We start from the raw sequence: 288,358 nt of genomic DNA, 5'->3' as shown, positions 1-288,358 counted from the left end.
TGGGACCAAACAGATCTGAGTATAGTATTCAGCCTTGCTGCTGAGTTATTCCATGTCTGTGAGGAAGACCATCAACTTCTCGGAATCTCAGTTTTCTCACGTGAGATGAGAATAACAACCATGGTGGTGATTTATGACTGTTTTGAAACTTAGAGGAAATGAGATGAAAAAACATGCAGCACAGGGCATGGGTTCTGGTAGACTTTTGGCACAGATTGGTGACTTTTTCTTTTTACCTTTTTGCATACCTTGTCCTACCAGACTCTGTTCCTTCATCCTCCTAACCAAACCATAGCACAGGCCCTGTAATCACAGCAGTGGATAAATAACTAACACCCTAAGGTAGAGGCATCTAGTCTGTAGGGCAAGAGGAGACTTTAACAATAATTAAAGACTTAAAGAGATGGAGCAAGGCTTCTGGTTACCCTCTGCTTAGACTGTGTACTCTAGTCATAGCAGATGACTTATCTATTACCCCTCTTTCAAGTAGCTAAAATACTAGATTATGGTGTTCCCTCTTCTCAAAATATATGCCTCATTTTCATCTTCCTAGTGATTTCCTTCTTTATTAAGAGTCTTCTTAAATGGTATCTACTTTGGGAAAACATCCAATTACACACACAACACATACACACAAACACACACACGCAATCACATGCATCACTCAGTTTATAGCTACCTGAACTAAACCACATTTGAGGGCAATCATTCTAAAATGCATGACTTAACCAGAAAGTTCCAAGCATCGTTAATGTCATTTAGCCCTTCCCTTTTGATCCAGGACGATTGTTATGACCCAGTGTGGACAGTGTGGTAAAAGGTTGTCAGCCATCACCTCTTTTCACACTCTACCTGTTTCAGACAGCTTCTGACCTTTTCTGGTTTGCTTCTACTAATCTATCAGAGTCTGAGAAGCCAGATAACTAAGCTTTAAAAGAATTGCATATTTAAAAAGTCAATAAAGTTCCACATGAATCCCTAAGAGCCTTAATGCAGGCCTTCGGGATAGATATTTCTGGCTTCTCTGAAGCCTTTATCAGACTTCTGACAAGCTGGACCTTCTGGATAAGTGGGGAGTTACTATATTTTAATTCCTTAATGTCTACCTAATGGAAACACAGGATAAAAAAATGTAGATATAAACAGAATTTAAGTTAGAAAATAAGGGCAAACTCACCTAGGCTATTTTAAATATAATTTAATATAAAAACATTCAGTTTATATCCAGCTTTTCCATTATGAAGTTAAGAGGTAAAGGGCCCAGCAGATAAGACTAATAAACAAATTGCTAGATTATCCTCTGCTTACATTTCAAATAAACCAGCTAATTGTTTATTTACCTAGCAGTTGTTGCCTTGATGATAGGCCATTAGTGACCATTAATAAATAAAATTGTGTTTTCAGTTCCCAAAGCAATTTTGAATTCCATAAATCTTCCATTTCTCATTAAAGATGTTGAGTTTTACACGTGCTTAATCAACAAAGATGATCAAGACCTACAGTGAAACTTTAAAAGTAATGTAGGAGCTTTAGAATAAAAATAATAAAAGAATGAACTTTTTAATTTTTTCCCCCAATGGTGATATTTGTCTTCAGGTGTATATTACTGTAGGACTTGAAAAATAGGAAACATGTTAAGATATATTTGCTCTTTACTAGAAAGAGTAATAGTAATTTATATGCATATAAGCACTTTATGGTGCATAAAATGTTTTAATATTTATCATAGTTTATGCAGTTGGATATTATTCCCATTTCCCAAAAAGGAAAATGGAGTCTTAAAGAATTAAATAATTGTCCAGACAGAACTGCATTGAAATCTTGACTCTTCTACTAGCTGGCTATGTGATAGGATATCTTAACTGACATTCTGAGTCTTTTTTCCGTCTCCTATTGAAAACAGAGCCACTAATATATTGTTTTAGTTATCTTAAGAACTAACTAAAGACACTTTAGGCAAAGTACTGGGCACAATGTAGGCACCCATTTGATATGATTTCTTTTACTTTCTCCATCAAAAAATGTCTTCTTATTTTATAAAAAAATGAACATTCATAAAAGAAGACAGGCATTAAATTATTTTATAAAGTTCAATACCCTGATGGATTCAGAAAATCCACATTTTAAAAATATGTTGAGCTTATAATAAAATATACACTAGTAAGTGAATATCATTGATTTGGGAAGACACTTTACTATAAATTATTTGCATCAATGGTAATTGACTTTGTGCCACGTATGTATCAGGTGGCAAAACTATTTTTACTGTTCATATTAATTTACAGAAATATAGCATGTGGAGTGAAAATAGCACTCTATTGGGAGTCAGACGGCTCTTAGTTCTAGCTATAAGCCATATCAATAACTGTGTGCCTTTAAGCAAGTTACTTGCGTCTTCATTTCACTCATGTACAACTTGCAGAAGTTGAAATAAATAATGTCTAAGGCCTTTTTTAGATTTTATGAGGTAAAATTCCCAAGATGAATTCTATAGAACATAAGTTAGATGAGATACTAGGTTTTTCTTTATAAAAAAAAGTTAATATTCCAATAAATCCAAGGAACACTGTATATTATTGCCTCCCTTAGATAATTCACAAGCCATAGTGACATATTAAAGGCTCTGAAATGTCCTGTACTAAAAACATTCTGATAAACAACCTTAGGGTTGATTAGGGTTAGCATTAATTAATTAAAGTTAACATTCCCTGATCTTTTTGAACATAGAACCTCTTTGGGGGGGGGTGGGGATGGCGGGGTTATGGTTATGGGGCCATACTAAATGACATTTTAATCTTTCAGAGAGTAGATAATAGGTAGAACAGGTAGCCCACTGTTTAAAAAAATATATTGACTTTTATAATTTTCCTGATTTTTTCTAAAACCTAAACCATATTTTTAAATATAATGAAAGTATAAACCTAAGTAGAAAAATTCACCCAGATGGGCTTAACTGGATGCATAGAGTAGATTTGATCTCTCAGCATTCCCATATGTCCTGGTCCTCTACTCCACAGTCAAGAAAATTCTGAAATCATTTTGGAAGAATGGGTACTTCTTAGATCCAATGTAATCTCCTTCATAGAAGCTCTTCATTTACAATAGTAGATAACTTGGATAATGGAGCAGCCTTTGGGTGAGGGCGTTCAGCCTTGAGTTCTGTCTGTCTTTGATTCTTGGTAATCTTGGGCAAGTTACTTCTTGGAGTGTATATTCCCTTATTCATCAAATGAAGATGCAATTACCTATCTCACAGTTTCATTGTGAGTATTAGTTGAGTAAGGAATAAAAAAATATATAAAAGTATAAATGTAAGTGGAGTTATTAATACAGTTTGTGCTCAATAAATATTTCTAAAATTACTAAATACATCTTTTTTTTTAAATATTCATTTAGAAAAAGGAGTGAGGAGGCAGAGAGAATCTTACAGGCAGGCTCTGCTGTGCTGACAGCATGCAGCTTGACACGGGGCTCAGTCCCACAAACCATGCATGAGATCATGACCTGAGTCAAAATCAAGAGTTGGAAGCTTAACTGACTGAGCCACTCAGGCACCTCTGTCATTTCTTAACACAAACAAACAAACAAACAAACAAACAATGTCTTGGTCAGCTCTTTCTTTTATTTTCTGTTATTTCTCTACTATTTTTTGGTGCTAAGCTATGATTTTATACTCTGCACATGTTTATGTATTACATTTTTTTCAACTTATGACAAAGCCAGAATGTGATGGCCTTTAAAACTAGATTCTACCTGGGCTATTTATCAGCTATGCATATTGCATTTCCTTAATCTAGTTAGCTCTTTGGAATATGAAGATGTACAACTTGTAGTCAGTAGATAATTTGGTTATAAATAAGTAATATAGAATTTCCATTTTATAACTATAATTCAAAGAACATACTGATAACATTCAGGTTTATTTCTTTATCACTACTAAGAATAGAAGATAAACAATGAGCATAAGCTGAATCTCAAAAGACTTAGGTTGATTTTAGGATATTTACCTGAAGCTGAAAGCTGTGACTATTGAAATATGTTAGTATCAGAAATTCTTTCTTTTGGAATCTAAAATTTAAAAAAAATGTCCTTTTGACCCTTTGAAATATTTTTGTTTTCCATGGAAATTTGGGATCAGATGGGTTCTCCCACTTTTGTTTTATAGTTCTATTTAAGGCAGACTTGAAGACAAATCTTTCTCTCTCTCTCTCCCAGCAAAATGTAACCAAATTACAGCTCTCCTTCTCCTACATGGAAATATGAGCATCACATAATGATGTTTCTGAGAAACACATATGGTATTTTAGCAAATAGCTTTTTAGTAATAGGTGGAATATCCCCCATTAAAGTGATTTATTTTATTTAGACTTTAATAGGTTCCAAAGACTTGGAAGGGTAGCATATTAATAGAAAGAAATACCATACTAAATATTGCTAGATTCATTTTCTGATTTCTCCTTTAGCACTAACCTAGCTATAGAGTTTAGGCAAGGAAACTAATCTCTCTCAACTTCACATTTATAATGTATAAAATGAGGCAGTATCACTTGCTGTAAGCACTCTGGTAGAGTGTGTATGGGGGCCATACTAAGACTTAATTCTTTGACGTTCTAGGTTGTGACAGAGACAATGAGTCACTTCAGTAGAATGTAAATAAAATCATTTCTCTCACCAAATTATTGCTAACTCACCCTTGAGCAAAAAGAAAATTCTTGTTTCAAATAAGAAGTAATACTATTTTACTGAATTTTCAGATATGGAAAAATGACCACTAATCTCAATTCATGTTTTCTTCTGAAGGTAATCACTTTCATCCTGGCCCTTACCATCTGTCCTAGATTGAATTACCTGAGAAACAGACTATGAGACAGTAAATTGTTTACAGGAGTTTTCTTGTACAGCATTGTCTGAACAACATCTATATGATATGAGGGAAGCAGGGTTGGGCAGAAAAAGAAGCAAAACTATGATGCAGTTCAGCCCATTCTATGGAGAGCTCAGGAGCTGAGATGGCACTTCAAGTTTATCCCAACTGAGGCAAAGGGCAGAAGGAGCCCACTGTTACTAAATTCTACCAAGTGACTTATTGCTGTCTTTGAGGCATAGTGCCATGTCACCAGCTCAGCATTAGTCTCTGTGGCTGGTAGTTTGGACATTTGGCAGTAGCAATGTCTGGCTCAGACTTAGTGAGTGGGAAGAGCCCATTAAATTTGGGCTCATACATAGCCTCTGTTTCTGTCACCATGGCAACTCCATTCACGTATGCATTGTGATGATGGCAGAGGATGGCAAATGTCAAATGACAGTCTCAGTCTCTCTGTTTGGTTTTATTAGAGCCTTTTCCTTGGTAATTGCCCTTTGGTAAGTGTTAATATGTGATTCAAAGATCTTAAATTTCATGAAATTCCAAGAGCACATCCACAAACTTCTTTTCCAGATACCTTTTTTTAACACAATCTTTCATTCATTTTCCTTGTGGGTCGTTGGACAACCAGCTAAAGCATGCACTAGTGCCTTTGAATCCCAGTATATTTTCATCTCAGGACAGTTATGTTTTGCAAAAATATATATATAATAAAATATGCCACTCAAATCTCTGCCCAGTGAATTTTCCCTCACCCTCAGTGGGACTGTGATGAAGCAATAGTCCACCTTTAGCTTGTTCACACATATTATAATGTCCCCTCCATGAGCCTGAATCAGATTTTTTCCTTCTCCATCAGCTAGTCATAAGAGCCTCTCCTTCTACCCTATTCCCCACATATCAGATTCGTCCATAGGTATAAACTGAGAAGTTCTGATGCAACATAGTGGATGGCATGAAGTCTGAACCACCTGTTCATGAAAACTTTTTATACTCCTGGCCTTATTTATGTCTAATCCTAGATTTGTCACATCGATCGTATGATGAATTACCTCTGGGACCACCCTACTCTATGACCTAGTGGTTCAGATAGAACTCAACTCATGATGGGCGGCTCTGGCCTCATGGTCACTTGATATTCTACCAGAAATCAGAAGTTCTTTTTCAAATGGTGTATAATTCTTTGTGGTAGATATCATGGACAAAACCCCAGGTGTCTGTTTTCTTCTCCTATTGGACGTGTCATAACTGCAGAAGTGCTTTTCTCATGACAGATACTTGTAATACCATAGATACTGTGAGTCACATGGTCCAAGTGGTGACCTTGCAAGCACTGTAGCCTAGATCTGCTACAGAGCTCTTTCGTATTCCGGGCCCCTCTCATAGCTGTCAGCTTTCCATATCACTTGGTAAATGGGTCATTACAGACTTTTTGAGTATAAAATATTCTTCTGCCTGAAACCAGAAGCTTAGCTGGCATTATGCCTCATGGCAAGAGGTATAAGATGCTAAAATGTATCTTTTCCCTTTGGAGGGCTTGTCTTGTCCTGGCATGATCAAGATAATAGGACACTTAAAAAGTCACTGATATGGCACATCCTGGAATTTTTGTAGCTCACATGTTTTGCCAGAACCTCTAACAATTTTTGTTTATTGTGTCCATTTTAAATAACGTTCTTAAAATAGTGGGCAAATGTGATCTATGGAATTTCTCAATGACCCAGTCCTTTTGGAGTATATTATAATGGAGGGTGTAAGATTTAACCAGCCCTCTGGAAATATTATAATATTGTTTTCTTTTCCTACATAAATGTGAACCACTTCTGTTACAAATGGAAAAGAACACATATAGTAGACCAATGGCTATGTCCCATGTACTTGAGACTATGTTAATATGTTCTAACAAAGATACCACATCGGGCCCAATAGCTGCAATTGGGCGTCACTTGGTGGTTTTGGTGGTTCACTGTCATACTTCAGAATCCTTCTGGTTTTGAGGTGGGGGGACAAACTGGTCAATAAATGAAGGTATGATGGCAATCATCACCTCTCTATATTTTAGGGGTGGTCCCAATTCTTCCATTCTTCCCATGATGCAGTATTACTTATAATTTTTCCATTTTGACTGGAGTAAGAACAGCTTCAGAGACTTCCATATGGCATGCCCCATTATAATAACTCTTATCTTTAGGTTAAGAAACCTATGTGGATATTTTTTCAGCTACTAAGTATGTACATTTCAAACATACAATGAACTCAACATGAGTTGACCCGGGTCAGGACTCTGTTTGATGCCCATCTCACATGTGGCCTCCATTCTACAATGATCTATTATGAATTATTAGGTAAATGGGTAGTAATGTCAATTTGAGTCTTTGTCCAAGAATCCTTAAAATCTCTGGGTATCCCCATTTCCTTAGGCTATGATTGTTAAAGTAAATGACTATAGGCCATAGGTAAGATCTAGATTGCAGGATCCATCCAGCCTCTTCTTTAGTCAGAGGATTCCAGGTCTGAGAACTCTCTCAGATCTGAAAATTGGGCTTGAGAGAGGGAGTTTTATTTAAACAGTTGTTCTCAGACTCCTGATCATAGATCCTTAGTATGTTTTTTGGGTTTTGATTTTGGTTGTATAGATTGTATACATTCATTGGCAGTATATTTATCTTAATTCTGGGAACGTTGTATTCTATCAACCATTTTCATAACTTTGTGTGGGTCAGACCCACTTGCTTCTCATAGCACCATCTCCTGGTCTGATTGCTACGCTAACAATGACATTCATAACAATGATTGCACATACTGCTTTGCTCCTAATGGTTAAGTACTTCTACCTGGTCTCTATTATTTGGGGATCCAGTCATTTTTATTGCTATCACAATGCTCAGTTATTTAATATCATCTCTTACTATCAGCCCTGACCTTCAGAGAATGACCACCATTGTGATTATTGATTCTAGTGCCTTTCTTACCAGAAAACTTTGTATTAATTTGGTAAAGAAACTGTCTTCCATGGAATAGAGTGGGTCATCTGGTAGGCTTTATGACCTCTGTTAGTATATCCACTCTATTACTATAATCATTTTTCTGAGCCTTTTAATAATTTACTGTGAAAGATTTGGCACTGCTACTCAATTGGTTTGGGCCTTTACTTTATTCAAGCTTCCAGAGTTATCCTAAGAGCATTATCTCCCAGTGTCCTGCTAGAGTGTTAAGTCTTATATCATGGGAGAATGTTGCCATATTACTAAACTTTTTCTTATCCAACTGCATATTTCTTTGTTAATGATGGGCTTCTTCAGGATCCAGTTCCATATATATTATCTCGTAGAATGCAGGCCTGTATATATATAAGCCCAGCTCTTGCCAGTACATGTTCTGAAGCTCTTTCAAAGTATTATCCCTTTGTTTCCCTTAACAGGCCTAATACTTCCCTAGCCAGGTTATATTAAAACTTAATCCCAGTTACTTGCCTAAGATCTAGAAGGAGAAGTGATGGTGGCTCTCAGGTAGCTTATTGTCTTGCAACATAGAAGTCTCTACATTATCCTCAGAGGATGAGCACTAGTTTTTAGAAGGTAAGAGTGGGATGATTCTCAAGGCTGAGAGTGCTTAAGGGATCCTACAGGTTCACAGGTATTTGAGACCTCAACCTAGATTTCCCCATTCTCAGTTTTAGAATCCCATTTCTGATCTTGGTAATCAACTTGCTAGGGTTGGAAGTTCAACTCAATCTGGAGCTCTACTCTTAAATTCCTGAGTCTAATACTCAGCTTTTATTTTTTGCCTCCTGCTTGTTAGAGAAGAGAGTCTACCTGTTGTCAAGAAGGCCTTCTGGCACTCACTCTGCTTTATGCTGGTGATTAATCACCTTTAGCCTTTTGTTGTCTTTACCCAAGGCATTAATGATCCCCAGCAATAACTGTCTGATTCTGTAGTCATTATTTTGTCCCCAAACTTCTTAAACATCCAAGATAATGCATCTTCACTGATGAAAGTTTTAGTAATTGTACTGCAACCACATTTCTGGGGCCTATCAGTGTTCCACCTGTCATAAGAGATGGGATTCATTGCCAGAAAGCTAGTAAGTAATCTACCTTCAATATACTATTTTAAAATCATCCCTAGCCTCACTTCTGGTATCAACAGTTTTAGGTCTGGCTTCTTGAGAAAAAGACCCAGAGACAGAGAATTATTTATAGAGGTTTTGGAGAGCACTCTTAGAAACATCACTTGTAAGGGGTGGAGGCACAAGATTGGACAGAGGGTGAAGCTGAATGGCAATGCAGTTACAACCATGGCCACAGACAGTCCTAAAGGGAGCTCTGGAAACAGGAGAACTCCCCATCCCAACTAAGGCAAAAGGACTAGGCCTTTGCAGCACCACACTGGTCAGTTATTGGATGCAGGTTGTCACTAGGAAAAGAGTGTAGCCTTGGATGAAGCACTTTAGCTAACTGCAGTTACTGGCGAGGGACCCAGCTACGAGCCATGGGCAGCCAAAACTCCAGACACCTGGGATAGTGAATGCCTAAAGGGTCATCTAGAAAGTGTACTGAAGTGGCCCTTACACCATTTCCTATATGTTACTTTGTATATTTTTATGTGCTGTTATTTCATGTATTTTTATATATTCTTCATAACACTTTATTAGTAGCCAAGCCAAGGAACTACGAAAAACAGACACACTTCTAAATAAAACCACTCATTCTGCCCATGCCCAACACATCCATGTATACTTTTTTTCTTTTAACCTATTACAGCTTTTCAGTCATTTCCCTAGCGTTTTGACATTACCCAAATAACAGGCTCTAGGAATTAAAACAGCATGGCTCAAAGGGAATGGACGTGGTTGTGCACTGTAGGAATTTTGCTGGCTTGCAGCTCCCCGATGCTTCAGAAATGCCTTAGTGCACTACTGCGCTACAAAATATTGACTCTAAAACACCTCTGTCCTGGAATAGATCCACCCAGGAAAAAGCTTTTGAATCTGTTCTTCCTTAACAATCGAACAGCTGTTATATCATCAAGAGTTTTTGTTGTGTTGGTTATGATTGTTGGGGTGCGTTCAAGGGGTGGTGCTAGGAGTAATGGTTAAGGAGATAAGAAAATACTTTCAGAATGAAGGGAAATTAAATAGAAAAGCCATTATTCTAATGTTCAGTTGGTAAAAGTATGAAACTGTTGTAAGAAATATTTGTAGGAAGTGTGCTTTATAGCATGGCAGTATGGGTAAATGGAAATGGCATCGAATTAGTGATTTGTAGCTTCTAGTCCAAATTTCCTTCTTCTTATATGGATCAGGTAACATGAACAAACTCCCACATACTCAATTCCAAAGATGTAGTCGGAAATGGACAGTAAGGTCTCTTTTCTCAGGTCTCTACATTTTGGTGCATAACTTACTAATGTAATTGACAGAAAATATGGGTCATACTTTTCTCATTGGAGTCCCCTTGCTCTAATCTCTGTTACCACTCAACAATTAATTGAACAAACCAGGTGCAAGGCTTCAGTATTTGTTCATTTGCTATAGATTACTATATAAATCCTCAGAGCTAAAATGTAAGGGCCTAAAAGTCATACTCAGAACTCAGTGTTTGCTTATAGTCCATGTTCCCTCTAGACTTTTTCTTCCTTCATTATGCTAGATGACTATTCCTCATAAACAGTGTACCATGATTCTTGAATAAATGTAAAAAGTGTTTGCTGTTATAATCAAATAAATACTATAACATACATAATATGAAATTTTCAAATATATTGAGTTATTTTTCTTCAAAACCAAGTTATATTTTTTTGCACTTTTTGTCATTCTAAAGTTAACATCAGTGTGAAAATTACCCAATGCCATGTGTGATTTATCATATACAGATTAAATGACCAAAAATCTAAGGGGTGCCTGGGTGGCTCAGTTGGTTAAGCATCCAACTCTCAGTTTCAACTCAGGTCATGATCTTGCGGTTTCATGGGTTTGAGACCCACGTTGGGCTCTGAACAGATAGTGCAGAGCCTGTTTGGGATTTTTCTTCTTCTCTCTCTCTCTCTGCCCCTCCCCTGCTCATGCTGTCTCTGTCTCTCTCAAAATAAATAAATAAACTTTTAAAAATGACCAAAATAATGAATGATATTGTAAACATTTAGAGTTTGCAGACCTTCCCCTCTCCTCTCCATACTCTGCCAGTTGGCTGAAGTCCAGTCTCTTCCTTGATGTCCATTCACATCTTATTTTTTCATCCCTTATCTCTCTCCTATTTTCTCAGCCACACTGACACATCTAAAAGCAAGGTCCCTGAACAGTGACTTCTTGTCCTGTCCTCCATGATGAGGTAAGCTGGATTCTGGAGGCTTGAGCTAATTTAGTCTTCCAATTCACCAGATGTGAATAAGAGCCTAGAGATCCTGTATCATTCCCTTGCTCCTAGCAGGAATAGAGAGGGTGGTGTGAGGTGGTGCAGAGAAAGGGCGCACATGATGGGAATGATTCCCAAATTAGAAATAGTAAGGTCATGCTTTTAGGTACCCTTTTGCCCCCAAAACATAACATTATTGGACAGATATGACATAAATAACATATTTGCACCTAAAAATTAGATACATATTTCTGGAGGGAAAACTTAGAAAGCAAAGCAGTGCAATGGACTGAAGTTACTGAGTCCCAGTTGAATGTGAAGCACTCTAAGAGAGCCTCACCTGAGGTTAGAGAGTCATACGGTGATGTAGGGTTGAGCACCTGGGCTTGCCAAAGACTGAAAAAAGTAGAAGCTAACTACTGCATGAAGCCATGGTTCATCTAAAACTGCTTGCCCAGTAGGGCAAAAGGACACACAGGAAGTCTCAACACCAAATTGACACTCTTTAACAAAAATGTGCAAAAATTGAAACTTAGAAGCATTTTCCTTAAAACCATAAAGAGAATGAAGGTGCACACTATTGCCACTTTCATCCAGCATTGTTCCACAGGTCCTAGTTAGACAGTAAGGTAAGAAAAGCAATAGAGGGGGCGCCTGGGTGGCGCAGTCGGTTAAGCGTCCGACTTCAGCCAGGTCACGATCTCGCGGTCCGTGAGTTCGAGCCCCGCGTCAGGCTCTGGGCTGATGGCTCGGAGCCTGGAGCCTGTTTCCGATTCTGTGTCTCCCTCTCTCTCTGCCCCTCCCCCGTTCATGCTCTGTCTCTCTCTGTCCCAAAAATAAATAAAAAACGTTGAAAAAAAAAAAAAAAGAAAAGCAATAGAGGTTCGAAAAATTGGAAGGTTAATTTAAAACAAAACAAAAAACTCTGATTTTTGCATGTACCTACATAGAAAAAAATAGAATCAGTAAGAGTTTAGCAAATTTGCTAGATAGAAAAATAAATATTCAAAAATCAACACTATTTTTATACAGACAGAAAAAAACACAATTATTTTTAAGACGATGTTTATAATAACAGTGGAAAATATAAATTATATGGGAAAAAATCAAACAAAGATTGCATAAAACCCTGATGGAGAAAAAAAGCATAACAAACTATTTGTTGAAAGGTAGGAAGGAAACATACATAAATGGAGCTGTATAGTGTATCCATTTAATATAAATATGGTGAACTAAGTTCAACAAAATCCTAATCAAATCCCAAACAGATTTTTGTCTGTATATGTGTGTGTGTGTGTGTGTGTGTGTGTGTGTGTGTGCATATATATATATATATATATATATATATATATATGATATATTTTAAAGTGCAAAGGTCCAAGAATCACTGATAGAATTTTGAAAAAGAATAAGATGACATTTTGGGAGAGAGCTTGCTTTCCCAAATGTCAAGATTTATTATAAAGTATAGCTATTAAGATAGAGTGGCAATGCCTCAGTGATAGATGACTGGATTAGCATTGCTTTTAAAGATTACTTGTTTATTTTGAGAGGGGGAAAGGGCAGAGAGAAGGGGAGAGAGAGAATCCCAAGCAGGATCCACACTTTCAATGCAGAGCCTGACATGGCACTCGATGGGTTCTCTATCCCACAACTGAGAACAGAGAAATCATGACCTGAGCTGAAATGAAGAGTTTACGCTCAACCGACACCCAGGTGCCCCAATTGATTACAACTTTTAAACTTTGAGAAACATTCCATCACATTGCTGTCAGCACAGAGCCTGCTTGGGATTCTCTTTCTCTCTCTGCCCTCTCTCTGCCCTGCTTGTGCTCTCTCTCTCTCTCAGAAATAAATAAGTAAACAAAAATAAAGGTTTTAAAGTTGTAATCAATGTTTTTGTGTCATGGTTAATGTAAGGGAGGACACTGAAAAGCAGGAAGGCATGTTGTATCTATAGAAAAGCAAGGTTGAAAGTCTTGGGTGTGGAAAGCAGGACAAAAAAGGAAGACTGGAAATGTCAGAGAAAAACTATCAACTTCACAACTATTGCCAGTTGCTCTGTTTATGTGCACTTGTACCTGGGAAAATAGAAACAGTACAAATGTTTTTTATGTCCAGCACGTTACATAAGCAAATATCTTCTAGGGGAGTCTGACTCAGGGCTCACCCAAACCCTTGACAAACTGCGCCCTCTGGCAGAGTACCACAGAGCATAACTCTTCAAGGTCATCTTGAGCCTATACTTAGCTCTAGGGAAATCCACAGGCCAGCACAGTTAATTATACTAATAGCCACAGAAATCATATTGGTCCACTGTGGCCTAGTAAGATGAATATTTCTCTTCCTTAGTCACAGGGGGACGTTAATGGTATTTTTATTAACTTGTGACCTGTTGACTGCTATTAGAATATAGATTGTGTGCATAAACCAGGTCGGATATTACGGATATGATTATGGAACAATTACTGTGGCAGCCACTGGGCTTCTGATCATTGTTGGTAAAGAGAATTTGTAAGACTTGAAACTGCTTTTTGGAGTTCTGCAAGAAGAAACACTTGGGGTTAAAGTTTATATTGTCTCTCTGTGTCTTCTTGAAATTGCAATTTGTGATTGTGATGATTAGACTGCAAACAAAGGCAGATTTTAAAAGAAGAAAACTACAAAGGAGAGACAATAATTAGAGCAATCTTAGATTTTGGAAGCTCAAGGTTGCAGACTTTCTTTGCTGAAACTATTTTAATTAAAAATATATACAGTTTGCTAGCAATTATATTTGTGTACATATCCCTAATAATCAGTGACCAGATTATATTCTGGTCTGTAATTTTAGTAATGTGAAAATTCACTTCTGTAGTTGTGTGCCTTGTGATGAAATACAGCATTAAGTACTTTAGTCATCCTCTTTAGAGTCACATATTAATGGTGATGCCATCAAGGTTGCCAAAATGTCTTCAGAGTCGATATCTAAGGATGCTGATATATATTCTGCAAAGTGCATTATTTATTCTGCAAAGTGCATTATTTATAATCACAAACCTTCTCCCCCTTAGTTGGAGCAGAGTTTATGCAACCCCTTTTAAACTGCTGCCTCTGCATGTAGACTGAGATCAGAAGGGACAAATGGTACCATTAACACAGTAAATTACAGTATTAACTGACTTGACTGGAAGCAGAAAATACTATATCTAAAATCTCACCGTCGTAATTTAGAAGTCACAAGTGGTTTAGATAAAAAAGAAAAAAAAATATTTATAATCTACTCTTCCAGGTTCTTAGCTCAACTAAATGTTTGAACTCTGAGCTAGAGTCAGTTCTACGTGAACTTTAGACAGTCTACTTTCAACAGGACTATTCAAGAGCAGAGAGAAAGGAGGCATTGAAAGCAGAATGGAATTGCAGTAGAGTCCCTGGGGTTCTGGGCAAGGAGAACTCACAATGCATACAATTGATCTTCTGTCCCAGGACTGACACTTTCACTGATCTCTCCATGATCACCATTATAACCTTTCCTCTTCTGTACACTGTATTAGAAACAGCATCATCTCAGAGATAAAGCCACTTATTTGGAGTAGTTTGCATTAGAAAAGCAGCTATATTCTTTTAGTAGTATCTTGCTGGGATAACTTTTTCAAGTTTTTAAAATAAAATATAGACCTTATTTTAAGGTAAGTTTATTTTCATGACAGCAGAAGCATAAGAAACAACACACAAAAAATTAATGATAATATAGAGTAATGCACATGTACTTTTCAGTTAAGTATATTGGAAAAATCAGAAAGCCTGGTCACAGTTCTAACTTTGCTACTTATTAACAACATTGTGTACATTATTTATGCAGAGCCTCAGTAAAAAGCATCCTTTTCCTATAAAATTATTCTGAAAATTAAATAAACAATTTCTGACATAGAACACACCTGATATAGTTTCTAGGGCACAGGATACCCTCAACTGTATAAATACTCTTTTCCTTTCCTCTTGTTAAACTTTAAAACTTTAAGTGCATAGGATGCCACATTTTTAAAATATGATTTATTGTCAAATTGGTTTTCATACAACACCCAGTGGTCATCCCAACAAGTGCCCTCCTCAATGCCCATCACCCACTTTCCCCTCTCCCACACCCCCCATCAAACCTCAGTTTTTTGTCAGCATCCAAGAGTCTCTTATGGTTTGCCTCCCTCCCTCTCTGTGATTTTTTCTTTTTCCCCTTCCCCTCCCCCATGGTCTTCTGTTGGGTTCTCAGAATCCACATGTGACTGAAAACATATGGTATCTGTCTTTCTCTGCCTGACTTATTTCACTTAGCATAATACCCTCCAGTTCCATCCATGTTGTTGCAAATGGCCAGATTTCATTCTTTCTCATTGCCAAGTAGTATTCCATTGTATATATAAACCACACCTTCTTTATCCATTCGTCATTTGATGGACATTTACACTCTTTCCATAATTTAGCTATTGTTGAAAGTGCTGTTATAAACATTGGTGTGTGTGTGTGCCCCTATGCGTCAGTACTCCTGTATCCCTTGGGTAAATTCCTAGCACTACTACTGCTGGGTCATAGGGTAGGTCTATTTTTAATTTGTTGAGGAGCCTCCACACTGTTTTCCAGAGTGGCTGCACCAGTTTGCATTCCCACCAGCAGTGCAAGAGGGTTCCTGTTTCTCCACATCCTCTCCAGCATCTATAGTCTAGGATGCCACATTTTATTTATTTTTTAATATGAAATTTATTGTCAAATTGGTTTCCATACAACACCCAGTGCTCATCCCAACAGGTGCCCTCCTCAATGCCCATCACCCACCCTCTCCTCCCTCCCACTCCCCATCAACCCTCAGTTTATTCTCAATTTTCAAGAGTCTCTTATGGTTTGACTCTCTCCCTCTCTTTTGTGTTTTTTTTTTTCCTTCCCCTCCCCAATGGTCTTCTGTGAAGTTTCTCAAGATCCATATAAGAGTGAAAACATATGGTATCTGTCTTTCTCTGTATGACTTATTTCACTTAGCATAACACTCTCCAGCTCCATCCACATTCCTACAAAGGGCCATATTTCATTCCTTCTCATTGCCAAGTAGTATTCCATTGTGTATATAAACTACATCTTCTTTATCCATTCATCAGTTGATGGACATTTAGGCTCTTTCCATAATTTGGCTATTGTTGTGAATGCTGCTATAAACATTGGGGTACAAGTGCCTCTATGCATCAGCACTCCTGTATCCCTTGGGTAAATTCCTAGCAGTGCTATTGCTGGGTCATAGGGTAGATCTATTTTTAATTTATTTTTTAAATGAGTGGCTGCAGATTAGAAAGAGGTCAAATGGATTTCAGTCTGATTTTGAAGATGTAGTAGAAAAACACACTTGCAGGCTGAAAAGAGAAACAAAATAATTCAGGTTTAACGGTTTCATGCCACCTTTTTCTGACTATTTCCCCCTTTGTCTAACTTCAACAAAACTTCACTAGGGACAAGTTATTCCCATCTCTTGACCTTTACTTATAATAGAGATAGAAATAGTACAAGTGACTGACATTAAATAAATAAATAACATTTGAATAAATATTTCCTTGCCTTGTTTGGTTTTACTTCCTTTACTTCACTTTGGTGCCTACTACCAAGCAAATTACGTAGTCAAAAAGAAGCCATAGAAAAAAGTAGAGCCCTCTAATACGCAGATCCATGAAGGTCTAGAAGAGGGAAGTAAATCTTATATCAAAAGAGTGGCATAAATAGGAACAGTCATTTCATAATTATTTTGGAATCTCCATTAACATAATTAAGTAGGATATGATATCATTTACAGACACAGTTTACTCTCTCATGTTTACTTTTATTTACCCAGCTTGTCTACAGCCCTGCAGGAAGCCTCTCAAAACAAAACAGTCAATTAATTCCCTTAGTATTGGGAAGGTGAAAATGAGGAAGGCTGGCACATCTCATGTCGGGTAGGTTTTCTGCATCAAACTGGGAAGGGATACAAAAGAGATTAAAGAATTAGCAAGAATGTGATTGGCCAAAGAATCCTATTTGTTTCAGCTTTTATAGGGCAGATCTTTCTCCATGGCTTGTGTTGTCTGTATGTTATGTTTATGTATATTATGAGTTAGCAAAATATCAAATATATCAAAATTCTATCAATCTATATCAATATGTTCTATGAATTTATGTTTGTCTATGCCATAACTCTCCTCTATTAGTATGGATATCTGCATTGAAATGAATATTGTATTGAATTGGAAAGTATCGTGAGCTGGTTAGTGATACGTAGTAAGGGACCCTTCTGATTCAGCAGAAATTGCTTTCCCATTCCAGAAAAAAAATAGATCAGTGCCATAGCACTTTAATCATACCCTGGATGTCAAGCCTGTTGTATTAATGGTTTTTGAATTTAAATAGTGAAAGTGGATTCAATATAGGGAAAATGAGTAGCAGCTAACCCGGAAGAAAGGCATCTTCTATCCACAATGAAGGTATGACATTCCCTCGAGTGACAACTTGCTGCAAGTCTGTCCTTTCAGTGCTCAAGGAGACCTGTCTTTGAGGAAGTTATCCATTGTAACGATAGGGCATTTAATTCCTTTTTGTGACTGTTAGTCTTTGGTTTCTGCAGAAAAGTCTGATAGACTGGTACACATAAAGGGCAATCTATTTAGATTCATATTTTAGCCCCTATCCACCAAAATCATTAGCATTGATTCCAAATATCCTGCAAATAACAAATCAGAGCCAGGACTAAAGAAAAAAAACATAGAATCTGCACTTCAATTTAAATCTCTAATATTTTGTATTTTATTGTGATTCAGACTGCTCCTATGCCTGTCAAGTTTTATTAAAATTTTTAATATCATTCCTTTTACCTTCACCTATTTAGTAAAAGTGTACCGGTTGATCATCATCATGTGAATGCAGTTATAATTGACATATAAAACAAGGCCTGACTAGACTTTAGGGCTTGTAGCTTTGAATCCTCAACCATCAAGAAAGGCTTCTGTAGGTTGTTTTAATAATGAGTGTACACATCTTAATAACCATTGTGTTTATCTGTAATGAAAATGATAATGCCAGAACATGACAGCACCTAGTTTAAGCAAGAAAATATTTAAAATGTTTATCATCAAGCCATCAGTTTCCTTGTCTCTTTTTGAGACCCCCACCTCAGAGTACATAAACAAATATTTGCTAAAATAGCTGCGGAAACTAATTCCGTGCATGATGTTCATGCCGTGTTACAAATTATCCTGTAAGTGAATGTGTGTGTATAAGAGCAAAAGGTTATTCTACATTTCTTATTCATCCTGTTCATCTTCCAGAGTGATCTCTGGTTCTCAGAAAGTTGGAGTATCAGATGTTTGGTCACACTGTGCTATCTTGAATAAAATAGAGGATCTTGAAATGACTGAACATCTCGATGACCTCACTTCCAGTTTACATCTGAATCCCTTTACCTGCCTGTAATAGTTCCCAGTTCCCAGTTACTTTTTTTTTTACTTGACAAGCTTTTATTGGAGTAGAAAGACAGAAAAGTGTACAAATCATGAGTGTATACCTTGATGAATGTTCCCAAGAGTCCACATGTAACTACCACTCGGACCAAGAGAAAGTACTTGACCAGCCCTTCAAGAACCATTTCTTGCCCCTCCAACCATTACCACTCATCCTCTCCACAAACTACTGCCATTCTGATTTCTGACACACTAGATTAGTTTGACCTGTTTTTAATATTTATATGAATAGAATAATAATCAGTGTGTTCTTTTGTGTCCAGCTACTTTTGGTTAATGTTGTGTGTTGTGGCAGTTCGTTCATGTTCATTGCTATATTGTATTCCTTTGTGGAATACCATGACCTATTTATCCATTCTCCTGTTTATGGTCAGTTATACTGCATGGAAACAACAAATAGTAAGTGCTATTAACATTCTTATATGTGTGTTTTCATCTTAGGTATACATGTATTTGGGATATACCAAGGAGGGACATTTTGGGATAAGGTATAAATATATTCAGATTCATTGCATCATGCTAAACAGGTTTTCAAAATGGTGTTACCAACTCACACTACCACAATCAGTGTTCGAGAATTGTAGTTTCTCAGTCACAATTGGCACAAATCATATTCAGACCATTTTTTTCTTTCTTCTTAATAAGTAAAAGTAAATTCAGATTTTTTAAAGTTCTCACTGTAGCACCGTGCTCCAATGACTACTTACTATACTATATAGAAACACCCACTACCTGTCATCAGCACGGTCCTTTCTCATTCATGTTGTCAGTGTTTAGTAATCTCCAGTTTTTCTCCTGTCTCTTCCCCTCTACTCCAAAAAACTCTATACATTTTCACCCAATTTATATTTCTAATGTACATTTCTCAGCTTATTAATCTCTTCTTCAAAATCCATAAGGTTTCCAGTTCAAATAATAACTTCATAGTATTACCAACTCCTTCCTGCATAACTCAGCTGCCTAGTTCGGCCAAATGCAACGACTGCACAAGTGTGACAAAAACTTTCCCATAGCCAAGTGTCTGTATGTACTGTTATCTTTTTATGGGATCCCTCCCTTCCCCCAACTCTTATTTTACCTCAAATGCCACTTTTTCCCCCCAGAAACTAGATGTGTTTCATTTGTTAACTATAATCCTTCTGGCACTTTGTTCTGATGGCACTTAAATCACCCTTCTTGGGGCGCCTGGGTGGCTTGGTCGGTTAAGCATCCGACTTTGGCTCAGGTCATGATCTCGCGGTCCGTGAGTTCGAGCCCCGCATCGGGCTCTGTGCTAACAGCTCAGAGCCTGGAGCCTGTTTCAAATTCTGTGTCTCCCTCTCTCTGACCCTCCCCCGTTCATGCTCTGTCTCTCTCTGTCTCAAAAATAAAATAAAAAAAACGTTAAAAAAATTTAAATCACCCTTATTTTTCTTTCAGTATTAAGTTCTGGTACTGTCCTATTAGGTGGTAGGCAGTTTCATTCCTGGGGGGAAGAAGCAAACCTTAGCACAAGCTTTGCATTTAGAAGAAGCCTGAAACGATTTGTGTAATTGAAGTGCACATACCAGGTATAGATAGGTAGGTAGGTAGGTAGGTAGGTAGGTAGGTAGGTAGATAGATAGATATAGATAGATAGATAGATAGATAGATAGATAGATAGATAGATAGACAGACTGACATTTTACTGAAGTTCCCTGGATTGGTGGAAGATAAATTTATTTGGTTGAAGAGTGCCAGAATTTTTCTGAGCTGAATAAGGACAGCAGTCTCTAGGTGTGAGAGATGAAGCAAAGTTGGCCAAAGGATCTGTGTAAAATCTGTTTGAACAGCACAATCCACCCTGTCCCAGACTGCTGCAGCTTATTGCACCTAAGGGATCCATATTTTTTTATGTAAGTTGATTTCTGCAAGGAAAAGAAAGATTTGGATCAATTTACCAATTTGTACTTATCTAAAGGAATACTTCTTCGTATTGGATTATCTTGAAAATCCCCTTGGCACAAAAAGTCTTCATCAGACATCAGCCAAAATGACTATTAACATACTTAGGAGCCCTGCAGTTTTAGTACGTGCATTGTGATTGGCCAGACTCTGAGACGTTGTTGGAGACAGTGGTGGTGTGGTAGGAGTATGCATTTAAGAATCTGATAGATTACAATATTGATTATGCCTCACATAAGCAGTTTGGATTTAGACAAGTTACTTAATTTTTCTTTCTCAGTTTTGTCATGTATAAAATGGAGGTAATAGCTTGTAACTGTTCAAAACTACTGTGAGAATAAAATAAGATCATGTATCCAGGGGTGTCTGGGTGGCTCAGTCAGTTAAGCATCAGACTTAAGCTCAGGTCATGATCTCACAGTTCATGAGTTCAAGCCCCACATCAGGCTCTGTACTGACAGCTCAGAGCCTGGAGCCTGCTTTGGATTCTGTCTCCCTCTCTCTCTCTGCCCCTCCCCCACTTACTCTCTCTCTCTCTCCCTCTCTCTCTCTCTGTCTCAAAAAATAAATAAACATTATTTTTTTTTAAATCATGTATCTAAAGTAATTAATACCATGACTGGACCTCAGCTTAAGTCTTTTTTTTTTCAGGGAGTCTTCTCCAACCTTCTGTGTTAGGTCCCCTATATTCTGTTTCATAGCACATTGTATTTTTACTCCAAAACCTTTATCATAGTTTATTTATAAAGTCATTTTTGTAATGATTTGTTCTCCATAAGTGTGAGTGTGGTCTTGTGGTAAATATAGCCTTCTGCTATATATTCATATTTACCATAATGCCTGACCCATAGTTCATAATTCAAAAATATGTATTAAAAAATGAATACATCTGTAAGTGAATGACAATTTCCTTTCATGTGTATACACTGTGAGAGTATCAGGTAGAATGGCTGAGTCCTTTTTACTTTTTCTAACACAAAACAGAATTTATATATTCTAATGAGTCCTACCCTTTCAAAGCGGTCATATTTGGAAGCTATATACATATTTCCATGGTACTGGATAGTTCTAACAATTGTTGAAGGGTCTCTTAGGGTGATACTGTAACACCCCCATCCCCATTGTGCCCATATCATCAAAAGTGGTGAATCTTTCTTCTGAGAGTGGATTTCATTTTTTGAGAACAGTTAACTGTCATTTGAAATCAACTGTGGCAAATTTCACAGTTTGTTTTATTTTTCATCTGAAACAAAGTTTGATGAAGCATTAATAAAACTGCTTTTCTTCTGTAACCATAAATTTAAAGACTCATTCCAAAAAAGACTTCCATAAATGAGTAAGGAAAGACTCTGTAATCTCTCAAAATGTATACTGTGAAGGAAAATGTTCTTTAAAATGAGTATTAAGTTTATTTGTGAGACATGCACACACACACACACACACACACACACACACAGATAAAAACACACTTAGTCAAGCATACACACACACACACACACACACACACACACACACACACAACAACAACAACAACAACAATCCCTGTCCTGCCTCCTCTGAAAATTACATTTCTTTAAAGTCATGCCTGATATAAATTCCATTTAAAACTCATTTCCCACAGGTTCTTCTAAGGAGTATGACAAGAATAGTAAATATCTCTCGCTGAATAAGGCACAATACACACTTAATAACATTATAGTTAGCATCTCCCACCCTCCCGCTGGTCCTATGCAGCTTCCCAGAGAAATGTATTTTCCATGATATTGTTATTAGAGGGATTGTATGTTAGAAATGAACTAAACAGGCTTTGGCCTTATATTCATTCTGTTTGAGCATATAATACAGAAAAGGAAATTCTAGGGAAAATCACCTAACCAATCCAAATATACATATAATTTTTATAGTCTCTAACAGTGAATTCCTCTGACACTATGTTATTAGGATTATAATTTATATGTTGAAGATGGCTGCCATAAACTGAAAGTCAAAGAAATGTCAACAGTTTGTCAGGAGCCTCTTGAGTATTTTTGCTTTGTATGTCAATTGGGAACATTTCTATGGTACAAATGCACTCTGCTCGCTTCAATCACTTCACTGACTACAAAGGTACCAAATCTGAACAAAACAAAGTGTGTTAAAAGGGTGAGATCAAAGACAAAGAAAGTGGAAGAAAGAAGCTGGAAATTGGGGAGCTAATGGGTGAATGTGTGCAGTCTGACATAAAGATCTTCACTCTCTTCAAATAAACTTATTTCCCTGATAAAGACATTGTTAACACCTGGGATTATTGGGTTTTATTTGAAAAGTGATTTGCAAGTAATTGAGTGCCCCACCCAATTGAATGCCTCTCTTGGCAACTTGAATTAGGATGTAGGCTGAGCTATTACTTGTGATGATCAATCCTCCAAAGAAGAAATCACTGATAAAGGTGATTTGTGCATTTGAACAGTCAACCGACATCTTTCAAAGAACGCAAAGGCAAGTTTTGCCTATGCTTCCTCCACCAGGTGAAGTCTAGAAAAATTGCATTCTACCTGGTTTCGTTTCTTTTTTGTTTACCTGAACTTATTTATTTTACTTTTTTTTTTAAAGAGGCCACATTGGCTGAGACATTTAAAATACAAAATGGTAATTAAGAGTGTTTGAGGCAGCTCCAGCTGGCTTTGGAATAGCTCCCAATAGGTAGGCTGACATTTCCACCCTCTAAGAATCCCTGCTTGGATGCAGTTTACAGCAGCCAACCTTGATTCCACCCACGATTTGATTAAACAACAGAGAAACTGCAAATAGGAAAAGTCACTTCTCTGGGGCCAGCTTAAATTGACAGCAAATGCAAGAAAAGAGAGTGATGAAAAAGGAGACTATAAGTTAGTATCAAATGTCACTCTTCTGAGTGAGCATTTAATTGGTCAGCAAGTCTTCTAAATGTAGAAATAGCATCAGCATCTCCATAGCAGAGTATCTTTAGGGCCATTTGAAACACAGTTTAATTTTCATTTAGAATCATACCCAACTATGGATTGAGATAAACAGCTACCTGTCTGTCAAGTTTTAGGTAGGTATAGTTTACATGGTGACTGCAAGCCTGAGAGGTTGATGGGACAAGATGACAAAAATCTGTAAGACATAGTTCCTGTCTCCAGGGAGTTTATATGGTAATTAAGAAGACAAAAGTTGTTCACCTGGAACAAGCAAGTAGAAATGCCAGGTGATGTATGTCTAACTATCAAAATATATAATATGTATCAATGTGTGTGTGTGTGTGTGTGTGTATGTGTGTGTATACAATTAGGTGTACACACACACACACACACACACATACACAAAAACACATGCTATCACATCATCAGCTTTGGGAAATAAATGAGAGCAATTGGATAATAATCCAGGGGAGAAATATTTTGTTAATTTTGCTATTAGTCAGCAAAGTATAGGCAAATAGCAACTTCTAGGATCTCAGGGATTTTTTCTGTGTGATGAATGGGTGGCTTGTTCACTAAGTCCTCAGGTCCTTTTCAGGACTTCTACTTTAGATAATAGGCATGTGAGCCATTAAATTTGTGACCAAGAGGTTTTTAGTGAATCTGAAGAGGTCATTGGGAAAATGTGCAGATTGCATGGGGAGAAAGAGAGTGATCTCTACTGGATCTTTACTCTGGATTAGGCGTCTAGAGTCTTGAGATTTATGTCCAGTTTTCCCACAAGAAGGTCTAATGGCAATAGAAAAGCATTTTCCCTCCCTGCATTTCCATTTCCCATTTGAAAGACGAGAGTGTTGGACTAGGCAATCTCTGGCATGTGTGTTCCATTTTCTCAGAGGCTTTGAATATGCATCAGTTCCAATGTATTGTACCCACAGCCTCCACCAGTACAGTGGAACACTTTACCAGTGACTGCTCATCACTAGATATGACCAGGCTAACACCAGTTTCAGGGCCCTTTATTGCACATTAAGTTTTCCAGACATCAAGTGCCAGTCTTGTCCATTCTTTATTACCTAGCAATTCATCACATGTCCTCTGTTTCCCATTTCCAACAATTATCTTTCATTCTAGTTACTTCTCTAGAATTCATCTCATCTTCTTTAGACCTATTTTTCTTACATACCACTTTTTCCTTTCAAATGTTTCCATAGGATTAAAGGATATATTTAAAAAATCTTAAAATATTAATCAGAAAGCATTATGATAAAAGTAAAGCCTTTTCATCTTTTTTTCATTTTGGTAAATATCTTAATGTGCATTGTTTAATACTGTATATTAGACATAAACTACAAGAAAGATCTTCCCCCACACCCACGGACAACCTTTTCTAACTGCTAACTAAAGGTTGGTATTTATAAATACTACCTGATATTTAATTAACTTATTTGTATTTGAAATTGGCACATTCCATAAACAACTTGGCTGTATTAGTACAGATGCTGAAGGCAGTTTATGCTCTTTTTGTTGCATACCTATGAAGGCTAAAGTGACTGAAATCTTTGCCTTTACATATAATATTCTTCCTTTGTTATATGATAATTATACTCTAATTATGTAGAAAATATCATTTGGTTACATGGGTTAAAACTACAGTCTTTATGTTGGCAGTTCCCAAATCCTCACTTTATTCTTTTTAAAGTTTATTTATAGTATTATTTGTGGAGGGGCAGAGAGAAAGAGAGAGAGAGAGAGAGAGAGAGAGAGAGAGAGAGAGAGAGAGAATCTCAAGCAGGTTCTGTGCTTAGAGCACAGAGGCTGACATGGGGCTTGAACTCTCGAACTATGAGATGACCTGAGCCAAAATCAAGAGTCAGATGCTTAACTGACTGAGTCTCCCAGGCACCCCCCAAATCCTCATTTTAACCTGTTTCTTACTTTCTCCAAAAGATATAATCACTGAGAAGCTTCTCTAATTTTTAATCTTACTGTGCCTTAAACCAAATTTTATTTCCATTTTAAGAAATTAATCACATATGGATTGCATAATATTTTTTTTAAAAAAGGATTTGAGAGGGGCGCCTGGGTGGCGCAGTCGGTTAAGCGTCCGACTTCAGCCAGGTCACGATCTCGCGGTCCCTGAGTTCGAGCCCCGCGTTGGGCTCTGGGCTGATGGCTCGGAGCCTGGAGCCTGTTTCCGATTCTGTGTCTCCCTCTCTCTCTGCCCCTCCCCCGTTCATGCTCTGTCTCTCTCTGTCCCAAAAAATAAATAAAAAACGTTGAAAAAAAAATTAAAAAAAAAAAAAAAGGATTTGAGATAGTTTGCAGAAACATGTGCAATACCATCATTGTTGCATTTGGGAGCATAAATTGGTCAACCTGAATGAATAACAATTTGGTAATATCTATCAAAACTACAAATGCACATGTCTGTCAGCCATAAATTCCACTTTTAGGACTATGTTCTATGAATATATTTACACACACACTAAATGATATAGGGATAAGTGTGCTCATTATGGTATTGTTTATAATTGGCATTGTTTGTAATTACAAACATTGAAAACAACTTAAATATGCAATAGTAGGGAATTGGTTAAACTTTTTTTTTCATTAAAAGTAAAGTATCATTCAGCCATAGAAAATATTGAAGAAGCAATATACTCATATGGAGTAGCCTTCTACATAGATTAAGTAAATAGAGAATCATATGTATGACACTTTTGGGGAAGGAGAGAATGGCTAGCTCGTTAGGTTGATATATCATAATTTTTATGAGATATAGGAATTTACGTTTATGTGTTCTAAGATAATGTATATCTTTATAAGTATACACAGAAACTTATTACATTGGTTGATTCCAAAGAAGATTACTGGATAGCTTCAGGGCAGAGATAAGAGGGAAACTTTTCACCACATACCCTCAGATCCTTTTGGATTTTGAACCATGTACATATAGCATCTCTTCAAAAACTAATAATAAAAATAAATTAATTACCCGTAATACCAAGGAAATAAAAAGAATTGGAACAATGGAAAATAAGTCTATAAAAATATCTTAATGATAAAAGCAGTGGTAAGGCCAATATACAAAATTTCTACCTCATTCTTATTTCTGCCTTGTTCTGTCCAAGGAAGACTAGATATCTTGATTTTGATGCCTTGTGTGATCCATAGTTGCTGTTAAAGCACCAATAAGGTTTAGACATACAAGAACTCTGGTAAATGAGTCCTCAAAAAAATCCTCAAACCCTCAAAAAATCCCTAAAATGCCTCCAATTCTAAATTTCATAAGGCTGATTTTTATAAAACTTCTCAAAATAGTCCAAAGCATAATTCCTAAGTTAAATTCAATAAAAATAAATCTTTGAGATGCTAGAGAGTGGCATACAGATTCACGACTCTGTAATAATGTTGATTAACCCAAGGAGAAATCTGGAAATGTTTTGAAACTGTGGACTGACACCCATTAGTGAGTCATATAGTCACTTTGGTGAGTCACAGCCAGCATTTTAAAAAAGAAACAGAAGGGGATGTAATATAATAGAATATCAATTAAATGACATTTAATAAAGGTACTTTCATTAAATATGTATGTGCACATATTTTTCCAGGCTTTTATATATGAAGAAGTAGAGAATTTGAGGTTAGACTATGCCAATAATAGCTGACATTTATTAAACACATATTATCTTAATCATGCCTTATGTTATACATTTTACATACAAGATGTAATTTAGGGACGCCTGGGTGGCGCAGTCGGTTAAGAGTCCGACTTCAGCCAGGTCACGATCTCGCGGTCCGTGAGTTCGAGCCCCGCGTCAGGCTCTGGGCTGATGGCTCGGAGCCTGGAGTCTGTTTCCGATTCTGTGTCTCCCTCTCTCTCTGCCCCTCCCCCGTTCATGCTCTGTCTCTCTCTGTCCCAAAAATAAATAAAAAACGTTGAAAAAAAATTAAAAAAAAAAAGATGTAATTTAATTTTTATAATAGTACCATGGGTAAGGAACTATTAATGGTGACAAGTATTTTGCAGTTAGAAAACTCAGTATAAGACAAGCTCAGTAACTTGCTAAAGATCTTATAGTTTACACTTGTGAGAATCAAAGCTCAAATCTAGGTAAACTGTATTATGGGTTAAAGGCCAGTTTATAAGCTTTAACTGTTGCCTAGACCAGTGGTTGGACATCTCTACTGATTTTTGCCCTTCAATGCTCAGATCTCCCCTTATGACACAGTTCAAAACACTCACATGATGTTAAAAGTACCAGAACACTCTTTTCTCAAACCTCTCTCATTTTAATCTAGTCCAGTTTGACAACAGAGTGTCTTCCTCTAGAGTCATTGTAATGTCATTCTGTAGTAATAGCATTGAGCTTCCTCCTTTATCAAATCAAAATGCCATGGGAAGGTGTCTTAATTTCCCTGGATGAAATTTGCTCCTTTGTAAATAAGGATACCACTATTTCACAGTGTTGGAATGGTCAAAAGAGATAATGTATGTAAAATAAACACATTGCCCAGGAGGTGGTATAGATGCAGTGAATGGGAACTATTTTTGTATAGAATAGAATGTATATTTAATAATAATTCATTCAACAAATATTTTAGATATTTGTTCAAATTAAGTACCTATTGTTAGTGATTTATTAGCATAATTGAGCTTTGAGGCAAATTCTCTGCTAATTTCTCCTTCTTACCTCTTTTGGTTTTCATATTCAAATCTATTAGCTGACCTCCTGATATATGACTTTGACCTTTGGTGTGTCTAATTCCTCTAGTTTGGCATGTCCTCTTCACCGGGGGCCATGGTTCTTTTCATTCAAAACTCTATGCAGAACTTGAAGCCTTCACAAAAACTTACCAATCAGTAATAATTTCTAAAGTACGTGTAGCAATTTCATTGCATCTCTCTGTGTAGTTGGACTTGGGACTAATTATATCTCCATATGCATGAAAATATTTTATATGGTATACAATTTCACTAAAGTGTGTCCATGTCTTATGTTAGATTTGAATTTCCCTGATAAATGATTATATTAATTAGTTTTTATACCTTTCATAGGATTCTATCCAGTTTTGTGAACAGCAGAGCTATCCCTCATAATTCTCAAGCCCTTGGTATTTTTGTGATGTTCCTTCTTGGGAAGGATATAAATGATATCATAAAATCCCATATACCTCATTGACCATCAACAAAGACTGATTTCATTTTCAAATGGCATATTCTTTTTTTTTTAATTTTTTAAAAGGTTTATTTATTTTTAAGAGTGAGAGAGAGGGAGACAGATCATGAGCAGGGAGGGGCAGAGAGAGAGGGGGACTTAGAATCCAAAGCAGGGTCCAGGCTCTGAGCTGTCAGCACAGAGCCCAACGTGGGGCTCGAACTCTTGAGCCATGAGATCATGACCTGAGCTGAAGTTGGACACTTAACTGACTGAGCCACCCAGGTGCCCCCAGATGGCACATTCTTATATTCTTCCTTGTACTTCTTTACCATCCTAAAAATCATGCTTATGTCTCCCTTTTCATCAAGGGAATGACATATAAAATGGCATGACATTTTCATCAATTATATTGATATATAGTTTAATTTTCATTGTTAGGTATTTTATGATTATTTCAAGAAGCTCTGTCAACAGGTTGCATGGGCAATATGAACCTCAAGGGTTTTAGTAATATTATCTTGGCTCAGAAAAAATATCATGTTTATTGACTATTTCTCCAAGCAATAGAAAGCCTTTATTGAATACTAAATACTTTCAATGTTGCATTTCATATTTGTAGGATTAAAAAGGTTATATGCAAAATAAATCTGGCAATATCAGCTTGGTTCAGTCCCATTCTATAAACCTCAGCTCATGTAAAGCTATGAGATTGATTTCTCAATATTCAATTTCTCAGTGGAGCAAATAGTCAAGACATGCATTAGACTCTGCTCTTTAAAAAAAAAAAAAGGCATCAGCATTTGCTCCTTCATGCATAATGATATTGGCTAGATCCTCAATTTGCTTTGGATTTTCCCTGTCTTTTCCATGTCCTGCATTATCTCCAAAGTCAATGAGAGTTTAGCGCATGGAAGAGTCACAGTGGTCTAGAATAGAACACAAATCTATCTGATTTAAAAAAAAAAAAAAGTCCAAGGTACTTTATAAAGTACGAGGCTTAATTTTACCACCTTCTCTCAGGCAACACTCCCATTGAGATCAGTGGGAAGTTGGCTCAATCGAAGAGAGTAAAATCCAATCCAAGCAGCATGTCGAAATAACTTTACCTGTACTAACACTGAAATCTAGCTACTTCTGATCTGGATGAAGACACATACCAATACTGCACAACAGGTAAAGAAAAGCAGAGAAAAACTATTTTCAGTGGTTTTTCAGTGTGTTTTGTACTTTGGGCTATAAAGTGCCCAGGGAGGTTTTTTCCTTCTCAACACAATATAAAATCAGAAATAAATATGTCAGAATGCAATTTGCTAAAGGCAAAATGCACTGTTAGAACACATTATTCTAGCATTATCATTTATATGTAGTTTATATGTAATATCTTAGACTATTTTAGGTATAGCTTAAATTTGTACGCTTAAGTTCAAAAGCAATCATTGTTTTCTATTAAATATGAAGAAACTGTGCAGTAACCACTGATGACTTCACTATTTTTGCGTATTTGTAAATATATATACTTACATTTTTAAAAGGTGCTATAGCCTTGCTGTGAGAGTACACCCCAGGCAGGAAGGAACCAGTGATCACAGCTGTCTTGTCTCTGCTCTAGGGGTTTCACCTCTCTGTCTGCTTCAGACTCAGCTTCATCAGCTGCCAGGGAAGGAAAAGAAGGGGAGGGGATGGTATCCAGCTGAGCTGGCATCTGCCACCACCTCGCCTGTGCCCTCCAGCTTTCTCATCACAAGGTGGAACATTTTCAAGGGGAAGTTTACTAGAAAAGTAGAAGGAAAACAAAACAAAGCCCCAAGTGAAGAAATAAACATACCAAAACAGATACATTTGCAGAAAATAGCTCTTTTAAGTCTTGCAGTGTATCCACAGACTAACATTGCTGGCAGTGACCTGGGGGCCTGCAAACCACACTGCCTCCTACCAAAGCTTCTATCTGACCAAGCTTCATAGAGATTAGCTTTAAATCCATTTGTTTTGGACTCAGTATTAGGTCTGGAATGATTTTCAATACCTTCTTTATTTTATGCTCCTTCCGCTCTCAACCCCCAACGACAACCTTTTTAATATTCTCCCTTAAGACACAGAATTATTGCTGTACTTAAATTTGTTTTCACTTTCTACTTCCACTTGCAGAAGCTCCTACAGGTCTTGGCCCAGAAAGAGGAGACAGTGGTCCTTTCTAGCCCATAGTACAGTCCTTCTATGCTTTTGGAATTGAATGTGGCACCAGCCTTAATTTTGCCAGATAATCTCGGAATGCCTAAAATCCCTGCTTTGTTTTTGACCCATTTAGGACTTCCTGTCCAGTTCTTCTGAAGCAAGTTAATAATCCAGTAGATAAACTGGGTTAATCTGTAGTTTTAATTTGCTTTCCTCATCTGGACTTATTAGCAGCGACCTGGACTGGTCAAGAATCACATTCCCATCTTTTGCAATAGCTTCTCTTACATCTGATCTTGCACAGACTGTGGGATCATCCATGAAAGTCTTTATTCTTGCCTGAGAAATGCTTTTAACTGTGGCCACTTCTGCAGGTTCTCTCAGGCAACCCATTTATGCCTCTCTACTGGATTGGATTTACTACAATTCATAGCTTAATAAAAATTGCAGCTCAATCAGTTGAGCCTCTGTCTCTTGATTTCAGCTCAGGTCATGATCTAACAGTTTGTGAGATTGAGCTCCACATCAGGCTCTGTGCTAACCATGCAGAGACTGCTTGGGATTCTCTCTCTTTCCCTCTTTCTCTGCCCCTCCCCAGCTTGTGCGCTCTCTCTCTCTCTCTCTCTCTCAAAAATAAATGAATACTTAAAGAAAGTAAGTAATAAAAAGTCTTCCTCTCAAATTAATTTTCTCTTTTCAGATTAAATTATAACTTGGTGAAACACAAGATTTAGAAAGTAGAGAAGTCAATGCAAGTGTGAAATATTAAAGACTGCATTAGTCAATTAATTACAGACATAGACTAATTTTAATTCAGAATGAAATTTCACCTTAGTATGTGGACTCACTATTTTACTTTAGAAAGACTCCTTGCCTTAATTTCCTTATTTTTGTCCACTTATAAAGTTGGACAAAAGTTAGACTTTACCTGGGAATGTTATCTGAGTCAACCCAGTTCTCCATAATCTATATCCAATCACTTATGATTTTTTTATTACTATTATCATCAGCAGCAGCATTGTCATCATCATTTTCCCTCCTAAAATCTTACTTTATCAGTCCTTTTAGCTTTAGTCCACCTACCATGATATCAGTCCCAGTAGTCTTCATGGCACCTGGACATTTTCCCTGACCTCACTTATCGATTATTTTACTCCATATAATCTCCAGTTGAATCTTTAAAATCATCATTTTTATCTTGTTCCTTTGGTTAATCTCCATATTAAGGATTATTTCTGAATTAGTCTTACTGAATTTCAGGATCTGCTCTTTGCCTTCATTGTGTTTCTTGATATACATTATAATGTCCAAGTTCTAGTGTTTTTAAGTGTCCACAGCCTCAAACAAAATACTGTTCCAGTTTGATCTCCCAGGTTTCTTTCATCAGATACCTTTTATATTTATTTCCACACTCACCATTCCTCATTTGTATTGTGAATTTTTCTGCTTTTGCTACCATTATTTCTCCTAACATAAATACCAACCCCATTCTCAATATACATAAACCCTACCACAGCTAAAAGTAAGCTCTTTATCTTCAGATGGTAAGGATAAAGATCTTGTTTTACTTTTTGTATTCCAAGTGCTTAACAGAGTGTGTGCATAGAACAGATTATCAGAACAAGAGTAATATCATGCATGAACAAACTAATATGAGTATTGTGCTGGCTCCTTCACTATTCCCTGAAAATAGCACTTTGTCTCTCAGTCTTTTCTCAGTTTCTTATTCTACTTCTGAAATGTAACCTCCTTTTTCCTCTGTTGACCTTGAGGGCTAACTCAAGACCCATTACTTTATAAAGCCTTTTCTCACTGTGTTTCATCATATTCCTTCTCTGATTTCTCATCACTGACTGAACCATACTGCACAATCTGGCCTGTGATTATGCACTGTCTTTTATGGTTCTTTAATTGTTTCAAAGTACATAAATCTCATCTGCCCAAATTGACAACTGTACACCTTCTCAAGGGCAAAGACTGTGTCTTCTGTATGTCACACAAATCTATCAGAGTACTAAGTCTACAGAGGGAAACAGTTGTTGAGATGGCCCTCCAACTGAATGAACTCAACCTGCACAACTTTTAAAAACAGAATGTTGACCTTGCCAACTGAGAGTGTGGTAGCCAAAGCATATGGATCCTCCTTTCCTCAGCAACAAAGAGCAGCACTCCAGGCTATAGTGAGAGTATGTCCTTGAAGTGACTGCTATATGCCATCTTTCGAAACTCTAGTTGAGTGATATCATTTTCACGGTAGAAAATCCAAGGCAACTGTTCCCAGCATTGAATTTTGTTCCAGCTGTATCAAATTATTTGGAAATTTTTTTTGTTTATTTTTGAGAGAGAGAGAGAGCACATGCACATGAGGGGAGGGGCAGAGAGAGAGAGAGAGAGAGAGAGAGAGAGGATCCAAAGTGGGCTCCATGCTGAGATCCAGATGAGGGGCTTGAACTCACAAACCTCGAGATCATGACCTGAGCCCAAGTGAAACGTTTCACCAACTCAGCCACCCAGGCACCCCTGGAGAAATTTTTAAAACACAAATCCCAAGCCTGTATTAGCTTATCAGAAAGTTTCTCACCTTGACCTCTGTTTCCTCGAAACCAGACTTTCCTGAATTACCTCATAAATGGACTGCTGTAAATTTTTATTGCTGGGTCAGTAGTGGCACCGTTATGTGGTGGTCAGGAGCTTTGCCTCTGGAGCCCCACTGTGGAGTCCACTTTCATCTCCTTCATGTAATAGCTGCGTACCCTTGGTCAAATGACCAAACTACTAAGCTTCAGTTTCTTCATTTGTGTAAAGGGGATATTAAGTGCCTACTTGTACAGATACAATTTAGTAAAAGCCCTTAACACTGCCTGGTTTGTAGTGAAAATTAAATAAATATTAGCTATTTTTATTACTTAAATTGGGCATTAGGCTATTTTAGGTAATCAAAGCAGCTTAATATTTATTTAATATGGACTGTGCTACTGCATATTCTGCAGAATGATTGCTGAAATTACTGTAGGATAATTTTTCAAAGACAAGGAAGCGTCTTCTTAAAATTTTTTAAAAATAATGTTTCCATCTTGAGAAAATCTAGTAGGTTATAAAAATTGTAGTAGATTATGAAAAATATGATAGGCTATACTTTACCAGATGATAAGAATTATAAAACTTGATTTTTTTCACTTTTTCTTTGATTATCTGAAAATTTAGAATTAAATTTAATGATTACTCACTTTATCCATATTAACTAGACTGGCTGTTATATTTAAGTTCCCATTCCCCTACGTGGATTTATGGTTTTCTTATTTTAAAAATATATTTTTTTAATGTTTATATTTGAGAGAGAGAAAGTGCGCAAGCAGGGGAGGGACAGAGAGAGGGGGAGACACAGCATCTGAAGCAGGCTCCAGGCTCTGAGCTGTCAGCACAGGGCCCAATACAGGGCTGGAACTCACGAACTATAAGATCAGGACTTGAGCTGAAGTCGGGTGCTTAACCAACTAAGCCACCCAGGCTTATTTATTTATTTATTTATTTATTTTATTTACCCCTGGTTTTATTATTTTTAATGTAACAATCTTATTGTTTTCAAACTTTTTTTTTTGAATAGGCTACCTTAGGGGCACCTGGGTGGCTCAGTTGGTTAAGCATCTGACTTCGCCTCAGGTCATGGTCTCACAATTTGGGGTTCAAGCCCCTCGTCGGGCTCTGAGCTGACAGCTCAGAGCTTGGAGCCTGCTTCGGATTCTGTTTCTCTCTGCCCTCTCTCCCACCTGCAATCTGTCTGTCTGTCTCTCTCTATATATATCTCAAAAACAAGTAAAACATTTCCCTGTTTCCCTCCTGTTTTCCTCTCTCTCTGCCCCTCTCCCACCTGCAATCTGTCTGTCTGTCTCTCTCTATATATATCTCAAAAACAAGTAAAACATTAAAAAGAATTTAAAAAAAGAAATAGGTTACTTTAGAAATAAAGGAAATAGGTGTTGAGTTGAATCTTTTCAGCTTATCAGAAGCTGATCATTTAAGTAATGTTTTACATTTATTTACTTTTTTAAGTTTATTTATTTTGAGAGAGAGAGAGAGAGAGCGAGAGAGAGAGAGCATGCACACGAGCAGGGGCGGGGCAGAGAGAGAGAGGGAGAGAGAGAATCCCAAGCAGGCTCAATGCTGTTAGCACAGAGCCAGACACAGGGTTCGATCCCACAAACTGTGAGATCATGGCCTGAAGCAAAATCAAGAACCAGATGCTTAACCAACTGAGCCCCCCAAGTGTCCTTTTTACATTTATTTTTTAAAAAGTGATTGAGATTATAGATTCATATAATTAGAGAAAATTAAGGTATAATACAGTAAAATAGCTTCTTCTCCATCACTGTCCCACCTGCCCAGTTGTCTTTACCCAATCACATACAATTTTTATTAGTTTTTATATGTATGTATAATTTTAAATTTTCTTGACTTATATAAAACTAAACATGAATACATATTATTTGATATATTTTACATACAAAGCAAAATATTCTGCTATTCTGCACAATGATTTGCATTTTGCTTTTTTTATCTGATTTTCTAGTGATCTCATATCCATAAATGCAAAGCTACAGCCTTTATCTTTATAGCTACATATTATTTATTATTTCATATAGCTATATGAATTCCCATAGTTTACTTAGTGTGTTTACATTGTTAACACTTTTGTGTTATTACAAATGACAGTATAGTGAATAACCTCAGACATAAGCATTTTGGTATATGCATGTACATCTGTAGCGTAAATTCTCTCAATTAGGATTGCTGTGTCAAATAGTATATTCTTTTGTAATTCTGGCAAGTATTATCAAGTAGCCCTCAGTGGAACATCCATTTCCATAGCCTCACCAGGGTACCATTATCAAACTTTTGGATTTTTCCAGTTTGATAGGCTCTTTAAAAAGTGATATTGGGCATCTTTTTATATTTAAATGTGATTTATACTTCCTTTTTAATTAACTCTGTATATGTGGCCTTTGCCCCTTTTTCTTTTGCGTTGTGAATCTTTTTCTTATCAATGTCTTGGAGCCCTTCATTGTCAGATAGATTAACCTTTGGTGATGAGTTGCAGTTAGTTTTTCCCTCTAGTTTGTTATTTGTCTTTTGAGAAATTTTTACTTTAAAAAGTTTTAAAACTTTGTTTATCTTGGCTACCATGCACATAGGAATCATCCAAATACATTTACCTAAAGTAGTATATTCGGTAGCAGCAAATTTTTACCTAAGTTACATGAAGCCTCAGGGTTCCAAAAGGTGTATCTATGGAGTTTCCTGAAATACAGTATGATAATGGTTTAAATGTCAAAAACATAAGTGTTCCGTCTCCATCAAGCCATGCTGCAAAGTATATAGCTTTATACCTACTGGTAGAATGTCAAGACATGCAGATGTATAGATATTTATGTAGGTTGAAAAACTATCGATTTTGCAAATAAACCTCTGAACTATGGGAGGAAGTATTTTACATTTATTTCATTTCAAATCCTCTACTTTTGTACCTGAATATTTGTCTGGACCAGTAGTTTCCTTTTTATAAAGTATTTGAACTTTTTTTCCTTAATGGTAACTCTATGCAGAGCCCTAAAGGGGAGCTTCTCTGGTTGAAAGCAGGATGTAGGCAGTGCGAGGCTCTAACTCCTCTGCTTTCCCCTTATGCATATGCTTTCTCTTTCCCTTCATCTTACTGTACCTAGTGGTAACTGACTTACTCAGGAGGACCCTAGTACTCTACTAATGCAGTTTCAAAGTCAAGGCTCTATCTCTTAATTCTAAGAATAAAGTAATGCCAACTCTTTTTTTTTTTTTTAACATCGGGAAAATTTTTTTTTTGCTGTGTATCTACAAACCTGTCTACCCTTGCTTAATGGAAATTCTTCTCTAGGTTTCATCTAAATCACACATTCACTGTAATTATCTCTCTCACTCTCTTTTTTTTAAATTAGGAATATAAATAAGATCTCTGTGGTAATCAGATTCATAACATTTCTAGAGGTTTAGTGGTAAGGAGAATCTCTAAGACTACCACATCAAGCTCCCACCAAAGGAGGAACTGCCTCTCCAGTATGTTTAGCTCAGAGTCACATAGTCTAATCACACAGAATTAATTGCCCCACAAGTAGCTGCTTCCATTTTGTATTTCTTACTATTGGAAAGTTTCTCTCATATTGAATTCCTGTGCCTTCTACTCATTGATCTACCCTTGGTTTTCTAGAGCTACACATAAGAAGATTAATTTTTCTTCAATAAGGACAAATATTTAAAGACAGTTATGACATCCCCTTCCCTATCCCATTCTCTGATTTCCTGTTCCCTGGAGTAAACTTTTGTTGTTACTTCTACTATATCTCAAGTTGGGAAGACCTCTCACATTCCTCATTACTGTTGTAGACTCACTTCAAGGTTTCAGTCACTCCTTTAAAAGGCAGCAGTTTCAAAAAAACACAATTCTGCATGTGGGGACTGGCCAGTGAAGAGTTCATGGAATGGGTAATCCATCTGGTCTAGATAGTACCTTTTTTTTGTTTGTTTTCCTGTTTCATCTTTTCTGAAATCTGAATCATCCAAATTTATCAAGGGGTGGTCCATAAAGTTTAGTCCATATGGCCTTAAGACATCCTAGCCTTTGGGGCGCCTGGGTGGCGCAGTCGGTTAAGCGTCCGACTTCAGCCAGGTCACGATCACGATCTCGCGGTCCGTGAGTTCGAGCCCCGCGTCAGGCTCTGGGCTGATGGCTCGGAGCCTGGAGCCTGTTTCCGATTCTGTGTCTCCCTCTCTCTCTGACCCTCCCCCGTTCATGCTCTGTCTCTCTCTGTCCCAAAAATAAAAAAAAAAAAAAAAAAAAAAAAGACATCCTAGCCTTTGAAACTAGAAGGGTAACTAGTGATCGTTTAGTCCAACTGGTTCACGTTGCAGATGGAGGAAAAGTTTAACAGGACATATAGAGTAGGATAGCTTTAGGAAAAGTTCAGATCTTCCTTAATGGCTACATAATGGAGCATTCAGAAGACCCGCAACCATGTCTTTTAACAGTGTACAAAAGAGTCCACGCTCCGCACTCCTGATGCCATATGTGGTAGGCAGAATAATGCCCTCCTAAAGATGTCTATGTCCTAAAAAGTTATGATTTGTGAGTATGTTACTTTACATGGCAAAAGGGACTTTACAGATGTGGCTAAGGTTCAAAATCTTGAGATAGAATGATTATCCTAGACTATCCAGGAGGGTCCAAACTAACCACCTGAGTCCCTAAAAGGGGAGAACCTTTCCCGGCTACAGTCAGAGGAGGATGATCAAAGGGAGAAGCACCAGAGATAGGCAACATCACTGGCTTGGAAGGTGCAGCAAGGGGACCAGGAGCCAAGGAATGAGGATAATATCTGGAGGTTAAAAAAGGCAAGGAAAGGATTTTCCCAAGAGTTCCCATAAAGGGATGCAGCCCTACCAACAATTTCATTTTAACCCAGTCAGACCCATGTTAGACTTCTCACTTATAGAATTCCAAGGTAATAAATGTGTGTTGTATTAAGCCACCAAGTTTGTAATAATTTGTTATAGCAATAATATAAAAGTAAGATACCAGAAAAACCCAAACACTAAGCCAATGCATTTACAGCTTTTTAAGCCTCAAGCATTAAAGACATGCAGTATGTGTAACATATTATGAAGCCAAATTTGCTTTGTTTGATAGCCATATTCTCATAATGAGCTAGGCCCTTTTAGAAGTTCATTAGTAACTCAGGGTACCATTTAGTCATTATTGCTTCATGGTGTTGTTAGCTGTTATCCTGTTGGTGATAGCCTAAATCTCCTAAGTCATTTCAAGGGAATTGCTCCTGTGCTGGGAAAAGTATCAGGGTAGATTAATATTTCATATTATCATTTCTAGAAAGCTTGTTTGTAGGGTATTTGGGAGCTCTCTCCTGTTTTACACCTGGGTTCACATGGCATTCACTTCCGTAGTAGGGGCCAATTTACACTAAGCAAATATGTTTCTAAACCAAGTTAGAATTCTGTTAATTTAGTAAATTCTGGGGTGCCTGGGTAGCTCAGTTGATTGAGCATTCATTTGGCTCAGATCATGATCTCATGGTTAGTGAGTGAGCTCACATGGGGCTTGCTGCTGATAGGGCAGAGCCCACTTTGGATACTCTGTCTCTCTCTTTGCCCCTCCCTGCTCATGTGGGTGTTCCCTCTCTCTCAAAAATAAATAAACTTTTTTTTTTAATTTAGTAAATGTTTGGAAAGAGGCTTTTTTTGTTTGTTTGTTTGTTTTCCTTTCTGAGAAGTTGGGCACAGTGGAGACTGCTCTGGGGCCTTTTGCCAAATGCATATCTTTGAAATGCACTGCCACCTAGGTACTTCTCCAGGAGCAGAGACGTGGTTATATTTCAGGACCATGAGGTTCCTTTCAAGGAAAAAAAAATACTTCTTACTACATATTGAGTAATTATTTTGTGTTAGGTAATGGGCTAGTTTCTGAACATGTATTTCTGTGTCTAATCATCAGAACTATATGAGAAGGATATTATGAAGCCCTGTTTCACAGTTGAAGAAACAGACTCAGTGACAGTGAATCAGTTACTCAGGATTTATAACTGCTTCAGTGGGACTCATCCCAGCGCCTTTGTGACCCCGAAGTTTGTGCTCATTGTTTCCACGTGCTGCCTCTGTGTACCTGTGCACCTATCATACCAGGTTGGGTGATCATAGCACTACTGTTTTCATCCTTCCACAATCTCTAGAACATGGTGGGGATTCAGCAAAGTTTATTCAATGGGTGGATGAATGAATTAGTAAATTCTTCAAGAATAGAAAGAAGTAATCAAAAATAACTTGTGCTTGGATCTTCACAATAGCATCTGGGAGAGTTGGTATTTAAAAAGAGTCATTATGAAGATATAATTAAGCTACAAGAAAATTAAAGCAAAAAAACCCCCAAACTCTCTATAATATATATAATTTTTTAAATATAATTTGTCATACATACATTTTACCCTTTCTCTTCCAATCCTTTAAGCATACCCATGCACACACACACACACACACACAATTAGCAATCTGTTTTAAAATACAGTGTACACTCCTGTAAGATGGCCAATTCCTTGCCCCTGTCCAGAATACATAATAGGAAGTTTCCTAGGGCAGAAGGAGAGAAAATCTATGCAATAGAGTGGATCCGATTTAGCATTAACTTTGGAGTAGTCCTTGACACGATGCTGAAACATTGAGCTGCTGTAAATTTGGTGTGACAGGCAAGCTTTGGAAATGTTAAAGAAAAAAGTCACTGGACTGAACCTTCCTAATGCTGTGGTTTTCAAAATGTTTATTTGATTGATTTTTATTAGCAGAAAGCTCCCTTTTTTAGACAGCTTAATCGGAACCTACTTCTATAAAACAGATAAAAGAGGAGGAACTGCTTTGAATAAAGTGGAGATGAGGGACACTGGCCTCCCATGCTCATTTCCAGTGTTCAAGTCACCCTGACTGAAATCTGAGTACTCTGAAAGGCCCAGTGTAAAAACTTCTCTGCTAATAATTTTGTATTTTGCAAAGTTCTTCAGACTACAGTGAACAGAATTTCCTGTAGCATGATTTCTATAATTTGAGTTATATAAATGTATATGGCATTTGCATAAATATTTGCTGTTTCTAAGGTTGTTTATTTTATGAACATATGTACACTGTTTTGTTTTGTTTTGTTTCTGGACATCCCAAGAACCAAAGTGAGATGACTGCTCCCAGATAGCTGCATTCTGGTACACACGGAGATTTTCAGAATGGGGTCCTATTTTTTATGTAATGTGTCTGACACTTAGAATGGGTGAGCACATGGGAGAAGGGATCCTATTGGTTTGTCTTATGGGCAGGAAGTTCTCAGTACATGTTTGTTGGATGGATGGTTGAACTTAGATTGATTGTTCTGCAGTGAAGAACATCAAGAATCTAGTTCCACGGTGCTTTATAAGAATTATAAAATGCTTTATAAGAAATTATAATTGACATGGTTTTCCTCCCCTTCATTATTTGTTTGATATTAAGATAAAGTAATAGGGTTTAAGGCAGATTTTTAGCTATAGTGTTCAGGGATGTTGTCTGACTACTAAAAATATGAGACTTCCTTTTGCTAATTTCAACTACTATTTATGGAGCAGCTCCTAAATGTCGAAGAACCATGCAGTGGCTTATTAGGCATGATGTCAGTTGGTCCTCACAATAAACTTGACAGGAATTATAATTATTATTCCCATTTACGGAAGAGAAAACAGACTAAGAAGTTAAGTAACGTGTCAAAGTCACCAAGTCTGTAAATGTTGAGGCTGGGATTGGAGGTCAAGTCTTCCTGGCTCTGGAACCTTATGTTCTACAGCTTCCCTGCTGAGTTAATGCATCATTTGTGAAGAATTCAATGTTCTGTTTTGACTCGAGCTATGCTGAGAATTATAATTATGCCAAACATCAGTGAAAGCAAACTCAAGTCAACTCAAAGCGTTCATCTAGTCCTTTATTACAATGAAAATTTATTCTGAATTATCCCAACCATGGGGAAAGACCTAGATCTTAGTGAGCCAAGTACTCTTACCTTTTCTCTCTCTGACATTACACACTCTTTCTGGCATCCGGGCTGTTTCCATTGGATTTTCATGCAAATTCTGATACTCCACTTTATGGACCTCACAATTAGACTGCTTGGCAAAGGACATGGTGCCCATATTTTGAAAACGTAGCTCTATCACTGGGATTGACTTCCATTTAATCCCTTCGCAGGTAAGAAAAGCATGTGTCTGTGATGTGTTTTTGCCAGTCTTTGTGCTGTTTCCATGATGGAACTGCCCCCAAATTGCACAGAAACATAAAAAATGCTTTAACTGCTATTAGGGCAGGACTGTGATGGCAGTGGAGTACACCTTGGGGAAAGCAAGGGGAAGATGGTGGTGTGTGTTGAAGAGAAATGGCAGCATTACTAAAGAGGTCTCTGAAGTGGCAGCCGCTTGTTGTGCTCTTTGATGCCTGCATGGAAGGTCAGGGGAACGTTATTTAAACAAGTGAACTCCGGAGACTAGTACGTTCCCACAGCCTTTCATCATTGTGGAAGTAAACTGTGCCCGCTGGAGCCAAACAAAGCTGGATACTGTCTTTCAGATACTTACTACTGGTGGAACTGGGGCGAAGTTTATCAAGCTAATCTAATAATGAGACTGGTGCCTCTCACATTGTTTAAAACTATCACACTCACAAAGACATCACAGAACAAAGAGAAACTATACATGTGGACAAGCTAATCCCAGTAAGCATGGCCTTGTTATTTTTTCCTCTTCTTCACCTCTGCAAGAGTCACCCAGATTTCTTTCCTCTGCCTTCACATGTTGAAGAGTGTGTGGGTGGTGAGCAATCTGTTGTGGTGCCTGAGGACTAAAGCTGCATCAGATCGGGCCATGAGAGTGGTGGAAAAAGGCCAGAATCGGAGATGTGGCAGGAGCATTTCACAGGGTGTTTGAAGTCTGGAGCTTTTATTGTCCTTTGCAAAAAGAATAAAAGGTTTCATCTCTGCAGGCATATTGAGCTGTCCTCACATAAAATCTAAATCCAAGTTTGAACACAAACTCTCCTTGTCTCTTTCCTTCCTCAACCCATCCTCCATTTTATTTTGCCACACTTTGTAATATCTCCTGTCCATCTTGTTTTAAAGAATTCCTCCTAACCGAGGACATCGCCTTGACCCTTTGAACCAAACAAATATTTCCAGTGCTCCATGGAATCAGCCTCCTTGCCTGGCTTTGGTCAGCATAAACTCTGCCTGTGGCTATTGTAAGCTCTCTGGATCCCTGGCTTCTCACTCATGACAGGATGAAAAGACAGGGCAGAAAGAGTTCCTTTAACAGAGAAACCTACCATGCTAAAAATAAAGGAACTAAAATGTAATGACTTTCTCCGTACAGGTCTGCAACATGCTGATGATGGACAACCTGTTTTCATCTCTCTCTCTCTTTTTTAAAGTTTTTGATTGTTCAGGTACTGAGATTGTTGCAACTTATGAAAATTAGTCTATACTCTGTCCCTGTTAGGACCTAACAGACAAGTTCCTTAAGGCCCGGAGTTATATGGAATAAAATCACATTTTCAACATGTTTTAAAAAGGAAAATGAAACAGAAGACAAAGGAGAGATAGACTCTTTTAAGACACAATGCATGCTTTGGTTCTTTAGAAAAATCACTTTAGCAATGATTATGACAGAAATTACCAGAATAATGTGAATAGTGAGAAAGAGGCACTTACCTATTTTAGGATTCATGAAAACAAAACAAAACAAAAAACATTGTGGAAACACCTGTCATGGCATATCCTTTTTAGAAGAAGAGGCCTCATTGTAAATAGAGCATTATAAGTAACTGAAATTCCTCACGGGAATCAATTCTTTAATGATTATTTGGATATGGACATCAGCTTAGAGTTTCTATAGAAAACAGCTGTGTGTTTGAAGTAGACCATCTTAAATCATGAAAAGAAGTGGCCAAGAAAGTAAAACCACGACCAGAATTGAAAAAAGGCTACTTTTCATTCTTACCAGAGATGGCCAGATATTAAAAGCAAGCAGAACAAAACAATAACAAAGAATGAAGCAAAACAAACAGACAAAATCACTGGGAGAGACAAGAGAGATGATGGAAAATAACTTTTTTGTGGCTACTTTTATTTGTTCCAACACTAAAATATTATCAGGTAGCTGGTAGAAGGAGATAACTCTAGTAAGATATGGTGATAAAGCAAAGGTGGTTTTACTTCTTTGATGGGATAAACTTATAGTGTTGAATTTGTGAAGCATCTGTTTTAATTATTTAAATAATCATTTATTTTCATTTATAAACAGTTAAGATCATTCTTGTACTCTCTCCAAATTTCTGCATCTTTCAACTTTGGGGACCTACTTGTTTTTGAAAGGAAAAAAAAAGATTAATGTGAAGAGAATAATGGTGAGCTGGTCTTTCTGCAGAGAATTGAGAGGATCTAGGTTCCCTACAACATAAGAACACTAAGGGACAGCTTCTTGACAAAAAGAGAAATAAGAACCTAGTGCAAGTGACTAATGAAAGGGATCATGGGACCTTTCTCCATGGAGTTCCCTACCAGTAGGAACAAGAGGCGAATTGCTAGGATACCTTATGACGTCAGCTCCCTGCTGACTAAAGACTGTTGACTCTCCAGGATCTGTTGGTCAGTGTTTTCTTGGTGGGGGTACAGGGACTTGCCAGAGGTCTTTCTCCTTGTACGTCGATTGAAGATCTGATTGAAGATTCTCAAAGTGAAAATACTCCTGGAACTATCCTGTGTCCTCTACAGTCCTATTTTTGCTTTTCTTCAATAAGAAGGGAGAGTGAATTTCTGGACCACCATTATTTACCTGTTAAGTTTACATTTCCTTGCTAAAGGGGAGCTGGGAAGGCTGGCTTTCTGAAGGGCTTTCAATCAGCAATTGAATGGATGCATTCTGCTACTGTGTACCCCCTCTAGCACTTGGCTTTTAATTTTTACATCTGAATTATGAAATGCTACCTCCACCAACTACTGCCAGGAGCTGGGAACATTAATATTGATGTCCAGAAAGTTGGAAGCACAGCCACAGGGTGATTTAGAGATGAGAATTATCAGAGATAGCATCAGAGTAAATAAATCCACTATCTAATAATGTGCTTACCTTTTCACCCCAAATTTTGAAGCAAATTTTTTTAAAGAAGGAGAAAAACCAACATATGATCTGCGCCCACTAAGTCTAGCATAGAAATGTTTCCCTCTTCTCTTCCCACCCACACTCATCTCTCATTATAACACGTATGATTGGCATGGGCTGAATGCAGCAAGGTGTGTGTTACAGCAGCAAACGATATAAATCGAAGATACAGAGGGACAGGAGAGGGAGGGAAGGGCAGATTTGGACAGTATATGAGTTCCCTTGCAGTTTTATACTCTGTTATAACCACATCAATGTACAGAAGGCAAACTGGTGCCTGTGATGTTTGGGAACCATCTGCTGAGCCTAAGGCAAATTTCACATTAAAACCCAATTTCAGTTGTGACCTAAAAATAAAGAGAAATGCTGTGGTTCTGAGTGAATTCCACTTTGAAAGTCTTATCTCTACTTTTAGCACTGCGAGGTGAACCTCGGTGGGTACCTAAATGAAACAAAAGCCATGGGAAGCAAACATGGAGCTCTTAGTCCCCCCTCGCCTCTCCAGGATTTGCACAGCTGTGGTCATGTCCACAAACCAGGCTCAAGCACTGATGTGAGGAGTGACTGCAAATCTGCCTGACTGGCTCCTGCTCAGTGGGGCAGAGTGTTGCTTCTTTTCCATTTTCCAACATGATTCCATTTCACCTAGTTTTATTTTCCATCAGGAACAAAGTTAGGAATCCTCATGTAATAGCAGGAAATCCAAGGATACTTTTTTTTTCCAGGAAAACCAAAACCAAAAACCAAAAAATGAAGGCCGATGGAAACTTGGTTCTAAATTCTCTTTTAATACTTCTTTTCCTCAGTCCACCTCTTTTCCCTTTTGGGACCAAATAATTGTAGATTACAATGTTTCTGACTTTGAAAGTTTCTACCATGTTGAGGAGATAAATACAAAGCTATAGAAACTATATAAACATACTGTAACACTATAGTTTGAATAAGTTAGTAATTAGATGTAGACATGCAAAAGTCTTTAGAATGCAGGTTGAATCAGAAATACCTTCCTAGGGAAGGTAAGCAACTTAAAGAATGCCGTGGACATGACTTAATGACACAAAATGGAAGACATGAGCATCATGTGTGAACCTACCATCACTACCAAAACTTCTTGGTGTTCGCATCGCCACCGTGCATAAAAGAAGGCTGCAGACCCTAGTTCATGCTCTCTTTCACTTAAACTGCAGAGCAGCAGCAAAATCAAGTGGCTGAAATGATTGTAGATGTTCCTATTAGTAGCTCATCACAACCTGCTTTAGTACCTGCAGGAAGAACCTTGACAGATTTCCCTCTAAACCATTGCTTCCCAAACTTTACTCTGTGAATTACTGGGGAATCATGTTAAAATGCGGATTCTAATTCATTAGATTTGGGGTAGGGGCTGAGCACCTGCATTTTTAATAAGCTGCAACGTGATGCTGGCACTGCTGATCTGTAGATCACACTTTGAAAAGCACAAGTATAGGACAGACAGTGAATCCCTTTATATAGCTTTGAAAATGTCCACATCAGAGGAGGCTGTGCATGTGTGTATGCGTGTGTGCGCACATATGCATGTGTTAAGCTAGTGGTGGTGATGGGAGTACTAAAATTGTGCAGCCAAATGTCTTCTGAAACATAAACTGGCTTGGGAGAACTGTACATGGAGTCTATAGCATTTGGCATCCCAGTTCCTTATTAAACAATGTCATTTCATTTTGGTCAAAGCCTGAAGTTTTGTACGAGGGTATCTACGACTCTTTCATTATTCTTTTTCCCCCTGAAATCTCAGTAGAGAAAAACTGGGATTGCATTATTAGAGGAATTATGAGTCAGAATTCTATTTCCTCAGAATTCTATTTCCTCTTCTGTAGAAATAAAAAGGTGTTCAAAACCCCTTCAGGATTCACCGCTGTGTGTTAGGTGCAGTTTCTGCAAAGCTACTTCAGTCAGGGTCTTTCACAAATCTATATAGGCCTAATCGCAAGGGATTCTGTTTTAACAGCTCTTTCAGTCTGGCTGCTAAGCTTTTATAGGAGTTTATTTCACAGCATAGCATTTTTGTTGCTTTTCTACCGTTTCAGCATTCCATGTTTAAACAAGGACTTTTTGAACACATATTTTGTGCAAAAAAAAAAAAAAAAAAAAAAAAAAGCACCTGGGGACTAGAAAGATGCATAAAACCTGGTCAGGCAGACCCGGCTTCAAATTCAAGTTCCATCATGTACAAACCACATGACTCTGGGCAAGTTTATATAGCCTAGGCCTCATTGTCTCATCTGTAAAGTGGGGATCATAAATAATGCCCATTTAGGGTGGGGTATGGGTTATGTAGATGATGGGGATTAAGGAGGGCAGTTGTGATGAGTACAGGGTGGTGAATCGAACTGTTGAATTACTCTATTGTATACCTTAAACTAATATTACGCTGCTAACTGGAAAGGAAAAATCACAATGCCTATTTATATGTAAGGATCACACAATATAATGTATATAAAATCTTCCACATGGGATCTGTAAGGACTGAAAAAAAAAATAGTGCTGGTGACAATTACATTATTATGTACCTAAACTGAAGACTAGCAAAGATCTGGCATTAGATCCTGAATTCTATAAATGTTACAGTACCTCATTGTATAAAACATATTCTGTGATATAAATAATCTCCTTTATAGAGTGTATGTGTGAGTGTTCATGTGTGTTTTCTATAGTCTATAGAAACTGACATGTAGTGTTACAACTTTAGTTAATATTAAGTGCAAGAATTTTATTTGAGAAGAGAAATGGGAAAGGGGAAGGCTTAGATTTTTGAAATAATTAATGTGCTAAGAGGAGCTCCTAGAAAGTTGGAACACTTAACATTATTGAGGTCTTACTTCATTCTTTATTTCTTTCTATACTTAGGCATAAAAAAAAGTATTTTGATATTCAAGTAGCAAATGTTTGTTTTGGTCTTATTAACCTAAACTAATTAAAGAAGAGGGAATTCCTAAGGTGAGGTATGCAGCCTGGTGAAGGAGCCCGAGAGCACAGGGACCGTGTTCATCCTGCCTTATTATCTCCAGCATCTAGCATATGGTGCCAGAACCACATTTATTGAAATGAGTTGAACTAGATATCTCACTCATGGTTAAAACATTTGTTTTATAGGGGGTGGGGGGACCTGTATTTCTCCATATAACCTTTGAAATGATTTCAAGTTAAAAGAAGTCTTAAGACACAGCTGAGAAAGCTCACTTAGGCTTTATGAGGTAACATTTTTGTCATGGGAGGGACGGCTAAAAATGGGGCACATGAGTGGGCCAGGACTGCTTTTTGTGATTAGAGCACAGAAGAACATTTGTGGGCTACATGAGTTAGCAATGTCAGCAACTGCTTAGGAGACAAATGCAATAATACAGTCTTCTAGAAAATCTCCACTGAGTGTGTGCACTTGGACAAATTATTTTACCTTTTTTGGGTTTCGGTTTTTCTCTGTGTTAAATGAGAGGATTGCATTAAAATATACACAATTAATTCTATCTCTACCATTAAATAATTGTCATTATTTTATCTTCTATTGAGCAAAGCAATTTAGCATTTAAAACTTCTGTCTTCAGGATGCCTGGGTAGCTCAGTCAGTTAAGCATCCTACTCTTGGTTACAGCTCAGGTCATGATCCCTTTGTTTCATGAGTTCAAGTCCCACATCAGGCTCTGCACTGTCAGCACAGAGCCTGCTTGGGATTTTCTGTCTCCTCTCTCTCTCTCTCTCTCTCTCTCTCTCTCTGCCCCTCCTCAACTCACACTCTCTTTCTCTCTCAAAATAAATATGTTTAAAAAAAAAAGAAAAAGAAAATTTCTGTCCTTAAATTATTTTTTGAGTCTTAAATGCAGTAACTGTTAAAAATAGTGGATGGCACTTGTGGATACTATTATTATTTTCCCATTTTACAGAGGAGGAAACACAGATAGGTAAGATGTGCAGGGCCATATAGCTAGGAAGGGGTGAAGTCAGAATTGGAATATGAAGCGGTTTGTTTTAGACACTACACTTTGAATCTGTGTTCAGGGCTCATACCTAAGTTTTTCATGCTGATGGGTGGATAAGTCAAGACATGAAAACATAATTCAGCCCAATTTTCCCCAGAGGTGCCAAGTAGATCAATGTGGTCTCAGTAGAATACAGGTGCTAGGACATAAGGAGCAATGATAGAGTGATGCCAAAGAGAACAATGGCAACTATGGAGGTGAGAACATGGTGGAAACAATAGAAGTTTCTCATGAGGCAGAACTGAACTCTAAATACTAGTTTTGTCGCTTCCCAGATGTCGGGTCTTGCAACGGTCATTTAACTGCATCTCAGTTCTTCATCTGTAAACGAATCATAATATTATAAACTTCTCAGGATTATTGTGAGGGTTAAATGAGATTATATACATTACAGCATCTAGCACCTCTACCCTGGGGGCACGGGGAGGTCATGGGACAATCATGAAGATTCACAAGGGTAGAAATTAGATGTGTAAAATAGGTTCCACCACATATCTTAGAACATATTTGTTGTTGTCATCCTTTGGAGGCCTGGTCTAAGAGAGCCCCCTCCCTCCATCTGTATTATAAACCCCTTGAAAACAAAGGCAGGTCTGTCTGTCGTGGTTTGTGTCTGCACAATAGCCAGGTGGTACCAGGTGCGTGGGGGCAAGACTTAATGAATGCTTCATGAGTGATGTTTGGATGGTATCCCCACAGCAGTGTGTATTAGAATCGAGAGTGGGAGAAGGGAGATGAGCTGGGAGGCTGCTGGGAACGAGAGAAACATTTCCATTTTAAACCTACCAAGTCAGCAGTTCAGAGTATGTATTGATTTGCTTTTTAAAAAGAATATTAATTTCCCTTTTAAAATGTGGGTGAAAGACTAAACAAATTGGGCCTTGGATTTATTTACTAAGATGCAGTCCCTGATTATTCTCCCCTTTAAATCATTCCCCTGCCATACTGCAGGCCCTTCCAAACATTAATATTTATGTTTCCTTGCTTCTGGTCGAGGCTGGGGAAAGTGACGTTTCAGAATTCAGATGTAGGAGTGAAAAGGGCCTCACAATTTCAAATCCAGTGCCTGTACTGTGCCGTGAGGGGAAAAGGAAAATTAGAGTATACAAAAAGGATTTGAAAATTAATAATATGCTTTTAAGATGATTAATCCCCTGTGAGAATGTTCTAGATTTCTACTTGGGCAAAAGGATGTTTAATGTCCAGTTTCAGTTCTGGTCCCACTTCTGTTTTGTGTGAACATAGATTTAATGCTGGTTTTGGTTGAATTTATTCTTTTGTCCATTCATTCAACAAATATTTATTGAGTGCCTGGTGTTCGCCAAACCAAAGATGGTCAATAAGTATTTATTGGCAGGACAGCCAAGCCCCTGTCCTCAGGCACAATTTGGAATCTGTTCCTCTCAGTCCCAGAGGAACCAGAAATACAAGGTCAAACTATAATTAATTCACCCAACTGAAGATAATTGAGTACCAACATAAATCAGGTGCTGTGCTGAGTGCTGGTGTTATATGCCAGTGAATGACACTGGATCCCTCTGAGGGGGCTATCAGTCTCATGAAGGCAGCAGATTCACAAAAAGAAAACAGAGGGTGATAAAGGGTGTACAGGAGAGTAGCAGCAGTTAGCTAGGGGAAGACCAGGGAAGCCAGGAGGGGAAAGAGTGTGTAGAGAGTGGCAACAGAATGAAAACAGAAGTGAGCACCTAAGCGTGAGGGTTGAATGTGGACACCAGAGGCAAGTAACCCAAGTGGTAGAAAGATGAGCAACGTCTGAAATGTTCAAACCTCATATTGCCACATCAAAAAACCAGGACTGGATCCCTAACTGCAGGATGAGGTCCTTCTCCAGTGCTGAGTGCAGGAATCAAGCTCATCCTGCTTTCTTTCTGTTCCCTCACTGCCTAGTGGAGGCTGAATAAGTATGCAGGGGGGATAGAAGGGGTTGAAGAAGCTGGTGTGTGAGGGAGTGGGGTGGTGATGACCTGAGCTGGTTTCTTATGCAGAAAAAGTACTCTGGCTCATAGGAAACAAAGCTGGGGCTCGTGAGCTTGTTAGAGGACCAGTGGATGATACCAGCAAGAAAATACGGTTGTGTGAATGAGGACAGTGGCAGTAAGCATGGGGTTTTCTGCCCATTGGGAATAGGAACACATTCTGCAGTCTTCTGTGTAGTTTCCATATGTTTAGCTTATATAGATAGTCAAGTTAGCTAACATACAGTGTATACAGTGTGTTCTTGGTTTTGGGGTAGATTCCCATGATTCATCTCTTACATACAACACTCAGTGCTCATCCCAACAAGTGCCCTCCTCAATGCCCATTACCTATTTACCCCCTCCCCCATAGATTTTTTGTTTTTGATTTTTGTTTGCTTGTTGGTTGGTTGGCCTTTTGCAGAGTTCTCAAATTTTTCTTTCTTTTTTTCTCCTTTCCCCTTAAAGAATTCCCACACATCCAAAATGTGCTTATTTGGTCCCCATATCAGTGTCAGGCACCCAGCACACACTCTCAAGACAAGTTGTGTTTTAGTAATTGAGCATTATCTTGAAGTATTTACTCTTCGATTCCACAAACATTCCCCTCTTAATGTATCTCCTTTAGATAATCGCTATTAGCTTGATATTGAGCGTTGTTCAGAAGTGCTAGCTAACACTACGATCTTTAAGTCCCAAATCTATATGAACAAAACTCTTCATTAGGGCTTGCTTTTCTCCAGTATGGTCTGCTTCCTAGTTGCAGAAACGACTGAGTGGCAGGACACCTCCCTACACTTCTCATGTCCTGCCTCTGTCTTCTCTTTGTTGGCATATTTCCCACTGATAAAGTCAGCATTCTTAGCACCCTCTGGCAATGGCAGGGGTATTTCAGACTCCTTGCAGTGGAAAGGTACTTCCTGTGTGAAGTCAAAGTTAACAATGATTTCCACCTTTTAGCTCACCATGAAGTTTTGTATGTAAACCTATTATAAAATGTTCCTGGAGGCAGTTGAAGCAAACTATTAGTGCCGTGAAGGAGGAAAAACAAACAAACAAAAAAGAAGTTCTATGGGAGCTTAGCAGAGAGTCTTGAAAGTATCTCAAATAAGTTTTAATCTCTCCAAAAAATTAAATATTTATGTAGATGTGTCTGTAATGAGGCCATGCTAATTCCGGCTGTGAGCTGATGAGCTTTCCTTAAGCGAGGAGAGAGATCATAAGTCACCACAAAGAAGTGTTTCTTTCTTCCTTCAGTGGCTGCGCCAGAGGTCTGACCAATTCCCTCTCCCGTTGTCATTGGATGACATCCCCCCAAGAGATGAGTAGCCAGATCTGTGTCTGGATTATAGGCAGGAGGAGGGCAGAAGAGGTGGAAAAGACTGAGGATGAGGTAGGGCCAGTGGGCAGTGCCATCCGCCTTGTCACTGAGTGACAGAGGCCAACAATTTTCTCGACATGATTAGTACAGGAAAGCAAATTAAACAGTTATTAAAGGGAGGCAGTGAATTGGTACCTGGCAGTAGGCTGTGAGAAGATCTGTCAGTCTTCTTTATTAATTGAAAAAACTGCCTTCAGGGGAATCCTTTCTAAGCATGTTTACTTAGCAAGTAACCTATCATTGTTATTAGCAGTAACTTAATAATAACAATAATAATAATAATAGCAAATATTTTCTCTGGAATGATAAATCTTGGAGGGCATTATTATTTTGCTATTATTATTGCTCTTAGTGTGAGAAATGTGTCTCTCTCAGGCAGGGCTCTAATTCCCAATTTTATGAGTACTATATATTCTTATACTTAGGCAAACATTTTGTTTACGAAGGACTTTCCCCCCTCCCTGCATTACTACTCTGGAGTTTAACTGTTTCTAAGACAAGCATGCCAGTATGAGAAGAGGGTGTTATATGCCATCAGTGGAATTTTACATTTTCAAATAATGAGCAAGGGAGCTGCAATGTTCCTGAATGCTCAACGGCATATAAGCATGGATTTTGAGTTTTCTTTCATTTATTTCATCCAGGCATAAGCTGGACAATGATTAGCTATATTGTGGCAGGGATGTCAGTGTCAGATAAGAAAATGGACTATCCTTTAGCGTTCCTTCTAACCCTGAAAATCAACAGTTCTGTGTTTGATGATGCTATACAAAGAATGCCCAAATGATCAAGAGAAACCTGTGCCACTTCTGGGAAAATAGCACTGCTGGATTCCTGCTTCAAATAATTATGAGGAGAACTTCTTTTTCTGAGCTCCCTAACCCTTGGCCAGTGAGGGCAATGTCAGGAACACTCCATCAAATCTAATGTTTGGGTTAAGGAAAAAAAGTGAAGGATTATTTTCTTGCTACTTACGATGTTCTGTGAACATCTCAGGTAGAATACAGACCTGAGATATGCCCATTAGTCAACTGAGACTCACTCCTAGCAGCTGAGGTCCAGAGTGGACTGAAAAGAAAATTTAGGCAGGAGTGTTTTTGTCTCTTTTCATCCCATCTCCTCGCTCTTTCGTGCACACACATACACACTCACACGCACTCTCATGCACACACATGCACACACATGATTTCGCTCTTTGTTTTCTACACTTTTCTCACTATTTGTCTCCAGGGAAAAGTTCTTTATCCCAGTTTGTACACCACTTCCTTCCTTGTCCTTTGTCAATAAAAGGAATCACCTTCTAGACCAGTGCTTCTCAGTTTTATTTCAACATTAGTGTGTCTATGAATCACTGTGGATTTTGTCAAAATGCAGGTTTTAATTCAGGGCATCCTGGGTGGGACTTGACATTGTGAATTTCTAGCAAACCCTTAGATGATGGAGATGCTTTATCAGTGGAGCACACTCAAAGCAGGAAGGATCTAAACCAGCCTGCTTGTCTTGTTTACTTTGTCCTTCCTAAAGAGTGACTAAGGAATAACATAATCTTCTTCCTCTCTCTCCTGGCCTCCACCAGAAGTGGAGTAAGAGGGACAGCTACAGGGCTGAGTATAAATGATTCACACACAAGGAGATAACAGTGAAATGGGACACTGCCTCTTTTCTCTTGCCTCACAAGTATTCTGACTTGCAGTGGCCAGAGGCAGAGAACGGTTCAGAATCATATTCGTCCAGTAACCAAAACTGTTGGTGAAAGTGGATAAAAGCTCTAAAGACTTGAGACTTGAGATAAACCCACATATCTGAAGTGTCATATTGGCCAAAGATCTCAAGACATATATTTTTTAAGTTTATTTATTTATTTTGAGAGAGAGAGAAAAAGAGAGAGAATGGGAGAGAACAAGCAGAGGGAGAGAGAATCTCAAGCAGGTTCCACTCAGCTTAGAGCCTGCTTGTGATGTGGGACCAATTCCCATTCAGTGAGATCATGACCTGAGCCGAAATCAGGAGTCAGATGCTTAACTGACTGAGCCATCAGGCATCCCTCAAGGCATATGTTTTCTTTATTTTATTTTATTTTATTTTATTTTATTTTATTTTATTTTACTTTTTAATGTTTATTAATTTATTGAGAGCTAGTGTGTGAGAGGGGGAGAGGGCTAGAGAGAGAGGGAGACACAGAATCCGAAGCAGGCTCTGTGCTGTCAGCACAGAGCCTGATGCAGGGGCTCGAACCTACGAATTGTGAGATCATGACCTGAGCCTCAGTTGGATGCTTAACCACCTGAGCCACCCCCAAGGCATGTGTTTTCTTATGCATTTAAGAAGCAATCCTTTGTAAAACACTTACCACCAACTTATAGGAAATTTGACAGTGGTTGGTATGTTTTACCCTATAATTTTATTTTTATACCATCTTAAATTTCTTATTTGCAAGGCACACTAAAGAACTGTAGAGAATTAGAGAAATAAAGGTGGAAAGGGAGGAGCAAAATTGTGCTAGTTAGGTTTAAATTACCACTCTGAGTGGTGAGAAGGGGGGGTGAGGGATATAATGTTTGACTCCAGAAATTCAGGGATGGCAATTCAATCGTTTATAGTGAAAACTCAATGAAGGGCTAACTCAGGAAAAAGAAGATGGAAATAAGGAATATAGGAGGTTGGAGAAAGTTCACAGAGAGGTAGAATTGAAGATATATTCTAAAGGAGATGAGGGAGAAGGGAGTAATCTGATATAGAATGCCAGATGCTTTGTCTGATGGTGTTCAACTTGCCTGGTAAAAAAGAGTGACCAGGCTAAAGAAATGAATTTCTATTTTGAATGATACACTTCTATACATAATATTCTGTTTTGGTAAAATATGTTGAGGGCAAGAATTTCATCTATTTATGTCTGAGTCTTTCTCTCTGACTTTAAGAGACAGAGCCTAGCATGGAACTAGAGCCTAGCATGGAACTTGACACGTAAATAGATGCCTAATAAGTGTTGAGTGCAAGGATGGATAAATGAAGGGTAAGATATCATCAAAATTCTTAGTTGTGACCAAATCTCAATGTATAGAGTATTATTTAAGAGACAGATTTTGGGGCACCTGGTTGGCTCAGTCAGTTAAGCTTCCAACTTCAGCTCAGGTCATGATCTCACAGCTTATGGGTTCAAGCCCTGCGTCAGGCTCTGTGCTGACAGCTCAGAGCCTGCAACCTGCTTCAGATTCTGTCTCCCTCTCTCTCTGCTCCTCACCTTCTCACTCTATGTCTCTCAAATAGGTAGATAGGAAGCAGATAGATATTAAAATATATAATGTAACACAATTTAATCTGTATTTTGATTTGATAAGAATGGGAGTGAGTAGGAAAATAAGGACAGAGATAGTTATCTCTTTAATACTGGTGCTTTATTGATGATCACAACCAGCAAGGAAGTCAAAAAGAGGATTCTTCCATTCCTGTGGAAATAACAAGGAAGGGAACAACATCTGGTCCTTTCCTTCTCAATTTTCAATGAGGGGGAAAAAAAAAAACTATACATGTCTACTATGCATCCCTTCAAAGACTTTGACATTCCATGATCCTGACATAAGTTGTGGGATAGGGAAATTTTATGAACTTGTTTGAGGTGGAGAAATCAGAAGGCAAAGACTCTTGCTAACTGTGAGTCTCCTGCCCATCTTCCCATCCCTAATAAGAACCAGGGAACAGTAAAGGCATCACTCAGGAAAGAACACTAGCAGGAATGGGGACAAATCTCAGCATGTCCCTTTTTCCAGGGACCCTCAGTGCCCCCTTGGATTTCAGCCACAAAAATATAATGCATTTCAGCATAAACCTGTAACAGAGATCAATTTTTATCAACCAGATGACAGCTGAGAGAGGGGACTCTGGGGAGACACTCCAAATCTCCCTTGAGACGTCAGATTTGGGTTCACATCCTAAAAGAAGATGCAAGTGCTTTTCTTTATGACCAAAAGAATCTTTGTAATGTTCCACATGCTAACTAGTATGTTTTTCTAAGTTTCTGTTTTTTCGTATTTCTTTGCATCTCACACATTACCATTCCAATAACCCCTCCAACAACTTAGTTTTCCTAATCTATCCAATTAGTAATATATGTAAAGACATTTGTGAGAAGAAAGTCCACATCTTCCTGCCTGCTCTCCTTCATACTTGAACATTAGGTCCAGTACAGATCATCAGCATAGTGCCCCCTCTAAGGTGCTTTGAGTGAGGTCTCAGCAAAAACACACGTTTGATTGCTTACGGGAACAGGGTTAATTGCCAAACTCAGTGCTTACACGCACAGACAGGCAAGCGTGCCTTGCCAGCTTACAAATACATGAAAATAAAATTACCCAGCTAATAGGCTAGATGTGGTTTGGGTTTTTATCCTCCTTTTACTAACATTCACCCACAGAGGGAAGGGTTAAAGATGGGACAGTCAGCTCACACTGAACATATCCTTTTTGATTCTAGAGTGTTTTTAGCTTCATTTGTAACATTTCTTGTTTATTTCATTTTCTTTGTTTGCGGGCTTGGGAAATTAGTCATTTTCTCAGAGAAAATCAGATAGTGGACATAAATCATTTGATCTCTAGGGCATTCATTTTAAACCATCTCAAAGTTCTCACTTCCCAAAGTTCTTATCATCTACTGACTGAGGAAAGAATAGATGGCTACCCTCTTCTTGCAGATAGACAGTTATTCACATAATTTAAAACCCCACTAGACAAGTAATTATACATCATCTCCCCCAAGGTATCCTCTACCGAGAAGGCAGATGACAGGGGATGTTTCATATGAGATGGTGAAAGGGGGCCAGGGTCCTACATTGAGAGCTATGTCCTGCTGTCTTTACGCACAAAGGAAAAAAGTGCTTTCATCAGAGATTTCACCTAGCAAGTGGACTCTATAGATGAATGGAAGGGATGGATAATGTATTCATACCTACTTAAAACACAATTCTAAAACAACATGGCAAAAAGCATAAAATAGCAGGGATGTATGGCAACTACTTGAAAAATTAGAATGATTTATATTACCATAGCATCAACTAAAGTCATATAACCTCTCTGAGCCAAATATTAAGTATTTTTCATTAGTAGGGTAGAGAAAAATAATAATGCTATTCTCCAAGTTTTGGGTTTTTTAAAAAAAAACTTTTTTGAGCCAGGGGTAATTAAATTATATTCACTCAGTGACTTGAACATACCAAGTATTTACTAAACATTCATCATCATCATTATTTTATTTTGTGAAGTTTTAGAATATGGACTCTTAACCTTTCACTACCAAGTTCATGTTGTTATGTTTTTGTTCTGTGTTTTGTGTTGTTTTGTTTTGTTTTTTGTGTGTGTTTTTTAATCAAGGTCCTACGTTTGGGAATATTTTCATATCAAAAATATTGTTAATCATGTAATAATTAACTTGTCCTCCTATTTTTAACTGAAGATACACCTATCAATTATAGCTTCAGATGTTTTTGATAGCAAGATGTTTTAACACACTGAGTTCGTATTCCAGTTCAAAGTGAAGAGGATGATATTTTAACTAAAACATGTTAAACCATGTAGTCTCATCTTAGATGAATATGAGCTGATTAGTAAAAATATCTCAAGGACCTAGGTGTTCGGAGTTCCTGGGCAAGGGCGCATGTCTGCAAAGTCATTTTTACAACTAAAGCTCTATGATGCTGTGGTTGAAGATTCTCGGCTGCTATGTAAGGCCAAGCTAAGGATACATAGTGTAATTTCAGGGACATCAGAGGGTATTTACACCCCTTCCCAAATCCCATCAATTGGATGACGCCTGTAATTTAGCTATAACTTCAGAAGCAGGATCACAATTAATGCAAGAATAATAGAAGAAACAATATTTTAATCGACTATTCAGTTAACATTTATTGTAGGTCAACTATATGCAGCCATTTGCATATATTATAAATGAAATATTTAAGCTGGGGCAGAAAAACGTGAGGGAAAAAAATCTTTGAGCTGTGTTTGCCTGAGTGCTAAAGGGCAATGAAGAAAAACTCAAAATGAGTTGAGGATGGCACATGGAGCCAATTTTCTTTGAAGTGACCAAGGTTCAAAACCTAGGGATCAAGTAATCAAGGATTGAAGAGTACAAATTTGTACTTGGGACTGATTTTGTCAAAATGGTCTCTTTCTAATCTGTGCATATAGGACATTGTAAGAGGGACCCTCATCTGCTTTTTGAAACATGACATGCCACTTTAACATAGCAGGCCACATAAGTTAGAGCAGAGTTCCTCTCATCCTGTTGATGAGGCAGGGCACCAGGACCAAGTCCAGCCATCTGCTGTCCTTCAGAACCCCAAAAGGTCCTGGAGCTAACGCAGCTCTGTAGCACTGGAAGTATGAATGAACAAAAAAGGAGATGACCCCTAGTTCTTGTCTCTGTGCACAGTAGGAGCTATGGATAGAATGGTGGAACAGAGTCTACTCCTGACTCTCACTGGTGGCAAAGACAGCTCTTCTTATCACAGGTGCTCTCTTAGGTGCCTATCATGGGAGGAAGAGGTGAGGCTCAAACCCCAACTCCTGTGTGGAGGAGGCATCATAGGGGCTGGTGCCCCTTACACGATGACGGATCATGAGTTAAAAGCTCAATCAAAATATGTTCTTGAAACAGCCCAAACACGTAGTTTCCCTGCATTTGAGAGAAAAAGCTTCTGTACATATATCTACCTACCCATGCCTTTTGCAAGGTTCTCAAGGCCAGGTTTGTGTTTTGGGAGGTTTTGTTTTGTTTTGTTTTCATCATATACTTTCTTTTATTCCTTTTTTTTTTTCCTTATACTTTTGAGTGCTTTATTTCCAAGCATACAGAAAACATTTCAAAGCACTGTGTACCGAGTTAAATATGGGTGTCTGCCTTTCACCACTTTCTCTTGCTTTCACCATGTCCTAGGAGAAACACACTTGCATCAGCATATGATTAGCCCAATGTGAAGCACCCCAGTAAGCTATGTGCAAAGGACAGAGGAGGAAAGGATTATTAACTCTACCAGAGGGGGCCAGGAGTCAGGAAATATGTCAGAGAGGAGGTGTTCACTGAAAAGAGGCTGAGCAAAAGTTTGCAAGGAAGATGAGGAGAGGTGGCAAAGGTAGAGCATCAAGATGCATGGGGTATTTTTAGAACTTCTAATAATCTGGTGTTTTCCTCCTATACACTGCTTATAGTGATACTTCTGAAGGTAAATGCTATAAAAGAGGTGGAGATCTGGTTAGGGAAGACTTTGTATACAGTGCTGTCTAATTGTATTATCCAAATGATAAAGTAGATAAAGTAGGACTGGTGTGGGCTGAATTGTGTCCCTCTCAAATTCTATGCTGAAGCCCTAATCCCCAGTACCTCAGGATATGACTGTAATTAGAGACAGGGCCTTTAAAGAGATGAATAAATGAAAATGAGGCTGTTAGGGTGGGTGCTGATCCCAGACTGCAAAGGATCCCAGATTCCTTTTCCTTGTAAGAAAAGGAAGTTATGGGACACCTGGGTGGCTCAGTCGGTTAAACATCTGACTTCGGCTCGGGTCATGATGTGGCAGTTCCTGAGTTTGAGCCCCGAGTCAGGTTCTGTGCTGACAGCTGAGAGCCTGGAGCCTACTTCAGATTGTGTGTCTCCCTCTCTCTCTACCCCTCCCCCACTCGTGCTCTGTCTCTGTCCCTCTCTCTCTCTCAAAAATAAATAAACAAAAAAAATTTTTTAAAGGAAGTTATGACACACAAGGAGACCCCAGGAATGTGTGTGCCCCAAAGAAAAGACCTTGTGAAGACACAAGGAGATACCAGGAAGATATGTGCCCAAAGGAAAAGAAGGCAACTGTCTCCAAGTCCAGGAGAGAGGCCCCAGAAGAAACCAGACCTTTGTCCTAGACTTGTATCCCTCAGAGCTTTCTGTGGGGTCACCCAGTCTGTGTGTGACTGTCATTCTATTACAGCCCTAGAAAATTAATACAAGCACCTTTATCTGCAGAAGCCTTTTCAAAGAGAGGATTGGTATGTTCAAATAGGGCCTTTAGAAGTCTAAATATGTTGATAGTGTGATCCTTTAATTATCTTAATAATCTGAGGTTGTTTTGTTTAACAGTCTCTTTTTTGGACCATCATAAAAGATAACTTACTTTGTTACTTTGACCAAGAAATCTAGGGGTCTAGAGAGTGAAACCCAGCATACTCAAACCAGTTAGTGCCACATTTATTCAGTAGACCATGCAATATTCCCAAAGGGGGAGAGATGTGATTTTCCTCTGGCAAGAGGAATAAAACTATCAAATCTTTAATAAATAGAAATCCTTTTACCTTTCACACATTTTCATAATTTCCCCTGCTGCTTCAGCTAATTAATTATCAATGCTGTTTGTGTTTAGACAAGGGGGTTTGTCTCCTTCACAGCCCATCTGCTTCTTGGTAACCTTGCTGTGAAGTCATTGCAAAGCAGAGTTGCTGATAAAGCTATCATCTCCATGGCAACCCGCTGCTATGTCACAAACACAGGAGTGTGACCTCACTGAAGTTAAAAGGAGAAATCAAACTGGTGTCTGTTGTGTGAAGCGATAAGAGTTTTTAATCAGACACACAGTTTACTTATTTATTTATTTTTCAGAAATACAGAAGAGAAGGATCCTTCTAGAGGAATGTTACTGCAATAACCTTGCTGCTAATTACTCAGTATGAAATGAACATTTTTATGTTAGGAGCACAATATAAATGTATAGCTGCTTATACTTGGGTGACATGTCCTATGAAAATATGCTGTGATTCAGAGAGGTCTTTTCTGGGCAGATTCCTCCTTTCTTCACTTGGCCTTGCACTTATTTCTATTGTCTTAATAATGGCAACAACTAGCATATACTACTTACAACTTGTCAGATCCAGCAACCCATGAGATAGGGACCATTGTCTCAATTTTATACATGATGGAACGGAGGCTTAGCAAGGTGGGGGACTTGTTGAAGGGCACTCACACACAGGCAGAATGGTGGAGGTAGGTGTGGAGCCCTGAACTATGCCTACTAAGCCGGGCTCTTCCCCACTGTGCTGGATACCTGGCTATGTATCATTTACCCCTCAACATAGGCTTTGCTGTAGATTCTTTTTGCTGGAAAGAGTTTACAGAATGAGAATTTAGTTCCATAAAATCTTACCAGTTGTTAGACAGTGATGAAATTTTAGTAATAAAAGAATTACAGGATATCAGAATTGATTTTGTCTAATTCAGTTTTATAGAGGAGAAAACTTAGTTACTTAGAGGAGAACCTTTACCCAAAGCAACTCAAGGATTATCTGCTGCTACTTTGATCACTTAGAGTTAACAGTTACAAGCTATTCTTGCAAAAGTCTGTATCCATCCCACTTTCTCTAGCATGTGGAAATGACTGTGGTAGTGCCCTGGGGGTGGCTACCTGGCTGTGCATCAGAATGTCTCCGGACAGGTCACCCCAAATGCCCAAACAAGGGTGCTTGTTCTGCTCAGACATCTGCAAGATAAAACCTCAGTTCTAACCAGATAACCTCTTGAAATCCCTTCCTGTTTAGACATCCTGGAGCCTGCAATAGGAACAACAAGATAAACAAACAAAAACCAGCAACAGAAAAGTATAGAGTTTGTTTTAAATGCCAGTTTTGTCATTCCATTTTACTTCCTTGACAGGATAATTTAGGACAATTCAGAATTCCTTAAAAAAATCAGCTTGAAGTTTTTCCTTAGAGAAAAGTAGTACTTCATCTATTTTATTAACTGGGATTAACTAAGTAGAAATTAAATTAGTGAGAGCCTAATTCAGTGATTCCTCTTTTGTTTACCCCAATGGCTTTAAACAGGTTAGTTTCTTTCACATCCAACTAATGACACCTTTATTTATCCTGCAATCATCCTATGACTGTTTGGTTATACATCTCCTAGCAAAGATGACACTCCTTGTATGATATTTACCAAGTTGAGAAAGAAAGCAACTTCTCCCTTGCTTATTGCATCCATTTGTAGCACAGCCCATATACTGAAAGGGAATTATGACACGTAGCCACAGAGTGTATCTCCTAAGAGAAAGAGCTAGTGAGAAGGTGAATTCTGAAATCGACCCACAGGAACTGTTACCATAAGTTCTGATCAGCCTGTTATTTTCTTCCTTGGATGGCTGGTTAACTAGTTACTCAGTTGTATAACGCAGGCAGTAAATATTGTAACCTGGAAGTGTTGCATCTCTCCAGCTGTCAAAGAGCTAAAGCAACAACATCCATTGAGCATTTGTTGTGTGTGCACGCACTAGAAACTGGTAAGAAAAAACTAACAGAAGAGTGTATGTGGCAAGGACCCTGTAATTCCTTATAATATATGGGAGGTTGGCAGGTCCCAACAGAAGCCTAACAGCTAAAGGGACACAGAGTCAAAGATTATGGCAATTGTCATGCTTTGGTGTGTTTAGAAGTGCTAGGTGTGGTAATAAAAGATATCAGACAAACGGTGTATTAGGTAGTAATTTTTAAACACATGATTAGAAAGAGCAAATACAAAAATAGCATATTCTGAGCATTTAGTATGTGCCAGGTACCACACTGAGAATCGTACATTCTTACTGTCATTTAATCCCTTCAACAAACCTGGGACATAGGCTTAGAGCTAACCCATGAGAGAGAGAATTGAGGTTTGAGGGGTTAAGTGACTTGTGCAGGTCACTAGGGAATAAATTGGTGAATTTCAGAACCTGTGTATTTCAGAACCTGCAAATTTATGACAAATTTATGTCTCCTGGAAAGATCCAATAGGGAAATGGCAAAGATACAACACAGAGATGAGAATAAGTATCCTGTAAGAGATGCTTCAAATTCCCTTTATTCCATTCCCCTCATTTGGATTGACCTAGGCATAGCAGGATAGACTGACCCATACAGCTTTACTGTGATTGCTTCAGATTCATTTTTTTTGTTTTTTCTCTTGTAACACTAGAGAAAGACATGCCAGCACAGGTTGCTTGAAAGTACTCTCCCTTTTGAATCTTTCACCTTGAACACACTTGCCTTTTAGGAATTAACTGAGTTGAATAGAAAAACTCAGCAAGATTACTATATTGATAGAATTGATAGATTTTATTTTTTACCTACATACCTGGGTACTTAAAACTGCAAGTAGTTTGTAAGCTGCTGTTTAAATATCTTTGCCATTATATAACATCTATAAATCTATAACATTCATATGTTTTCTGATATTAATAATTCACTCAGTCTACTTGCTTATACCGTTGTGTTCTCATTTATCCCTGGTAACACTAGAGAAGGAAAGACAAAAAAAAAAAATGGACAGTTAAGAGACTTCAACCAGCTGTCCTTGTAGCTGAATAAGTTAGATTTGGAAAGATGGGAGTAGAAATTACCGGTTGGCCTTAAAGTTTAGATTATAAATTGGAAGCAACTGGAGGCTCCCAGACACAACTTATCAAGGATGTTGTATAAGCTAAAAAAAAAAAAAAAAAAAAAAAAAAAAAAAAAAAAAAAAAAAAAAAAAAAGTGCTGTTGAGCTTTTCTTTAACTATATAAACTCATAAATAATTTATATTTCTAAAAGAAAAAAGGAGAAATGGGATTGAACTATGCACAGTATTATGTAATTTGGTATTTTTCACATAACACTACAGCTCAGACATAAAGTATACTATAAATAAATTTAATTCATTCATTTTAATCACAGCATAGTGATTTACTCACTTTATATTTATGGATTTAGATTGTTTCTAGGTTTTGTTTTGTTGGTATGGTTTGTGCTGTTTTGTTTTGCTGCTACAAATAATGTTACAGTGGACCTCTTTATACATATATTTTGCCAAATTGGTGAATATCTCTGTAGAATAAATATCTAGAAGTCCAATTGTCAGGTCAAAGGATAGGTAGATTTACATTTTTATAGATAATGCCGAAAGCTATACAAAGTGCATCAATTTAAACCTTCAGCAGTGCATATCTAGTGTTTCAATATAATTTTCTTGTGTATTAGGTAATATCAGTGTTTTAAACTTTTACCATTTTGATGTATAAATAAAGCATTTAGGTTAAATTTCTTTATGGGGCGCCTGAGTGGCTCAATCGGTTAAGCCTCCTACTTCGGCTCAGGTCATGATCTCACGATTCGTGAATTCAAGCCCTGGTCAGACTCTATGCTGACAGCTCAGAGCCTGGAGCCTGCTTTGGACTCTGTGTCTCCCTCCATCTGCCCCTCTGCCACTTGCACTCTGTCTCTCGCATTGTCTCAAATAAACATTTTTTTTTTAAATTTCTTTAGTTATGACTGAGTTTGAACATTTTCTTATGTTAATTGAGCATTGGTGTTTTTTGTCTTCCTGTACATTTTTTGGTTTTTGTCATTTTTTGTCATTTTCTCATTTCCTATCAAATTGTTTTAAGATTTTATTTATATAATTGTTTAATATAAAAAAGTGTTAGTCCTAGAATATCATGTAGGTTAGATATAGTTTTCTCAGTTATCATTTGTGTTTTAACTTGGTTTATGATAATTTGGGGAGTGGGTAGGAGTTTGAAATTTTACATAAATTTATCAAATTTTTAATGATTTTTTTTTTTTTTAGTTTTAATTCTCTACCTCTGGAATGTAAGGGGAAAAAAAAGTCACATATTTTCCTTTTGTCCCTGTGTAATATCATCCTTCTTCTCTTTATATATTTATTAAACCTTCTATTTGGGATTTATTTTCATGTGAGATATAAGAAGGTGATCTAAACTTCTTTTTTTTTTTTTTTTTTTAGTCATTAGCCAGTTGTCCCAACAACATTGCTATATAATTTACCTTTTGTTCACCTTTATCATGTAATAAATTCCCTTAAGCATTTATCTCTGTGTATGATTTCTCTTTGCATTGATTTTCTGATAATCCAGTACAAAGTAATTTAAATATTATAGTTTAATATGTTTTAATATTTAGTAGTGTCAGTTTCCCTTCATTATTATTTTCATAGTTATTCTAACTTTTCTGCATGCTTTCATTTTCCATAAAAAATTTGAAATTATCTTGGTACTTGGATTGAGATTATGCTAATTTCATAGATTAATTTAGTGGGAAATGCTATCATTTCAATGTTGAATCTTTACATAAGCCTAAATTATATATTTCCATTTATTCACTTTTAATTCTGTGGGGAAACTACACAGAGTATCTTTTTAATATATTCCTTTCCTATTTTCTCCATAACCTCTATAAGTTCTTAGAGAAAACTATGTTGTTCACCTAATGTCTAATATGTTTTGCTTTTCATTACTCATTCCATTTTCCTGATATCATTATTTATTTTCTCATTTAACCTTGGAAATTTCAAAATTCTGCCACAGTGAATTAATTCTTCCTAGTCCTGGAGACTAGCCTTTTAGCTATGGAAGGTGAATGACATAGTATTTGAATAATGACTAATGTGATAAACAGCGTAGAGCGGCTGCCTCTCATTGCTTTTTACTAGTGTACAATCATTACTAGTGCAGGATTGAGTGATTTGGATGAAGTTTACTTAAGGATTACTGTCATTATATATTTATGAATAACTGCAAACACTATTTAGGATAAGCCATTCCCTGAGAATTGACATGCCACATCAGGGACTGGATGATAGAATTCCTAGGCCTCTGTTTATGGCACTAACAATCTGTTTCATAAGCCAGCCTGTGCAAGCTAATGATCATAGTCACTAACCATTCTATTCTCATTTTAATAAAAATTGCAGAGAGAGGAAAGAATAATAAGGGAAAAAAGGTGATAGATGTACTGCATAGGCTATCTGTAAACAAATAAAATTCATTTAGCCTTGTTTGGAGGAAAAACAACAAAAAAAAATGTTCAAACCTCTAGTAGCAGCAACAAGACAGTGCCATTTATACTCATATAGTGCACTGTATTCTATCCCTTTTTTGCAAAAGAAGAATAAAGGGTATTCCTGAACAGAGTAATCAAATCCTCTGTTTTTGGTGGTGGTGATGTTGAACTTTAAGGGAGGGGGAGGTTGCCCTCTGAAGCTATTCAAATAGCCTAGTATTCTTTTCCATTACCAGAATGTTTATTTTGTCAGTAACAATTATAGCTACCATGGAAGGTACTGTGATTTTGTGGGACACAGAGAAACAAAAGATTAACTTAAACTATTGTCACTGAGCAGGCTAAACAGCATTCTAAGGGTCAGACATCAACAGTCTGTCTGCTCCCCCAACCCCATCTTACTCTTCCTCAATCTTTGTTCCTATGCCTGTTCCCTACTATCAAGACCAGCATTATCAACCTTGACACATTACAATACTGTTATTTATGAGAAATTTATATTTGGTTATTGAGATGACCAAAATGTATTTCTTAATATATGTGGTTCTCTCCAAGGTTCCAAGCTCACAGCAATTAAAACCCTTGGAATTTCCAGTGATCAGGGCACTAAAGGTATTTTGTTATGTTAATGAAGGTGTCTTTTGGACCCCACCCAAGCTCTAAGGTTGGTTTCCTGGAGGACCAACCATCTGATTAAAGGATCAGAGAGGGGTTGGAGGTTGAATCAGCCAATAGCCAAAGAGTTAGTCAATTATGAGTAAACAATGAAGACCCCATAACACACAAAAGTAATGAGTATGGAGAGCTTCTGGGTTGGTGAACCTGTGGGTAGAGATTGGAGAGAGTGGCTTGTCCTTTTCCTGTACCATATGTATCTCTTAATTTGTTGATTCATATCCTTTATCATATGATTTAATAAGCTGGTAAACCCAGATTTTTTTCCTGAGTTATATGAGCTGCTTTAGCAAATTAAAAGAATCTAAGAAGGACATTATTGGAATTTTTAATCTGTAGCCAGTTGGGCAGAAGAACAGGTAACAGCCCGTGGCTTGCAACTAGTGTGTGGGAGAGGGTAGGAAGGGAGGGGTCATCTTGTAAGACTGAACCCTTAAATTTTGGAATCTGATGCTATTTTCATCTAGATAGTGTCAGATTTGAATTGAATTCTTGGACACCAGAAGGGACACCAGAAGGGTGTCCAAGAATTACTTGGTGTTGTTGGAGCTGGGTGCCCACACAATGAAATTTGGTCTGGGAACCCTTAAAAGAGAGGCTAATAAGTGGGTTTAGTCATAGAACAAGGTAAATGAAATTCTTTTTGGATATTTACTGGGAGTCTGATCTGTCGTAGATTTGCATATTTCCATAAACAAAGCCAGAGCTGGTTAAAAGTCTGGTGACTTTTGTTATCTGAAACATTGTGATGTAATATCACCTACTAAATGGTTCTCCTGGTGTTGTCTTAGGAAAAAAAGATTGGGAAGGCTGAAGAGATGAGTATCAAACTATGTCCCCTCCAGCCTTTTCTTATTTTACTAATGTAGGATCACCACAGTATCAGGATGGGAGGAAGGTGGGGGGCCAGGGATACTGAATAAGATGCCCTTACACTACACAAGAATAGTGACATTCTAAACCAGAATGTTTGTGGGCTTTCTGTTGCTCAGGATGGTAAGGAATCTTTTTTGAATGATTACACTGTGTAGTTGTTGAGATGCTAGCTAGCAGGAATGGGAATCTCACATGGAGTTTGTAGTTTCTCAGGAATAACGAAGAAGCATGTATTTAATTAAAAAATGGGAGAAAATACAGAACTATCCATCATAAGGACCCTGGATGAATTGTAAGAATAATTTGGGAGTTGGCAGTCCTCTCTGTTGGACATATGGGGCAAATATTTGGCAATCCTATCTAAGGATATTCCTTTAGAGAACATACAACTCTCTTTTCCCTCACCTGGCAATGCTGTGAGTCTACTTTCTTGGAATCTTGTAGGACCTAAGACTGTATAAAAATGTATTTCAATAACATAAATAATGCAGACATAAACCAGAGAAAAATACCTTCTGATTGTCCCCCAGCACTGTGCCAGCTAAGTCCCATGATATAGTCTTTAAAATTAGACATTTAAGGAAACTTAGGCTTAGCAGCCCAGAGCAGACTCCAGAATAACAAGAAAGCTATTACATCACTTTTTAATTCTCCACACAGTGTGATCCTAGACAAATATACCTCATCTCTTTCCTTTTTCACATGTAAGGTGATTGATAAGTAAATCTAATCACATTACTAATATCCCATCCATGATTTCCTTTCTTCTTAGAATAAAGGTGGAACTTCTTAAATGGGCCAAAAGGGTCTTGCATACTTATATAGTCAGGTTTCTACCAATATCTCCAATCTCCTGTCCTACAGGCTCTTTTTTACTTTCTGGTATCCGGCCACATTCGCCTTCCTTAGCCTCATATACTCGTGTTACTTCCTACCATCACAAGGCATTTTCATGTGACATGTCCTCGACTTTTCCTTCTTTTGCTCTTTACTCTAAGATGCCATTTAGGCCTTGGGCTAAGCATTTTTTTGAAAGACCCTTGAATGTGGCTGGACAGGTCAAATAACATAACAGATTTTCAGAATGTCCAATACTTTTCTGTGGTGGCACTTCTCACTGTTGCATTTTCACATTTATTTGCATGATTTGATCCTTGTCTACTTATCCCTAGACTCTAAACAAATTTGAGAAGAGCAAATGTGCCTGTGTTGTTCACTATTGTGTCCCTAGTGTCTATGATGGTTACCGGAATAAAGTAGGTACCCCCAAAAATGTGTCAAATGAATGTTGACTTTTAACTCATGTCTTTTGTCTCCATCGAAAATGTGTAGGTCTTTGGGGATCCGGTAAAAACTCCTGCAGAGATGTTTTGCTGCCTTGACTGCAGAGATAATATAGGATGTGGGTATTCTTTGTTGCTTTTAATTCACACCAGCAGCTGAGCTGAATGAGAGATGCTGAATTCAAGAGTGGTGACTGTATACAAAAAGAAGCAATATAGTGTAATAATTTCTAAGATAACACTTGAAAATCATCAAGAAAGGAACAACAAAATAAACTTTTCAAAGAATCATAGAATGTTAAATCTGGAAGGAATGTACAGTATCATGTAAGAATAATCTTCATCTTTTAAAAAACGAGAAAGCAGAAGCCTAGCAGTGGAGAATTAGGACAAGAATCAAAATGTTCCTCACATGTAATTCATACTCTCTTTGTCACACCATTCTGCTTTTCTAAAAAAATAGTCACTCTCTTAGATACTTAATCTTTAAAAAAGAAATTGGGAAAAAAAGTCAGTGGAATTCATATTCTACAAAAAGATGATCTGTAGCCCTGTTTTTCTCTTCCATAGAAATGCAAAAAATAATAACAATAACAATATTATCTCTGAAACATATTATGTGTAGAATGGCAGTATGGCAGTCACCCAAAAAAGCTTTTACTGTTTCTAGAATATTTGTTTGAATACATTAAAACTATTTTTTAATATATAAAAGGCAGTTCCTCTCTCTGCGCCCTTTAAATGAGAGGGGGTGAATGACAGGGATGGGAATTATAAATCAGGACCCCATTCAGAAGCCAACCAATCACCTGGTCAGGGATTCCCTGGGCCTTATGGAAAGTTTCACTTTTGCAGCAAGCCAGTTTTAGGAGTCAATTTCTACCACAGTTTTCAGCATACACATCTAAATCTAGTTCTTGAAGCTATAGTAATTTGATGTCCCAAACTCTAAAGCTCTATTATTTCTATGTTAAAGCCAAAAGCTTTAACATTGAGCTTTATTATAGAATGACATCCCGCCTAGGACATCATATATAAACAATATAAAAAGAGAAAAGAAAAAGTCAATCACCTAAATCTTTTATAAGAATAAGGCAACATCTGATAAAGCGATTGTATGGTGAATATAATTTGGATGTTTTGGGTTAAATGCCCCCTCCATACACTTGCAGACATACATCTTTGAAAAAAAGACTAGAAGGAAAAACAATAGCATGATTCTTGTGGATATTTTTTTATCTCTGTATTCTCCAAATTTAGTTCTTATTAATTATTTTACAATGAAAATTACTTTTTTCAATATGTCATTTAACATGGCAAAGAAACCAGAATAAAATCCCCTTCCCATATCAAACTTTCCATTGCAAATCTACTAATTGAGTTTTGGAGATTTTGTTCTTTGCCAAACTCCAATTCAACCAGGGAAGTTACAGTAGTAAGCTATTACAGGGATAGGGCCCAGAGAAAGCATTCAAATAGCAAAGCATGTTTATCATAAATTACTCTTAACCAGAGGTGGATTTATTGTCAGACTAATGATGCATAAGCTCCTCATTTTCATGAGCTTCTTTCTTCCTAGCCCCTAGAAGGGATGTTGGTAATGTTGCATTCCTAATATTGAATTAATTTTCTGAAAGAGCCTCTTCCCCCAATGCATAAGTGTTCCACAAAATTTAATTCTGATCCTGCTTTTAATCAAGAGGGGGAAAAAAGTATAGGAAGCTCAATCTGGTGCTTTCTTTTGGCCATTAACTTGAATTTACGTGAATGAATGTCCTCTGTCTCATACTTTTGACACTTTGAGTCTTGAGTACCCTGTACAAGTCCTTGTCTGACTGTTCTTTTAGGTTATCTGTGAAGCCCCATCCACACGTGGTCCATCCAGTGATGATTGCTCTGTAATGAACTTATTCATCCCTAGAAATATCTGTTTATTGGACTTCTGCTTATTCCCCCCAAGTAGTTGATATATTTATGTCCATTTTTTTAAAGCAAAATGTATGAATTCTTGCATATGTTTACCTGCAAAGTTATGTTCCCCTTCCATATCCATGGCCTCTGGCTTTAGGCAATGGTCTGCTCCATTTACCAGTGCTGCCCTCAGGGACAATAAATCTGAGGGCAATATCTCAGTATGGAAGAGAGTTGGTAACCTCTGTACCCTCATGTTTCATAATGGCTTTCCAGAAGGCAAAAAAAGAAAATCAATTTATGACTCCTAATGGGATGTCCTTTTGTCTTTCTCATGTCCTCTTATCTTTCTCATGTCCTCATGTTCTGTTTCTTTTTTCAAAGCTCAAGAGGGGTAGCAGCAGTTGAGGAGAAGTTCTGTATTACATTGAATCTCTGGCTCTGTCTTGGATCAACTTCAAAGGTGCCATATCTCTAGGGAAACATGAAAAGAATCCTCTATTTATAAAGAAAAAAAAACAACTTTACAAAGGCAGCCTTTAGTGGAGAAAGCTCCCTGGAAGATTCTCCAAAGGTTAATTCTTAAATTGAACTTGACATCGACCTGACACTAAAAGATGAAAATGGAGCTAGTGAGACACTTTCTTGCCAGGGACATGCCACTGTCTTGGCAGAGCTTCTGATGATAGGCCACATTTAAAGTAGAAATTTCTGTCTATACTAACTGGCAAGACAGAATGGTTCATGTAGCAACATGGCCAGTGGAAGCCATTCTCCCAAGGGAACCAGACCTCTCTGTCCAAGGAGCTAAGTCTTTTGGAATATTCTTCTTCTCCTCTTCTTCCTCCCCCTCCTCCTCCTTCCTCCCCCTCCTCCTCCCCCCTCCTCCTCCTCCCCCCCTCCCCTCCTCCTCCTCCCCCCTCCTCCCCCCTCCTCCTCCTCCCCCTCCTCCCCCCTCCTCCTCCCCCCTCCTCCTCCCCCCCTCCTCCCCTCTCCTCTTCCCCCCTCCTCCTCCCCCTCCCCCTCCTCCTCCCCCCTCCTACCCCCTCCTCTTCCCCCCTCCTCCTCCCCCTCCCCGTCCTCCTCCCCCCCTCCTCCTCCCCCTCCTCACCCCTCCTCCTCCTCCCCCTCCTCCCCCTCCTCCTCCTCCCCCTCCTCCCCCTCCTCCTCCTCCCCCTCCTCCCCCTCCTCCTCCCCCCCTCCTCCCCCCTCCTCCCCCCTCCTCTTCCCCCCTCCTCCTCCCCCTCCTCCTCCTCCCCCTCCTCCTCCTCCTCCTCCCCCTCCTCCTCCCCCTCCTCCTCCTCCTCCTCCCCTTCCTCCTCCCCCTCCTCCTTCTCCTCCTCCTCCTTCTCCTCCTCCTCCTTCTCCTCCTCCTCCTTCCTCCTTGTCCTCCTCGTTGTTGTTGTTGTTATTGTGGTTGTGGTTGTTGTTGTTGTTCTTCTTCTTTTCTTGTTATTCCCTAAGTTCAAGGTGAAAGGAGTTGAAGTTCTTTATTATTTTTAATCTTCCTGTACCTTCCTACCAGGCATAGTAATTCTGCAATAATAGCTCAACATAAATGGATCTAACATCAAAGCTACCCTCTGATAAAGGTATGTATTAGCTGTTGAACACTTATTATGTGTCTCTGGTTCCATTTCTGTAGAGATTATGTATATATTGAGAATATATATGTATATATGTGTGTATATATATGTGTGTGTGTGTGTGTGTGTGTGTGTGTATATATATATATTTCCCATATAAATTCCATTCACACTAATTTGAATTTCACACTTAACTCCATGAAGCAATATTGCTCTTTCCCATTTTTCCAACTGAAAACACTGAAGCTTAGGTAAGTTCTACGACTTGTTCAAGATTTATTTAGTAAGTAGTAGATCTGGGGTCAAAAAGTGACACAAGCACATGTCCCATAATGCACGTATGATTTTTTCCCCTTTGCCACCAAATAACATGTAACAGGGCGTGACTATTGACAGAGAAAGGATCAGCCATATTATGTCAGTACTACACTTACAGAAACCAGTTAACAGAGGAAAACCCTGACAGTCATGCAAGCTTGTGTGAGAATCATACTGGAGAACTGGACACTCCTAATGTTAGTGCAGTGGTGGCACACAGAGAGGTCAAGTGTCATAATTAGAGCACTCCTATGCAAAGATTACATCTTCTGATTGCAACCCAAATCCACCTGTACTATTGAGAATTTCTGTTATTGCCAATGACAGTAATTTACAGGACTTCTGAAAGAAAAGGAGAGAGAAGGGAAGATGGGATATTCTATCTAGATTCAAAATCAGAGTGGACTGTGGCAGGTATTGACCTGAAGGTATTTATTGTACCAGTTAGTGACAATAAATAAGAACATGTGGGGATGAAGTTAAAGCCCACTAGGTTACATTGTACATGCTGTGTGGGAACCTGGGAAAGACAGGTGTGAGCAAATTATGGCTGGCTCAGCAGCTTCCTAGAAGATGGTAGATTCAGAAAACCTTCAGACTGGTAGTTATGCCTTGAGCTGTATCTAATGAACACTGCGTCCCACAGTCTTTGAGCTGAGCAGATAAAAAAAACTGTGGGCGTTAGAAGTGGGTTCAGTATTTGCTTTCATGACTCATTGCATAGCTCTTAACCTGTTGCAAATTGTGTTTAAGAATGAAGGACAAAGTATAACAGGAGCTTCCTAATATATGAGAATATTTGTTTTTGTATGCATTTTCAACTCCAACTCCATTTCTATGACAAATTCCCTAAAATGCAGTAAATAATTTACAGTGTTAGTATCACAGCAACAGCAGGTCTGTGTGGGTTGGCTGTCGATTTATATCTAAAATAAATGGCATCTTTCAGAATGAAGGATGGGTGCGGCAGGATGTGTGGTTCTGTATGCTCACTGTTCTCAGGCTATGTTTCTGTGCCAGAGTGTCTATGCAGGTGCACTTGACCGTGCCTACAGCTGGCACAATATGTCTGGTCTCTTCGTGAAACCCTCATTTAAAGAGTGCACATGGTGTAACGTTACAAACTCACCTACTTACATCTCACAGAAAGGAGGAAGTTCTTATGCCTGGATAGCATTTCTCTGGTGTAAATCCTCTGGTCTATCCCTCCCAGAGAATAAACCATCTATTGAGTTTTTTGCAGGGGGAGTAGAGGAGGAACAGGCATTCCCTAATCATAAGTGGGAAAGGAATTAGAAGTGATAGTGACTTCTTAAACAGAAATTCAAAAAAAAAAATCCTTCTGTTTCAATTCTACTTTTACCTCCTTTCTTGTAGTTCCAGGTGCTAGAAATACCTAAGTCCTATAAGAGAGGAGTTGTTTCTGCAGGGCAAATCCGGCATCTCTTAGATTTCTGCTCTTTTAGTTACAATTAGGCTTTCTCAACCCTATTTACATCAATTACCATAGCCATTCTGCTTTATAGCCTCCAAAGTTTTGTTAAACTTTTGCCTCCTTTTTTCTTTGTGACATCTCTGCCTTTAAAATATCTTCCCCCCCTTGTGTCATTTTAGTGACATTTTGGAAATAAGCATAAGTAGTTTTGTGTTCAACTTGCCATCTTTAATAATCAGGAGTGTGTTTTATTCTTTAGCTTGTATTTCTTAAATTGTAATTTTTCTTTGGGGACCTGCTATTATACTATAGGATAAATTGCCCTGAATTTTGGTGATGCAAGAGAGAGTCGGTCTAGATGAGTTTTTGAAAATGCATTTAATTCCTCACTGGCCCACTATGAACAGCCACTGAGAAGCCGCAGATGAAATAGAAACTATTGATTACCTCACCCTTAAACAGACCAAAATTTCTGGAGCTAGACCTGGGACTGGGGATTGTCTTTATTCTCAAAAATATATGCATCCCTTGTTACTAGGCTAGGAGATATAATAGATCATTTTTGAAATGACTGTTCTCATTCAATTTACTACCCATGTCCTCAACTGTAAAGAAAGGATTCATGTCATTGCTTTGATCCTGAGGATAATTGTATAGTGTGCCTTGATCTTTTGCTTGTTATATAAGGAACACTTGTTAGTAAATTCAAGAAGTGGAGCTGACCCGCCAAAACTTATAGAAATAATATCAACCAAAGTTACACATAATAAAGTTTGTGATAGTTGAAAACTGACTCAAGAAGAATATCTTATGGGGACACTGAAAACTGCAAAAATTGATTTGAGAAAAATTAGACATATGAGAAACAAATGGAACAAAATATAACTGAGAACAGCTAAAACTATATATAGTAATATCTCTTATTGACTAAAAATTTATAGAGAAATAAAATATTCTTGACAAAATTTAGATCTGTAAAAATGACTGAAAAAATTGGATTTGGTAGAATTAAGAAACACATCAAAGCACAAAAACCCTACATGTAAAATGCAGAAGCTCTAATTGATGGAATTCAATATGAACAAGGACCTTGATCTTTCAATTATTCATTATACAATCCACACAGAAAAAAACATTGGTCACAATAAACACGATTTTAATAAAGCAAAAATGAGAATGAAAAAAGATGGAAAAGGTTTAAAAGCGTCGTATAGAATATTGATCAAAAAATGTAACTGGTAAATGAAGTTTTCTTCAGAAAATACTATTTCTACAAAAAGTTAAAAGTGTTCATAGAATCTTGATTTCAATGTTTTTATGTGTAGCAAGGTTTAAACATTCTTGCTGTCAAAATCTCACTTTTCCTTAACACGTTCTCAGGCTACTATTTATTCATGGCTAGAATATTTTTCTCTACAAGTAACGCGATATGAAGGCACAGGTAGAAAAGTGCAAGAGTGTGTGGTCTAACTCAGTGCATGGCATGGAAGCTCACTACAATCTCAGCTCTATGACTCTGTTTGAGAGAGAAGTGGCTTGGATCGTGTTTTACATACAATAGAACTTTAGTAGTGTTTGTTGAAAAATGTTTTACTGAATTACCTCGGTAGGATATGTTCAGTCCTTGATCACAATTTGTTTGTGGCCCAGGTCATTGTTCTCTGCTTGTTGATACATTTTTCTGTTCCCCAGTTCTAATTACTTCTACTTCCAGCCTGTGCTCAGCTGAGGTTCCCTCCCCCCTTGCAACCTGACCCACAGGCTATCTCCTGATTCCCAGCAGACCTCAGACCTGGTGAAGTTTGTCAGCTTCAACTCCCAATTTAACCTCTTTGTTTAACAAATCTGCTTCAAGACTCGTTTTGCCTTTTACCTTTTTTCTGTTTATCGGCCCTTGTATAGTATCCAAACTTTGAGCTAGATACTAGACAGGCTAAGAGTTGCATGAAAATACATAATAAAAGATCAGTTATAAATCTATAAATAGCAGTAAATAATAAAATAAAAGCAATCCCACAGTCCTAAGGAGAAATTAGGAGGTGAATACTGTCAGCGTGTAAGAGTTGCATGAAAATACATAATAAAAGATCAGTTATAAATCTATAAATAGCAGTAAATAATAAAATAAAAGCAATCCCACAGTCCTAAAGAGAAATTAGGAGGTGAATACTGTCAGCGTGAATCATGGTGAGATGGATTATCTATGCTCAAGAGTGAAATAGCCTGCACAAAGTCCATTTTGGGCAGCAAACCCATGTTTCATGAGTCAGGTTTCAAAGTGGCTTCACTTTTTGTTTGAGATGCAATCCCAGGACACGAAGGACACCTGTGTGCAAAAGCAAATATATAAATGTATCCTGTGCCAAATATCAGTTATTTGAATTGTGTCACTGTGGGTTATACTCATTGCTTTGTCCTTCCACTCATGAGAATCTTTGAAGATTGGCTCTTTTTAAAACTTTTTTAATCTTGTAGTAAATATGTACATGTTAAGGAAACGTTATGGAAAGAAGACATCCCTTAAGTGGATATTTATGACTGCTTTGTAAACAAGTGTGGGTTTAAAAAAAAAAAAAAAGCTGTTTGTGAGAATGTTTGCACTGTGTTGTTAGCAGAAGGAAATTAAAAAAAAACTTGCAATATTTTTAAACAGTCAATTCACAGTTCAAGAAAAATACAATATGTAAAATAAATTAAAAAGCATTGCATTCTACTGGATAGAGATACTTATAAGAAAGCAGAACTTAAAATTTGAAAGAGCATTAGAGATCAGTTAGGATAATTTTCCTATGTTAAAATAAAATTGAGACCCAAATAGGTAAGAGGATTTACCTAAACCCAGGAAGCTAATAAATAATTGTCTATTTTCTAGGATGAACATATTGTATGTAACGATCACTTTTCACTTAAAATACATATTATTGGTAATTCACCTTCTGTTACCTAAAGCAAAACAAAGTGTATAGTTAATGAGTCATCTCAGAATCTGGATGAATTTGTGAGACAAAGGAATACAGGTAATCAAACTGAATGAGCATTTAATATATGCCAAGCACTGTGCTAAGTTCCTTATTTTGTGCAACAATGGAACAATTCATATATTCATATACTTACTGATGAGGGGTTTTAGTGTTGAGAAAGTTCATGTAAATTTATCAAATGCCCTGAAATAAATATTGGAGTTAGGATTTGAACCTAGATCTCTGCCTCCCAAGCACATTCCATTAAACCACAGTGCTGGGAGATAATTCTCCATAATTCTGGCATTTCCACATGTCTTCTGAGCCACTGGAAGGACTCTTGCTTTACAAACAACTTTGGAAGCTAGGGTTGGTATCTCTTTAAAGATAGAGATCCTTATAGACCTTCAAAGATAGTAAAGTCTCCCACCTTTCCCCAGAGAAGATTTGCTTACCTTCTAGGGGGAAAAAAAACACAAAACAAAACAACAACAACAAACCCTAATCTTTCTCTCCAGAGGGTAACATGGGCCAGTTTGACAGCAGTTCCAAGATTAGCAATGTCCGGAACTCAGTGTTTCCAACTGTGATACAGACCTGAGTGTGCAACACCTGGCGGGGATCATTCCACATAGCCCCCAGGGAAGTTGGGGGGGGCAAGGGAAATTGATGTGAACATACTGTGCCATAAGTAAGAAATTGTCCCAACTGATGTTGGTTCGTTGTTTTCTTACCAAATTATGGAAGTATAGTGAGTAAATTTTAGGAGCTGCTTGACCACCTGACTCACACTACTCTAAACCATAAATTTGCCTGCCAAACTTGAATAAAGAGATTGCATTTATTACCTGACAAAGTCTGTGCTCACACAGACAAATCATTTAATTGAGAAAAAATATATGACATTTCTTGGGCCCATTGGTTATAGCTCAGACTCCATGGAACTCATTAAAAGCCAAGGGAGACAAAATAACAAGCATTAATGAGATACACTAACAAGAGAACAGCAGTTATTTACTAATTTAATTTAGTTAATTTGCAATTTGGTTAATTTCTAAAAAGCTCTAATTTTCTTTATAATTCAGTGCTGTTTGTTATCATATAAGAAATTGTTCCCTGAGCATTTCTTTGGTACTCTCAATCAGGAAGTTGGCTACTATTTCTAATCAAATGCCCACCTTTCGCCAACTTTGTTCTTTTTATGCTACCTCATCCCAGCCTTCTTGGCCAAAAAAAATCATCCACTTCTATTTACACTTTGAATTATTGGGAATAGAAAGTCAGTATTGTAAGCATCTCTACCACATGAGCCAGTTGACAGCTAAGATGAATATACTAAAAATTATTTAATCTTTCCCCATTAAGAAAATAATTCAATTCTCATAATTGTTACAATTGTCTTTTTGTGAATTCCTTTGTATTGTATAGAATCTTCCAACATTTGTAGCCTCTAAATCTGAAAACATAATGCTAGAAGCATTGTCACATTCACGTGGTCACCAACCAGCCTGTGAAATAATGCATATATATGCTGCTTAGAGTAAGCGTTGGCCCTTTAGGCTACCAGCTCACATAGTTCTATTGAGTGGTGTCTGTTCATCTCCATGAATATGTGCCTGCTCTGCCCAAACCTGTTGCTCCTCCACTGCTATGTTGGATCTGATGAGTTTGTGACCCCCACTTGCCTGACCTTCCCGTGGTCAACTGAGCCCTTTGGAGCAATGGTTTTTAAAGAGAACATAGAGAAAAGAAGTATGTTTAAACAGCTGAATGAAAGGCAATTCTCCAGTCTTTTCAAAAACAACTATGATAAAAGAAAGTTGACTATGAGGGGCAGGGAGAACTTTCTGCGTGTCAGCAAGAATTTGTGGTTAAGTTCTTCTCACTTAAAATTTTGCTTGTATGAATCAGACCATGGTAAACTGAAGCACTCTACTTCTATTCCATGCCAGGATAATTAACTAGTTTTTTTTTTTTATTGTGGTGAAATTAAAAAAAAAAACAGTCAAGACATGGGAAATGAAAGTCACAGTTATTCTTTCTTTGTTTTCTGTTTATACCTTTGTGCCAGGGGGTGAGGCAAATTAAAGATATTTGGTCATTGATTTCATGGTATCCTTGCAAGACAATGGAAACTAATTATTTTATAGATACTGTTGGAGAGAAATATTTCCCTCTACCATTCAGTGTTCTCTGACTGGTCTAAGAATTAAACTGACATGGGACAGACTAACTGCAGAAAATCAAATTGAATTTCTTATGTGTGAGGAATCCATCTTACCATGAGATTACAAAGACAGTAAGATGAAATGAGGTACACATGTCATGCTGAACTAAGAAGGGGGTAGGGGTATGGGACTTCAAAGGGATGGGAAGTAAGTCATAGGAAGATGAAAAAGAATAAGTGTTTGGTAAACAAATGTTTGCTGAGCCATACAGAAACAATGGGACACACAGAAGAATTTTAACAAACAGACTTTGCTAAAGTTCCTCCCTGTGTACCGTACCTAGTTTGTATTATACTATAGTTATCTATGGTGTTAACTGCCTTCCTGGGACAGGTCCTCTATCTAAATTTCTTTTTTTTTTTTTTCAACGTTTTTTATTTATTTTTGGGACAGAGAGAGACAGAGCATGAACGGGGGAGGGTCAGAGAGAGAGGGAGACACAGAATCGGAAACAGGCTCCAGGCTCCGAGCCATCAGCCCAGAGCCCGACGCGGGGCTCGAACTCACGGACCGCGAGATCGTGACCTGGCTGAAGTCGGACGCTTAACCGACTGCGCCACCCAGGCGCCCCTATCTAAATTTCTTTTAGGCAGTTAGGGGGAAGGTCAGAGTTTCTTCCTGAGTCTTTTAGGACTTGATTTTTTTTTTTTTTTTTTTTTAACTCAAAATGATCTGAATACCAAAGGTGTACGTCTTGGGCCAACTTGTTCTGAACGCCTACAATACTGAGAGAAGTAAAGAGGCCTCAATGTAGCTTGCATAAGTCATTGGTAGTGAAATCCCAAAACTCAGTTTAATTTTATAATTGTTCACGGATTTAAGTCAAGTCCTACAGAAGACCCCTTCGAGGAAGGGGGCATGCCATTACGCACACTTTGATGCATTGGTGCTTTTTGGTGTTTTGTGACCCTTTCAGAACCAAGATTTCCAAAAAGGCATGGCAAGGTCTGAGCAAAAATAAATAAAGTGAAATAAAATAAAATAAAATAAAATAAAATAAAATAAAATAAGGGATTATGAAATTTATGTTAGAAACAAAAACAAGGAGAGCATTTAACCACGTGACTGACTCACTGGAATAAAGTGTTATTGTCAGCACCTCATATTTTCAAGTTTTTAGAAATATGACAAAAAAAGACCTTTCCAAAACCCATCAGTTTCTCATTTGACAATGTAGAAAAGTGCCCTGCAGTGTCTGTTAGAACCATCATGCTTGTCATCACCTCACCAAATTCTCTCTGTCCTCCCCTGAAATAGATCTTCCTGGGAATGTAGCTCCCTGTCAGGATCCGGGAAAAGAGGAGGTGAAGAAATTGGTATAAGGCTGTCAATAAAACTAAGAACCATGCTAGGTGATTGTAAAATGGTGGAAGTAAATTTTATTTCATAGAGCTCCATGAACAGGAAGGTGTGAACAGTATAGCAGTTTAGCTCAAGTAAATCCCAAAGAGCATATAAGTGGGTACAACAGTTGATGATAAGCAATATGCCAAACATAAATAAATAAAGACCATCTCTCTCTTCCAAAGGTAAAATGGTTAAAAGAATTAAAGAATCAAAATAGGTTAAGCCAAAAATGCTGAGCCAAAACTAACAAAGGAAGTCCCAGTTCCAGTATTGCTGTACTGTGCTTTGATGTCTTCTGGGCATGTATACTAGAACTCCTTCTGGGTTAACACACGCACACACACACACACACACACAGAAACGTGTATATAATTCCGTCCCTGCCAAGTTCACCCAAAAAGCACACAGGAAAAACAGCTGGTTATGAGCACATGAAACCGTCTCACGACAGAGCATTCATCAAGCCCTGCATCAGGGCCAGCAGAGTAAGTTAGTGGCAAGACCTCAGTAATGAGAACTGGAGAGTGGAAAACCCTGTGCACTGAGAGCTCAATAATTAATCAAAGCAAAAAATTCTAACAAAGGCAGCAGCCACAGCAGAACACAAAGGAAGCATTTATGGAGCTAGGGCTAAATGTAGGAAGAAAAGGAAAGAGGAAAGAAGCTCAAAAGCCATGTTGCCTGTGAATGAGAATGTCAGATGGCTAAATATTTGACTTTTCAAGATTCCCAAGAGCTCGCTGGAGCAGAAATTCATGCTATACATGAACTGTGTGAACCTTCTCTTTCCTTCAATACACTTGTATACAGAGCTTAGGAGTTTGATGTGGCGGGGATTTAATGCTCAGTGCCCCTAAGGCCTGGATGCTTTAATGAGAGCTGGCGTGACAGCCCAGTGAAGAGCCAGCCTAAGGTAGGCTTTTTACCACTTATCCCCTGACACCTAGTAATTCTTAGTTTTCTGTGTAACAACACAAGCAAAGCACACATGCATGTATATTTTATTCATATATTCACTCACCTATTAATCAATAATTATTGAGTAACTACTATGTGTAAAACTAAGGCCAGCATCATACAGACAAGAGACAGAAGTATACATCAGAGTCTCAGCTCCTAAAGAAGATATACAAGATTAGATTGAGCTTAATGCCATGAGAGAATTGGAACATAAAGCGACATGGAAATTCAGAAGAAGGCAAAATCAATTCTTATTTGGGAGAAACCAGAAAAGGCTCCAGGGAGGATATGGCAGTGAAATTGAAACTCAAAGAAAGTTCGTGATTCTCTAAGGAAGCGCTGATAATCTCAACAAAACTCAAGACAACAGAAAAAGGAGAAGTCATGCATAGTTGTGTTGTCTTCAGTCCTGTGAAGCTGTTCTTTCATTTTTCTGTCCTATATGGTCACATTTATTCCCCATTGCATTGTAAAATAATTGGAAACCACTGAACAACTAACTGTGTTTGAATTGTATGTTTCAACAGAGAATGACTACCAGAAAAAGCAAATGGGAAAACTGGGTAGCACTTTTTTTTATTTTGTTAGAGTAAGCATTTTTTGACAAACTGAATTTGTTACTAAGTATGCAGAGAAGTGGAAGATTCCTTTTGAGTTATTCAAATGGCCACATGACCACTTGAAACCATTTTGGGGGGTACCTATCTTAATTAACTTCGTCAGAGATGACATAAAATGGCAATCTCTCCTCTAAGAATCTGGATTTTGTGAGAAGACTATATATTCACTATATATATTCACATGTAAATTAAGACCAAAGATGTTCAACTGCTAGATGTCACTTTACAGTTTGTAAAAGATTTTCACAACATCTTGTTCAAGTCTCATAATTCTATGAAGTAGATTGGGCAAATATCATTATTATCTTTATATAAGGTAGAGGCGAGGGACCTGTCTTAAGTCTAGCAACCTGTCTAGAAATGTGACCACTCCAAATATATTCATATTAGTTTGGGTATTTTTTTAGTGAGAACCAATAGGGGTCATCCAACTTTCTTTTCATTTCAGCAAATATTTCTAACATTATCTAGCCATCTTAAAGTCTCTATTTCTGACAGATCTTGGCATTGTATGGACAAGGGATTAGGCAGTGGTTGCTTTTCAGGTTTTTCTCAAAAGTCTTAATCATACTTCACACCCAGATGTGCTCTCCAAAGGTGGCAAATTGAGAATTATTCGATGGTAATATGGCCTACATAACCCAAAGTCGTCCTTTCCACCTTTTTTTTTTTCCAGCCAGGGATGTTGTACAACTTGAGATGTCTGTTAGAGGGCTATGGAGGATATTGTTACACATGCATTAAAGTGTTGGCTGTATTCTGTATGTGTGTGTCCAGATTGCATTTTAGCCTGCTAATATGTACTGTAATTACCTTTAGCATGGATCCTGAAAAAGAACTCAAACCTAGAGGGTCCCCACCTCTAATTTCATCAAAGTCCCCTTGAAGTTATTGGTGACAGTGATGCATCCTTGATTTTGTATTCTCAAAACCCATGCAGAATGTTGGGTTACTGCATGTACTTGCAGGGCATGCTGACTTACGGTAGCTATAACACATATTCAGCATAACCTCTGTTTCTGTATTGTGAAAACCTATCTGTTGGGGTATATCAAATTGCCATAGGCATGTTATGATGCTCTCTGATGTGGATTAGGAGATTTTTCTGTAGTGAAAAAATGGCCAGGTGTACTTTCATTTTTTTATTCTATTTTATTTTATTTCATTTTATTTCATTTTATTTATTAATTTGGCTTCCTCCAGTTCTCCCAGAAGCCCAGGGAAGTTCCAAAGGCCTCTGAAGCCTTGCAGAGACTCTGGGGTGAGAGCTCAGTGAGAGCTTTTCCTTTCAGGAACTAATCAGAGGGCAGAGGGCTGGCATGGGTGTCTCTCCCCCTGCTGGGTGTCTCTGTTGGGTGCCTGTGGGGATTTATTCTGGGAGTAGGACCACCTCGTGGGCAGTCTGGCCAGTCATTTTTCTTGGACTGAATGCTTTGGTAGCTGCAAAAGTGCCACCCATGGGAGTCACCATTTCTGAAAGGGGAAAAAAATGTGTTTCTCTGGAGTCTTTTTTTTTTTTTTAATTTTTTTTAACGTTTTTTTATTTATTTTTGAGACAGAGAGAGACAGAGCATGAACAGGGGAGGGGCAGAGAGAGAGGGAGACACAGAATTGGAAACAGGCTCCAGGCTCTGAGCTGTCAGCACAGAGCCCGACGCGGGGCTCGAACTCACAGACCGTGAGATCATGACCTGAGCCGAAGTCGGACACTTAACCGACCGAGCCACCCAGGCGCCCCTGGAGTCTTGAAAAAGATTCTGAATCTTATCCCAATCCTAGAAGAAAACACTTCCACTTTCAACATTTTGCAATATTGATCAATACATGCTGTGAAAATTTAGCAGAAGTTAGGGTCACAGGAATTATTTGAAGGATTATGCAATTCTACTTCTCTAAAAAACCTTTAAAAGGCAGCAGAGAGGGATTTCCCTCCTGCTAAGAATGATAAAGCTACTCTTCAATTATGAAAATCACACATAGTTCTCTACCCTATCACAAAGGATTAGCATCAAACTGGAGAAAGATTAAAAAAAAACCAACAACAAAACCCGTTTCTATTCCCTTTCTCCCTATCAGTCAGCCTCTTCTATATATTTACTTTCTTCTTCTTTTTTTTTTTTTTAACTCAAGTTCATATTTTGAACCTAGGGCATGCCTTGTGAGATAATGGAGACTCCCTACAGGGTGCAGTTGGCGACAGATCTCACTGCCTTGCTGTCTTTCATTTTCTTTTCCTGATAATCTCTAGACTATGGACTAAACATCAGAGATCATTTTTCATAATAAAGCTTATTCTAGGGCAGTTTATCTTTTACCCCTTGCTTTAAAATTCTTTGGTTGATTGTGCTCCTGATGGAAAATATTCAAGCTGTTAGCTTTTCAAAAGATGAATTTAAGAGATTAAATTAGAGTGAGGAGGAAGGAAGATACAGTATAATTGATAATTAGGTGAACTTCACTCTAGCCTCCTCAGGATAACTCTCTGGGCTTTGAGGTAGATTTTGGAGAGTAATGAGTTTTTATCCAAAACCCACTTTGTAGCCAGTCGGGGGCTTGTTCTCTCCTCTCAGTGTGAGCTGCCTTTGGTAAAAGGCTTATCAGTGGTAATGGGCCAGCCATTCACCCCTACTCCCCATACTGCTGCTGTCTGCTGACCCAGGCCATGCACCACCATTGAATAATGAGGTGAGGATCAAATAGAATCTGGTCTCATCAACCCACATAAAGCCAAGAATGGGAACATTTTCACAAATTATTCAGGGACAGCACCTGAATTTCTGTCAGCTAATTGGATAAATTAGGGGAAGAAGGAGGATAGAACCACCCCCCCCCCCCTCAGTTATTCAGGTGGTCTTTTCTGGTCTTAACTCCTTTCATAAAGATACAGCCTAAAATCCTATATAACCTTAATTAAATTTAAGGTTATACTTTGGCTTATTTTGAATGCTGGGCAGGGATTCTCCTGATTATATCATTACACAAAACATGCCATATCTCTTGTGGCCAAATACCATGAGAGATGACAACCTTAAGGCCCTTGGAGCTATATGAGGAAGGACCTTAAGTATGTTTTACCATTTTGACCATGAATCACAATGAAATCCATAACTAAATAGATTTAAATAGTTACATGACCTGCAATTTAGCTAGTGTTTAAAAAGCATAGGCTCTGTAGCTACCTCCTTTGGCTTCAAAACCTGCCTTGACCATTTTTGGCTATGGAGCTCAAGCAAGTTACTTTACCTCTTGGAACTTCAATTCCCTCATTTGCAAAAATGAGCATAATAATATTACTTACTTAGGTTGGTTACTATGAAGATGGAATGATATAGAACTGAAGTGGCTAGATCTGATTCGCCTACTAGAATTTTTTGTTGTTGTTGTTGATCTGGTCTTTAATTAAAGAGTCATGCATGGGGGGCGGGGGGTGTGCCTGAGTGGCTCTTGGTTTCGGCTCAGATCGTGATCTCACGATTCGTGAGTTCGGGCCCTGCATCAGGCTCCACCCTGATAGCAAGGAGCCTGCTTGGGATTCTCTCTCTGCCCTTCCCCTGCTTGTTCTCTCTCTCTCTCAAAATAAATAAACATAAAAAAAAATTTTTTTAAAGAGTCATGCATGGTCTTATGTTCTAGTTCCATGTACTTGATTGAAAATTTCACAGCACAAACTTGCTGACACTGAAAGTATCATTCCTAGTTAAGGCACAGTGATCTGTGAATCCCAAGGTATATCACAGGAGGTGGGCATCATGTGGTTGTGATATTAATATAAATACCACTTATGTTGTTTTTAACTCAAGATTGAGATGTGTCTCTAAGCAGCAGTTCTAGGGAAACTTTCAACTAGGAAACCCTAGGATGAGGGAGGTTTTGAGGAGTAGATAATAGGGAGCACTGCTCACATTATTGCATTCTTTAGAAGCGTTCTTATACTACGCTAATAGCACCTTCTAGGTCCCAATGCTCGTAGGATTCATTGTCATTAGTACAGAATCCCTTACTCTTAGATTGAAATCTAATTCTCTCCATACTTCTGATCATCCTCATCTCTTAATCCAATATTTACTCTCCCTTTACCCCTTCTTGAGAACAACCCCTCAGATTTTGGAATTATTTCCATAGATAGGAACAACGTTTCTTCCCTAAAAGCTCTATAGAATCTCTATACAGAGTCATTGTCACACAATACATAAACTAATTATTCACATCTGGCCTAGCTCTTGGAACACTGCCCCAATATCTCGCTATGTGAGCATTATTTCCTTTGAGTTGGCTTTGACCCCTTAAGGACATAATACTTAGCGGTTAGCATAGGTGTGTCAAGCCCTTTGTGTAAGTCTCTTAGTTCCATACCTACCTTAGGCCAACTGAATTGAGGTGCATGGTTTTTGCTCATGTTCTGTAGTATGACTTACTCTTTGCTTGCTAGCTTGCTTGTTTCCTTATTTGTTTGTGGGAGAATGGCTTCTCTTTCAGCCAGGTTCCTTTAAGTATCCCAACATTAATATTCTTATCAGTTAGGAGAAACTAGGTTATGCTACAATAACAAATAACTTCCCAAATCCTAATTTCTTAGAATAATAAAGTATTCCTTCAACTTAATCAGCATGTCTAACATGGGTTTTTTTGTGATTCTGCTCCACAACACTCTCACCTCAGGACCCCAGCTGATAGAATAGCCTCTATCTGGAACATTGCCATTAGTTGGGAAAACCGAATCATCTTACTTTAGTAAGATGGGAGTGTATAATCTTCCTACAAAGAGGAGGCATTGTATGTAGGTTACCGATGATGAATGAGCAGCAATGTGAGTTGCCATTGTACTAAAGGAGGGTTCTGTAACTACAGGAAAGACTCTAATGCAGACTTGAAATTCTTCAGATTCCAAAAACAGGAAGCTCAAATTCAGACTTTCCATATTCCCAAAGGACACAAAAAAATGGTAAAATCCAGCAATACATAAATTGTAGTTTTTGTAAGTTAATAGTGAGGTAAGCTTACCCTTTATTATTAAAAGAATTCACATCTTTGAAAATCTTTGAAAAAGGATAGTGACTATTAGAGGAAAATTACACACAGTTGCCCCTCATTTTACCTTATGCTTCATTCAACTACAAATGATCAGAAAAGCAAATCAAGGTCATTCTCTGAATTGTGGATCTTTTTGATATTGTATAAAAATTTGGTATAAATACACCATCAAAAGCTGAGCTTGGTTATAAAGAGAAAGCACATATCCAATGAATTTATTCAGATCAAATGGGTATGGTGAAAGTTTTAAATAAATAACCAATAAGAAGAAAATACCTAGTAATAAAGTAGCTAAAACAATGAGAAGAAAATCTCATGTGAACCCATGGGAAATATAATGTTACAGTAGGAGAGCTGACAACAAAATTAAACTAATAAATGAGAAGTATACAGTATATCAATTCAGTAACTGCAGTGAATGCACTATTTTACTTTCCCAATAAAGTGGCTTATATGTTATCATTTTTTTTTTTTAGAAATAGGAATAAATATTGAGATTTTTAAAAGCCAGAGCCTTTTCAAATTTTTTCGAAGAAATGAGAGCAATTTAATTGACTTTTGGGGGACCATAGAATATTTGTTTATTTTAGCTTTTATAGAAATGAAACTCAGATACTGCTGTAGTTTCAGTGAAACTGAAAGAACACTGAGTAATTTGGGCCTTGGTGAGACAATGCTGTATTCCAGTGAGAAGGAAAAATAATCAATTTCTATCTCCAAACCTCTTCAGTCATTCAGAGGCTTTGTTACTATGTCATATTTTTAGTTTAGTATGCATGAGAGATTAGTACTTAGTGTATAATTTGCCACTGCAAATAAAATAAGATACAATAAATAGTTCACAAATTGTGGCAGTCAATGGCAAATGGTTTACTTAAGGAATCACAAATCTCTGAGTTCAAATAGTAGACAAGGGAGATAGGAAAACATCAGAATAGATGATAGGATATGTGAGTTCACCTGTATTTGTGTTTTATCCTTGCCCAGCAAGGTAGAATGACCTCTTTAACTATTTATCCACCAAATATTCCTAGGAGCAAGTTGTTATAACAGATGTTTCTAATTCTATTTTGCATATAAGGAAAATGAAGAAGTGAGTTAGGAAGAACTTGAGATATAAAGAAGTTGACCAACAAAGTCTGAAAAGTTCATCTCTTTAACTCTGACATAATCCACCCAGTAGTCCAAATTCATCCTCACTGAACATAACCCAAGAGTGACTTGTAAAGTCTACCTTACTTATCTACAGTTTCCAAACTCAGTCATTTTAATAATGCAATTGCTGATGGAGGATTAACAACCCTAAATCTCGTGAAGTTGGTGAGCTGTCATGTGGCAAAAGGCTAATTAGAAGAGCCTTGATAGACTTCAGAGGGAAGTGTGGTCACACTTGTAATACCTCTGTGGCAGATCTTGAGTTCCAACCGCCTTAGAGATATTCTGAAATGTTTTGCCATTTGGGAAATTAAAATTTACAGTGACAAAATGGCATATGTTTAAAAAAAGCCAAACAAAACCAAAAGAATGACTTCAATTAATGGGTCAGCCTAGGGAAATGGATTTTTTATTTGTTAAGAACCAAGGGACTGAATAAAGATCCATCAATATACAGTACCAGGTAATTCTAATTAACTACTGTAAGCAAGGAGTTTGTCTCACTTAGTTCAGGAGCCACATGGGAAAATAGCACTTCCTTCTTAATGCACAGGCATTATCTAACATTCCGCAAAGGAGAGAATCTTGTCTTCCCTGGAAATCTTTGGTGTTTCTTCTCCAGCATATATATATATATATATATATATATATATATATATATATACACACACACATATATATATATATACACACACACACATATATACACACACATATATATATACACACACACACACATATATACACACACACACACGCGTACATATATGTATATGTACATATAATATATGTATGTATATATGTATGTATACATACATATATGTATATATACATATATGTATGTGAATATGTATGTATATGTGTGTATATACATGTATGTATACATATACATATATATACATGTATACATACATACATATATATATACATGTATATATATACATATATATGTGTGTATATCTATAAAATTTTATTAATCAGTATTTGACTAGGTATTTTCACTTTCAAAATACTTTAAATTTTAGATTTTTATAATAAAAACTTTCTTGATCATTATCACTTTCTTCTTAACAAAGTCTGAAAAACATAGAAGGAAGCCAGATCTTGGGAGTGTAAAGGAATTGGCATGAGGTCAATTTGGAGCTTCACATTCTGTGGGCATGTAAAGAAAACTGTGTCACCTGGTTGCCAGTTTCATCTACCTAATGCATTCTGCCAACTTTGGATCTTTTGTGACTTTTTATTGAAATGGCAATTAATTGAAAACTAAGTTTTGAAAATTTAATAAAATAATCATTTCAGTTTAAAAACTGCCCATCTACCTTTTCATTCCCAGACATATTTTTACATGCCCCAAAAGATGACATGACTATTAGCATCTATTTTGTAAGTTTCACTGACCATACCATATATTCTTCCATTTGTCTGAATACTGATCAGTTTATTGGCTATATCTTATTTTAGCATGTGTTAACATACTATAATTTATTAAATTCTTCATTAATGTGAAATACTCAGATAGGTTCTAGCTTCCCCCCCCCCATGTTATCAGTAACACATCAATGACCATCTTTATTTGCATGCTAAATTATTTCCTTAAGATAATTTCTAGAAGTGAAATTATTGTGTCAAAAGATATAACTGTCCTTGTGCCTTTTTGCTACATATTTTTATTTTTATTTACATAAGAAATGACCACTTTATAATGCCAATAGCAACGAATTAATATATCATATTCACCACAATCTTGCTCACGGTAAGAGTTCTGTAAATATATATATATATATATATATATATATATATATATATACACACACACACACACACACACACATATATACATATATATTCTGTAAATATATATATATATATACATACATATATATATTTATTTAAATATAATATAATGTTTCAAGTTTACTTAAATTTCCATTTTGTTGACAATTAAAGAGTGATAGTAAAGCTAATTAAAGCCACTGGAATCATTAAAGCTATATGGGTTATTATTAGGTTTTGATTCTTTAAGTTTAAAATTTATATGACTGAGTATAAAATTAAGTTTTAGGAATCCATGAATACAACTTGTTATACAGTGGCATATCACTAAATAAAATTATTTATAAGGTTGAACTGCCTCAGTCTCATATAAAAAGTACCAAAAGAACCTTGTTAAAAGAATGATCTCATTCTAAAAAGGCTTGAAATAAATTCATTATAATCAGGCATGGACCCCAAGGACATGACTGCAGTATTTTCAGTTTTATTTGTCTTTGACTGAAAACTTGATTTATTAATAGCATTTCACTGATTATTTTATCTGTGTGCATGGGATAATTCATTTTCTTCTTTCTTTCAAAAAGGCCACTGGAATAAAAGCTTATTTGTTTTATCTTTCCTTGGTTTCAGAATTTGTTATTGATCTCTATAAGAAATTAAAGAAAAACAGTGTAAATAATTACTAGGAGGTCAACTCTGTCATAGGTACTTTAAGGCAGAGCTGGAAACTGGGAGTTGGGTCACATATTTTTTAGCAGTGATATCTTACAGTTTTGAAGGGACCATTGAATCACTAATGGGACCAAGGATTCAATCCCCTCTGAAGTATTTTTGTTCAGTGGCCACAGAACCCATGCAGAAACATCTGTGTGAAGTAGGGCTCATTGTCCTTTGGTAGTTTTTCTCTAGATTCTTTGTACACTCAACTTCATTTCATCTATGCAGTCATCCTCATTTTAAAAAATAAATGAGAGTCAGAAATGCTGCACAAGCACACTACAGGTATGTATTCACATTAGGATGGTGTTTTGGGTAATATTTGACCCTAATACCTAATCAGTTGAATCCATGTCGTACTGTTTCTTGTCTTTGACGACATATATTACAAATTAAAACACACTTTCTCGTAACAGATTCTCATATATTTGAAGGCATCCATGCTGTCTCCCGTGAACCTCATCACCTGTAAGGTGAAATATTACCATGCTTTTCATCTCTGCCTCATCTGACATTCTTTCAAATCTTGTTTCTACCTTGATTTCACATCACTTTGCTATTTAGCCTCTTAAATAATATGTAACAAAATAAAAGTAGGTTCTTACTAATTGCAAACTATGTGTAGTGTTAAGTGCTTTAAGTGTGATATAAATATTTTATATTTATTTTTTAGACAAAGAAGCTGAGACATAGGGATTTTAAAATACACAGTATTATAGTATAGGAATTGGCACACCTGTGATTCTGTCTAGCTCAAAGCTCAAGTTTTTAACTTCTGTCTATTTTGAAGCTTCTGGGTCTGGTGTTAGCAGTGCAGAGTAAAGTGAGGCAATCAACCCTTTATTGTAGATACTATTATCTTATTGTGACATCCAAAATTTCCTTCAGAATTTTTTACAGTTGCATTATTTGTAGGTCCATGTTAGACTCACTATTGCCTGAATTTGCCAAATCCTATTTGTTTGGTGTTATTTCCTACATTTTCCCCCATTAAACTAAGTCCTCTACACTTGCTATCTGACACAAGTGAAAGATTTCTCCCTTATCTCATTTTATATATGAAAGTATCTGGGGTTAATACAATTAAAGACACCCAGAGCCTTTTACTAAGCTTGAAATCAGATACGAAAACCTCGGGACACTCCTGTCATGGAGATGAAAGGTTTTAAATATATTTTCCAATAAATTGAAATCCTTGGCTAAAAACAAAGTGTGGATAAATATGCACTTTCCCTTGTCAGCAGTGGAGATTGATCAGCTGCCTAGTTTCTCAGGTACCATGATGATTAGTATTGAAAAATATAGTATTAAACACAGGATTTTGTAGCACATAAGTGAAAATCAAAAAAGAGTGAAAATCAAAACATGATGCTTTATGTTTATTAAGGAAAATCTGATGTTTACAAATAGCTTCAATTTTATTATTGTTCAAGTTGTTGCTTTGTGTACTTGGGTCTTTCCTCACCTTCCATTTTTCTGAGTCTTTTGATAGCAATACTAACTACATATGTTTTTCATATGCAACTCCTTCACAAGTTGAAAGAGCATATATGACACCGTGTGCCACATGGCAGCATAAGCACCAGCAACGGGGCTAGTCAGGTAATATTATAGGAAGTGGAAATAATAGTATCTTGTGATTCCATCAGTAATTCACAGAGGTTCCAGTTCACACCTTCCAGAGTTCAGAAGCAGAAGATGTGGTCACTGTCACTACCATCTTTTCCTCTCTCCCTTAACCTTCTGGACCAAAGCTTTTTTTCTCAAAATCACACCGCCTTAATTCTCCACGTAGATTAGATGAGTTTATAGTGTTTTGCTTTATTTGTGTGTTTGTTTGTCTTTGTTTTGTAGATGAGTTGCTGAGAGTGAGGAGGGTAGGAGTTGTACTTGGGCTAAACAAAAGCTGTGAAAAAATTATAAAATGCACTAGAGTGTGTCAATTAGGGTTATGTAGAAAAACTGGGAATAGACAATGAGTTACAACTCATACTCAGAGCCAAAAGGCACAGTGGCACACATCTGTATGGCTACATGATTTTCTTTAGCGGGATTTAGCAGCTCTGATGTAGAAATAGAACGTTGTGTGTGTGTGTGGAATTGGTACATAAGTGGGAATTTACGTAGAGGTACAAACTGTGGGGCAAGGCACATAAAGTGCTCCAAGGAATGAATACAGGCTGGTGGCAGAGGGGATTGAAATTGGGTGAGAGCTGATAGAAAGAAAATTGAGGTGTCAAAAGATTAGAAGTCTCAGTGAGGTCAAATAGTAGATCTGGGTAGACTAAGGAAAAGGCTGAGGGTGGGTAAAAAACTAGGAGCTTGTGATTGGAACAAGACAGTGAGATGTGTGACTTTGAAATGGAGTGAGAAAGTACATGAAAATCTTGAGAAAGTCCCAAGTGAAGCTCTGAGAGCATTTTGTTAAGATAGAAAGGACTGGAAGATACTCAGATACCCCAGACGCCATGCTATTGAACAAAGAGAGATGGGAAATAGAGTGTTACCTGAGTAGAGAATGGCAAAGTCTAGATATGAAGGCAAGGAAATGCAAGGATTTAGGGATGGCCAGAAAAGAGAAGACACATAGGTAATTTAATTGAAACGGGCAATTTTTGTAAATAAATTTTGCACAATCTTATCCTCCTCTTCCTCTTTCCTCCCCCTCACTTCTCCTCCCTCTTCTTCCTCCTCCCTCTTCTTTTCTTCTAAATCCTTTGATTGTAAGTTGTATGAGAAAATAGCAATTCTGACTTTAAGGCTAGATAAGGCTCATGAATTTGCAATGCAGCTTTCTAAACAAAGACAAGGCAGGTTAAACTAGAGGGCTGAGTATTGCTATTATTGTTCCAAAAATGACATTGTATGATTGGTTGTATACATTCCCCAAAGTCACTTTGTACAGAGAATACTTAATGGAAAAATGATTCAAAGAATAGTTTATCTATTGCCTTTCTTCCCATTTGGGCAATATAGTAAAGCTCCAGATTTGTAATTTTAGTAGATTACAAAGAAAAATAATAATTTCTAATATGCTGATCTGATGCTCTTCCCATGATGTTTCTAAACAAATATAAACATATCAAGTGACAACTGATGTTTGTTCTCCTTGGCCATAGAAAAGAAGAAAATTTATTTATTTGTTATTTTTTTTTATTTTTTTAATGTTTATTTTTGAGAGACAGAGACAGAGCGTGAGCAGGGAAGGGGAAGAGAAAGAGAGGGAGATACAGAAGCAGTCTCCAGGCTCTAAGCAGTCCGCACAGAGCCCAACATGTGGCTCGACCTCACGAACCGTGAGATCATGACTTGAGCTGAAGTCCGATGCTTAACCGACCAAGACACCCAGGCTCCCCAGAAAGGAAGAAAATTTAGATAATTCACCAGATACCCCTTCTTGTTTTATTCTCATATCTATACATTTATCTATGTCTATATAGCTATCTATGATTTCTAAAATATACTTTAATATAAATAGCAGCTGTTAATCACATGGAATATAGATATATTTATATTATATAAAATATATATAATATATATTGCTGATAGAATTTTGGCTGGATTACTGCATCTTTGGCCAGCATTACTACATCTTCCCAGATCTGCCAGATATGGCATGTTAGATTTTATTTTAGATATAATTTTCTTGAAGTTTCAAATTATTAATTTTGTTCTGTCTTTTAGTTATCTTCAGGAATAGCAGAGCTCATTTCTTCCCTTAGGAACAGAATAAACTACAGAAATGTTCAAATCTACCCCCCTCCCACCCGCAGCATCATACATGCATACATATGTACATGCATACGTACATGCATACATATAAGCTCTGGGATTCCAATTCACCCCTGGAAGTCCACAACAAGGATGGTTCTCTGAAATCTGAATTGGCATTTCAATTTGGCCCAATTTCACCCTACGGTTAACAAGTCTGTGCTCACATTTCAAAAAGGTTTAAGGTAAGGCTGGAGATGGAGTCTGATAAGCAAATTTTAGGATAGTTCTTCTTGCTCTCTCATTTTTCTTTTTCTCCTTTCATTTTAAATAATGAAGGAGGTAAGGCTGGAAAGGTCAACTATTTTAGGTTTTGTCAGGCAGTTTGGGATTTCTCCAGTGAAGAATACATCCCAATTCCCTGGAATGTCAAATCAGCAGCTTAGTCGGTCACTAGAACCAGGACAGATGGGATTTCCCAGGAGGCTCGGCCCACTTCTCTTCTTAACTCACACAATTAAAATTTGAAACCATAGATTTATTTGACCTCACATTTGGTTAAAAAGAAAAAAAAATTCTTTTCCACCTTCGAGTGAGTTCAAGCCAAAGACTTGAAAACTCTTCCCCTAGAGAAAGATCAAGAAGGGAAGCAGATGAAGCAGAAGTGGAAGATCATATTTTTATACAGGTTATTTAATTCAGAAGTTACAAGTACATGCCCATTGTATAAAAAATTGCATGTGGTTGATCATTAATGCTATTGCTTACTTGGGGGGATAATGATTGACCTGAAAAATGTGGCTTGGATGCCTTAGGCTAGTACCCTGACTTGCTATAGGATTTGTTTGCACTGAAAATTTTCACAAGCCTTAGTGTCTTTTTCTTCTATAAATTGTGAATATAGGGACACCTGGGTGGCTCAGTTGGTTAAGCACCTGACTGGTTCAGGTCATGATCTCGTGGTTTGTGAGTTTGAGCCCCACATCTGGCTCCCTGCTATCAGCACAGAGCTGGCCTTGGATCCTCTGCCCCCCCCCCCCCTCTGCCCCTCCCTTGCTTGTACTTTCTCTCTCTCAAAAATAAATAAATATTTAAAAAATATATTTAAAAGGTGGAGATAGATAGGACTATAGCATGATTTTAGAAATAGCTTGTGAAGACAGGGTTCTTGTCTAATTGGCTCACAACAGTGCCCAGCATCATATTTGACACATAGTAGGTTCCAGGTAAGTGCTTATTAAACAGAGGAATTAATGGAGAGTTGATTTTTGGTTAGAACTCTCCAGGTTTGTCATAGACAAGCCAAATGGGTTTGTCCAAATTATTTAATTCCTTTTGTGTAGTTGCTTCTTAAAGTTTCTGTGGATATTAGGAAGATTGATGAGGTATTGATCCAAAGAATGTTAAGAACAGAGTATTTTAATCATGTTAATATTATTTGTGCATGTATTACCATTATTGATAATTTTTGGAGCCCTGACTCTGTCTATCACACTGCCATCTCCGTTTTCAACCAAGACATCTCAACACAGAACTTTTTGAAAAATGTTCTAATAATAGTATCATTTGTATTGCTGTAGCTGTTGTATTATGGTGCAAAGTCATGATATATATGACATATATGTTGTGTGTGTGTGTGTGTGTGTGTGTATATATATATATATATATATATAACACATATATTTCTATGAGCATAAAAATTATTCAAGTCCAAAGTATGTATTGAATATCTACAGCATGTTAATTACTGTTTGGGTCACTGTGGATATAACAATAAACCATTGACAAGATCCCTGAATTTACATTCTAGTTGGGGATGGTGGTGAGTAAAAAATAATAAGGAAGTGAAAAAAAAAGAAAAAATATAAAAGTACATGCTTAGAAGAAGATGGACTGTGAGTACCTCGGTGTGTCTCTAAAGGTGAGAATATGTCTTCTTATCCATGCTTGGTTGTCTTAAAATACTGTGAGGAAGGGGTAAAAGTAAATGCATTTCACATGAAAGAAAAGGAAATGGAGTTGAAATTCATATATAACATTAAACATTAGCTCAAATAATAAGAAGTAAATCTAAAATGTGATTTTTAGTAGGCATTTACATTGTTCATTATGAAAATTTCAAAACATGTACATTAGCAAGAAAAAATAGTGTCATGAATCTGTATGTGTCCATCACCTACTTCAACATTTGTCAGTGTTTCTCCTATATTGTTTACCTAACCCTCATCCAATTTTTGTCAGAATACTGTAAAACAAATCCTAGTTATGACATTGTCTCACACATATACTTCATTATGCTTCAACATGCTTTAACCCACAAGGGCATACTTTTAAAAATGTCACCACAATGGCATTATCACATCTAACAAAAGTAAAGACATTTTAGTCGCGTCATTTAATAACCACGCCATATTCAACTCCCTAATCATCTTAGGTATGTCTTTTTATAGTTGATTGGTTCAAACCAAGATAAAAAAAAATCCACACACTGAATTGGGTTGTAGTCTCCCGTAAATCTCTAGGGAGATTTAACATAATAGCCCCCCTTCTCCAAATTTTCATTTGTTTAGGAAATTGGACCATTTGTCTTGTGAAATATCCCATATTATGGATTTCTTTGATTGTTTCTTTATGCTGCTATTGAAATTGTTTCTCTGTTGTACATATTTCCCCTAATTAGAGCTTGATTAGACTCAATGTATAATTTTTTTCAAGAATATTTTATAGTAGTAATTAGCATATCTGTATCACATGTGAAGGCAAGCATCAAATAACTGGTTGTCACACTTTTAGTGGTGCTAAGATCACTACTGCCAGCCTGGTCCCGTCTAATATAAAGCTTCACATCAATATTTCAATATTTTATCTAATAGTCTTTTTTTTTTTAATTTTTTTTTAACGTTTATTTTTGAGACAGAGAGAGAGCATGAATGGGGGAGGGTCAGAGAGAGAGGGAGACACAGAATCTGAAACAGGCTCCAGGCTCTGAGCGGTCAGCACAGAGCCCGACGCGGGGCTCGAACTCACGGACTGCGAGATCATGACCTGAGCCGAAGTCGGTCGCTTAACCGACTGAGCCACCCAGGCGCCCCTATCTAATAGTTTTAATATCCACAGATGAGCATTGTCTAGGCCATCATTTCATTAAAAGGTTATAAAATAGAGGTTTTAAGTTGTATGTATCTAGTGTCCATCTAGAATTCTCCTTCCTATAAACAAAAAAATTTCCTCATCAACTATTTAGTTACCATGAATTGTATGGTAAATTATCATTCACGGAGTAAAGCAAGCCAACTGAGCAGTGCGGTAGATACAAAATGGTGATCTATCCATCTACTTATTTTAAGATGCCACCTCTGCCTGAGAACTTAGGGAAGATTTAGAGAAGCTGGTGTTTGAGTTGACTTTTCTTCCTCCTTCCTCCTCCTTTCTTCTTTCTTGTCTTTCCTTTCTTTCTTTCTTTCTTTCTTTCTTTCTTTCTTTCTTTCTTTCTTTCTTTCTTTTCTTCTCTCTTTCTTTCTTTTCCTTCCTTCCCTCCCTCTTTCCTTCCCTCCCTCTTTCCTTCCTTCCTTCCTTCCTTCCTTCCTTCCTTCCTTCTTTCCTTCCTTCCTTTCCTCCCTTCCTCCCTCTCTTCCTCCTTCCCTCCCTCCTTGCCTCCCTTTCTCTCTCTCTCTCTCTGGCCCCTCCCTTCCACCCTCCCTCCGTCCCTTCCACCCTTCCTCTCTCACTGGTATTTAGAATAGCCAGATGTGGGGGCTCCTGGGTGACTAAGTCGGTTAAGTGTCAGACTTCAGCTCAGGTCATGATCTCACAGTTTGTGAGTTCAAGCCCTGCTTTGGACTCTGTGCAGACAGCTCAGAGCCTGGAGACTGGAGCCTGCTTTGGATTCTGTGTCTGCCTCTCTCTCTGTCCCTCCCCCCACCTCAAAAATAAGTAAACATTAAAAAAAATTAGAATATCCAGGTATTTTGTGATGATGGTGACTATTTTTAAATTTTGACATTTGTAGTGTTTATATAGGGGACATCTTGTGTTTTTAATTCTTGTTTTTTCAGTGGCTAATGGTGTTAAGCATCATTACATGTGCTTGTAGCCATTCATATCTTTTCAACTATTTTATTCATTTTCTTGCTGAATTGTTTGCCTTTTTATAATTGACTTCAAAAAGTCTTTTTTATATTCTAGACATAATTTCTTTGATATATATGAATATATTCTACCAATCTGTGACTTGCTTTCTGTTTATTCAATGTGTCTTTGCAAATCAGAAACTTTTAAAGTTGATAAAATTTAATTTATCATTTTTTTTTAATTTCTTGTATGGCTCATGCTATTATGTTCTGAGAAATTTTGCCTACTCCACAATCACAAAGATTTTCTCCTAGGGGTTTTATAGTTTTATGTTTTACATTGAAAACTGTAATCCAATTTGAAATAATTTTTGTGTGTGGTGTGAAGTAAGGTAGATGTTCATACTTTTCTGTGCAGGTATTTGTTTGTTGAAAAGTCTTTTCTTTTCTCATTGAATTACCTTGGTGTCTTTGTCAAAAATCAATTCATATATGTATTTATCTATTTCTGGACTCTCTTTTCGGTTCTATTGATCTATGTCTATCTTTTTGAAAGTACTCAAACTATCTTGATTACTATAGTTTTTTGTATGTTATAGTAAGTCTTAAAATAAGGTAGAGCAATTCTTTTAACTTTGTTCTTTTTTAAAATGGCTTTGATTATTCTAGATTATTTGCATTTCTGTACAGATTTTAAAATCAACTTATCAATTTCACTAAAAAAAAAACTGATAGAATTTTGATTAGGATTATGTTGAATCCATACCCCAATTTGGGAAAAATTGCTGTATTAGTAGTGATATTGAGTCTTGTCAGTTAATTATTGTTAAAAATACATATTAATTAAATGGGAAAAAGAAAGTATTTTTAACCAATCATTCCAGAACAACTATATACTCACAATGGGAGAAAATAACTTCTATATCTACCTAATTCCATGCCCCCAAATCAATTTGAAATGATACCTTTAAACATGAAACCTAGAACTATAAATTTCTTAAAGAAAATATAAGCAAATGTTTGTTACCTTGTAGAAGGAAAGATTTCTTAGATAGAACCCAAAAAGTACAAACTATAATAGGGACTAAAAATCTTGATAAATTAGAGATCATCAAAATTAGAAACATCTGCTCATCAAAAGACATCATTAAGAAAATGAATAAGCAAGCCACAGCCTAGAAGAAAATATTCAAAATGCATTTCACACAAATAAATTGTATCAAGAATGTAGAAAGGACTCCTAAAAATCAATAATAAAAAGATAAACAATCTAATTAAAAATGAGCAGAAGTATTGAACAGACAATTTACAATGGAAGATATATGAATGACCAGTAAGCATGTGATAGGTGCTTAACATCATTAGTCATGCTGGAAATGCAAATTGAAAACCCAATGAAGAATGCAAATTGAAACTCCAAGGAAATACCATTTCACACCTGCTAGAGAGTTAAAATCATAGAAAAATAAGAAAATATGAAATCACATGGAGGGTGTGGAGTAACTTTATGTGCTGGAAATGTGTAAAATGGCACAAGCATTTCTTGAGAACAGTTTTTTTATAAAGTGAAATATACCTCTATCCTGGAGTGTAATTTTAATTCTTATCTCTGCCTGTTGGTAAGAGAGGCAGCCCAGGGCCTTGACATTGTTCCAGGCTACACATAAACCTGGCTGCATCTTTTATTACTAGGAGCTGATTAACGTGCCTCTCTTTTCTCACAGTTCTAGGGCTTCAGTTAAGATTGGGGAGTGGGAGACATTAGTATCCACCTAGAATATTATGCCAAAATATGCTTAGTTTCTACCTAATTGCACCTCCTGGGACAGAGAAGATTCTCAATATGTGATGTGGACTGAATCCCAGGTCATTTCTTAGTTGTAACTCAGGATGACTCTTGTTCTTTATTTACTACTTTTGCCATGAAGCTCTGGACTAACCAGGTTACTGCTGTAGACAGCAGGAGACCTGAAACAAGTTGAAGAAAGCAAGGGTTGAAGAAGGAGAATTGGAGAGGGGAGAAATGAGAAAAAAAGAATAAGAAGGGTAAAGGGAAGAGAGGACCACATGTCTTGGTAAGCAAGGATTCATGCATTTAATATATTTAAAGAGTAAAATAAAAGGAAAAGAAAAGGCTATGTTTAATTAGTACTTGGCCTGGGGCCCCTGGGTGACTTAGTTGGTTAAGCATCTAACTTCACCTCAGGTCATGGTCTCATGGTTTGTGAGTTCAAGCCCCACGTCAGGCTCTGTGCTGATAGCTCAGAGCCTGGAGCTTGCTTCAAGTTCTATTTCTCCCTCTCTCTGCCCCTCCCTCACTCACACTCTGTCTCTCTCTCTCTCTCAAAAATAAATAAGCATTAAAAAAAATTAGTACTTGGCCTAATTAATGGCTTATAGTATTATCTGTTTATTTGAATACAGGACCTTTTCCTGTAAAATTCCTATTTCTACAGTTGTGCCACTTTTTTTTTTTTTTAATCATGATTTCCACTAGTTCCTGTTAAGCTTCATTTTGTTGATTTCTGATTATTTCTTCAATTTAACAATGCCATTTTGAATTCCAATACCATCCTCTGGAGTGCTACCCTCTTGAACTTTCCTAGGTTTCATTTGCAAGTTTGGGAATAAACTCCATTACCATTTCATGGTTGGAAATATTAAATATGCAGCTTGAAATGCATAATAAAATTCCCTAAACTATTTCAAGGCTTCACAAACATTAAGAATGATCAAATCCATAGTGTACTCATGATTTAAGGCATAGAATTTTTATTTTGCACTAAAACACCAGACTCTGATATTGTATAAATTGTTATTTACACAAAGCTAGAGGAATTCTGGAACTCAGTGTCATTCCAATCTAAATCTCACATTAGGGAGCCAGCCTCACTTGATAATTAGGGAATATGAGTAGAGCTATACCTCAAAATCAAATTTATGCAGAGATGTTTGCTAAATAACAAATCAAAACTGCCAAGCTGAAGATTTTACCTTTTTGCAAAATGTAAACAGTTTTTTTTTAGTGAATTACACTCTATTTGAAATATGCGAAACATTTTAGCTCACATCTGATGTTTAAAATATTTTCTCAGTGAGGAACAGGTGTCCATGCACTTAAGCTAGCAGCTCCATTTGTTCAATATGACAAGAGTTTTAAATAAAAAGGGAAATTGTCTTATTTACCTCAAATTTTATAATGATATGCTGAGAGTCTTCTCCCAGTCTTGCTTCATCTGCTATTAAGACACATAATACTTTCCCACTCTCCCCATCCCTGTCTCCAATTCGGGGCCTTTTCAAGGACTCCTGGTAGAAGAAGCAAGTCATGAGATGGCAGGATTCCTGGTTATTTCAATTGGCCAAATGAATGTACAACTTGTTCAGATTAAAATATCTGAACAGAGGGGGGTTCCGGAAGATGGCGGCGTAGGAGGACGCGGGGCTCACAGCGCGTCCTGCCGATCACTTAGATTCCACCTACACCTGCCTAAAGAACCCAGAAAACCGCCAGAGGAGTAGCAGAAGGGAGTCTCCGGAGTCAAGCGCAGACCAGAGGCCCACGGAAGAGGGTAGGAAGGGCGGCGAGGCGGTGCGCGCTCCACGGACTGGCGGGAGGGAGCCGGGGCGGAGGGGCGGCTCGCCGGCCAAGCAGAGCCCCCGAGTCGGGCTGGCAAAAGCGGAGGGGCCGGACAGACTGTGTTCCGACAGCAAGCGCGACTTAGCGTCTGGGAGGTCATAAGTTAACAGCTCTGCGCGGAAAGCGGGAAGGCTGGAGGACAAAGGGAGGGAGAGCTGCTGAGCCCCCGGACGGCAGAGCTCAGCTTGGCGGGGAACAAAGGCGCCAGCGCCATCTCCCCCGCCCATCCCCCAGCCAAAATCCCAAAGGGAACCAGTTCCTGCCAGGGAACTTGCTCGCTCCGCGAAAACACCCAACTCTGTGCTTCTGCGGAGCCAAACCTCCGGCAGCGGATCTGACTCCCTCCCGCTGCCACAGGGCCCCTCCTGAAGTGGATCACCTAAGGAGAAGCGAGCTAAGCCTGCCCCTCCAGCCCCCGTGCACCTTGCCTACCCACCCCAGCTAATACGCCAGATCCCCAGCAACACAAGCCTGGCAGTGTGCAAGTAGCCCAGACGGGACACGCCACCCCACAGTGAATCCCGCCCCTAGGAGAGGGGAAGAGAAGGCACACACCAGTCTGACTGTGGCCCCAGCAGTGGGCTGGGGGCAGACATCGGGTCGGACTGCGGCCCCGCCCACTAACTCCAGTTATACACCACAGCACAGGGGAAGTGCACTGCAGGTCCTCACCACGCCAGGGACTCTCCAAAATGACCAAACGGAAGAATTCCCCTCAGAAGAATCTCCAGGAAATAACAACAGCTAATGAACTGATCAAAAAGGATTTAAATAATATAACAGAAAGTGAATTTAGAATAATAGTCATAAAATTAATCGCTGGGCTTGAAAACAGTATACAGGACAGCAGAGAATCTCTTGCCACAAAGATCGAGGGACTAAGGAACAGTCACGAGGAGTTGAAAAACGCTTTAAACGAATTGCAAAACAAAATGGAATCCACGATGGCTCGGCTTGAAGAGGCAGAGGAGAGAATAGGTGAACTAGAAGATAAAGTTATGGAGAAAGAGGAAGCTGAAAGAAAGAGAGATAAAAAAATCCAGGAGTATGAGGGGAAAATTAGAGAACTAAGTGATACACTAAAAAAAAATAATATACGCATAATTGGTATCCCAGAGGAGGAAGAGAGAGGGAAGGGTGCTGAAGGGGTACTTGAACAAATTATAGCGGAGAACTTCCCTGAACTGGGGAAGGAAAAAGGCATTGAAATCCAAGAGGCACAGAGAACTCCCTTCAGACGTAACTTGAATCGATCTTCTGCACGACATATCATAGTGAAACTGGCAAAATACAAGGATAAAGAGAAAATTCTGAAAGCAGCAAGGGATAAACGTGCCCTCACATATAAAGGGAGACCTATAAGACTCGTGACTGATCTCTCCTTTGAAACTTGGCAGGCCAGAAAGGCTTGGCACGATATCTACAGTGTGCTAAACAGAAAAAATATGCAGCCGAGAATCCTTTATCCAGCAAGTCTGTCATTTAGAATAGAAGGAGAGATAAAGGTCTTCCCAAACAAACAAAAACTGAAGGAATTTGTCACCACGAAACCAGCCCTACAAGAGATCCTAAGCGGGATCCTGTGAGACAAAGTACCAGAGACATCACTACAAGCATAAAACATACAGACATCACAATGACTCTAAACCCATATCTTTCTATAATAACACTGAATGTAAATGGATTAAATGCGCCAACTAAAAGACATAGGGTATCAGAATGGGTAAAAAAACAAGACCCATCTATTTGCTGTCTACAAGAGACTCATTTTAGATCTGAGGACACCTTTAGATTGAGAGTGAGGGGATGGAGAACTATTTATCATGCTCCTGGAAGCCAAAAGAAAGCTGGAGTAGCCATACTTCTATCAGACAAACTAGACTTTAAATTAAAGGCTGTAACAAGAGATGAAGAAGGGCATTATATAATAATCACAGGGTCTATCCACCAGGAAGAGCTAACTATTATAAATGTCTATGCGCCAAATACCCGAGCCCCCAGATATATAAAACAATTACTCATAAACATAAGCAACCTTATTGATAAGAATGTGGTCATTGCAGGGGACTTTAACACCCCACTTACAGAAATGGATAGATCATCTAGACACACAGTCAATAAAGAAACAAGGGCCCTGAATGATACATTGGATCAGATGGACTTGACAGATATATTTAGAACTCTGCATCCCAAAGCAACAGAATATACTTTCTTCTCGAGTGCACATGTAACATTCTCCAAGATAGATCATATACTGGGTCACAAAACAGCCCTTCATAAGTTTACAAGAATTGAAATTATACCATGCATACTTTCAGACCACAATGCTATGAAGCTTGAAATCAACCACAGGAAAAAGTCTGGAAAACCTCCAAAAGCATGGAGGTTAAAGAACACCCTACTAACGAATGAGTGGGTCAACCAGACAATTAGAGAAGAAATTAAAACATATATGGAAACAAACTAAAATGAAAATACAACAATCCAAACGCTTTGGGATGCAGCGAAGGCAGTCCTGAGAGGAAAATACATTGCAATCCAGGCCTATCTCAAGAAACAAGAAAAATCCCAAATACAAAACCTAACAGCACACCTAAAGGAAATAGAAGCAGAACAGCAAAGGCAGCCTAAACCCAGCAGAAGAAGAGAAATAATAAAGATCAGAGCAGAAATAAACAATATAGAATCTAAAAAAACTGTAGAGCAGATCAACGAAACCAAGAGTTGGTTTTTTGAAAAAATAAACAAAATTGACAAACCTCTAGCCAGGCTTCTCAAAAAGAAAAGGGAGATGACCCAAATAGATAAAATCATGAATGAAAATGGAATGATCACAACCAATCCCTCAGAGATACAAACAATTATCAGGGAATACTATGAAAAATTATATGCCAGCAAATTGGACAACCTGGAAGAAATGGACAAATTTCTAAACACCCACACTCTTCCAAAACTCAATCAGGAGGAAATAGAAAGCTTGAACAGACCCATAACCAGCGAAGAAATTGAATCGGTTATCAAAAATCTCCCAACAAATAAGAGTCCAGGACCAGATGGCTTCCCAGGGGAGTTCTACCAGACATTTAAAGCAGAGATAATACCTATCCTTCTCAAGCTATTCCAAGAAATAGAAAGGGAAGGAAAACTTCCAGACTCATTCTATGAAGCCAGTATTACTTTGATTCCTAAACCAGACAGAGACCCAGTAAAAAAAGAGAACTACAGGCCAATATCCCTGATGAATATGGATGCAAAAATTCTTAATAAGATACTAGCAAATCGAATTCAACAGCATATAAAAAGAATTATTCACCATGATCAAGTGGGATTCATTCCTGGGATGCAGGGCTGGTTCAACATTCGCAAATCGATCAACGTGATACATCACATTAACAAAAAAAAAGAGAAGAACCATATGATCCTGTCAATCGATGCAGAAAAGGCCTTTGACAAATCCAGCACCCTTTCTTAATAAAAACCCTTGAGAAAGTCGGGATAGAAGGAACATACTTAAAGATCATAAAGGCCATTTATGAAAAGCCCACAGCTAACATCATCCTCAACGGGGAAAAACTGAGAGCTTTTTCCCTGAGATCAGGAACACGACAGGGATGCCCACTGTCACCGCTGTTGTTCAATATAGTGCTGGAAGTTCTAGCATCAGCAATCAGACAACAAAAGGAAATCAAAGGCATCAAAATTGGCAAAGATGAAGTCAAGCTTTCGCTTTTTGCAGATGACATGATATTATACATGGAAAATCCAATAGACTCCACCAAAAGTCTGCTAGAACTGATACATGAATTCAGCAAAGTTGCAGGATACAAAATCAACGTGCAGAAATCAGTTGCATTCTTATACACTAACAATGAAGCAACAGAAAGACAAATGAAGAAACTGATCCCATTCACAATTGCACCAAGAAGCATAAAATACCTAGGAATAAATCTAACCAAAGATGTAAAAGATCTGTATGCTGAAAACTATAGAAAGCTTATGCAGGTAATTGAAGAAGATATAAAGAAATGGAAAGACATTCCCTGCTCATGGATTGGAAGAATAAATATTGTCAAAATGTCAATACTACCCAAAGCTATCTACACATTCAATGCAATCCCAATCAAAATTGCACCAGCATTCTTCTGGAAACTAGAACAAGCAATCCTAACATTCATATGGAACCACAAAAGGCCCCGAATAGCCAAAGTCATTTTGAAGAAGAAGACCAAAGCAGGAGGCATCACAATCCCAGACTTTAGCCTCTACTACAAAGCTGTCATCATCAAGACAGCATGGTATTGGCATAAAAACAGACACATAGACCAATGGAATAGAATAGAAACCCCAGAACTAGACCCACAAACGTATGGCCAACTCATCTTTGACAAAGCAGGAAAGAACATCCAATGGAAAAAAGACAGTCTCTTTAACAAATGGTGCTGGGAGAACTGGACAGCAACATGCAGAAGGTTGAAACTAGACCACTTTCTCACACCATTCACAAAAATAAACTCAAAATGGATAAAGGACCTGAATGTGAGACAGGAAACCATCAAAACCTTAGAGGAGAAAGCAGGAAAAGACCTCTCTGACCTCAGCCGTAGCAATCTCTTACTCGGCACATCCCCAAAGGCAAGGGAATTAAAAGCAAAAGTGAATTACTGGGACCTTATGAAGATAAAAAGCTTCTGCACAGCAAAGGAAACAACCAACAAAACTAAAAGGCAACCAACGGAATGGGAAAAGATATTTGCAAATGACACATCGGACAAAGGGCTAGTATCCAAAATCTATAAAGAGCTCATCAAACTCCACACCAGAAAAACAAATAACCCAGTGAAGAAATGGGCAGAAAACATGAATAGACACTTCTCTAAAGAAGACATCCGGATGGCCAACAGGCACATGAAAAGATGTTCAACGTCGCTCCTCATCAGGGAAATACAAATCAAAACCACACTCAGATACCACCTCATGCCAGTCAGAGTGGCCAAAATGAAGAAATCAGGAGACTATAGATGCTGGAGAGGATGTGGAGAAACAGGAACCCTCTTGCACTGTTGGTGGGAATGCAAATTGGTGCAGCCGCTCTGGAAAACAGTATGGAGGTTCCTCAGAAAATTAAAAATAGACCTACCCTATGACCCAGCAATAGCACTGCTAGGAATTTATCCAAGGGATACAGGAGTACTGATGCATAGGGGCACCTGTACCCCAATGTTTATAGCGGCACTCTCAACAATAGCCAAATTATGGAAAGAGCCTAAATGTCCATCAACTGATGAATGGATAAAGAAATTGTGGTTTATATACACAATGGAATACTACGTGGCAATGAGAAAAAATGAAATATGGCCTTTTGTAGCAACATGGATGGAACTGGAGAGTGTGATGCTAAGTGAAATAAGCCATACAGAGAAAGACAGATACCATATGGTTTCACTCTTATGTGGATCCTGAGAAACATAACAGAAACCCATGGGGGAGGGGAAGGAAAAAAAAAAAAAAAAAAGAGGTTAGAGTGGGAGAGAGCCAAAGCATTAGAGACTGTTAAAAACTGAGAACAAACTGAGGGTTGATGGGGGGTGGAAGGGAGGGCAGGGTGGGAGGGAGGGCAGGGTGGGTGATGGGTATTGAGGAGGGCACCTTTTGGGATGAGCACTGGGTGTTGTATGGAAACCAATTTGACAGTAAATCTCATATATTAAAAAAAAAAAAAAAAGATATCCTAATTAAACATGAGGAGGGGCAAAAAAAAAAAAAAATCTGAACAATGTTTAAAAAAAATCAGTTGTGCTAAACACTTTCTAAATTTTCTTCTCATGAACTACATTTCTTGATTCATTAATCATTACCCTGATTTTCAAAAATGCAATGGAGTATTATTCCTTCCTACACAAAGCACTACTAGAATATTACTCAATACCAATAAAGACACTCCTGATGACGACGATGATGATGATGATATGATGGTACAATAGCTAAGATTTACTGAATGTTACATACTTGCCAGTGCTCTAAGTAACATGCATATTCATTCGGTCCTCACGCAATCTCATTTAAAGAACAGTGAGATGAGCAGAGAGGTTAAATACCTGTGTAAGTAAGGAGGTGACACCATCTGAAGCTGGAGTTCATGGGCTTAACCAATATGCACCTTACCTCTGGCTGATATGGACTGTGGGTCCTAAATTGGTGAAGGTACTTCCTGGTATCTTAAAGTTGAGAGACCAAGGAGCCTAAGTTCAGTAAAAATCTTTCATGTCACTTGAGTCTAAAAGGTGTAGGTACCACATCAGCATTTGTGAAGGAAGGTGGGTGGATTGGAGGAAGGACTGACTGGAAGTATCTAGGGAGGGCTATTTATACCTATTTCCTTATGATGCATACAATTATTATGTGGCAAATGGAAGTAAGTATGAAGTTAGATTTCATAATTCTAGTAAGTTACATCTGGATTACATAAATATCTGTATGATCTTGTAGCTACAGTGAAAAGTGCAAAACAAATGGGGCCCCTGGGTGTTTTAGTTAATTAAGTGTCCGACTTTTGATTTCGGCTCAGGTCATGATTTCATGGTTCATGAGTTTGAGCCCTGAATCCAGCTCTGTGCGCTCTCTCTTTCTCTCACTCTCACTCTTGCTCTCACTCTCTCTGTCTCTCATAAATAAACATTTTAAAAAGTGCATAAAATGAGAGAAAATGAAAGAAAAATGACGTTCTTTATAAAAATGTGGGAACGCATGCTCTTCTGTTATTTTTGTTAAAATATAATTTGAATTACTATAGTGTTCTATTGAACAGATATACCATAACTAAGCAATGGTATTTCTGTAGAATGTTTAGGTCCTTCTAATATTTCACTATTATAAATGATCGCTATAATGAACATTTTTGTATATGGATCTTAATCTTTTTTTGGAGTTATAGAAATGGATTTGGTTGGTCAAAGTTTGTAACACTTCCTAAGGCTCTTAATACATTTTATCAGATGCACTTTGTTATTTTCCTGCAGGAAATAAAATAGTGGCAGTTGTTAAAGCATTAGTTAGCAGGCTAGGTTCAGGAATCTTATGATGCCTGTCAGATGTTATTTGGCATAAGAAAGTTATCTTGCTCTGTCCTTTCGAGGTGAGATTCAATGACCAGGCTTCTTGTGTTCTTGCCAGGAAAGATTACCTGGGGAAATCCAATACAAAACTTTAAACAAATATCTGAGAAACCTATTACTCTTGTCTAGCCACTGGCATTGTATCTTCTCATAGATAGTTGGATATAGTAATTACTTATGCTCTTTCTTTAGATATCTACTTGAAATTTGTCCAATAATTGTACAGCTTCTGGGTAAATACAAAAAGTGATTTGTGTCAATACTGCCCCAAATTCTTTTTGACCCTTATAGGAACTTCAGCTATTGAAAATAATATCGTATCATATGATGTCAGCATTTATAATTAGATAAAGTTATGCCATTTTATACTTTATAAATAATATAATAATTTGAATTAATACAAATGTCATTTATTTATATTTTATTATAAAGATAATAGATTTTGAAAGTATCTTATATATTAAAAATAATATAATATCCCTGAAAAGTTTGATTGTTTTATGCCCCTTTTTTACCTGTATGTGGGACTGAGTTTTCTGTGACTAAGTGACTTGCCCAGAGTGCACCAAGTTCTACCAGACTTAGGCATTTGGTTTGGCTGATATTTATACCTACTCATGTATCTCAGAAGCTTCCTTATTTTATGACTACATGTGACTAGCTAAATTTAATTTCATGTTCCAAAGGGAAGTGCAATATTTTTTGAACATAAGAAACCCTTTTAAGAGAGAAGATAGTTTAGTTTCTTTGAGTCATCTTTGTGTTGTTGCAAAGCAGGAAGTTAAACTTGTGTTAAAAGTCAAAACAACTCCTCCTTTCCAAATTAAAATACAGCACTGACATAAAAATGAGTTCAGAGACCAAAGAAAAGTTACATTATTAGATTTAGACTTGAACTTTCAGGATTTATAAAGTAGAGCACATTGGTTTTAAGAACTTGAAAATAAACATGTGAAAAATTGAGACTGACAAATATTGGTAAAATGATATTTTCAAACTAGATCTATTGGTTTATTTAAATAGGGAAGAATGCCTCAGTTACACCATAAAAGTGCATATCAGAGGTGTTATGGACTGAATGTTTGTGCCCCCTCCCCCACAATTCCCATGCTGAAGCCCTAAGCCCAGTGTACATGTATTTGGAGATGGTGTCCCTAGGGAAGTTATTAAAGTTAAATGATATCATAAGTATGGGGTCCTCATCCAATTGGATTAGTGTTCTTAAAAGAAGAGACACCACAAAGCTTGCACTCTCTCTCCTGTGCACACCAAGGAAAGGACATGTGAGGACAAATCAAGAAGGTGGCCATCTACAAGAAAGGAAGAGTTTTTAGTTCCTTTGAGTCATCTTTATGTTGTTGCAAAGCAGGAAGTTAAACCTACCCTAAAAGTCAAAACAAATGAGCTGCATCCTTGATCATGAACCTCCAGAACTGTAAGGAAGCAAATTTCTGTTTTTTAAGCCACCAAGTGTATTATATTTTGTTAAGGCAACACAAAGAGACAAATACAGGAGGTTCCACAGCAGAGGCAAGAGTCTACAGTTTGGGTTAGAGCTGTGGGATTCTTAAAGTAGGTGAGTTATATTCTATTAGTGCATCCTTGTATCCTTGTGTATTGTTGATAGGTTTGTGTTATTGTCTAATTATGGTAAGAGCACCTTTTTTTGTTTCCTCCTGAATAGTCCGTGGGAATAAAAGAAAATAAATTAACAATTATGGAAAACTTAACATGTACCAGGCACCATTTCACATGTGTTTTCTCATTTAATCCTTGGAAACAACTTGCAACTTAAGTATTATTATTACAATAATTATAGTTAAAGAGATGAAATAACTTGCCCCACAATCACTTATCTAGTTATTGGCCAGTTTGGGGATCCAATCTTGTCATTTTCCCCTATGATGTCATAGTTTTTACATTACATAATATTCAGGATCCAGTGAGAAAATAGGAACCACTTTGGTATTTCAAATGGAGGGGATTTGAATGCATTGGGATTAGAAGAGTTGAAAGTCCAAATAGAAGATGGTGAAACAGCCCAGAGAGTAACACAAGCCAGGCATGACTGCTTCTACTCATGAGCTGGAGGATCTAGGGGGTTAGGTGGTACTATTGGAGCCCTGGAGCTTCCTAGCGGACACTGGAAGATCTACTGGTGTAGATTTTCATTTTACACATTGCAAAACCATGGTCTAAAGAAAGTAAGTTTATTTAGGGAAATTCAGATGGCGAGTAAATAGCAAAGCCAGAGACAAATCCAGTAATTCTGAAACCAAGTCCAGTTTCTCCCCCATTTCACCATGAAGTGCTCAATAAGCACTTGTCAAGTTGAACTGAATTGAATGGACTCAACTGAAGTAATTATGGTGGAAAGGAAATCACAAACTTCCAAAAACACAGCCATGTGTTGCCAATATAGTACTATAAAGACACTGTATAGATAAAGAATATTCCTGGTGAAACCATCATGTTAAATCTTTCTTTAAATTACTGCTCATCTTTTGGGTATTTTTTTCTCTATATAGTTTTAGTCTTTCTTGCAATCAGTGGAAACACAATATTATCTGTATTTTGATTGCTGCCTGATTTGCTTAAATATACCTACTCTAAAGTTGGTGACCCTCACAACATTATATAAAATGAGAGACACTCCATAAACCAACCACATGTAGAACACGTTTTTCGTCCTTTTTTTTTTCTTAAATGAATATGATTTGAGCATTGTCCTTGGCTAATCACATCTGAGACTAATCTCCCCTTCTCCTAGCCTCCCAAAATTTAGAGGTCATAACACCCTCCAAAAAGTCCCCTTAACCCAAAGGATAAATATATTTATTTCACCTCATAAAAATTCATAGTAATTTCTTCTCAGCATTCTTGTTATATTTCTCAGTAAATAAGGAGGAGGGGGGTTATATTTGTGTTTTCTGAGAACTGGCTCTAGCAAAGGAAAAGAAAAATGTAAGTTTATTTTGTACCCTTTCTTTGTGTTCTCCTAGCTCATGAGCCCATAATTTCCCAAATCACAGAACATTAGTTATCTCAGGTATGGAACTCTAAAACTCTAAATAGTTTTTTTGTGTACTGCAACTGGTGTATTAAAATAAACCTCAACCTAAGATTTCCAACTTCCTCTCTCTCTTTCTCTCTTTCTGCTGAGAAAACACAGATATATTGCTATCAATTCTGTCCTCAAATTATAGTTTGGGAAACAGTCATGCTGGGTCTATTATGTAACTCTAGGCAAGGTGCCAATATCTTTTCCCTGCCCTCAGACTCTCCTATATCTCATGAGCTCTTCTCTTCATTTCTTTGTGACAGTACAGCATCGCCCCTGTTGTCCTTCACAGAGGGCTAGTATTCTTTCTATTGTCCGTGGATTTAGGAATATCAGCCTTCTGACTCACTCCCCACCATCATATATACACACACAATTCTTCAGGTCTCCCTCACATTAAATAGTGCTACAGTCCATTTTTATGCAGAGACAGAAATATTTAACTGGAGAGAGTAAGTCTACTGGTTCTCCATACTTCACATTCAAGGGATCACCAGTCATAGAATGGTCCAGGTGAACTGCAGCCCCATGGAGTTTTGCAATGCACACTGGTTTACACAGACTACAATGAAAATGTTTACTCCCGGGAGTTGTGCCAAAGGGTATCTATTTGTGGGTATAAGTGGTCTTAGGCAATTAAGTGGGATGTAGACAAAATCAATAATGTTTTGTTTGGAATACAGGATATTTCTCATTTTTGTTCTTTTTCTTTTTCTTTTTGGTTTGTTTGTTTTGAGAGAGAGAGAGAGAGAGAAAGCACACATGAAAGGGGGAGAGACAGAGGGAGAGAGACAGAGAATCTTAAGCAGGCTCCACACCCAGTGCAGAGCCTAACGTGGAACTTAATATCACAAGCATGAAGTCATGACCTGAGGTGAAATCAAGAGTTCAGTGCTTAACCAACTGAGCCACCCAGGTGCCCTGATTACAGGATATTTCTAACTGAGATCCCTAAGTCTATATATATCCTGATGTCTAATTTCCAAGTTCTGCCTAAGGCCCAGATCCTGTTTCCAAGCATCTTGAAAGTCCGTTTTCTCTTTGCATCCAACTTCTCTCTCTTGTTTTATTCAAGATGTATTTCCGTTTTGTAGCTAGTCCTAAGCTTGACTCCTCCTTGTTCTCTGTCCTCCACCTCCCACCAAGCTACCTGAGTTCATCTTCCAACTATTACTCCCACCACATGGAAATATATATTATATCCAGAAAGAAACAAAGGCCTTTATTGCTTACCAGTTATCTATTAACCATTGCTCATATAAGTAATTACATGACAGGAAAGTGCTTATCCCAAATATACATATATATATAATTTATTCGTATATATTTCATATATATATATATATATATGCAAGTCAATTGCTAGCATTCACCAATGCTTATTTTTCATGAGAATCTGTAGGAACAATTTTTATTAATCAAACTTATAAGTATCTACCCTTTAAATTATTAATAGAGAACTTAGAAGGCATTAACTGGTAAGGTCCCACAGGCACCTGCTTATATTGAAAACAACTATAATTATTCTCTTTGTAGAAAAAATAAAAGGAAAGAATTAACTAGCGTTCATCTTTGCAATGATTCATTCAGAACTATTCACAGTGTTATGCATTATCCTGCCCTTTCACTCTGCCTTTCCAGAAGATCATAGAGTATTAAGACTGAAGGGACTATCTCGGCCTGCAACAATTTAATGGAGGAGGTTTCTAGGTCTAGATTGGCTAACCATAGCCTGTAGTCACATGGGTAGTTCAAAGCAGAGTGAGGCCTAGACCTTGATGATTCTGATTTCCCATAACATTATATCATTTACCTTTCTAAAATAGATGTAAACTAAGAAATATCCCTTTCATTTTCTTGACCTGACAAAATCCAATAGAGATCATGATCATAATGATCATAACACATTTTTTCTTCTATTTTGGGATCTTCATCAACCAGTACTTAATGGGTGGACTATGGGTCAACCTGTGGAATCAGAAACAGTTCTGCTTAGTAAACCTACTCACCTTTCTGTAATCTTCCTGATAACAATGATCAACTGAAGTGTCCTACCATAACATCACTTCTTTAGTTTTTGAGCAACAACTGAAGCATTCTGTATGAATGTCCATACAGAATACTTGTTATGGTCTATCCTATAAACATTTTACATTGTGGTTGGACACTAACACTATCTCAGATACTTTCATCTTTTCTTCCAGCATATTCATGAGAAGCTTTGTTGTTTTTGTTTTATGTTTTTGGAGGAATGGGTAAAGTGAGACCGTTTTCATAATGAAGGGATTTCTTTTTTTAAGGCTTCAGTAGAGAACCACTAAAGTGGCTTCAATAAAGATGCTCAGCAGTCAACTAGGTTCACTTACTGACCATGCAATTTGCTACTGTTGATCAGTTTATGCCACAGTTGTATAGCTTAGCAATATTAAAACATTTTATACATCAATCTCCTGCTCATTTGTGAATTGCCAAAACTGCAAATGTTAAATTCATAAAGGCTTAAAGTTTATTGGTTTTGAGCAGGTTTCAAACATATCTTGCATTTATCCTAAATGACCACATCTAGCCTTTTCCTCATTACCTTTTTAGTGTCTCCAAGGCAAGTAACTCTTAACTCCAGGCCTATATTCTACTCATGCTATTTATGACACAGAGCAACAAGACAAAAATTCTTCCTTCCCAGCATTAGCTGTTCTTCCTTGTTCTGGGGTCCTTAAAAAAAAAGTAAACAAACAAAAAATAGAAAGAAAAAAAAAGAAAGAAAGAAACCTACAGTAGGGAAGCCTGAAGCTGCAACACAAATAATGATTATTCCTGTCAAGGTTTAGCTGTGGTTGCTAAGTTACTGGACTGTTCTGAAAAACCTTGAAGTATGGGACACATTAGGAGCTCGTTAGGTCCCGGTGACTCGCGGTAAATGTACAATTTGTCTCTGTGCTAAACACACTTCAAAAATAACAATAAAGAAACCCACATGGCTTAAAATTTGTGACCTTTCTTTTTCTTGTTTCATTTCTCCTCTTCCTCTCCCAACATCTCATAGTCTTGTGTTCTTACAAAAGCAGCATTACCGGAAAAGTAAACAGAAGCGTTTTGCAATGGATGGGAGCAAGATATATTAGCTTAAAGCCTTTGGCATAATGAAGGTGTTCACAGAGAGACTCTTTTGAAGGGTTGAGAAAAACTTAATGTAGATTCCGTAATAATTGCTTACAATGCAAACTGCAGGTCTATCAGCTCACCTTCAGAGAGTAACTATGGTGTGTGTAAACCTGGATGCAAAACCTTTTGGGACTGTAAAGCACTTTACTGTATTATCTTATACTTGTATCCATTTTCTGTTTATCCCATTAACGTTGTTTTTCCTATTCATAGATCTTGGAGTAAACCTAGAAACTTCTATTTGCAACTCAAAATTATGATATGTGGGGGATATCGCATTCTTTGTAGCCCAAAATTGATTATAGTTTTGATTTACTAAACATTTTTCATGGGTGGTTGGGCTTCCTCTTCTGGCTTTAATTACTGCATCCATGTTTCCACTTTCACTATTAGTGTTTCGACAAGATAGTGTTATGAGGACAAACTAATGGAAGGAGAGCAGTTGGGGGAAATGGGTAAAAGAGAACAGTACTGGGAGGATGTGAATCTGGTTAATAGCCACCATCGTGGAGAAAGGCTTCTACTACAGCATAAAGCCCAAAAGAGACAAACAGTAATAAAAGGCAGGCAGCGTGACTCCTGGCAGCACAAGATCAAGATTCCAGAACCCAAAGTCCTGATCCCACCAACTCTCTGTCCTGGTTCATCAGTTTCCCCACTCCATATTCTCACTAGCATAGAGGTAGAATATAGTACCCTTAATCTTAAAAAAGAGGTGGGGGGGACTAATTTCATACCATCTCTAACCATTAGCTTATTTTCTTGCATACTCTTCCAAAAAGTTGTCTATAACCACTGACTCCAATTCTACCTATCGCCTTTCTTCTTCTTCCTTTGTTTTAAATGTTTATTTATTTTGAGAGAAAGAGAGAGAGAGAATTGGGGAGAGTCAGAGAGAGAAGGAGACACAGAATCTGAAGCAGACTTCAGGCTCTGAGCTGTCAGCGCAGAGCCCAATAAGGAGCTTGAACTCACGAACTGTGAGATCATGACCTGAGCTGAAGTCCAAAGCTTAACCAACTGAGCCACCCAGGCACCCTTCCCCTTTCTTCTTTTAAAGCTTTAATTATGTTATCCTTGGTTAATTGAGAAGACTATATAAAACACATCTTACATTATGAAGCAGGATAATCCAACTTAAGAAATACAACATTACCAATTCTGTTTCATGTGCCCCTGCATTCCTTCATATCCCATTCCATTGCCTCCATTAACTTTCTTCCTAGAGAAAATGTTACCACTGTCTTAAATTTTGTGTATGAAATTCCTTTTTCATTAACAACTTCATCCATATAGTTTCCCATAAACAACAGACTATCTCCCTTGAACGATTCATCAGGCTTTTGTATTTATCTTTTCACTGATACTGCTGTAGACTGATCACCAGCCATCTCCACATTGCCAAATCCAAAAGTAAGCCCTCAGCTATGATTATCTTCACCCATTATCTTGACCCATTATCTTGAGCTCTCAACATGCTTTCTTGTTCCTTCTCTGTTTAATATTTGTTTTGATTTCTCAGGAGGCACCCTGTATGGTTGTCTACTTGCCTCATTGAGTAATCCTCCTCAGTCTCTTTTGCTGGATGCTCCCCATTTTTCTGACCTCATTGTTAGAGTCCTAGGGCTCAGACTTTTATTTTTCTATACTCGTTTCCTGGATGATCTCATCCAGGCCATACCTATAGAGCTGATGACTTCAAAATGTATGTCTTCAGTTGTAAAGTCTTCCCTAAATTATAGGTTTGTTTATCCAACTGACTACTCTGTCTCAGTGGGAAGTTCAGGACCATATCAGATTTATTATGTATAAAGTCAAGCTCTTTAGCTCCTCATTCTTCCTCTGCCATTCCATTTCAGTAGAGGGTAACTTCATTTTTTGTTCGGTGCTCAATAAAATCTCTGAATCAAACTTGATACCTCTCTTTTCTTCACATTTACACCACACACGCTAACCATTAGCAAATCCTATTTTCTCTGCCTCAGGTATATCCAAAATCCAACCTCTTTCTACCACTCTATTGTTACCACTCTGGTGCAAATTATCATCTTTCTCCTGTTTTACTCAGGATTCTCCATAGAAACAGAGCCAATAGAATGTAGATAGAGATAATATAGCTGTAGACATAGACATAGATGTATATATGAGGAGATTTATTATAGGAATTGGTTCTTGCAGTTGTAGAGGTTGAGAATACCTATGATCTGCCATCTGCAAGCTAAAGACACAGGAGAGCTAGTGGTGTAATTCAGCCTGAGTCCAAAGGCCTGAGAAAAGGGATAGGGGACAGTTGGTATAAGTCCCAATGTGAGTCCAAAAGCCCAAGGGCCAGGAACACCAATGTCCAATGGCAGAAGAAGATGTATATTTCAGCTCAAGCAGAGAGAGATAATTCACTCTTCTTCTACCTTTTTGTTCTATTCAGGCCCTCGAGGGGTTGGATGATGCTCACCTGCATTGATGATGGCAATCTTCTTTACTCGGACTACTGATTCCAATGCCAGTGTCTTCTGGAGACATACTCGCGCACACACAACACCCAGAAACAATGTTTACCAGACATAATGTTTACAGACACCGTATCTCCCTTGTACTATTGTAATAACCTAACTCTTGATATTCTCTTTGCCACTGTCTATAGTCTTTTCTCCACATAGTAAAACAGAGTGATATTTTAAAAATGTAAGTCATCCCATATGTCTTCTCAGCTCAAAACCACTGCTTGCCATCTTGCTCAGAGAAGAAATTAAAATCCTTAACACACCCTAGTATCTGATTCCATTTCTATAATTGACTTTGTCTCCTGCACTTCTGCTTATATCACTGCTCCAGTTATTAAGACTTTTGTACTATTTCTCAAACATACCAAACCTATTCCTGTCTCATGACCCTGGTACATGCCCTCTTATTATTCCTCCTGCATGACGCAGGCTACCTCTGTACTGCCTCATCACTCTCTGCCTCACTTCATTCATATATCTGTTCTTATGTGGAAACTCGAAAGAGTCATTCTTCCTTCTATTCCTATCCTGCATTATTTCCATTATAGCACTTATCAACTTTGAGTATTTCTGTCTCTTTCTCTCTCTCTCTCTCTTTACCTATATCCATATCTATATCATCTATATATAATTTGTTTATTTCTAATACAAATTCTTAGTCAAGGCACTATTGACATATTGGCCTGAATAATTCTCATGGTGGCTATTTATTTATGCATTATAGGTGTTTAGCAGTATCCCTGAGTATATTCACTGGATGCTAGTAGCACCAGTTGTGAGAACCAGAAATGTCTCCAGTCATTGCCAAATATCCTTTGGGGTATAAAGTCACCCCAGCTGATTACCACTATTCACACCCAAGTGCGTATAAGCTTCAAGAAAGCAAAGACTTGGTATCTGTATTATTAATTGCTATATGACCAAGATATAACAAGTGCTCAAAAATATTAAGTGAATGAAAATATGGATTCCATGAGTTATCTCAGTATTCTTTCCATTAATATAAGCCAACAAATGACTTTTTGCTTAACTTTGTTCAAAATGATTTTTGTCTTATGCAACTGAAAGATTTGTCAGAATATTTAGAAAATATAGAAAGAAAACACATGACAGTGTAAGGGAGTAAATTTTCAAGATGACAAAGATCAATTGTTTAAAATAGCCAGATTTGTTGGGGCACCTGGGTGGTTCAGTCTGTTAAATATCTGACTCTGTCTCTACTCAGCTCATGATGTCATGGTTCTTGAGTTCAAGCCCCATGTTGGCTATGCATTGATATGGTGGTACCTGCTTGGGATTTTCTCTCTCCACCTTTCTGTCTATCCCTCCCCCACTCACACACTGTCTCCCAAAGTAAATAAATTAGAAAAAATAGACAGATTTGTATGTTAATGCACTGGGATTAACATGGTCTTGGGAAATAAGCTTCAAAAGAACAAATTATCTATAGTTAAAATAGTTGGTTCTCCAATGTATATTGTGCTGTAACTCAGAAATGTGACTCATTACACTTCTCTTAGTAAATTTCTTTTGGTAACCTAACAATCAGATAGATCAGAAGATAATGCTTCTCTGGGCATTATCATGTTGTAAAAAAGTCCATCTTTCATTCATTCTCTAATCCTATGTTAACTACTTATAGTACAGTTCTGCTAAAGTATCCTTGATCACTGAGTAATATTCAATTGTGTGTGTGTGTGTGTGTGTGTGTGTGTGTGTTTGTACAAACATACACTCATCTTTGTCCATCTTCTTTATCCATTCAACAGTCAATGAACATTTGGGTTCTTTCCATAATTTGGCTACTGTTGATAGTAGTATTACCCAGTGAAAAAATGAAATCTTGCCATTTGCAACAACGTGGATGGAACTAGAATATATTACTCTAAGTGAAATAAGTCAGTCAGAGAAAGACAAATTTCATATGATTTTCAAAACTGATGAACAGATGAAGCATCAAAACAGATGAACGTAGGCAAAGGGAAGGAAAAATAAGATAAAAACAGAGAGGAAGGCAAACCATAAAAGACTCTTAAATACAGAGAACAAACTGAGGGTTGCTGGAGCAGGGTTGGGTGAGGGGATGGGCTAAATGGGTGATGGGCATTAAGGAGGGCACTTGTTGGGATGAGCACTGGGTATTATATGTAAGTGATAATCACTAAATTCTACTCCTGAAACCATTATTACACTGTATGTTAACTAACTTAGATTTAAATTAAAAAAAAATTTTTTACGTATCCTTGGAATACATACGTGACTAAGTCAGCAGCTTGGCTTTTGATTGTTCATAGTTTACTGATGGAGATACACGTGTAAACAAATAGTTAAAATCAACTGTTGGAGATGTTTCACTGAAGATGTGTGTTTATATCTGTATATCTGTATCTACATTTATATTCCTATGTCTAAATGCAAGTTCAGAGGACAACGCTGTTAACTGTAGTTGGGAAGATGGGCAGGCATGTTCAGAGAGGAGGAATTTGCCCTGGGGTTTTGCACAATGAATAGGTAATTGATGAAAAGATGTTCACCTGGCAAATAAAGGAAGTAGACTATTCCTGACAGAACAGCATGTAAAAAGGATTGCAGGTGTGATAGAATTTGATATGTAAAGAGAATCCTGAGTGATTATGTGTAGCAGGAGTTATAATGTGTAAGGGGGAGGCCTGAGAAAAGAAAAAGGTTAGATGAAGTAGGGCAATTCATAAAGGGCCTTATAAGTATCATTAATGTGTAAGGACTTGATCCTAGAGATGAGTTGTATCCATTCCACATTTGTGAGGAAGGGAGTCATATGTTAAGACATGTATTTCTGGAAGACCAATCTTCATCTCTGTGGTTAGTATGTGGTGGGAGAATACACAACAGGAAGGATGTCCAATTAAAATCTTCCATGATCTTCCAAGGAAGGAAAATAAAGAGTCAAACTAAACCAGGAGCAATCAGGATTGAGAGATGAGGGTGGATTTGAGTAATTTTTATACGTGTGAATTTCCTCAGTCTAGGTGATTGACTGAGATATGAAAGAGAAGAGAAAGTAAAAGCTGTCCCTGAGGATCCTATCTTGGGCAATTTGAGACTGAAGTTATTGTGGCAGTGATCACATGGAGAAAAAGAAAGACAACATGCCCATAATCTCTTTGTGATCAGAGCTATGCTTGGTGTTCCTAGTTGCTATGAATGCTGATCACTGTTATTCAAATGGGAAATTCAGATGGAGCAGGAAATAATATTAAACATCTGGGGTGTCTCTGTACCAGTGTCATATTTTAAAAAGACAGTTTGGCTTTGAAAACTTGATACGGAAATCACAAGTCAGACTCAAAACATCGACTGTCTTTCACTGAATTCTTTTAAAGAAATGACTCTCAGCTTTCCATCTTTATGAACTCCTTCATGGACAGTCACGGCAACTTATTTTCCTGTCTTCAGCCTCTCTCTTTGAGTTCACCACTTTTATGTGTGTCTCACTCCAACTACATTATACATGTGACTTGGCAAGTCCTAGGTATGTGCCTGTTAGTGAGTTAACACTGCCACCTAGCATCTGAAAGGGATCTTTGTCTTCTAACCAGAGAATCCCAGTCTCTCCTCCAGGCATCATTGCCAGAACTCCTACCTTGAAAAGAGCTTGTTTACGATTAATTAGCATTGCAGGTGAAGAGCTTCTAGTTTTTACATCAACATTTCAGCATGCTGTGCTCAGTGTCTGGAGTGTCCGTCTCTTAGAGAGCAAGAGAGAAGTCAGGACAGCTGTGTGTTGTATGTATGCTGTGCATATGCATGTATGTTCCACGTCAGGATGGAGAGAGGAAGTCTGCAGAGGGAAGAAAAAAGTACAGCTGGACATGTGCAGGAGGCAACACCAAAGAATTGGAATAGGTGTCAGGAATGAGAGTATAAGGACAGAGAGGGTGTAGGAAAATGGATGAAAGGGGCAGGAGGGGAAATGGTTTAGGCAGGAAGAGGAAAGGAAATGTAAATATTTTGAGTCCTAGAAGAAGGAAGAACATTTTCCAGATCTTTCCATTTTCTCTCTTCTCCCTTTTCCTCCTCCTCCTCCTCCTCCTCCTCCTCCTCCTCCTCCTCCTTCTCTTCCCTTTTTCTCATCATTCTTTTTTTGGCTGAATGCAAAGGACTCACTGCAGACTTGCTGCTCATACTACCTAGAACCGCCGTTTCTTGGTTAAGACCTGACTTTTTTTTCCTGATATGTATTTCTTGGATTTGAATATAGTGTTTTGTGTCCTTAATTTGTCCATTAATTTGTGTCATTAATTTATATGTGTGTAATGCTTGCATGGAAGATAATTGTCTAGGTCAGTAATTATTAAACTTGTCTAAAGGTACCTGGGGGTTCTGAACTCCAAGCAGAAAGCAACTGTTGTTAGGATTTTACAGAGATCACAGGAATGTGCCCCTTGTGTATATAGGTGTCTTGCAAAGACTTTTCAGAAAACAGATCTTTCACTTACTTTGAGCTGGGTTTAAGAACATTATTTCTCCCTGCTGCCCTCTGCCGTGACAGTTTGATGTTCAATGTCTTTAAAGGTTTGCTTTAGGAAAATGTGTATAACTCTGAAAGAAATTGCCCTGGTCCTGATTCCTATGGTGTTTTCTTACCAGTAACAAACCCGCACCAAACTCCCAATTTGTCACTGTCTGACTTCCTTTCTGGGTGGCAGCCTTATTTGTTTTCTTGGTTTTCTCCTTTCTACACTTTCTCTAGGATAAACAACCTATTACTTCAGTCACCTAACATTCATATTTCCTGTTTCTCATAATGTACATATTTGTAGTGTATGTCTATGTGTGTCTTGGGCAACCATGATGGAAGAACTGATTTTATTCCATAGACCTGGCAACTTCCCATAGTAAGGGACCAGTCAGGGACAGAATTCAGCTAAGTCTATTTACCTTGCTGTTACTATTCCCTATACTGATTGTTTCTTCCATTTCTCCTGTGACTGTCCTTGGGTCTTTCAACCTGTCCCCATGGCATCCTGTGATTTCAGTTTCCCACCAAACTAGCCCAGCACTTGACTTTCTTAATGCTTGAGAAAGCCATTAACAAAATCAAATGCAGGACATTCCTTTTCATCAAGCCATTCCATACTATTCCACATACCATTTTCTTTCTTAGATAGTCTCCTATATGTGTGGTACTTTTTTTTTTTTTAAATAGCATTCAATCAGACTTGTGTTCTTGGGCAAGCATCAATACCACTATCACCTTATGGTCATGGTATACTCAAAAATAAAGCTATGTGTGCCATGCTTTATTGCCCTACAGTGTTACCTTAATCTTACTTCATGAGCAGCAAGCCTTTTCCCAATACTGGCTTTCCCTCCTTCATCCCTGTAATCTCCATATGAAAATTTCACATGACCCCAAGTTCCTATAACCAGTGCTACAGCAAAACCAGCGGGCAGCAGAGTTGTATTGGGCAGTGTAGCAATAAGAATTAAAATCATTCATCTTCTTTCTTTCCATTGTCAGCCAGAGGAAAGCTGGGAGAGGGACGGGGAGGGTGCAGTGGGGAGGTTATGAATTGCAGCATTTCCAAGGCAACCACAGAGAAAAGGTAGAAGGTTGAGAAGTTAGGAAGGTAGTGACACAGGTTAAGATATGGGTCAGGGGTCTCTACCTTTTATGCATGACAATTGTGCACTTTAGTAATTTATGCTTCATTCAGATAAATGTATTCCAGGCTTTCAGTTTGGTATTATACTGACATAGTTTGCTTTATGATAGTGCTACATAGATTTAACCCTTTATGATACCACTTGGACTCCTCTGTTTTGATTGAATCTGGTGACATATTGGTTAATTTAAGAAATATCTTTTTTTAATGGTTTGGGGGAAATCCATTAATTTAAATTACAGTTTCACATTTTCAAATAGGTTTTTAGTGCTGTGGATTGAGGGGGGAGGTGTGACAACAACGAGGCCTCTCTCTTTTCTTCCCCCCACCCCCTAATAATACTCTGAGAATTCTAAACACCGCATGGCCTCAGTGCCTACGAATCACCCAGACAATCAAATGTTTATAGTTGAACTCTACTCAGTCAAGTGTGTCTGTTATGAAAAAAAAAATGGCTCGTTGGAGCTGGAAATTTATAACAGACACCCACAGGAAGGCATACCACTGCAAATCACATGAGGGCATACAGCTCTTCATGCTGAATTCCTGCAACAAGCCATTTAGAATGATCAGGACCTGAAGACAATACAGAATTCACAGAGAAGGTCCTTCAAAGATTATTTTGTACGTGATACTAAAGCCAAGGGTTCATTTTTCTCCTTAACTTCATCCAGACATCAGGATCTATCCTGAAGCATGAAAATGGAGAAGATTTGCAGTGTTTATTGTATAATGTCTTTTTTTTTCTTTTTTGTTATATACCCTTAAAAAGGAAAGTTGTAAGCATAAAACACAAAATTAGGTATAATTTAAACATCAGGGGTTAATAGTGGGTTTCTTCTTTGTTTAGGCTTTTTAATGCTCCTGAGATTCCTTTTCTTAATCTATGAAATGGAATGAGGATGCTTTCAAATCTTTAGTTACAAATGAAATTATAGATAGTTATGCTCTTTTCTGTGGTTCAGTTATGTTTCTCATATCACCCTTATCCTCTATAGCATGTGCACATATAGCACTTTTTAAATGCAGATGGCAGAGTCTCTAGAGCTATAGAATGAAGGTAGTATTTATCTCAGAATTTCTATAGCTCTGATTACCTAAATATACTAATAGAAAAATTATGCTAAGAAAAAACAGTAACTAAGCAAGATGTTCTCCTAGTCATAGAGAATATTGAAACTTCAGAAAATGTATCAACCAACCTACAATTACTTGGAGAAAGGCAAAAGGAAACTGGGTGTAAACAATGATATTTACATATTTCAGTCTTTTGCCATGACATTTGCAAATGGTGAATTTCTGAAAACAGGAAGATGTACCAGTTTCAATTAATAAACATGGGGCTCCTGGGTGGCTCAGTTGGTTAAGCATCTGACTTTTGATTTCAGATCAGGTCATGATCTCACAGTTAGTGAGTTTGACCCCACATCAGGCTAGATGCTGACAGTATAGAGCCTGCTTGGGATTCTCTCCTTCCCTCTTTCTCTGCCCCACCCCCATGCTGTCCTCTCTCTCAAAATAAATAAATAAATAAATTTTTAAACCATCTCAGATACATGTTTTCCCTGTTTTAGGGCTGGTGTAGGATTGGAAGATATTATCCATGGGTCTCTCACAGTTTTGCAAGTCTTGTGGGCAGAGATACTTTTGTTCCACAGATAAAGATAGTATCTTGCTTCAGAGTAAGACTCAGGTTTGTTTAGTGTCCATTATAATAAAGATCATATTTCTCTCCAGGGCAAAGGTCAGGCAGGCTTACTGATTTGAGTTTACTGAGCTTTAAATTATGCTTCTAAAGTATGACCTACAGTGTATTCAAGTGTAACCTGAACCCCTTTTTGACCCTGCTGGAAGAGGGGCTTAGGGAAATGCAGGAATGCTGACACTCTGGTTAATGCTATTATTGCCATTAATAAAGTCCTTCCTCTCTTGCCCAGTGGTCCCATATCTTCTGCCAACATTTATGAAACTGAGGCAGGCTAACTTGTTAGCTGACAAGGAGAGTGAAAACTCAGACCCTTCACAGTTCTTGATAAGCAGTAGCGTGTACTTTTCCCTAGTCTCTGTAGCTGCTAACCTCACCATTATGTTCTGTTGAGCTCTATGTAGTGCTGGCTAAGAGCTCACACTTTGACAGCTTACTGGCTAGACTGGACCTGCAGAGGTACCTGCTTGGAGAGACCAGGTGACACAGTTCAGAATGCAGGAAAGTTAATGCTCCTTAAGGTAGACTTTGATGGAAAGGAGAGAGGAGATGATGGGGGGGAGGGTGCAGAGGGAGCCTACAGATAAATTTATATCCCTATCTCCTCTTACAAAGACTCTCCTGAGATAATATTCTTCTCTTATCACCTTTATAAAGGCAGTTCATATGGCCAGCTCACTAATGTCCCTCTTTATATCTGTCCTTCTTATTACCTTCCCTTGCTCCCTTCCCCCTCATTTCTGCTTCCCTGGGATTAGATTCTTTAATGAATAGTAATATATAAGTTTTTGCCACAGGTTTTGTTTTCTAGAGGACCCTGGTTAAAAGAGAGATTTAGGATTCTTGTACTTCAATACCAAAATTTTTGCATTAAAGTAGCAATGAAACAAAATTGTACTAACAGAAGGCAAATATGTGTGCAAATTGGTAGGCTGTCCATGTGAGCTCTTTAAACATGAGAAATCTGGTGAAGGTCAGTCTACAAGGTGGCCTGCCCTCAGGCGCAGCACAAGGACCAACCTTCTTAAAGACTACAGTGTTAATCTTCCTATGATTAAAAACATTACCAAATAATACTCTTAGTAAATCATTCTCTGCAGCTTTAGAAATCAAGACATGATGTGCTTCATTATTATTAAGATCATTATCATTGTTTTTTTTATAATGACTGTGACCCATAAGATAATATGAGCTTCTGACTTATTTAGGGGGAAATCTTTGATTCTGGATTCCAAGATGACCCAGGTATGAATTTTGGACTGTATTCATATTGCCTTTGACACAGATGAGATTTGAAAATTGATGCCCAAGATGTAGATCATCAGAAGAGAGAAGAACCTATATAGATCAGGGGTTAAAATATGGACTTGATGTTTGATAGGCTTGAGTTAAAATGGTACTTTTAACACTTCCTACTTATTGATATTTATCAAACACTTTCATGTGCTGTTACGTGTTTGATTATACCCCCCCCCAATTTCATACATTGAAGTTCTAATTCCTATTACCCCAGAATGTGACCTTATTTGGAAATAGGATCATTGCAGATGTAATTAGTTAAATTAAGATGAGGTCATTAGGGTGGGCCCCAATCCAGTTTGACTGGTATCCTTATGAAAAGAAAACACTGGAACATAGGTATGTACAGGTGGGAAATACCATTTGAAGATGAAGGCAGGGATCATGGTGATGCTTCTACAAGTCAAGGAATGCCAAATTGTAAGAAAACTACCAGAAGCTAGGGGAGAGGCATGGAAAAGATTCTTCCTTACAGTTCTCAGAAGGAACGAGCCCTGCCAATATCTTGATCTCAGACTTTTAGCCTCCAGAGCTGTGAGACAATAGATGTCTGATGGTTAAGCCACTCATTTTGTAGTACTTTGTTATTGCATCCCTTACAAACTCATACATGGGCTTTCCACCATGCTAAAAGCTAGACATATAGAAGTTAATACAATATAGACATAGTACCTGCTCTCATGGAACTTACAAACTAATATGAAATAATACACAGATAAACATACAAATATAATATAAGTATAAATTGTTATGTATCAGAAAAAAAATAAAAAAGATACTCGGGGGAAATTGGTGATAAGGATACCAGTGGTTAACTTAGATGTGAAAGTCAGGAATGGTTTTTCTCAGGATGTAACCTCTAAGTTGAGACCTTCCATTTAAAGAGTTTCAGGATTGGGGTACCTGGGTGACTCAGTTGGTTGAGTGTCCAACTCTTGATTTTGGCTCAGGTCATGATCTCACGGTTCATGAATTTGAGCCCTGCATCTGAATCTGCACCGACAGGACAGAGCTTACTTGGGATTCTCTCTCTCACTCCCTCTCTCTCTGTCCCTCCCATGCTCACTCACTGTCTGTCTCTCTAAAGAAATAAACTTAGAAAAACTTTTTCAAGAGTTTCAGGACTGAGAGGTTGAAGTGAAAGAGATAACCATATGTGAAAGCCCAGAAACCAGTGAGAGCTCAGAATACACTGGAAACTAAAAAAGCACAATATTTCTATTCTCTATCCTACTGTGTCAGAGAGGAAGGGCAAAAAATAAATTAGAAGTATACCAAGGTCGCATGATGTAGGTTATATAGTTGTAAACCATTTGAGGACTTTAAACAAGGACGTGACATTGTACTTATAAAGCTTTTGCACAAAGGACAGATGGGGAAGACAAGAAGGGATGTGACTAGGTCAGTTCAAGATCCATCCCAGCAGTCTAAATGAGAAATCAGGATGGCATTCACTAAGGTGAAGGCATGGGAGATGGAGCAAAGTGGACAGTTGGCCGATATTTAAAAAAAAAAATTAACGTTTATTTATTAGAGAGAGAGAGAGACAGAGAGACAGAGCGCAAGCGGGGGAGGGGCAGAGAAAGAGGGAGACACAGAAACTGAAGCAGGATCCAGGCTCTGAGCTGTCAGCACAGAGCCAGAAGTGGTACTCGAACTCACAGACTGTGAGATCATGACCTGAGTTGAAGTCCAAAGCTTAACTGCCTGAGGCACCCAGGCTCCCCTACAGTTGGCAGATATTTAATTTGAAAGAAGAACCAATAGAACTTGGTAATTATTTGCATTAGGGTACTGCAGGAGAAGGAAAAATCAAGATGACTTCTAGGTGGTTGGTTTGAGCAGATGGTTGGACAAATGGCGATGTCATTTGCCAAGAGAGAAAATGGAGGAAGAACGAGTTTGTATTCTTGTGTATGAAAGAAGTTGAGGTAAGAGGAGAACAATCAGGAGGTTAGTATTATAAAGTTGAGGTGTCTTGAGACAAGTAGAAATGCCAAGTAGGCAGATGGTATGTAAGTTTTGTCTTTAACATAAAGATCTGGGCTAGAGATAATAATTTGTTTTTTATCTGCACATAAATGGTTCTTAATATATGGAAATGGCTAGGAAGAAGTGTAGAGGCAGAAGAGAGAATGTACACTTAGGCCTTGAGATAGATGTTAGGCAAATTATTTAACCCCTTTGAAACTTAATTCTGTTACCTTTAAATGGGAATAACATTACATGCTCTTTTAAGATATGTGTGGGTTAAATGAAATCATATCTATCTGAAAATGCAATGCAAATCATAAGAACTGAATGCATGGAGATTATTATTGTAATCATGATACTATCTCTGTTTGGTACTAAAAAGATAGAAAAGATGAAAGTAGGAGACTGAAAAACATTAAAAAAATGTTTCTTGGAAAGCTTCAATAAGTAAATTAATCCTTTTAACATTAAAATGCATATCAGAAGCAAGTGAGGATTTGCCCTGAGTTGTGACTACTGTATTTGGCTCTAAGGTCATTCCAGAGAATTATGTTGTCACAATGGCGGAAATCAAACAGGTACAAAGGAGAGAATTTGAGTAGGTTCTTAGGGCAGAAGGCAGTACAAGTAAAAACTTTTCCAAGTGAGATGCATGTGTGTATTGTCAAAGGTTAAAAAAAAAAAAAGTAATTTAAAGAGGAAATTGAAAATGTTAAATGATGTACTTGAAGTCTGATTTAATTAATGTGAAAGATACTATTGACATAAGAGCCAGAGACCCTCCCCCTGGGACTGAACTTGGACTCCTATCTTGAGAGGCAATTGATCTTCCATACTGATAGTTATGATGGCTACACTGAGAAGAGATGGCCATTTGAGAATGGGTAGCTGGCTTCTATGTGAGTGTGAAAGGACAAGAGCTGTAAGGATGGTAGAAAGAAAAGAATAAGGGTGACTAACCATGAAGTAGGTGGTAAGGAAGGAATACTTTGTGCCTAGGAAGGACCTGAAGGCCTGAAGTGCAATGGATGAGACCAACAATTGAAAAAAAGTTCAGTTAGTGAGAGGAGAGGCAAGAAAGGAAGGAAACAGATGTAAACACCTTGGTGAGTGAGGTCAGCAGAAATAAGTGAAAGCTTGAGCAGTCATGAGATGACATTGCTACTTAGATCAATCACATTGGTACTGAAACTGGAAGTATAGTGGTAGGGACAGATGACTTTGTAGTTATTCAATTGAAAGTAGTCCAAATGAAAGATATACTTAACTAAGATAATGCACGGGGGAGCTTAAAGCATGGGTTTAGGGCAGGTAGAAGTCAACTGCTCAGTGTAAGTGCAAGTGCACACTGAATTAGAAGGGGGTAATAAGATCCCTTGTTCATATGAAATTCAAATTACGTGACATTGAAGGAAATTTTTGGCTGTTTTTTAATGATTTACATGGCACAAGAAGAAGCAAATTGACCCTATTCAAAGACTATATCCTCTTTTTATTTTGTATTCCCCATCTCCTGTTAATGTTAGGTACACGGCAAATGATGATTCTTATATGAACGAATGAATACGTTCATGCCCTATCTGTGGATAAACTCAAGCACAGACTAGCCAATCACTGGTCACATACTGTGGAAGGAATTTAAATATCAGATGAAAAACAGAACAGTGGGGCCTCTTAATCCATCGAACAGTAGGCTAAAATTCTGAGATCCTCTGAATCTAAGAATTAGTAGATCAAGGCCAACCTTAGAGTGTATTTTATCTGTCATAAAGACCCCAGATATTAAAAACCATGTCCAGACCCAAATGGATGTGTCCTCTAAAACTTACCTAGCAAAGCAAGTTTCTCATCTTAAACTAAAGCCTATACTTAAGAAAGTTTTGCTTTCTTAGGGAATATCTTTTTCTTTAACTTAAAAAGAATGTTTTATTTAGAGCTTTCTATGAGAGAACACTTTTTTTAGAAAGGGGTGTTAAAAAATAATCTAAAATTCTATTTACATTTGAGGTATTTTCTTGAAACATGCTTTAAAGCATACATATCTCTTTTGAAAAGAACAGGAAACTCAGGTATAAAAACACTAATAAAACTCTTCTCTGCTTGAAGAACATTCCCTACATAATATACTTTTTTCAAGAGACCATAGCAATACTGAGTATTCATGGTACTGTTTCAGACGCAGGAAGTCAGTGATATTTTCCTGGTGAAATGTTACATTTGCCACATCAGTCTGTTTTATAGAAAACAATTATATTATTTAAGTTTTAAATGAAATGAGCTAGAATTTTATATTCTTCTACAGCAGTGCTTTCTCTGCCATCTCCTTCTTTCCATGGTCTCCTAGCTGTAAGACAAATGTTTTATTAATACAATAAAATGGTATTGAAATTAAAATAGCAGTAACTAATATTTGTATTATACTTTGTAGCTATCAAGTTATACTATCACATCTCACTTAGTATCTATCTTGTGAGACAGTATTATGATTTTCATTTTTATTTTACAGTATGGAGGCTCAGAAAATGTAGAGTTGCCAGAGGTATAGAGTAAGTAAGGAAATTGGGACTATAAACTTTTCTGGCTACAGTTGTTTTTGTTTTTTTGTTTGTTTTTTTGCTTGTTTTTGTTTTTTCCCTGTAGCCATTCATAATTATATCTCTCAATTGGATACCTTTGGTCCTTTCTTTAGACTTCAAAGGCAGAAAACAATTTCTCCTTATCTGAGCTATAAGTGTCACCAAAAGAAAAAGTTAGCAAATAAGTTCTTGAATCTCTGGTAATACAGTATCCTTCTGTTTTGGAGATATTTGAGGGTATACAGAAGGCTAGACAGATTTTTTTTTTATTCCTTCTTAACCTTTAAGCTTTGGTAAGAGATCACCACGAGGCGTCAAACATATTTATTTGTGAGTCTTATAGTGTCTTCTGTTTCCAGGAAGCAGAACTTGGCAATTCTGTCCTTTCTGGAGTACTGTGAATAGTGAACTGAGTACAAGCTTAGGAAACAGATAAAACTGAGTTCACATCCCATTCTCTCCATTTACTAGCTATATGGCCTTGGAAAAACTCTGTCCTTGAATCTCAACTACTTATTTGTGTAATGGACAGTGGAATTTCCTTGAATTGGAGATTTCCTTCCTTTTTGGAGTACAGGTGGTCTGTGTAAATAGACCATCATAGGGACTTCTTAGAATGTTCTTCAGAATATAGTGATTACTGGTATTTCTGCTACAGCTCTTGGAAATCACCCTCTTGCTATTACTGGCTTTTTAAAAGTCGGCCCTAAAAATGGGTGGATATTAGCATTAGGGATAGCATTCCATAGGCTCCAAGAGGGTTCCCTTCATTTTCCTAGTTGTCTACCCAGTGTCTGTTCCCTGCCCCCCTCCATAGTAACAGTGGGAGATTAAGGGCCACTATCCTCTTTTGTAATCCTTACATGTATTGGTATAAGTGCTTTTATGTGATCTGATAATTCCTTATTACTGTAAGATCATCCCCCAGAAATTTCAGGACCATCAGTATGCTCACAGGGTGCAGTAAATGCCTTTGTTCATGTTTGATGACTCCAGTGATCAGAAAATTCTTCTGATGTGCTGAAATCAAATGAATATAACCTGGAACTACCTGAACCAAAAAGTAAATAACTCTTTGTGTGTGTTGTTTGCAGCACCACAGCATCACAAAGCAGAAAGAAAAGAAATGAGGCTTGCGATGATTTGTATTGTTGCTGGATCTTTTCCATTCACAAGATACCTGTGATCATCAGCTGTGCCTGAGAGACACCGGTGGTCCTCAGTGCACAGGGTACAGGCACCACACTGCATAATAAAAAGAGGATCCTAGCAAAGGCATCAAAGCATATGTGTTTTCAGTTTATTTTAAAAAATGTTTCTACTATAGTTTTTTGTAACGATGAAAGCCAATAGATTGGCCCTTTAAAAATACATATATTAATGGAACTAATCAGTCCCCCTGAATTCTAATGTGTATTTCATCCTGATTTTGTTAAGATATTGGATAGCACAAAAACCAGTCTAAGGTGGACCCAGGGCTTCTCAGTATCAGCTTTATCCATTGTGGGGAAAGGGATTTCAGTAGATCAGAGTCTGGGTTTGGGAGTAGGACTGTGTTGTACTAGCTATGGAATCGTGGGCAGGTCACAGCCCTCCCTCAGTCTTAGTTTCTACATGTGCAAAATGAAGATAATTATGGAGCTGTTGTCTGAATTCAATGAGATAATGTATGTAAATAGCTTAATATAATGACAGACACATCTAATATAGGAGCTCAGTTAGCAAATGTCAGCTGCTATGTTTTCAGTCCTTTATCTTCTCAAAAGATATTTATTATATTCCATATATGAATAAAATTTGAAATAAAAATAAGACAGTAAGCCTTTGACCTCAAGGAGCTCACCCTCGTATCTTAAATGCTTAAAAAGTGAAAGGCTTGCCCAGAGTGTGGAGGCAAATGAATAAGGGAAAGCTAGTAGCCCCAGGGTGGCAGGAGAGGCTTCCGATTATCCAATATTTTCCTAGTGGGAAGAGAGATAGGGAATCACCTATAGCAGGTGTTGGCAAACCTTGTCGGCAAAGGACCAAATAGCAAATATTTTCAGCTTTGTGGACCATTTGATATCTCTGTTGCCATTACTCAACTCTCCCATCATAGTGAGAAAGCAGCCATAGGCCATACATATGTGGATTGCAGTGGCTGTATTCCAATAAAATTGTATTTACGAAACAGACCTTTATTAGTCAGGGTTTTCCAGAGAAACAGAACCACTTCATTTTAAAGTATAGGCTCATGCACTTATGGAGCCTGACAAGTCCAAAATCTTCAGGGTAGCTGGATAGGCTGGAGATCCAGGGAGGTATCATTGCTGCACTTCAAGTCCAAAAGCTGACAGGCTGGAGACTCCAGGATGAGCTGATGTGCAGTTCCATTCTGAATGCTGTATGCTACAGAACCTTCCTCTTGCCCTTTGTTCCCTTCACATTAAGGAAGGCAACCTGCTTTACTCAAAGTCTTCCAATTTAAATGCAAATCTCACCCAGGATGACACAGAAAATTAAGCATTGTAGGACCTCAGTCAGATTTGACCAACTATAGTTTGCTTACCCCTGAACTAGAGAGATAACTCTTTCTGCTCAGACTACAGTAGGAAGAGATCTTTTTCCCAAAAGCCATTATATCTGATCCTCAGTTACTATTAACTAGCCATTAAGTGCTTCCCCAAACCCTAAGGCTTAACCATCAGAACAGAGTGACTAGAAGGGTCTGAAATTGGGTTTTGTTATCCACAGACAACCACATCCTCCCATCACTGAGAATGGAAGGGCCACTTGGCCTGAGTTTCATATCCAAACAGGAAACAGTGGAGAGAAAGAAGATAGAATTCATAACAAGGCACTGCTGTCTCTTCTGATAAATGGGACTTTGGGCAGAGGAGGGAGGCTCACTAAAGCCACCTTCCCAAATGGAGTAAACAACATCGTGTGGAAAAAGAAGGCCCTCTCTTTAATTCCAACCTCACATTGATTTGTTTAGATTCATACAGAGAGAACTTCATCATGTTTGAGTGGGAGTCTGAGAAGATGAGAATGTTGGTGAGGTAAGAAAAGAGAAAGAAAACAGAAAAGGTAGAAAGGATAGTGAGGGAGAAGAGAGGAAGGGTATAGAGTGAGATGAGACACACCATGGAAAATAAGGGCAAGGGGAGAAAAGCTAAGTTTTTAATTTTACTTTTTAAGCTTAAAACAGACTCTGTATCTATCTTCTTTGGATTTTCTATTTCCAAAACAAGTCTCCTCTAGCTCAAAGAGTGTTATAGGGTTTAATTCATTTAAATTGCAAAGCATTTCAAGACTCATAGATGAAAAGTATCATTGAAGTACAAAGCTCAGGTTCATTATTAATGAAAGCAGCCCTTCACAGCACAGTCTGCTTCAAACTTACTGGCTCCCTGAGAATGCCTAAGGTTAGTGGGAGATGGGCATCATGTAATAAAAGAAGCAGACAAATGCAGGTATGTATGTATTATAACCCCTGTATGAGAACTTTGTCAGAACTGTCTCCAACACTAGCTTGAAGAAAATGTCTTGGTACAGGGGTAGTTGCTGTGTGTCAGAGTTGTCCTGAAAACTTGAATGAGTAGAATAAGTATAAAGCAAAGCACATTTTAAATACCCTGTAGAGGGGTCCCTGGGTGGCTCAGTCAGTGAAGCATCTGATTTTTGATTTTAGCTCAAGTCATGATCTCATGGTTTGTGAGTTTGATCCCCATGTTGGTCTCTATGCTGACAGCACAGAGCCTGCTTGGGATTCTTTCTCTCTCCTTCTCTCTCTGTCCCTCCTCTGCTCATTCTCTCTCTCTCTCTCTCTCTCTCTCTCTCTCTCTCTCAAAATAAAGTTTAAAAAAGTGTAAATAAATAAATGAATACCCTGTAGAAGTTTATGTTATTCAACCCCATGCCCACCGAAAAATTATGGAAATGGTGACTTCTGATATGTTTCTAAGTAAATATAACGAGAAGGGAGAGAAGGGAAATTTCATGTCACTGTGTTTTCACAAGTGAGGATGATTTATATCACTCCCCTTTCATTCATTTTTAACAAATTTACTGAAGAAACTAAAGAAAGCCTGAAGTAAATTTGAAATTACAACCTGTTACTTATGGTCAAAGTATTTTTTTTCTTTTTACTGATTTTTCCTTCTGTCCTGCCCATCTATATTGTATAAATGTTATTTGTACAAAACATTTTAATGACTTGTTTGCATGAAATTTTATGTAAAATAAGATGAGATGGAAGTAAGCATAATATAAATTATAGTTGTGTAAGAAATTGGAAAACCAGCATCTGCCAATCCACAAGAGCAAGCCCTGGTGAATATTTGTGGCAATATCAAAAACCTTATTGTTTTTAATCTTTCTGGGAAATTCCTTTATATTATCTATGAATGTTTAGTGTTCCTTTTTGATCTCTGGATATTCCTTTCTTATAGCATCTTGTTCCTATTTCATAGACTTAGTAGCCTAACTTAGATGTGTGATGACACTAGGCATTTTTTTTTTTTGCTCTTTTATTGCTCTGTCTCTGTTTCCTTCAAGTTTTTTTTTTTTCTTTCTCTTTCTTTTTTTGTTTTGTTTTGTTTTGTTTCTTTGTTTTCATCTATATCTTTCAGGTCATAGTCTTCCTTAATATCTGCTGATCCATTGCTGTCCATTCATATTTAAGAACAAAGTACTGGAATTCTCATTGAAAGCCAGAGTCTTTACCTTAAAGTTGTCAGCTGAAGGAGACTCCTGCTGATGGAATCCATAGGTCTTTTCTCCTACACAGTGTTTTTCCTAGGCAGGGAAGTCTCTAATCTCCTGCCTGGAGGTTATAAAGCAAAATGTCAGAGTTTCTCAGAGTTGAGCTGGGTGAGTAAAGGGAACCAGGGGGTTCTCAAAATTCAAGATGTAGATCTCACAGTTCATTGTGCATATGTTCATTTAATTCTTCTGATTTAGTATTTCATCCCCCCTTCAGCTCTTTCTGATATTCCATAGCAAGGTTTCTCAAATTCTGCTTTATTGAGATTTAGGGATCAGATAATTCTTTGTTGTATAGACCATCCTGTGAATTGTAGAATACTAGCAGCATCCCTGAGCTCTACTCGCTAAACATCAGTAACACCATCCCCTCAACACCCCAGTTTGGGATAAACAAAAATGTTTCCTCAGAGGCAAATTGAAACTGGTTGAGAACCACTATTCCGAAGGGAACCCTCTTCTTCAGACACTCCAGAAAAGAAGTGCCTTGTCTTTTTCTAGTATGTGTCTGTGTGTGAATGTGGAAGACTGGGCAAAGGGTGTAATGGTCATAATATGCAGGAGTGACTCTAGGGATCTAACTATATATACAGGATTTCAATAAATCTTTACATCTTTATCCAAACTGAATCTTTAGAGATACCTGCTGCCTGGAATCAACTTGTTTCTTGGCTTCCATCTTGAGGATTTTCACTCTTCTTTCATCTGCTAAATCAGTAAAGTATTATCTATTTGCTTTTAGCTTCCATTTTTTTAAAATATATGTCTTTACTGTAGTTATTTCCTCTCCTATTATTCTCTTTATCTTTGATGATTGAGAGGATTTTTTCCCTTTTAACCCCTTTCCTCTAATTCTTATAAGTTTGAAGGAAACATTATAAATGTGTGCTTTTTTCATGCTTCTGCATGGATTTTCAATGTTCAAATGCAAACAGCAAAATGTTTATGTGTGTGGCAGGCAGGTCACTTAAGGATATGCCCACAGAGCCTATAAAGTGCATTTTGGTTTTTTCTGGGCATTATTACTAACAGGAACAAGAATCCATTGTATGTGCATGAGTAGGGGTGCTATAGACTGAATGTATCTACCCCAAATTCATATGTTAAGACCTAATCCCCATAAGATAATATTTGGAAGCCTTTGGGAGGTGATTAGATCATGAGGGCACAGCCCTTATGAATGGGATTAGTGCCCTATTATAAAAGAGACCCCAGAAAGATACTTCATCTCTTCCACCATGTGAGGACACAGGGAAAAGAAGGACATCTATGAACTAGGAAGTGGGTTCTCACCAAACTCTGAACCTCCTACACCTTGATCTTGGACTTACCATCCTCTGGAACTGTGAGAAATAAACTTGTTTATAAGTCACCCAATCTATGGTATTCTGTTAGAGCAGCATGAATGGACTAAAACAAAGGATATAGCTTATAAAGATGGGTCTGGCAGTGGTTTACTTCTAAGTTTTTAGAATAATGAGCATATTACCAATGGCATCATTATTGTCAGTTCATCTGTTTGATTGATTTATTGCCTGGTTAAATGATTGATCTTTGATCCTTACAATTAATCTGCAAAGCAGATGACACAAATACTAGAACCCATGGAAAGTGAGGCATAGAGAGGTTAAGTGAATTGTTTAAAATTACAAAACTAGTTTGTAGCAGATCTAAGACTAGAAACCTAGTTCACTTCTTTTTCAACTATACTATTCTTTGAATAATTAGTATGACACAGGTAAACCCTCAAAGCAAGGATGAAACAAGAGAACTGTCAGTTTTTAGAAAGTCAAAGAAAGTAGTGCTATCCTGGTATTATGTACAAGGCAATGCTAAGGCTTACACAGTAGGAGTAGCCTGTGGCTTTTTGGATGATGATAAGCTCTCAATTGTGTGCAAGCCCTGTGAAGAGATGATAATAACAGATAACACCTATTGGGCATTTTGCAAGGTGTCATTTTATTTGGTTTCTTTATATACTATATCTCACTGTATCCTCACAACTTCTTGAGGTAGGGCTCTGAGCTGGATGACAGAAGCTGAAACTAGAATTTTTATTGTAAAACAGTGCATTCTTCTGAAAGTATTAGACTCACTGTTTAATGAGAGAGAAATTATAATTAAGTCTTTAGGAGTAGAAGAATCTCAAAGTCCCATGCTATTCCCATTAGGTGGTGAGCATGGGTGCTACTAATATGAACTCATTTCAGAAATCAAATTTATGCATTTTGCTTATTAGTTTAAAATTCAATTAGTTCATCTTAAATGTCTAGCTCAAGTCAAAATCCATAATTTTAAATGCCAGTGTGGCCACCTGGATGACTCCATAATTTCCTCACACAAATTTAGAAAATTGAAGTTTTTACCTATATCCTTTAGCTTTTGCTGCATAACAAACCAGTTCAAAACTTAGTAGCTTAAAACAGCAATCATTTTTTTACCTTCATATCCTTCCAGTAGATAATTTAGCCTTGGCTAAATTAGTCAGTTCTGATCTGGGAAGGTACAGCTGATTTTACTCTCATGGCTAAAAGTATCTGGGGGTGACTGCTTTAGAATAAACTTTATTGGTCTGGTAGAGTAAATAATTCCTCCTGTTTATAATTATGTGAAGATGTCCACATCCTGATTCCTGGAGCCTGAGAATATATTATATAGCCAAAGTGACTTTGCAGATGTGATCAAGTTAAAGATCTAGAGATGGAGAAATTATCCTGAATTACCAGGTATGCCTAATGATGTCATAACAAGTGTCCTTATAAGGAGGAGGTAGAGATGCTACTACAGAAGAGAAGGTGATATGATGGAAGAAGTAGAGATTTCAAGTGATGAGCTGTGGAGACAGAGGAAAAGGCTGTATATCATGGCATGTAAAGTAGACACTTGAAGCTGAAAAAGGTAAAGAAATAGATTTTCCCTTCAGAGCTTCAAGAAGGAACCAGACCTGCTGACACCTTGGTTTTACCTTAGTAATTCTGATTTTAAACTTCTGACCTTCAGAATTATAAGATAATGGATTTATATTGTTCTAAGCTACTATATTTGTAGTAATTTGTTACAACAGCAAAAGGAAACTAATATAGCTGAGATGGCTGGAATGACCAGGACTTCTCCAAATACATGTCTGTCTGCCCTTCTCTCCTTCCTTCCTTCCTCCCTTCCTTCCTTCCTTCTTTCCTTCCTTCCTTCCTTCCTTCCTTCCTTCCTTCCTTCCTTTCTTCCTTCCTTCCATCCTTTCTCCTGTCTATCTTTCCATCCTTCCTCATTTCCTTCCTCCTTCCTTCTCTCCTCAATATTCATCCTATTGTCTAGCCGTAATGAACTACTAACAGATCTTACAGCATTGCCATAAAATCTAGAAACTTAGAGAAGAGTATTTTTTTCATTATTTATATTTATTTCTGAACACCCTAGCTTATTTTGTATGGGTATGTTAAATGTGATTTATTCAGTGAAAATCAGAGGCATAATTGATCTAAGGCAATGGATCCTAGATGCATATGCAGGGATTAATAGAAATATCTCATTGATGTACTGCATTCATTGAAATTTTGTACAGCCCATTTAACTGCACCATTAATAAGAGGTATCACATTGAACATTCCATATGGTTTCTTCAAATATTTCATGTATTTTAATGTAATATTAATAATCCATTTGTAAACCTATGTATAATCATTTATTTTAAAGATATTATAAATAACATGTAAAATGTGCATGATGTTTCATGCCTCCATGCTTCCCTGTGTGGGATGCCCTATCCCTTCTTGATGGCTTTTCTATATCCTAGTTATTCTTTAAGACTCAAATCAAACACAGCTTTCTTTATGAAACACTTCCTTATCACTTAATCTCAGTAACAACAGCAGCAGCATCTCCCCCTTATTCGCTTGACCTTTTGAATTTCAGCAAGAGGAAATTGAAACCTCTTCTATGAAGGATTAATAGCTCATGATACATACATTAAACAAAAGTTAACTTCAGCATCACAGATGCTAATGTGTCAGGGAAAGTAGAAACGACTCTAACTGGGAGTAAACAAAAGGAAAGCTAGTCCTCTGAGAGTTAAATTGTCCACATCAGGCCAATAAGTTCCTCTCAGATGATAAAGAATTGCAGAAGTTAAATCATGTTCTTGAGAGAAGTGCTCAGTCAAGTCCAGCACGTGGTTAAAAATAAGCCTGGAGATGTTATCACTATATATTTATTTTTTATCTAGGATCTTTCCTTTAGCATTTAAAATCATTCTCCATATCTTACAATTACTATGATGTCTACATTTACTACAGTGCATCTCTGTTCGATGTTCATAATTATCTGTACTTTACCCATTTTTTTCCTATTTATTCATAATCTTTTGGGGGCAGAGACCTATTTTATCACATATTCATCTAGTGCAGAGTGTATCCACAAAGCTTCATATATAATCATAATAGCAATAATCTGTATTACAGATGACAGATACAGAATTGCTATTTCCAGACCTCAACATTTCAAATCAGAATAAATAAACTCTATGCATTTCATTAAAGCGTTTCTCTCAAATCTGGTTTGTGGGACATAGATAACAATCTGCCTATTTCTACAATGATTTTTTTCTTTGAAAAAGAAGATATGTGTAGCAAATTCTAATACATGCTCACACCAACTTTGTTTTCATTTAGTAAACAAAGTCAGATGTTTTATAAAAACAGTGAATTCGTTTTATGGTACATGAGCTTGATGGAATATTACATAGCCATTAAAATGATGTATGTAAAGACTATTGAGATACATGGAAAACTATAAACTGTGAGAAAAGTAATACACAGAATGATGATATGATCATCTCTACTATGTACATTAATTGTTATGTGTAAAGCTTGGAAGAGGCCACAGAGCAATATAAATGGCTGTTTTCAATGTTTTTACATACTTGAATTTGTTTTTAAGGCAAGAGGATTTAAATAATATTTGTTGAAATAAGCTATAAACTTCCTGGTCATATAGATAGATTCTTGTAATTTATGTTATGTCCATAGAAGTAAAAAGAGAACTTTAAAGGCAATTTCTCACCTATAAGATAAGGACTTTGGTTAAGATCTTTTTTGAGCCATCCATTACAATATTACCAGAAAGAGAAGGTTTTCCCTTTATTTTTATGACTGCAAGAGGAAATTGCAAACACTGTCTCTGGAGTCGGACCACAGCTTTCATATTATCCCTCTACCACTGAATAGCCTCTAAATACCTGATCTAGGACACGTTCCTTAACCTTGTTAAATCATGGTTTCCTCGTGATTTAGAAAGTGGAGGTAATAAAACTTTACCTTATAATATTATTGAAATGGTTAAATAGAAAAAAAGCTTGTAAAGTGAGGATTTTTCACAGAACCTGGTACATGTTAAGCTTTTAATAAAAGGTAGTTATATACACATATTTCAAAGCCACAACTGACTTACCAATAATTTTTTTTTCCCCAAAGAGAAGCCAAAGACAGAATATCCCTAGGAAAAATACTCTGCAACATTTAGGCCATTCTAGATAAAATCTCAAACATCAAGGAGTTTCTTTTATTTGTTTAAAACAGTTGTTTTGGGGCTCCTGGGTGGCTCAGTCGGTTGAGCGTCCGACTTCGGCCCAGGTCATGATCTCGCGGTCCGTGGGTTCGTGCCCCGTATCGGGCTCTGTGCTGACAGCTCGGAGCTCGAAGCCTGTTTCGGATTCTGTGTCTCCCTCTCTCTCTGACCCTCCCTGTTCATGCTCTGTCTCTCTCTGTCTCAAAAATAAATAAACATTAAAAAAATTTTTTTTAATTAAAAAAAATAAAAGAGTTATTTTTATGTATTCAAACTTAATTCATAATGAAAGCAGATTTTTGCATGATGGCTGTAGTAGGTGATCTCTCTGATGATAGGGATTTTGAATAAAGTTGCAGGCATTCTGAGAAAATATTGAACATTTCATAAATTAATTCCTTTTGGTAAAAGGCACTGGAATTTGGGACTAAATGCCTTTAAATGGAATGTCAACCATGATACATTCAATATTTAAATATTTGAATGGATCATCTGTTGGAGTTTGTCATTCTATTCTCCATCCTTCTTCTGTACAGCACCTCTAAATAGAGGGCCTAAATTTTGAGTATGTTTTGTGTCCCCATTCTGAATGTAAGGTTTAGTAGGAGGATGCAGTGAAGGGAAACAAATAGTTAATCAAAAGACTGCTTAAAATATGGTCGTATTTCTACCCAATTATATGCCTTACACATCTGTCTTAGCTTCATTGTCAATATATTTAGAAAAATCCTCCAACTTACTAAAAGAATGCAATTAAGGGCCTTCTGAAACCATATAAGGGAAAGACTGTTTCCTCTTTCTTATTGAAAAGGTTTCCAGCTCTGTCTTCTGGGGAGAAAGTTGATCTATCCTTACCTCCGTAAGGCCCATTCAGAGAACAAGCAGGCATTCTGAAGGGAAAGTTCTGTCTCTCCAGAACTGGCATTCTCAGATATGTAAGGAATGATTAAAAAGTCTAGGAAGTTGAATAAGAATAAATCATTTGACTTATTAAATAATGAGCGCTTTACCTAGGGAGAACATAAATAGGTCCATACCTATTTAGAAATAGCTTCTTGAAGTTTATAATGGGTGAGTTTAAGACAAAGGAAAGGCTCTTCAGCTTTTCTAATCTTCCCCTTCTCTTCAGGCTAGGTTCCTGCTCTCTTTGCAACTCCCATCATTCTCTGTATTATAATAATCTGTCTCCAGACCACAGAGTGAATTTCTTGAGATTAAGGACCAAAGGCTGGTTATTCATCTTTGTTCACCTAGTATCCACATCCTAGGAAACTAACCATAAACACTTGGACTACCTCAAGGGGTAAAGAAGTCAAAAAATTTAATTAGGTTTAAAATATGATTTATCTGTAATGGCTTGAGAACATAGCCTTTAGAGGCTGGTGGCTGTTGAGACTACTATCATGATTTGCAAAAGAAAACATCCTTTATGCTTCTGTCAGAAACAAAACCGGGCTGAAGGTATTCTTTGGTGTCCCCGTACCCTTTTCAGATCCATGGCTTTCAGTAATTGTGTAGGTTGTTTTCCAATAGCTTGGGATATGTGTTTAATGTATAACACTTATGTAGCCTGCACTCTAATTAACAATCATTTCATTTTTCTGGACTTCGAATCAGTCACCTATGAAATGAAGCCCCAGGACCAGATTGTCTTGAAGATAGGATTCTACTCTCTAAATGTGTTTTACCTGATGATCCAAAGATAAGATTTTCAGGGCCATGTGCTCTTTTTGTTTGTTTGTTTGTTTGTTTATTTGTTTGTTTTATAATAGTACCTTCCCCCTACCTCACATCATAACATGTAGACTTTAGTATCCAGCTCAAAACAAAAACAGGGAGAAAAGAATAGAAGCTGTTTTCTAACTGAGTACTAAAATAACAGGGCAAGGCTGAAAATAACTATCTAAGAAAATTGGCAGTTGTGTTTGTATAATTTTTTTTCAAGTTTGCATTTTGTAACTCTTTTTTCATTTTTAAGAAAATCATCAAATTGAAAGGTTTTCAATTTTTCTATTTCCTGCTAGCTGTTTTTTTTTTTTTTTTGGTCCATTTTATGCCAGAGACTGTATTGAAAGCAATTTTAACAGATGTAACTAAAGAAGGACTAACCATGTGCACATGATGTATGGTTTTATAACCAGGAGTTCTTCTGGATCTCTATTCAGCTTCTCACCTGGATTGCTATAGAGTTTGATCACTCTGTATTGTATTAGTGTTCCCATGGGCGAAATGGACAGAGATGTATCATACATATCTCTGGATGCTGTTGGGATTTATACCATAACTAATCAATACTTGTCCAACATATTAATATTCCTTTGCAAAGGCACAGCAAGGTACAGTATCGTTGCATTGCCTATATGTGTCCCTGTTAAAGGCTGATTTGCCTTTAACTCCTGGGGAAATAGGTTTAATTCTGAATTGCTTTGCTGTGGACAGATGGACCTCATGCTTCTTAGTTTGCCTGAGCTAGACTGCCCTCTTGGGAACTGTTTCTTTGTCTTTGAAAACTTCCAAACCTCAGATCTCATCACTGATAACAAAACGAGCAAGCAAGCAAACAAGGTTTAAAAGACAAAACCAATAATAGGTTATCAATGTGAGCAGATTATATTATTTGGCAATGTTACATATCAGAATGACATGTAAGGAATAAACTGTACATATTTACTACCATGTCATTAACACTGTCTACTCACCTTCTTTGAGATGCAGGAAACAATGAATTGAATATTAACAGTATCACATTCCCACAGGGTGGACACTATGGAGCAAATCAATTCTCCCAGTCATTTAATTCTGTCCAATTTTAGGGCCACTTGTTGTGCAAGGTGTTTAGTAAGTTTACTGAGGCAAATAAAAATAAATGACATGGATTTCTCATTCTTTAACTTTTATTAAATACTCCTTTAATATATGACATACCAGGAACAGTCCCAATAAAATATTGAGATCTTCAAGGAACTTTGGAAAAAAAGGAGGACATAACTTGTTCTCTTTCTATCTTTGTAAAATCAGAAAACCTTGGTGGAATGGTGTATAAAATATGAAACTGAAGGTATAGAGTAATTTAAAAGCATGGATTTTTAGATGAAATAGAGCAAGAGCTGCACTCTGCCAGTGATTTTTCCCAGGTACCTGTGGATTAAGTTGTTTAATTTCTTGAAACTTCATTATCTGATTTAAGCATAAAATTCCATTTAGTAGTTCAAAACTGGCTGAACGTTGACAGGTTAATACATGACTCAACTACTAAGAAGGATGTTTATCAGATGGCACGGGAAGGACATGATTAAATGCCCAGTATTGAGTCCTTGCTGCTGCCACTGCTACTACTATTGCTTCTATTACTAGTACCACCACCATCACTGTCGTTGCTACCAGCATCACTACTATTGCTGTTAGTACCACCACCGCTACTTATATGACCACCACCACCACTGCTGCCACCACTACTCCTGTAACCACCACCATCCCTACCACTACTACCACCATCACCACTACTGCTGCTACCACCACTACTACCATTACCCCTGCCACTACCTCCATCATCACCACCACTGCCACTGCTTCTACTATTACCACCACTGCTACCTCTACCTCCACTACTACTACTACTTACTACTAGTAGTACTTACTGCTACTACAACCACCATCACTACTGCTCCTACCACCACTACTATTATTACCACCACCACTACCTCTACCTCCACTGCTACTACTTACTACTAGTAGTACTTACTGCTACTACAACCACCGTCGCTACTGCTCCTACCACCACTACTACTATTACCACCACTGCTACCTCTACCTCCACTGCTACTACTTACTACTAGTAGTACTTACTGCTACTACAACCACCATCGCTACTGCTCCTACCACCACTACTATTACGGTACCAACACTGTTGTCACCATTACTACCACTGCTATTGCTGATATTTGTTATCTTTACGATTGAATCATTACCAGCCACGGTTGTCATCATCATCATCATGATCATCACTTACATTAAATAAGATGAAATCATGAGCTCCCCAAATATGGGAGAAAAGATCGTTCTTAAATTCCTCTAAATGCTTTGAAAGTTCTCACTCCTGGGGCGCCTGTATGGCTAATTCGGTTGAGCGTCCGACTTCGGCCCAGGTCATGATCTCAAGGTTTGTGAGTTCGAGCCCTACGTCGGGCTCTGTGCTGACAGCTCAGAGCCTGGAGCCTGCTTCGGATTCTGTGTCTCCCTCTCTCTCTGCCCCTCCCCCACTCATGCTCTGTCTCTCTCTGTCAAAAGTAAACATTAAAAAAAATTGTTTTTTTAAAAAAAAAAAGTTCTCACTCCTATGTTTAGCAGCTTCAACTCTAAAGACTGGTATCAGTGTAAGTCAGGAAAGAGGTTCAACCAGAAACTACCTGTGTTAGAGCAGATTCAAAGTTCATTTGTTTTAAAATTAGTATCAACAATGAAAATCAAATTCAAATTCAGGCTGGAAATTAAAAAGACAATTAAGGGAATACAGATATTTAGGTCAAGTAGAAATAAAGGGAAGAGAGGCCCTCTAAGAAATAAGAATTGAATGCATCTTAATTTTTTTTTGAGTTCCAGTGTAATTAACAAACAGTGTTATATTAGTTTCAGGTGTACAATATAGTGATTCAACATTTCTATACAGTGCTCAATTATGATACATGTACTTTTAATCCCCTTCACCTATTTCACCCATCTCTACATACACACCTCCCCTTTGGTAACCCCTGTATATTCTCTATATTTAGAATCTGTTTTTTTGTTTGTCTCTTATTTCCTTTTTTCCTTTGCTTTGTTTCTTAAATTCCACGTATGAGTGAAATCATAGGTATTTGATTTCAATCTATCCATGTTGTGCAAATGGCAAGATTTTATTCTTTTTTATAGCTGAGTAATATTATTTATTAGTAATATTATACACACACACATACACACACCACATCTTCTTTATCAACTTACCTATCAATGGGTTGATTTCATATTATGGCTATTACAAATAATAATGCAAGAAACATAGGTGTGCATATATCTTTTCAAATTAGAGTTTTCATATCCTTTGGGTAAATACCCAGTAGTAAAATTACTGGATCATCTGATAATTCTATTTTTAATTTTTTGAGGAACTTCTGTACTGTTTTGTGCAGTGGCTTCACCAATATGCATTCCTACCAACAGTGCAAGAGGGTTCCTTTTTGTCCATACCCTCGCCAACACCTCCTGTTCCTCTTTCTTTCTTCCTTTTCTTTCTTTCTTTCTTTCTTTCTTTCTTTCTTTCTTTCTTTCTTTCTTTCTTTCTTTCTTTCATTTTATCCATTCTGACAGGTGTGAGGTGATATTTTATTGTAATTTTGATTTGTATTTCCATGATGATGAGTGACATTGAGCATCTTTGCCATGTGTCTGTTGGCCATCTGTATATCTTCGTTGGGGAAATATGTGTTCGTGTCTTTTGCCCACTTTTAATTTGGTTGTTTCAGGGTTTTGTGGTGTTGATTGTATCAGTTTTTTTGTTTTGTTTTGTTTTGTTTTTTATTTATTTTTGAGACAGAGAGAGACAGAGCATGAACTGGGGAGGGGTGGAGAGAGAGGGAGACACAGAATCGGAAGCAGGCTCCAGGCTCCGAGCCATCAGCCCAGAGCCCGACGCGGGGCTCGAACTCACGGACCGCGAGATCGTGACCTGAGCTGAAGTCGGCTGCTCAACTGACTGAGCCACCCGGGCGCCCCTATCAGTTCTTGAGTTATATTGAATATTAAACTCTTACTGGATGTATCATTTGCAAATATCTTCCCTCATTCAATAGGCTCTTTTTGTTTTGTCTACTGTGTTCTTTGTTGTGAAGAAGCTTTTTACTTTGATGCAGTTCTAATAGTTTATTTTTGCTTTTGTTTCCCTTATCTTAAGAGACATATTAAGAAATATGTTGCTATAGCCAATGTCACAGAAATTACTGCCTGTGCTCTCTTCTAGGCTTTTGATGGTTTCAGGTCTCACATTTAGGACTTTAATCCATTTTGAGTTTATTTTTGTGTATGGTGTGAGAAAGTAGTCCAGTTCCATTCTTTCACACAATGTTGTCCAGTTTTCCTAACACCATTTGTTGAAGAGACTGTTGTTTACCCACTCTGCTTTCTTGCCTTCTTTGTAATAGATAAATTGACCATATAATTGTGGACTTATTTCATGGTCTCTCTATTCTATTCCATTGATCTAAGTATCTATTTTTGTGCCAAATACCATACTGCTTTGATGATTATACCTTTGTAATATATCTTGAAGTGGGAATTGTGATGTCTCCAGTTTTATTTTTCTTTTTTCGAGATTACTTTGGCCATTTGGGGTCTTTTGTGGTTCCATACAAATTTTAGTGTTATTTGTTCTAGTTCTGTGAAAAATGCTTTTGGTATTTTGATAGGAATTGCATTAAATCTATAGATTGCTTTGGGTAGTATAGACATTTTAACAATATTTGTTCTTCCAATCCATGAGCCTGGGATACTTTTCCATTTATTTGTGTCATCTTCAATTTTTTTCATCAGTGTTTTATAGTTTTCTTCTCCTTAGTTAAGTTTATTCTTAGGTATTTTATTATTTTTGGTACAATTGTAAATGGGATTGTTTTCTTAATTTTTCTTTCTGCTACTTAATTATTAGTGTATAGAATGCAATAGATTTCTGTATATTGATAATTCTGCAACTTACTGAATTCATTTATCCATTCTAGTAAGGTTTTTTTGGTGGAGTCTTTAGAGTTTTCTGTATGTAATATTATTTCATCAGCAAATAGTGAAATGTCTAATTCTTCCTTACTAATTTGGATGCCTTTTATTTCTTTTTCTTATCTGGTTGCTGTGCCTAGGACTTCCAGTACTGTGTTGAGTAAAAGTGGTGAGAGTGGACATCCTTGTCTTGTTCCTGATCTTAGAGGAAAAGCTGTCAGTTTTTCACCATTGAGTATGATGTTAGCTATCAGTTTTTCATGTAAGACCTTTATTATGTTATGTCCCCTTTAAGCCTGGTTTGTTGAGCGTTTTTTTTTTTTAAATCACGAATTGATATTGTACTGTTTCAAATGTTTTTTTTTTCTGCAACTGTTGAAATGATCATATGGTTTCTATCCTTTCTCATATTGATGTAATGTATCATGTTGATTGGTTTGTGAATGTTGAGTCACCTTTGCACTCCTAGAACAAATCCCACTTGATCATGATGAATTTTTGTAACGTATTGTCTTCAGTTTGCTAACATTTTGTTGAGGATTTTTGTGTCTATGTTCATCAGAGATACTGGCCTATAGTCTCCCTTTTTTGTAGTGTTTTTATTTAGTTTTGGTATCAGTTTAATGCTGGCCGTATAGGATGAATTTGGAAGCTTTCCCTCATCTTCTAGTTTTTGGAAAAGTTTGAGAAGAATAAGTATAAACTCTTTTTTAAATGTTTGGTAAAATTCAACTGTGAAGTCATGTGGTTCTGGACTTTGGTTTGTTGGAAGGTTTTTTGATTACTGATTCAATTTCATTGCTCGTTATCAGTCTGTTCAAGTTTTCTGTTTCTTCCTGAATCAGTTTTGGGAGGTTATATGTTTCTAGAAATTTATTCATTTCTTCTAGATTGTCCAATTTGTTGGCATGCAATTTTTTCACAATATTCTCTTATGATCCTTTGTATTTCTGTGGTGTTGGTTGTTATTTTTCCTCTCTTACTTCTGATTTTCTGTATTTGAGTCTTTTTTTTTTTTTTTTAGTCTGGCTAAAAGTTTGTTAATTTTGTTGCTCCTTTCAAAGAACCAGCTCCCGGTTTTATTGATCTGTTCTATTGTTTAGTGCTTTATGGTGTTTTTTTGTTTGCTTAAATTTTTCTGTTTTGTTTTTACTTTCTATTTCATTTATTTCTACTGTAATGTTTATTATTTCCTTCTATTAGTTTGGGGTTTTGTTTGTTCTCCTTTTGCTAACCTCTTTTAGGTATGAGGTTAAGTTGTTTATTTGAGGGTTTTTTTGTTTGTTTGTTTGTTTGTTTGTTTGTTTTCCCCTTGCTTCTGGTGTAGGATTATGTTGCTGTAAACTTCCCTCCTAACAAGCTTTTGCTCCATCCCAAAGATTTGGACTATTGTGCTTTCATTTTCATTTTTTGCCATGTAGTTTGTGAGTAGCATGTTATTTAACCTCCATGTATTTGCATTTTTCCAGATTTTTCCTTGTGCTTGATTTCTTGTTTTATAGTGTTATGGTAAGAAAGATGCTTGATATGACTTCAACTTTTTTTTAATTCATTGAAGCCTAACATATAACCTATTCTGGAGAATGTTCCATGTAAACTTGAAAAGAATGTGTATTCAGCTGTTTTCAGATGGAATGTTCTGAATATATGTTTGATCTGTCTGGTCCAATGTGTCATTCAAAGCCATTATTTCCTTGTTGATTTTCTGTCTGAATGATCTACCCATTAATGTAAATAGGGTAGTATTATATTACTATCAGTTGATTACTCCTTTCTGTTTGTTAATAGCTTCTTTGTGTACTTGAGAGCTTCTATGTTGGGTGCATAAACATTTACAATTTTTATATCTTCTTGTTGGATTGTTCCCTTTATTATTATGCAGTGTACTTCTTTATCTCTTGTTGCAGTTTTTGTTTTAAAGTCTATTTTCTCTGATATAAATATTGCTACCCCAGCTTTCTTTTTACTTCCATTTGCATGATAAATGCTTTTCCATCTCTTTGCTTTCAATCTGCATGTGTCTTTAGGTCTGAAATGAATCTCTTATGAACACCATATAGATGGGCCTTGCTTTTTTATCTATTCTGTCACCCTATGTCTTTTGATTGGAGCATTTAGTACAATTACATTCGAAGTAATTATTAATAGGTATGTACTTATTGCCATTTTGTTACTTTTTTATGGTTGTTTTTTGTAGTTCTCTGTTCCTTTCTTGTTCTCTTCTCTTCTGGTTTGATGGCTTTCTTTAGTGATATACTTTGATTCCTTTCTCTTCATGTTTTGCATATCTATTTCTGGTTTTTTACTTGTGGTTATCATTAGGCTTATATATAATACCTTATACATCCAGCAGTCTATATTAAGTTGATGGTCATTTAAGTTTGAACCAATTCTAAAGCAATACATTTTTATTCCTCCCCCATCTGCTACATTTTAAATATTGGTGTCATACTTTTACATCCTTTGTGTGTATGTGTGTGTGTGTGTGTGTGTGTGAATCCCTTCACTGATTTTTACAGATATAGTTAACTTCACTGCTTTTGTGCTTCCTACTTTTCTATTCCTGCTTATGGTCTTTTGTTTTCCCTCATAGAATCCCCTTTAAGATTTATTGTAAATGTGGTTTACTGTTGATGAGTTTATTTAAATTTTGTCTGGGAAACTCTTACTCTTCTTCTATTCTGAATGATAGCCTTGGTGGATAGAGCATTCTTGGTTGCAGGTTTTTCCTTTCAGCACTTTGAATATATCATGCCACTGCATTCTGGCCTGCAAAGTTTTTGCTGAAAAATCAACTGATAGCTTTATGGGGTTTCCCTTGTATGTAACTACTTTCTTTTCTCTTGTTGCTTTTAAAATTCTCTCCTTTTCACTGTTTTTTTCCATCTTAAATACTAGGTGTATTGGTGTGGACCTCCTTGGGTTGATATTGTTGGGGGATCTCTAGGCCTCCTGGATCTGGATTTCTGTTTCCTTCCCCTGATTTGGGACATTTTCAGCTATTATTTATTCAAAGAGATTTTCTGCCCCTTTCTCTCCCTCTTTACCTTCTGGGATCCCTGTAAAACAAATGTTATGCTCGTTGGTGTTGCTGAGTTCCCTTAATCTATTCCCATTTTATTTTTTTTTCTTTCTTCTGTTCAGCTTAATTGCTTTCTATTCCTCTGTCTTCCAGGTTGTTGCTCCATTCTTCTGCTTCCTATAGTCTACTATTACTCCCTCTAGAATATTTTAATTTCAGTAATTGGGTTCTTCACCTCTTGTTAGTTCTTTATTTTTTCCATGTCTTTGTTTGAGGGTCTCACTGGGGTCCTCCACTCTTTTCTCGAAGTCCAGTAAGTATCCTTATGATCATTACTTTAAATTCTCTATCAGGCATTTTCCTTATTTTTGTTTTGTTTAGTTCTCTTACTGTGATTTTTTTTCCCTGTTCTTTAATTTGTGAGTGACATGTTGTGCTCTCCTGTTGTGGCTGAGCTGCTTTTGCCTTCAGTCCAGTCATCAGCAATTGTCCACTTTGCCTGTTGTGGACAGAGTTTGGCCCCTGTATTGTTAATGGGCCAGTCTGGGGTCACCTTGGGCTTGAGTTAGGTCAGATCAGACATTTGCCACAGGTATGGTTGCACCAAACTCTAGGGTATTCTCCCTATGCTGTCCCTTGAGAAGCTTTCATTACTGAGTGGGATCTGTTGTCAGACCAGATGGCTGTCCCCAGCCCACTGCTGGGGTTGTAGTGCAGCTGGGGTGTGTAGCTATCTTCCCCTCTCCCCAAGGCAAGAGTAATGTTGGAATGGTGTTGGCCACTACTGAGGCTGCTTGCACAATGCCATGCTTGTGTTTCTGATTTGGATGGATTCCTGTGGAGGGCAGTTTGAACGGGACAGGTCTGCAGAGAATATGTGAACCTGGTACCCATTGTTAGCATGGTTTGTACGGATACTACCACTTTGGAGAATTACTGAGGGTCGTTAGGGTGGCAGGTCCATAGTAGAAGGTAAAGGTGGAGGTTATTCTTAGTAAGCTAGGTGGAGAGGGTTCATGCTGGTTCCCATGGGTGTCCGTGTACCTAGGCTGGGGGTGGGAAAAAGAAGTGGTGACCACCAGGTCTTTTGTTCTTGGAGAAGTCTCCTAAAGATTCCTGCCCCTCCAGCACATGTTCTGAGATTAGTAAATAAATCTCCTTCTCATATATGTCAGATGTTTTTTCAAACTGGTGCTCCTATGATGTATCTCAGCATAGCTGTTTGTTATGCTATCTCTTTAAAGCAGGGACTCAGTTTCCTATCCGTTTCTGGCTCTCCTGGAGTCAAGCTGCTGATTTTTAAAGTCCCAGGTATTAGGCCCCACTGATTATAAAAACTCGAGAATTTAAGCCCCTCTCGTTTTCCTTTTTTTTTTTTAAGTTTATTTATTTTTTTGCAAGAGACAGAGACAGCATCAGTGGGGGAGGGACAGAGAGAGAGGGAGAGAGAGAATTCCAAGCAGCCTCCATGTTGCCAGTGTAGAACCCCATGTGGGGCCTGAACTCAGGAAACCATAAGATCATGACCTGATCTGAAACCAGGAGTCAGCCACTTAACAGACTAAGCCACCCAGGTGCCCTGACTCTCTTGTTTTCAAAGCCAAATGTTATATGTGTTTGTCTTCCCGGGGCAGACCCCCTGTTCATGAAGTTCCTAATGTGGTGTCTGCTCCTGTCCTTATTCTGTGCTTGTGGTGGCTCTCCCTCCAGCTAACAGTCTTGAGGGTCAGTTTGGTTCCCTACCATGTCTCTGCCCTCTCTACCATTTTTCATGTGGCCTCTTCTCTACAATTAGATCTGGAGATTATATTTTGCCAGTCTTGGGTCATTTTCTGGATAATTTACATTGTATGTGGGTGTTATGTAGGCATATTCCTGGGAGGAGGGCAGTTAGGATCTTCCCACTCCACCATCTTCCCCAGAAGTCTCCAGAGAACACATTTGAAAGATCAAGAATGTGCAACATTGATATATTTATTCTAGTTGCCTTCTGGGGCCCAATATGAGCCATAGTTAACTGTATTAAACATAAATGATTTCTCAAAACATTAGATAGGTTTGATTGCAATAAAGATGACCTGGTTTGTACTGGGCTACAGGGTAGTTTCAAGTAAGTTGTGAGATTCCACTGTTCAATGGTTGTGGGTAGAAGGTAGGAGTACAGAAGTGGTGGTGTGTGATGTGTGAGAATGTGTTTGAATCTGTGTGATGGAGTGAACAATGAGGAAATTTTTTTTGTGTTTACAACTTAATGCTTGGTATTTTCACTGTCTTCCTTCCCTACTATTTTCTAAGATATCTGGAAAGATCTGCTAGCGAGTCATTTTTATGTTGGGTTGAGGATGCATACAGAAGCATTCCAAAAGCCAGTTGGTTTGCAACAATGATAACAAGAAGTACAATCAAGGAACTAATCTATGTTACTTCACATCTTGGTTAAGTGCGTTAAACAGTGTATACTACCGATTTCTTGCACAAAATTTTAAGGAAGTCATTTGCCTAACACACAGCTCTTTGTAATCTTTCAAAAAATTGCATCATTCTCTCCCTACATTTAGTGTAACAGACTTAAGTTATTTACTCTTTATTTCACTTTTTTTTTTTACTTCAAAATGGCCCATATATTTGGTTTGAAAATTCATATAATACTTTCAGGTTAATGATTAAACAAAACAAACAAAAAACAAAACAAAAAACAAACAAACAAAAAAACCACATAAAAACCTCTTTTCTCCCCAACTCCCTCTGTTTGCATTTCCCAGAGGCAGCCACTATCAACACTTTTAGTTGTGCAATTTCATAATTATCTCCATATCTCCAAATGACATACTTATATTACTATTTTTAATTGTTTTTTTTAATACTTATTCACCCTCTATAATCCATAATGCCTCAAGTCACATACAGTTCCCTTTTTTCCATATAGGTATAACATAATTTGGAGTTAGGTTAATAATTATTGCATTACTGCAGTTTTTTTAAATTTTTTTTAATATTTTATTTCTGAGAGAGAGACAGAGACAGAGACAGAGATTGAGCAGGGGTGGGGCAGAGAGAGAGATACACAGAATCCTAAGCATGCTCCAGGCTCTGAGCTGTCAGCACAGAGCCCGACATGGGGCTCAAACTCACAAACCATGAGATCATGACCTGAGCCAAAGTCAGACGTTTAACCGACGGAGCCACCCAGGCGCCCAGCATTAATGCAATGTTTAGTGTTTGCATAATTTTGACTCTGTAGCTACTCACTGTTGAGCCATATAGTCTACTTGAATTCCATTTCCTGTTTTGGTCTATCAGAAAGCTTGCTGCTTCTCTTTTCCCATTGCTAGCATCCATTTCAGCTTTGTCCCACCTGCTGAGTAACTTACCACTGTTCCCCTGATTTCTAGTTTAAAATACTATTCCTTTCATTAATAATAACTATTATTATTAATGTTTATTTTTATTATCTTTATGTGTATTTATATATTAATATTAACATATGTATTTATATCGTATTGATTATATATTAATAATATGGCATTTGTTCATATTAATTGATATATTTAATTTATAAGTTTTTCTATATGTTTTTGTAATTTATACATAATTATAATTTATAAGTTTTAAATATTATATATTAACTTATCAACATCATTGATTAATAACAATAATAGCTTATTTTCTGGGTACTTTTTTTAATGTCCTTTGCTAAAATAATCATTTTTATTGAATTACTCTTGTTTTTTTTAAGTAATTTCTATCCCCAACATGGGGCTCAAATTCATGACACTGAGATCAAAAGTTTCATGCTTTATCGACTGAACCAGCCAGGCACCCCTCTATTTACTCTTGTTGTCATAGTTTTAGAACCAAAATGGCCACATGAATTTCATATCCCACATTTAAACAGAAACTCTTGTGTCTTTCTATGTTAGTTTGTCAGTTCTACATTTGGTACTTCCTTGTTCATTGTGTGGTGCTTTGGCTTCTGTTTACTCCCTTAAAGAAGGTAGAGTAAGTGCTTAGAACATGTTTACATTTGTAAATTTAACTATATATTATTAGTTGATAATATAATGATTATTATAGCTAATGAAAATGAAAACTATCCATACTGCAGTGAATGGCAAGATTTCATTCTTTTTTATGGGTGAATAATTTTCCATTGTATATAGATACCATATTTAACACCGTATGTTAACTCTACTGGAATTAAAATAAAACAATAAAACAATGGCAATAGAAACCAAGCAAGAAAATGAAAAGCCATACAAAGAGTAGTTCTTGAATTAACTGAAAAAGTATAATATCTATATATCTATATCTATATATCTTAATTTGAAAATTAGGGAAAAGTTATTGTTTCTATTTACTTGGTATTAACTAAATGACAGGTACTATGTTCAACACTTTATACAATGATCTTATTCAGTTTTTATTTTTTTTATTTATTTTTTATTTTTTATTATTTTTTTTAACGTTTATTTATTTTTGAGACAGAGAGAGACAGAGCATGAACGGGGGAGGGTCAGAGAGAGGGAGACACAGAATCCGAAACAGGCTCCAGGCTCTGAGCTGTCAACACAGAGCCCGACGTGGGGCTTGAACTCACGGACCGCGAGATCATGACCCGAGCCGAAGTCGGCCACCCAACTGACTGAGCCACCCAGGCGCCCCTTATTCAGTTTTTGTAATAACTTAGCGATACTCTTTATTTTCTTTTTCTTTCTTTCTTTCTTTCTTTCTTTCTTTCTTTCTTTCAAAAGAGCACAAGTAGGGGAGAAGGACAGAGGGAGAGAGAGAGAGAGAGAGAGAGAGAGACTCCTAAGCAGTGCAGAGCCTGATGCAGGGTTCAATATCATAATCTGGGATCATGACATGAGCTGAAACCAAAGAATTGATTGCTTAACCAACAGAGCCACCCAGGCACCCTGCAATATACTTTATTTTATAGATAAGGAAACAAAATAATTAAAGAAAAAACTTGCCCAGTAGCAGAATTGGTTAAAATCCAACTAGTACTCTATTATACCATGTTACAATAGGATTATAGTGATTAAGCAAAGGAAAGGTTTTCTTACGTATTGCTGAAGAAAGTGTAAATTGATATAATCCCTATGTAATCCCTATGGAAAATTTTGAGAAAGAGAGTGTATGTGTATGATCAGGGGAGGGGCAGAGAGAGAGAGAATCCCAAGCAGGACAATGAGCACAGAACCCAATGTGGGGCTCAGCGTCTCAAACTGTGAGATCATGACCTGAGCCGAAATGAAGAGTGGCATAATTAACCAACCAAGCCACCCAAGCACCCTAGGAATTCCATTTTTGAAAATTGATTCTACAATCTAGGTATGCACATATGAACTGATGTAACATCAGTTGTAATAACAATTGACAGCATGTGTTGGCATATTACGCAGATGAAAAAATAGACACTCTTTATATGCTAATATGAAAAGATCTTTGTTAACTTAGATGTATGAAGCAATGGAAACAAATAGGAAAAGAATGCTATTTTTACAATTGTGTTAACGGGGATACAAACTTACTCAAATGCAATTATGTTTTCCTAGGTGAGCTTTAGCAAGATAAGAAATTAGTAATATTGGACATATTTAGGTGGTAGGGCTGAGAAATGGATGGATGTGTGGAAAGTATAAAATTGTGACCTTATGAAATGTAGCTTTATATATGTAAAAAAAAAAATTTAGCCAGGTGAGTATGTCTCATGTTCAAAATGTATTAAAGACACTGTTCCAGTTTTTGATAATTCACATGGAAACAATAACTATGGTGCCAAACAAAAATATATACTAAGAGAATATGTATATGCCTGAGGATGCATGTAATTCATATATTTCCTAAAATTATTTAAATACTATTAAAATAAAAAATATTAAAAGTATTTATTTTTAGGAAGACTTAGGGATATCCCAACAAGAGAAGGAAGGGGGGAAATAACCTGAATTGGGCAATGGGTGTTGGGAATCATTCTTCTTCCCAACTTCATCTACATCAGTGCTGTTCTCATGGCATGTTTAGGTATACCATGTTTAGTACTCCATCAGAGAAAGGAGTTCTCTGAACCAGTTTCTACATAGCTAACACGGGACCAATTTGAAGTGTTCAACATCCCATCAACTAAGATTTAAAGCTACAATCGATGAATTGACCGACCATATATGTGTCCAAAGGTTGGGGCTTCTTGAACAAATAAGGTGTAACAGCAGACACATCAAACTGGAAAGTGGTATGTCTATCATTCTGATGTTTCTCCCCCTGCCTTGATCACCTTGTCCATTGACATCTGCTGCCTTCATTCAGACAACGTACATCTGCAGTATCAGACCTACTTTCACATCTACACATAGGTTTCTTTTAAAATATGAAGCTCAACATTACACAAACTATAAGCATTCAAATAGGTTTTTCTTAGGTTTTTCTTTTTTTTTTCATGTTTACTTATTTATTTTGAGAGAGAGAGAGAGAGAGAGAGAACACAAGCAGGAATAGGTAGAGAGAGGGGGCGGCAGTGGGGAGAGAATCTCAAGGAGACTCAATTCTGTCAGTAGCAAACCATGAGATCATGACCTGAGCTGAAATCAAGAGCAGGACGTTTAATGACTGAGCCACCCAGGCACCCTTCAAATAGGATTTTCATAATTACTATCCTTGAATAGAACTTATCACACCTGAGGTGGTTTGCTATTATTTTGACTATGATGATTGATAAGTGTAATATTGATTCCAGGTTGTGCTTCATATTAAGTCTTTGAAGTCTTTTGATTCTATATTAGGGTTTTGATTTTGTAGCAAAATTGCCTGCCTATTGGACTTATTCATTTTTAGATCAACCTGATAAAAACTGCATTTATGACTAAAAACTGCAATGATATAAATCCTTTGGTGTTCTTATTCTTACATAAGTGACTTTCCCATCCAGGTAATTAAAGAGAAATACACTGGAGCAGAATTATGTGCACAATTTTTCTTAGGTTGTCCAGATTTTAGTGTGTAAGTTTTTATAAGGTGGAATTTCATGTTTCATTTATTCTTTATAGCAACAAGTTAAGGAGACATAATATTTTAAAAATATGCGGTAAACCCTCCAGAAATCTCTCTACTATTCCGTTCTAGAGATGTGATGGTATCTTACTTGCACAAATAGTTCAAATGTCCAGAGATCTGGCTAGACTTACATTCTTTCCTTTCATATAAAAAAAAAAAATACTAGATTATATTCCCTCAAACATACATGTACTTTATGGATGGATTAATTTTAACTTTATAATAATTTGGCTGCCTACTTTGGAACATGTCCCCCCTAAAAGAAGTGATCTTATAGTATACAATGTGTCATTTTGCTGGATTCAGGCATATTTATCAGAGACCATAAGCTCTTATGACCTACCCATCGTTAGAGGGCATCCAGGTCCCAACACAGCCTTTTGTTTCCAGGATCATAACTCAACAACTTTGTGTCATATGGGGTTTTAAGACTTGTATAAGCAATTAGAAGAAACAGTTTCTATTCAGTATTTTGTGGACATACGTGTTCTTATATTGTTGAAAATGTTACACAGAGGCATTGCCTCAAAAAATAAACTACATATTAATAGTCAAAACTCTGTCAGAAGTGCAATATGGCCTCTTTTTTATGACCTGCAGATGAAATTCCAAAGTGTATAAACTTTTATACAACTGTAGTTAACATCACAGTCTGTGCCTATGGAACTCTACACCAAAGACCAAAGAAAAGAGAGCTAAATGATAGACACATACAATTTTTTACTTAATCTTAAAACATACAATTCATTAGCTAGTTTAGATGTTTAATTTTATTATATCTAGATTGTTGCCAAGCCATCTGTAGTTATGAGTCCTAGTTGATTGGTTTTCACAGAAACTTTCTTATTTACAGGCAGGTGCTGTTCACTTTTGCCTACTTATTTGATTGTGCAGCTCTCAGTACAATCTGAGCTTCCCCTGGAAAGAGTCTCCACTATTACAAGATGATTATTGCTTAGTCAGTTATTCAGACTCTCCTGAAATCAGTTGTTATGGGGAGAGGAGTGGGTGGAAGATAGATTGACTCAAAGGAACTCTTTAAGGAAAATGTTGAAGCAGTTTTCAGGGGGAAAAGGGGGAAATAACTGCAAAGAAATCCTTTCTGGAAAAGATCAATAACCAGAAAATTACCCTTTGAACTTATTGTCATAGGGAATTATTAAATAATATTTTCTCTCCAGAACACTAATTTTTAAATTGTCTATTGTAGTGCAACTTTTTCATACAACTAAAAACAAGCAAGCCCACAAAACATCATGCCAAAAAAAGAAGAAACAGTGATTTTCTTGCTTTTTGGAAAAAATACACACACACATACACACACGCACACCCTCATGGGAAAAAAAATGAAGTCCCCTCTATTTCATTGAGAATAGTTAAGGTTTAATCTTACACACTGTACTTATATTTACATAAATAGAAGAATGAATTAAGGAGAAGATAATATGAAATAGAGGAAATTATAAAGTGTAGCAAAAAATTACTATATACTACTTACATTTTAACAGCAAGAGTTAAGAAATCTAGAAATACTGTATCACCAGTGAGTGTATTTTGGCAATTTCAGGCATCTAAGTATATATATTTAAAAAACAGATCTTGGGAGGCACCTGAAAGACTCAGTTGGTTAAGCGTCCACCTTCAACTCAGGTCATGGTGGTGGGGGTGCATCTGGGTGGCTCAGTCAGTTAAGCATCCGACTTCGGCTCAGGTCATTATCTCGCAGTTCATAAATTCGAGCCCATTATTGGGCTATGTGCTGACAGCTCTGAGCCTGGAGTCTGCTTTGGATTCTGTCTGTCTGTCTGTCTGTCTCTCTCTCAAAAATAAAATAAAACATTAAAAAAAAAACAGATCTTGGGGTGCCTGGGTGGCTCTGTCAGTTGAGTGTCTGACTCTTGGTTTCAGCTCAGGTCATGATCTCATGGTTTGTTAGTTAGAGTCTCATGTCAGGCACTGTGCTGATAGCTCAGGGCCTGGAGCCTGCTTTGGATTCTATGTCTCCTTCTCTCTCTCTCTGCCCCTCCCCTGCTTGCTCTCTCTGTGTCTCTCTCAAAACAAATAAATAAACTTAAAAATTAAAAAAAAATGAATAAAAAGCAGCTCTTTATTTCTCAGTGTCTTATTTATTTATTTTTGAGAGACAGAGAGTATGAGTGGGGGAGAGGGGCAGAGGGAGAGAGAGAAAGAGAGAGAGAGAGAGAGAGAGAGAGAGAAGCAAGCAAGCAGGCTCCTGACATGGAGCCTGATGTGGAGCTCAATTTTATAACCCTAAGATCATGACCTGAGCTGAAATCAAGAGTCTGGCACTCAACCGAGCCACCCAGGTGCCCCAGTTTCTCAGTGTCCTTAAACTCAGCTTTATTGAGGTTTACTTTACATACAATAAAATTCACTAATTTTAACTGCACATTTTGATTAGTATTGAGAAATGTACAGTGTTGTGTATTCTCAGTTGAAATCATGATATAGACCATTTCCTTTAACCTAAGAGTGGCGTGAAGTGCTTTTGTATGTCCTTCCCTCACTCCTAGTTCCTGGCAACCACTGATCTTTCTGTCTGGGTTTTGCTCTTTCTAGAATTTCACGTAAATGGAATAAGACAGCATATTTTGATTTTTGGCTATCCTCTTTCAAATAGCGTAATGCTTTATAGATTCAGTTGTGTTGTTCCATGTATTATGTTTGGAATGTTTAATTCCTGAAAGGTATTCCACTATATGGATATACCACAAATTATTTATCAACTTATCTAGTTGATGAACATCTGATTTTTTCTAGTCATTGGATAGTATAAATAAAGCACCTATGAACATCCACATATAAATCTTTTTGTGATCATATGTTTTCATTTTTCTTGTTTAAATACTCAGAAGTGAAATTACTGGATCATATGGTAAGTGTATATTTATAAGAAACTAGTTTTTTTGCCAAAGTGGCTAAGCCATTTTGCATTTCCATCAGCAGTGTCTGAGCATCCCTGTTCCTCCACATTTTCACTGATATCCTATGTAAGTCTAGAACAGTGTACTCTTTTAACCATGAATCACAGTGAGAATTTCATTTTACTTTACAGACCATGATGCACACACATAACTGAAACATGTTTTAGGAAACAATACTTTGGTTTACTACAAAAGCAGTCTGAATTCTATTTTCTATTCTCTATACCTCTTTTATATCTTGCTAAACAATAAAAATGCATGACTTAAATATTAAACTAGTGTAGAAATTACTAATACTTTGACCAATGGTTTAAATAACATAGCTCATAGGGACACCTGGGTGGTTCAGTTTGTTAAGCGTCTGACTCTTGGTTTTGACTCAGGTCATGTCAGACTAGAGCCTGGTTGGGATTCTTTCTCTCCCTCTCTCTCTACTCCTCCCCCCCCCCCACACACACACTCTCTTTCCCTCAAAAAAACAAAAAAAGCTTTAAATCACATAGCTCATAATTTGGACACACTAATACATACCCACACAAATATCTAATTTTAGGATTTTTGTTTATTTTTATACTGAGGCTATAAATAATATTAGTGATTTTCTCTACCAAGGATCACTTGTTTCAAATTAGAAGCGAAAGCTGAATGAAGAGTTAGTCTGGGCTTGGGGTTTTCCCAAATAGATGAGATTGACATAAAACAAGGCAGGGATTGACAGACAGTGGTGGAACTTTAAATTAAATCGGGCTGGTCCGTTAGTGCTAACAAGCCTGTGCCAGAAGATGGACCACATTGGCCACAGTTTAGAGCCATGATGCAGCCATCACCCTCAGCCACCAAAGTGACTTTTCAAACTATTCACCTTTTCAAATTATCTTGCATCAGAACCTGTGTCAATAAAAGGATGGGTTTAGGGAAAAAAATGCTATTTCATTGGTTAAACATTTATTTAGAAAAAAGATTGAAATTATTATCTAAAACTACTAGGCTTAACCATTTTAATTATTTATACATTATCCTTAATCTGTTTTTCATGTTTGTTCAGAAATTAGTTATAATAAGGTGATCAGTGATTGAAACTCAAGAGGCTAATAGATCTTAAATGAGGTTGTACTAGAATGATATTCAATTTTAAGAGTGTGGATTCATAAAAGGAGAAAAAATAAAATTATTTTTCTCTGTAACTCATGAATTTCATTTCATTTTTAGGAACTTTGCACAGACCTCTGCTTTTTCTCCTAAAATTTACCAACATTGTTTCTTCCACCAATGAGTATTCAGCTAAAAACTGAGCTTTTAAAGGTCTTATATTAGAGGAAATGGTGCAAAGTTGCAGAAATCGTTAGTACACTGATTCAACATTTCAGATTAGCAGAAGAACATGGTCCAAGGTCACTGAATAAATTACACCATATCGCAAAATGAAAATTACACCCTGACATAGTATGATTTTAATAAAAAATGAAAATGGGATTTATGACCCCCTTTCTTCAGGCCACTAATGTTCATTGCCAAAAGATGAATCCCTTCTGTGACATTAAATGTGCGATGGGCTACAGAAAATGTTGTGGACTAATTCAGTTGCCAAAAAAAGAGGCAAAGTGTATACATGCATGTATTTTTATACCCATCTGCTATCACGGTGAAGCCAAATATATTTGAGGCAAACAAGTCGGGCCAAATAAGTTCATTTTTCTCCAGTACAGTAAGGGAAACCTAATGAATAAGTGAGATGCAGGTCTACCAGAATTCACAGAAGGAGAGTAACAATGCTGGTTAGAAAGAACTGACAGCCATGTGAACTGAACCACGGAAAAATAATTTAATGTAGCCCTTCTAGGAATCAGTGATAGGCCATGGTCAGTCTGGAGGGACATGTACTGAGTTTCTAATAAGATGCATCTAAGTATATTAATAAATGCTGTTAGTAACAACTCATAGAATCAAATAAAGGAATATCAAAAGCATAAGTTAAAGATGGAACAAGTATAAGGGCACTGTAACATGATGTGAGTTTGGATCAGCATATGTTATACCCTGATTAAATTTGAGAAATTGGTTAAAACCAATACGATGAAATTCATCTCATACGAGTATAAAATAGCTTGGTGATGGCAGGTCTTAACAGATGCCTTCATTCAGAATGACAAAAACTGAGACAGACTGTGTAGGATGGTTGGATGCATAGATTAATGAAACTGTTATTAAGATAATATATTACTAAATATGTCATGGATGGATAGGCCCTCTGACAGTATTTTTATTTTGTCCCAAAAAGAAAACACTAGTTTACAAACTAAAATGTCTAGATGCTGCTCATCAATTGTTTTATTAAAACCCCTATAGACAAAACAAGACACGGCAAAGCACAATTACCAAAGAACAGCCTTCTACCAAAGCACCCTTTGCATTTTATAGGATAATGTTTTTAATACAATGGTTGCTTGGTACTGCTCCATCATTATAACTCCTGTTTAGACTGTTTGGTGCCACCCCCTTGAACTTTCCATCTTTATCTCTGTCTCCATTTCCAGCCTACTTATTTTCTGAAGCCCCTATATACAATCTCCTGTTTCTACAGTTTGCTCAAATATTTTCCTTTAAAGACAATAAAAATGTCCCTCGTATCTATGCAGTGACTCCTCAGACTTTATTTTCCTTTGAACGTGTGGCATCAGTGACCCTCTGCCTCTCCTTTAACATGCTTTTCTCTTTTGCCTTCTTCATGCATTCCTTTCTCCTTCCTCTTCCCAACTCTGATTCTTCCTTGTCTCTTTTTCAAGAGCCCCTTCTTTTCTTCTACCTACTAACAGTGAAGTTTCCCAAATCTGTGTCCTGAATACACTCTCCTCTATACACTAAGTCTACTAATGCATTTACTCTTCGTGGATACAACTAATATTCTGTCATTATCTAATCCTTCAGTCTACATCTCCAGCCTTGAACTTTTACCATAGTCCTCACTTAGCTACTTCTTTCACTTGCTTAAAATATATGTTTATTTGAATTTCCATATTCCAAATTTAACACTTTCCCTGGGAGCAGGATTACATTTGTAATCATTTTCTTACTTGTTTATATTAATAGAGCCACTGTGCTCCCTCTCTGCTAGATTTTGACTCTTTCATTTTCTGTTTCCCTCATTGATTTCTATCAAATCCCTCAGATTAGATCACACCTCTCCAGGTTCTTTGTGGTCCCTATGCTCCATGCACTTCTTATACAGCAGCTAATTCCTGGGAAGGCTTTCTGCATGGTCTCAGTGCCTTAACTATGTCCAGCCCCCATCCAGCCTGCACTCTGCCGTCCCCACAAATCTCAATACACAGCTTCCATCCTATCACTTTTCTGATTAAGAACTTTCCATGGTTTCCCAAAGCCCAATGCATCAAATCAAAGCTCCTCTGACTACAGTTCAGTCTCTCACAGATTGTCCCCTGGTTACCAGAACAATTTAATTCCCCACTCATTTCCAGTGTGAGTGCCTGCTATAGTTACAGCATCTTCATGTGTATTCCCACTTTGTGTATTAATCATGATGCTTTCCACATCAGACATAGCAACACTTGAATTTCAGACCAAGATTTACTTATAATTATCTGATAGCCTGTGATTTATCCCCAAAATGTAAGCTCTTTCTTTGTTTCAAAAGAAACAAAGGGTGAATGATGCTCAGTTCCATCGGCATTTTTTTCCTTTAATTTCGCCTTACTAAAAGTCACTACAAAATGGTCAAGCTATTCAGAGTTACTATAATTTTAATTCCTAAATGAAAATGAGAAACTTACTATAGTTTCCTGGGGGCATATATCATTTTGTATTATTTTATTATTGTTTTATTTTTTTAAGAATTCTACATATGCCAACATTGCAAAGCTTCTGCTTCACATGAAACAGAGGGTTGGTATGCTTAGAATATTACAGAAAGATTTGGCAGTGGTTGTTACAGGTATAATATTAATGTTATTTTCTTATGGTTTTCATTTTTAGTTAGAGAAAGTTTTGCTTTTACTTCTAAATCGTGTTAATTTCCTCCATCTTGTTTCATTTAGTTTGTCATGAGTGGATTCATTAATCCTACAGTACCTATTGATGCATATTGTTATCAAAGAATGTTGTCTTACAATTATTGAATTACTAGACTTTATGACACATACAGGTTGCAGTTAAAGTATGAATCCACATACCCCTATTTCCAAGTGCATACAAAAATTTTAAAAGTGTGCATTGGTATATCATTGTTTTCTCCCACAAAGTGGTAACAGGCACAATAGGTCTTTTGCCCTGCCTAAAAATAATTTTAGAAGAATCGGTTTAAAGATCTAATCAGGTTTGCTTAATAGTTCCTTCTTCCCCAAAGCTTGTTCACAGCTTTTATAAAATGTATGTTTGGATCCAAGAATCTCTCTAGGCTAAACTTGTTCTCTCTTTCATTTTAAATCTAGTTCTTGCTTACTATTTAGTCTTCTGGAATTGATGAAGGAAGTAGAGCATCCTAGCAAAAAAACAATGGCTTTGTAGCCTAACCTGGTATGATATTAGGCTCTTCTATTGTCTAGTGTAAAGTTGAAAATATTACTTATGTTCCCTAAGCTTCAGTTTTCTCATATCTAATATGGGATATTACTTATACATGTGATCATTTGGGAGGACTAAATGAAGCAGTGTGTGGCATTAAGTAATGCCTCAATAAATGTTGCTATCAATATGCTTTTCCTGTTGAGCCCACCATGGTCTGGGACAAAATACTCAGTTTACCTCTTTTTTTGCATTAGTCAACTGTATTTGGTCTATAGATTCAGAAACAGTTAAACAAGGATGATATAGTAAAGGTATACAACAATATTTCACACAGGTGGGAAACTACCCTGTGATGGAGGAGAAAAAATGGAGCAAGGGATTTGATAGTTCTCAATTTTCTTTCCTTTTCTTTCAATATTTGCTTCATTATTTACATTCACTTCATTATTCTTCATGCTTTTAGGGTGAATTTTTAGGCTGCTTCTGAGTTTATAAACTAAAATATTGGCTGACAATAGCTTGTGAGTTTTCTGGTTCCCAGTCTGCTCAACCAGACAAAGAAAGAGGACATACAAACCCAATTCAGAATAGCCACTTGGTCCAACTAGAGGAAAAGAGGATTGTCCTAGTTTGAATATTGGGCCCACTCTGGATCTATCATTTATAGTAGAGGAAAATACTGTTATATGGACGTAACTGCTTCTGCTATAACCTCTACATGGGGCATTTCCCATAAAATGGGGGTCTGTTTCAGAAAGGAAATCATGAAAGCTGGTTAGATGAATTAATATATGTCATTTATTATTGTCAATACTTGTTCAACTTTAATTCCCAAGTCCAGATCATAGCTGCAAAGGTCCATCTTTTCCTGGGAAGAAAGGCTAGATTTTAAATTATTTCCCTTTATCTGCCTATCCATATTTTATCCATTCTTAAGATCCAGCTCACTTAGCAAACATCCTCCATTAACACTTTAAAATTATTTATTGTCTAATATCTTTTCAAAAACCTCTGAATATAGAAGTAGGTTAATAGAGTTCATAGAAAGTATAACACTAATTTAGTCTCTTATAATTTCAAGTCTTTGGGCTATTTTCTTTCTATTGTATTGTCTGTCTTTGTCATAATGATATATAAGATGCATTTTATGTGTTCTGCGTATGAGTCTAGGGTGGTTTAAATAAGTGACCACGACATTTATTGACATTCCTCCTATTTGAGGTGAGGTCTTTGTCTTCTACCCTTGATTCTGGGTGAGGCTGTAATTGCTGTGACCAGTACAGTATGTAAAAATAATACCATGTGACTTCTGAGGCTAGGTTATAAATGACAATATAGCTTCCACTTTGTCTCCTGGAGCATTTGTGCTGAAGTCCTGAGCCACCATATAGGAGGTTCTCCTATCTTCATCATGCTGTAGAGGCCATCTGTAAGTGTAGAGAGATCACATTTAAGCTTTATAGTCCCAGCCACAGCACCAGGCACACGAGTAAAGGAATCTCCAGATGATTCTACCTTCAGCCGTCAAGTCACTCTCTGTTTTTGTGTCTGCTCAGCTGTAGGCCAGAGTCAGGATCAGAGACAAGCCATCCTCACAGTGTCATTTGTAAATTTATAGCAAACAAATGCATTAGTATATAAAAATGATTGTTTTATGCCATTAAATTATGGGATAATTTGTTACACAGCAGTAGCAACTGCAGTAGCATCCTTAGTCAGTCGCATGAACTATCCCACTTTGTAGCTTGCCTCTTTTGCCCTTTTTTTTAAGTGTTTATATTGGCATACAATATTGTGTAAGTTTAAGGTGTACAACATATTGATTTGATATATTTATATTACAGTATGATTGCTGTAATAGTGTTAGCTAACACTTTTTTTTTTAATTTTTTTTTTTAACATTTATTTTATTTTTGAGACAGAGAGAGACAGAGCATGAATGGGGGAGGGTCAGAGAGAGGGAGACACAGAATCTGAAACAGGCTCCAGGCTCTGGGCTGTCAGCACAGAGCCCGACGTGGGGCTTGAACTCACGGACTGCGAGATCATGACCTGACCCGAAGTCGGCCGCTTAACTGACTGAGCCACCCAGGTGCCCCTAGCTAACACTTTTACCCTTATATTCTTTTAATGATAGCTCTTGATGAAGACAATCTGACTTTCAATATTATTATTATGAAAATTGATGTTATAGTAGTTTGCTTTGGTAAATGCTTTCCATCTTGAAAATCAAGAAGATATTTTCTTATATTAACTGTTAGAAGTCTTAGTGTTTTACTTTTATTTTTAATATGCAATCCAGTTGAAATTATTTTTTATGTGGGATATAAGAGAAGGTTCACTGCTTTTTGTTTATGAATATTCAACTGACCCAACAATGTTTATTAAAAAAATATTTTTCATTTATGTTTGGGTTTATTTTTAGAGTATCTATTTTCTTCCAATGGTATACTTATCTCTCCATCTTACTGTATCTCTAGGTCTTTATATATGACTGCATAGTTGCTTTGACTTTATTTTTTATGAGAAATTATAGTTCTTGACTATTTTGGGCTTTGTATTTTATATGAAATTTTAAGTCAGCTTTTTACTTTACACACACACACACACACACACACTTGTTAAGATTTTTATTGTGAAAATTTATATCTTTACCATATTGACTTTTTTCAATTAATAAACAAGATTTGTTTATTAGAGTATTTTTAATTTCGCTCAATAACGATATAGGATTTTCTGTGTAGAATTATTACATAACTTTTGTAGGAGTATGCCTAGATATTTGACTTTTGTTTTATGTTATTTATTTATTTATGTTTATTTCCTAAATCCCAGTATAATTAGCATACAGCATTATAGTAATACATTCCTTGCTGATGGACTGGGAAAACAAATATTATTAAAATGTCCATGCTACCTAAAGCAATCTACAGATGTAATACAATCCCTACCAAAGTACCAACAACATTTTTCACAGAACTGGAACAAATACTCCTAAAATTTATATGGAACCACAAAAGACCCCCAATAGCCAACACATGTTCTTCTTGAAAAAGAACAGAACTGGAAGTATTTTTCATTTTTAAAGGATATTTCTTTTTCTATTTTATTCCAATATATTGCATTTTTGTTTCATGTGTGTGTGCATGTATTCATCTTGTACAGTGACTTTGCTAAATATATATATTTAAAGTAATATTTATTTCAAAATGCTTTTTAGATTTTCTTCATGTACAATTACATTGCTTAAAGATCATAATACTTTTGGAGCACCCGGGTGGCTCAATTGGCTAAGTGTCTGACTTCGGCCTAGGTCATGATCTCACCATTCCCGAATTCTAGTCCCTGATCAGGCTGTGTGTTAACGCCTGGATCCTGTTTCAGAATCTGTGTCTCTCTCCCTCCCTCTCTCGCTCTCTCTCTCTCTCTCTCTCTCTCTCTGCTCCTCCCCTACTCGCACTCCGTTTCTCTCTCTCTCTCTCAAAAATAAATAAGCATTTTAAAAAATTATTTCTTTTTTCTAATTTTTTTAAGTTTATTATTTTTCAGGCCTGACTAGGACCTTTGTTCCAATACATATTTCTTTAATGTTTATTTATTTTTGAGAGAGAGAAGAGAGATTGCCAGTCAGGGAGGGGCAGCGAGAGAAACAGGAACAGAGGATCTGAAGTGGACTCCCTGCTAACAGCAGAGAGCCCAATGCAGGGCTCCAACTTAGCCAGAGATCATGACCTGGGCTGAAGTCAAAAACTTAACTGACTGAACCATCCAGATGCCCTGTTACAATATTTAATAGAAATAGTGATAGCAGTGTCTTTTCTTGTTCTCAAACTAGAGATATAGGGATTGATATTTTATCATACAGGTCAGTAATTGTTTTATTATTGTTTTTTTAGATATACTTTATTGTATTAAGTAACTTCATTTTATTTCCTAGTTTGGGAAATGTTGTTTGTTGTTTGTTTGCTTGTTTGAATCATGAATGAAGTAGAGTTTTATTACATGCTTTAGTTCTCTATTGACTTCCTCCTTGTTTTGTTAAAATGGTGAATTACAGTAATTGATTCTCAAATGTCAAATGTTAAGGTTAAATTTTGCTAAACTGACTTCACATTCTAAGTAAGTAAAATTTAGTTATGATGTATTATTCTCTTTGTATATTGCTGGATTCTGTTTTTGTTTTTTTTTTAATTTGCATCTATGTGGATGAGAGAAATTGGCCTATAATTTCCTTTCTTGAAATTAGCTTGTCATATATATATATATATATATATATATGCAAATTTCACATATATATATCATCTATATGTCATATATACACACACACACACACACACACACACTCGTGCACACACACACATATTTAGTGATAGTGTCTCTTTAGGCTCCTCTTTGTTGTGACAGTTTCTCAGATATTCCTTGTTTTTGATGATTTTTATAGTTTTGAGCATTATAGATTAGGTATTTTAGAGAATATGGCTTTTGTGGGAGTTTTTTTTTTTTTTTTTCCATGTTTTGACTGAAATAATGTGTTTGGGGGAAAAAGAACACAGAGCTAAAGTGCCATTTTCATTACAACATGTGAAAGGTAGATACTATCAATGTGACTTATCACTGTTGATGTTAACCTTGATCATCTGGCCTGAGGAAGTGTTTGTCAGGTATATTCATAGTAAAGTTACTCTTTCTTTCCTCCCTTTACATGCTGTACTTTCTGAAGAAAGTCACTATGTGCAGCCCATACTTAAGAACTATGGATTTATGCTCCTTAAAGAGTGTAAGTTGGAATTGTTCTGCACAGGAGATTGCCTATTCTCCCCATTTATTTCTTTGTTTAGTCATTTCTTTTTATCAGCATGGTCCCATGCATATTTATTTTATATTTCATGTTATAAAACGGTAATTAGTTTGTTGCTCAAATTGTTCCATCTTTGACTCTTGGGAACACTTTCAGTTGGATCCTGTATCACTTCAGCATACAGACATCATTATGAGATGTTGTTGTTGTTGCCTACTTGTATTCTGAGCATTTTCTTGTTTTCTGGCAACACAACATGGCCCTGGTTCACCTTGTATGTTACCTGCCCCTGTCCTCCCTATAAAAAGATTTTCCAAGGAATCTTGCTTTCTTTTATTGGAAAATTATATTAGAAACCAAGCTCTGGGTGTTAGGTGTGTTCTCTTGTATAATTTTTGATAAGTTATATTTTTCTGGATTTTTTACATTTTCTCCATGTTATCAAAATATTGGAATAAACTTGTTTGTAATATGTTCATATAATTTCATGTGATCTGTAGTGATGTCGCTTTTATGATTTGTTTTTATCTGTGTAATTTCCTTTTTCTTGAATAGTTTTCATAAGGTATAGAAATGTTATTTTTGCCAAAGAAACAAATTTTAGCTTTGTTGAATCCTTCAATTATATGTCTGTTATTTTTTTTTTCTTAAATTTTTGGTTATTACTCTCCCTATTTCTTTCACTTTAAGTTTTTATTCCTTTTAAATAACCTTTTGAGAGAAATAAGTATATAATTAGTATTTAGTTTTTCTGTTTCTAATAAGTGGGCTTTAAGTTTATACATTTTTCTCAGAGCAGAACTTTAGCCATACTTCACAAGTTTTCATGTGTTATACTTTCATTATTTATTACTTTAAAATATTCTCTATATTTACTGTAATTTTTTTGATCCATGGGTTATTTAGAAATATATTGGTAAATATCTAAACATATGAGGATTTTTTTTTAATTATCTTCTTGTTGATTTCTTTTTTTTTTTTTTAACTTTCTTAATGTTTATTTACTTATGTTTTGAGAGAGAGAGAGACAGAGACAGAGACAGAGAATGAGTGGGGAAGTGGCAATGAGAGAGAGACACACAGAATTTGAAGCAGTCTCCAGGCTCTGTCAGCCCAGAGCCTGATGTGGGGCTTGAACTCACTGTGAGGTCATGACCTGATCCGAAGTAGGACACTCATCTCACTGAGCCACCAGGCACCCCTCTTCTTGATTACTAGCTTAAATTCACTATAACTACAGACAGTACTCTATGATTTTAATAATTTGATATTTACTTTGTTTAACCCATTTGCTTATAGCCCAGGATATGGCCAATCTGGTAAATATTCCATATACATATCAAAATATGTATTTTTTTAATATAATTTACTTTTATTCATTTCTTTCCATGTGTTTTTTTTTTTTATTTTTTTTTTAAGGTTAACTCATTTTTCTGAGACAGAGACAGAGTGTGAGGGGGAAAGGGCAGCGAGATAGGGAGATACAAAGTCTGAAGCAGGCTTCAGGCTCTAAGCTGTCAGCACAAAGCCCTATACAGGGCTCAAACCCAGGGACTGAGAGATCATGACCTGAGCTGAAGTCGGACCCTTAACTGGCAGAGCCTCGAAAATATGTATTCTGTAGTTTGGTACAGTGTTGTATATATGCCAGTTAGATTAAATCTATTAACTATGGTAATATAGGCAAAATAGTTTATTTATTTTTAAATGTTTGTTTATTTTGAGAGGAAGAGAGAGAGAGAGAGAGAGAGAGAGAGAGAGAGAACACAGGAGCGAGCCCTGGGGGAGGGGCGGAGAGAGGGAGGGAGAGAGACAGGATCTCAAGCAGTCCTCTGTGCTGTCAGCACAGAGCCCCAAGATGTGGGGCTTGACCTCAGGAACCCAGAGATCCTGACCTGAGCCAAAAATCAAGAGTCAGACGCTTAACCAACTAAGCCATCCAGGCACCCCTAGAAAAAATAGTTTTAGAAAAATAGTAGGTATAATCACATCAGAAACATAGCAACACTTTTTGTCTACATTTTGGTAACATATTAACTTTAACCTCTTCAGGGAACTGTTAGGTATCTTCAGGTTTGCTATGAGAATTTGGCAAAGTGGTATTAAGGCAGTGACTTTAGTCATTGCACACACATTAACTTAGATTCTAGGAGGGCCAAGCAAAGTGGGGAAATTAGAGAGAATCACTCTAAATTGACAGTACTTTTTTTTTCATTCATGGATTTATATATCTCACTGTTAATATGTTGCTTACATGCTTATTGCGGCTTCCATTAAAAAGTATTATTACAACATAGAGTCTAACTGACCACCTTCAAATAGCAAAGAGAAATAACGTTAAGTAAGCGATTATAGATGTCACAAATTTCATTGTGTTATTCTATTTTAATCATTCTAGCAATCATGGAGTTATATGCAATTATTTCCAAATAAAGCTAGGGAAACTTAAATATAGGGAGTTTAAATATTTTGTCCAAGATAATAGAGCTAGTACGGGACAGAGCTGGGATTTTAACTTAGGCTTCTGTTTCCAGAACTTTTACTTTTTGGACTATATTATATCTGCGTTGAAAAAGAGAATAAGAAAACATACAACGCAATTATTATGGAAATAATTCAAATAGCAGGAAGCAATCCTGGAAATGTGTATTGACTTCATCTACTCTATTTGTTTCTGTCATTTTTTCCTTCTGTTCTCCCAATCATAAAACTGTAAAGTATAAAATCAGGATCAAAGATAAACTCATCAAGCAATATTTTGTCAACACTTTAACACTTAGGGGGAGTTAAGAATGTTAATAATATAAGCAACACTTAAAATTTTTTGAGAAAGATACATGCATGTAACTTCAAACTTTATTTTTTTTCCAATTTCATGCTCTTTTTACAAAAAAAGGATATCAATTTAGTTGTTCAATTTTAAAAATGAGGTCTATCTATCCAAGGATGAGCGTATAATGGGAAGCCATATTTTTGTTTGTTTGTTTGAATCTGTTTTATTTAAATTTTCTATTTTATAGCATCTAAAAATGTAAATTATAAAACACTATAAAGACATTTCAGTGAAACTATGCATCTCCATGAGACGCTTTCAAAGACAGTATTAATATAGAGCGGAGAACTCCTCCACTGTCTACTGACTTTAATTCTCTCATTGAGAGAAGCAGATGTACCATGAGAGAACTGTTCAAGATGCCACAACTTCCACTGGAAGGACAAAACATATTGCATTATCTCTTCTACAATCTAGCGACTGGCAAAGATAGATGTTTGTTCTCCTTCTTCCCTTCCTTCTTTCTGTCCTTTCTTCCTTCCCTCCCCCCTTCCTTCCTTCCTTCCTTCCTTCCTTCCTTCCTTCCTTCCTTCTTTCCTTCCCTCTTGCTGGAGTAGAACTTAATGAATCATCACTTACATATAACACCCATTGCTCAGAAAGCCATATTTTTAAATGCCCTTGTTCCTCCATCAAATGACATCGGGACTTCATCTTGCAAGTTCCTGAAACATAGACCAATGAAGAGAACTGAATGAAAGTGAGAGATTGTAAAAGCAAGCTCAGAACATAAGGATAGAGACGTTAATGAATCAAGAAAACCCAGTTATTCAAATAACAAAAAGGAGGGAAAAAAGAAGAAATTAAGAAGAGGGAGAAAAGAAAAGAAGAGAAACAGAAACCTAGAGTAAAAAGTTCCAGTCCTCAGTGAACCAACATCTCCTTCCCCTTCTAGTCTGCACACCCTATTTCTCTTTGCCTACTCTCATAGTTACCAAAAGCTATTTTTTAAAGTATAGATATTGTGCTGTTATATGGACTAATTTTACTGGTCCCATCCCTTTTCCTCCTGGGGTTTCCAAGCCAAATAGCACTTTTTAAATAGTCCTACATTTTATGTAGGTAATGGTTCAAATGCAGTTCAGATGTAGATCCAAAGTATATTATGATATGCTGATATATGAAGTGCAATTAGTAGCTTAAAAAAAAAAAAAGAATGGAAGAAATGAGAGAAATGGAGTAAGGATGGACATGAAGTAACATTAATACCATGAGGTGAAGTGTGGAGGTAAGAACAGGGAGGGTGCTGAATACACTTGCATAAAATTAAGTGAAATAAGTTCACTTAAAATCAAGTTAGGAGTGGAGAATCCAGGGCAACCCCCATAACTCCCCACCTGCAGGGACAGGAAAATGTGAAGGGAATACTGTTAATTAAATGAGATGGAAAGTAAGAGTGATGTGGAAGGTCCACAGGAGGGAGTCAGAGTTGTGAGTCTGGAAAAGAAGGGAAAAGGGTGAAAAAGATTGTGATAATATAAGGAATCATTAAAAAAAAAAAAAAAGGTACATAACCCTGTGATTTTTCTGATTAATTGCTAAATTCAAGGAAAATTATGTGGGGAAGATCAGAAGAATTTGCCTTTTTTCTCAGGCTATTTCTTGTTTTGTTTTCAATTCACTGATCTGTCACTTGAAGAACTTGTAGCAAAAGTTTCCTTCTGAACACAAAGTGTATGAAAATGTGCTACAGTCAGAAAGAGAGAAGAGAATATGTATGTTTTAAATGTGCCCCTAATGGTGTTCAGAAACAATTTCTTCACTCAACTACAAGACCAGAAGAATAATTTCTGACTTCAAAAAGTCAAAAAGCTGGAAAAGACAGCATGAATGTGCTGACACCTCCTGAGCTTCTAATGAATGAATGATTCAGGTATTTCCAGAACAAAAGATGGTATTTCCAATGGTTGTTCTAGGAGGAATTATTTTTAATAGAAACATGAAATTTCAGTAGTATTTAAATAGTCTCTTGACTTTTCAAACTATGTATTTATTATTGCACTCTCTATATCCATACACTGTAATCAATTTGCCAGATGGGATCTTTGTCCTTTAGAATGAGTTTCTGTGTTGGAATTTTGAGGTATTGTGGGGGTGGGTGTATGTGTATGCTTTTGTACACTTTCTCATCCAATTTGGGAGCTGTAGCTGTGACATTTTTATTTTGTTGTTTTGCAAAGCTGTTCTTATGCAGGCAAAAGCCGGATGACTTTTATGCTGTTATTGTTTTCAATTAATTAGAAATATCCCCCCTTTGTCCATCCAATGTTGCTCACTCTTATTCCCTGGAGATTAATGGGGGCAGATCAGCAAATGCAGACGATTGTGCAGCAGGGGTGCCAGAATCATTTTCAGGATTCAGTTTTGAGCCAGCATTTTGGTTCTACCTGCTGCTTGGTGTTACAGTCATTATTGAATTTAGCAGATGGAGGGGGAGAGTTTTAAACTTGAGAACACAGATGGAGAGCAGACTTCAGAGAGAGAATTATTCTAGAGTTTAGTGAAAGGTTGTTTCGCTCCAAAACAAATCCTTAGAACTCGAGTGAGTAAGGTCCTATGCTAGGCATGGAGACAATGTACATAATTAAAAATAGTCAACCATCCGAGAAGCATGTTCCAGCCAGTGGTTTCAGGTTATCCACCAAGAATTAATCAAACTCAAAAAACTGTAAGCTAGCTTTTTTTCTTTTTCTTTTTTTTTTAATTTTTAAAAATGTGTCTTTAAATCTTCTCTTAGTAGTAACAATGCAAATAACTTTTATTTTTATAGCTAATGGGGATCGAGAGGAGCAATGTGACATGAGAAAAGGTACTGGCTGCCTCTTAAAGGCCTTGTAGGTTGGTATTACCTTAGGGAGTTTATAACTATTTATCATATGGCTGAAAGTCCAGCAGATCCAGAAACCTTATTTCCCAGGAGATGACCCACAGTAATCAAACTCATAAGAGAATGAGATATGAAGCCAAAATGACAGTTTACATGTTTTTTGTTTTTGTTTTTTTAGCAATGCAGCTGTGTCATAAGAATTGAAATATTTAGATAATCTAGTAACCTCTCTGTGTGGAGAGCAATGTGGAAAAACAAATCATAACCAAATTATAGCAAGGACAGGAGTTTTCTTTTTTTTTAAAAGAGAATTTTTTTCCCTGGGAAAAATCTCTTGGGAGTTTGTGGAGTAAATTTCATACTTATTTCCATAATAAGGATGACCTTACTGATAGAACTAGAGTGTTAAAATCTCTCTGAACTGTGGAGTAAAGCAACCATGTAGGTAGATGATTCTACAGAGCCAGACTACCTGGGTTTGAGTCCAGCTCTGCCATTTACTAGCTGTGTGACCTTGGACAAGTCATTTAACTCATCTCCTCAGTTATGGTTATCTCATTTATAAAATGAAAGTCATAATAGTGGATATATGACAGGTTTATTATAAATATTAAATGGATTGATATTTTTCTTAGAAAGGCTAAACTAGAACCTGTTCAAATAGTCTGTTAAATATATGTTGCATATATATATATTCATGTTATTTATATCATATGTTATATATGTGATATATATGAGTCATTCTAAGGCTATATATATATTATAGGTTATAGATATAGAATATGTATGGATATTTAACATAATTACAATATGTCTATATATTCTAAAAGTATTGCCAGCATTCAAGATTTAAAGCTTTGCTCTATCATTTTTTTTAGACAAGAACTTGAACAAGATCTCTCTAGCCTACTTGTCACATGTATAAGTAAGAATATGAGCAAGAGTACCTCCTCAAGGGGTATTTTGAAGCTTTAATAATTCATGCACGTGAAGCACTAGGAAAGTGTCTGGCACATAATAGCTGTCCAATAAATATGAATAATCATTATTGTTCTCCCCCTAGACTATACTTAAAATATTGTATTCATTTTTTGTTTCTTCTCCTAGTTCTAAGTTTTCAGAATGCACCCACCAATTCTATCTACTTCTTTGCTCATTCCGTAGGTATCCTTTAGACCTTGAAGACACTTAGACTTCAGATTTTCCTCTCATTTATTGCTAGTTTCTAACAGTAACTAGAGTTTTATCTGCATGTGTGCCTGCCACTATTTTAAAGTTTCTATATCCATCATTACATTTCATTAGCACATATCTCTGTGATGTAGGTACTGCCTCATACTTAACAGATAGGAATTTAAGGATTGGATGAGATAAGTAATTTGACCAAACACTTCCAGCTCAAATTCAACCCCCAAGGTTGAATTTGGCAGGAAGCCTCACAAGATCTCCAGTGTACTCATGATAGGAACATGCAGTAAAAATTACTCCAAAGTGAGGCATATGAATCAAGAATTTCAGGGGCCCCTGGGTGGCTCAGTCAGTTGAGCCTCTGACTTCGGCTCAGGTCACGATCTCATGGTTCATGGGTTTGAGCCCCACATCAGACTCCGTGCTGACAGCTCAGAGCCTGGAGCCTGCTTTGGATTCCATGTCTCCATCTCTCTCTCTGCCCCTTCCCCACTCATGCGCTCTCTCTCTCTCTCTCTTTCTCAAAAATAGACATTAAAAAAAAATAATTCAGATAAAATAAGTTTCATCACATAAAAGCAAGATGAGGTCCAAATAAGTTAAAGTCCAAATTGAAAAATACCTTAAAATTCCGGTCAAATCAAATCACTTTCTAGCATTATAAATATTTCAATCTAAGATATAACTTGCACAGATTATGAAAATATGGCCTGTTCATGAATAAAAGCATACCATTCACAGCAGATCTACATAGCTTCATAAACAATAAACATAAATGAATTTTTCACACAGGTAATTATATTTTAGTATTTAAGATAGTTTTATTTCAATACAAACAGTAAAAGTATCTTGCATTATTATAGATTTTAAATTAGCCCAGCCTATTCATTTCAGCTCACGTCAATTTAATTTAATTCAATTTTATTTGATTCAATTCTATTTGGTTCAATTAAAGTCAATACTTATTTATAGAATACTAGTAGACACAAGTATTGTGCATGGGCTAAGTATATGTGTTAAGGTAAGGCACATGTGAAAGAAAAGAATAAAGCATTTTACTTCATTGGTTTTGTTTTATAAAAATTAAAAATTTTAGTTATATATTTTTCTCAAATTTAAAACATAAATTCTTCTAAAGTAAAGTATCCTATAAATATGCTTTTGTTTCATATTATTACCTCCTAAAGGAGAAAACGGACAAGGATGAGGAAAGAAAGTGAAGACACACGGAGTTAGGCATACGGTACCACTAAAACCAGTGGTGGACTAGTAAACAGCTCTTCCTGATGAAAATTTTTTTTTCAAATCCTGTATTTGTAATGTTTGCTGATTTCCCTCTCATCATGGCCCATTTCAATCAACTAATGGTTTAACAGCCAGCTCCTGAAGTATCTAAATATTTAACAAATGGCTTTCCGGAGCCATTTCAAGAAAGGGTAGGCTCCAGCACACCACTGCTGTCCTGCGTGTTTCTTTGGTGGAGGCAAAGGTGGCTATTATCATATGTCTTCTCTGTTAGACCCTAAAAGGCCAAGAACAGTATTTGATTCTAGCATGCATAGCCTTGCAGCCTCCCAACACCTGGCCCAATGCCAGGAGTAGATTAGGCTAAGCAAATATTTTTTAAACGAATTTTGTCTATACTGTGTCTCCCTATACCAGAGAATTCATGTCATAATCCTCTTCAGGAAATAAGTCTAACTACATGATCCTTCATTCTCTGGATGTCTGGTATTAAAGAGAATCCTGGTAATCAGTGCTACTAACTTTTACCTAACATTTATTCATTCAACACACTTTTAATTTAGGTCCCTCTCCAGTGTGGCAAGAATAATGGTAAATTCTACAGATAGAGATGACAGCTATCAAGATCTCATGAAGGAACACACAGTTCAACCAGAAGGAAAGACAAACAGTGATAGGTAGGGCTATGCCCATGAGAGACACACGGGGCTATGCAAACAGCTGGCTACAGCCCAGCCTCTATAGGATGATACTAACTTGTTTCATTCAGTTCTTGTTATGCCCTCCCATGCCTAGTACTGTGTTTTCCTATGATATGTGCTAGGTTAATATTCACAGATTAAATGACTGGTTCCCACCCCCCCCACCCCTTTATCTCCACGAGTATTTCCTTTTAAAAAAAAAAATTTAAAAAACATAAACTCTAGTGTCAGGGAGTCAGAAATATACTTTCTTGTATCTATGGGCATAGATCTTTTTGGAAAATTATTTAAAGTCCTGGGGGGGTGGGGGGGGGAAACATAGGTAGGTGAGGCTATAGCCTAATTATGCCATGTAGCTTTACCAAGTACTATAGTTGATCCCGAAACAGAATGATCACCATTCTTGAAAGAACAAGGCACTGTTATGGTAATCAAATAAAAAGGACTTTATTCGTTTCTAAATATGTAGCTGTTAGTTCCAGCATTTAGAACTAAAAGAAAAGCTTGACATACTTTTCTCCTGTCTTATGAGCAAGTTTAGGGGAATGTCAAGCCTGTCCCAGAATAAATTTTTATAAGCGGAGCATTTATAGTGTTCCCTGAATTTGCAACAATGTCAGTACTCTTCTCCACATCTCATTCCACAGTGAGCACCTGTAAAACAGGGCTTAAATTTTATTTAATTCATGCCTTTTTTTTTTTTTTTTTTTTTTTTTTTTTGGCTAGATGGAGACAAAATGGTTTTTAACTTTCAACAGGAGATACGTTAATTGTGCTCTCACCTTTTGGTGGAATTGTGCTCAGTGAAGTATCAGTTAGGCTGAGCTGGCTCTTCTTAGAAGAAATGGAGCCTCCTCTACATTCAGGCCTGCACTTCCCCCCTGCCCATTGTTTAGATCAGCACCCACTGAGGCACGTAGTACTGGTGTGCGTGCCATATTCCAGCCTAATCTCATTGACTTTCACATTGGCTGCACTTGGCCAGATGCAAAAACAAGTTCATGCCCATTTACTTAAAAACGGGGTTTTGTTTGTAGGTGCTACAATCAGATATAATGTGGTCACTTTATCCCTATTCTGCTCTAAAATTCTACTTCACCGTCACAGAGTTTATAGAAAGGGAAACTTGACACAAACAACATGGGAAAAGCACAAAGGCCTGAATCCTATAGCTACCACAGTTAGGGGGATAACAAGAGATAGCAAGTTCCTTTTAAAACCAGGCATCGGGGCTAATGGGCTTAACACTACAAACTCTCAGCCCATGGATGAGGATCAAGCTGACTCATAAAATGCATCCTGTTCAGTTTGCAGTCCTGTTGTTTCTCAAATGGCCTTCTCTGGCAAGAACTGAGCCTGGGAAGGAAAGCCACATGTGAACACTGGGCGGGGCCGACAGAATAAGCCTGCATGTGAGCAGCTGCAAACAATCCATTTTAATTCCAAGTCAGTGTTTAAGGACCCTGGGTGTTATGGTTAGAGAGGTGGAAGGGGGGGAGGTTTGAAGTAAAAGTGGAATTGGATTTGGCAGGCCTGTATTTTCCTACGGACTGTGCTCAATTCTTCTAATCATAGTTATTATGAATGTTTCTCTCCAATTTATTCCTCATGTCACTCTGTGCTTTCATGTTCTCCCCACCATCTGCTAGTCGAGGGTATAGAGAGTAGTTTTTGATCCTACAAATAATAAGTTGGAAAGGTGATTACTCTTTAGCCATATAAACACGTGCACTCGAATATCCCTGGCTTTTGCCCACAGGGGCAAACAACTGGGGACATTGGACAAAGGTCAGAATTATCTGAAGTGTGCAGTAACCTTGGTCAAATCATGTAATTTTCTAAATACAAATATCTGAGTGTATGTGTCACAGAATTATCCACAGATACGTGACCCTGGGCACTTGCCTCCATTCTCTGGGTCTCAGTTTCTCCTTCAACAAATCAGGCATAATTCCTAAGGTCTTCTCCAGGCATGCCATTATCATTTGCATAGTTAACTTGTTAGCAGGTCATTTTTACAGCGGGGATCAAGTGCAGAAATGCAAAGCAAAAGGATATTTGATTAATTTGGACCATTTTCCTGCAACGTTTATCCTATTTGTTAAGACACTAATTCTAGCCACCTTCCCTTGTTTGATTCTTTAGTTCACTGCCCATAATCTAGGCTTTCTGTTTTCTCCCATTCTTAACCTCTGGAAGCATGTGTATGTTTTCTATTGGGGTATAGATTGCACCATAATTAAAATTGATGTGATAGCAGGGACCATTTCTATTTGTCTTTTATTTTCTGAAAACTCTGTTTTAGCTGAGATAACAAAGTGCAATTCTGATAAGAATAAGTTTTTAAAGCTTTAGAAAAAGTTTCCCCAAAGCGAAGGATATTAGCTCTGGTATCCTGGCCAAAATCCAAATGAATAATTGCATTGCTCCCTGCTAAATCTTTCCCGTAGTTTTAATTGGAGATGACATTCTTTATTTCTTTACCTCAACTGGTGTCTATTGTTCTTGAGCATCTGTTAAAACTTTGCTGCATTTCACTCCAGTGGAGAATTCTTTGCAGTAGTTAGACTAGTATTAAATGGCCTCTTTAAATACACCCTATTTGCAGTTTATGTGTGGGCGTGAGCAGGTGTGAGTAGAGACTTAAATACAATGATTTATAAAGTACCTTTGGATCCTGGATAGAAAGGGCAATTTAGACCTGGGTTATCAGCATTATGTGAAAAACATGCTTCTGTAAACCAGTTACTAATTACACAATTACCTTTGGTGGCACAAGTAAAAAATGATGTGATGCTTTTCAGCAAATTCTAGTTTTAAGTAAGTAATTCTTGGTGACAAATGATTAATTGTATTAAGTAGACTTTACCAGATGCAATTTAGAGTAAGTCATTTTCTAAAACACACACTCATACAAACCAATAGATGATAAAGTAATTGTAATCTGTAATAAATTTGTCTCCCTAGAAGGAATTTTATACAGGGGGAAAAAAAAACTTGTTTATTATTTTCCTTTTTAGAAAAGCATTAAAGTATTTTAACTGTATAAAGAAAGTGTATAGGGTAAGCTGTTACATACAAATGAGGCCAGTGAAGTTTCTCACAGTAAAGTGACATTCTCCCAAATCCTATAAACAAAGATACTCCTGATAGGGAGTAACTTGGGGACTGGTATTAGTTCTGATTTGAGAAAAGTTGCACCTAAGGGACAAATAAAGGCATATGCCACTACTATCATAAAACAGTTCTCCCTGGCATGATAAAAAACAATCTGTAACTCTTCAGTTTTGGGATTCTAAGTTTGTACAGTGATGCCCTGGCTTATAAATCTACTAATTAACTCTTATAAGTGTCCAAACTTTCTTCCAGAACAGGGGGGTACAGTAGACACCATGAAGGATGCAATGGACTCTGCTAAGTTTGAGGGATTCAGAGTTGGGATTTTTCCCCCTCTCAATTAATAAAGGATATGGGAAGGTTGAATCACTAGCTCCCTCTCTCCAGTGGGAGAGGTGAATATTGGTGCTTATTTTTTTGTACCAAAGAGGCAGTAATATATTTATATGGGAAACACTTTATTCTAGTTTTAAAAGAGATTTAAATATGCCCTATAAGATTGTGGCCCTCTGGCATAACGAGGTATCTATTCACTTTAGTGAGCCCAAATGACAAGTAGACAATCTGGTGAAATAAATCCCCAAATCTTTTCCTCTGTGAAGATTGTCATATTCCTAGTTTACATAGACCAACAGGGAGCCTGTGGCTCTGCCTACTTTTAAAAAATGAATGATGTCTACCTTACCAATCAATACGTATCATCAAATGATGAATTGGGCTATAGTGACCAGCACTGATTGTGGAAACAACTAAAATTAATGGATTAGCTATATCCCAACTCCCTATGCTCTTTAGTATAGGGTCTAATGTAATGTCCAATACAGTGTGAACATGCTTGGTAGTATTATTTTATAACTAAATCGGAAAATCTGAGCAACTAGTGGGGAGGGAGAATAGAGAATGTCTTTGGTAGAGTTAGCTGCACCCTCAGTAGGCATCTATTAAAAATAAATCCAGTTCAACTATTTATCCATTGACATTCTCTAAGATCTCAAGGTGTCGAAAGCTCCAGCTAACTGGACTATCTTAGGAAAAACATTTTTGTATTTGCATAATATTTTCAAAGATGCTCAACTCATCCTGAGCCTGAAGGGATATGTATGTTCTCTGAATATTTTATGTTGCTTTCATTTTCTACAAAGTCCTGATCTAAATTGCAAGATGGAAATGGATGTGCAGTGGATGTTTGTCATGGGCAGTTAGCAGATCTTACCGTGATGAATAAAGTAGAAAAATCCCAAATGTAACTTATCTTATTTGAATTATAATGATCTTGAAAATGATCAATGTTTGAATTTCAGAAGGAATTTTCTTTTCCTTATTTGTGTTCCTTCTAGACCATTTGACTTATTCTTTATAATTATAAATAATTGAATATAAAGAGATTCTTCACATGTCATAGATAGGTTTATTCCAGATTTTTTTTTATTCAACGTTTTTTATTTTTTTTTATTTTTGGGACAGAGAGAGACAGAGCATGAACGGGGGAGGGGCAGAGAGAGAGGGAGACACAGAATCGGAAGCAGGCTCCAGGCTCCGAGCCATCAGCCCAGAGCCTGATGCGGGGCTCGAACTCACGGACCGCGAGATCGTGACCTGGCTGAAGTCGGACGCTTAACCGACTGCGCCACCCAGGCGCCCCTCCAGATTTTTTTTTATACTTGAGTTGATGGTTAATAGGTCAGTCAATATTAGGCTTTAAGTTCCTCCTATGGTCTGTTCAAATCCCAGTTGTCTTCTTACTACTGATTTATTCATTTATTCATTCAGCAAATATTCATCCTATGCTTGAGAAGTGCCAGGAACTAATGGTACCAAGAAAAATAAAGCCTAATCCCTATTCTCAATTGTGTTTCTGTTCACATCCTGTTTGGAATTGGTACTTTAGAGGGCCATCACTTTAAAAAACAAACTTTTCCTATGAGATGTTAAAGTAATTCAATTAACATGTTTTTTTCATGAATTATTTCTGAACTAGGGCTCAAATACAGCATTAGGGGGTAATTCAAACTATTTTTCCTTCAAATGAAATGTAAAATCAAGGTAATCATTTATGGCCATTTAAGATTCCATGATATTTAGCTTTGAACTGTTAGTCTCCTACCAGTTCCCTTTGGGAAATTATATTTCTGTTTTCTATACTTCCTTCAATTTATGAGGCAACCTTGAATTTCTACTCTTCCCTTTTGTACAGAGTTGCTCTTGTTGACTGTTATTATAATGTATTCATAATGTCTACATTTCAGTTACTAGTAAAGGAATCCTGGTATACAGAACTCAAAAAGTGCTTCTTTGGGATATCTGGTGGTATATTAATTATGATGAACTGAGGGAATAGCTCTGCTTGTATAATAGATTCAGTTTAGTTCTTCCCTGATTTCACAAATTAAATATGAGATTTATCCAGTTTAATATGTCTCAACCCAGTAGTCAAGTTACCTACTCATAGTTACTTTTGATACTATACAGCTCCTGTGGCAGTTAACAAGGCCTTTGCCCTTTACAACACTGTATCAATCCATATATTTAACCTAAAATGCTTTCTTTAATTTTTCTGCCTATTTAATTTCTATTTTTTGGTAATATCCATCTCTAATCTCATCTATTCCAAGAAGTCTTTCCTTAATTATCTTATGCCACAGTGATCTTTCCCTTATGGTCAATTATCTCAGTATTCTGACTCCATCAGCCTAGGGGAAAAAACAACAGGAACAAACAACCACAAAAAACTCCTTGATACTTGGACTTTGGAACTATTCTCTAGCTATTTTATATTTCATTCACTTTCATCCATCCAATCGTCCCTCCCTCCCTCCATCCATCCAACCAATCATCCAACCATCCATCCATCCAGCATCCACTGAATGCTTAGCATGTGCCAGACTTTCTGCTAGGTTCTAGCAAAGCAGGGAGGTGGGGGGAGCTGTAAAGAACTATATAGTCCAATATGTAACACAAAAAGTAAATATTCACTTTATATCCTGCCCCTGCCTCAGCCCTCAACACACCTAAAAGATGGAAAACAATTCCATCAGTAACACTAGCTCTCCATGGTAAAGATCCTCAGGGATGATTACATGTATTTTAATAGATTAGAAATGAACAAATTATATTCTTTCTTGCCCCACAGTCTGGAAGTTATAGGATAATAGGGGAGATACCAAGAGCCATTATTCTGGAGTATTTGGGGTACATGTGTGGCTTAAACTAGTCCCTCATATTATTCTGGATGGTTGTGGAAATTGGCTGGGGTTTGTTACAAAAGAAAGGGACATGCCAAAAGAAAAAAAAAAAAAAAAAAGAAAGAAAAGAAAGGGATGTGCACAAAGACACATACATATTACTAGAGTTACATGTGATTTCCTTTTTGTCTCCACTGGAACAAAAGAAAGATGATACTGAGTTGTTCATAGAGTTCTTTGGAAACATATAGAAGCAGCATCTAAATCTTGGGAAGTGATGTGGCTTGATATTGGGGAAGAGTGTTCATTTGAGCTGACTCCTGACGAATGAATAGGAGTTCACCAATTAGAGTAGAGGAAGGGAAAAGGCTAAAGGGGAAGCCATTACAGTTAGAAGTATTATCATTAGTAGAAGCTTGATTGTTATTGCATTAAAGGGATCAGGTTATTGCTTATGATCTGAGAACAGGATACAGGTTAAAAGTGACAGAAGAGCCAAATTAGGGAATAATTATGTGATATGCCCCGATTCGAGAGACCCCCCGAAAACAAACCACCAGAGTCCAGAATCAAAGCCAACCAGCAAGGGTCGTTTATTGCAGGTTCGAACCCGGTCCTCCGCGCACTCATTGCCGGTGACGCTAAGAGGCCCTGAGTAAGGATCTTACAGTTTCTTTTATAGACCGGCACAAACAAGTTAGGGACCATTTTTAGAGGTTACAGAGCTGTTGTTGGTTAACATTTAAATTTGAACGCTCAGCAGAACTCGATTGGTTCCCGCCTTTATTTTAAACCATTCAGCAGAACTTGATTGGTTCCCGCCTTTATGTCAGACTACAACCGGGCACGCCCTGGCTGGTTTCGGGAACGGCTTGCGCGGGGGTGGGGGTGGGGAATCTTTTCTTTGCAGTTGTGAGTACACCTGGTAATTTTTCTCTTAGTCTCTCATATGGAAGGCTTAAATGTGATGCAAAGGATTTAGGGTATTATTTAGAAAGTCACTGAAGAATTCTGAACATGGGTCAGCCATAATTTTAGAGAAATCCTCTGGCAGAAGAACAGAACATGGATTAAGACTGAGGGCAGGGAGGGGCTCCAGGGTGGCTCAGTCGGTTAAACTTCCAACTTCGGATCAGGTCATGATCTCATGGTTTTCGAGTTTGAGCCCCATGTGGAATTTCCACTGTCAGCCAGAGCTGGCTTTGGATCTTCTGTCTACCTTCTCTCTGCCCTTCCCCCACTCGCTTTCCCTCACTCTCTCAAGACTAGATAAGCATTAAAAAAACAAACAAAACAAAAAAAAACAAAAACAAAAAAAAACCCACAAAGAGTGAGGGCAGGGAAATCAGAGAGATGCTCTTACAGTTATCCCATTATTTCCTACTGTGGTCAACTAAGAAGGATGTCTTGGAATAGGGAGAAGGGAGTGAGTTTGAAAGACAACTGGTGCTTGGTGACTTACTGGGCATGAGCATAAGGTGAGAAAATTGTGTGGGATAGTTTGCAGGGTTTCCTCTTGGTCCTTACAGGTCTATGAATGGTGCCCTTAATAAGACAGGCAATTCACAAACAGGAGCTTGTTTGGGTGATTTAGGGCCATGTAGTCTTTCCCCAACTAGAATGTACTATTCTCAGGGTCAAGGACATTTTCTTTCTTTTCATTCTAGCCGTTGTGTAATACCCTCAAGTTATATTAACAATTAATCGAATAGAATAAGGAAGCACAGATGAACCATTAGCATTTTACTGAGGGGCACAGTGAAGCATAGGAAATAGTTAAGAGAACCACATGTATATTTGCATTAAATATGCATTACATTTGCATATAATTTGAGTAAATCTGTCAAAATAGTTTCATTTTTCATGTGCATTTTAAATACTCAAAATATGTTATTGATGTCTTTTAACAGAGCCTATTCTCATATTAGACAAAACTTCAAGGGACAAACCTACTATCTAGTCATAATCAGATGCCCCAAAAGGGGTATTCACTCTTCTTCCTAATCACTGTTGTTATACTTGTGATTAATGCAACATTGGTTGGAGTTAAGCAATGATCTGGCAAAATTCTCTGTTATCTCAGAAAACCTTAATTTTATGGAGAAGTAACAGTAAAGTTCAGTTACTGAGAACCTACTCACAGAAGGGCTTGAAGAGCACTTATTTTGCAAGGAGAATATAAGATTGCACCCTCATGTCAAACTGTGGGCATCTTATTCTTTCATTGTTTGAATCTCTTTAGAAATAGCTGGATGGCTATTGGGACGATTCTTGGCACTGAATGGAAGTCAAAATAGATGGGTGGTTCCCAACAGCAAATTCTCCTACTACTTGCCCGTCTGGCCACGTTAGAATCACTTGAAGAGCTTGCCAAAACATGGATTCACATTCCCACTCACCGGAGATTCTCTCTTGATCGAGCTGATGTAGGGCTTAGACAAATATAGTTTAAAGGCTCTTCACACAATTCTGAGGCAGAGCCAGGCTTGGGAATCATTAAACATAGATGAACTTAGAGGGCTCTTCGGATTTAGTGGTTTCAGGATTCTTCTCAACACCTGCCTCCAACAGAGCAGTAAAGCGACCTGGCTTGTGTCTCTGACTCCTCCCAAAACCTGGGAAGGGCTCTGAGGCTGAAACACACGGAAGTGTAATCTAGATTGTTCACTGAGCCTCTGGGATTCAGTGAGGGTTCATCACAGATTCCATAAACTCAAGCACCATCTCATCTGACCATAATAACACTAATTAGATATCTTGAGCTTGGTGAGCCAAACTTGGGCCTTATCATTAACCAGCATACTTATACTTAAAATATACAGACAATATACTTCTACTCGGCTAATCATATTAGAGTTCTCTTTACTTAGCTGCCAAATACTTCTTCAATTTCTTTCTTTCTTCCATCCTCCCCTCCTCTCTCTTCTCTTTTTCCTATCATTTTCTTTCTTCTGTGAGATGAAAATTAAGAGAGTTTCACTTTACATGAATCATTTGTTGAGCAAAACACAAATCATTTGAGAACAGGAAGACTTTCAACCAGGAGTGGTTGAGAAGCTTGACTGTCAGTAGTTATGACAAAGTTTTGGAATGGTGGACATTCAGATCTGATGGCCAAGAAAGAATTCTTGGTGCAAAAATTCTTGGTGATTTTATTAAAGCACAGGGACAGGACCCCTGGGCAGAGAGAGCTGCAATTTAGGGTGGAGGGGTAGTTGTGAAGAGTGCAGGGAGGGAAAGTTAAAGGGAAGCCTGCAGAAGGACTTTGATATGCTAAAGAGGATTCAAAGATACCAGAGGCCTGGCTATTATCAAGTAAAGGTCATATTCCCTCCAGTAAGGCATTAACATTAGGACAATTGGGAGTTCCTGGGGAAATGTTATACTCTGTATTTGCCTCAAGTATTTGTCAAAGGGCTGCAGGTTATAAAGAAATTTAATTTTATTTGCCATTTCCTTCTTGCCTTTGTTTCCCACGTCACTATTGAGGGGAAGGTGATATTAGGGCTTCAGAAAACTGAGTCTATAGGTTTCTGGAGATTAGGCTATTGATAAGATTGCCTTTTTTTTATTGTAATTTACTAAGACATTTGTAAACTGATGGAGACTCAAGTCGTGCATTGACTATGATCTTTATCAGTTAACCATTTGTTTCTTTCTTTTCCTTTGTTCTTGGACAGCCAGAAGTGCATGAGGAATATTACACCTATCCCACCTTGGGTAGGGGGACAGGGTATGCTAGCTTTTACCTTGCCCTCAGCTTGCCTTATGGTACCTTATCAGTTACACCACACCTCAGTTTCTAAAGTATGAGTAAGTATATTTTTGTTTGTTTTATTTGAATTGTGATTGGTTACTAGAATTCTACATTTCTTGTCATTGAATAAATTTACTTGTAGCTAACTAGCTAGGAAGCTGTAAGATCACACTGGTATAAGAAAGCTTGTTTTGTTTGAGGTCAGAGTCAGCATTGCAGAGAAATCAAGGCAGTTTAAGTTTTGGTGACTCAGCTATGAATGTTTGGTCTAAGGGTATAGTCAAACTGTAGTCTCTGTTCTGGTTTTTCTTTAATACTTCCTTAACAATGGGGAGAAAAATATGGAGTTACCCATATATCTCATGTGTGGCCCACTTTCAACTTCGATCAGTACATGGCCTCTCTCTAACTTATATTTTCTCTTGCTCTTTTTCCTCATTCTTATTATGGAGCCACAATCACTCATACTAACATGTTAGATTTGCATTCTTTTTTTAAATGTTTATTTATTTTTGAGAGAAAGGAAGTGGAGTAAGAGCAGAAAGACACAGGGAGACAGAATTTCAAGCAGGCTCTGCGCTAAATGTGAAACCGTGAGATCATGCATGACCTGAGCCAAAATCAAGAGTTGGATCCTTAACCCACTGATCCACCCAGGTGCCCCATAGATATGCATTTTTTTTTAAATGTTTATTTATTTTTGAGAGAGACAGAGACAGAATGCAAGTGGGTTAGGGGTAGAGAGAGAGGAAGACACAGAATCTTTGGCAGGCTCCAGGCTCCGAGCTGTCAGCACAGAGCCCAACACCGGGCTCAAACCCACAAACTGTGAGATCATGACCTGAGTCGAAGTTGAAAGCTCAACCGACTGAGCCACCCGGGCACCCCAGATATGCATTCTTAAATGCATGTCTTTATATAATAAATAATGCTGTTTCTGTGGGTCATGTTACATAAATTATATTGTGCTAAGAAGTCTCTATTCCTTATTTTTCCCCCTAGTACAGTTTTTAGGATCTATTCATTTCAGTGTGTTTACATTTAATTTATTTCCTCTCATAACTGATGGTATTCTACTCTAATACATTTTTCAGATCAGCTTCAATTTTTTACTACCATAAGCAGTACTGAGACAAACATTCTTGTTCTGATCTCCTCATAGATTTGTGAAAAACTCTCTCCAGATATATGTCCAGATATATGTTGCTGCTTTGGAGGATATGGGTTTAATGACTCCCTCTAAGTACTGCCACTCCACTACATTGTGGAGTTTATATTCCCACCAGTAATGCTGGGGATTCCCTATTTCCCACCTCCTGCCAGACACAGGGAACCATCCAAATTTAAATTTTGTCAATCTCATCAGTGTTAATTGATGGTTCAAGCTTTCATTTTTCTCATCCTGATCGAGTTTGAATGTGTTTTCATACGTTTTTTTAAACTTTTGGGGTTCATTCCTCATTTGTCCAATGGGCTCCCTGTCTTCTCACCGATTTTAAAGAATTCCTTGGTAACCAAATTATTCATCATGTGCCATTTTGTGTAGAACAACTATCTGCACCCAATCTTTCACTCTTTGTTGAATGAAAGTTAAAAAAAAAAAGTTGTACTCAAAACTATTCATTTTCTGTTTTATAATTTTGCTTTTTGGATCTTATTTAGGAAGTCTTTCTCTATCCTAAAGACACTGACATATTGCCCTCCATTTTCTTGCTTTAGTTTCATATTTTTATATTTAATATTTGAGTTTAACTCATTTTGAGTTTATTTTTCAACATGATTTGGGGAAGAGACTTAGGTTTACTTTTCTACATTAGTGTGGACCAGTTTTCTCAACATTGTCTACTAAAATGAGTTTTCTTTTCCCATTGATATATAGTGCCATCTTTATAATATTTCACATTACCATACTTATAAACTTTATTTTCTGTTGCAGAGATGTATCTGTTTCTTCATCAGTACAGTACTATCTTTTCTGCTTTTATTGCTCTTTATTATCTGATGGAATGATGTTCCTCCTGCTCTTTGTTGTCAAAACTAGCCTTTTTGTTTTATTTATATATATTTATTTGTATATATTTTTACATTGGGTGTGTATGTATGAATGTTTGTTAGGTTCTGCAAAATATCATGCCGGAATTTTTGTTGGGATTTCATTTAATTTATGGACCAAATTTAGGAAAAAATAATATCCACATAATAGAAATATATGCTATTTTTAAGTTTAATATATCTCCTCATTTATTCAAATATGGTTTTATGTTTTTTAGGAGGGTTTTTAAATTAACTCCTTAAAGGTCTTATGATTTTAGTGTATTTCTAAGTATTCAGCATGAAGTTTCTGTAATTTTCTGGAATACATTATTCTTCATTTGAAGATGTTCTCTATTTTCAGCTTTCTAAGTTTTAACTGATAGATTATATTTGCAAATAATTTTTCTTTGTCTATTGAAATAGATATGTGGTTATTTACCTTTGCCCATTAATGTAGTGAATTACAATGCTACCTTGCTGATGTTAAATCATCTTTAACTTTGGGGATAGATACTTTCTAATCAGAATAAATAATTATTAATATACTCATATTTGATTAGCTAAGTTGTTAGGGTCAGGCATAAGGCAGGGTAAAGATAGGAGTCAGGCTAAAAAATTTTAGCAGTCAAAGGCTTTATTTGGGAACTAAGGTCTCGGGCGAGGTTCCGTGACTCAGGGAGAGAGAGAGGAGTCAGGGAAGTCGCCCCCAGGTGTGGTGGGTGGGGTTTTTAAGCTGCAGCGGTTCCAGGTTTAGGTCTGGGTGGGCCTTTTTTGCGTCAGGTCGTGCTGTTGCTCGGTGATTGGTAGACCTCCAATTCGTTCTGGCACGCTACTAGGGGCTTTTCGTTGGGTTGCGGGCTGGCTGGTGAGATGGCCGTCCTTTCTACTGTGGTTCCAAGGACATCCTAACAATAGTAATGTAATGAACCTGTAATTTCCATTTCTTGTACTGTTTTTTAAAATTTTTATTTAAATTCCAGTTAACATACAGTGTAGTATTAGTTTTAGGTGTATAATACACTGTTTAAACACTTCTCTTCATTAAACACTACTTTTCACAAGTGCCCTCTTGAATCCCCATCACCTATTTACTGTTTTGATTCTTTGAATTTGAATAAACCAAGTTACAATTTTTTTCCATTTTGTAAAATACTTGTAAAATCCAGGAATTATTTATTCCTTAAAATTTTATTAGAATTCATCCATAAAATTAACCTGGACCTAAGTTTGTTTTTTGTTTTTAGGGGAGAAATTCTTTGATTACCATGTTATTTAACTATCTTTAAATTTCCTGGTTTTTTGTTGCTCTGATTTGGAAATTTCCTACTTTCCTGATATTGTGCTTTTTAAAAAAAATTTTTTTTACATTTATTTATTTTTGAGAAACAGAGTGAGACAAAGCATGAGCGGGGGAGGGGCAGAGAGATAAGGAGACACAGAATCGGAAACAGGTTCCAGGCTCTGAGCAAGCAGTCAGCACAGAGCCTGATGTGGGGCGTGAACCCACAAACTGTGAGATCATGACCTGAGCCGAAGTCGGACGCCCAACCAACTGTGCCACCCAGGAGCCCCTGTACTTTTTTAGATTTGGAAATTTATTAGCAATAGTCCTTTGTAGACATTTTATTATTTTCCTCAGTCTTTTGTGTCTGTTGCTCACTTTTCATCAGTGACATTTCCTCCCTTTCTTCTACTCCCCCAACACTCTCTTGCCAACCCTCCCTCTTTTCTCTCTCTTTTTCTCACTTATTTGTGAAGTTTCTCTATTTTATTAATTTGCTTAGAAAATCAGCTTTTTGTTTTTATTATATCTCTTTTCACTTTAATAATTTATAATATTAAAGTTATTTGTTCATTTTTGTTTTTGGATTTACTAAATTCCTGAGTTTAAATGTTTAGCTTAGGGGCACCTGGGTGGCTCAATTGGTAAAGCGACCAACTCTTGGTTTCTGCTCAGGTCATGATCTCATGGTTTGTGGGATCAAACCCCTCGTTACGCTCCATGCTGACACTGTGGAGCCTGCTTGGGATTCTCTTTCTTCCTCCCTCTCTGCCCCTCCCCTCTCTCTTTCTCCCTCAGAATAAATAAACATTAAAAAAATAAATATTAGCTTATTTGTTTTTCAGTATTTTGTTTTGTTTTCAGATAAAAGCACTTAAAGCTACAAATGCCTCTCTATGTTACAAGTTATCTGTGCCTACCCATTTTTGAATGTACTGTTTTATATCCTACTTAAGTGTTTACTGTTTTATTTTAAGATTTTCTTTTTAGCCAAAGAGTTGTTCAGAAATAAGTTTTTTGTTCGCTTGTTTTTTTGTTTTTTTGTGGTTTTTTTTGGTGATTTCCAGACAAGTTGTGCATCTTAGCTCTCCTTTTATGAATAATTTCTTATTTTAGTATATTTTTGTCAGAATATTATCTGAATAATGATGAATCTTTGGAATTTATACTTTCTTTGGTTAGTATATAATCAATTTGTTTGAATGTCCTATGTGTACTTGAAAAAAATGTATTTACTGGTTACAGGAGGTAAAGTTCTGTATTTGTTAAATAAAACTATTTAAATCACAGTTTTAATATATTTCATGTTTGTTTTTTTTAATTTTTTGGTCTGCTTTTTCTGTTGATTGTTGGTTTCAGAGAAGTGTGTATCTTTTTTTTATTTTTCATTTTTAATGTTTATTTATTTTGAGAGAGAGACAGAGCATGCAGGAGGGACAGAGAGAGAGGGAGAGACAATCCCAAGCCGGCTCTGCCTGGTCATCTCAGAGTCCCACATGGCACTCATTCGCAAGAACTTTTAGGAATCATGACCTGAGCTGAAATCAAGGGTCAGACACTTAACTGACTGAGCCACCCAGGTTCCCCTAGTAGTTTAAATCTCCAAATATATAATTGATTTCTGTCTTTCTCCTCTTAGTTCTGTGAGCTGTTGGTTTATATATTTGGGGGTATATGGTTAGATGCATGTATGTTCATACTTGTTTTACCACTCCAATAATTTTTAAATAGTATTTCTTTCTGTTTGTAATTATATCTTTGAGAGGCTCATATGCTCATTGTCATAGAATCCCTGGATCTCCAAAGTCAGGAGTCTTTATTATCCTTTTGTCACTCCTTAGCCCTATTGCTATAACAGTTTCATAGCCAGATATTGATAAACCAACCAGAAAAGTAACATTTTTTTTGCCTATTGCCCAGTATCATGTTCTTTTCTAACTCAGGGAATAGAGTATGCATATGTGTATGAAGAAATGAATATTGAATTGGCCCTGCTAATACGCACCTAACTCCCACATTCTGAGTGGAAAAGATAATTTGTTTCTCCAGTGGTAAATGGCAACAGATACTAGCACCTGGAATGCCTCATTGTTTGAAGGGGAATGTAGGACATGGGCTGATGGATATAAAGGGTAAACTCCGGCATATGGCCATGTTACCTCATTTTTCTACCCCTTTTCCAAAGTAAGTGTTATTGTTTCCTCCATTTTACAAATAAAGGAAAAGGTTCAGTGAGGAAGCTTTATTTACCCAGTGCCACAGAGCCAGTAAGTAATGGAAGTGAAAGAGAAGCATAGGTCATTTTGAGTCTGAATTTCACGTTCCTTGAATTAGGCCAAACTGCCATATTCTTCCCCTATTTCAAGGGAATTTGAGGTAGGGGAGTCCCTTTTATCTCAGGATTTTTGATAGGTTGAAAGTCAGGGTGAAAAGACTCTGTTTTTACCCTTTGGTTTGTAAGTGGATAGGGTAACTCTCTACAAAGAAATACAGAGGAGATAGGATTGCTTAAAAGCCAGCACTGCTGACTAGCCTAGCTCCACATTACTGAATGTCTTTCAAGGTTTTTCTTTTAAAAATGCAACAGAGAAATTCAAATTGTTAAAGTTAATTGCAGGATTAAATTGCCATTTGTCAATAGCAATGTAATTTGTATTATAAATTATAGGACTGTAGCTTTCAGGCATATTTTATCAATATGTTTCCAATGATTTAATAACAATATTTCTCAAAAATAAGCCAAGGCACTTTTTTCCTCTTTTTAAATGAACATGTTCAGAGGGTTTTCATCAGTGTGCTAGCCAGCTCTGCAAAATTTCTAGTAAATAAATTATCACCAGGAGGCTCAAAATCCATTACCATAAAAAAAGCCATTTTTCCCTCCCTAATCGATTGCCCACTGTGCGATTGCTAATGGGACCATACACACATGTTGTGCAGAGGGAATTCATTTTCAGGTTCTCTCTCTTTTTTAGAATTTATTTTACAAAGAATTTCTCACTAAACTCATAAATTAGTCAATGCGTAAAATGAACACTTCAGCTTCCAGCAGGAGAAACGTTAAGGTTGTACACCCAGAGAATTTTCCAAGCTGGTTCCTAAGGAAATTGAGATTGTGCTAGGTGCTTTGCAAACACTGCAGCACCTGCCTGGGAGAGCCAGCCCTTTTCCTGCTCCCAGCATTGTAGTTTCCCTGCTTACTGTCTCTGCAGGAATGCTTTTCCTGTATGTGCTGATATTCCACTGACAAGTGCACTGAGTAATACTGACCTTTGCACTTGGAAGTTTCAGAGTGATCTTGGGACAAATAGATCCATGTTACCAAGTTATCTCAGATGATTTCCATACTCTCATCTTTTACCTCTAGTCCCACTCTTGTATCTTTCATAAATGATATTATAGTTGAATAAATCCCAATTTATAGTGTTTTTTAAGCCCAGAGCCTTGGCTACCAAATCAGCCTTGCCCATGTACACAATAGCCAATCCTAGAGACTAAAATAAAGCAAGTATCATGGAAAGGGCCTATCTTTCAAATTTATTCCAAATGAGAACTGTTAGGTCTGACATTTTATTGAGAAGTTATTTCTTTCGGCCACTCTACTTGCCTTATCTTAACAACTTAGAATTCTGAAGCTAGAAGCAGACTTAAATTCAATGATTTAATCACCTTTAGTTCACAGATGGTTTGTCTCGATAAAGGTTGGCACTCTATTAAGAGGTAAAGTCTGGAATTTAGTCTACATTTATTAATTCTTTATTTTTGGATGAAATGACCCATTTTCGTTGAGAAACATGTAAGTATTAGTGGAGTTAAGCCATCCTGAGAAGGAGATGCCTTCAAATATGGGTGTGAAGTAAGGGTTACTAGGAGAAAGTAGGGGAGGGACAGGAGGATGAAGAACATTTAAAGGGATTTAGAGGAAGGGAAATTACAGTGGGGCACATAGTAGACTTAGGCACTTTCTCTGTATGTACAGACTTGGCTCTTCCTGTCAGCATATGCCTTGCTTCTCTTAAACTGTTTTAAAAATTCTCTTATAGTAACCCACTTTTTCCCTCATTTTCTCCTTAGGTAAGTTGCTGTTCCTGCTTTTAAAAACAGTATTGTCCCAGAAAAAGTCATGGCTGTGGGCCAGGTAACTACTATATTATGCCTTCTCTACTCTCCATCTTTGGGTAACTACCTTTGTCTATTTTTTTTCTTAGCTTGAGACTTAATTGCAGAGTTCAGAGTTTTCATTTACTTAAGAGAGTAGGGGTCTGATGGCATAACGTTTTATGAGCCAAATGGTCATTTGTAGACTGTTATACAAGGACAATAATATTTGCTTGCATATTTATGTTTACTGTCTAGTCCTTTAGGAGTTTCTCATTGGATATTGTCTGATGGATCTTGATGAGGTCTCCAAAACCAAATGACACTCCTTCTAACACTTAGCCATACAAAATGGTGGTACTCGGGTTTTACAGGGGAGTAAAATAGTTTATTTCTCTGTACCAAAGTTACACAGCTATATTATCATTGTGATTTTCATTCATGAGGATAATGTCTTAGATGTATTTTGATTGATCAGGAATTCTTTGCATGGTTATGGTCTGGCATAAATACTCAAGACACATTTGAGAAATTCTTTTGTCTTTTTGCAATTCTTAAGTTATGTCATCCTTTCTGACAGCCTCCTGGTTATTATTTTACTGTTCTCATAGACATAAAATTTAATGATAGATAGATAGATAGATAGACAGATAGATGGAGAAAGAAAGACCACATGTTTATTTGAATGACTACCAACAAATAACAATGTGACTAATATTAAAACATCACAAAAAATCATAAAGAGTAAAGGATGAAGATTTATGATTGGTAGGAATTTTTTTTTTTTTACCAATGGAGATATTTAATGCCATGTGATTCTGTTCTGATGAGTTATACCCTAAAAAACTGAAACATTTACTGCAGTTTTTCTAAGTACAGAAGCCCCAAGCACATTTGTGTGTGTGTGTGTGTGTGTGTGTGTGTGTGTGTGTTGAAACTGGATCCAGTCAATCAGAACTTTAAATGGAGTTAATTGAACAAATTCTAGATTGCCAAAATGGTTGGCCTGAAACAGAGGAAATACAAATGTAAATCACCAAGTCCTGAAAATAGCTACAGATACTTAACAGTTTGAAAATAAATAGCTGTAGTGGGATTTATGGTATTAAAGCTTTGGTCTAATTACAAACATTAATTTTCTTTAGTAGCATTGCTATAGCAACTCTATAGCTAGAGGGTCTCAGGCAAGACCCAAATTATGTATCTTAGAAATTCTTTCTTCAGTTATTAACACCTTGCATTATTGAAACTAAGATATTTTACTTTCAAATGGGCTTTCATCAACTACATAATTTGTTTTCTCTTTTAAGAAGTTTTTAAACATTTAAGATAGAAAATATTTCCATGTTTAGATTTTCACTTTATTCCCAATTTCTCAAATACTACCTCAAGTTTCCTTTGTGTTTAGGCTTTTAACACCACAGGAGAACAAATTTTAAAATACGTATTTTATTGATATTTTGAGAAAAAAGAATTATGGTTGCTTTGGGAACTTCAATAGAGAGTTTTCTAATTCCTGTGTAACAATAATCTCAGTCTTAATGATACATTAGCATATTTTTGCATCTAATTCTATAAACAAATGTGAAACTATAATAATGTAGTCTTGAGTGGCAAATCTAAAACCACAGAAGTTAGGTAACCCCTAAACATAAGATGTCTTGAGATAAGAGTGAAATATACATCTCTCTGTCTATATATAACATACAGACATATGTATGAGGTAGAATAGATAAAATTGTCAATGGCTAACATTATTTCAAGTTGTTAAATAAACAAATTATTATTCCTCTGTACATTGTACTGGTGAAATTACACAATAAAATCAAACTTGGTTGTTGACTATCTTTTTATCAGGTCTATATATAAAAATAATATATAAAATTATACATATGTATATAAATATATGTAGAAATTATGTGTATATGTATGTTTTATGTATATATATATATATATGTATATAAAGAATAAGTTTAGTGTTGTTAAGTACAAGAGAAAAATAATATTTTGGACTGAAAAATAAGAGAAAATTTTACGAAAGGATTACTTGTGAGCCACGATTGGAAGATTAATAGAAATTTGATGAATGTAGTTTAGAATCCCACTAGATAGAAAACCCCATGTGAGGGTACTCCTGGGAGACTCGGTTAAGCTTCTGTTTCTCGATTTTGGCTCAGAACATGACCTCACAGTTAGGGAGATGGAGCCCCATGTCGGGCTCTGTGGCGACAATGCGGAGCCTGACTGGGATTCTCTCGCTCCCTCTCCCTCTGCCCCTCCTGGGTTCGCTCAAGTGCCCTCTCTGTCTCTCAAGAAAAAGGGAAAAAAAGGAAAGAAAAGAAAAGAAAATCCCATGAGAAAGACCCTGAAAAGGAAAGGGCATTTTGGGGGAACCTGATGAGTTCTAAAAAGAGATTGTTAGGAAATGTAATTGTCCATAAAGAGAGAGAGAGAGAGAGAGAGTAGATTAAATAATTCTTTTTTAAATGTTTATTTATTTTGAGAGAGAAAGAGAGAGAGGGTGAGCAGGGAAGGGGCAGAGAGAGAGATAGGGAGAGAGAGAATCCCAAGCAGGATCCATGCTGTCAGAGGGAAGCTCTGAGGAGTTCACTCTCAAGAACTGTGACATCATGACCTGAGCTGAAATCAAGAGGTGATGGCTTAAACTACTAAGCCACCCAGGCATCCCAGAATAAATAATTCTTAAATTTCCAGTATTAACTAGGTATTTTTGATGCATATGACCTTAAGATTATAAGAATCTTGATTTCATGGCATTGTCCTCTTTTTGATTTAATACTTTACCCTTCATAGGAGTCAGTACACATTTGACAGTGAGTTAATTATCCTCACTAGAATATAAGTTCCTCCACTGGTTTACAAATTCATTGAGAAAGACATTGCATTGTTGAAGGAAAAGCCATTCATCTTTGTGTGTCTGTTTTTAGCTAAGTTTTTTTCATGTAGTTTACTTTAAATAACATCTCATTGTCTTACTAAGACTTTTGTTTGTTTGTTTTTAATTGTCTTGATTTCTTATTCCACCAAGTCACACCTTACTCTTTCCTCCCTGGGTTCCCAAACTGTCAGAGCATGGGCCCTAGAACAGAACAACAGGACCTTGCAGGTAGCTGCCTCAAGGCAGTGATGCCAAGAACACAAACTCTGAAATTGGCCAGTCATTGAGTCTATTTCACCACTACTCCACAGTGCAACTCTGGACAACTTCTGTAATATCTTTGTGCTTCAGTTTCCTCATATACAAAATGGGGATGAAAAATGTAGAGTTATTTTGAAAATAGAATTAATATATCTAAACAGATTGAAATATGCTTGGTTCATAATAGCTATATAAGTGCTTGCTATTTTCATCTTTGAATGCTAAAGTATTAAAAAACCAGCTTTTGTTCAAATAGGGTCTTTTTAAACATTGAATGTAATTAAATACATACTATAATAATTCTTTGGAATTAGCTAATAAATAAAATTTATAGTATATAACATATTCCTGTTTTAACAGTCATTGAACCTATGTATATATAAAAACATATCATTTTATGTAGAATTGTGTGAAGTAGTTTACAAGGAATAAAGCTGAAGCTGGAGAAATTTTAGATGCTGTACCTTATGCAGCAGGTCTTTGCTTATAGCTCAGTGTTTTATTCTCAGCTAATGTGCTGTATATTTGTTCTTCTGACCAGAAATTTTACTAAGGAGGTCAGACTTCTCTTTAATTCTCTTCAGGTGCCTCTCATGTATACTTATATTGCAGTCCCTAACAAACAATCCTATGTCACTCCGCTTTTTAGTATTTCATTCTGCAATGATAACTGAGAAGTGTATTTGGTAATAACAGGTATTGCTGTTTTCATTTGTCTCAAGTGCTATTTCCATTGTCATCTATTGCAGTTTAATGACCCAAACCTTGACAGTACTCTAGGATGAGCTGTATGGTAGGCAACACTTGAGTGAGAAAGAAAGGCTGATCAGCAGGCAGTGGCTCAATGAGAGAACATGGAGGTGTGAGTTCCTTTAGAACAAGCTTTTCCAGAATAAATAAGGACTCTAATGGGAATGTTTTCAATATTGTTTCCCTGTTCTACAAATAGCAGGAAAATATTGAATAATACAGTTCACTAAAGGTTCATATGTTTTATAAGCAATTTTACCAGAAACGATGCTATTTTTCTAAATAGCGTTCTTATTAGTCTTTGGATTGTGCCAGAAAACTGTGAATATGTCAAAATGACACAATCACTTTCACTTATAGTCCAGGGTACACCAAATCAAATACTAAACCAGAGGTAAAGTGTAGAGAGTGATTGCGTTTAATGAAGTTCAGCTGCCTTTCCCTTTACTTTGGAAAGTGAGAGAAGAATGTTCTTGGAGCAGCATTTACTTGAAGAAGTGACAAAGCAGAATATAATTTAGAAAGGTTACCATAGAAAAATGCTAGGTGTCAATATGAATGAGATGACCACTGGAGGAGAAGCAGTGTAGCAAATAATAAACATAGAATTCAGCCATTTTTCCCCCCTAGAGTTCCTAATTGAATAATGTGTGGAGGTAGAGTTTCATTATGATATTTCAAACTTGGGATTTATTCCCTCAAGGAAAATAGCTATAAAAACCTTTCTGAGTTATAAAGAATTATGCATACACACATAAAAATATTTTGTAGAGTTTGTTATTTGAATTTAATAGTGACATTCACCAAAATTTTGCAATTCATGATATGTTAAAGTCATTTTCAGACTACACCCTGACTGTATTTCAAAGTGCATAGTGTGTGTATATATGCATATGTATTTATTTACAGTAGATGGATGGATAGATAGATAGATAATATGTAAATCAGTTGGTTCTTTTGTCTCAAAGTCATTCCCTACACTCCCTCCTGTTCTGCTCTATATCACTATTAACTGATCCTACAAACTACATTTTCCTGCTTGGCTTCTGCTAGGTCTAGATTATGAGAGACACTGTTGGAAGATTGCTAGTGAGAATGAATGAGTCAGGCTACCTCTGTCTGTATTTGTGGCTCTGCATCTCTTCCACACTCCCAGCTCTCACAGGACAGCCTCTGCTTTGATTTCAGGTTTCGTTGGGTGACTTGATTTCCAGGCCATGGTAACAACTCTTCCTCCCTTGGATTCTGGAGATGGCAATATCTTTCTTCTATTGCTCATCTCTGGTTTATTTTATCATCTTCTGTTTAGTTTTTAGCTCTTCTGTCATCATTGCAACTCTTTCCTGGAATAAATTTCCTCATGTGAGCTATCTTCCATGAATTCCACTTTCTTGATTATGCTTGTACTGATTCTGTATGTTGATTTGGGAATTTGGAGGCTCCGTATAAGTTTAATCCATAGTCATTTCACATTGTAAATGGATATTAAGCCATTATACAGGTGCTAGCATGTCCAACACACTCCTAGATCTTTCCATCATAAGGTACAACTTCACCTCTGGTACCTCCACATTAGCCTTGCACCTTTTCAAGTATACCTGGTAATGCTCTTGTTCAATTATTTCCCACTACAGAAGCCAACTGATTGGAGAAGCAATTTGCTTATGTCCTTTAAGCAATTAAAATGTTCCAAACAATGTGATACTGAGAAACCAATAGGAGTTTAAAAAGGAAAAAATAAAGATTTGGGGAAAAAAAAAACAAAAGGATTTGGCATGATTCCCACCCCTGCCCACCCCCCCCCCCCCCCCCATGGAGAAGAGTAAGCCTCAGTTACACCTGAAAGGCTAATAGAACATGGATGGGAAATGGTCTTTTGCATAGAAAAAGAATGTGGGAAAATGAGTATCTAATAAACACAGGGAGCCATAAAGGTCTGAGACTGAGTAAAAAAGACTGTTGAGTGTGGGAGCCTTAAAGGAATAATGGTGGTTAACCAGAAGGAAGCACAGTGAAATGTATGTAAAAGAGCTCAAAATGGCAGGTCTCCAACTTCCATTGAAACAGTACAGGAGTTCAGATGGAGTGAAAATGGCTGGAATGTAGAGTGATTGGAAACTTGTGGAATGAGGAGTAAGTTTTTAGTTATTGTGGAGGGATAGTTGATCATTAGGTAATGAACCACAGAATTGGCATCTGGAAGAGGTAAGGTGAGAATGGTTAGAATTAATCTCTGTTGGGCCACGTAGAGTGCATTTTTCTCTAAAAACTCACTCTTTGAAGTATTGCACAATATCTTATGATCTTGTACATACCATAAATCTAATATAGGTTTGGAAAATTTATTCAATGGCATATACTAGTTTACTGAAATATGAACCAATGACATTTTTTTTTTCATATTTTTAATATGACCTATCCAATACATGTAGTTCATTTTGGATGAAAGACATAATTTACCAATACCAAAGCGTCAACTTAGATACTACCCAGCCAATGGTAGGGATTATTGTTTTTCCTAAATAACAACCATTTGCAGTTGTTAAGGTAAATCTGATTTACCTTAAAAAATATATTTTTTTCTTATAAAGTCTCCATCTCTTTGGAATTTCTGATTATAAAGTAACACTTGGTAGATGTATCTGAAAGCATTAAGTCAAGATGGGAAAGATTTCCATGAACCTGACTCTTCTGATCACTTGCAGATAGTAATACAACATAAATTCAAATTTAAAAGACCAATGATAGACTCCATGTGTTTTCTTTTCAAGTTGTAGTATAGTATATGCTAAATTTAGAAAAGTTTATAAACCAATGTTAGGACTAATATATTTATTACTCTCTTTATCATTTTGTTTTATCTCTTTATCATGAGAAGTATACTTTTTAATCCCTATCCCCTATTTCCCACATCTCTCTACTTGCTTCCCCTCTGGTAACCATCACTTTGTTCTCTGTACTTAAGAGTCTGTTTCTTGCTTTGTTTCTCTCTCTCTCTCTCTCTCTCTCTCTCTCTCTCTCTCTTTTTCCTTTCTTCATTTGTTGTGTTTCTTAAATTCCACATATGAGTGAGATCATATGGTATTTGTCTTTCTCTGGCTGACTTATTCAGCTTAGCATTATACTTTCTAGTTCCATCCATGTTGCATATGGTAAGATTTCATTCTTTTTTTATGGCTGAATAATTATCTCCATCTCTATCTCTATCATCGGTTTCTATTTCTTTCTTTCTATCTATCTATTTATCTATCTATCTTATATCTTCTTTATTCACTTGAACTTCTTCCATAATTTGGCCATTTTAAATAATGCTGCAATAAAAATAGGGGATCCCTTTGAATTAATGTTTTTATATTTTGGGGGCAAATATCCAGTAATACAATTCCTGGACCATAGGATAGTATTATTTTTAAATTTATGAGGAACCTCCATACTATTTTCCACAGTGGCTGCCCCAGTTTGCATTTCCACCAACAAAGCAAGAGGGTTCCTTTTTCTCCACATCCTCACCAACGCTTGTTTCTTGTGTTCTTGATTTAAGCCATTCTGACAGGTATGAGGTAATATCTTATTGTAGTTTTGTCTTGCATTCCCTGATGATGAATGATGTTGAGCATCTTTTCATGTGTCTGTTGGCCATCCATATGTTTTCTTTGAATAAATGTCTGTTCATGTCTCCTGCCCATTTTTTAATTGGATTATTCCTTTTTTTCGATATTGAGTTTTATCAGTTATTTATATATTTTGGATACTAACCCTTGATATTGATATATTCCTGTAAAGTTCATAAAACATTGTCATCTGTAATATTTATATAATCTTCCTGCAACACTGAAAAGTAGACAATACTTTACATATTTTACCCTTTACATATTATTACTCTTAAAATCCACATTGAATCTTAGAGGCCAACTGAAGAGCTAATGTCTTTTAAGGATCATTTATTATAAGTTATTTAATTTTAGATGCCAATTTTCTTACTAAAGTCTGTTAAGCCATTATGAAATTGATGGTCTCCATTACCTCCTTTGGCTTCTTTAGCTTGGACTTCAAGCTACTAGTTTTAAGACTAAAGTCTCTTCAAGTGATAGATGTTAGAGATTCTCTCATCCTTCTGTCTTTCTTCATACAACAGAAAACTGTTTTTGAATAGTAATAAGAAAACTTCAGCCCTAACAAAGTGTTTTGTTTTATCCATCCATCCAACAAAAATAAAAACTCAAATCTCAGCAGTTCCATTTATCAGATGTGTGATCTAAACAGATCATGACTTTGAGAACCAAAGTTTTCTCAAATGTAAAATATGTTAAGTATTGTCTACTTTTTAGTGTTTCAGGAGGATTATATAAATATTGCAGATGACAATGCTTTATTAACTTTAGAGGACTATATCAATATTAATGTTTATCTTTTAAAAAAAATTTTTTTTCATGTTTATTTATTTTTGAGAGAGACAGAGACAGAATGTGAGTGGGTTGGGACAGAGAGAGAGGGAGACACAGAATCGGAAGCAGGCTCCAGGCTCTGAGCTGTCAGCACAGAGCCCAACGCGGGGCTTGAACTCAGGAGCTGCGAGATCATGACCTGAGCTGAAGTTGGACGCTCAACCGACTGAGCCACCCAGGCGCCCCTATATATTTTTTTTTAATTACTATCTACTCTATGAAAAGTATGAGTTAGGTTTGGTTGGGGAAGGTAGGAAATAGGACATGACTTCTTGCCTTAAAAAGTTGACAATACAGTTAAGTGGAGCTAGTCAATTTGCTTTATTTGGTTTATAAAGCCAAATGAATCCCTGAGAAGTAGTGTTTTCTGAGGCTAAAACTTGTCTTAAAAAGTAGATTGTTCTTTGATTGTTAAACTAAGTACATTTTGAATATGATGGAAATCAAATAATATCAGAGTTGAAAACATTCTAGCAAGCCTTAGTTCAACATCTTCATTATAACATGATAAAACTATAACCTAAGAAAATGAAGTTATGTGTCTACACTCACTCATCAAAGTAGAGGATGAGTCAGAAATAGAATTTAGTTCTCTTAATTCCAAGCACAAAATAGGATTAATATTACTTTTACTTGCTCCAAATTCTGTTGATCCACACTTTTTATGTGGGAGCTTTGAAGATAATGTATCAAAAGAAAAATGCAAAGAATAAAAGAAGACTGCTAAACCTAATGGTCCTTTGTTGCAGAACTTACTGAGAAACATATTTCCTCTTCAAAATTGATCATTGGAAAAAATAGGTCAAAGATACTAAACTGAGAAGTGTTCAGTTTTTAGGAAAGCTCAATGTAAGCAAATAATTAGAATTAAATGACTATTATGGGTAGGCTTTGAGTAAATTCAAGGATAGTTAAAATATGTGACTTTTAATTATAAACAGTCATTTCATTGGCTTGAAATTACTAGGAATTATATACTAGTAAGTGCTATGTAAGTAGAGAAATTAGGATAATAGGAAATGGAAAGTATCTCACCCTAATTTCCAATTGACCTCTGCCACTATAGCTCCAGTTCTGTATGAGATATTGCCAACTTTATATCACATATTTCCACCACCAATGCAGAATTAATAAATGTTGACATTGTCATACTGACTTCTAATTGTTTTTATAAATAAAACATTACAAATTGAGTGATTTTTTTTTTCTATTCCCTTTTTTAAGTTTATCTGTTGCCCATGTGTATTTCTGTAAACCTACATGTTTATAGTTTCTACTATTTGCTGGACACACAACAGATGCTTCACAAGCTTCTTGATTCTAATTTGAGAGAACATGTTACTTTTCTGGGGCCTTTTAAAATTTTTTATTTCTGATTTTCTATTTTATATTTTATCTCATTTTTAATATCCAGGAATCAAAATAATACTGAGAAAGGAACATAAAATTAGAGACAATGGAAAACAAGGTATTTTTTCACATTGTATGTATTCTTATTTAAATAGCTCCATTTTCCTTTTGTCTCATGCCTTATTATGTTAGATAACTATTCTTTATACCATATTTACTTGAAGATGATGATGATAATGATGATGATTGTCATGCTCTGAATATATCTGGGAATTTGAGGAGAAACCAGAAGAGGAGAGTCAAACATAAATATGAAGCCCAAATTGCTTTGGTGGTGTTTTACCCACATGGGCAACTCTTTAATTCTGTTTTTTCCGAAGCAAGGAAGCAATGAATTTCCTATACTCAATCTTAGAGACAATTGAACAGAAAGATATCAGGAATCATGGTGAACTGTGTATGAGAGAAGCCCCTTAATATATTTTTGGTTATTGCTGAAATAGTCAGACAAGAGTTCTGAATTTTAAGACTATAGCAGGAAGAAAGAAAATAATACAATGACTTCTTTCTACATAGATGTTAAAAGCCAGAAGACAGTCTAATCTCAGTTTGACATGAAATGTAGGCCCAGTTCTTGAATATAGGTTGTGCCCTAGTTACTTATACTTTTTTTTTTTGGCCTAATAGCTATATGACTGTAATGGGCTGGCCTCATGACATCTTCAAAGGCCAGTAAGAGGCTGGGGAGCTAGAACAGGATAAAAGCATTTGGTTTAGTCTGTATTGAAAGGTCTGTATTGAATAGCATGTGTGTTTACATGTGTTCCTCTACCAACTCCCAAGTTAGTATGCAACTCAAGTTATTGACAGGTCTGAAAAGTTATCTATGGTGTATGTATCAACAGAGCCTGAGAAGAACACAAATCACAGAGCGTATCATGTGGTTCTATTATTTCAGTTTTCCTTAAATCTGTGTTAACTAATTGCTTTGATTTTGTTCCTGTGGGTATTAGTTCTGTTAACATAATACAAATGTATTATTAAAATCAAACCTAAACACAGGCTGTAGTGTTGCTATTGAACTATCTGCCCACCCACCCAGGTAATGGAATATTTGGTTCGGTCACGACATACTTTTATTAGAGTCACGATGCTCTTTACAAAAATTAATTAATTTATTTAGGCCTCCCTCTGTGGCTCCTATAAAGTATTATATTTTTCAGTTTTTAAGGGGAGAAAGAGAAACACAGGCACATTTTCCTAAGTTTTCACTGAGGATATGAAGACGGGGGAAAAAAAATTATATGCTCCTATGAGACCTCCCCCCACTGCCCCCCCCCCCCAGATATACAACATTATTTCTTCCTTTGAGCTTATCACAATGTTTAAAAAAAAATTTTTTTTTTTACATTTATTCATTTTTGAGAGACATAAAGAGCACAAGCGGTGGAGGGGCAAAGAGAGAGGGAGACACAGAATCCAAAGCAGGCTCCAAGCTGTCAGCACAGAGCCCAACACAGGGCTCAAACTCACAAACCATGAGATCATGACCTGAGCCAAAGTCAGACACTTAAATGACTGAGCCACCCAGCTGCCCCTGAGCTTGTCACAATCTTAAAACTAAGATCCTCTCTTAAAACTCACTGATATTTGATTTCAGGTGAATGATTTTAATCTTCAGCCTGTCATAGATTCTGGGTCTGGAGTTCTCTCTTGCCCATCAAGAGAGCGGATGCAGTATTAAAATCCAAGAGAGGCTAATGTCTGGGAGGAGACAAGTGCCCCCCTTGCTCCATTTTAATTAAGATCAAAAGGCTTACAAGTGTGATAGAAGTGCACAAAAAGACAATGAAACTGTGAACATTAACTCATGGTCATGGGGGAAAGGGGTTTTGAAGATATGCGGTGTTAGTAGTTTGGGTCAATAGAAAACAAAATCCTGGAGCTGGGCAGTTGGTTGTTTACAGCCGGACTTGAGGCCCCACCTCTGTTTACCTAAACTTGCCTAGGGGACAAGAAAGACAGAACATACTACCTCAGGATCAATAAGGCACCTTTCTTTTGCTAATTAGCTCCACTCTGGGCAACTTTGCCCTGCTGAGGTCTATAGCCCTGTTTACCTAATTTGGTTCTTCCTTCCTGTGAAAGCAGCTTTCTGCTACTGTACTAAGTTGGGGGGTGGGGGCGTTACTGCCCTGAATGCCTAATCTTGTTTACCTCAATTTTGATGCTTTCATCCTGAGGCTTTTCTACTCCTATGCCTTCGTCCTATACTGGGGGCCTTTGCCCTGTCTATCTCATTTTGTTTACCTAATCTTGGATGCTTTCATCCTGTGGCTTTCTATTTCTTTATGCCTTGTTAACCCATCAGTGCAAGCTCAGGGAATTCCTAAGCTTATTCCCCACACAGGTCAAAGTTTCCTCATATGTAAAATAGTGCAAATAATACATTTGACTAGACTTTTTGAAAGGACTGCTTCAGATCCTATTTGTAAACTGCTTCATAGAGTCCTTTCCTGGTATGTAGTAAGTGTAAGAAAATGAAACTATTTCTTAATAAATTGAATTGCATTGAGCCTATTTCCAATATTTATAAAGTGCCTAATAATGGAAGTGCTATTTCATAATGTGGTGCATCACCTGTTGCTGGCAGGGTCATACAGAGGCTGAGATTCATTGCTCATGCATGTTGGAGGAAGGACCATGCATTGGTGTATGTTGATAAATAGTTTCTGAGGTCCCTTCCAACTCTATAGGCCATGTGGTAGTAGGTGGTGAGCCATTGTATTGAGGGATGATGAAAATTCTGGATACTGGAACAGCTCTTTATAGTTTGAATGTACTATTGTTATGTATAATCCTATTTAATCCTCATAATAACCCTATGAAGAAGACAGGAGAGGTGGTGTAATTTTCTTCACTTCATATTTGGGAAAATACTGAGCATCAGAGAAGTTAAATGTCTTTATCAGGACACATGTTTAGAAAGCTGGAAAGCTGAAACTCACACCTTGTTTTTCTGACTCCATGCCCTGGCATTTTGCATCATGGATAGTCATTCATGTTTCTGTTCGTGTCTGAGTACTATTGAAACACTTGAAAGACCCCCTTTTCCTTGTTAGCATCCCTCCTTTGTGCATTCCACATCCACTTGATTCCTTCTGCAGCCACTAAGCACAATGTTGCAATGTCTGCACGCAGTGGTTGATAACCTAGAGTGAGACTAAAAATTGGAAAGAACGTTGCCACTTCACCCCTGACCTCACCTTCCTCCAAAGTTTGCTCTGACATCCAAAGTAAGATGAATGCCCAGGGCAGGTACCATCCTGTTATTTTCTGTGTAGCGATGGCATTCTGAAAGGTCATGGAGTAAGAGGAGGAGCATTTCTTGCTGTGAATTACTCTTGAGATGAAAAGTGCTTTTTAACCTAAATCTTTGGTTCTATAGTCATCATTCACTTGGTGACTAATTGAGGTAGCTATGACTGGGATGGTAGCAGGAAGCCCAATGAGAATGGGCTTCCACCTTGCTGTAATTTACCTCCATCATGAAAGGAGCGAAGAACATGCCACACGTATTTAACAGCTAAGCAAAGCATTTTCAGATCCGTTCTTTTTTACATCAAACGTGAGACATACATATCCTAGGAAAGATATTAGTTACCATTCAGTTCAGATCACTTCAGAATTTTTTTTTTCATTTTTCAAGCTTAATTCATGCTGTAGTTTTTTCCATTTACTGCAACGAATACTTTATTTGCTTTCTTTAAAATAAACACCATCCGCTGGTGGAGGCATTGGATTTTCTCTTTATTACATCTCCCCAAGGCAGTAAAACAGAACACCACACAACAAAACAACAACAACAACAAAAGTAGATGTGAGTTCTATACTTCCAAGACTGGCATATGCTGGAACTTTCTTCCCATTTGTCCTGCTGGGAAGTAGAAAGTTGAACTACAGCATTTGAGGGGGTCCTCCTAAGTCCCGTATTTTGGCCATTCACCATGTCCCATTGTCGTTTTTTCCTGTTACACAGTAAGACAGACAAACTAGTTGTTGTAGAACACATTAGCTCAGTTTATATGTGGTTAGGCAGGTTATAAACATATCAGAAGTCAGAATGATTTGTGGAAAAGACAACACCAAGTGAGTGGAATCATCAGTGGATTTCAAAAGGAGTGGTTAATCTTTGTTTTATTCCATCTTTCATTTTTTTATTCAATAAATGCTGAACACCATATAGTGAATATAAAGAAAAATTATAAAACTTTGAACGCTTCTAGTAACTTACAGCCCTTCATGGAAGACATACAAGAAATAAGACAATGAACTCTGTGTAGTACTAGATAGGAATTCATGTGTTTGAAAGGCAGAGAAGAAGGGACCCTGATTATATTTGAGGAGAGCTGAAGGATTTCCCCAGAGGTAGAAACATTTGTATAAAGTCTCAGAGAATGAACTCATGAGGCAGATTAAGGAAAAGGAGTCTTTCCAGACAGCAGGATAAAGAAATTCATGGACGTGTAAAGGAGTGTGCCACGTTCAAGACAGTTTGGTGTGACTGAAGCAATATGTACACCTGAAACAGTGACAAAAGTATTTTGAGAGCTATGGAGAGGTGACTGTTAAAACTCCTCAGATGTCTTATGAAGGAGTTTTGATTTCAGTTTTGATGAGAGGTGATCTGCAGAAGTTTTTAGGTTGAAATGATTTGAAAAGCTATCATGCTCTAGCATCTGATAGATGTAAGTAGCAGCTGGTAAATGCCCCTTTCTTCAACTTGCATTCTGTTTAAGCTGAGGTTGAGACACCCAGTTTCCAGAGCTTGGTTGGGATGGATATAATCCATCTGCATCACTGTGCTGAAAGAGTAGACTCAACTAGATGAAAAAATGTAAAAAAAAAAAAAAAAAAATCACTTCATTACCTTTAAGGAAATCTTAGGAGCTATCTAAGGCTATCACAATGGGGCTGGAGAAGTGAGAAACTGGAGAAGAATGGTATGGGGAAAGAAGTGGCAGTACTTTGACCATGACTCCGTGAACCATGCAGAGTCAATGGTAAATGATTAGACGATTATTCTGAGAAATGTAAGTTGGGATACAGGAGATAACATTTCCTACTCTGAAAAAAAAGCGGACATATAAAAGAACTGTGGTACAAGAGAAACAGCTAAAAATCCTATATTCAGCTGAAGTTGATGGCTTACAAATAGTTCAAAGTAGCTAATTGTCCTTGATGTTTCTATGGCAGTATTTGTGAATTAGAATTGTGTGTAAGATGGCATTGTGGGAACAAGAGGGGACCTGTAAGTTTTTGTTAATAATAAACATAATTTATAAATAAATATTAATAATAGAAGTATATATGTAAATAATATAAATAATATAAGTAATAGAATATACCAGTCTTGATTATTATACACAATAATGTAATAAAATATAACAGCCTATGGTAAGCATATTACATATAGTATCTCATTTAATCATCACAACTGTAGGAGGGAGGTAGTCTCATAATTATCATTTTTATGGAAAAAGAACAAAAACAAAAACAATGTAAGAACTAGTAAGGGCATATGATTGCCCAGAGTCTTGGACGATCAAGTTGCATAAAAAAAATTTAGATCCAGGCTTCAGTAAAAAAAAAAAAAAGGGTCTAATGTAGGTGTGTGAGGCTGACTTGTGTATCAGTAATAACCCACAGAGCATCAGGCAGACTATCATCATGAAGCTCCTAAGCAAAAGGCTTTATTGTTCCCCTAAATTGTTTCTTTAAGAAGTCTAAACTTATTAGGCCAGAAAGAGACAGGCAGATCGAGAGAGAGGAGACACAGAAACTTGTTAAGTCTATAAAGACTTCAAAAACTACCATGTAACTAGAGTGTATTTATTCCATCACAGGTCATAAGGGAAGTATTAATTTGTAGTTTAGAGGATAGAGCCACCCTTAAAGCAACCCTTAAGAAAATAGCCCGGATGATTCTGCAGGGACTTCTACTAATGAACTGCCTTTACTCACTGGAGATGTACCTAAAAGTGGCCCTCAGGCTATACTCATAGGTATTGGCACTGACATCCCAGTGTTGAAACAGAAAAGCTGGCTGTAGACTGCTGCGTGAACTTTCCTCACTAAGAACTGGAGGGTGGTAACTTTGATCTCTCTGTCCATCTATCTGTACACATAGTTTTTGGCATCTTGGTTTCACTAATAGTGGAAAGTGATTTTTTTTTTTAAGATATACTTACTTTCAGATATGATGTCAAAGTCTACCCTGTCTTCTTCCTCCCAGTGGTTCTTTTTCTAAGACTTACAGTAAGAAAATAAATGTGCTCTAAAATCTTGGCTCAAATCCAAGCCAGGAAATTCTATTAGGCTTTAAAAATTAATTTCTCCAACAGTTCCAATTAGATAAGATATTCTTCTTCCTCCCTTCTTTAGATATCCTAGTATCTTCCTTTGGATTCAGAAACAAAAATGTACTTGTTAAGAAATACATTTGACTACGAGGGGATTGAAAGATTCTGTAGAAATGTGAGGTTAGTGCCGTATTTCTGTGAAAATCTATAGCCCAACCTCTGGCCTTTTGGGGGAAAAATAATGTGCTCTTTCTACAATCAAAATATCCAGTGGTGCCATTACTCCCAACACAAGGAAGTAAACACATAAATAAAATATTAGTGGTGATTATAACAGCATGTTCTATTTAAGTCTGTTATCACTTTCAGTAGCTTGAACAATGCATCCTGAAATTCACCAAAGTCATCTGTGCATACCTCTTTCTGCAGGAAATTTGTACTCATTGATCTTGAGACTTAAAAGGAAGCATTTGAACTGTATTTGGCTATCATTATGGAATATCTTCCTTATGTTACATATCCAGAATTTACGTTTCCAGATTTTGCTATGCCTGTCTTCTTCTTTTCTCACCCTTAAACAAGGATTTTGTGAAAAAAGAATGTTTTGAGAGAAATTAGAAGTGATAATGGAAGGAAAGGATACCCAGTACCTTAGCAGGAAAGATGTACCAAATAGGAGCAATAATGGAAGAGGATTAGGAGAAAATGAAACAGATAAATTTACAGAAACACCAAATAATTCTTTCCATGAATTTCTTTATCTCTTTCCATTATTCTCTTTGAAGAGTATGAGCCATGTAATTCTTCTCTTTGTCTTTCTTGTCCTCCACTGAATCTCCAGGACTTCTAAAACAAATCAAATCAAGAATTAGCCTTTTAAGCATGAAATATGCCTATATATGCTATGCTGTACGTGTCCTCTATGAATCATTCTGTGGAAGAAGTCTGGGAGATATGCATGTCTCCAATCCTCAGGTGCCAGCTCAACTCAGGAAGTGCTAGCAGCAGCCCCCCTCATTTACTGTGATGGTCTTTCTCTGGCTGAAATACTATTTTCCTACAGCCTTAGGTAGAAACAAGTGCTTCAAATAGCTTCTTTATGCACTATACAGCAACAGCACAATAATAAACCTAGCACAGTGGCAAGGTTATAGGCCCAGAGGAAAGAATGGTAAAACATAATTATTTGTGAGTAACAAAGTAATTCCATGGCCAAAAGCTGTAAAATTATGCTAAAACTAAATCACAGGGGAAAATATCAAGAAAGCAAGGCAATCTTGGGTTCTTAGAACCTTTCTTATCTAATTTTACCCAAGGCTGCTTCTCCCACAGAACTCTGAGCTGCTGGTTCCCTGCCATCTCATCACCCCTCGCCACAGCAGTCATGACAATAACAATGGCGACCATTTACTGCATGCCTAATCTATGCCAGGCAAGGGACACTGTTCCCACTAATCCATCCCTTAGCCCTGCAAAGTTGGTACATTGATAGTTGGTATCATTGTACAAAGATTTTTAATAGCTTGTCCAAGGTCACAAAGGGAGGTGTTAGAAGACTTATAATCCAACAAGGCAGCCTAACTCAAACTCAGTCCTTGCCTTGACTCAAAAGGAGAGTGCAGACAACCCACAGGTCTTTGATATCTTCTCACTGTCTGTAAGTAGCTCTGCTTTAAATGCATTTTCTTCAAGAGAAGGAGAATCCTAAGAGGGGAAGAGGATTTTCTTCTAAGGCAGTGTTTTCGAACCTTCTTTGATGTTGCCATACCCCATGATTATCCTCCTCTCATGAAATTTTAATACAATGATATATGCTCTGTGTGTGTGTGTGTGTGTGTGTGTGTGTGTGTGTACAATATACTGTGGCCCATTAGAAGACTACAGATTACAACAGCTAAGATTATAAGGGCACCTGGTTGACTCAGTCAGTTAAGCAACTGATTCTTGATTTCGGCTCAGGTCATGATATTACAGTTCATAAGTTCAAGCCCCACATGAGGCTCCATGCTGACAGTGTGGAGCATGTTTGGGATTCTCTTTCTCTCTCCTCTCTCTCTCTGCCCCTGCCCTGCTCACTCTCATGCTCTCTCTCACTCTCAAAATAAATACATAAAATAATCAATTAAAAAAAAAAAAAAAAGATGGTTTTACCCTCTTGGGGCTGATAATGCCCCTGTTGAGAATGTATGTTGCTAAAGTGACAAAGCACATGGTTGAAGCTCTCCTGTTTTTTTTGTTTTTTTTCTTTAATGTTTTTAATGTTTATTTTTGAGAGAGAGGAGAGAGACAGAGTGCAAACAGAGGAGGGGCAGAGAGAGAGAGAGACAGATAGACAGAATCTGAGGTAGGCTCCAGGCTCTGAGCTGTCACTACAGAGCCTGATGTGTGGGACTTGAACCCACAAACCATGAGATCATGACCTGAGCCAAAGTTGGAAGTTTAACCAACTGAGCCACCCAGGTGCCCCTGAAGCTCTTCTTTTATTCAGAGCACCCAACAGTGACCACAGAGGTCTTCTTCCCCTCTTACCCACCTAGATGATGAAATCCATTGTGGAAGAATCTCATTGGTGAGCTCCCACGGGGGATAGACTTAGTAAAGAAAGGGAACTCTTCAGAGAATCCTGAGCCCTTGCAGACCCCTCACTTGGGACCATGTAATGTCAGAGAAAGCAGAGCAAGCAACGATACAGTTGTATGATCAAACCCATTGATGGACATTAATTGTTTTCCTTGTAATGATTCATTGATGTATAATTTGATAGTGAATCTGGAATTTTATATAAACCTTGGGCTGAGCTATCCAATTAAGAATATAGAGGCTCAAAGGAGTCCAAACACATGACTGGATTTACTAAGAGACCAAGATGATTTTTAGCAGAGGGACCAATTAAAATCTCCTGGAAAGTGAGAAGAGATTTAGCTTTAGATTGAATTAGCCTTTATTAAGCACCACTATACACCAGGTATTGGTGGGGATGTTTTTACGTTATCATATATCTAAGCTTCACAATAGCTCTCAGAGGCAGATGGAATCATTCACCTTTTACAGCCAGATCCTGAAACTCAACACAGATATTCTTAGCCTACTTGTACAAGATCGTACAACTGTCGAGCAACAGGATAAAGAGCCACGGCCAAACATGCGTCATTAAAATCCCAACTCTTACTTTGTTTGTGGTTACAGTTTTTCTCCTCTTTATACAAATCTGACATATTAAAATGTACTTTTATACAAACAACACATTTTATAACAAATCACAAAAATATTAGCATTAATATATATTTAAAAGTTGCATCACACTTATTTAGAGAATTTGACATTAACGTATATTGTTTATACTTTTTAAATGAAGAACTTTAGAAAACCATACATTTTAAAGGTGTCTGAACTGCTGACTGGCAAGGAAAGATGATTTTTTATTCTCTTGCCAAGCCTCTTCTATTCTCTTAATTTCTTTTTCCTTTATCTAAAACTGTCACAGATCAAAACTTAGAACAAAGGAGCAGAATATAAATTACTGTGCTTGGGTGTGGGATCTAAGCTAATAAGAATCTGTCTTAAATTGACTATAACATGCAAAATTTGGGAAGAATAATCCTAAGCATCTCTGCTCATTGCTCATTCCGTGGAAAGCAGTATACTGTACTTGGATTTTCTTAACTCTTCATATCCTGACTAAACATCACAGAGAATAGCTGCTTAGAAAAACAGAATTGATTCATTTGGCAAATAATAATAAGCCAATAAGATGTGCCAGGCTTGTGTTAGACTCTGGCTAGGTAGAAATATGTTACTTAGACAAGAATCCCTGCCCTCAAGGAGCTATAGTACAGGTCTAATGAAACAAGAGGTATAAATTAAACAAAAAACAAGTCCATAAATATCTACATCCCTCATGGAATCTGTGCAGATGGGCCCTGATTGTGGATGGGAACTTGGCCATGAGCTAAGAAGGAAGAGAGGCTAAAGCCTAAAGGAACAAGTAGGCTCTGAGGAAGAATGGGCTTGACAAATTTGAGGGAAGAAAGGAGGAGAAAGTGTCTGGAGTGCTGTAGGCAAGGGGAGAACAGCCTGGGAGACGCTGGAGAATCCAGGAGGACCTACTCAGGCAGGCCATTGAAGGCCTGGGATCTTATTCTAAGAACTACGGGGAACTTTTAAAGGAGTTTAAACCAGAGAAGAGGAGGATCTGCTTTATATATGTAGAAGCTTCCTTTGGCTGACTGAATCAGGAGAATAAGGCAATATGGATACCTGTAAATAGTCTATTGTATTGCAGCATCCAGATATAATAGGCTGGTTGGCTATACTGGTGTGGTAGCCAAGGCAAATGGAAATGACTCAAAGACTGATCTTCAGTTGTGTGAGGGAGTAATTCCTGACAGCTCTAGCTGGTGAAAGACAAAAATATCTAGGACCACTGTAACCACTCTAAGGCCAGCCCACAATGGAGCAGACCCTGCTTTTACTAGGACAAAATTAGCATGTGGCTGTTAATCTCCTAGTTCTTTTTGATTATTTGTATTCTTTGAGATTTTAGTTCCCTTAAAAGTAGTCTTGAGTGTGTTTTTTTTTTTCAGAAAAAAAAATACAAAAATAAAAAAACAAAAAAACTCCTTTATGTAAGTATCAAGGATAAGGTTGGAGGAGAGTTGTATAGATCTATTGATTTGCCCCACGGCTATTTCTTCATAAACACTATTCTTAAGATATATGACATCAGATGGTTTTTAAAAACAAAAGAAAGCAACGTACTTGATTTCTCCCACCACAGAAGCCTAACCTAGAGAATAAAAATTCCTGCCATACTATACTAGGAAAAACAATGGGAGGGATGAATGTTAACAGCTTCTCCAACTGAAATATAAACACTGGCATGCTACGTGTGTTTGCTAATAGGCTCATTTGGCAGAAGTATACTGTGAAAGCAAAGGGATGAAGCAGATGACGACTCTTGGGACAGAATACTTCCTGCTTCTTCTGGGGTCTCAAACTGATTGCACTTTCTGGGCAACAGCCTGGGGTCCAGCCTTCACCTTTACCCGCCTCCAATGTGACAGCTTTTTCTGTATCCCACTCTAGCTACGTGGTGATCATATTAGAAAACAACCTGATATGCCCCCATTTTAGAGCACTAAAGAGTATTTCCAGTCTATAGTGTGACTCCTGCAGACATTCTGCGTTATGACAGAAGATTCCTAGAGCCCAGATTTTTAACCTAAGAAATAGAAACTTCTAGTGTTGAAGCATCTCAGGGACAGGCTGGTGAGAATGTTATTTGGGGGCGTCTGTCTTGTGAGCTGCTCTCCTCTGATCAGATTGCAGAGCCAAATGGCTGTTCCATATGCCTGGGAGGCCAGTCCTGCTGCTCAGGGTTCTAGATGGTTTGTTTTCTGCTCTTGCTTGTATGCTCAGAGATGACAGCAACCCCTCAGCACTGGAAAGGGGCCAACAGTCAGTCAACCGGCAAGTATTTATTAAACACCCTAGAGTGCATTGCCCTCTTGAGGCCTGGTCTGGTTGCAGCTTCTGTACTTTTCTGTGAGCCATAGTTTTCCTGACATGACTTAGCTCAGGGAGGTTTTTCATTTTGAATGCAAATGTTTATGGGTTAAAAGCTTATTTAAGTGTCCCCCGGGTAGGTTGAGTGGGAGACCAGTGTTGCCTTCTTGTCACACATACTCTATCTGGAGCCAGTTAAAGACTGGAAAAATTGCTTGAGGAAGCATATGGAAATTTAAGAGGTAGAAAGCAATCAAGGCAACATTTTCTGAGAATAGTGTTAAAATCATGCTTAGGAATAGAAATAAATATGAATCAGTCTCTTTTTCCCTTATAAAATCATCAATATAATTTCCTGACTATCTGGGATGGCTTGGGGGATGGGTGGGATAAATTACCATATTAGGAGTCACATGTTTTATATTTTTTCAAATGTTACAGAATTGTTCTTCTCACAGTGAGTAGATCTAGCTGATGCCTGACATCCAAAGTATACTAGGAACAGAGAAGACTCAAGATAAAACATATTGCTTAAGAGTTCATGGTGATATTGGCAGAACATACTTTCCTGGGCCACTAAGCTTGTGGATTTAGGACTGATGGCTGAGCGTCACAGTGCATTGCCCCTTGTAGGCAGAGAGTTCCCTGGCACTTCTGATATGAGTAGAGATGAGATGACATCTTTTGGCAAGGATACTGACCTGAGGTGCCATGACACTAGGGTCTTCCTAGCTCAAGGGAGAGAATAGATTCTGTGATTAAATGGATAAGCACGTGTGTGTGCGTGTGTGTGTGCGTGTGTGTGCGCGTGTGCATGTGTGCTTCATGGTGGCTGGAAAGAGTTTTTGTAGAAGTTTAAAATTCCTGCCTAGGCAAAAAAGCACAGGCAAAGATGTTCCTCCATTGACTTGATTCAGTTTTAATCAACATTTCCCATTTTTCCTTAATGTTAAAGTTGCCTGCAAAATATTTATAGGATATGTAAATGTCTCTCATATTTTCATATCTTTCTCCTCCATTCATTCAGGTCCACATATTGAAAAATTTTTACCTTTAACATCTTCCGATCTGTTGTTGTCTCTCAGTCCCTGATGCTTTAGCTCAGGCCTTGTAGTTTCTTATCTAGACAATTTTAATAGCCTTCCAACTAATTTCCTTACCACCTGTGTCGCCTTTCTCCACCTTATCCTTCTCCTACTGCCCAAGTGATTATTCTAAATCCCAGATCTTATTGAATTACTTTCTGCTTAAAATCACTAAGTGGCTTCTAATAGCTTGAGCTATTATCTAATAGCTAACAATCATATCCTTTATTAAGCCCAACCCATGTAGTAAGACACTATGCTAGACATTTTCACATGAATTCATGTGTTGAAACCTCACCATTTCTTTGTTTTAGATGCTGGGACTAGCTTGCAAACTTTAACATAAGGAGTGAGTGGTAAGATTCAGAACACCAAGAGAGAAAAATCAACCAAATGGTGTTCTAGTATCTTTACTTTCAATCCAAAACAATATTAAACAGTATCAAGATATTACCCGTGTAACAGATATGTCATTTATCACATATCTGAGTCTATGTATGGGATTTATTCCTAAGGGGAATTGCTCAATAAAAGGGTTTGTACAATTTTACAAACCAGAATTATGTATCCAGACCGCCTTCCCTAAAGGTCTCCAATCTGTGTTCACAGCAGCCATGTGCAACTGCTTTTCACTCATCTCCTGCTGCACATAAATTACTTGATTTTTGCCTCTCTGATAAATGACAAATAGCATCACCTTGCAGTTTTAATTGGTGTTTCTCATTACCTGAGGGAGATTATATAAAAGGGGAACTTGCCAATGATCTTCCAGAACACTTGTGAGACAGGTGCTGTTATTATTCAGCTTTGTATGGGGAGGAAACTGAGTCAAGATTCTCTGTAGCTTAATTTTTTAACCTGCTGTTACTAATTAACTTTATTTAGTGGAGAGTTAGTGCTTGCCTACTGTGTCAGAATTGTATTAAATACTGAACCGTGTGGGCTTCAGTATTCCCCACCTCCATATCTTGGCACTTGCTGCCCTGAAATGGGCCCCCCATTTCCCAATCAGCTAATTCTTCCTTATCCTCCAAATCCTTGTCGAAGTATCTCCTTCTCCTGGAAGACTTTCCTCACTTGCATCCTTTTATGTGCCCTAAGAACACCCTCTTCTGGCCTTGACCTACCCCTTAACATCCTGCATTATAATCTTGTTTTACTATATGATCCTTGATGGCGAGATGACCTATTATTTGGCTTTGTTTCCCAAATAATTAGCCCAAGATCTGGCACGTGGTAAGTGCTAAATGTGTGTTTGTAGAATCAGCTGAAAGAATGAATGATTGAATACGAGAAACTAATTGAAAATTCAAAGGATTAAAAATAAAAGTAAATTTCGAATATACCTTTTCTTCTCTCAAGATGATGCAGTAATTGTTAAGACGATTTTATTTTCTCAGTCTTTATACTTTTTAAGAAGCTGTCACGTAAGGTATTCTGGCTTATTTTTCATTTGAACAGAAAAAAAGAGAAAGGGTCTTATATTTCAAGAGTTTTCAATTGTCTTAGGGACTTAGGGACCCTCTGAAGGGCCCTGAAAGAGTTGGTAGGGTTGGGGACACTACGTGCCCTCCACACTCCCCCTCAGCCCTTCACACTCACCTCATTTCTTTGCACAAAGTGTCATTTGTCTTTCATCTTGGTTCCTGTGTAAGTTTTTCTAATAGGAAGAGTTCTGTGTTTGTAAAATGTTTAATAGTCTTCAGAAGAGAAGAAAGCCCAGCTCTTTCCAACAGGAAATTCGGGTTGTAGTCCTGCCCCTGTCCTTTGCTAGCTTCATGGCTTCACACTAGCCATGTACTCATTTCGGGTTCAGTACCTTAATCTGTGAGCTGAATCCTTTGGGCTAGATGAGGCCAAAGTCTCTTGTAGCTCTAGAACAATGTGTCTATTTATATCCATGTATTACATCTAAGGATCTAAATCTCTGGTTCTGAACACTATAGTTAAAATTTCCCCTTTTCATTTACCACTTTGATTATAAAACCCTGCAACTGTCTCCATCCTTTCAAAGAGTCACCATTAAGGGGCACCTGGGTGGCTCAGTCAGTTAAATGTCCCACTTCTGCTCAGGTCATGATCTTACGGTTTGTGAATTTGAGCCCCGTGTCTGACTCCAACTCTATGCTGACAGCTCAGAGCCTGGATCCTGCTTTGAATTCTGTGTCTCCCCCTCTCTCTGCCCCTCCCCTGCTCATGCTCTGTCTCTCTCTCTCTCTCAAAAATAAAATAAATATTAAAAAAAAAAAATTAAAGAGTCACCATTAGTTTCCAGTGCTTAATATATTAAGAACAGTTTTTTGTTTTGTTTTTGTTTTGTTTTGGTTTTTGGTTTTTGTGTTTTGTTTTTTTGTCCTCACCTCAGAATCTCTAAGAGGGGAATCTATACCAAGCAACACCTTTCATTTCATTGGTCCTCTTGTGTGTCTGCTCATCACACTGGAAGTCAGTCATTCATACTTTATCTTCTAACTTGCTTCACCAAACCTAAAAATTCTTCAGTTTTACTTCATTCATGTATGTTTATTTTAAAACACTCTACCAGGGCACCTGGGTAGCTCCGTCAGTTAAGCATCCAACTCTTGATTTCCACTTCAGTCATGATCTTACAGCTGGGGAGATGGAGCCCCACATCAGGCTCTGTGCTGACAGGGCTGAGCCTGCTCTGGATTCTCTCTCTCCCTCCCTCTCTCTCTCTGCCCCTCCCCAACATACACAACTTGCGTTCGTTCTCTCTCTTTCTCTCCCTCTTTCTCTCTCTCTGTCCTAAACAAACAAACAAACACACACACAAATATTTTTTAAAAAATTTTAAAAATAAAATACTCTCCCAATTAGGCATGGTCCATGAAATCAACTCCATAGGACTAGTTAAGGGGCAATGTTTACCACTTCATTTTTGTTTTACTCATAAGTCAAAACACTCTATCATGATAGACTACCTTAAAATAAAATTAAAAAAAATACCTATTGTTACCATTTACTTTCTATGAAAAAGCCTCTTTATTATTTAGATCATATTGATTATAGATTACAAGATCCTTGAAGACTAAATTTATGTCTAACTAGTACATAAAGCACACATAAAACACATATGTGAATGTGTGCATCTATAGCTTTCTGTGTCTATTAGGGCTCAGATTTAAACTACAAGGGGTAGAGGGCTTCTGGTTTAGAATTAGAAATGCTTTGAAAGTAAAATATAATTTAAACATTATTCTCAAATATAGGTTTCTTAGTTCTTTTCGATCATATCTCTCTACCTGTAAAGGAAGAACATCTATAATTTTGTGAACAGCAGGAATGTATTTTCAAAAGAAGTTCCTTCTACATAGTGATAATATCCTGGAAGAGGAGAAGTAGTTTGTGGAGTAGAAGGAAAAGTCACTTCTGCCATTTCCTTTGCTCTGTCATTGTTGAAAGTCTGCAAGATTAAAAAAAAAAAAAAAAATCTGTCTCAAGGACACTTTTCACTACTTCCTTCTCCAAATTCTAATCTTTTTGCTACACTTGAAAAACACTGGCCTAAGTTGTGAAACAGACCTAGGTGGCCAAGTCTCTCATGTGACATGTCCCTATTAATAAACTAGTGTGGCCCTAAGAGGCAGCCTGGCTTCCTCTCTGGGGGCCCAAGTACTTCTGCAGTTGTTCAGGTAGCTCTCTGTCTGTCCCCCACCTCTATCTAATGAGCTGGCTCTTCCCTTTATCTGGGACACCTCAAAGGCCTCACTCCCCCTGGGCCACTGTGGGGAATGGCTTTTTTTGCTATCAATTTTTCCAATGAGGGTGACACCTCTACCTCCTGTGAGGCAAATTACTCTCTGAACTGCAGTTTCTGTGAGTTTCAATGGCTTCCTTTCTGTGTCTCAGAGAGCAGCAGCTGTTCCTTAGACACTGGGATCCGTACTGTGTGTCACCACCTTTTATAAAGCCAAGAATCCCTCTTCACTGGAGGTTAACTTTTTGTCCTGGAAAATTTCAGTGGCACATCAGTTGTGAGTAGGCTAGACAACATAGTCTAGCAATGCAGCAAAAAGGAAGTTTTTCAGTTAGGAAATTACCCTCTTTAATTGATCCTAAGAGTTTAGCCCAACACAAAATGACCCAGCAGACTAAATAAATACCTGAAGCCCTATATACTCACCCATGGTATTCTTCTACTTCACCTGACATTGGATCACCAGTAGATGGAATGAGCCCCTACGGTCAACATCCTAAATGCTAAGTGGAGCAACGGAGGCAGAATGTCAGTACCCTGCCTCCCACTCACCTCCAACCTTTTGTCTCTTCCTGTGAGGGAGCCCTCTGATTTTATGGCTTATTTATTCTACAAGTTCCTTTTCACTGATAAATCAAAAAAGTCAATACCATCCCACACACATTTCCTAAATAACAGTACCAACTAAACCAGATTCTTCATGCCATCATGTGGATCTACAGAGTTCTGATTGCAAAGATGCTGTGAAGTATGCAGGGATGGGAGAAGACAAGAAGGAGGAGGAGGAGGAGAATGGAGAGAGACAGACACTGAGATGCGTGTCCATAACACACACACATGGAGACCTGTGTCACTAAGTTCTGGTCTCCAAATCTTTAGAAAGCCTAGAGTATGGAGGCTGAGGTATCACTGGGAAGTGATTTGAATTTTAATACTGTCACTTGTTTGAAATGTGTTTGCATAAAGACAGAACGTAAGACAGGAAGAAAAATAAAATTACCTTTTATAATTTCTTACCTGTTATGGATGGGAAATTGACCCGTATCACAGACACAGGTTATAGTTTTAATTTGTTTTGTTTGTTTTCCTATTCTTTGTAGTTCTCAAACTTTTCAATCTACTTACTTGGGTCTGTTTCAAGAAGCTTTCAAATGAAGGCTTGAATGAAATGCAGCCCTTCATCAGCTGTAGGGTTTGGTCCGGCTCTCTTCTTCCTGTGAGCCATGTTTAATTTTGCCCAAATTCTTATCAAGATAAAACTCGGGGAGACTTTCTGTGTTAGGTGCAGAATCAGGCTGAATTTGTCTATGGCTATTGGACTTACTCATATTGGGACTATGCTTACTTCTCTCCATGTTTCTTATGTACCAGAAACATCCTGTGAGATGTTGTTTTGTACATGCAAGGCAACATTTAAAGCTGCTTCTCCAGTACTCACTGTGATACTGAGGGTTCCACCTGGCCTATGTGTGGTAAATTGTTAAGATACTGAGGTTTATATTACCTTCTCGGCAGTGATGTATCAAAGCTATGTTTCTTTCCAAATCAGAAACCTCCCAGAAGCTCCTCATTACTAATATTTGGTTGAGGTTTTAAGATGTTAATTACCAAAAAAGGTACATATAACTCAGAATTTGGGTCTCTATACCATTCCAATCATAATAGTAAAATTTTAATGCTTAATACTCAAAACACTTAGATGGAAGTCAGCAAGTCACTTTACAAAATATTTTCTACTGTAATCACCCCACTACCACCAAAGAGCTGTGGACTGTAATAGCAAACATATATAGGATTGAGGGCAAATAAAGTTGGGGGACTTCTTGCTTGAGGTAATACTCCAAATTACATGCAACGTACAGTTGGTTCTCATTATTTGCATTCGTTATATTCTGTAAAATTCCTGTGAACACTGAATTGGCAAATACTGAACTATTGCTCCTAGGGTAAATATAGGATTAGGTTCCTGCAAGCCTTAGGTCACAATGATGAATACATAACCTTGTTTTATGTGTGTTTCTGTTTAAAGACCCCTTATTGTGTATATGTTGTTAAATGTTAATCTGTAAGCTGAATTCTTTGGTGGTTGATTCACTAACACTAAACTTACTCCAACAACACTATAACTCACACACAAATGAAGTTTATCTTACTCAAATTCTGAAGGCAGGTCACACCTTCTTGCAGTTAGGAACAATAGGTGACCCTTGAGCACTACACATGGGAGCCTTTGTCAACAGTAAAATCACCAAGACAAAACAGAAAAATGTGAAAAATGTAACACTAAGCAGACCACAAAAAAGACTTTTGTTTATAGGATGAGTGCTGAATCAACAGGCAGCTCAGCTGGGAGCATGCATATGTGTTGGTCTTCTCAAATTTTTCACCATTCAGCACATGTCTACAAATGACTATGAAGTATAGTGAGTGTTGAATTGGGGATTAATTCTGATGAGTAGGCTTATTCACAAATATTGGAATCCCCAAATGATGAGGAACAACTGTAACTTACAATTGAGACTGAAGAGCCAGACAGTGCATGTTCCTGGAGAATAAACAATTCCCAACCCAAAGACCTCCATGATCTGATTGATTTCCTTTATCTTCCAGAAAGCCCTTCCCTGGAACATAGGCTTCTCCAGATAGCTCTGGGCTGATAAATAAAATTCATCAAGTAGTACAGATAGCAGTGTACCTGTAACTACCCATAACACTCTGTAGATGCTTTCCATTAAACCTAATTCTTGTAACATTCAGATTTTAGCTTTTTAAAATTATTTTTTCCTACTTAAATATCTAAAATTTTGCTTATCATTGCATTTCAGATGTTGCCTATTTCTGTCTTACACCTACTTTTCCTTCCTACCTGAAATAATCAATAACCACCTCATTCTTTGTGACCCTCTAGAAGGGTACTCTTCCGAGCTACCTAAGCCAAGTACAGAGCTTTACTTTTTTTTTTTTTTTAAGTTTATGTATTTATTTTTGAGGTGGGGGTGGGGCAGAGAGAGAGAGGCAGAGAGAGAGAATCCCAAGCAGCCTTCATGCTGTCAACATAAGGCTCGACTCAGAGCTTGATCCCACAAACTCTGTGATCTTGACCTGAGTGGAAGTCCAGAATCGGATGCTTAATCGAATGAGCCACTCAGGCACCCCAGAGCTTCACTTTTTCACAAGGTATTTTAAAAATACTTTATAAGTGCACACACACATACACACACACACACTTCATAAGCATATGTGTGTGTGTGTGTGTGTATATATATATATATATATATATATATATATATATATATATATAATTATATATATATAATGAAGAGGAGAGTTATCCTTATAATAGCTGTAAGATTTGAATTTACTTCAATATTCAATTTTAAAATAAGAAAACATAAGATTCAGGCTGTGTAATTTAAGTTCTTTTTCCTCATGTTAGTATCTGAAATTGATGTTAAAAAAATCAAGAACACTAAAAAAAGGTGATAGACTAGGGTTCGTCCCAGTAGTTCTTAGGTAAAGTAGGGTTCTTCGTGACCCTGCTGAATTGCACTCTAGAGAAGGCAGAGAGAACAAAGGGAAGAAATTAAGTATCTTACTGAAACTTCTTTAAGAAGAGTGACTCATTTCTTCTCAAAAGATGGAATTGTTTCATTAAACTTGTCTCTGTTTTCTAGTAGCTGTATGGCTTAAGGGGACTTTTATAAAGATTTCAGATATCCCGATAATAATTCTTTTTATACTTTTAGCCACTGCTCATATTTCTTCTGAGTGACCTGAACAAAATACACATCACTTTCTTCATGTTACTGGTCTTATTAAAATCTGTCTGTGACTTCCTGTTTCTAATTCATCTAATGCAATTCTGCTTGTAATTTTAGGTCTTATGCCACCTGGTCAGGGTTATTTCCTCTAACCGAGCAGTTCTCAAACCTGAGTGAGCATCAGGATCACCCAGAAAGTTGGTTAAAATACAAATTAAAATACAGATTTTCTGATTAGTTCTGGAGTGGGGGCTACGAATTTGCATTTGTAATAATTTCCAAGTCTACTGATGCTGCTGGCCTGGGGACACCACGCTTTTAGAACCACTAACCCTAATACAACCTGTTCATTCAGATGTTTTTGTACAATGCCTGCCACATTGTAAATACTCAATAAATTCTTACTATATACCAGTTCAATTTTCCTACTATCCAATAAATAAGCCATTTTCAATCCTGTCTTTGTTTAGTTGCCTACACTCTATAAATAGGCTATTTTCACTAAATCTTTGCCTACTGTGGGATCCATCAGGTAAAATCCCAATCAATTTTGTTTAAAACTTTGAAGTCATCACTAACTTTTTCTTTCCTGAATATACATTGATTTATGTCATTTATTTAATTTAGTATCACATATTGGCATAAATGTGTCCTAAATTTGTGTCCTCGGTAATTTTTTTTTCTATCAAATGAGGAGGCTGAGGCTATATCTGGCACATGTTTCTACCCCATCAGTGTCCCAAGGAACCACTGAATGGACAGGATGTATTATTTGCTTTTAGGTACTGAAATATGCATCTGCTTTGTATCTAGGTCCCAAAGAAACTGGTAAAACCATATTCGTCTAATGAGAAAATAGAGGGTGAGGGTAAAAATTATTTAATGCCTCTTAAAGTACTAAAAAAAGACTTAAAAACTCTCTTGTCAAATTAAAATCTACCTTTCACTTCTTTCTTATTGTAAAGTTTGAGTGTTTTGCATTTTAAATCCCACTGTATAGCTGAACCTGTTGTCTTCATTGTAAATATTTAACATAAGTGCGTATACTGCATGCAATATAATGTTAGTGATAACAAGTAAAAGTGATTTAAATGTTATAGGGGCTCTGTTTGCTTCCCTTGAATTCCATATCTGTACCTCACTATCAAAATCAAGCAAAGACTGCGGAGAAAGGCAATTTCAAGGAGGCGACTATTATTGCTTCCATGACTGAGGATTGTGAGCAGTAGTGTTAGGATTTGTGAGCACCAAACAGTTTTTTATAAAGTTATCAATGTTTTTTTTTCAAGAATGCTGAGAGTTTCTAGTTAAGAGACTTATCAACCTTTTGCTCATATTTGAACCTTCTCCTTTCAAAAGAGCCACACGAGCAATTACCCCTTGAATTAAGTCATTGCTCATCAGCAACATGGTTAACTCCTCTGCATTTAAGTGGTTGACTTGTAGTTGATTTTATATAGAAGGGAATTAGCTAAGCAACAGTAAGCTTATTAGATACCTCTCTAGAAAGTAACTTCGGTTTAGCAGAAACTGTAAGTTAATTCATTTATTAATTCATTCAGTAAACATTTACTGAGTGTCTATTGGTGCTGAGCATCGTATTAAATATTTTGGAGGATAAAAAGATGTGTCAGATACGGATTCTACTTGCAGTCGGCTTAAACAAAATATATGTTCATAAAGACCACATTTTAAGGTAGAAAGAACTAAGTGTCTTTTTTTTTAATGTTTATTTTTTTTGAGGAAGACGGAGTGGGGAGGGGCAGAGAGAGAAGACACAGAATCTGAAGCAGACTCCGGACTCTGAGCTGTCAGCACAGAGACCCACGCAGGGCTTGAACTCCCAAACTGTGAGGTTACTACCTGAGCTGAAGTCCAAAGTTGGATACTTAGCTGACTGAACCATCCAGATGCTCCAAGAATTAAGTGGCTTAAGAAAGCTTAGATGTGATGCATGTTGAAAAGAGTATAGACTCTCTAGAGGACATTAGGGAAATTTGATGGCAGAAACTGTGTTTAGGTTGGGTCAGCAAGGATGTACGTAGATGTATGAAGTTAGAACTCCTTAACTATGTGTGGACATGAACTGCCTTTTAAACCTGGTCACTCTTCACTCCAGTTGAATTCTAGAGAGACGGACTTGCCTAGGGGTCAAGTGGAGGGATGTAAATGATGAAACTCCATGTTCAGTTTTGTCAGAGCTCAAGGGGCAGCAGCAAGAAGGTTGGAAGAGTTGGCTGTTGCCAGTTCAAGGAGCACTCTGGATGTTAGGCCAGAGAGAATAGGGTTTTGCTATGCATGATGGGAGGGGGAAAGTGAATGAATCCATCTGTGCTTTAATGAAATTAGTCTGGCAATAGAGTGTAAATGGAATTGTCTATAATCTCACTTCTGGTCTCCTATCTATTATTTTGATTAATCAGTCCCTCGATCATATTGATCAGATCCCTTCCAGATCTTGAGACTTGCAGGAATTTCTTGGGCTGTGTTGCTTTTCCTCAGTAAGAGATGGCCGTAGATCCATGACCACCTTAGCAAAAGGACTTGTCTAGAGGGTTGCAAAATAGATTGAATAGACAAGATTCCTGAAAGAAATAGATGAACCTTCTGTGCCTCAGTTGTACGTATACCTTATTGACTCAAGGGGCATATACAGACTTTCCAAAAGTATTTAAAGAGAAAAATCAAGATGTGTCAGCAATGCAAACACATCGTTGCAGGTAGCAGAGGTGACTTTTATCAAGCCCAAGCTGTAGTCTGGATATATTCACTAGGTAAATACTGACATCCTACAAATGACCTTTAAATTTCCTATAGCACTACATATTTTAGGTGTTTTGCATGATAAAGTTATTAGTGAGTTTTGGCAAGTTGCTGTTTTAGCTTCATATTAATGAATTCTGAATGGTCAGGGTATACATTCAAGATGAGAGAAAGTAAGTCTTCTTAGAAGACACTATAATTTTACTTTCAGCATTATTTTGTCCTAAATGAGATGAAGAATTAAACACAAAACCAGTACAGTTCCTGTCAATGTATTAGTAGGCTGAGAAACTCAAAATTGGTATTCTAGTTTTGTTTTGTTTTTTAATCGATGCAGATGTGTGGAAGTTAGGTAGGCATTAAAAATTGTAGAAAATAAATGTTTATTAAACCTACCCACACACACTAACAAAATGGAAAACTTATCCTGTTTGTTCTGTAAACCAAATACACTTCATTAAACAAAAGCTCTTGAGTCTTATGCATGAAATATCATTTCTCCATGCTTCTCAAAACTCTCTGGGGCTTCTCTGTGTTGCGGCATTTAGATTTTCTTGCCCACTCTCCCCTGCCTCCAGACCAGCTTTTTATCTGAGTGTCCTCTCTCTGCAGATGGCTTAGTGGACTCTTCTATCCAAAGGCATTGGAAGGGCTGTTGTCTGTGCATTAGGAGGGCTGTATCTGCAAAAGCAGATCAATCGCGCCCTCAGCTGGCCAGAGAAGTGGTTACATTTTGATATTCCCTGTGCTTAAGCATAGCAGACGAGAGAGGCTACAAGTGAGAATCTATTTTGAGATATGAAGATGTGCTTTCTTGTGAATTCAGAAGTTTAGCAATTTCCCAAGGCACACTCATTACTGTAGATATTATTACCCCTTCCATGGTATTTCTGGAATTATCAAGGAAGAGACGAAGAATACAGGCTGAGCTCCCCAAGGACTACAACTTATCACTGGCATTTTACAGACTGCCAGCTAAATGGAGTCAACAGAGGTTTAAGTTCTTAATAGGCATGTTGCAGGCCCATGATAAAAATCTCTGGAAAGGATAAGTGAATGACTCAACTATTTTTCATTTGTCTCTCTAATTCACCTGTCTGCTTTTTAGGGGGGGTGGCGGGAATCAGCATTAAACTGATTTAGTGCTTTCTAAATCTAAAGATGGAAATAAGCATTTGATGCTTAGTGACATCCTCTGACCGAAGGGAAAGAAAGGAAATAATTTCCCACTACCCAACAAAGATGCTAAGCACACTGGCCGTGGGTACTGAAGGTGGGGGTTCTGAGCCTAAGGGATCCCAAGCAACCAAGCCAGCCCTTCCACTGAGATGAACAGCATTATTCCCAAGAGGACTCAGAATGTGTGGTAACTGTGCTAGCGACCAGATCTCTGCCTGTGGACTCAGGCTGCTTTGGAAAGGGAATTACGGACACATTCTTTATGGGCTAACTGGGTGTAAATGGGCTGTCATTAAGAGCAGCCTGATATTCAGAGTCTCAATGACTCAAGTAGTCTATCATTTGCTATTTTTGCTTTCCAAAAGCCATTGACAATTTTAGCTTTCAAATGTTGCACTGAAACCTTAATTCAAACTGCCAAATTTTGATGCTTACAATGTTTTCAACTAATTTAGTTGCAAATCTAGTGACCAAAGGAGAAATGTGATGGTAAAGAGAGAGAGGTCCCAAATTAGAGATGGGACCTATCAGCAAAATGAATAGTTATGTTGGCACTATGTCATTGGTCCTGAGGCTTTGATTAGAAGCATGTTGTCAGAAATCTCTGGAGAGGTAGTCATCCAGCCCTGACCTAGGCTCAAACTCACAACCTCCACCTGGACAGGTTTTTTTTGTTTGTTTGTTTTTGTTTGTTTGTTTTTTTACCCTCTTTTACCTGAAATTCAACACTTTAAAAATAAACATTAAGGGGCACCTGGGTGGCTCAGTCGGTTAAGCGTCCAACTTCGGCTCAGGTCATGATCTCACAGTTCCTGAGTTCGAGCCCCGCGTCAGGCTCTGTGCTGACAACTCAGAGCCTGGAGCCTGGTTCAGATTCTGTATCTCCCTCTCTCTCTGCTCCTTCCCTGCTTACACGTTGTCTCTCTTTCAAAAATAAATAAAGATTAAACAAATATTTAAATAAACATTTAAAAAAAAATGAATGGCATAGCCTTATTCCTTACCCCTCATCGTCTTCCTAGCAAATTCACTTTCCCTGCTGACTTGTGTTCTTTCTCTCTGATGGCATCATGTTTTTCCCATTCATTTTTCTCTTCTCTCTTCTAGCATCCTTCTCCAGATACTGTATCAGTATGCTACACTGACTCTTCTCAAATTTTATTCCTTTCATCTTCTTGATTCACATCCCCTCCCCCAAACTCTGTCCAGACTCGTAACTGGGTGTGCAATAACACTGCAGTTAAGTCTGCAGCTCTGGTGTCTGCATTCTTGCTGGTGGTTCACTGCATGCTAAAAGAGAGTCACTATTCTTAATATGGCCTTCGGTGTGGCCTAGATTTGTAACTCTGGTCTTTGCTGCTGAGGCTTCACCTCCACGATCTCACCTGTGTGTGAGCCTGTCCCTCATGTCTGTTCCGTGTTACCTGGATTCTAGACTTTTGCTGCGTAGTTCTGTCTACCAGAAATGCCTTTCCCCTTCCTTTCACTTACCAAAACTATATCCCTCTTTCAAGAATGAGCTTACATCCTACCTCACTTCTGATAACTGCTCTGAATACCATGCCAAGAAAGAAATCCCATGCGTACCTCATCAAGCCTCGTATACAAAATAAATAAGTAATACAATAAAATGTAATTTAAAAAAAAAGGTAGCATTTGCCATACCACACAAATGGTACATTTTATCCTTTGAACCTAACTCTCACTTATTTTCCTAGGTTTTATGTTGTTTTAGGTCAGAGGCGATGACTCATTCATCTTTATATTCTATCAAACATTTAAACATTGAGCGTTCTGTAAATCTGAAATAACTGTTTCCGTTTGTAATTTGAGCATATGTTTTTAGGAGAAAAATGCACTTACAGAGAAAATGTCTGTGCTCTAATGTTTCTTTTCTATAAATCAAGAGTTTCAGGTAAACACCTTGCTAAAAGAAAAAAATACACTAACATCTTATAGAAATATGGGTTTTAAAGAGTATTCTAATACAGTTCTTTAGGGTGATTGCTTCAGAGAACAGGTTAAAATCAAATGTAGCTTGATTGATATATACTGATTGCTTATATGGAAATAGCTACTTTTTAAAATAACAATTGGAATTTTCTTGATTGGTTTTCAACTTGCATTCTGAGACTTATTAAGAGTAGTCAGTCAGGTAGGCTTAGCAAATCCTTTCTTTATAAACACCCACCCAGCCCATATCCAAACACATATTTTGAAATATTGGATAACAAATTGATGAAATCCTTCCGTATTACTTATCCCACCAGAACTGGGGTCTCCTTCATACACTTGAATAGAAGCGTGGTGAGATAGATACTTGTCATTCAATAAGTATTTACTGAGCAACCAATACATGTCTGGCACTAGGGAAATGGTGGTTAGCAAAACAGACAAGGTGCTTGTCTCCATTTTAAGCCTTATAACAGGAATATGCCTTTCTGTTTTGTTATCTGTCAGAAATATCAACTTAGGAATCTAAATCGTTGTTTAAGAAAAAAAAAATGATGAATGTAAGCTTGTTAGAACATTTCCCTCCTCTGCCTACTTTCTTTTAACTTAAAAAATGACCAAGACCATGTAATGAAGTTTTATTTTCACTTTTGCTTCACAGCAGGAAAAAAATAACTGGGGAAAAAAAAGCTTATTATCAATGTTACCAGAGGACATTGCTGTGTGTCTTCTGGTTGAGTACATGTAATTCAATTTTTCTTCTTCTTCCTTCTCTCTTCGAATCATATAACACCCCAATAATGCATATCCTTGATAGGAGAAGAAACTAAGCAGAAAGCTTTATAAAAATTGAAATTTAGATTTGAGAGGGGCTTTGAGAGCATGTAGTCAAACCATATCATTTTTCCATAAAGGAAAAGAAAACTCAGGGGAAAAAAAAAAGGACTTTCTCAAGGGTTTTCAGTGAATTGGGAGCAAATACCATACCAGAAAAAGTCTTCAGATAACCAGTTCAATTCATTTTCCTATAAAAACTACATTGTTCCTGAAAGAAAGCTATTTTTTTAATTTATTCATTCCATATAACCATTGTTTTTCTAATGTGTCTAGCATTCCTTTGAAGCCATTGTAGATTAAGTAACAAAAATTCAGTCCATGCTATTAAGAACCTCTCAGCCTGAAGAGGGAAACTAGTGTAATAAGGCAGTTTGATAAATGTTATAATGGTAGATTGCATAGGTTTATTTGGGCACCATATACATAGAACAGCTTTGGATAGAGCTTGGGGGATGGCTAGAGAAGGCTCTGAGAAAGAAGTGAAACCCACACCAAGTCTCAGAAAAGGTGGATAAATTATAATTATTTCCTTGAGAATAAAGCCATAGGATGATATTCTAGGCAGAGAGAACAGATATATGAAGGCTTGGAGTATAAGATCACCTGGCAAAGTGCAGAGCGCACAGGGTCTGATGGGCATAGGGAAAGAAAAAATACAAAAGATAAGTGGGGGCTATATCACCAAGGGTCTTACATAGGTTGTTTTCTGTTGGTTTTTCTTAATGATGATAAAAAGTTTTTCGAACTTTTAAAAATATTTCTTTGAGAGAGAGAGGGAGAGAGAGAACATGAGCAAGGGGGAACAGAGGATCCAAAGCAGCAGGCTCTGTTTTGACAGCCGATAGCCCTATGCAGGCCTTGAACTCATGAACTGCAAGATCGTGACCTGAGCTGAAGTTGATGTTCAATCAGCTGAGCCACCCAGGCGCCCTTAATTTTTTTTCAGTAGGGAATGGTGGGTGTTAAATGATTCAATCTTTGTTTTCAAGAGATTATTACTGAGGCAGTGTAGAAGACAGAGTTTGTTGGGAATCCAGGCAGAGAGACCAGATAGGACATTGTTTTAGTAATTCAAACAAGTGATGGTAAACACTCAATCCATATTTCACCTTTATTACTCATGTTGGCTCAAAGAAAATATGGACATCAGGCATGCTATCCACAACTATTTAAAGGTACAGATCCTTAGTCTATGAATGAATTTCAGAAATGCACAAGCCCCTGAAAGTGAAGACTTATTTGGTGCATATGGATATATACATTTTACTGAGAAGATAAATATAGCATATTCTCAGATATAGCGTGACACACCCCGCCCCCCACCCACCGTGCCATTTTTAACAACTACTACACTAGGAGCTTGAAAGACTTGAGGTAGTTTCTTTTATGCCTAACGCGCCACTTAGGGATACCTAGTCTTCCTGGATAATTAGGTCAGGGGTTTTCATAGAAGAGAAATGGTTTTTTGAGGCCTGTATATTTTGGTTGAAATCGATGTAGTTGATTTGTGACTGCAGAAGCAATGGTAATTACCATGAGTCTCCCAGCAGAATTTGTGCAACAATTTATAAAATTTTACAGATAGAATTTTTGGTGGTGGTGAGAAAGCATTGAAAAATGCACATTTGGTTAGCCTCCCTTGGTGTTATTAGGAGTAGCTGGAATTTCTGAGTTACAATAGCAGCAGGGTCCAGTTTATCTTAACTCTTAATTTAGATTATTGGACTATGTTCTACACTTCTATATATTTTTTTACTTGTCAGGAACCAGATTTTTTTTGTTTTGTTTTAGAAAATAGTAAAGAAAGTCAACAGCTTCACAACAGTATGATGACTTAATCTGAAATATGTAATATTGCTACATAAATGGTTTGTGATAGGAATGTTTTATGTCAACATCTAGATTGCCTGATCCTTAATCAGGAAAAAAAAAGTGAACTGAATATTTCTTTGGTATTGTACTAAGTGTTGCATATTGGATACTATAGACATTCAGGAAAAGATGTCAAGTGAGCAATACAAAACACAGATTGGAGCACGAATACTATCTGTCAGATACAATGTGCTTATTGATTGATTACTCCCTATACTATAGATCATCAATCATTGGTGATAAATGACTATAAACATACCTCGTTTTCATATTTTGGAGAAATAATACATTTTAATGCTGAGACTTTACCTTTGTTTTAATTTTTGCTTAAATAATAATTTATGGATATATGCACATTTGTATTTATATACACATATCACACACATATAATATGACAAAGTAAAAATTTATAATGAATAACCAACCTAATGATTGGGATATTGCCCAAATTTGCATCTATCAATATGCTCCTTTACAATTTCATCCTCTTTTTTTTCCTCAGAAGTAGATAACCATTATTCTAAATTTTGTATTTACTTTTTGATTAAATGGGTATACACATATCAGGTATATGTAAAATAGCAATATACATGCATACATACATAACATGTATACATATATATGCTGAAATAAAAAGTTATTTTTTACTTGTCCTTATGCTTTATTAAATAATATTAAATATATGTTATTTTATAGGACTTTCTCTTTTCACTCAGCATTATATTTGTTCATTTCTTATCAGTGTATAACTTTCCATAGAGCAAATAGTCTACAATTTCCTTATCCACCCCCCCCCCCCTTTTTTTTGTTCACTGGACATTAAAATTCTAATGTCTCCAATATAAATGTTATAAAAATGTCTTAATTCTATTTTTGCAGATAATTCATTATTCTCATTTCATCTAAAATGGCAGTGTCTAGACTCTCAGTCTAGTCTCTATAGGTATAGATATTGACACTGTTTATCTCAGGACTTATTCTAAGTTTTGACCTATTAATATCCTTCCTGGCAATATTTCTGTCATTAGCTGATTTTTCTGTCATTCACTTATTTCCCATATTTTCACAATAAAGAAAGGCCGGCGATCCTACGCCCTTAGTGGTACACAGGGCAGCCTTTCTAGAGAATGATGTATTAAATCAAAGGCCAAAGCATCTTTCTTTCAAGAGATGTGTTTGTGATCTAGAAAAAGTATCTTTACTGGTTGGGCCAGTGATAGTCCTTTGTCAGCAGTATGGAAATATCTTATTATCTATAAATCTGCAGAGCAGAGGAAGGGGCTTCACCTCCTTTTTTTTGTCTCATTTGCTTGGAGATTGTAGATTGGATGTGAAAGAAAAGTGCTCTTCAGTATATTGGATGTGAAAAAAAAATGGTCATTTTTTTAGAGTGTTTGGAAAAACTTTTTATTCTGAGCTTATATAATATTTTTGATCATCACTAACAGTAGATGTTCAGCATCATAATTATTACCACCCTTATCAGAATTATCTGTAAACATGAGATTTAGATAGTTTTTCTATTCCTGAACCGATCCTTAATATTCAACTTTAAATAGGATTCTAGACATGAAGAAACACTCAAAGTTGAATCTTCAATGATACCACAACTCTTGCATTGTGAAATTTTATTTATAAAAATATTAAATATTTTGAACGACACCTTGGACCTCTGATTAATTCAAGGAGACGATATTATCAAACATAAAAATGTAAAAAACTTTAACAATGACCCAGTCCTCTGCCACACTGTAAACGTTACAAGCAATAGCATGACTTTGTTCTTTTTGAATAAATGGATGGTAGCCACAAGTTAAAAATTAATCAAAGCTGAAAAAAAAAGTATTTGTCCGTTCATTAATACACTCTTAAGCAGAAATTATTACATTATGATTACATTTTCTGGGTACTGAAATTTTGTTTTCTGACATATCAGGACATGATTTTATACACACACACACACACACACGCATGCACGCACTCACTGTATGCTATTGTTGTGCTTAAACCAAGGAAAAGTATGGTCCACTGGTGCCTACTCTAAATAGAATCTAATAATACTACTGAAAGAGACCCTGACATAGTGCTGGAAAACCGTTCAGGGGATAGACTGAACTCAAAGATAAATATTATGAAAAGCTCAGAAAATTTTTCTGCATTGTAGCTGTTAAATATTTTATAACATGTATTATTTTTTTTCTTTTCAGTGCTGTATCTTTTGATAACATGATAAAACCAAAGTTCTGGAATGACACACATCCCAGACACTTAACATTTCCAGTATGTTTATTTTGTTTGTTCACACGACATTGAATACTGGAGGTATCAGTATGGGCTTTCACGGGCAAAAAAAGCACTGTTCCAAGCAGTGTTCTCTGTAAGTGTAAGGGACTACAAGTAAGCTAGTTCCTTGCTGAGTTACAGATACAGACCACACCCAAGTAGAGTTGTCTCACAAAGGGAAATTTGTTTGTAGCCAATAGGGAGATCTCGGAGAATAACTTCCAGAGCCATGACTCCCCAACTGGGGGTTTCTTTTATTTAGGGTTAGGATGAATATTCAGAAAGGGGAGTTCTGTCCATTCCTGTAGAGGTGGGCATAAGGCCATGCATGTGTACTTAGGAAACATACTTAAGCATGCATGGTGTGTTATGTTGATGAAGCATGTGTTCCTCCCTGGGCAGAGAATTTAACATTATAATGAGGTAGCGGTAACTGTAGGAGGACACTCTGTGGCCCATCTGCACAGGTGTGAGTTGGTGCTAGAACTCAAACTGGTCTAGGTCCCCAGGAGCTCTTCCTGTTGTTTCCCTCTAAAAGATAGGGTTAACATTCCTGTGAGGCAGAAGGAGGGTTGATGGGGGTCTTGTTGGGGACAGTTTTAAGCTCCTTAACCCTATGGGTCACAGTTTCAAACCTGCAAAAACAACTCGAGAGCATGTGTTAGGGCAATCTGTACTTTTGAAACAGCACTGGGAGTTTTAGCATTGATTTATTGTCTCTGATATGATTAGGCAATTTCCTGACCTGGGAAAGACTTAGTTTTTGTGTTCCCTTTGTTCCCTTAAAATCCTTAACTACTGAGGTTTTTGCATTTCTTTGTTCTAACTCCTGCTAGGAAGTTCTGCAAGACTTGTGCTGGGGCAAATCTGGCATAGATTAGGGTAAATGGTCTTGGGCTAAAATGACTTCTGTGTCAGGAAAGCTGTCTCAACTTTTTTTCCTGGGGGCCCCTCACTCTTCCTACTTACAAAAGGAAAATACCAACTAGCAAATGGGACAACTTTCCTTGTCTGCCTTCCCATTACCTAATCTAAATGTACCTTCACCTACAATTACATTATTTCTGTCCTCTCTGGTTACTACTAAGTTAGCATCCTTCCCCTCACCAAGGGTGAGTCTCTCCAAATTTTCTGAATGTTTCCCACTTCTCTGGAACACAATTCTATCAGTTATTCCACAAACACACTCATACACACACACACAAACACACACACTCCTAAACCTCTTTTTTATTTTATTTTTTTATGTTTATTTATTTATTTAGAGACCTAGTGAGAAAGAGAGTACACGAGTGAGTGGGTAGGGACAGAGAGAGGAGAGAGAGAAGCCCAAGCAGGGTCCACCCTCAGCACAGAGGAGCCCACAGGGGCCTGGATCTCACCACCTTGAGATCATGACCTGAGCACAAATCAAGAATTGGATCTTTAACATACTGAGCCACCCAGATGCCCCCTAACTCTCTTTTTTTAACCATACTTTCCTTTTATTCTCTTTTTATTAATTCTTGTCATTAGCACTTAAACTCTAACAAGGCAAATAAACAAAAAGCCTTGATACTATAACACTACGCCCTCAGTCCCATCTTTTTATTGTCCTTCACAAAAGCCCATGTGGTCCCCCACTCTCTCACTCCCTATCTTTTATTGTCAATATGTTTTTATACCATTTTAAAGTCAAATTTTGAGTGATTTTCTCCCTTCTCTCTTCTGTCCCTCTCCAACCTGGCTTAAACCCACCACCATTCCACTGGCATGTTTCTTGCTAAATGCACCAGTGACCAACATGTTGCCAGATTCAATACTTTTCAAACCTCATTTTGTTTTACCTCCCAGCAGTTTTCAGCAGTTTCATGGATTGTATTCCATTGGATTCCATGACACTGGATTCTCATGATTTTATTCCCACATTTCTGTCTGTTCATCGGTTTCCTTTGCTGGCTCCTTGTCTTCTCCTAATGTCTACATGTTTGAACGCCTCAGTCCTCAATTTAGGAGTCTCTTTCCTATTTTCAGGCCATCTTACCAACCTGCCTGGTTTTATGGATCACATGTAAGCCAAGACATTGCATTTTCTCCCTCAGCTCCCTTCTGGGCTCTAATTCATATTTTCAGTTTTTATGGGACATGTCCACTTGGATACAGAGGCTTAGCTGTAATTTACAGGTAAAACCCCTTTAATATCTACCCCCATCACAAACCACATAAACTATAGGAGTTTCAGTGCTCAGAACTAGCTGGGTGATTAAAATTTTCCACTGTAGACAGATGGCTAGATGCTCTGTATAATTCTGAGAGTATTATATACTTTCAAACATTGACTTTGATAGGAAATAAAGGGAGAATGCTTTTCTCCTTGGTGCAACTCTACCATTTTCCTTCTTCCATTTCATATTACTTAGCAATGAGGCTGAAGGAATTCTCATAGTTAATAAAACAATCAATAATGATGCCTCTCTTGTATATTCATATTCTTTATTTTCTAATTAGCAGAGGCTCTCATCTAAGAGTTCTTCTAATTAATTTTTATTAATCACTATTCATACAAATGCATGAGAGACAGGCAGACAAACAGACATAAAATACAAAAGATAATGAATGAAGTTTGGGAGGGAAAAACCCTGAGCAAGAAAGTAGCATAGCAGTGAAAAGACCAATAGAATATCAATGTCAATCCCAAAATGGGTATGAGATGCCATTCTTTTTATTCTACTCTCTGTGCCCCAGGTTAGAACCATCTTTTCATGTAAATTGCTGCACCCTGCATTGTCACTACTAAACTTGGGACTTCACATGGCTCTTAGACTGGCTCCAGGTTCTCAGTTTTGCTGTGTCAGCCATGTCCCTCATCTTGCCCAGATCTTTGAATTATTCACAATTTTTCATGGCAGGTATTCTTGTGGGGGGAGGGTGGGTGTCCCCTTCCTCGATTCTCTGGGTTCCAAATCTTATCCTTGTTAGGGTGAGAAGGAAGTGAAGAAGATACTTTGTGACTTCTGTACAGTGATAAAATGCCAGAAAATATAATAGTTTCCAGTCAAGCAAGGTTACCAGGTAGATACATCAGAAGAGACACATAGTCAATCTACAGAAGTACAGCTAGGTGAAGACTTAGATGGATATTAATAGTGACTGTGGGCTTGAATCCTTTTCCTCTTTATCGGGATCCATTTATAAAGCATGTCTGTGCTGAAATTCTAACTGTGACAGAAGATGTCTGACCCAATTGTTCTCTTTTAGTTATTACATGTGACTAAGAAAAAATAAATATAAAAACTCAAAGAGCTGTAAGGAGAAAGATATTAGAGAGTGATTGGCAGAAAATCATTACAGCAGCGGATTCTTTCCCCTACCCCTCCTCCAGTGCTACCATTTTTAAACCAAACCCTAGTAACTTCTATACATTCAAATTATCTTGCGGCCCAGGGGGCTTCTGTTGGTTTGTTTCAGATTCTTGCTTTTAACAAAATCATGCAGTTGTACCTGGGTTAAAAAATATTTTAAGGAAAGATGCTCTGTTCAGTTAAATTCAACAAATACGGATTGTGTGACTGCTGTATATTAGGCATTGTAATAAGTTCCAGGGATGCTTTAGAGATCAAAACTAATACCTTCCCTACCCTTATGAAGCTTGTGGTCCAATCTGCAAGACAGCATTTCACATGTAATTTCTAGAGACATTTACGTTAGCAAGGGAGAGAATCCAACTCAAGTGAGATGAACTGTAAAATAAAAATGGCTCTGGGATTTATTAAATTAATAACTATTATATACTTTAACCTCTCCTAGAGAGCCATAATTCGTATTATCATGTTTGAAGCTCTAAGGAAAGAAACTGTCTTAGCCCATTTAAGCTGCTATGGCAAAACTATCATATACTGGATGGCTTAAACAGCAATCATTTATTTCTCATAGTTCTGGAAAATGGGAAGTCCAAATCAAGGTGCTGGCCAAGTTAGTGTTTGGTGAGGACTCATTTCTGGCTCATAAGGCTATCTTCTTGCTGGGGTCTTACGTGTTAAAAGGGTCAAGGGAGCCTCTGAGGTATCTTTTTTAAGGGCACTGACCCCATTCATGAGTGCCCCACCCTCATGATCTAATCACCTCCCAAAGACACCACCTTCTAACACCATCACATTGGAGGTTAGGATTTCAATACATGAATTTGGGGGGACGCTAACACTGAGTCCATAGCACAAACATATTTGATTTGTTAAGGGCTTTTGCGGATAAAGGGTTATTTAGAATCTGTATCTTAATTTTTATTTAGTTTTTATTGTTGTCTTGTTTTTACAATATGTTGATAAAGGGTGCATTTCTAAGTGCAGTTTATGTTATATCTTCAAGAAAGTTACTAGGAATGAAATGTGTTTCATACTTACATGCCGTGCTTTTGATTACTCCAAACATTACAGACTCCCAAGCCCCAGTGGCGACATACTAATCCAGAGATTTTTCATTTCTTTCTCATGGATTTAGTTGTATTTGGTGCTATTTGTTCAAGCCAGGTGTAAGAGAATGAACTGTGTTCTTTAGGTTCAAGTGAGTGTTAGCCTCACATATTTACTTCTCTATGTTGACACATAATGGTCTTTGTCGTAGAATAAGATACTCCAAAAGGGAGACACATTAACAATAAAGCATATGGATTAACAGTGGAATATATGTTGAACTCTCATCATGAAAGGTAAAAAATGAGAAAGCAGCTCCATTATAGTGTATTCAAAATCTTGAGAGAAGGGAGTGGGGAACAATAGATGTGGACTAGAAAAATAAACATGTGTTCAATGGCAGGCTGTCCTGGATGGGAAGTATGTGCATTTTATACTTCACAAAAGGGAAGGTGGAGACCAAGATAGATGGCTAAAGATGATTTTAATAAACATCTATTGAGCAATTACAATGAGCATTACTAGGGATGCCTCAGAGCAAGAACAGAGACAGAGGCAGGAAACAGACCTTTTCTCCTCTGTATGTTCCTGCGGAAAAGAAACCTGCAGTGTTACCTCATTCATTTTGACAGCCTATGTTCCTAGCATATTGCCTTGTCAGAGAAGATACCCAATAGATATTTGTTCATTTGGGTAGACATTAGCAGTATTAAGACAAAATCAACTCTGTTTTAGTTACTGTGAGTCACATGTTTCTAGTTAAATCCATTCACCTAGCTACAAGAGGAAGTCAGAGAATGAACATGAAATTAGCATTTATAAGCTACTCAGAGAATCATGTTCTGCCATGCCAAAAAATGTTATATATTGATATATATTTCTTTTTCATTCTCACAAACCTAGACAAGCCTATTATTTTCTTTATTTTCTTAACGTCAAGAAACCAAGGTTCTAAGAAATTAATTTACCCAAGGTAATACAAATAGTATGTGTACAAACCATGCTTTCAATATAGTAAGTGGATAATTGTAATTGAATGTGGGTCAGTATAACAAAAAAAACTCAATCCTTAAATTTTACAATCTGGTTATGGAAATAAAAAAAAACAACACTTAGACATCTATAGTGGCAAGCACAAAGAAGATAGAGAATAAATACTAAATTATTCATGAGAGATTGTTGCTTTCTAGACTTTCAGAGAAGAATGGTGTGTGTGCATGTTAATTAGACATTATCCTTGGTGCTCACTTCATTAGCCATAATCATACACCAGTCACAAGGAATTAGCTACTCAAAGCAGGTTAGAATTTACATCTGCAATTAACCACAGGTCCAGTAGAGGGAGCCTCCATCTCACAGTTAAGGCTTTTACCACAGAAGGTGAAAAATCTCTTTTCTGAGGGAATCCAGTGCGGTCCAGGGAAACAAATTATCTTTAAGTGTATTTGGGGGAAGAATTGCTCCTATTTTAAAGCAGTTCACTGACTAAATGCACAGAGGAATGCATAACATTATTTGCTCATTACCTAAATTAAAGTTACTGAAATCCAATGGAGTGTTAGATGTTGCTTCTGATTCATTGTATTTTTCAAAGGCCAGAAATGGCCAGTGTGGTCCTGGACATTATTGAGGCTTTTTATTACCCCAGCCTGTGCTGTAGCATCTCCTGTCCTCATTAATATAGTGAACTAATGATACCAACTAACTTTCAATGGGTCTCCTCCCATATTCTCATTTCATCAGGTTCCTGAAGGAGAAAGTCAGATCAGGAGAAAGGATACAATATGTAATAAATATGCATGTTTATGTGGTTACATCCCTATTGTATGAAAATTTGGGAATAAAGAAATATCCTAAAGTCAGGTAGACCTTAATTTATTTTTTTTTTAGTTGCATCTTCTGTAACAAATTCTCTGCTAAGTGAAAGGAGGGAATAGGAGAATGGAAAGCGGGGGGCAACACATGTTCCTTTTAGCCTGAATTTTAAGGGATTGCTATTACTATTATTATTATGTAGCTGTTTTCATAGAATTTATTTCCTTGTGATATGCTCCCATTTTTCCTCTGATTTTATTTTTGTTTTCTCTCCATTTCTTTATCCCATTTTCTCTTTTCCATTTTCTTTTCCTTTCCAATACATCTATTATTTCTTATTTTCTTTTTCCAACTGCTTCATGTTCTTTAAGGCATTCTGCCATTTCACATGCAAATTAACTTAGCTTTTTTACACCAGCTGTCAGTCTTCTGAAAGTATCCCCACTGTCCTGCATCAATTCCATATGATTCGAAATAGTGTGGGGCGCCTGGGTGGCTCTATAGGTTGAGCGTCCAACTTTTGAATTTTGGCTCAGGTCATGATCCCAGGGTCATGGGATCGAGCCAATCATTGGACTCTGCACTGAGTGTGGAGCCTGCTTGGGATTCTCTTTCTTTGTCTTTCTCTCTCCCTCTGCTCCTCTTTACCATGTGTGCATGAGCTCTCTCTCTCTCTCCCTCCCTCTCTCTCTCTCTCTCTCTCATCATAAAAAGCAAAGCAAAACAAAACAAAACAAAAAGAAATAGTATGAGGAAGGACACACCCAAATCCCACTTTTCATTCCAAAGAAGGTCATCTCTGAGAGCGCACAATGCCTTCTGAGCTTAGGTAGGAGACCGGATGCTGGTTGTGTCATTTGTCTTCCCTCTGGTTGGGTAAAGTAGTGCTGGGATTTTATATATATGTAATAAATATGCATGTTTATGTGGTTACATCCCTATTGTATGAAAATTTGATATATATGAAATATATATATATATGAAATATATATATATATATATGAGAGATATATATATATATTTCAAATATGAAATATTTCCTATATATATGAAATATCTCCTCTAGGACATATATATGAAATATATGTGAAATATATATGAAATATCTCCTCTAGGACAGGAAGAGAGGCTAAAACAATTAAGGGAAAAGATGAAAAGAATGTAGGTATCTGGTATTTAGTGAAACATTTCTGGTAGGGTTAAAGATAATATAAGAGTACTAACTCTCTTTGACTAGCTGTGCTCTTTGGTTAGGTCTCTTACATTCTCTAAGTAAGCCTCAGTTTCCTTATCTATATAATGGGAATTAAATCTTCACCCACCTACCAGCACAGGTTTTCCATGAGGATAAAATGACCAATGCATATAAAAATGCTCATTAAAGAACCTGGATATAACCAAGCCAAGAGTGTGGTTTTGAAAGATTATGTGATCACGTGGCGAGGGCATAGGCCTTGAAATCGGGAGGTTTTGGTCCCTGCTGTAGCATTTTCTGAACATGTAACCTCTGGCAGAATTTAGAGGCAGATGCAAAGCTTCCAAACTCAAGTTCAGCTTCTGACCTGCGATGTGATCTTGGATAAGCCACATAAACTTTTAAGTTTCTATTTCTGTATCTGGAGAATGAGCATAAATAGTGCCTATTCTAAAGTTGACAAGATTGAATATGATGATCCGTGAGGAAAAGTGCTGCCGTCAGAAAGGCAGGCTGCTTGCCACCTCTTTTATTCTCCAGCATGGCAAAGTCTTTTCAGCCCTCCTGTAGGGATCTCAGTTACTTGACCCAGGCATACAGTCTGCTCCTTACTGTACTGAGAGCTCTTCAAAACCTCCTCTCTATTCCAGCCACTGTTCTAGTTGAACATTCTTTCACTGATCTTCTACTGTACACAGTGTACCACTGCCCAAGCTCAGAACACAATCACCTGTCACAAATGGCTCTCCCGGTTCTAAATCACAGTGTATCCTGGAGAAGATGCAAACACTATTATACTCCTGGCTTACCATGAAATCATTCTGGCCCTGCTGCCGGTGAGGCACCCTTACTTTATCTCTAATTGATGTTCTAGAACACTGACTCCAAAGAGTATTGCAGAACTTTCTTCTCAGTGTTCCAGTAAGCACCACTGTGAACTGATTTAGCTTCCCTTCACTGAAGTGATGGGAGTGATCTGGTATGACTACCTCTTCTTCCTAAAAATCCTCTACCTTTGTTCCATGCATATATGTATATGTATATACATATACACATACTTTCTGTTCACAACCTAGTATCTCACCATTTGTTTTCTGTCTCTTTAATCCTGTGTCTTTTATTTTTCCATTGCTGAAATGTGGGCATTCCTAAAGACTTATTCCTAAGTGCTTCTATTCCCCTAGCTTTACTTAAATGTTTCAGTAAGTGCATCTATTTTTATACAGTTGACAATTGCTTTTGTTGAGATGACTTAAAGTCGGTATCTCCAGCTTTGTTCTCTCTTATGAGCTCCAGTTTTTTCTGTCCAGCTGCCCTCTGGACATTTCAAGATTATTCTATATTGGTTACAATATGGTTTTAGGAAAACAAGAAATGCATTACTCTGTTCTTAGAGTGTACATTATTTTTCCATTTTGCTGCTGTAACAAACTTAGCAGCTTAAAATTACACAAATTTATTACCTCATAGTTCTATAGGTAAGAAATTCAGCACAGCATGGCTGAGAGTATATTGCTCAGAGTAATATTGTACTGTAATCAATGTATGTGCTGGCCTGTGGTTCTCATCTGGAGCTTAGGAAATTCTTTCAAGTTCACTGTCTATGGAAAATTTATTTCCTTTTATGCTTTCCATGTGGTCTTCTAAATCTTTGAACTAGCAATGGTAGGTACAATCCTTCCCATGCTTCTAACCTCTGACTTCCTCTTCTGCATTTAAAAGTTTGTGTGACTACATTGGGCCCAGTTAGATAATCCAGAATAATCACCCTATTTTAAGGTCTATTTGTTGGTAATGTTAATTATATTTTCAAAGTTCTTTTTGCCATGGAAGGAAACCTAGTCACAACCCCAGGGATTAGAGTATGGATTCTTATTTGGGCCATAATTTTTCCTATGGAAAACATCAATGAAGACACGTTCTTCACCTTTTACATCGAAGATTGGAGTTGAAACAAATCTGAGGGATCACCTGGCTGACCCTTTATTTTCTAGGTAAGGAAAGTTGATAAATAGACCTGCCAAGGTTTCACAGTGTTTGCTGACAACACCAGTGCTGTTCCCACTACTTCCCAAGTGCAGCCCTTCCATCTGTTCCCACTAACTTAATCTCTTAGAAGCCTTGCCATTTTTTTTATCCTGTCGAAATGATATTCAATCATAAGTTTTCATCTATTATAATAACTATCCATCTCAGCTTTGAGTTATTATTGAGTGAAACTTCTACTAAAAATACTAACTAGGGGCAGGCACCTGGCTGGCTCAGTCTGTAGAGCATATAGAGTTGTGAGTTCGAGCCCCACGTTGGGTATAGAGATTATGAGATCATTTAAAAATAAAATCTTAAAACCACTAAGAAAAGATTTTTTTTAAGATTCACAGAGACCCAAATGAAACAACTAGAGGGAAATAGTGATGCAACATATAAATAGTAGTATGAGTGTCCATGCTTGCACACACACAGTGGGTGCAGAGTACAGGAGTGTTTAGCTGACACAAAAAGAGTCAGGAAAGTCTTCCTGCAGATGGGTTTTGAAGGCAGATAAAAACATATTGTCAGAAAGTGAAGAAGGTGTTGTTATGAAGGAAGAAGGCACAGATGTGGGAGTTAACAAGTTAAGAGCATCAAGCAGATTGGATTTCATTTCCTGGAATAGAAAGACTCTTTTGAGGAAGAACAGGGGCGATTCTGGATAGATAAGAAGGAGTCATTTGCTAGAAGGCTTCAGATCTGGGTCCATAGGAATGCATGAAGACTGGTTTTTGGAAAAGCAAATTGAACAATGTGTTCCATCTGGCCATCTGTCATCTATGGTTAGGGTGGAGAGATCCCAGGGAGAACAAGCCAGGAATGGTTTCAGGAATCCAGACATGAATTAAGAAATGTGGGAAATAAAAAGAATGGACAAACTGGAGGAACATGGGGGAAACCTGGAAGGATTTGTGTACTGATTCCATGTGGTGCACATAGGAAAGAATAAATTTCAAGCAGGATTTTGAACCTTGCAGGGTTCTGGAGGATGTGGGAATTTGAAAGATTCCTTTAGGATAGTTAAGACTTTAGTATATGTAAGACTTCATTCCAAAGCTATCATATGTAAAGTTGAAAGACATTACACAAGATATCGCTTTCATTCTTTTCCCACTTTGTTTTCCACAATAAGAACCACTTACAAAATATAAATAAATAAATAAATATTAAAGAATAAAATGATTATATGGGCTTCATACAGGTAAGGTTTCTAACAGATATGAAATTGGTATTTGAGAAACTTTTACAGAAAAATGAAAAATACTTTTTAAAAGCCAGAAACTAAGGTTTCACATTCTGGATGTATGATTCAATTCTAAGGTGTATAAGTTTCTCTTAAATTCTTTTCTCATTGCTGCTCTACAGCTTTCACATTCCCACTCCAAGCAATGCCTATGCCTTCCTTCATCATCTATCACCATTGCATTTCTGTAGGATTGGCTAATGTGTCTAGCTAGAGTTCTCCAGAGAAATGGAAACAATATTCATGCATTCATGTTTTTATGTTTGTTTATCTATTTATTTATATTTATTATGATTAATTCACTCATAAAACTATGGAGGCTCACAATCTTCTGTCTGGAAGCTAGCAACCCAGGAAAACTAGTCCTAAGGCCTAAGAAATAGGGGACCCAGTCAATGGTTTAAATCCCCATCCGAGGGCAGAAGAAGATATGATGAGATGTTCCTGCTCCAACAGTAAGGCACCAAAAAAAAAAAAAAAAAGGACAAATTCCTCTTTCTTCTATCTTTTGTTCTATTCAAGCCCTCAACAGATTGGATGGTACCAAGACAAGTTGGGTAGAATCATCTACCCTGCAGAGTCCACTGATTCAAATGCTAACCTCAGCTGGAATTATCTTCACAGACACAATCAGATATAACATCTAATCCAGGTACCCCATGGCCAGTCAAGTTGACATAAAATTAACAATCACAGCCAATGAGTTGGGATAAACTGACTTCCTCTATTATATTTAATACTCTGACAAAAGCTGCAAAAGTGTGAATGACTAGAGACAAAAAATGTTTATAAGGTAGGAAAAAAGTTAGAAAATGCCTATTTATATTTATATTTATATTCAATTCTTTATTACAATATACTAATCTCCTCTGGTTTCCACCTCTTCCATTCTTTTAAATGAATTTTCCTAAAATCTCACTTCAATAATGTCACTTTGTTAAAAAAAAAATTAAGTGATTTTTTTTTTTTTTTGAGAGCGAGAGAGAGAGACAGAGAGAGTGTGTGTGTAAGAGTATGAGCTGGGGAGGGAGAGAGATTGAGAGAAAGAGAAAGAGAAAGAGAAAGAGAGAAAGAGAAAGAAAGAAAGAAAGAAAGAAAGAAAGAAAGAAAGAAAGAAAGAAAAGGGAAGGAAGGGAGGGAAGGAAGAAAGAAGGAGAGAAATAAAGGAGGAGAAGAAAAAAGGAAAAGAAAAGGAAAGAAAAGGAAAGGAAAGACAAGACAAGACAAGACAAGAAAAAAAGGATTCCTAAGCAGGTTCCATGCCCAGCATGGAGCCCAATGTGGGACTCATTCCCATGACCCTCAGATCATGACCTGAGCTGAAAGCAAGAGTCAGGTGCTAAACTGACTGAGCCACCCAGGTGCCCCTCAAAAAAGTAGCTTTTTAATTGCTCCTCATTTCCTAAAGTACCTAACTCCAATTCTTGATGTAGCCAACTTTCTGAGATACTATTTTTGTTCTTTTTTTTTTTTTTTTTTTTTTTTTTTTTATTTTTATTTTTATTTTATGGACAGAGAGAGACAGAGCATGAACTGGGGAGGGGCAGAGAGAGAGGGAGACACAGAATCGGAAACAGGCTCCAGGCTCCGAGCCATCAGCCCAGAGCCTGACGCGGGGCTCGAACTCACGGACCGCGAGATCGTGACCTGGCTGAGGTCGGACGCTTAACCGACTGCGCCACCCAGGCGCCCCACTATTTTTGTTCTTTATCCCAGAATGTTCTTACCTTTCTATTTCCTCTTTAAAGCAAGTAGTCAGGCTCTGTACTCTCGTCTCCAAGGAAGTCTGTGGCAATGAGATCAGAAGTAGCCCTCAAAATATGTCTTTCCCTGGTGTTTTCTTTTCTAAAAGTCAGACGTTTAGGATATGCATCTGGAGGAAGGAAAGAAAAGGCTAAACATTATCAGGTGTGGAGAACATTTAGTGATTTTAATTGATATTGAAATCAGAGTGAAGTTGGGTGTGTCATGGAATGCATTCATTCTTGGTGTAGTTAAAAATCACTTCTGCCCAGATGACTACAAGTCAGTATGTTTATCTTTCTTCTACAAGCTTGAGTTCTTCATATCTAGCTGCCCACTGGATATTTGGAGTATGTAGGGGGAGAGGTGAGTAGATAGCTTTGCAAAAGCTTAGGAAGTTTCCTTCTCTTTCTAACATGCCCAAAGTTTTTGTTATAATGTTTAATTTTATCATAATTCTTTTTTCTGTGTTTATTGAGATTATTACATTTTATTGTCCCTTTATCTGTGAATGGAGTAAATTGAATTTATAGATTTTCTTATAATGTATTACCCTTTGACACCTAAGATAGAATCATCTAGGTTATAGTGTATTACCTTTATCACATACTTCTGAATTGTTTTTATTAGTACTTGGTTCACAAGTTTAAATCTAAGTTTATTGAGATTGGTTTATACTTTTCCTTTCGAATATGATCATTTCTTGCTTTTTGGTATCAGTATTATCCTAAGCTTATGCAATCAAGCAAAGTTCCTTTTTTTCTATTCTCCAGAAAGAAAAAAAAAAAAAAGATAAGGTTAGAATGACCTTTTTCTTGAAAGTTTGACACAACCTTCTGCAAAACTGACTAAGCTAAATCTTTTCTTTGTAGGAAGATTTTTAACTGCTCACTCTATATTTTAATTATTGGTTATAGGACTCTTCAGACTCTCTAGTTCTTCATAATCAGTTTTGATATGTTGTATTTAGGCAGAATGTGTCCACTTTTCTTAAGTTTCCAAATTTGTGGTCATAAAAATGTTCACTAACTTTTGTTATTATAATTTAAATCCCTGTGTGTCTATTTTCTCTATTTTCCTTGATTAGTTCTGGCAAAGTTTTGTCTATTTTTAGTCTTTTCATAGGAGTACATTTTACCTGTGTTGAATGTCTTTATTTTAGCATTATTTGCTATTTTTATTAATGTATTCTATATTTTATATCCTTTTTCTATTTCTTTTTATTGTAGGGGGTTATTCTGGTGCTGTTTCTCTATGCTTTAAACTGGGCATTTAGCTCATTTTTAAAAAAATTACCCTTGTAATTTTTCTGGAATATAATTGTAAGGTAATAGGTGGGTCTTTCAAAGTACCTTTTCTGCCATACTGCCCCAAATAGATATACTAGAAGTAAAATTTCTTGAGCAATCGAAGCAAGGGAATAGCTGAACTGAAGCTACTCTGGCCACACCTGAGGTATTATATTCAGTTCTCTTTACATAATTAAAAGAAAGAGTAACAAATGTAGGATGTACAATGATAAAAGTTATTAGGGTGGTGGGATGTTTGACATTCATGACATATGAGGAAATACTGAAGTAACTCTTGATTATTCAACCTAGAATAGAATGGAGGAGGGGATGAGGAAGTCCTCAAAATCTTAAAGTGCTATAGCATGAAAGAGACTGACTACATTTTTAAAATATTCTAAATGACAAAATTTTTTTTCTTATTTTAAACTTTTTATTTCTTATTTATTTATTTATTTATTTTTTAATATATGAAATTTATTGTTAAATTGGTTTCCATACAACACTCAGTGCTCATCCCAAAAGATGCCCTTTTCATTGCCCATCACCTACTCTCCCTTCCCTCCCCCCCTCCCCCCCCATCAACCCTCAGTTTGTTCTCAGTTTTTAAGAGTCTCTTATGCTTTGGCTTTCTCACACTCTAACCTCTTTTTTTTTTTTTCCTTCCCCTCCCCCATGGGTTCCTATTAAGTTTCTCAGGATCCACATAAGAGTGAACACATATGGTATCTGTCTTTCTCTGTGTGGCTTATTTCACTTAGCATCACACTCTGCAGTTCCATCCATGTTGCTACAAAGGGCCATATTTTAAATGACAAAAATTTACTAGATCAAATTCAGAAACTAAATTTTGATTCAAGAAACAAATAACTCTCAATAAGCTACCTGGTGGTAAATTGTGGTAAAATATCACACATGATTTAAAGGGTTGAATTTTATTATATCTAAAGTTCCTTTCCAAGCTTGGGATTTTGTGATTTTAAGCTCAGTGATCATTGAGAAGAGATCCTGTATTACCTATTGCTTGTTTCTACTACAGTTTCTAAAACTCCTTAAATGAGCTCTTACAGATACTGAAAATAAAGGTAAAATAAATGAATTATTGGTTTAATCATAACAACAGCAAATATATTAGTGGTCTCCCACCTTTCCCACCTTGTCTATAGTTATTGCAGCCATACACTTAAAAAGGTGGTGTGTGTGTGTGTGTGTGTGTGTGTGTGTGTTAGATAAGTGGGAGGAGAAGATCATCTGTTAAAATTCAAGCACTGGAAGTGTTTTCTTATTCAGGGTGAGTAAAACCCTCCAATGCTTCACTTCAGTGACACCCTGGAAATGTTTTATGAATCAGGTTTCATCACCTGTTAGCAGTGGGACTGAAGGGCTGAGCTACTTTTGATGGATGACCCTTCAGAGTCTGTCTTTAAAACAGTACCCTTGGATCGCCCCTTCCTAACTACTCCCTTTGTGCAGTATTCTGATAATTTCCCTTTTGCTGGCCCCTGAGTCATTGTAGGATATCTGCTTTCTTTAGTAAACTTCTGTCTGCCTTCTTACTTCACTGTAAACTAATAGGACCAATAATTCTGCCCATTTTCAGTTTGAAGAGAATTTTCTCACGTGTACTCTAATTTCAGTCATCACCCTGTCTTGCTTTTAGTCTCCCTGCTTCCAGTTCACCCCTCTCACCTCCCATCCAATTCCTACTCAGCATCCAGGTGTTCTTTCAACAACAAAAAAGTTAGTGATGCAACTTCCTTGTTTATGCTTATGCAGTGTTTGTACATGACCCAGTAAAGTCCCTTATCCTTGGCATAGCCTAAGGGAGGCTGCAAAATCTGTAACCCCTACCACTCCTGTGCCTTTGCTCACCAAACCCTACCTGCACAGGCTAGCAACCTTTTGCTTCTTTGATACCAACCATTCTCTCTGTCTTGTATCTAGGTTTTTATGTAAGCTGTTGCCTTTACCTGGATCCCTCACTGATTGAATTTGAAATAATGGAGACACGACACATATGGCAAGGGTAAATGTTAGTCAACAAAGCATACAGAAGATGACTCCTTTTTTTTCATCAAATCAACTTAATCTCAACTCCAACTCACAGTCTTGCCACCTCCATCAGAATTCTATCAGCCTCTCAGTCGTTCTGCTAGCTAATTCCATTGTACTGTGTAATACATTCTCTATATTCCTCTAAGAACATTTTTTCTGGGCTTCAAATATAGTTAAAACATTTCATGTTTAGACCCTTTGAGAGCTATCTATAGTCAATATGATAAAATATGTTGTAGACTGCCTATTGTGCTCTTAAGATCAGTCTTTCTCTTATTCAGGCAATGGGATAATGAATGGAAGTGATTTCTACAAGTCAAGGTCATCTTCAAATACAGAGATTTTACTCTGTAATCTGGACTGTTGACCTGTCTATTCTCATATTTAAAACTTTCTAAAACTTTTTGTGGTTCCCAGTTGTGTTGTGTTATTGTGTATGTATAAATTTCTACTCCTTCTGCTCACCTAATATGAAATACCCTTTGTGCCTTTCATCATTTTCAACATTTCGAACTTCATCTCCTCTAAGAAGTCTTTGTTTTCCTCTTCTATACCTTTTCTGGTCTGGGTTACATGCCACCCTTGTGAGCTTCCACCATATCATGTATACTAAAATTTCTTATTTGCATATGCAGGTTTTTAATTAAGCTAACGGTTCCTTGAGAAAGCTGTGTTGTGTCCATGTCTATAGCCTTAATGCCTAGCAAGGGGAATGACATTCAGTTGATGTTTGACTTAACTGCTTCTTGCATTGACCTTGATATTACAAGTATTCTGGTGGCAGAATCAATCATGATTGGTTGAATGTATGTGGTAAGGAGCTGGGAAAAATAACACTCTTCAATAGGGATCAGAAGTCCACTTAACTTGGAGATCTAGAATAAATCACTCTCCATTGTAAAAAAGAAGAATCTTTGATTATGTATCTCCATTTCTTTCTGCCCTAGACTTCCCCCATTGCATTCTGTAATTCACATTGCTTACCTCTGTCTTGCTCTTTGCCCGCATTATCTTCATTCAGGCTGCCCTCACACTTCAAAATTTGGTGACACCATTTCACAAACTGCCACAGTCCCATTGGGCCAGAGAAAACAATATGATTCTAATTTTTTATTTGCCTCAAGTACAGAGGAGTGACTGGATTGGTGACATGAAGCATGACTGAGGACAGGACAGAAGAAATGCTTGGGAGAAAAGATTCCTTTTATGGCACAATGCTATGATGTCATATGCCATAGTTGTCACATGACAGTTGTCATTTGCTTTTTTTGTCATATTTATGAATCAAAAGGAATCAAAATTTCTAACAGACTCAGTTAGAAGTCTATCAGTAATCCATCAGTCTGCCTGTCCACTGAGTTAAGATTAGAGTCTAAAAAATTGTACTCCATGTTCTCTTCTAGAGATCAGGGGAATTTTAATCCTTAGTTTTTCATCTCCTCAACTATGGCCAATGATTTCAGTGATTGTTATGATACCTCTAGTAGTTTTGGAATCTCACATCCTTCTGCTTCTTCTTCACGCCATAGAGACTGGATAAATATAACTTTACTGTACCCACATTTTAGCTAGAAAGCTACTCAATCATGCAGAATCAGTTGACCCTTGAACAACAAGGGTTCAAACTGCAGGAGTTCACTTATATGTGGATTATTTTTTTTCTATAAATACAATATAGTAGTATAAATGTATCTTCTCTTCCTTTTTCTATTTTTATTTGAGAGAAAGAAAGAGGGAGAGTGTGCACAAGTGGGGGAGGGACACGGGGGAGGGGAAGAGAGAGAGAGAAAGAGAGGGGGAGAAAGAGAGGGAGAGAGAATGAACCTTAAGCAGGTTCCATGCTCACTCAGAGTCTGACTCAGTGCTTGATCCCACAACCCTGAGATCATTACCTGAGCCGGAACCAAAAGTTAGATGCTCAACTGACTCAGTTACCCTGGTGCCACTTCCTTGTGATTTTCTTAATACCATTTTCTTTTCTCTAGGTTGCTTTATTATAAGAATACAATACATAATACATAAAACATACAAAGTATGTGTTAATCAACTGTTTATGTTGTCAGTAAGGTTTCTGGTCAACAGTAGGCTGTGAATAATGAATTTTAGAGGAGTCAAATGTTACATGAAGATTTTCAACTGTGTGAGGCGGCCAGCACCCCTAACCCTTGCATTGTTCCATGGTCAACTATATCTGTATTGAGTGAGTACCTTCTAAATTTGTCCCTTGATCAGTGTCTAAATTCTTATTTTCCCTCTTCCCAATTTCCTGTTGTTTTGATCTTTTTGCCTGGAAGTTTCTAGGCAAACTTCCAGAATTTCTCCTAAACTCTCTAGAGCCTTCTTTCCTTTTGCTCATAAGGAGGCTCTTTTTTTTTTTTTTTTTTTTTTTTTTTTACTTCCACATGTGAGTCTCACTTACTGTGAAGATACTCCCTAGCCAGGTTTCAGGGCACACCCCTTATCTTAGTGGAGACTACAGAGGTTTATTTCTTCCATTCAAGATTAGACTTAACTCTCAGGGTCTGAGGTTTGCCTTTCAAAGACACCAGGCCTAACAGGGGCTCCAATGCGGACCAGGCTCTGAGCCTATGGAGAACATTTCCCTCTTTCCTGCATGCCTTGAGATAAAACTCCCTTCTGTCCTTTTATCCCATTGCCTTCCCTCTTGTGTGGATCTGTAATAATTGCTGGAGTGCTGGGAATTCATGCTAATAATGAGTTCTCAAGAGCGACTTTCCTTTTTTTTTAATTTTTTTCCTTCTCTCTCTCTCTCTCTCTCTCTCTCTTTCTCAAGTGGTTAGCTCTGAAAAGAATAATTTATCAAATCATTTTTATTCAACTTTTGAGGAAGAAGAAAGAGGAAAAGAGGTGGCGGGGAGAAGCCCTTTTGCGGTTTTAATTGCTTTGCAGTGTCTGCGGGAGGCTCTGCTCTGCTTATCAAAGCCCACACAGCCGAGGCCCTGTGCTTCTGGCTCAGCGCTGTCTCACTGGAGCGGCTGGGTTCCACTGATGGACCAGATAGTGCCTTAGCTATCTGATGGCTTCAGTGCTTAGGAGGTTAATTCAAGTGATGAATTGAAAATTTTGGGAGGGTGCAAGGAAGGGGATATGGACTGTCTTTTTCAGAATTTAAAAATTAAGATAAAAAAACCGAAGTCTTATTTCTCCCTTCCTGCTTTCTAGGATTTGATGAATTTGTGTATTTAAGGGAGAAAATAACTTCTTTTGTACTAAGATCATAATATGAATTTGAGTATATTGCTTGATTTACCATCATCTTTTTCTAATACTCTGAACATCTCTGCAATATAGGTCTCATTGAGGAAGTAGAAAATCCATGGGAGCATTTAAACTTGCAGAAGAGAAGGCTGAGGCATGAGAAAGTGTTCCAATTAAGAGGTGTAATAGGTTGCTTTAATGATATGTTGACAGGATGGTCACAATCTCTACGAAAGCAGAATCGAAAATTGTATAGTCAAGTTCACTGTGAGAGAAATAGATGAGCTGTTAGGCTTATAACAACAAGTGTTTATAAAAGTGTTTGGGAACAGCTTATGGAGTCACTATCAGTAGAAAGACTCAAAATTTTATATTTTAAACACTGATCTTTATAGGTGGGAATGGGGGGATCAAAATTAGCTCATGATTTTTTTCTTTCAAGATCTTCTGTTATCTTGAGGCAGTACCAAAGTGCTTTGTGGTAAGTTATATAACTTATCAAGCACAAACAGAGAAGACATGCACTTGTACCCTTCACGACTCTCATCTTTGTCCTTAGTGGTTGAGAGTACCAACTTTGAAGCCAAGCAGCCTGGATCACATTTGAATTCTACCACTTAATAGCTGTGGGAACTTAAGTATGTTACATAACTTCTCTGTGCTTCAGAGTTCTAATACGTGAAGTTGGGATAATTATAATCACTGAATCATTGCATTGTCATGAGAATTAGATGGGTTAATGTTGTAAAGTGATTGGAATGGCACCTGGCACATAGTTAAGTCCACTATGATTCAAGCTATGCCTATGCCATGACAATCTCTTGTCACAGTACAAAATAGACTAGCTCTTCCTCATTTAATGCTGCTACAATGTAGGAATTAAGCACCCAAACTTCCCACCTTCTTGCATACTGATGCCACACCAATTCATTGTTATCAATGTTACTAAGGCTTTTTGCATATGATGATGATGATCATCATTACTGTTATCTGCCCTTAGTGGGTATTGAGTCAGATCAAGTACAGGAAGGCAGGCCAGGAGCTGTAAGGTGAAATAGAAAGTGCATAGATTTTAGGATCATTTGAACATGGCTCTGTTCAATTGCAGCTTTTTTTCTCTGTGAGTGATTTATTTAACCTTTGTAAGCCCCAGTTTCCTCAACACAGAAAAACTATTTTGAGGATAAAGAGGACGATGGAGATGATTCAAAATGCAATCACAGCCATATCAGACTCCCTTACAGAGGAAAATCAGACAATGCTACTTATTACTGCAGTCAGGTATTATAGGTAGCCATTAAAGAAAAAGGTTTTGTGTGAAAAAAAAATTAAATAATATGTTTAAATATCTTTTGAGCAAAATCATTTATAGGTTTTATGTCTGTCAACCCAGTTAATATATATTTCACATTTAAAAAATTAAGAATCCTTTAACTACTATTTTGATTAAATTGTTTAATTGGAGGCAGGATGCAGGCTTATTGCTTGTCACTTATATCTGATAAAGAACCTGTGTTTTCTGGTTAATTCAATTTAAAATAAATCCCATCACTTTAAATATATTAGGAGAAGGGGGAAAAGGCTTTCTTTCTTGAAAGCAACAATGGAGCCATCTATTATTAAATGTAGAAAATGATGCTAATGCAATCTGATGGCTGAGATTTTACAACACAAAAATCGGGAAATTCAGAGTTCTGTTTCCCACAGCAACCATAACTTTTCTCCCCTTGAGCATATGTAACATTTCATATTACCAAATATGCACTTAACTCTAAATTATTATATATGCACAATGGGGCCAAATTACAGTCACCGTGGGCACCAGAAATGTGAAATTCCTGACATTTGTGTACTTATGAATTTAAGTTTCCATGGTGCTTTTCTTTTCTTCTTCTTTTCATTTTATTTTATATTAGTTTTATTTTTAAGAATCCTCTTTTGAAATACTGAAAATGACACTGCCTTCAGCCTTGAGCTTCTGTATATGATGTAATAGATATGTCAGAAAGGCTACAGTAATTAATTATTTTTGTGCATGAACTGGGGACATACTATGTACAAAACCCAATTCTGTGCTCTTCAATTGAAAATTTATGCTCATTGCTCAAGTTCTGCAGTTTGCAACTTCTTACTTGGTCCTTAAGAACCATCAATCAACAATGATTAAGTTCAATGCCACAGTCAACAGTTTTTCTGTTTGAAAGTGATATTTGGAAGAACTCACCCTGAAGTTTCTATCATTAATATTCACTGTCCATGTCCTGTCCTACTGTACTTATTTGATTAAGAAAGACAGACACAACTAGCCCTTTTGCATTAAATTACTTTAAGATATGCTTTCCAACCCCTCTCATCTCTAATTCCCCTCTGATTCCATGCAGTTGAAATCCAAAACAAAAACAAAAACAGAGCCATGATAAAGAATATTAGTTACAATAAAAATCTACATAATTCCATTTTTTTTTAATTATGTCACTTCAGATTGGTTCTTTGGTACTAGAAAACAATCCACAGGGACATCTGGCCATAGTCTCTTGCCATCAGTGACCCAGAGGGAAAGGAAGTTACTAAAACAGGCACTTAGATTCTAAAAACTTTATGGATCATTAGATCAGAAGTTTTGCTTCATGGAATTTCTCCAAAGCAACTAATCAGGCAAGGACACAAAGATGTATTGTGCATAGGCAAGCATCACAACCTAGACTGTAATGTAAAAATAGAAAAAAAAAAAAGATGAACAAAATACCCTATAATAAAATAATAAAGACTGGTTAACTAAATATTGACACAACACTGTAATCACCATTATTTAACAATGATAATGATGGTATTTGTCATGATAAAAGTCCCATAAATACATTGTTAAATAAGAAGTACAAATTTTGAAGCCTGAATACATAATATAATCTAATTTGGGAATATGGATATGTATATAATCATATGTATATGCTCACATTTGTATAGAACTTGAAAAATGTCTGGAAAATGTCTATAAAATGTTGACACTGATTATCTCTGGATGGTGAAATTTAAGATATTTATTTTCTCCTTATACTTTTTTTATAGTTTTACTTTTTCTAATAAACATATCACTTTCAGTATCAGAAAAAAATAAATCTATGTGTATATATAATACATAAATATGTATACATAGGTATATATGCCTAATTTGATGTGTTTCACTATGCTAGATCAAATACACAGCAGCCACAGACTCTGACATGGGCAGAGCTCATGCAGTCCAACACTTGAGCCTTTGCTTTCTAACCAGATCATGATAGTTAGTTGGCCTCAAGTGAAAATAGAACCCTACCTAAAGTCACTTGGGTAGGTATCCAGGGATCATATTCTTAAGGCCCACATTTTCAAGATGTTACACTTGTAGAGGAGGCTGGGTAGAGAGGGTCCTAGAAGAGCCCGAGTATTTATTCACAACTTGAATAAAAGGGCATTAGGAGCATGTAGGGGTGGGGGAATGTGGTAGTGTGTGCTAATAACAAAGCGGGTGTAAGTGGATAGGGTAGATGAAAGCTGAGGGGAGCATTTTAGAGGGACTTGTATATGGTGGAAAATATGCATAGATTTTAAAGCTACAACTCAGATTGATTAGCAGGAAGAATGGCTGTCAAAAGACTAGACTTATTGTTCAGTCAGAATTTATTGAATGTTTATTTACCAAAAAGCCAACCAAGCGCTGAAGCAGAGATTTAGCATTCAAGAGTGAGAAAAGGAAGACCTTCTGATGAAATGAAGAGAGAGAGAGAATAATGAATGACCACTGAGCCCATGCCTAGAAAACCAAGAGCAAGACTGAGCCACCTGAACAGAAAATCCTCCATTGGAATTTTGCGTGCTGTCCTTTTTTCCTTCCTACTGCTATTACCCTAATATGAGCTGTTATTTTTCTTCTTAACTCACATGCAAAAAGTTTGTGTATCTACCATTTGTCAGACATCGGGGCAAATATTTGCATTTTGGTGATAAATAATACACAGGCCTGACCTTGGAAGCTTATAGTCTGATAGAGTTATAGACGTGAATAGGTGCTCTTTAAGCACTATAAGTGTAATGACATGCAGAGATGCAATGGTAGCAACTAATTCAAACTGGTGGATTGGGACAGTTTAATTTCATTTTTTCCCCTCTATCATACTTCTAGGTTCCTTCAGTGGCTTCCTAATTGTTGGGCCTTGCCTTCATTACATCTGAAGCATCTTAATGCTGATAATAGATTCAAATGTTCTAAAAAAGAAATTTAAGTCTGTCACTTCCTCATTGATGAACTTATAATAACTACATTTCAATTAATTAATTAGTTAATTAATTACTCTTAAGTTATTTCCATGTCCTCATGGTTTTCTACTTCTACCCAAACTCATAGTTCTTCATTTGTTCATTTATTTAGCTAAAATATTTACCACTCCCCACTATAAGGAGCAGTGAGGTTGCAAAGATGAGTGAGATATGGCCCCTGTTCTCTAAGAATTTATGGTCTAGTAATATAATAAAAACACATAAAAATGAGTACAATTACATTAGGCTAAATATTAAAATCAAGTTGGAAATTACAAATTAAACAACAGCTTTCTTTGCTAAAGGATGAATACGAGTAAGAGCATGGATAAATGAAGCAACTTGTGAATTGAAACAGAGGTTGACACTGAGACTGAGCTGAAGATAATGGGAAAATTAGGCAATGGAGAGGAGTAGAAACTACATCATGACAGGGTCTCTATTGTACTAAGTAGTTTGTAGCCACTGATCTCCACTAAATGTTTCTAACAGAGAGAATGACATGACTAGATAAATCTAGTCTAGACTCTGGGCAGTGTGGAATAGAGATCACTGAAAGATGAGACCAGAAATAAGACCAATCAAGAGCCTACTGTATTAATTAAACAAAGGTACCAGAGGAAAGTTACTAAGATAAGTTAGTAAAGGGAGGACATAGATGCAAGAGCAGTTAAGGATATAGCAAGAAGGATCTGGGGCATAATTTCAAAATTTTTCATTGGGTGTCTGGATGGATGGGTGAAAATCACCATAGAAGAGATTACGTAAGATTATAGCAGGCAGAGGGGATGATGCGGAGTTGTGAGGAGGCAATGTAATGAATTCAGTCATAGGTGTGCTGAATTTGAGATGTTTTGGGGTGATTCAAACAGACAGTTGAATATATAAATTTTAAACTTAGGAAAGCATCCTAGGCTAGAGAAACAAATTGGAAACCATATAAAAATTGCAACTGAAATCATGGGAGTAGATCCATTTACTTAACAAATATTTAATGGAAGCCAGTTATAGGCCATATAGTCTTCTAGATGTGGATTTAGAACAGAGCAAAATACAATACAATTCCAACTTCTTATAGAACTGGCATTTTTGCAGGTGGAGCCAAATAATAGTAAATAAGTAAAACCTATAATATTTCAATGGGTGATAAATTGAGCATGGGAGAGGGGATTCAGAACGCAGAGGTGGTAATCATGGAAAGATGTGAGGTTTCTGAAAGGTCAAAGAGAACCTCTCTGAGAGGGTGGCGTTTAAGCAAAGACAAAAAGAGAGATAGTAGCTGTTACAGTCATGGGTAGAAACGTAAGGAAAATCTGATTGATATGAGTTTTCAGATCTCTTTTGAACTTAAAAAAATCTTCAAAGTCTTTTTATGTAGTTGCAATCTATGGTGACATTTTTAGCTTTAAAATGAAAGTGTCATCTGGAAAAAAAAATCATGCCTTAAGTGGAAATTATAGATTAATTGCTTGAATAAAGGAAATTACCAGAAATTTGGGAGGTTTACTTAAAAAGTGAGAAAGGATATTTGGAAGTGAGGTGTTTTAGATGACCATTCTTGTATGTGGTTTCTATCATATATCTAAATACAGATCTTTCTGTGTATATTTTCAAGTAGCTGGATCATGTCTTGAAGTTCATACTTTTCGTCTCTAAACAAGTCTGCAATGACCCTTCACCATGGTCAGGTTGTAGTAATAGGGAACCTATTATTCTACTAGGGCTGATCATAGCCCTATGGAAAAGATCATAGAAGAGTTGCCCTAGAAACTTCTAAAACATCCATGTCTAACACCTTAATCATTTCTATATGTGTGTCTTTTTTATCACAAACCTTAATTTTATATATTTACATTTACTAAGAACTGTAAAGATGTAGTTTAATATTTTCTTCCTGGTAATAAGAAAAACAAAATTTGTGGTCATGGTCAGTAATTTCCAAAGAACTGGAGGGAAGTGTTGATTTTTTCTATATATTTGCAAGATTAGTTTGCATTTTTCTAACAAAAACAGTAAGATTATGAATGCCCAACTTGGCATTATTTTAATAGCCCAGATACTTTTTCCCTTGTCCTAACTGGACAAGTTAATTTCTAGGTGTAAGAGAAGTTTTTCTGGATATCTTTGCATTCTTGCCTGAGGCATTAATTATGTTATTTGTTCCTATTGACTAAATTGTTGTCTTACTAATACCTAGATATTTATTATTATTTGATTTGGAGGTCATAATTACCTCAAAATATTTGTTATGTGCAACCTTTGAGCATGAGCACAATTATGAATTTCATACATTCTTATATCTAGAAAAGATTAGCAGCTCATCATCTTCATCACTCTCAGAGACAGTACCAAATGTTCCCAAGTTGTTCCAGAAAGTGTGCTCCCTAAACCCCAGTTTACCCTACCCATTATGCTCTTTCTCTGTAGGACTGTCATTATTATGGAAATCCAGAAATCTCAAATTTTTCATTACCATCAGATACAAATCTCTTACTTAGCTATTTCTTTCTTTCTGTTAACTGGATTATTTGTGTATGGATCTCAGTTATTGTTACTTCTTATTAAGAAAATAATTCTAAGATACCCATCTGAAGGTGTCCTTATGTTTAAACTAAATTTCCCTTTGCCGTTTTTCTCTCTTTTTTCACATAGCACTTTTGTGTTTTGGTCTCTACTTAGTGGAAATGGACGATTGGACACAGTTACATAACAACCAGTTTCACAGGCATGAATAAATCTATTCATGCCTACTATACTTACAGGATACACCCAATTATACTTATAGGGTATAGGGAAAAATTTGATTTCTTAAACTTTTTCATTCTTTCCTGTTAGCTTTACCCTTCAGCTCAAAACCCTGAATTATTATCCATGTAGGGGGCACTTATATATTTTCCAGTGCATACTGGGCATAGTTGTTTGCTAGCAAGCCGTATAAGATGGACACTCCTGGAGTCCCCAAAATGAGTTCATTGTGGGCCATGACTTGAGTTAAGCTGCACAGAGTTTTTGAGCTACACTATTAGCCACAGCAATGCTACCCTTCAATGTTGTGGAAAAATCAAGTGTTAACTGTATTTGCTTTTTGAATATTGTTATCATAAATCTCTCCACATTCCTGGCCTTCTCAAGTAGTATAAAGTTCTTCATCTGGCAAAGTTATCGTGGCTTTGCCATTTATTAAAGACGTCTTCAGTTTAGGCATGAGGGCACTAAAGATAGTCCATAGCCTGCTAGCTCAGGATAAACTACACCATAAATGCACAGCAAATATCTCACAAAGATACAGTAATTACCCAACAAATACCTCTTTGCTAAGCAATGAATTATAGAGCCCAATATCCTGTAATTACAAACCATTTATATATCTGTTTAAATTACTGTGGATGCCACTTAGCGTAATCACTTTGGTGATTAATCAAACATTATGTGCAGTATGGAATACTTCAGAGTTCACAGGTGTGCATGTTTGTCAAACGCTTGCCCGAAAGTATCAAACCGTAAAGTTTCTAGCATTTTCTTTTTTCCCACATTTTGCACAAATTTCTATAATCTCAAATTTTTCTTAAACTACCATGGCTGCATGTTGGCTTTGGAGACATTTAGGAATATACCACCTAGGTTTCAATGGTTACAAAGCTTTGCTTTAGTAACTATGGTTTTCAGAGTTACTAGCGTGCACCATTTTGGGAGGTTAAACCAGAAATAAACTCCTCTTGCCAAATATTTGTTTTGAAGTGAAGCTTTAGTGGCACATTCAGCTTCTCTGCTCCTGAGTGAGACCTTTAACAGCACTGTCACGGTGCATTCAAGAAATTGGGCCAAGTGCCTACCCGGGTGTTCCTTGGGCAGGGTACAGATCTGCCCTAAAGCCATGAATGACAGGGATTAGTCCAGGACTATTGGTCTGAGCTCTTGCATTTTTGGCTGCCAAAGACTTTAGTTTAATCTTCCTGGCAACAGTAAGTAAGGGTCAAATCGGATTATTCTAAACCAATATGAGAATAATTTGAGAACAATAGCTGGCTAGGGAGGGATCGTCATGCAACTGAATTACAGTGAATTATACAGAGTCTTGCCTTGGAAGGAATAATTTGATCACGAGACCTGCGATTGACAATTATTACTGATTGCAGCATGCACCCTCAGCAGCTCCTATGGAAGCCTCCTTAGGCAATAAGCTACCTGATCCCCTTGGTTTGCACATGATTCAAATACGTGGATCTGCCGATGTCCGTATTATACAGGAACAATAGCTAACACTTGCTATGTGGCAGGCTCTATCATAAGTGTTTTGCTGATATTAACTCAGTTGATATTCACAATAACTTCATAAGACACATACTTTAATTGCCCCATTTTATAGTTGAGGAAACTGAGCATGGATCCTTTGAAGTAACTGGCTCATGTCTACTAAGTGGCAAAACTGCCTTTTCAACCCAGGCAGCCTGACATCTAACTTTATGCTTCTAAACACTATGCTATAGAAGTCTCTCCTGAAAGACTAAAATGAGCCCTGCTTGAAGCTGTATTATTGATTGTAATGGTATGTTGCAACTCAACTGTATTCAATCTCAGAAGTCATGTTCTTTCTGCCAAAGCTTTTGCATAGCTCTCATTTGTGCAACTGTGCAGGAGCATCTTAGAACCTAAATTTTATTACACAGTGGTTTGGACCCAACTAACACTGCTGTGTGCTATGACAGAATAGATCAGGGGATAAATAGCTGGCAGTACAACTCATTGGTAATTTACTGTCTGGGCTATCAGGTAATTTACTGGCAGTATGACTGTGCAGCTGAATCTATCAATTGCCTGCTTCCTCTTTTTGTCTTCTCCTTTTCTTTTTTTTTAATCAATAAAAAATCATCATTCTTAGACTATAAAAACAACAAAGTTGAACTCTAGACATTAGGAATTTCCTTCCCCAGCCTTAAAAAGGCAGAAATCCAAAATGGAAAAGCAACATCATATTTGAAAAGACTTGAGAAGAAATTTGATATGGAAATGTCACAGAAATCCTGGAACATATTAAAATAACTAATGGAGAAAAGGAAGGTAAACTGTGGGAATGGAGGCACTAGAAATAAAAGCTAAAAACAAAAACAGTTTTATCAGTAGCAGGAAAAGAAAAGCATCTTTCTTTCAAATGAATTTGTTCTTTCACATCTGATTTTGTCAAATCTAATAATAAAGCACATTTGACTTTAAGAACACGAACATATATACTGGGTCATGGTGGACTGGCTTTATCCAAGGCTGAGGTGACAAGTAGAGAAGTGTGCTCAGGGGGTGAAAGCATAAAGAAGGAATTTAAAAAAATACTAGTTACTAGAAAAGCAGAACATTAGGAAGCATGGGAAATTTGGAAATGAACAATGGAATTATTATTGAGAAAGCAAGAAAGGATGAAATTAACTGGTAAATTGATACATCTTGAAAGTGGAGAGACACCTCTTACAGGGACTTTTTTTTCCAGGTCAGACAGGTCCTAGAAAATAGACTTTATAAATTGATTACAAGTTGTGCTAGGAAACTCTTGACACCAATTTTAAGCTTGAGGTATACAGATAAAGCAACCCAACTCATTCCTGCATTCACTCAAACACATTTATTGAGAATTAATACCACATAAGATGATATGCTAAGCACAGACCCTACTCTCCATAGATCAAAATTTAGTGAAGGCAAGAGAAATAGCCTCAACTAGCAGCATTCTAAAATTCCTATGTGACAACACACACACACACACACACACACACACACACACACACTGCCAAAAGGATATTGCAGAGGAAAAGATAAAAGATGGTTGGGAAAGTCTTAAACACAGAGGTAACATTGAACTCACCTGGTAGGTATAATTTCACCAGGGAAAAAGGAAGAGTCTAGTGCCACCTGTTAAGGACCAGGTGTGACCAGGTGTGATAACAGGATCAACTGCGCCTAGTACTGCTTCCCTTCTGTCAACAAACATGGAGTCATTCAAAATGTGTTTTTTTTTTTCTTTCTTTCTGATAATCAGTAATGAGTCAGGCCACTGAAGACACAGAGAAGATGCTGTCTCTGTTTTAAAGGGTTCTGAGCATGGTTGGAGTTAGATAATAGACCAGTAAAAGATAAATCATGATACAACCAGATCTGACTGATAAGCACAGTCAGAGCATTAGGGAGTAAAATTCTGCCTAAAGGTGACATTTGAACAAGCCTTAAACTGATGAGGGAGAGTTTGGCAAGTGAAGGAAAACATTCTAGGGTGAGAGAACAGTATGTGGAAAGGCCTGGAGTTTTGCTTTGTAAATCATGATTTGATGTGCATCTCACATCCAACTGACATTGTTTGTTTTCCTTGTATGGACTGGATTCCAATACTGAAGGTGTCTGAGGAGACCTATATTCTCTTGATTCATTTTTCCCTAAATTAGAAAGTGGTACTCCATGTAGTAGGTCTATGATCAGAATCTTCATTTTTTATAGAATTACATTCCACTGCACCTCTCCTTAAACTATAATTTTATGTCATTTAAGAGAATAATTTTGAAGTCAACACAAGGAATCCTATGTCATAAACGCCATCTCTTTAGCTCTATCTTGAACTTTTTTGCCTCCTTTCTTTGAGTTGGCAGCATCCATCTTATTGCATAGTTGTGTGTGTGTGCGTGTGTGTGTGTATAAGAGATTCTGTGTTATGTATTTTTATACTTCAAATAAGCATTTTGTTATAGAAAATTTCAAATGTACTAAAAAGATAGAATTCTATAAATAACACTATATATTTATCAACAAATTAAATAATTATCAATTCATGAATAATTATGTTTCATCTATATTCCCACCCCATCTCTCTTCTAATAATTTTGAAGTAAATCTTCATCATATCAGTTCATTTGAAGATATTTTAGTACATATCTCTAAAAGATAGGAGTGTTTTAAAACATAGGCACAATACACTTGTCATTCTGTAAATTAACAATAATTCCTTAATGTCAAATATTCCATTAGTATTTACATTCCTCTAATATGTACATAGGTAGGTAGGTAGGTAGAAGATCACAGTTAGTTTGTCTGAATCAAGTTCTAAGTCATTTTAGTTTCCGTTGTGCTAGGTTATTGACATCTCTTCATCTATTTTAATCATCATTGGCATCAGTAAACGATATCCTGTGAACCAAGTGCAACTTACACCTCGCTTGTATAAATAAAGGCTTATTGACATTCAACCATGTTCATTAGTTACATGTTTTCTATGGCTGTTTTCATGATAAAACTTCAGTGTTGAGTAGTAGTGACTAAGATTGTATAGTCCACAAAGCTCAAAGTTTTCACTGTCTGTCCCTGGACAGAAAGTTTGCTGACTCCTAATCCATGGTTTCCCTCAACTCATTTTAATCTCATTTGAAATTAAAAATTATTCAGGATAAGTGTCATATATGCTTTGAGTACAAAGCCTGGCTGTAGAAGAAATGTACCCCACCATTTAAAAACAAAATGGCATCCTTCTGTCTCTCTCTGTCTCTCTCTTTCAAAAATAAAATACATACATATATATATGTATATATGTATGTGTATATATATGTATATATGTGTGTATATATATATATATATATATATATGTGTGTGTGTGTGTGTGTGTGTTTTATTTTTGAAAGAGACAGAGAGACAGACATGTATATATGTATATATATACAGACAGAGAGACAGTCCCCCAAAGGGGACTCCTGTGTAGCTCAGTTGGTTGAGCGCCGACTTCAGCTCAGGTCATGATCTCGCAGTTTATGATTTAGAGCCCTGTGTCGGGCTCTGTGCTGACAGTTCAGAAACTGGAGCCTGCTTTGGATCCTGTGTCTCCCTCTCTCTCTGCCCCTCCCCCACTCACGCTCTCTCTCTCTCTCTCTCTCTCTCTCTCTCTCTCTCTCTCTGTCTCTCTCAAAAATAAACATAAAAAAATTTTTTTAAACAAAATGGCATCCTACAAACTACATATTCTTTTGAAGGGATATAGAAGAGAAACAAATATAAGAAGGAGGCACCTTGGCTCAGGCCTTCACAAAATGGAAGTAACTGCAAAAGTTACTGTCTCAGGTCCCCAAACATTACCATCTCAGGTCCATACTTGGCTTTGCCAGTCTATTCAAAGGTGATCAAATCTTGGAGACTAACTCCTACACCTCTAACTCGGCTTTTTAACAGCATAATAATTTATAAGAACAGTGATGATTTAACATCTACTTAGAATTCAAGTGTATTTCTAGCACTTATCTAAATACTTTACATATATCAATTAATTTAATTCTCTTACACACTGTTATTAACTCCACTTTATAAAGTGGAAATTAAGACATAGAGAAGTTAATGGAAGTTCTACGCCGACCAAAAATTCATGTCAGCTTGCCACTGCATTTCCTCTTCTGTTAGAAAATCTACATGGGGAGCCAGTTATTTCAATTGGAAGGTTGCTTGGTGAACACAGATCAAGAGGAATGCAGTTTAGGTAGATTTTCTTAGTGGTGAAATACATCAAGATATAGTGGTATAATCTGCACTCCATTCCATCAATAGACACATATGTGCCAGCTGGAGATCTATATTTGCTCATCAAGGAACTTTCCAGCCTAAATAATGCTGAAGATACACTGACATCATTTACTAGCCCCTTGGCTCCCTTTATGAACCTATGCAAACCATTCTCTTCTTTTCTTCAGGTTGGTTAAATAATGTGATTGAGTTTTACCTTTCATTTTCCAGTCCTGCTTCTGTAAGCTTTTGCCCAAGTCATCTTACTTAAACTTGGGTATTTCCAAATCTGCTTAGCTTCACATTTTATAAACTCTCTCTGGCACTTCTACAGATGACTAATCTCTTCCAGTCTGTGTTGCTTCTTGCTAATTTCACTCTCAGTGGGTAAACCGATTTCCATATTCTTGGAAGCACTTTACATTACCTCTATCTACTTACTAAACTCTTGAGAGGATCAACTCTGTCAGAAGGATTTTTAAAGATAGTTTATTTAATTTCTGAGTCCATAATAGTGCATGTGAACATAGTCAGAATTGGCCTTTTATTATCTACTCCAGAAGAAAGTGCAGGAGTTATTTGAAAAGTTCAAAGATACTCTTAAATATGGGTGCCCAAATTTCCAATACAGGACAGATCAAAGATACAGAAAGACAGCTTTTACTTCCAGTGTTGGTATGAGCCCTGACATGAACATTTTCTGTCTCCATGCCTGTTCTCCCTGTCTTCAGCAGGTACAGCTAAAGTATAAACTATGGGTCTGTGCTGGCATCATATGGCCACCCAGACAGATATAAGTAACACTTTGTAGTCATTGCTACTTTCCTATTTTCTTTTTCTAAGGACATGAAATGGAAATATATGAGGGGAATTTAAAAGGTAGGTTTAGGAACTCAGCCGCATGGTAGGGTCAAATGAGTTTAGAATGAAAATCAACCAGTGAGAAATTAAATGTAGTGGTTATTACCTAAGAAACGTTTCAGAAAGAGTTAAGTTATATGCTCTAATGTGTAGCAAAGTGATATCTCCCACCTTGGTTGCTACCCCCTGGAGCTAGTATCCTACTAACTTGTGAAAGTAAAGTCTTGGGTATCATAGAAAATGGTCTATGTTTCATAGTGAAGTCCGTGCAGGACAAAGAGATAAGAGTCAAAGGAAGCAAGGTGAGCAAGAGGATTGAGGAAGCAGGACATAGGGGTAGAGGGTTTTGATCATGAGAATAGAATGTCTATGGATTCACAGGAATCTTAAAATATCAGTTGAACTTTTCATACAGGATAGGATAGGATAACAAATCCAACGTTATTTGGATTACAAATTCAATACTGGATTATATGAAGAATAAAATATGAAAATTAGGCAGTGGGCTTCCCAAAGTTGGAGACAGCACTGTTCATTAGCATATGCAAAAGAATAATCTATTCTGGTCCAACACGGAATCTTCTGATACCCTCCTATACATCCAGTATTGTCCTGTCTTTACATGGACTCAGTCTACATCTACTTTAATAATTTGAAGGAAATTCTTAACCATTGTGTCTTCAAATGCTGAAAGTTCACTTTAAATGGAATTGTTCTCTATTGATTCTTCTGGATGTTTGCACTGTGCAATATTCTGCAAAATGCTGATTGTCTGCATTACTTAACATCCTAAGAATAACTTGTTTTTACTTACTTTTCCCTAATTTCCCTAAAGATCCCTAGAAAACTTTGTCATTCCTTCTTATCAATGTTTCTACTTTGCTTTGCTACCAAAGCAAAATCTTTTAATTTCTTAATTGGAATGCAAAATAAATACAATTCCTTCCCTTGCTGCTCTAACCCATCCCCACAGAGAAGAAATATGGATACCATGATAATTCCTGTGTTAAATCTTTAAGTGTCATTCTTCCATCAGGGGTGAGAGATTTATAATTTCATGCTCAATTCTGAGTTTTTATTTTCACTTTGACTGCTGGGTATTTGGTGCTTTTAAGAACTGCGCTGTATAAGGAAAAAGATGATCACAGCTTTTACTTATTTCAGAAATATTCTTACCTATTTATTGTATAGCTGTCAAATACTATAATAAGGCTTCTATTTTTGCAGTTGCAACAGAAATGACCACTTCCTTTTAGTGAGACTTTTTTTAATTACATAGAGTGGGTGGGATATATGTCTTGTTATGGGTGGGTTTGATAACACAATGACTCTGAAGGCACAGCTACATGAGCAAAATACTTGGATTTTTGTATATCAGGATGAGGGGCCAGGCTATAAAGGCAGGCAGGTCATGAAGCTCCATGGAAATTTCTATATTGTGCTTTCTTCCATTGGAGAGCTGGAAAAAAATAAACCCTTGCCTGTTGCCTTAACGACCAGCATTGCTTGTGACCTTCATTGAACATCTCTGCATTTTTTAGCAACATTGCTGAGTAGGAGGAAGGCATGGATTGGAGAAGCATATTCTTGGAGACTATTGTGCACAGCCTAAATAACCATCATAATGCATAAGTGTAAAAAAACACAAAGCCGCCTAATTGTAAGACTTGAGTTGAAAGAGAAATCTGGTGGTATCAACTGGGGCCTTTGGTTTTGGGGTTGTTGAAAAGGTTTTGTGTAGGAAGCACTGATTGGTGTGATTATGGATCCAGAAACCAAGCTGCCAGCTGTGGCTACAGATGTGAAGTGCTTCCACCATGTTACCTGGGCTCTCAGAAAGGGGATCAAATGGATGCTGGGGACTGGGAAATGTATCATGTTTCATAGACATTGCAACAGAATAGGAAACTATCTACATCAAACAAACAAACAAGTAAAACAAAGGGGCTGAAACACTGCCCAGTTATAGCTTCCTAGAGTCCTGCTGCTTCACCTCTCCAAGTCACACAGCACTGAAATGGTTGAGGAACAGACTTCATGTCTCCATGTACAAATAGACTTTGTCTGACTCTGGCCAGTGGCATGTAGCAAGATAGTTATCCTTGCATCCTTTTACTCTCCCTGTCTTCTATTTGGCAGTGCTTCGGCCTTTGTCTGGATGAAGTGCAAGAATGATTGCTAAGCTAAACCAGAAAATCCTGTGGCTAGAAGTAACAGAAGTGAGCACACTAGACAGAATTCTCATGTGGTCTTCCTCACCCATGTAGTGAACACTTGATGTATTTTCTGGAAAATTAGGACAAAATTATTACAAAAGATGACCCTATCTCTATTATTCACTTTAAGCTTAGGTGCTTGAATGTTTTGACACATTTTAAAGAAACAATTCCAATGTGCACAAAGCTATTGGTTTACCTTCTGCTTTGAAGGAAAACTCATAGAGGCACACCTGGGTGGCTTAGTCGGTTAAGCGTCCAACTTCAGCTCAGGTCATGATCTTGCAGTTCCTGGGTTCAGGCCCGCAGCAGGCTCTATGCTGACCCCTCAGAGCATGGAGTCTGCTTGGTATTCTGTGTCTCCCTCTCTGTCTGCCCCTCCCTTGCTTGCACACACATTCTCTCTCTCTCTCTCTCTCTCTCAAAAATAAACATTTTAAAAAAGAAAACTCATACTCATAAAGCATTGTAGCTTACAAATGCTGACAGAAATATCTCCACTTTCAGAAGTTGATACAGAAGCACATGCACATATTCATTTGAAAAGGGAACCTGAAATTGGTAGAAATAAATGTTCAGGAGGAACAGGACACAAGAACCAAGCTTCCAGGTGAGGGAGCAGACTAAGTCACAAGCTTCCTTATGATCTGCTGAATCTACCTTTCCTCTGAGTGTGCTATGGGCCTGTAACTCTTGGAAAGCGAAAACTTTGTTAGAATACTGATTTTATTCCTTGATTTAATCACCACCTTTCAGAGTCCATAGATCCTGGCGAAGAAGCTAAGGGTAAACACTGTTTAACATGGAGTCTTTCATGTATCCATTTATTCAACAAATAACTATTTGTAATAGAAAGCAGATTACAAAATGGTTGAAAAAACAGGATTCTTAGTCTCCTTGAGTTTAGAATCTAGTCAAAGAGGTAGACATTCAACAAACCAGCACAAAAAATAAGTATGTAATGCCAATTATATTAATTGTATAAAGTATACATTTATATCAATTGCATAATAATACAATTTTGTAAGATACCACAGGACAAATCCAACCATTTTTTTAGAGCAAAAAAAAAAAAAAAAAAAAAAAGGATATGTGTAGCATTAACTGCTAGTTGTTTTTCATTGTCTATTCTCCCCTTCTTTTTCAGTAATACAGGTTTTCCCTGGGCATGTGGCCACCCAGATAAAAGACATTTCCAAGTCTTCCTTTCAGAAAGGTCTGGCCCAGTGACTAAGTTCTGGCTAATAGAATGTGAGTAGGAACGTTGTATTCAAGTTTTGGGCTATTTTCTTAAGAGGAAGAGACATAACCTCTCCTTCTTTTTCTTCTTTCCTCTAATGGAAATGTGTGTGGGGTGCCTGGGTGGCTCAGTAGATTAAGTATCAGACTTTGGCTCAGTTCGTGAGCTTGAGCCCCGCCTTGAGCTCTGTGCTGACAACTTGGAGCCTGTAACCTGCTTTGGATTCTGTGTGTCCCTCTCTCTCTGTTCCATTCTCTCTCTCTCTCTCAAAAATAAATAAATATTTTTAAAAAATTAATTAAAAAAAGAAATGTGTTCATAATGATGGAACATAAAGAACATCTTGGACTATGAGATGGAAGCCATATTTTGAAAACTGCAGACTGACAAGACCCAACACTGTCAAGACACCATATCATACCCAAATCATCTACCTGAACTTTTTTTGTGAGAAACAAACTCTGTTGTGTACATATCACTGTATTTTTCTCTATTTCTAGTGTACTGATCATCAGTTTATTTGAAAAAAATTCATTGCAAGAAAAAATGGCCATTGTGGGGGGTATTTTTCCTAATGAATTTTGACTAGAATATTCTTACATTTCTAAATTTATATTTGCCAGCATAGCCCTGCGTTGGGCTCTGTGCTGACACTGTGGATCCTGCTTGGGATTCTCTCTCCCTGTGTTTCTGCTCTTCCTCTACTCACATGCATTCTCTCTCTCTCTCTCTCTCTCTCTCTCTCTCTCAAAGTAAATAATAAACTTTAAATTTAATTTGTCAGCATCACTAAAACTAAACACTCAATGTGTATAAAACCCATATGATTTAATTTTCCATGTTCAAAAACAGGCAAAACAAATCTATGTTGTCAGAGCACATAATAAAGGAAGTTAACCATCCAACGACAGCTCAATCTTCTAAAGATTTTGGAGAGCAGGGAGTCATATGGCATTGGGAAAAGAGCAGAGAAATCAGGAGATGGAGGGTTAGATGCTAGGGAGCTGAGTTGAGACATCATTTAATCAAGTTTCTTGAATGAACTTTAAGTAATGACACCCAGGAAGAAATCTCAAAAGCTGCCTCTATATTATATCAAAATATTTCATCTCTTTTATTCCATTCTATTGAGAATTAACTTCACTGGATATAATTAGAAGCATTAACTCAACTTAATCTTCATAGAAATTACATTCTCAAATTCTAAGAATTTTCATTTTTTCATCTGAAAAGTGTTTCATATGTTCCAAATCAACTGCATAAATGCTTAATTATGTTTTTACATTGATTATTTAAAAGGTAATAATATGGGAATAGGAATGAGGATATTTTGAAACAATTACATTCATTTAGTAAACCAGTTTGAATGTTACTCTAGATGACAAATAATGAATCAAATGTCACACATCCTATGTATATCTTTTCCATCTATAGTTCCCATAACTTTGACTACTGATACCATGGGCGACAACATGGCTACCAAGAAAAATAAACTGAGAGTAGAATCTACCACAGTTATCTACCCCATGTATGTATTGTTTAAAATCTTTTATAAAGTTCAGTAAAAAAAACAAATTAATTACACAAATTTCATTGCTGAGATCTGAGCACCTTAGTCACACAACTATTGGAAAGTGCTAGACCTACCTCAGAGGAGTCAATAAACTTGAAATTCCATTTGTAAACTTTAAGTGAATTTGATGCACTTTGTCTCATATTCTTGCCACCTTAAATCACTGAAGGCCAAGTCCTTATGTCATTTGTTCTCCCCCATACTTGTATTCTTGTTCTTACCATTTACTTCCTCTCACCTAATCTATCTTTCCAGCACTGTCAACCTTTGTTCCTCTGTGTATTTGAGAATGTTTGACCAATCATCATTTAACTTCCAAACATCCTCAACTCCTTCCCTTTAACACTTGCTCTAATTAAAGCTTGACTCACTCCCAAGGATACTGCTTACCTAGGAAACCCTATAAGAAGTAAAGAATGAGCATTTTGCCCATGGGTTCAGATTATCTTTGACTACTATTGGTTATTCTCAACCAAAACTCTCTGATCTCACAAAAACAAAAACAAAACCTAAAAACCAAAATGACAACATTTACAAACAATGACAACAAAACAAAACAAAACAGATTGTCTTTCTGTTCTCATGCCATCTATTTTCTACCATTCTTGTCCTCTATCCTTCCAGCTAGTTTCTTTCCCATTGTTCTACTTAAATCCTGTCATCATTCTATATTTTTTCATGTTCTATGTGGCTGGCCAGTGCAACATTCTAATTTCCTATTTTCCTATTTTTCCTATTTTTCTATTTCCTAGTTTCCTATGGCCTATGTTGTCAGAGGACATAATAATTCTTTGGCTTTTTTGACTCTTGTAAGTTTCAACTCCATTGCAGTTCTCAGTATTCACATTAATAATGGATTCGATTTTGTCATCTCTGAAAATGTTCATTTCTCACATATTAAATTTCAAATTTCATTTCCTAACCACAACAACAATTAAAATTCCTCAACTTTCTCATTCCCTTACTCTATGTTATCTTTGATGTCATTTTACCTTATGGTCCCTTAACTTCTCCAATTCTCTCTATGGATCTCCTATTTTAGAGATGGAATGAGGAATTAAGAATTCCAATGTAAGCATATTAAGACTGGGAAGATTCCTGGTAAAGATCCAAGTATACACACACACACACATATGCACACACACATAGACAGTTCAGAGCTCACAAGATAAATCTGGGATATTTGGGATATCCCAAAATCTTGGGATAAATCACAGGATAGTTTGGGAATATTCAGCATAGGGATGAAATTCAAAGACATAAGTCTGGATGAGATCAGCAGGGAGAAGAGTTGATAAAGAAAATGGACTTGGAAGGAATACTGAAATACTTTATATATTTTTTTAGTCTGATGGAGAAAAAGCCATCCAAGATGTTTGAGAAGTGAACAATGAGAAGGGAAGACCCTAGGAGGGTGTGTACCATCATGGAAGTCAATAGAAAAGTGTTTGAGGAGGAAGAGCATAATCTACTGTGTGGAATGCTTTCTGCTGTGTGTGATAGAATAAGAACTTATTCCTGGAATATGGAACATGGAAGTTATTAGTAAAAAATAAAAAGAGAGAAAGAAACAAAAGAAAAAATATTTCTTGGAATATGAAGTTAGAAACCAGATTAGACTGAGTAAAAAGGAATAAATGATGTGGAAGTTAGAGTATGAAAGAGAACAAAAATAGTGAGGGAGTTCAGGGAAATGATATGTTAGGGGAGCTATTTTCCTTCCTTTCTTCCTTCTTTTCCCTTCTTTTATCCCTTCCTTCCTCCCAATATTTCCTTCTTTCTTTCTTCCTTCCTTTCTTTCTTCCTTCCTTCCTTCCTTCCTTCCTTCCTTCCTTCCTTCCTTCCCCTCCCCTCCCCTCCCTTCCCCTCCCCTCCCCTCTTTTTTTCTCCTCTCTCTCTCTCTCCCTCTCTTCCCTCTCTCATTTTCTTTCTTTTTTTCCCTTCCTTCCTTCTTTCCTCCCTCCTTTTCTCCCTCTTTCTTTCTTTCTTTCTTTCTTTCTTTCTTTCTTTCTTTCTTTCTTTCTTTCTTTCTTCTTACATTGTCAGAAATACTGACAATATTTGAATATAAATATGTTTGAATTTCAAATGGGAATGATTTAGTAGTAAAGGGAAGATTTGTCAAGCAGTTGAGAAAGAATAAATGAAGGAGTAAACTCCTTGAGGAATTATTTGAAGATGGAACTCAATCTGCAGGTGGAGAGATTTTTTCCTTTTCTAGGAGAAAGAATGATTTTACAATTAATTAGGAAGGCTAAAGATGCAACTTGGTTTCTTTACTTTGTTACTAGGAGTGTAAAAAAAATTCCCTCTAACAGTTCATTTTATTAACAAATTATAAGATTATTAACTTAGAGTGAGGAGGGGATGGGAATATGAGATTTGAAGAAAGTTAAGAGTTATGAAATAATATATTCAGAAAAGAGGGAAGCATATTTCTCGAAGAATGTAATAGGATTTTGGCAGTGGTCAGGGTCCAAATGAGTTTATGGTCATGAATTAAAGTGAAATCAGTGAGGTTGGTTGTATGTTCTTGTTTTCCCCATTCCCCCAACACCATTTAGCTGTTCCTGCCCAAGCACGACAAAGGAGATGGATGGGTTCAGCAAGGTTAGAGTGTGGTGGGGAGGTACATCAAGTGAGATGGAGAGGAAGAGAGATAAAGGAGTTAAGTCTTATCGTAATAATGACCCACAGAATTCAAGACAGATTACTGGCCCAGACAAACATAGAACCCCTGTTCCCAGTCTAATCTTTATTTGCCTCCTTAATACTACCACTATATTTGGGTTTTTTTGTTACTATTTTTTTGCTGTTTTCAGAAGTTTTAAATGACTTTCAGACTTATCTTTTCAACACAATGTTCTTCTTGAAGAAAATACCACCTCCTATTTTACTTTTGTTTCTTCATGAGAATAGGTGTATGGTAGGTGCTCAATAAAGTATATTGAATCAGTAAATTGAGCATGGGGGGTTCAACTTATCAAAAGTTTTACATTAAAATAATTATCCCACTGCCAGAAACTTATCACAAGAAATATTTGTTTAGTGTGAGTATTTGCAGATACAGTACAGTAATTTTAGTGGGATTTTAATTTAAGTTTCATGTAATATTCCCAATCCATCTGTTAATTGCACTGATTACATCCTCTGGCTGATTACACTGAAAATTGCTATCCATGCCTCAGGTCAGGCAATGAGAGAGTAGTGGGTTGGGTTGTGAGGGAGGATAAATCGGTGTGAATTGAAGTAACAAGCAACTGAAAATAAAGGCAGGGGATGTTTGGAGAGAGTGTGTTGATTAGTTACCATGCTGAGCATTTTGCCTTCAACAAAATCTAACTGTGGGCTGATTGAAAGCCTAAACTGCTGACTTACTGCAATCCACATTGTTTCTTATAGTAAACTTACCAACTCTCTAAATTTTATTTTATTTGAATGTAGGGATTACACCTCTAAGTGTATCTATGAGGATCGTTTCTTACTGTAATAGCGGGTCACAAATTACTTAAATTCTCCCAAGTAAGAGTCACCTAACTCCCTAGTCTGACCTCCTTGGATGTCTATTGAATTTGTCTGTATTCTGGGAAGCAGTACATTGCAGTTCAAGACTTATGAGGTTTAGAGCAAGTCTTAATTTGACTTGAAATTATACTTGAGTGTTATCTCAAGTCTTGTTTATTATTTTATCTTTAGGAAGAACGAAACTTGAAGGAAGGGTGAGAAGCTAATAGTGAAAGTGAGGATTCTTTTAGGTCTGATGTATTCTCCTAAACATAAGACCCTTGCTTAAAGCCAGTAAATGGAGGAATTAGAGAGAGAGAGAGAGAGAGAGAGAGACAGAGAGAGAGGAATGGTGGGGGAGAAAACATGGAATATTTAAGCAAATCTGTATTTGGCTGAAGAAATATGCTGGAAGTCTCTATCAACCTACATTCATATCTGCTTCAGACCTTTTTGTATTTGATATTTTTAGCAGTGAGTTGCATAAAAAAAACACAGGGACTGCTATTAAGTTTTCAAAAGTCTAATTTGTGAGGGATATCTCATATTCTGAATAACAGAATAAAACTTCAAGACTGTCAGCTTAACAGTGAGCTAAAACAAGCTGAAAATCAGCAAGAATCAATTGAAGTCACACACTTGGATTAAAACTTCCATTGCACAAGACAGGTTGGAGGAAAGGTAACTTAATATCAGTTTATATAAAAACAGACATCAACTTTTGACACAACTTATGATAAAGAATAGAGTGATCTTACACTGAGTTCATAGAAATATAACCCCAAGATTGTGGGAAGTAAAAATCCAAACTTACTGTGCACTAACTCGATTACATCTGGAGCCCTACATTTAGCCAATATATTTTAAAGGACGCATTGAAACCTAGGTGGTAACTGGATGGTTAAAAGAAAAGATCAGTATACCACCATATGAGGTGACTACATTGAGAGAATGAATATTTCATGGGGACATGATAGCCATCCTTTTATTTGAAGAGTTTTTGAATGGAAGTGAAATTAAAGTTTTTGCCCAAAGGCCAAAAACCTTCTTCATAAATTAGACTTAGCTTTTCGCTCTAATTTAAGTAAGTTATTTTTTTTTTCCAGTAATTAAAGTTGTTGGAGAATTAAAGCTGTTTCATGAAACAGGGAACACCTGCTAAGACAGAGCCTGGAAGGGAAGCTGGTAGGCTGAACAGGAAGGGCCCAGTGGCTTTGGAGGTTGGGGGGTGGGGCAAGGGAATGTGGCCTGGATGTGGATGATCTTTAACATCCCTATGACTCCATGAAAGAACATTGAATTTAGAAAGTTAAATCTTGATAGTGAAAGTGTATTAATTGATTTTAGCCATCCCCGCTGCTGAGTGGTGCACATAGGTGCTGTTTGCTGTTCTATTAGCTCACCCTTGTGTGATGGACAGGTGTTGTTCCCAGTGAAGCTGGCTCAGCTCTCTTTGTTTTGGTTACTTTGAAGCAGAGGGACTAATCCCCTCTGGAGATATTTGCTTGTTTTTGCTGTCAAAGCAATCACACTTTTCCCTTTGTAACTCGTGGCTTGTTTTTTGAAGTTTAGCTTCACAGAAAAATAGGCCTTGTGTTTCCTTGGTGATTCACTGGGTCTGGATGGCCCCTCCTCCACTCCCAAACAGCCACTGTTGGGTTCTTCATCCTAGTTTCCATTATAGCCTCTAGGATGAAGAACGAAAGACCACTTTTTGGGCCCAAACTTAAAAATTCCTTGCAAAAGATATCTCTCAGAGGTCCAGACAGACTGGAGCTTTTCTTTTCTTTTCTTTTCTTTTCTTTTCTTTTCTTTTCTTTTCTTTTCTTTTCTTTTCTTTTCTTTTTTCTTTTCTTCCTTTTCTTTGTTTCTTCTCTTCTTTCCTTCTTCCCTCCCTCCCACCTTCCCTCCTCTTCTGCCCTTCCTTCCTTCCTTCCTTCCTTCCTTCCACAGGGCCCTTTTCCAAAGTAGGATTATTATCAGGGTGTGGACTTAAAACATATTTTTAAAAATTGAACTTGAATTAAAAGAAGGAAAATGTTATAAAATCGTAATGTAAATAAAGCTACCAATGTAAGAGCCTGCTACCTGCATGCATTCTGTTAATACCATATGAAATGAATTTAATTCAAAAGTGAGTTTTCTCTGAAATGTACATGGCTAGTCTGTAGCCATTTTTTACTGCTGTGCCGTACAGCTAGAATGAAAATGTCCTATAGAATCTTGCTATTCTGAATACAGTACATGGACCAGTAACATCAACATCATCTGGGAACTTATTAGAAATTCAAGATCTCAGACCCTAGTCCAGACCTCTTATATACAAACCTGCACTTTAACAAGTTTCCCCAGTGATTGATATATACATCGAAATTTGAGACCTACTGCTCTAGAATATATACACTCAAAATCTTGCCATCATCTAACATCTAACAGACAGATCCAGCTTTAGAGTAGATGTCACTATTTTAATAATATTTCCGAAGGGTTGTCATGCCAAAACATCGCTTGCTAAGCTCTTTGCATTTAAGATAAATCCTGTAGGTTTTTTTTTTTTAGAGTAAAGGCCAATGTTTCACCACTTCCAACTTCTTTATACTTCCCAAGAGGTTTTTATATGTTCTAGATCAAGGACACATTTTGTGCAAAGGTCCACAAATTTCAGGATGAAGAGAAAATTTTCTAAAAGTTCTTAGTTCTACAAGGAAGATTCTCCTGATTTGGGGGAGATTTTATGTTCTCATTACATTATTTACTTTGACATTGACCTTTCACTTTTTTTCCAATATATTTTATGGTATAGGTACTTTGGAGTTTCCTAATGGGTAGGAAATGTGTCTTTCTTTCCTTTCCAGCAATAGAGAAAGCTAATAGGAAATCATTATGTGGACCAGGGAAAGGAAGCATGAAACAGAGAATATACTTCAGACTCTTATCTATACAGAAGTGCCTTTGTAACTCATACATACTCCAGACCAATTCATCAATGTTAGAAATCTTTAGGGGATTTGGACCCAATGCTCTAGTTGGAAACAATAATATTTATAACTGAATTACTTTACAAGTATATCTCCATCAGAAACCTAACATGTGGTAGGTAGGTGGTTGGAAAGGATTCACAACCTGAAGCCAGTGAACAATAAACACATAACATCTCTTAGCACATTTGAGCTGCAACTCTTTAAAAAATTTTATTCGGGTTATTCTTACATGGGGTGGGGTATAATATTAAGTGAATCTTAACACTTTGCATTAATGAATGATCTGAGGGCTGCAGCTGACAGAATTAGGCAGTAAGCCATGATGGAACCCATCACCCAAGGGAAGAGAGTAGCCAAACAGGAGTCATTTTCCCACTGGGTCATCAATAGAATTAAAAGATTACTCACAAAATTTTGCCCAGGTAATACTTCATGTCTAATCTCCTCCAGCAAAGAGCAGCAAGAGAACAGGTAGAATGAGGACTGTTGCTTTAGACATAACTTTAAATACTTTTTGTAGATTGTGAGTGAGCATAGTCTAAATTGTACTGGAATTCTGGAAGATAGAGTGTTGAGAAAGCAAACAGATTATAAATTCAGAGTCGCATATGTTTCGCTTGTGATTTACCTGTTTGCCTCAATACCTAGGCAGAAGGAAACTTCTGCTTTTTCTTATTTAAGATTAATTAGTAATGGCATAAGTTCATTCTGTTAATTTAATGACATGATGTGTGTGGAAGCACTTGGTAAACTGAAAAAGACAGCACAAATATTATATGTGTGCATACAAACAGATTGCCACTTTATTGGTGTAGGTCAACCGTGATTGCCACCTAAAAGCATGAGATACACATTGTTTTCTTTAGACTTCACTCTGGTATTTATCAGCATCTGCAACAGATGAGCAAACATCCCCTCTTTAGGAAATTTCTCCCATTTCTTCAATTCTGTTCTTTTGCTATGCTTATTCTGTAGATCATCCTAAAAAGTTCCCTCTCCTCTCTTGGTGTTTACATTTCTTCAAACACTTGTAGCCAGTTATCATATGGTACCTCAGTTGTTGCTTTGCCAAGCTATACAGATTTTGTCCTTTCATCTTTACTCATAAGTCAGTGCCTCCATCTCTTTAATCATTTTCTTGCTGTTCTCTGAATTCCATCCAATTTGTTGATATCTTTTGGGCATGGAGGTGCCAAGAACGGAGTGTACGGTGTGATTAAGGAATGGTGTCCATCACTTCTCAGCCAGATGGGACGGTTGTTACTTCAGAGGACATGTTGAATGTATATCCAGGCTTGAGATAAAGGGAAAGGAAACAGTAAATCTTGAGAAAGTAATTCTACAATCCATCGTCCCTAGGGAAAATAAAATAAGCATTTAATTAAAAGATGTGTTTCTAGTTTTGTGACTAGCAGATGCTGTTTGGGTGAGAAAGGCAGTAAATGGCATCATTTAACAAGATAAGGAAACACCATAGCATAATGTCATAAATTAGACCCTTTCTCACATTTGGAGGAAACAATGGTAAACTATGAACAATACTATCTTGAGAAATGCTTTTTGTTATTTTACTCAATATGAAGGCACAATGGAAATTTGAATCTAGTCATTTAAAATATTTAACATATTTCTTGTACCATGCTAATGCAGATAATACCCAATTCATAAAATATGCCCAACAAAAGAGATGATTTCTGTGAATTTATATAGAGTTCCTATTAAAGTTTTTAGGTATGCTTTAAGATTTGGGTTTAGGTTTACTTGTAGGATGGATGGGAAGTAAAAATATGAATATTTGTTATGTAGAAGGCCTGTAGTTAATACTCAAAACCCAGTATTTTCTGGTGTATTAGACTGAAGCTGAATATAGATATTTCAGCCAGATGCTTTATTGAAGCTGAGTTTCCTTGCAGCCCTAATTTATCTTTAGCGTTTTGCTTTATGCTTATGTTTAAAGTTTTTACTGTACTCATTGAACTGTGCTTGATCATTAATAACGGCAGCTATCTTTAATGAGATGCATGTCACCCTATAGCAGGTGGTATGGTCTAATAGTCTAAGCATTGAATTATGAGTCAGGAAGGAAATACTTCTTATATAGGACAATATTGTAGAATGAGAAAAATACAAGTGTCTTAAAAATGGAATAACATTTGAAATGGCAGCGTGAAAAAAGGGAAGCAAGTTTTCCTGAATAATAATTATGCCCCCTTAGTCCCTGAAAAGAGAAATCATAATTCACATATTGCTATTATGGAATCTAGGAGAAGCTTGGTCAATAAAGTGCTGACATTTTTAGTTGAGATAGCCCATCTGTTACTTTGTGCTGTAAGGAGGAGGAAGAGAGAAATGGTTACTTCATAGCACATGCATTGTCTAGTGTTAAAGCTGCCACGAAAGTAAGTATGCGTGTTCTTACTTCTTGGAATTCTGAGAATATTTCTGAGGTTGTGTCCTACATACTACCCACATTTACCATGGTGATTCTTAGATGTAGGGCTTGTTAACTTGATATGCTAATTATTAGTTCATATCTTCCCTTTGATATTTTTATGCTAAAATGATAGTTTGAGAGATGGGAATGCAAAGTCAAGATTTATAGGCAAATTAACAAAGCTCCGTAATTGGAATCCTAGGAATCAAGGTCTGGGTTCAGTTCACCCAACAATGGGAACTTGGGAATGCCTTTGAGTCTGTAGATGGAGTAATTATCCATGTTCTCTTTAACTCTCAGGGTAGATGGGAATATGAGAATAACCAAGGAGTGTATAGCATGGGATGATAGTAAGGGAAGTGCTATACAGAAAACCACACTACCTCATTATTGTTTCTCGTTGCGTGGCAGAGATAATCATATCTCTTACACTTATTTCATCTTTAAAGTTCATTCCTATAATATGTTGCTTTAGAAAAAAGGATTCGACTCTGTGAACACGACAGTGTTGCTAATAAGATTTAGAAGAGATAACGGGAAATTTGCTTGTATTGCAGGAAAAGTAGTACTTATGTTTGGAATCTTCTTTCATAGTAGATGTGATATTTGGAATTTTTAAAAATTAGGGGATAAATAAGGGACAGAAAATTAATCTCACCCCAGATGGGGCTCAGTTGTCTCATTTTATGGCTGTAACCCAACTGTATGGTGACTGTCACTTCTCTGATCACTTAATACACCTGGGATAGGAGGCATTTGTGCCACCCCCCTCCTGCTTCTTCGTTTCAGCTGTCTCTTCTGCTTAGTATTTTCTCTCTTCTGTCATATTTTGCTTTGCCATGGCCCACTGCACCCTTGTTGCTGGTGTGGCATATAGGTCCTGGGTGGCAGACCCTTTTGTGTAAAGCTGAGACCCTTAAAGTGGCCTCCACAAAGAAGGAGAGGAACGCAGGGTAGGTCTTCTTTCATTATGGCCTTGTCAATTACTTCCCCATACAATAGTACTTGAAAAAACTATATGTGCATATACATCATACCACTAAAACACTGAGAAACTATTTTAAAATTGAAAATAGGTAGAGACTTTTAACTTGTATACTAGAGTGTTCATTGTTTAAGAGAAATGTGCTCTAGAAGTTAGTATTGGCTTGGAGATATATCTGTGTGTACAGGCTGATTTATAACATTACCGTCTTATTCCTTGATCTTTCTACCTTTAGGAGGGGCTTTTCTTGTGTAATCCATTGTCATACACCTCCATCACATATCAGGGCACTTCATCCTTTATCCACAGGAGCTAATCTTAGCCATCTTCCTACTCCTAGCAGGATATTTCCCAAAGTCTTTAATGTGGAGCCTATTTCTAGAGAAACTGCCCAGAATAGACTGGGATAGCTTTTGTCTAACAGAACAATCTATGGTGTCTTGGGAACTCCATTTGTGTTTCCCATGAGGTCACAGGTTATTTTATCAAGATGCTCCCCCAGCATCACCACCCCCCCTTTTTTTTAGTGTCTAATAGCTACTTGCTAAATCAGATACACGCAAACATACACACAGATACACACTCTGCTTACTCAGGAAGGAAACACTAATTCTCAGAAAAAGATTTCTCTAAGTGACAGTACTTAAATCCAAATTCATTCCATGTATTTTATCTGGCCTATACAGTTTTTATTTTTAGAAATGGAGCCAATATTAAAAATGGAACATTTGGGCTGCCTGGGTGACTAAGTTGGTTGAGCATCTGACTCTTGGTTTCGGCTCAGGCCATGATCTCACGATTTCATGGGTTCAAGTCCCGCATTGGTCTCTGTGCTGGCAGTACAGAGCCTGCTTGGGATTCTTCTCTCTCTGTGCCTCTCCCACTCACACTGTCTCTGTCTCTCTCAAAATGAATAAATAAACTTAAAACACTAAAAAAACAAAAACAAAAAAAACCCAAAAAACAAACCTGGAACATTTCATGGAAGGCTTAAGATTTATGACTTAAGAAACATAATAACATTTAGATACACTAGACTAGTAAGTATACATGACAAAATTTGGCTAAACTCAGCTGGGGCTGCCTCCTTTAGACAGGATCTATGGTCTTCATTTAACCATGGTCTCTGTCAGTTCCTGTTACCACCCCCAAAATGGAGGCCATGCTAGTTGTTATTCATTATTTTGTTGTTGTTGTTGTTGTTGTTGTTGTTGTTGTTGTTGTTTTGCCTGATCCACTTTACTTATTGACATTTGTTGCCTCTCTGTTATAGCCCATGGTCAAAGCCCATAATTCTGAGTAATGGAAAATCAGTAAAATGATCTAACTGCTGGTTAAACCTGTTTAGTGGCAGTCACTACAGTTCAAATTTGTCATGTTTTCATCCATAACCAACCTAAATCTGTAGCAAACATATTTTTGAAACGTAAAGTAGAAATAAATAAATAAAATTATAAAAATCTACCTGATCAAAATAATAATTTTAAAAATAAAGAAGGGGTAAATATGTAAAAAAAATCTATCTAATGGATAAGGGACCACCACTGAAAGCAATCTTAAATGTTCATGTGACTAGGCAAGGACAAATGTACTCCATTTTTTCCCCAATTCATAATGTCCTTGAGTGGACTATGTAGACAATTATGTAACAATTATAAAAATGCATGAGATTCCTTGAGGAGAGAAGAAGCAAGGTAAAATTCACATTTTCTCAATTCTTAAAATGTGAGCTGTCTGGTTGAGGGAGAAGAAATCACAGAATATTAGAGATGCAATTGTTCCTACTAACATTTATCTTCTTCCACACCTTAATATTTACAGATGAAAAAAGTGAGAATCAGAAATGAATGACTGGTCTATAGTCACACTACTCATCTTTTGCAAGGTCGGGGACACAAGATCTTTGGCCAAAGATGGTATTGCCCTTGATCATTAGAAATTATCCCAGTACGGGGGGTGCCTAGGTGGCTCAGTCAGTTGAGGGTCTGACTCTTAATTCTGGCTCAGATCATGATTCTAAGGTCATGGGATTGAGCCCCACATTGAGCCCCACTTTGGGCTCTGTGGATGTAGCCTGCTTAAGATTCTTTTCCCTTCTGAACCTCTCCTCCACTTTCTCTCTCTCTCTCTCTCTCTCTCTCTCTCTCTCTCTCTCTCTAAAAAAAAAATAAAATAAATCTTAAAAAAATTATCTCCATATATAGAGTTGACATTGATCTTTTATGTCTGCAGACTACAAGATAGACTTTTTGTTGTTATTGTTGTTTCAATAAGACTTAAGTTCCTCAGAGGGCAAGGAAGATGGTCAGTAACATCAAAGACTGGGGAGAATCATATTCACATAATTTTTATTACTATAGAATGCTTTTACTTCTGAACTTGTTAAGATAAGAGACTAATGAACTGTGTATAATCCATTTGTCCTTTTACCAATGCAATATAGTAGAGAAACTAGAGACCTGGTCCCACTTAGATTTAAGTTCAGGCTCTTCTTAGTGTTCAACTTTAGAACCACGTCAAGGAAATTTAATCTTTCTGAATTGTAGTCAATTTAACAGTACGATGAAGAGAATGCTACCCAGCTTGGTGGACTACTCATTTATTCATTGAATAAGTATGTATTAAACACCTACTATGGGTCAGGCATTCTTCTTAGTACTAGTAGTGAGCCACAATACAAATGTTCTGCCTTACCTTCCAGAGGGAAAGATAGGTATATGAATTAAATAAATATCAGCAATGGTTCCTGGAACAAAGGCCATGCTCAATAATACACATTTTTCATTCTCTATCCTATTTTCTTCAAAACCGAGGCCTAGAATCAGGAGAATCTTTGCTTCTGAGAATCAGTATAGACTGGAAAAGGAAAGCATATAAATTGCCAGGGAAAGGACTTTGTGGAAGCCAGACAGAATCTAAAATTTT

The 288,358-nt window shown here is 37.1% G+C and overlaps 2 long non-coding RNA genes across 2 annotated transcripts; both read left to right on the top strand.

The window, feature by feature from the left end:
- Nucleotides 1-62,110: 62,110 nt before the first annotated feature.
- LOC122242050 lies at nt 62,111-277,013 on the top strand. The gene is made up of 4 exons (XR_006222205.1): nt 62,111-62,312; nt 273,864-273,967; nt 275,391-275,484; nt 276,877-277,013. It is a non-coding gene; the product is annotated as an uncharacterized LOC122242050 (long non-coding RNA).
- On the top strand, nt 126,541-132,365 carry LOC122242052. Its single transcript, XR_006222207.1, has 3 exons — nt 126,541-126,578; nt 131,113-131,152; nt 132,277-132,365. It is a non-coding gene; the product is annotated as an uncharacterized LOC122242052 (long non-coding RNA).
- Nucleotides 277,014-288,358: the final 11,345 nt, after the last annotated feature.

Source organism: Panthera tigris, chromosome C2, assembly GCF_018350195.1.
Source record: "Panthera tigris isolate Pti1 chromosome C2, P.tigris_Pti1_mat1.1, whole genome shotgun sequence".
NCBI classification, from domain to species: domain Eukaryota; kingdom Metazoa; phylum Chordata; class Mammalia; order Carnivora; family Felidae; genus Panthera; species Panthera tigris.
This window is presented reverse-complemented; position numbering and strand designations above follow the sequence as displayed.